The sequence below is a fragment of the Perna viridis genome, chromosome 8 (assembly GCF_037379345.1).
Source record: "Perna viridis isolate PV_CMFRI_1.1 ecotype Kerala chromosome 8, ASM3737934v1, whole genome shotgun sequence".
Taxonomy (NCBI): Eukaryota; Metazoa; Mollusca; class Bivalvia; order Mytilida; family Mytilidae; genus Perna; species Perna viridis.
In genome coordinates, this window is record NC_142452.1 from 10,517,826 (window position 1) to 10,764,337 (window position 246,512).

A 246,512-nucleotide genomic window follows, 5' to 3' on the forward strand; every position below is an offset into this window, starting at 1 on the left:
ATTCCTTTTTACTATTGAACAAACTCTAGTAATTAGACCCACACAGAGTAGGCAACAAATCCACCGCTTCTTTGCCTCCTTGCCAGTTTTTGAGGTGCTCTGGATTACACCTTGAAGTTTGGATACACCATACCTGTTCACCAGGAATAGATACAGTTGACAAGTAGAACAATGTACAATGATTATGTACGCAAAGATAGCAGACACAATTTTGCATTATAATTAAAGGCATGCAAAATACGGAATGAATAATAACTTGCACAAACATTGAAAATAGACGACTGGTACTCCAAAAAATAAGCCAAAACCTGGTTGGGTAGGAAAAGTCACACCTGCAAGGCCTGTGCAAAAATGTACATGACACGCAGTCTGAAAGGGACAAGGAATGATCTAAATACCCCTTGTCCTCTTAACTCATCCAGCCATCCTGGGCCATAATAAATTTACCGGGTATTCCACACTGAAAAGCAAATAATGCCCATCCGATGCACTGAGAAGCATTAATAATTACACCAAGAAGATCGGGTTTAACCTGAGACAATCAATCCATTAGAATGGTACAAACTAACTAGGGTTGGACAGTATTAGCTGGTACCAGTTTAAAACTTGATACATTTGTAAAAGGACTGTAGTTGGACAAAGCGGTGATATATATATGTATATATATATTTTTTTTTGTATTGTGAAATCTCTAAAAAAAGTATAGTTTAGATTTATGCACCCAAGGAAGGACTCGATCTTAAAAAAAAACTTGTCTGCTTAAGTGTACGTCTGGTTCAAAAGATTGTATCGAGGTGGGCAAACAAACTGATTTTCTGGAAAAGGGTAAAAATGCCACTAAACATGAAGCCCAAGAAGGAATATCCTTATTTTTAAGATAGAGTATTAAAATGCTCAATAATATACCAAGAATAATTTCTGCTATCCCCAAGTACCCGTCAAAACATTAGAGACAAGATAGGTATCTATATATAGGACGGTTGTGACACAGTCCTGCTTCCAACCAAAGACAAATAGTTAATAATACCTATCCTATTACGAGAATTTGTCCGCATTTTCCTTTTTGAAAGATTGAATGGGGGTACAATTCGCACCACTGGAATACTACCGCGCACAGGCGAGAGTACAATTGTTTTTACCGTACCTTGCTTGCCGCAAACAACAATTTAGTATTTCTGTACCTTTCTTCTTTCTTTAAAATACTTTTCAGAATATGTACTCGATGTTTACGCACGATTTTACACTTGTATGGCAAATTAAATTCTAATATTTCAACACTAATCAAGTGCACATAATTTTGTTATTATGGGAGAGTTACTCTTATTTTATTGACTTCTTATTAGGTAAGTGATTTGAAAAGACACATCTCGGATTACACTTTAATGACATAAAACACGCAACGGTTTAAAAGTGAAAATGGACTCTTTATTATGAACAAGGACGAGCGACACAAAGTTCATTTTCACGCCAAATGTATGAATGAAAGTAGAAATAAGATCTAAGAACTCATAGATGATATCGAATAAATACTACAAGGTGAACAGATCATAAAAATGATATTTAACAAGAAAACTGTGATTTAAAGATAACGGACAAATGCAGCTGTGTTAATTGTGAAATTCTCGACCTTGAAAGAGAATCACTTAGATGCACACCTGATAAATGCGGGTGATGGGTACCTTAGTGAATGGCCCATATTTTTGTCGGGTAATGCTTAGTAATATGCTATCATGTAGGTACATTCGCTAACAGTCGCGTGTTGAATACATTGGTTCGTATTGCGTCATTCTTCAAATTAGCGGTTCTGAAACCATTGGCGACTTTCAGTGATATGTGTTCATTTTCATTTATCGTTTATCAATACAATTTATCAATTCAAAATCGGCTGTATTGTCCGTAATTATTAACCCTAAGAATTCGCGTAGAACATGGTGCCTTATTTTCAAGGTACAGATCGACGTATTTTTCCTTACCGCAAAATAAAAAGGCTAAGACGTTGTGCACGTTGTTGGTGTCACATTCGATTGAACCGGGGCTGGGTACGAAAACCGAAATATTGCTATTAGAATGTGGAGTTATCAAAGGCAATATAGATATTAAAATGTTCGAAAATGTGGACGGGTAACATTAAGAAATGCTTGCTTCCCATTTCACCAATATATCTAAGTTGTTCCTTGGCGTATTTTGATAAAACAAACTTTTTTTTTGGAAAGAGCAGTTTGTGCTGCAGACGATGTCATATTTGTCATGACGTAATGATAAGATCAAAGCGTATTACAATATCACAAATATCTCCCCTTTGATGTGGACATTGTAAAAATGGAAAGAAACTGATTCGAAGACAAAATGTTAGACATTTTTTAAAGTTATGCGGACAGCTTTTTTTAAATCGTGACTTTTATTAACTATTTCGACAATTTATTACATAACCCAATGAAATTATGTATAAAATGTTTAATCCGTCTTTTTGTTAAAAGCCTTTTTTTTCCGTATTCCAATTATGTCACAAATCTGATTTTTTTTCGACGTTGGCCATTGGCTACTTTCTTGCTTACGGTTGTAAAATATAACAACGAATAGTATTTTTACCAAAGTATATTCACGCTTAAAGGACAGCATAAATATTCAGAATATCATGTTTATTCTAAAAAATAATTATTGTTTAATAGTAGATAAATACGCAAGTATGTTGTGATGTCACGTTGTCTTTTTCCCGACGTTTTCTACACGTTGCGTGCTACCCAGTCTTTGTCAAAAGCTTTTTTCGTTAGCTTTGAGTGAACTAATAAATTTTGAAATTTATATGTATATATACTGCAGATAGTATATTCTAAAAATATGGTACTTGGTTGAACATGTATCTAAGTGCAGCATTTTGTCTGTGTCTAACATCTAAAATTTGTATATTTTATTTATTCACGCGTACACCATGCGAAATTCGAACGAATTGTTCAAAAAAGGTAAATGGTGTTGAGTCGATTTCTTTATATACATAAAAATGTATTTATACTCCTCTATGGTTTTATCACTTCATTTTTTCTTTGGCTTAACAAATGGGTTATATATATATATATATATATATATATATATATATGTAAATCCGTGTCTAACAAAAATGTCACAAAGCGCATTTTTGTCGTTTCCAAAGTAACGTTCTGTTTTGCGACGTAATAACTCATTTAACATCAATTGCAACAACAATAAAAAGTATTGAAAAGTTACGATACTAGATTAAAGTATTACGACTGTGGACGTAATGAATAAAAAAAGTGACGATTTTGACGAATCTGATAAAATAATGTAAGAAATGTTGAAAAGAAAACAAGAAAAAGAAAGCCCTTGCGCGCACTCCTGTCTGTTCATATGCAATGATGTCCATGCGAAATCGGGATCAGCGTGCCTGCATCAAAGTATTTTGAAATGTGTAGACACGCGCTTGCACATTCGCTAGTGAAATTTTGTAAAAATCAACGTATTCCATGATCGTCTAATTATCTGTTGACAATTATTTTAGCTATAAGATATAATAAGCTGTACAAATAGTGCATAAATATTTTTTTGTTTTTTTGTTGTTTTTTTTTCAAATCGGACCAAAAACAAAGCAAAAAAAAAATGATATATTTGATGTGGCCTCTTTGACCCCTTGTAACTCAAAAACTCGATATCCGAAATCTAATTGAAAAATACAGGTAGGATGATTAATGAGGAAACCATTGATTGATACCCGCTAGATATGAATGAGTGGTGTCATATGTTTGAGGGAGCGAGGGTTGGACTCAAGGCCCTGACTTGGGAGGATGACATTGTGTGTACTCAAAGTTCGTTATTGTACCTACACGACTTAAGTGAACTTGATCCGAGGAGTTTATAATTGTTATATATAAATGGGTATTGTTAAAGTCTAGACATCTTTCACTGCAGATGGTGTACATTTGTGTACATTTGTAACGTTTTAAAGCATTGGATGGGCGTCCGTATCATTTCATTTTAATTTTCGTTTTTAATTATTAATGACTCCTCTCACACTTGAGTTGAATTAATTGAAAACCAATAGTTAAGAAATAATTAAGAAAATTTACTGTTCAAAATGAACGTTGTTGGCATTGAGTGTAGCCACGAGATTTCCACATTCGTCGAAAGGTGTTTTTAGAGGACGACTGTACTAAATAAAAATATTCAGTGATATCCCTCTCTGCAGCATAAGGCTAAGAGTTTCATAAATATTTGTGAAGACGTTACCAAGGTTTGTTACGATAGCAAAATCCAAGTTAACGGACAAAACGAAAGACGAGTTGTATATCACTTCCGTTTTCGCGAAAGGGGCACATATATTTTTGATTATGTGTTCATGTCCTTTTTGTCCGTAATGTAATTTACTTCATGTAAGAAGGCTTAGCAATGACATTGGTTTGTCAGTTTTCATCTTTTGGTTACATTATCCTATATAATGGTTACATATCTGATGAAACACATCAAAAGAGATCCTTATAGTGCAGGGTCAAACAGTGGTCGCGGAATACTACGTGAACCAAATAACATGTGTTCCGCATACTGATATGATGTGACGACCACCAAACAACAAATATCTGATATTTATTCGATTTTGTCACAATATTTTATTGTCTCTGTACAAGGACCTTTACATGCATTCGTGCTTTTAAAGTGAAGTTCAAGCGGTAAAATTAAATAGAAATAGTCTATAAAATACAGGGATGTGTTTGAAGTATGTTTGCACCTGTTCGCCACTCGCATTTTTCGTACGCCGTTTCCTAACCGGGATGTCGCAAGTAGCAACAAATTCATTGAAGATGAACTACGCGTGTATGTGGAGGCCATGATTCATAGAAGATTGCAACATTAAATGATTTCATAAAAAATCTTTATAACTTGATAAAATAGACACTCAGCTAATAGAAAGGAAAAAGACAATTTAAAAGAATGTTCTGACGGATTAATCATAACGTTTACTGAAAATTAATGTCTAGTCCTTAAATCTTATTGACAACCTGGAGAGATTTGATTAACTATATAAAATAACATAACTCTGTATCACATCTATGGGCTAGCTATCATTTTACAAAGGAAAAATGGGAGAACTAAAGGACAATAGGAAAATTCCAGCAGGGTTTTAATATTGGGAAGAACTATCTATGTTACACAAAGATCAAAAGAAATTAGAGTTTATACTTAACTTACATCAAAGAAAACGAATTACAATATCATTATAGTTTCACTGTAAATTTGGTTGGAGAAATCTATCCACTAGACACATCTATTTTTCGATATGAATTATAAATTAAATATAAATTGGTAAGAAAAGGATACAGTGCACGTAAATGGTTGAATTAAACGATCGTACAACCTGACAAAAGACGATCTCTTATTCTCCCGCCAAGATCGGCTCGAAGATAAGTTTTTTTTTAAAGTTATATCGTATAGTACAAAGGTAAATGATGTCTTAATTTATACAACAAATATCATTTTTGTCGTTCTGTTCCGAAAAATTTCATACCGCTTATATTTCAACACAAGATATGTAAAAACTAGTCATAAATCCAGTTACTTCAGTGTGTGCCAGTTCTATAAAAAGTTTGTATTAGACAGTTCTATAAATTTATCATACTATGTACAAACGTAATACATATCTGCTTAGTAAAGAAGGTGTATACACTATATCCATAACGAAAGGGGGTACATAAACTGAACTTAATTCGTTTCCGAATCAGAATTAAGCTAATCAATATCCCACTTGTATAGGAAATATCCTATATAGAAATCAGTGGTAGATCTAGGGGCAGGATTCCGGGGCCGTAAACTACCCCTTTGGTTGTAAAATTTTGTGTCGCGGAGAATTGGGGCAAAAATGAACTTCCAAAATCTCTGGATCCATCCATAAAAGTTATAATAATATTCTCCAAGTTTTCTGTAATAACGAAATGGTGAAACACACTGTTTTCAATTCTAGAGCTTATAGTGTTCTAGGTATATTAACGAAAAATCCAGAGTGTTAACGATTTTGACATGCAATTAGTTGAAAAAAAATAAAGCAAATGATAAACTCTTTTTCTCTTTATAGAAACATAAGCATTTACAAACACTTGATAAGAATCTCTTTTGGATATTTTACAATTATATTAGTACGACAATAATTCGGGTCCATATTTACATTACTACGACAAAAAATAATTAAAAAAAAACCATGAAAAACACATACATTTGAGATAACAGTTTCTTTTTGCACTTATAGACACTTTGGGTCTTTTTTCTGTGCATTTTGTTTAATGTTGATAAATAGTTTCCTGTTTATTTTAAAGTCCTGTAAGTATCGGCCTCGAATATCTCGTTTGGATGTCCCCATAAGACCTCGTAAATGTGTTCAACGGCCAACATGTAATAAACAACAGGCTCAAAGGAGCCTGAATCGCTCACCTGATTGAATTTTGACTTTCAAAAGCAATAAATTTAACAAGAAATTGTCCAACAATTTTGACTCAAGAAGACTTTAGTAGGACTTATCATAAGGATCATTTCAGAAATTGAAAGTTTTTTTCTAATCTATCATAGTTTTCAAGATAGTGGATGAATACTGTAAAAACTGTTCAAGGGCAATAACTCTTACAAGGAAAACTACTGTCTGATCCCTATGTTCTATTTTTTAGTAACAGCAGTCATGTTTTTCGACGAAGCAAAAATCCACACATCAGTTCTATGCGGGATACGCCAAGGAACATTCATACCAAGTTTGGTTCCAATTGGTCAAGCAGGAGGAAAAGAGTTTTAAAAAATTGTTAAGACGACGGACGACGACGACGACGACGGACGCCAAGTGATGGCAATAACTCACATAGCTTCTGCCAGGTGAGCTAAAACGCACAGTAGTCAGTCGCTCTACCGATTAAGCCTCAGTAAGCTTCAAAGAAAGAAACGAAGTCTCTTGATTGATGTCAATGTAAGTCTGGGATAAGATGGGCTACAGTTTATGTAAGCTAGTTCGTTTTAAGGCGTGTTAAACGAATTAATCTAGAAGAAAGTGTTTTCTTCTTACATATATTGTTTTCGTCGTTAAATGAACAAAATGCCTGACAATAGGTACAACCGTCCAGCTTTTCGAATTACATTTATAAAGAAGATAGGAAATCTTTCAGCAACATAAACACCGTTTAGTAAACGTTGTGTTTTCTTTTCACAGTATCTTTCTAAGTAACAGACCAAATCAATAATATGCCCATTGATATTTATGAAAGTGGTGGAATTTAAAAATGATTCTTAAACGAACCCATTAAATTAGCATCGAATGATTTGTTGCTCAAACCACACAAGACGACACCTACAAAAAATAAACTCAATAAAGTTAACTTGGCCTTTTATCCCCCAGACGCTAATTTCAGAACAGCTTGAAGTACCATCTTCGCTGCATGAACAGAATTAAATATCTGGGCTTAGTCATCTAAGTGAATGTAAAGTGAGATTCGTCGTCTGCAATGGATATTGAATAAAATACAAGACACAAGAAATAAGAAATTTTACTGGTGTAAATATCAGAACTAACATTCATGGTTTGATATAGCAGCGTATTTCTATTTAACTGACGCTATTTCGTTTGCAATAACAGATAGCTCGATTCTTATACTACAATAGTGTGAAAGAATAGCATTTGTGGTGTATCCCTGTTGAACGCGGTTAATCCCCAGCGATTACCGACAACAATTGATAACAAATTCATGTAATTATTCACAAATATGTCGTTCATTCAGTAACATCATATTTCATTTAAATTTCAATTTTTAAACATCCTATTCAAACCAAGTATTGCAATACAATTAGAATAAGTAAACACGGAAGGTGAGCGATAGAAAACTCACCTGAAAAGAATGATGGAGGGCTCAGAACACTATCTCGAAAAAGGTGCATATTTAATTTTTGGGTACCCCGGTCACATACTGTGCCACTTAATGAAAATTTTTCTTAAAGTCTGCTTGTAACTAAGGGTCGATTTGGTTCAAATATACAGTAAATTTACGGGTCAATTGGTTTTATATAAATAAGTCTGTCGATTGCCTCAATGTATCAAGGTTTGCCGTTAAATGTCGATTGATTCAATGTATCATACTCTGTCGGTAACAACCAATCGTTTGACTAAATATATTGTGTCGAAGTAATAAATGTCTTTTAAAAGAGTAATCAAGGGAACCAAGATTCTAGCGGAAATCAAAAGAAAGTAATCAAGGGACTAAGACCACACAGGGAAAACACAAACACAACAACAAAGCGCATAAAATAAAATAATAGGTACAAAGCATTAAAAGTAAATGAGCACCTCGGACTCCACTGAAAATTGGAAGCAATATGGACCAGGTGCACCGGAAGGGTAAGCGTCTTCTGCTTTTTTAGAAACACCCGCCGGGTTGCTCATAAAAAGTCAAGTCTTGGGTAGACGAAAGATAAAAGAAAAGCTCCAGCAAAACGTATGAGTTGTGGTATGATAACTCCATATGCAAGTGCTGAGGGCTTTTGCCACAGACGAAAGGAAAGTTGACATTATGGAATGGAAACTCATCGCGTTTGTCGTATAGCTTGGTCAATGTGGACAGACATGTTGTCGATGAAAATTCCCAGCATTTCGAAAACATCTTCTTCGATATATTTGAAAGATGATTTGAAATAGTTTTAACAAAGTTTGAAGAATCTTTATTGTCATTTTTGGAGTAACAGCGATGTACAATGAATTTGAGTCGGGATTTTCACTGAGTATGGGGGAGAACAATATAAAGAGTTGAAGAATCATAGATTTTACTGCTATTGTATTCTGATAATAATCTTCAATTGAGGGTTTCTAGAAGATCTTTCGATTTTTTCAGGACCCACATAGAAATAATACCTTCTTTTAAAAATAAGGGAAATTCACATTCCTTAGTACTTCTTCCTAGACTTAGTAAACTGATTGGATGTTGTCTCACTGAGTGTTAAATAAAGTCGATCGTAAACCAATTTCAATACAATATATACCATTAATATTTAGATTCATAGCTGACTGCCTATATCAAATTTTACACTAAGATCAAAGGGAACAGGCGAAAAGACGTGTATTTATAAACACTTCTGTCTTGTTAGTAGAGATCTTACACGGACAGGTACAGGGATGAAAGCATGTTTTATCGCTTTCACACGAACAACTACATGCTGGGGACCCCAATTTGAAATACAGATGCCTTTTAAGTCCCGGAAAGATCAAACGTAATAGTCAAGATTACCCCGAGTTCGAAGCGACGTGAAGTCCACGTTATATGAATTTTGTATAGAAATGTTAAAGAAAACTCGCTGTTTGTTAACACCTCGTACCTAACTCGCGGAACTAAGATCATAATATTTCTATGTTGAATTTTAATGAGAGTTTATTATTTAAAAGCAGTAATTTCAGAGATTACATTCGCTTGGTGGCAATTATCACATTCGCAGCCATTCCTTGGGCGTGGAAATATCCACGGGAAATATTCGATGATTTTCCCAAATTAGACTACTTGACTGCTTTAACCGGCTGTTGATACGATTATGTATGCACCTTGTTTTCTCTGGAAAATTAACGAAAAATGCAAATCTAAGATGAGCTTTTCTGAGCTGTCAACAACTTCGTCAGTGCAGCCTTGGTCGCAAATCATTTTTCTAGAAAATAATATTTTAAGTCCATTTCCACATATACAAGTCGGAATGAGTCCATTGAACCCGGGGTTTAAAAAATCCAAGTTTCAACTTACTTGCGCTCAAATATACTTTTATTAGAAAGGAAAATTGTACATGAACTAACATGGGTGTTAATTATCTACCTGGTCGAAAAATGTGAACCATCCTTTTTAATATTTCAGTGAGAATATGATGAAATAGCTGAAATTACAGAGGAGCTGTGGGTTAATTTATATCTATAATTATATTTCTTTTAGTTTTTGTTTAGTCCGAGCAGTTCAACTGGTGTACAAACTTCGAATATCATTAATATTTCAACGATGTAAACTAATACAAAATTAATGGGAAACCGGATAGTTTTTCTTTGATTTATGTATTTTGTTTGTACATTTTGTGTAGAACAAATATTTGCCTTTATTAACTTTTCAGGTGGAAAAGGGCTAATACTATTTGTAAATAATTTCAGGTATTCATTTAAAATTGCGAGGGCGTGGTTTGAGATATTTCCAATACAAAATGGCACGCCTCTCCAATAACATAATTGCCGTTGACTGATGACTACTTATAAACAAATTTAATTTGTCAAAGCTGGAAGACAAGATTTTAATATTCGTTGATAGAGATTTAATTTTAGCTTATAATTTCATTAATACCTTTTGATCCGATAAGTTAATCACCGGCAAAACTGGGCGGGAATTAAATGACCTGTCGACATAATAATTTTATGATTTTATGAATGGATTTCTAAACCGGCGCAGTGTTAAATGGATTACAACATTTTTTTTTATGAATGAAAACGAATGCACGTGGGGTTTCTTACCAAATGTATATAAATAAGCTTGGAAAACAGAAACAAATTTTCCTTGGCTTATTTAAGTGATATATTTCGAGATTATCTCAAGCGAAACTCTGTAAATGTACATTTCACAAATAATGGAATATTTGACGATTTTACTTATATCTGTATTAGACTTGTCTTTTGGAATTATGAACCATTATACCAATCGACGGAAAGATATCTGTGAACCGATTCAGATACCAATGTGTCAGCATATGAAGTATAATATGACCAGAATGCCGAATCTTCTTCATCACAGCTCGCAAGAAAATGCCAGATTACAAATCGAACAGTTCAAAGAATTAGTCGATCAGAAATGTAGTGAAGTACTTTTGTTCTATTTGTGTGCAATGTATGCACCTATTTGTACTGTAAACTTTCAGACAGAGCCGATTCCACCATGCCGTAGTGTTTGTGAAGAGGCGCGAGCGGGATGTGAACTTGTTTTAAATGAGCATAATATTTCATGGCCGGACTATTTAGATTGTTCAACCCTACCACGCTATGACAGAGGGGTGTGTGTTAGACCTGCTGCCATCGTTCCTTCCTTAGGAGACAACCATTACAGTAAGTTGATTTATTATTTAGAAAAAAAGATGATAAAATGGATTTTGATACTACTTGAAAATGAATATATGTATATTCGAAACTGATTCTTAATCAGTAATTTAGAAAATGGAGAATTCCATATACAGAGTATTTATTGATAAAATATTTTCATTAAAAAAATAATCAGGACACCGAATATGCAATCGTATGGTCAATGTAAAAAAGATAACTGTCATATATTTCATGTATACAATAACCACGACAAAAATTGTATTATAGTAAATATAAAATAGCCGAATTGATTTACAAAACAATAAAAAAAAAAACACTAAAAAAAATCACTACCCATTGGTTACCTACAAAAAAGGTATTTATGCAAAAAAAAAATAAAAATACAAAAATAGAATAGTAATTTAGTTCTTGGTTGTAAATAGAAAGACAATTTTTATCTTTCAAGCTGGATGACGATGAAAATTGCAATTTTTAAAAAGTTCCTCATAAAACTAAAATCCAGAATTCCCAATTGACACCCGTCACACATGAAGGAATGAGACAAAGACAATGAGAAGGAAAAATCATGAATATGTTGTCCTATTCCTTGAAATTAAAACATTGTTACATATGTATCTACTACCAAGGAGAAAAAATATTGACAAAATTGACACTTAATTTTCTAACTTTTTAGAGACAAGGAAACGTCATAGTTTTTTAAAAGATATATATCTACAGCAACTATCAAGAATTGTACTTCTGTTTTTTTTTTTCACCATGCATCGGCAAAAAGAAACAATATTTCAGCTGTGCAAAGTGTCAAAAAAACGCTATTAGTCACTGTAATGTAAAAAAGGAAAAAAAGATGGAATAAATTAGTTCATTTTTAAAGTTGAGAACAAGTTGACGGAAATAGCTTTCAACTGTAACGTCTTGCATTTCCGATGATGAACTTAAAAATTGTACCTGCCTTCATCTTCAACGTGAGAGAAAAAAAAAAAACAGTAACGATAATAAACACTAATGCCTAATTTGGATATGTTATGATTTATACCTTCCTAGTCGCTGCACGCTGCACTATGCATGTGGTATGCTTAACTTATCTTTCAAGTGTGAATGGACGGCGAATTACTGGTAGATTAGTTGGAATTTGTTTGTTGTTTTAGATGAAATAAATATCAAAAGGGTAACTGGAGGGCCAATAACAGCTTTAAAGCAGGATGGCCGTTGCTTTTGATTGATTGTCGAGTTAAGACCTTACACGCGCTTTACTTTTCTAAACATCAATGGGCTTAGGATCAGATGAATTTTAAATCGCAAATATTTACCAAATGACATTGTTTATAAGTAATATCTCTATCATCCAAACTACCAAGTTCAGTTCAAACGTTGCTTTTCACGCCAATATGTAGAAACAAACAAAAATACCTCCGTAGCTCCAAGATTACAGAAAAGGGACTCGTTTGAAATAGAGGTACACACTGTCGCTGAAAGATGACAAATTAGTCTACCACGTGCCGTTTGCTTTAAATTTTCATTACTTTCTTCAGAATAGATTAAAAGCTGAACATATCCCATGTAATAATAAATGTGGTATTCGCTCTAAATACGGGAATTAGAACGAAATTATATTTTAAAACGAAGATACAAGCTTTCTTTTCAAAGAAAATCTAGGGGGTCTTTTTTCAAAAAAATTAAAGATAGCAGGCGACTTTGATGTTGCTCGCTATAGGTTCATAATAAAAGAGTTAAAGATAGAAATGATAATAACTATCTGAATAAAAACTTAATTAAATCCAAGATTTTAGTAACTGAAAAATGGACATAAATCCGAAATCAGAACACCTGTAGATGATGTGACGGAAATTCTCTTTAATTTTTAAGGTTCGCCGTCGGATGTTTTTGTCTGATTAATGACAGCTAGCTTAACTTCCCACAGACTTAAAATCGTGTTTGGTTTAGTAGTTAAATATCGTATCCGTTCCCAAGTCAAGCCAAGACAACTTGTTATATGGTTTTAAAAAAGTCTCCTAGGAGGAATTTATACATCATATAAAGTAATAACACATGAAATAGCGGAGTTACATTGACACTTTGATTTGTCATTTTCATACGTTCGTTATATTCACATTATTATTTGTTCTTTTTTTTTTGGGGGGGGGGTGGGGGGAGACTGTAATACCTTTATATGTTACTTTTTCTTATTATTATCACCTCAGGTACTTGAGGTCGGGATTTTTTTTTTTGATTTTTTTTGTTAAAAAGAAAAAAATATGAAATCATGCGTTATAACAGCAAATATTGCACCAGTGATAATGATAAGTTCTGTATGCGATACATGTAACAACACTATTGGCCTTATGGTAATAAAACAAGGTAACAACTTTTTTTTCAGAAGGAAAGCCTAGACTCAACTATAACCACAGCCAAAACAATAAAATAACAAATTTTGATTTAGAAAAGGAAAAATACGAAGGTATGTACTACTGCAGATGTCAAATAAACCCTGCTTTTTCTATTCACATGGTAAGGATTCATGATTGTCATAAAGGAGTTGTGAACGTTTTGTTATTGTTTTTGTGCAAGTTTGGAAATTGTTTTTTTTTGTGTGCAATTTTAGAAGTTATTTTTTAGCTTTTGAAGTAAAGGATTGGGACCGTCTGGTCTGAAGAAGTGTACGAAAACCATGGCTTTCTTTAATATTATTTAATATATAAGCTTTGCTCATGGGAAATAAGGACTTGTGGGAAATCTCAATTTCGATGTTATTGTCCCTGGGCTAGGTTAGCGGATCAATTACACGAGTCCTGGATGTAAGGACGGTCTTTAGAACAGTTAGCGACAGATCAACTAATAAGCCGTCTTCGGAGGTGCCTTGTATTTATGACGACATCTCTTTCATTATTATACTAAATTGACCTCTTTTAAAAGAAAACCCTTTAACTGGTACAGTTAAATAGATACAGGAGCAGATGTCAAGTGGAATATAATTTGTACCCAACCATTTTACACCTAACAGCGTATTATTACGAGAAATAAACCTTTTATCACTGTTGGTTAATGATAATGTAAGAATTGTGATAATGTCTTCGCCAAAAACTTGTCCCTTTCATCTCATTATTACGGATTAGACAGGGTTAAGCATTTGTCGGAAAACTTCATTCATATGCATACTTTAAGCATAATAATAGGTTATTACTTATTATGTAGCTGTCGACTTTTTCTTTCATTTGACAGTAATATCTTTTTTGTTCTTTACGTACATCCAGTTTAAACGTTCCGTCGGCACCATTTAAAGTAAAAATGTGTGCCAACTGGAAAAAGCCCTGATGTTTGTTGCAAATTATAAAGTTCAGTCGTCTTGCCGAAACACAACTACTTAGATGAAAGGGAAATAGTCGCGAAGTAAAAATTTGGTTAAATTAGATGGGCAAAACTTTGGCATTTTAGATTTTCTAAGGTGCTACATAAATGCCTGGTCCACTTTGGCCAAGGATTTATATTTAACTCCTTGCTTTGGTACATTCTAGAGGCCTTTATGCAACACACATTTAATTTTTTAAAACACGTTTTACAATTTTGTATCTAGATAACACTTCACTTTGACTTGTAGAGAAACCTCAGAACGTGATGTTCAGCATTCGCGATTCAAAATTTGTGTTGTAAATCAAATATAAGATTGTCTTCAACAAGACACCCCCACACACAATCATTTTATCAATAATGAAATAGGGGACTACAGAGTAAATCTTAATCAGTTATACGTTGACTGAGAAGAACTGTGTACAATCGCTAACTAGAAAAATACTACTAGGAAAATTTCAGGGTGATATGTCACAGGAGATAATAATTTCAGATTGATATGTTGAAGGAGGTGGAATTTATGCGGCCTCCGGTGTCACAATACAGTGAGATGTATAACAACTTACTACATGCATGGTTTAGTAGCTTGTCCTGATAAACCCAGATCTCAACGCCGATGTTTAAAACCCATGTACATGTAATATTATATGATGTTAACGTGGAAGATGTCTCACTTGCATTCATTTCTAATGACATTAGCGATATATCAACCCCGTGCAGGTCCGGGTGTCAAAAGAATAGGCCTGCAGCAGCGCTAAGTTTGTCGTAAAAGGCGACTAAATAGTGCTCAGAATCGTAGCCGGGGGCTAGGCGCTCTGCCCACAGAGCAACTGGGTCGTGGGCCCCAGGTGGTGGAATGGGGGTACCCACGGCGTGTTACGTGCTGGGGTTGTCAGGCTACAATACGGAAAACCTGACCGCAAACCATATTTGTGCATCGTGTTGGCAAAGATACCACGTTCCTTGCACGTTAAAGAACCCTACTGTGGTATTCTCCCGGAGTAGAAACCATAGGGCTCTGCCATAGGAGGCTAAATTGCCCGACCCTACCCACCTCTCCCTATTTCCAGTGGCAATCAAAATTTGTCGACCCCATTATCCTTTTGTTCCATCCCATTTTTCATTTCATCATCATTTCATGTTCATTTTATCATCCATTTCATGTCCATCGCCTGAATATAGCTGAAATATTGCTGCTCGGGCGTTAAACCCCAACAAACAAACAAGCGACATATCTAATAGATATTTTCGTATGTATATTTTGACTGAGATTAAAGGACGTTTCCGACACTATTGTTGACAAACCTTGTGTATTTACACAATAACTAAATTATGATGAAGCTGGTTGAAATGAACTATTGGACTATCCTCGTTTTAATTATCCACTTCAAAGATTTAAGAAATGTTAATAAATTTTTCGTCATAGGAAAGTAAATTAATTAATACGACTATTATTCATTTTATAACGAGAATTGACGAGAGAGGGCATAAAAGTTCCTTGTTTAAGAAGTTAAAAAGAATATATTACAACGTATATCACATAAATTGTTTTCAGCTGATGAAAATTTGAAATAAAAGAATCACTTTCCTTGTCTTGCTCATAACATTTCATAATAAAAGGAGAGTTTCTCCCGCGTCCGACTATAAGTGTACACCGCAAAATTTTACACGTTATATAAAAATTTGAAATTAAAATTCATTAGTTATTATAACTAATTATGACATTTGAATTTTTGAATTGAAATTTTATATATTAGACATATTGCCATTTATTGCTAAACAGTAGCAAATGCATACTACTTATTGTGTCATCAAAATATTGTATACCATAAGTTAACATATTGTCATTTACAGAGTGTCGATGCAATAGAAGGAACAGACTGAAAAGGAAGGCATACAGAAGAGGAAAATATCATTTCTGTACGTATACTTCATATATGAATCAAAAGCTTCATTTAGTTACATCGTGGACTTAATTGGTCTTATCAAACTTCTTTACAACATATATGTGGCATGAATTAATTTCTATACTGTTGCCACCGTGATTCCACTATCGGAGACGATTCAAGATTTTATCCCATCTTTGTTTAATTCTTCTTTCAAAAGGCACGCACCTGAAACCATAAAAAAACAAATTGTGTTTTTGTGCTTACACTCCCCATCTTGGATAATTACCTAATTAGCTGACCTAGCCTAAAGGGCCTTGTTAGCTTTTGTCATCATTTAACGTTCGTCGTCGTCGCTGTCAAACCTTTTCACAGAATTTCATTAAACTTGGTCACAATCATCCTGTGAATGACCACTCCCATTATTATTCGTTATGGTCCCTTACCGAAAACATTGTCATCATTACTAAATATAGAATATAGGGGTCTCACCATATGTTTCGGCTTATATTTAAAAAACCGTAACTGATACATGAAAGGTAATACTTCTCAGACTCTTGCCTTGATGATATCTAACTATCCCGAATATTGCAAGTTTCAAGTTGAATTACCGATTTATGAGTTATTGCCCCTTTCATGCAATTTTTACAAATTTGTTGCCATTTTTATAATTTACTTGAAAATGTATAGCAGCTAGCGTGACAATTCCAACTGTATGAACAATAAAAGACAAGCTCCACCGATGGTACATTTTTTCCTTCAATTCTAATTAGTATTGAAATATCTATTATTGATACAAATTGCAGATAAAATCATTGAATTTTCATGGAGTGGTCTCCCCTGGAAATGCACTTTTGACGATTTTTTTCCAGTTTTTTTTACTGTCATCCAGAAATATTTCACTAATATTTTGATTAGAAATACAAAATGATATAAAGAGTTGAATATGGCAATACTTTCAATACTGAACAGGTGAGCAAGTCAGGATCTTGTGGGCTCCTTGTTTTAGAATTTAGTCCGGTTCCTTAGACATTTAATCGTGGAATGTTTATTTCAGCCATGTTTGAATCAGTACCAGAAAGACTAATCAGGTCAAACTGCCACCAGTGTTTCTTCTTTTACATTATATGGGTTTCCTCAACATTTTATTACAATATTCTTTGTGTCCCCATCCTTGGCTGACGCTTAACAAGGTTACATAATTTTTCTTCTGTATAAAACTGTTGGAATTCGCACTAGTTTGTTGACACAGATTTATGGATTCTCTTGTCAAATAATCTGTCAACATTTCTATAGTATCTGGCGAGCTCGAAGTAAATATTAATTCGAAGTCAGGCTGGACATCATATAAATTTGGTTTTCGTATTTCCGTATTGACTCTGGGTAAATAACACATACTTATTAAACCTATGTTTATAATTATGATAATAATGTAAATTTTCGACAAGATCAAAGGATATCAAAATTATTTCTATCAACAAGTTCGATAAATATTTAGAATTTGACCAGACTTTTATCATATTGATTACTTTAATTCATATAGATATTGACCGTGACCACAATTTATTTTAGAACATTACGTTGGGTATTTAGTTGCTCTGATATTATAACATGTTGGGCACAACAGCATATGATATTTTATTAGGTAAAGATTTGATCTTTTCTTTATTTCCCTGTTTCCTGTGGTAATATATGAAGGGCAATAACAAAAATATCAAACTGATAAACTCTAGGCAGTAGTCAAAAGATTGGTTAAAAAGGAAATGAGAAAACGGAAAGTTGAAAACAACAGGGATGGGCCTGACTTGGTACGGTATTTTCAATCGAAATGGTGGGATAGACCAACTTTTATCACGTGCTAAACCTCCTGCTTCCAACACGGTTAATTATTTCCATGTTATGTTTAGAATTTCTTTCGAAAATATTTACTGAAGGGATATTGTCTTTCCATCTAAATAGTTGTGGTCTGTCATCTTATTGTACCTACCAAATCGTCTGTCCGTCTGTTCGTTGTTCTTATAATTCTCGTTTAAGATATAGTTTACTATTACTGGGACCTCCCACTCTTTTAATTCAATTGAATATGACATACATGGATAAACACAACATTAATATAACAGTACTTCCACCACCGTGATCGTATGGAGTTCACAGAAATGCAGACCTTAGAACTTTATGATAAACATAGCACAGTATTTAGAAGAACTTCTCAGTAATGGAAATCAATTCAATGATATCAACCATTAATAGTGGGTGTAACAACCTCATCTCTGATGGGAATATTGAATATGGCAGAAAAAAAAAACAAGTAAGACCACATTCAAATTACGTTGTACACTTAATAACTAATACATCTATGTCATCAGTGCTTCGGTGTACAAAGACCTCTTTAAAAGCACCAAGATTCCATGAACCAAAGTTACGCCCTACATTTTACAATGTCGGGTTCGAATATCAGTAATAACTTTGGTAGTAAATATTTTCTTCCAATCCTTCATATAGAATTCGACACATGATACATATCCAAACCAAATAAAAGCTGAACAAAAAATCTGTTATTAGATGTACAAAAAAGGAAATTACTAGCAATTTATCTAAGTAAGTAAAGAGAATTCTGCTGACTAATTTGGCTGTTTTCTTTGATAAATTTGTAAAACAGAAAATATCTTTTTGTTAATACGTTTTAGTCACAAAATACAAAATGTAATATGTTTTATCCTTGCAAACAGCCTTTGATGGGGTCCTCTTAATTGTTTTCTCACATTCCAATTGCGCGATGTATTCAGTAAAAATAATCTTTAATTTGGTACTACTAGATACATAATTTATTTCACTGTATAAGAACTCTGGCTACATAAGATACAAATGAGATATGATATTTGTAAGGTGTTCATGTGCGTTTTGTTAAATTACATCTCGGGTTCAACAAGTCCGTCCTATTTTCTACAATCGGTCGCATCAACAGGGTAACAATTCTAACCTGTATGCGAATATTTGGCGACAAGATGAAAGTTGATAAAAATTCGTTTGATCTCTCTGGCGTAAATAACCCACCTAGATGACCAATTGATCGAATACACAAACAGGTTTCATTAGGTTAATCATGATATCAGATTGAACGTTTTGTTTGCACGAAATCGGATTATCCCATTGAAAATATGTATTAGTATGTATAGAAAGTGTTAGCTGTACTTCAAACGAATTCTGATTTATTCTTTGATCCGAAATCTGAGTGTGATATCGGACAAATTGGTCCAAAATGACATTTACCCATGGGATTGGTCAACCCTAGTTCTGAATTTCGGTCTCCACTATTTGGGGGACAATGAAACATACCAAAATGTGTAAATTCATTTTATTGCACAACAATAGTAGGGTCCATGCACTGATTCAATACCACATATACAGGGGGTCCCGTGGTTTGATGGGGGTCTTTATTTGTAGTGTTATTTTTTGTCGTTGTTTCTAGCTAGAGATGAAGGGTCTTAATTCTGTTCTCCATATCCATTTTAAACGTGACAGACAACACGTGTTAGTAATATCGCACTTGATTCACAATCATCCTTAACTAACTTCAGCCTATAACCACTTGAACCAGTATAGCAGGGGTAGATCTAGAAATTATGAAAAAGGGGTTAAAAATAGGAGGTTTCAGGCTATTATTTGCTCATTTTTACCCCGAAAATTCTGCGCGAAATTAACAAAATTTTCAAACAAAAAAGGGGGTCCGACCTCCGGAACCCTCTCCTTTGATCCGCCACTGAGTGTAGCCATATTAATTAGCAATGTATGTTCCTATAATGATCTTATAAATAACAGTTGGAAACGATTGTCATGTAATGGAAAACTACCTTACTCTAACAATAATTATTATAAACCATTAATCATAATAAAAAACAAAATCAATTTTTATTGATTGTTGTATTATTAATTTGATAGTGAAGATACTTGTTACTACAAATTTATTATCCTGACCTTATGTCAAAAGTTATGGAATGCTAATTATAAAAGGATATAAATTCTACTTACAAATCACTTCAAAGAGATACACAATTATGATTTTAATTTCTCCGCGGTTTATATGGATCGTTTTTTGTCAATTTGATGGACATATTACAAAGTTCAATTCCATAAAACTCAAGATTTGCATTGTTTAATTCCAATCAAAAGCTATTTAAAAAGATAAAAGACGAATTTTTTCCCTTTTTAACAATTTCAAAAGTTGATTGTACGACGGACCGACATGTTGTTTGTGTACTCTAGTTTGGCAAGAGTTTATTCTTACCAGACATTCTTAACAAAACAAGCGCTAAGTAACAGATTTCTTTAAATTATTTTGTGTATGTATGCTTTTGAATTAGATCTTTCCTGACGTAAATGTTTAAGTAAAGCTTTTAACTTGTGAATAAAGATCGCGTCTATTTTACATGTATCACAAGGACAAATTCATTATTTCATACTTTTTTCATTGTCTAGAGTTACCAACACTCCCAATTATCTATGGGGCGTACAAAATAACAAAATAAAAATTGCACTTATAATTATCAAAATATCGAAGCCATATCACCTGTTTATGCATGAATATTACAGGTTTACAGTATACATACATATGTACCTATCCCTTGCGAAAATATACATTAAAAAGAGGCACGGAGCTAGTAAAAATTGGTACTTTTCATGGGACTTCACAATTTCAAGAGCTTCACCTCTGCAATCCGGTTTCAGAACACTCGGAACAGTTCATAATATCCAGAAGCTTCTCGAATAAAGAGACCTTGAATTACAGTTGTGGAGGTCCAGAAATATTTGAATACAATTATTATTTTAGGAACACAAGAAGTCAGATGTTGGAGGTCCAGAAATGGATGAGTAACTCCTAAAATTGTTCTGTAGGAGTTCATAAAAACTGAGGACCTCCAAAAATATTCAATATATTACTCGCATAATTCATAAGATCTGAATTGGTATATATGTCCACTTTAATGTTCATTATTATATATTATAAATTTACAAAAAAAAAAAAAACCAAAAAACAAAAATGAAAATTCCATCGTTTACTTTATTTACAGCGATCCGAGGAGTAGTAAAGGGCCAAGCTATCGCAAATACTATCAACACCGTCACCAGGGTAACGGTCGTCAAAGTATATCGCAAGTCCAGGGTTCCAATAAAAGAAGGGTCTAACATTGAACTATGGACTAATTCAACGTGTGTGTGCCCTGAGCTTATGAAAAGAAAGGAATACCTTATCGTTGGATATGAAGACTTAGCAACAAAGAGGCTTCTGTTTTTAGACAATTGTTTATCGGTGAAATGGAAAAATAAGCTTGATAAACGCATCAGGGTAAGTTTCTGAAAATATAAAATAGAGAAATGAAATTAGTGCGAAATAAACACAATATGCTGCGATAATTATATTTAATTAGAGATATAGTTTGGCTGTTATAATGACAGACATGGAGGTCAGTTTACTCCAGCAGAGGTCAATTGAGCCTATTGAATTTCAAAAGAATGTATTTGTTATATAAAATTGCATTACAACAATGAAACATTTTTGTAACTGCTTTTAAATTTTGAGTGAAGTAATATTTATCTAATGAAATAACACAACATTTAAAAAATACTGGTCAAATTACATCTCAGTTAAGTTAGTTCCTGAAAGACTTTCGGCTTGTAGCCCACCCTGAAGAAATCGCAGGGCACACTGCCCTGAAGTAGTGTAAATGTATAAGATATTGAGTGTATATTCCTGTTCTACATCAAGCAACTGATGCAGATACTGCAAATATTTACACTTTGGAATAGCAATGCAATAAACACCAGTGTAATCAAACGCACCCTTGAGGAACATGTAGACACCGTAATTCATAGGTTAATTATGTTATTTGGAGATATTACTTAAGAGCATTTAAAAAGATATAAGTAGACCACCAGTTGGAATGAAATAATTGGTTGTTTTATTTTTATAAAGTTAGACAGAGTAAATTAGAATGAAAGACTCGTGTATCATAAAAATGATTGATCGGGAAAAAAAGGATGAAAATTTATTGAATGTAAACAGAAAGCTTTAAACATATATGGTTAACATAATCACTAATGAAATCTATGTAATGTAGAAATTGTTTTTTTTTTCTTACGTAACTAAACACTTGATGACTTCAGTATACCAGTAATGATATATATCAATATCAGCAGAAATTATTTCATTTAATTATTAATTATTTGTCTCAGTGAAGGAGATCTAACTTTTTTACAATGAAAATCTCTAATGAGTATGTACTATAGTGAATGCATTTAAGGTGTCAGTGGTTGATCCAGGGCGTGGTGGGTTGGGGGGGGGCATGGGCTCCAGGATCAAAATCTGAGTGTACTCTTTTCTGATAATAGTGATATGCCAAAGTACGAAGGCTGGCTGAGTATCAGTATGATTTTCAATATTTACCACTGGATAACTTTTGTCCAGCAGATAAATCTTTAGAACAACTCCATCATGCGTGGTCACTCTCACAGTAATGCATCAGTATCATTTCATGTTAAGAAGAATTTTGTTTGTACATTTTTTCAGAATTGGGAAAGGAAAATTGCAAGGAGTAGACGGAATAAGAGATGTAGACGAAAAAAAGGGAAAAAAAATTGTAGAAGAATTCGCAAGAAAAATTTGAAGAGAAACAAAACAAAACATTACAGAGTAAATAAAGTCATAAGGTAAATACTGTATTTATAGATCTCAATTCAAAACAAATGATTATATTCTGGAAAAAAAAAAACGTTCCTGAAAAAGCACCTTTATGGTATCAACAAATTGACTCTTAACTTCAACAAAGCATGACATAAAAAAACTTCATGACATGAATCATTAGCATTAAACTTTTTCACGTTCTTATTCACAAAGCACTAATACAAGTCACTTTAAATTTTAAATATGTTACAAAATAATCCCAATTAGATGATTCCATTCTTAACCATCAAACAGTATTATTCAATAACAAATGTTTTGTTTTTATTCCAGTGATAACTCATTGTTACCAAGGCATACGCCATGACCCAGAAATCCAGATACAGACATTATGTATATATAATGTGGTCACATGACTGTGATATATGTATATATTGTGAATATGATTGGTTAATTTATGATCATGTAAATCAGGCCAATGATACAGTTCTACTGTCTCATAATAACATTATTTCCTGGTGGTTAGTTCTGTTACTTGAAGATAAACACTTCACTGTTCAAGTGTCTGTATGTCTGTTTGTCTACAATACTGATTAATTTATTGATGATAAGACTAATGGTGGAGCGGTTTCTACCAACTATTGAAAAACCCATAAAAATGGAACCCATCTGATGAATTTTACTACCTTAAGGAAGAAAGAATTAGGAATTTAATAATTGGGAAGTCAGTAAGTCCAATCGGTGGACATTCTGGTTCTGTTGTTTAATTTTTTCTCTTTTCTATTTTGTTAAACTCAGTTTAATAATGTGTTTTATATTCTGTTTTTTTTTCATTGCATCATATCTATGTTTTACATTGGTAAAGTGCAGTTTTACATACCAAAGAATATACAAACTGTCAGTTATGAATTCATCTTTTTTAATTTATGAATAGTTTAAGTTTTTATAGCGTGAACTTGGTTTCCTGTTTGTTTACAGCAAAGCTGTAGGAAAGGAATGGAAGTGGATGTTTGGTTGAGTGATTTATTAAAGGACTAGGTACACTATATACTTATTTATTGCCTCGCTCAATGAGATGCAGTTACATTGCAATATAAGAGACCCTATTACATAAGAATTAAGTCAGAAGTAGTTAAAAATTCAAGATTTTGCAAACTAAAGCTAAATTTGGATAAAATATTTTTTTTTTAAACTGTGATACTTGCACTTACCTAGAACTGCCAAATATTCATGATTGGAGACAAAGTTAATAAATATTCTAAACAACATAAGAAGATAACATAGGTTAACATTAGTTAATGTTAAAACATTGATTTACTGGTGTTTTGTGCCCACAAATCATGGTCCAATATTACACTAGACACTTTCTGTTTATGGTTCACCATGTTCTTTCAGCAATAGAAAAATTGCTTTGACTTTTTTCAAACATAATTTTCGCAAACATTAGGGGGGCCAAGTTACCACAACTTTTTAAGCAGACTAATAATGTACCTGTATAGCAATAGGCTACAAATATTGTAGTTTTTTTCCATTTTATCATTTAAAATATATATAACTACAAGTTTAGGACTTGCATTTTCAACATGATTGAGAAAAACCTTAAAATCGTTTTTTTTTTATTTATGAAATACTAATGTCAATGCTGTAAACTTAGTGCTTTATTGTACATATATAATTTTGGTGCTATTGAAAAATGGTATTGTTTTCCAGGATTTCATGTGCCTGGTAGGTTTCGCTAATAATATTTAACCTGGTACTAATTGGATTTTTGTATGATACTGCTTTTAAAAAAGTTAAAAAAATACCAAGAAAGCAAATCTTTGGTTATTGTTTCAAATCATACTTCTGGATAAAATTGGTTGTTTCCAGTTTTATTTAAGTGAATACTTCAAAAAGCTCTGTAATCGTTTTATTGTAGTTAATAGTGAAAAACAGTATTGTTTAATAATACTTCTAAAAAAAAAAACCAGTGCAAGTACTTAGATGATTTCTTGGTAAAAATAGGCCATAAAATCATTAAAAGTTTTTTTTTTTCAAAAGCTTTTTTGCTATAGTACATGATGTCTCAGATATTAAGATGACACCATAACTGTTCTTACATACTGTTGTTACATTATTATATATGTTATCTTATGTGAATCATAATGTTCAAAGGTCATTCAAACTGTTTCATCTGTACTAAATACATTGTTATTGCTTTTTTGTCCTTTTGAATATAACATTTAATAAAATTATTTGTTTCATTTTGTTACTTTTATTTTTACTATGATGACAATGGCAGTTTTTAATGTCCTTGACAACTCTCATGAGTCTCACATGGACACTTTTTGTTTATATGTAAAATCACCAACCTAATAATGCCTTTCACATATATGTTACAAAGTATAAAAAAATATTTTAACAAGCAAATAAAATTTGATGTACGTTAATATAAAAACATAGTAGGAATTTCAATATAAATACATACATGGGAAAATCACTTGAATCTATTAAAAAAAAAAGATCCTTCTAAAGGGGAGATAAATAGTGGGGAAATGTTTCATAGAAAAGTCATGGGAATAAGTTTTTGGAAAATACATGAAAATATTAAAATGCCAAATATGATTGACTAAGCACAAGTGGTTCACATCAAACTGACTAATTAGAAAACTAAACATGAAAATCTTAAATGTTAAACTTGAAACTTTTAAGTCAATAGACTGTAACTGTTGGGGTGTATGCATATAATGGATATAGAACTGTGCTGTGGTGATGCTAATGCAACTGCAGGTCTCAGTATCGTATTAATTTTCCCATAGACTTCTATAGTCAAGTGCATATTTTTAAGATTTTTTAAAAAATATGTAAATTGATTCAATAAAACTTCCACTTATGTAGCATTTCTAAGGACATATGAAAAAATAATTTCCCGCAAAGAAATTAGGGTGAGTCCACGCAGATCGGACAGAAAAGTAGTCTTGAACTATAAATAGCCATTTTCCCTACTTTCACATTCGTTTTGCACTCACCAAACCAACCTTTTCAGTGGAACATTTTTATGTTATTATGTTAGATTTTATTTTAAAAAAGTTCTTCATCGTACAGTGTGATGTTTGCTCTATTCTATAAGTCTGTTCATATCTTTTGACAAAACATTAGTTTGTAGAGAGGCAAAAAGAAAATGCACAATATTTTTATAGCATCCATGTTTTGACGTATACCTGCTCAGGGATATGCAATACGATACTGGTACCTATTACTAATAAACATTTCAATATAATCATAAAAGTTGTTCTTTTTCTGTTAGAGTATTCATTTTCATACTGAAAATTCAGAATATCATTGCCCTGCTACAAACATGAGTTTTTTGTTAAAATTTTTATATAGGTACCTTATTCCAGGCATAAGACTTAATATCCCAATGTTTGCCAGAAAATATTACTTTTGATGAAAAGCTGCTGCATTAGTCAAACTAAGGAAATTTGTGGTTTATTCTGACATAGTAGATACATAAGCTGTACTGTGATAGGACAGTGGTTAGATATTCTTGATTAAATAATGTTAGTCTTTAAGAAAGAGAGGAGTGTGTATGGACAATTTTAGACTTTATAACTGATATTTTCTTATGTGAACTTTTGATTAAATTAATATGTATAAGGGGTAAAACAACTATACAAAACATGAAAACAGGTACAAAATATTTCCAAATACATAATGAAATTCTAATGGGGACAGATGATAAAACAAATTAATATTAACCACATACTTGTACAAATCAAAAAGGTGTTACATGTACATATGACATACCCATATACATAAACAACCATCAAGATGACAAAGGTGCATGAGGAAAATGGTAGTTGTACATGTTCATTTATAATTAAGAGGGTAACATCAATAAATAAATGACAAATTAAAAGAGAGGAAATAAACATAATGAATAAATCATAACATAGACATGAACAGGGAGTTTGACTAATACATAGTTGTTTTACATAATCGTTAGTATATATAAGGGGATAGGGAACTTAGAAAAAAGGACTAAGAAGGAACTTATTAAAGAGAGAATTTAAGAGATTTAAGTTCAAGAGGGTTCGCCCTCAAGAAGGGAGTCTTCTGACTCTTTCTCTCTTCTTATTGTTTGTACGTTGCTGTTGTATTGTGATTGCTGAATAATAAAAGAACCAGTCGTACGTCAGCTTATTGATCACGGCCATGGAAGGTAATAGGAACAGATCTTCACCCTGTTATAGTACTATGAGTTCCAAATCATTATTTAATCCCCACTTGTGAGTTCCATATATGGAAATATTAATTTCCAAACCTCCTTTTTCGTCTTCAACACAAGGGAGCCTCTTGTTTAAAGTAAAGTATATGTACCTGTACAACCAGCTGTTCTAAACTATATGGTCACTTCAATTATAATAAATCCAGAAAAAATGATACCAATATCATAGTTTTAAAAAAATATAGCTTTTCATATGCAGAAAATACAGATTTTAAGCCATTTTGGTACCCCAGGCAGATACAAATGGACCTCAATGTGACAGGAAAAGGATTTTTTCTTTAAAACAGATAGCTATAATGTAAGAAAATTAGTTTACTGGTATAAATATCATAATAACATTTGTCTGTTTTAGATACTTTATGAAAAAATTCAGTTTTTATATGAAAAAAAACACCATTATTTTTCTTGCCGCATTAGAATCTGTCCATTTGAAGCACTAAAAAATTAGCTGTTGACTTATGTGACATTTCTGTGTTTAAATCAATCACACAGTTATATGGCACCTCATTTTAGCTATTTATTTGAAAGAAAAAAAAAAAGAAAAAAAAAAATTCATTTTTTCATATATAAGAGGCAATGTATGGAAAATGACTATTTTCAAGTCCTAACCACATACTTAAAATGTGTTGTAACTTGAAAACTATCCTTTATGAAGGAGTATTACTTGCTTCAGGTTACCTGAATATAGATATGCTCATCATAAATAGTCAAGATAATAATTTTGTTGAACTGATATCCTACAAAATCATGAAAACAAAATGCATTTCCAAATTTGGTAAAGATTAACCATAAATGCAAAAAAAACAGAGCTACCATAAAAAAAAACAGGTTCAAAAGTTGGCTAATTCATCTTAAAAGTGTTACCTGCATTGGGGTACTACTTTTTCAGCTGGTAAAGACCACTTGCTGAATATCCAACTTTACTTGAAAAACTGGCATACTAGGTCTCAGTATCGTATTAATTTTCCCATAGACTTCTATAGTCAAGTGCACATTTTTAGGATTTTTTTTAAAAACATGTAAATTGATTCATTAAAACTTCCACTTATGTCGTATTTCTAAAGACATGTGAAAAAATTATTTTCCGCAAAGAAAATAGGATGAGCGAGTCCACAAAAATCAGACAGAAAAGTAGTCTTGAACTATAAATTGCCATTTTCCCTACTTTCACTTTCATTTTGCACTCATCAAACCAACCTTTTCAGTGGAACATTTTTATGTTATTATGTTAGATTTTATTTTAAAAAAGTTCTTCATCTTACAGTGTGATGTTTGCTCTATTCTATAAGTCATTGTTCGTATCTTTTGACAAAACATTAGTTTGTAGAGAAGCAAAAAGAAAATTGCACAATATTTTTATAGCATCCATGTTTTGACGTACACCCGCTCAGGGATATGCAATACGATACTGGTACCTGCATACCAAATATGATTGACCCGGCATAAGTGGTTCATATCTAACTGACCTACTAGTAATCAGAAAACTTAACATGAAAATCGTAATGTTAATGCAGAAAAATTCTTTGAAAATCAAACTTACATCAGAGTTAACATTTAAGGTTTTTTTTTAAAAATTTTTAACTAGGTTATGTGAAATAACCAACTTTGTGGCAGTTTATGCTTCATGAACCGCAAAGCGGTTTATGAACAAGCGTAGACTGCTGCAAAGTTGGTTATGCAGCATAACTTGGTCAAAAATTTATAACAATCCTTACAATTTAATTTCTAATCGATTAGAGTCAAAATTCAGATTTGTCCCTCCATCAAAGCCTTATTTTGTTTATAAATAATTTGAATTGCAATCTGCAGACCGATTGACGCTATTGATGTCACGGTATCAAGTTAGTTTATGTAAAATAGCATACTAAATATCTTGCCCAGATGAGAAATAAACAATCAATTTAGTGTCAGTCTCTGTCAAAATCTGGCAGTAGGTGAAACTTGGTATGAAAAAACCCACCATTTTGAATGTTTCATTTGACTAGTTTCACCAACAGAATCAAGGAAAACAGACAAAATTTTCCATATCATGCAGGACAATTGAGTTAAAACTTCATTGAAATGCACTGAAAATGAATATTTCAAGGGCAGATAACTCTGTAAAAAACCTCATTGTTCCAACATTCTATTGAAAAATTTCTGAGCAAATCCAGTGATACAGAGATCAAATAATGGTCTTTTCAAATTGATAAAGTATCCTTGAGTAGTATTACATTGTCAGATTGGTGGAGTTTTGACATGCATGTTTCTCATTTTTCCCATTTTGCCTGATTCTCACTAACACTTATACTTAAATTATACATACATAAAAAAAACGTAATTATCACTTCTTTGTTCCCTCTACGATAAAGAATCATGGTGTTTTTTCTATTGAAGTCATTGTATAACAATATTTTTATCATTATAAGAAACAGACAATTAAAGAGTATTTTAATCTTATCATTCATTTTATTTGATATACATAATGTTTCTTAATATATAATATTATCTGCATGGAATGCATGGATAGCTTACCATAGCCATCATATCGCAATAATGTATTCAACACATTACATATAGCTTACACTTTACCACAGACCTCCATATTGCAACAGTGTATTCAACACATTACATGTAGCTATGTATACAATTAATCAAGTTTTCTTGTCATTACTTGAGGTAGCAAGCAGATACCAGAATACCAATAAAGAGTATGAAGCTCAATAGTATAAAAAGATTCAAGAATGAAGTTCAACAACTAAGTTAAGGCCACAATAAAAAAAAATTTCTACTCATCCAACCTTGTTAAAATTTTGGGGTGGACGGGCTAATATCATTATAATTTTTTTTTAAAATTTAATTTTGTGAAAAATGCTAAAAATTATAAAGAAATTGACCTAAATTGGACCCAAAAAAGATAATATAATTTCTTGAGGGCCTGAAAAAATCAGGTATGGAGGGATGACAATCAAGAGTTTTTTTTTTGTTATTTTGGACTTAATGGTACATCATTATACATTGCCTCAGCACACATTATACTTTTCATGCAATCATCCTTATCTAAACCTGTAATAATAACCAATCTATCACTTGTACCAATAACACATTTACTGACTGAAATTTTACCTGCTTACAACCTTCAGCATCATTAAAACCAAAGCTGAAACCAAATTTAACCAGAAACACATTTTAATTTTAAAGCCACCTATGAACCTATCTTATGAGAGACTCTTGGTGTTCTTGTAATAAGAGCACTTAATTTTATTATAAATGTTTGTAATTATGAAGGGGAAGCTTGTGCTATTTATATTTTTGTTTATAGAAAAGCTGTGTAATATAGCAGATTAAGATCTCACATACATGTACATATATTATCACATAAATAAAATTCTGTTAAAACAGCATAAGGCATGGTACAAATAAGAAAAAAAAACAAATATACCGTACCATAATCTTAAAATCAATTACTAATTAATTCAAGTACATGTATATATTTTTAGTCAAAAAATGCTTCTAATACTACATGCATATGGTGGGTGTAAAATTTGGCAATTTCTAGGCAAAAATAGCACCTGAAAGTTTTGCAAATACTAATTTTGATGGATGCTTTGTTGTGCAGTAAGTACTTATGGACAGAATTAATATTTTGTGAAACTTATTTTTGGCATCTTTGAACAGACTACTAAAATATGCCAAAATTAGCATACTGTGAAAATTACCACATATACCATATTTGAACATGTTACACAAAATAACCTGGGCATCGTTCCACCAGGTTTACATAGGATTTGTGTGCACGTAAGTCCCATTGGTTTGTTAAGGATTTACATGTACTGTGAAAGTACTTTTATTTGTGGATACCAATTTTCATGGATTAGGAAAGAAACACAAATTTGTGGATTCTTGAAATCGTGGTTTTTGGGGTTTTCAGTATACAAATCAATGAAAATCCCCTTTCATTGGTAACCAAATTTCATGATTTGGGCTACCCATGAAAACCACGAAAATTAGTAACTTACGAACAAAAGTTCTTTCACAGTATTACGAGTGAAACGATACTTTGGTTTGTGGAACTTTACAACTATAAACTGCAAAGTGTAAACAGGCTGAAACCAGGTTATTTCATGAAACATAATTAGAAACAATGCTTATAATTTAATTTCAAATAATTCCTGTTCAAATATTAAGAACTGGTTCACTCTCATAACTTTATAATGCCTGGAAAAGGCAAACTTGGGACAAATCAACATAAATGCACCACAGACTCACAGTACTGCAATCAGGTTATACAAAACATAGTTTGCTCAAAGTGAACCAACCAATCAGAAGACTTGTTACATAATATAAGAATGTGTTGAAACAACATTTTGTTCAATACCCTGCAATTATGAACTGAAAACATCAGAAATTATATTAAACTTTAAATTTTACGTCACTTTTGTTAATATTACTACCTAAAAGTGTAACTGAATTTATACAGATCATGCACCCTTTACTGAAGTTGTAAAATACAGAACAAGAGATCAGAATCATTAAGGGGTCATGAACTTGTTTAAGGACAAAGAAAGATTTCTGGTACTTGTGATCCCTTTTTAATTTAAAAATAAACCAAGATTAAAGAAAAGAAAAAGAAATACAAAAGTGAAATTGCATTCAAAAGGCATATACTATTAGAATGATGAAAAACCATTTACTTATCCGCTTGCACTTCAGTTATCCAAACAATTCTTTAACATTACTATAAATTCAAATTCATTGAAAAATCTGTGTGAACTAGATATGTGTGGGCGTACTGGAGTGTGTTTTAAGTGAAAGAATCATACCTTATCTACCAGTACTTTTCAAACTTCAGTATTTATGTTCTACAATTAACTACAAAAGCTGTGAGCATTTTCATTAAATTAATAACCCCCCCTTCAAATAGCATTTGGATCAAAATCTAAAATAGGTGTTAAATGAGAATACATAATCAAGATTATATGAATGTTTAACTGAATTCCATTCAGTGGTGTAGGAGGAATAGACAACAGATGGGGGTTCCCTCTGTGTACAGGAAGGAAGTATAGATGGAAGGATAGCTGGAAGGATGGATAGACACTCCTATCACTGTATACCCCACTTACATAATGAATAATTTAAAACAGAATTTTACATTTGCATCATCAATTTGCATTACACTTGAGCCAATTTTATCTTTCACTCATGCTGATTTTTTTCTGTCACTTGTGCCGATTTTCTTTAGTTTACAGGTAAATAACAGTGAAATAAAGATTTTGAACAGGATAAGTCAAGCTCTATTATCTGTACATAGCACTAAAATCTGACCATGTTGTCACAATGAAGTTTCTGATAAATATCAGCACAAACTTAACAAACTACATGATATATCACCCACTGAACACACATATCCAGTATACCTTCTTATTATATAGTAAAGTACATGTATTTATAATATTTACATGTAATTACCTGTTTTACCTGTAAATCAGTGTGAAATGAAATATATTAAAATCAGCGCAAGTGAAAAAATGAAATCGTGCAAGAATGGAAATGATAAAATCAGTGTAAATGTCATATGCTCATTTATAAATCACATGAAATTGCTTTTTGGTGATAGATGTTAAAATCACAATTTCAATTTCAAATAACTGTTAATTCAGAAATTACTCTTTGATGTCATTATTTGCAAATGCCTAAGATTCAAATAAAGTTTTGAAATAATTAATTGAATTTTGAACACTTGAAATTATATCCTATTTACTGACAGTAATAAAACATGGCAGTATTTCATGTATTTACAGTTATGATAAGTATACATGAAACATAGCTATAGAATCATACAAACTATACATATCACAGTGATGAATGTATATAATCTCTAAATCATAAACTTCCTTTCACATCTCCTTTCTGTAAAATATTATTATAGGACCAGCCTTCTCCTTCTCTTCTGAAAAACTATAAAGAAAACATACTTTTAATATATTAACAGAAAAATCTATTATCAATAATTCAGATTTATTACAGCCAAATTTATTTAACATTGGGGAATTAGTCTTCCTTTAACTTAATGACCATTGCCTGATGAAATGTCATGAGTAGTTACAGTTAACAATGGGATGTTAATTTCCTATCATTTCATACATACTTTAATCTTAGATATACAGAAGTTTTAAATCTTTTTCTCAATCATTTGAAAAAAAGAACATTTCAGCCACAGGTCTTCTTCAGTTTCTTTTTCAATGTAATTCTCAATGTAATTTAGTTATGAAACACTGACCTTTGTAGGAAACTCAGTATTTGTGTCCTTCCTATGTCTTTCTCCTTCTCTCTGTCTCTCTTCAAGCTGTAAAAAAGGAAATGAATTATACATTATGAAATAATAAACCTCCATGTAGGAATACTGGTAGCAAGATAACCAACAGGTATTTCAACAATTTGTGAATGATCCACAATATCTAAACAATATTATATATGTGCTACAGTACTCAATTCTCAGTGACGTTGCTTTGGTATCAAGAAAAACTCTTTCTTTAAATGACAATAAGATTAAGAACCTTCACAGTATTCAGTAATCAAAAATGTAATAATAACTATTTGAATCATGACAAATAAGTATATCTAAAGTTTACTCTCTCAACAACTGATTAACTGTTCTATAACCTTCTTTCAATAAAGGTACAAAGGCCTATAGCCATGTAGCATCATGCCAAGAACTTACTAATCTCTTGTGTTCAGTGGCAGTATTCACATCATTAATCCGAAGGGCATTAGTAACATGTTGCCACAATCTTCTTGATTCAAAGTCACCTTGCTTGTCAATAGGTCTTACTCGCTTCTTAAAGACATTCAGTGAATTCACATCAATTGTTTTTGATCTTCCCTAAAAATATAACAAACAATTCATGAGCAGAATTACGGGTTCAGAAGGGTCCAGTAGATAAGTACTTAGTCAAAAATAGCCTGATGAAAAATATCCATGACTTTTTTCTCTTATTTGTGGATAACCATTCTATTACAGCAAAATAGGCTGATCAGAAATATAGGAATTTTTTTAACTTGGTACAAACATTACCCAGGGTATCTAAAGGTTGGGGCAAAAAATACCACATGGATGTTACCTGAAGCTTTGTGAAAATATCTATCTATAAAAAAAACTCTATGACATTATTCCACTCACCCTGTACTTTACATGATACTTTTGTCTGTATAATTAAACTCTATGACATTATTCCACTCGCCCTGTACTTTACATGATACTTACGTCTGTATTATTAAACTCTATGACATTATTCCACTTGCTCTGTACATTACATACTACTTATGTCTGTATAATTAATCTCTATGACATTATTCCACTCGCCCTGTACTTTACATAAAACTTACGTCAGTATAATTAAACTCTATGACATTCCACTCGCCCTGTACTTTACATGATATTTACGTCTGAATAATTAATCTCCATGACATTATTTCACTCGCTCTGTACATTACATACTACTTATGCCTGTATAATTAATCTCTATGACATTATTCCACTCGCCCTGTACTTTACATAAAACTTACGTCAGTATAATTAAACTCTATGACATTATTCCACTCGCCCTGTACTTTACATGATATTTACATCTGAATAATTAATCTCTATGACATTATTCCACTTGCCCTGTACTTTACATGATACTTTCGTCTGTATAATTAAACTCTATGACATTATTCCACTCGCCCTGTACTTTACATGATACTAACATCCGTATAATTAATCTCTATGACATTATTCCACTCGCCCTGTACTTTACATGATACTTACGTCCGTATAATTAATCTGTATGACATTATTCCACTCGCCCTGTACTTTACATGATACTTACGTCTGTATTATTAAACTCTATGACATTATTCCACTCGCTCTGTACATTACATACTACTTATGTCTGTATAATTAATCTCTATGACATTATTCCACTCGCCCTGTACTTTACATAAAACTTACGTCAGTATAATTAAACTCTATGACATTCCACTCGCCCTGTACTTTACATGATATTTACGTCTGAATAATTAATCTCCATGACATTATTTCACTCGCTCTGTACATTACATACTACTTATGCCTGTATAATTAATCTCTATGACATTATTCCACTCGCCCTGTACTTTACATAAAACTTACGTCAGTATAATTAAACTCTATGACATTATTCCACTCGCCCTGTACTTTACATGATATTTACATCTGAATAATTAATCTCTATGACATTATTCCACTTGCCCTGTACTTTACATGATACTTTCGTCTGTATAATTAAACTCTATGACATTATTCCACTCGCCCTGTACTTTACATGATACTAACATCCGTATAATTAATCTCTATGACATTATTCCACTCGCCCTGTACTTTACATGATACTAACGTCCGTATAATTAATCTCTATGACATTATTCCACTTGCCCTGTACTTCACATAAAACTTACGTCGGTATAATTAAACTCTATGACATTATTCCATTCTCCCTGTACTTTACATGATACTAACATCCGTATAATTAATCCCTATGACATTATTCCACTCGCCCTGTACTTTACATGATACTTACGTCTGTATAATTAAACTCTATGACATTATTCCACTCGCCCTGTACTTTACATGATACTTACGTCTGTATTATTAAACTCTATGACATTATTCCACTTGCTCTGTACATTACATACTACTTATGTCTGTATAATTAATCTCTATGACATTATTCCACTCGCCCTGTACTTTACATAAAACTTACGTCAGTATAATTAAACTCTATGACATTCCACTTGCCCTGTACTTTACATGATATTTACGTCTGAATAATTAATCTCCATGACATTATTTCACTCGCTCTGTACATTACATACTACTTATGCCTGTATAATTAATCTCTATGACATTATTCCACTCGCCCTGTACTTTACATAAAACTTACGTCAGTATAATTAAACTCTATGACATTATTCCACTCGCCCTGTACTTTACATGATATTTACATCTGAATAATTAATCTCTATGACATTATTCCACTTGCTCTGTACTTTACATGATACTTTCGTCTGTATAATTAAACTCTATGACATTATTCCACTCGCCCTGTACTTTACATGATACTAACATCCGTATAATTAATCTCTATGACATTATTCCACTCGCCCTGTACTTTACATGATACTAACGTCCGTATAATTAATCTCTATGACATTATTCCACTCGCCCTGTACTTTACATGATACTTACGTCTGTATTATTAAACTCTATGACATTATTCCACTTGCTCTGTACATTACATACTACTTATGTCTGTATAATTAATCTCTATGACATTATTCCACTCGCCCTGTACTTTACATAAAACTTACGTCAGTATAATTAAACTCTATGACATTCCACTCGCCCTGTACTTTACATGATATTTACGTCTGAATAATTAATCTCCATGACATTATTTCACTCGCTCTGTACATTACATACTACTTATGCCTGTATAATTAATCTCTATGACATTATTCCACTCGCCCTGTACTTTACATAAAACTTACGTCAGTATAATTAAACTCTATGACATTATTCCACTCGCCCTGTACTTTACATGATATTTACATCTGAATAATTAATCTCTATGACATTATTCCACTTGCCCTGTACTTTACATGATACTTTCGTCTGTATAATTAAACTCTATGACATTATTCCACTCGCCCTGTACTTTACATGATACTAACATCCGTATAATTAATCTCTATGACATTATTCCACTCGCCCTGTACTTTACATGATACTAACGTCCGTATAATTAATCTCTATGACATTATTCCACTTGCCCTGTACTTCACATAAAACTTACGTCGGTATAATTAAACTCTATGACATTATTCCATTCTCCCTGTACTTTACATGATACTAACATCCGTATAATTAATCCCTATGACATTATTCCACTCGCCCTGTACTTTACATAATACTAACGTCCGTATAATTAATCTCTATGACATTATTCCACTTGCCCTGTTCTTTACATAAAACTTACGTCGGTATAATTAAACTCTATGACATTATTCCACTCGCCCTGTACTTTACAGAGTATGTTACTAGTATTGTTGTTCTTTACCTCAGCACTCACTTTGTGAAGTTTACCACCATAAAATGGCTGAAAGGGAGATATGACATAAATTTTATCTCTGCAGAAGTTATTTGGATTTTTTTATTGAGGTGAAAATATGACTAGTATATTAATGAAAAAAAAAGATTAACGGACTGGAACAAAGTTTGTCAAATAACTGTGCCATGTCATGTTTAAGCAATGTACCTAATATCAATTGTATATCTGCAAGCATGACGAAAAAAAGTGTGGAAAACTGATTTACCAGACTGACGGATGGGCAAAGTGCTAACCTTAAGTCCCCTTCAGCAAAAGTTGCCAGTTGGGGACTAATCAAAAGCTAAAAAACATTTTATTCTCAATGTAAAATTGAATGAAAACAAATTCAGGATTAAAAATGAACGAAAAGCAATAAGAAATACACACAATAATATCTAAAGTTCCAGCATATTCTCTATCTTTATTCTACATAACAATGTGTTGACATCATACTGATGTCCAATTCCATAATTCTCTGCAAGATCAATAAAATTTTATTTGTGTCCTCAAAAGTTCTAGATGTAAACCAAGTTTTATGATAATGCAACCATATTTCAAACAAAAACAGCATAGATGCAAACTCTGAACCTAAGCTGTGACGGACAGATAGATTGTCTCTTTATACTGTTTAGGTACAAGTCTATGAAAAAATCAGGCAAAAGTGGAACAATCTGAAACATACATGTCAAAAACCCACCAATCTCACAATATACTTTTGCTCAAGGAAATCTTATCTATTTGAAATGACATTATTTGATCTCTGCATCATCAAATATGTTTTGAAAATTGTAACAAAAATGTTAGAAAATTGAGGCTTTAGAAAGAGTTATCTGCTTCTTAATTGTTCATTTGCATTGAATTTCAATGAAATTATAATTCATTTCACCAATGGAAAATCTCTAACTTTTATTCCTACATTCTGATGGTACAAGTCAATAACAAATTTACATTGTCAAAGTACCATGCTTCTCCTACTGCCTGATTCTAACAGAGACTGACACTATGAATCATCAAGACATGTGTTTCAAACAGTAAATTTTGAATAAATAAATGATTACCTTTGTATGGAATGTAATTGCTGCAGACATGTTTGTTCTCTGACAAGTCATATTTACTTTATCTCCCATTTCAGCCCAAGGTACTGTTAGAATGGATCTTGCATAGGCACTAGGCATTGAGAAAACATACTCTTCATCAAGTGACAGTAGTTTTAATTTGACTGAAATGACAAAAAAATTACAATTTTCAAAGATCATAGCATACATTTCTATTCAAAGATAGATGGTTAAAAGATTGGTAGGGATATGCTGTCCATAGATAAAAGCTGTCAAAAGTTCTGCCACTATAACCATGATCTGACTGACAGATATTGGTTGTTTGTTTATATTTAACAGCTTTGCATAAAATTTTGTCACTTCACACAATTAGGCAACCATTCAACAACTGATGAAAATGGTTCAAATTATTTCATGAAAAAACGGCATATCATTAAAGAAATATCCTTAATACCTAAAAGTGGCTGTTCCTAAAAAAAGAACATTGCCTGGAGAAAATCATATGCATTTTTTGGAATCTCTTAAGACCTCCTTATATTCCCAATATAAAATTTATAAATGGGAATATACTTTCTATGTATGCATAATTTTCTGACAGACATCAGCAACCTCAAAGTTCACTTGTTAAAATTCTACAGTTGTCACCATCGTCCAGCTTTTTACCTGACACACCCTTTCAGTGAACAGCATAGTGCCTTGCATGAAGCAGGAACTGAGTTTACACCAGTTTATAGTGAGATTCATTCTGTTTTTGAAGTCTACTTTTTGGTTTGTTTATTTTTGTGTTTATGTTTTGTTCTTTGTTTGATGTATTTTAGGGTTCCTGATGTTGTCGAATGATTTCCTAGTTATACCTTCTGAACTACCTTCCCAGTATTACTTCTTGTACAACTATTCACTGGGTTTGTTAATTAGATCTTTAAAAAATTTTGAGAGTAGTTTTATTCATTACAAATATTTTCTTGAAAAATAAATTCTGACAGAAAACATTAAAATAAACAAATATTTTACATATGTTTTATGATATGATATACAATATACGAAGCTCTTGTCCTTCTATTTAACTGTTGTACCTACTTTTACCAATTAAGTTAACACCAATAGACATCCCATAGAACCTAGACTTGGTGTAGATAGAGGCATCCATACACATCTGTTTTCCTGGGCACTCAAAATAAAATGCTGACACTGAAAAAAAAAAGATAAGATTTTTCATTACCCACAGGTTTAACTCTTTCATTATAATGTTTGTAAAAGAAGAAAATACTAAGTCCTAACTCGAAATATTCACTCACGAAGAGAATACCCCTTACTTCAAATTGAGTTCAAAAAGTGTACAGTTCAATTATCTCCCATTGGACCATGATATTCCTTCATGCACATCTACATATAGTGCCCAACTTTCCTATAAAATTCCATCAAAATCCCTTGAGGGGTGCAGTCATGTTTTCTTTGAATACAACATTTGAATTCACTCAATCTATACACTGTGAAAAATGTAGAAATCAAAAACCTAAGTAATATACTCTGCTTGTAAAACCCTTCAGTTAGATTATCTACTTCGAAAACGTCTGGCAATAATCTTGCATCATTCACATTTTCATTTAAACTTAATAAAAATCCAAAGACTGGTTAAGGAGGACCTTACAAGGTATATGGATGGAAATAGCTGGACAGACAGCTGAATGGACAGCAGGACTGACAACTGAACAGACAAGACAATTCCTGTATACTCCCTAAAGTTTGTTTGCAGGATATAAAATTTTGCCATTTTACAGAAAAAAGAAATATGAAAAAAATTGGTGTCCCATTTTTGGGCTATGATTAGTGGTGCACTAAGTAACAGAGCCCACAGTAAAATATTTCACCTACAATATGCCAAAATTAGCTCCCATCCAATATTACCTGCTATAAGGTAATGCACAGAGTTTAAAAAAACTGCATAGCAATGGGTACAAGAAGAAACAAATATTGTATGCAGAAGTATAAAAGAAATCTGCCTATTGTAGCTATTAACCACTAGAAATGATGGAACAGATTGTCATCATTTTAGACCTATGCTTACCAGGGGGATGGTGTGAAACTTGTTCAGCACAATAATTTAATTGTACTGAATCATCATCCACACTGACATTTGACTGACTTGTGTCAACAGATGAGCCATCATCAGCTAATAACTTCTTTTGTAAATTCCATGAACAATGGAATGTCTCACCAATTATGGGATTGTATGGTTTTTTGGCAACAGAACCCTAAAAAATACATCATTCTTAAACATGACAAAAATAAACAAGGAACGACCAAAATATTGTAATAAATAGTGCTAAAACTGGATATTTCATGTACGTTTATACAGCTTGTTTTTTTAAATAAAATTATAAAGTGTTTAAAACAATATTATTTATCCTGTTTTCAAACTGTGAAATTAATGACTTTCCAGAACTATGTTCTCAAAGCTGACATCATTGAATTACTAAGCAGTCCTGTATTCTCTCATATATCACATAACATTAATCATCAATAAATAATAATAGAATTACCTGTCTGCCTGCATGGAATGAAGTCAAATACCATTCAACGACAGCCATCATGCGAGACTCGGGGTCAGGTAAATCTGGTATTCTGTAGAGATATAACTGACATGATGGTGGCTTGTCATGGATAATAGTAATACTAATCAAAAATATTCAAGAGTGATTTCTTTTTTGCTAATTTTGCGAGCAAGAAAAGATTACAAAAATAAGTCACTGCAAAAAGGTCTCTTTGTTATGGAATTTGTGCTGAACAGAAAGTTAGGTGTGAAAGTAAAAAGTGGCAAAATCAACTTGATATCCTAAAAGATAAAAAAATAAATTGTTTAAAGTACTTGGTATTTTACTCAACTCTATAGGTATAAATATAGTAAATATCTGTCATGAAGAGAAGGGCAGTGGCAATGGAATTGAATATTTTTTTTCAATTTAAGATATTTTGAAAGAAATTTCATTTTTGCACTTCAGAATATGCCAGTTCTTTATTTTGCTGTTCAATTTTTTTTCACAGCACTTTAAACAGTGATGGGGGCTAGGGTAAAAATTTAGCACATTTTCAAATTGTATGTAAAGAAGCCATGGAAATGGCCAAAAAATGCTGCATGATCTTATGTTTTGAAAGTTGCAAAAGATAGCTTGGCTCATGAACCTTAAAGAGTGATACATAAAACTGCTTGATTTCTAAAGGTTTATTCACAAGGGGCATCACTTAAAATATGGGTTTGCATTGGAAGTAATGGGAGTTTTTTAATGAATTTATTCCTATATCAGTCTTTACAGTTAACTTTTTCAGACAGAAGCCATTCTGACTTCCAATAGTTACAATAATTGGAATTCTGAATGATTTTTCAGTGGCCCCCCAAAAAAATTGAAATTGTATGAAAATTTTTTTTTTAAAGTTCTAAATCATCTGAAGCTATGTTTAGTAATAAGAATATCCTGTTATAATGAAATTACATAACAACAAACGCTCATTCGTTTCAGACTATTTAGATATGTCTAAGAACCCAAAAATAAACAAAACACTACAACACCCCAAAATTTTTCAAAGTCCGTCGGGCTTCCTAAGAACATAATTTTAGAGGCCTTGGCCACTGGGCTCCTGGCTAAATTCGAAGACTGTACTATATTATTTAATTAACTAAGGAATTTTTAAAAAAATGGTGAATTTAGTTTTTATATCTATCTCTTCATTACAACAAAGTATGATTTATATTTTGCATTATCCTGTAAAGTTCCACTTCAGTTATAGTACAAATGTCATACTACAAGTATTTAACTTTGATTATAATCAAATTACAACAGTCTCATCAAAACATAGTAACAATTTCTGAATAAACAGTAATGTGCTTTACAGTTTAATTTTTATTGGCATGTATAAATTTTTATTCTATCTTGAGAAGCCCAACTTTCTACTGTGATATTTTTATTTTTGTATAGACTTTCCCTGTAGGAAGGGAAAACAAAATTTTTAGTAGCACTGGACATTGGGTGCCTGAAAAACTTATTCCCTGATATATGTGGTTCTTAACAGAGGAACACATCGGGATGAGCCATATGAGATTCTTACCTGAGGAACACATCGGGATGAGCCATATGTGATTCTTACCCGAGGAACACATCGGGATGAGCCATATGAGATTCTTACCTGAGGAACACATCAGGATGAGCCATACAGTCAGCAAACATTTCTAACAGTGATCTTCTTTCCAATATAAATGTAGGTAACACAACCTATGCAACACACAGAAAGAATCATATTGATCTGACCTATAACTGTTTATGTACATATTTTACATAGTCCTCATATTTTATTTTGTCACGAATGCATTTATGAGTACAGTAAATGACACTCACGGACGATTTACAATTTATAGCATTTATCTCTATCAGAAGCAATATTTTTGGTTTAATAAAGCCATACACATTGTAAAATGCTCTTCCGTTGATTCTCAATCTAAGAGCCTAATTTCAGTCTGACAGAAAGTTAAATCATGTGGAAATTTTTGGGATTTCAGGATTTAGAGTACCTGGTAGCCAAAATAGCAAAAAAGTAACATTATATGAAAGTATAAAAAGTATAAAAGTTACTATTATATATATAAAAATAGTCTTCTATCTTCTTCATTAAAATCAAAATTTTTAAATAGCCCTTGACAATTACAGTCAAACCTCGGTAGCTTAGGGATCATTGTAATGTGTTCGAGTTATCGGGAGTTTGAGAAATTGAAATTTGTAGATTTCCAGATTTTTTTTGTTGCCGGTCCGAGTTCGACTTTATTGCTAGAATTTGCTCTTCCTACAAAGTTTCATTAGTGCTAAGATATTTTTCATTCACTTTCGGAAGTTATGTTGATTTGTGGACATTAAAAATGCAGTGTTTGCTTTTAAAAAAACTTTCAGAGTTCCAAGTTCCTTAGTCATTAACTTTTTCACATTAAATTTTCTTTCATGCTTTCATCATGCTGACTTCGGAACATTCTCAAACTTCAATCAGTACTATGTTTGATTAAAACTATTTAATTAGTGACGACTTAAATATTACCTGTAAATAACTAAAATGACACTTTGATTAATGATAAGGGTTTCAAATTTTCACACTTTTTATTACCCTAGCTGACAAAATGGCTGCCTAGTTCAAATTGGTGATTCTTATTGTTAGATTTATTCCCAAACGAACCGACTAGTCAGTTCAAATGTTTGAGAAATCTGAGGTTATCTACGTCAATTATATAGGAGAAAAGTTTGGTACTTTGAATTGTGTTCAAGTAATCCCAAGTGTTCAAGCCATCCGAGTTCAAGCGAGTGAAGTTTGACTGTACTTAAATTCAGGTAATTTTTTTTAGGTCTATTGTACCACAGTAGTAGGCTGTTCTGGCTTTAGAAAAGATCAGAGTAAGAACACTTTCACATGCACCTTTCTCTGCTGATCACAAACCTAACCTCAAAGTAACAATGTAACTAACTTTCCTATAAAGCTCTATTTGTTTTTGTCAAGAGTCACTTGAACGCTTGTATTAAAAACCAATTACAATCTATAATAAGTAATAAAGAGCAAGTAATACAACTTCAAGTTGTTTCGGAGGTAGACACCTCCTATAGAGTCACCATGGCTTTTTTCACTAATATATTTTAGTACCCAATCATTCAGTATCCAAATTTGGCTATCATATGCTCTAAATCAAAACTGACAACTGTTCAGTTATGCAAATGTGTCATTCATAAAATATTGTAAAAGAGTCATGTACTTAGTGTAATTTAGTAGCCTGTAGTGTTGTATTTTAATAATTATTAGTTGTGGGGTTTTATTCTTGATAATAAGACCTGTTTCCTACAACTACCATATACAGTTCTATGTACAATATATTTTAAATGCATGTGAAAAGTAAAAAAGTATTACCAAAATAAAAGTATTACTAAAATAATGAACTTTTTCACTGCATTTTCATGACATTCAATTTTGAAGCTGAATGAATCAGAAGTTACAAATTTAACAATGAAACTGAATACCTAAATTTGTAGGTTAAGATGGCCAAAAACATTTGTAAGTTTTATTGATAAAAAAAAGGAAATGATTTGACCTCTATTTTCTCTCCATTGATTCTAATATTTAGAAAAAAGAAGCACAGTGTATTTAGTTGGTTGTAGCATACTGCTTTTTGTCACTGAGTTGTGTTATGTATTATAATTTGTTTACACCACAGGTTATGTGTGAAATATTCCAGTCATCCATGAGAACTTTACATTTGCAGAATCTGTAAAAATTATGAAACAGATCCACTAAAACTAAAAAGGATAAAAGGTAAAAAATTATGATAATTGACATATCTATCAACAAGATATCCCTAGCTTATAACCTTGTCTTCTTACAGATTAAACCTGCCTCATATTAACTCTGTGTTGTTTATTACTTACTTTAGTAAGATCCATGCCAAGTTTGAGTTGAGAGAGAAGATGTAGTATAATACTTTTGTGTTCCTCGACTCCCCCAAGTTCTGTGTCATGATAGCTGTCACCATCTTCTACCTCCTCTTCATGATTAATTGGGCCTAAAATGTCCAATTACATCAGATAAAAATAATACAAAGTGAGTTAAGGGACCTGGATCCTGTGTAAGGATGGTAATTAATTATATCAATGTAACTGTCTAAAGCAGTATTTCTCCTTTACACTGGGAGTGGATGATTTGTAAGGATGGTAATTAAACAATGTAACAGTCTAAAGCAGTATTTCTCCTTTAGACTGGGACTGAATGATTTGTAAGGATGGTAATTAAACAATGTAACTGTATAAAGCAGTATTTCTCCTGTAGATTGGGACTGGATAATTTGATCATAGACAGACATTTCTCAGATGCAGAGAAAAGCTTTTTAATGTGCCTAGTAAAGAAACAGAATCTACAGCCAGGAGGCAATGGGACCACTCATATATATTTTGAGCTGGATAAAAAAATCCTAAGAAACTATCATGCCAAGTTTGGTTACAATCCATCCAACAGTTTCAGAGGAAAAGACTTTCAAAGATGGAAAAAAATATATTTCATCCAAACTCTCTTATATAGCAACTATTACACACAATTAGTTAAATATCTACTTCAGAAAACATATCTATTAGTTGTTTGGAGAAGAGAATTATTGAAAATCATAAATGCAAAATACACATTATTTTGTGTAACATATTAACAAATGGTATGATGTGAAAGGCCAAGTAATTTGTTTTATATGTACAAGTCCATATAACAATTATTGGTATTACAGTATGTGATTTTAAAACAAATCTGAGAGCGATGTCTGACTTCTACACCAATTAGAAACTTTTACAGAATGATGGTTTTCTAATAAAAGTAGGATACATTCTTGTCATATTTGATTGTATAAGTCACCATTTTGGTGACTTCCAGCAATTGAAGCATGACAATATAAGGCCAAAAAATTATATGTCTGTTTCCTGCTTCCGTACCTACCCTAAACATTTTATGGCCATTTTGTCTCAAGTACTTTTAAAGTCTAGATTGTTTCCCCATTAACTCAATGTAATAATGCTTTTGCAAATAAAAAAATTTCCCTGCCTACCTACCCTATTTTTCTTGCAGGTAGCAGGAAACAAGACTATTATTTTTTTTGGCCTAACAACAGTAGCAAAAAAAAATCCAAAAAGGTTACAACTAAATATAGAGGGAAACGAAAAAAAGAACATATTCATCTTCTAGTAAATGTATTAGCTTTGAAATAAAATCATGCATACACCAAAACTTACATTTACATGCAAGCAAACACAAATAATAAAAAAAACAACTTTTGTAGAATGTTTTCAAACTTTACTTTTCTAGTTGATCAAAATATGTTTTACTGAAGGTGGAATAGACTTCCACTGACAAAAATTCCCTAATGAGTATTATTATACCTTTGCAATAACATACCTTCTTGTGGCTGTTCGGTGAGGGAGAATTTGACGTTATTGGCCGAGGAGAAACTCCCAGTGGGAGAAATATCACCACTATTAGTTTCTGACAAGTTAGATAAAAGAGAATGGCTGTGATGGTCCCTGAATAAAATAATGTAATTGTTTTGTAGTAAATTTCATTTAGAGAAAAATTACCATGTTCATATCAAATTCAAAGCGATTTTATTTTCTACGGAAAACTACTGATTGCATATGATGTTTCTCTCATTCCAAATGAAGTTCTATGAATAGGTAGTTAAAGTGAATAAGTTATTTGAATAAAGGATATCTACAACTCATCATGACAAAGCATCATACCAAATATCACAATACTCTCTGTTCAGTAAGTGCTGAGAATAAATGATGTTATCTTAAATGGATGGAGACAACAGTGCAATCACTGTCTCAGAAGTAGATGATGGTGTACAATCACCTTCTCAGAGGTAGACAATGGTGTACAATCTCCGTCTCAGTGGTAGACGATGGTGTACAATCTCCGTCTCAGTGGTAGATGATGGTGTACAAACTCAGAAGGTGTATTTACAGAAAGCTAGTTATCAACCATTCATTTTTTTATGTTTATGGCAGATTATTATTGGAACCTCACAAGATAAGGTAAAACTTGAAAATTTATCTCAATACCTAGTGATGGAACTTAATAACTTGGTAAAAAATTCTCCTTAAAAATTAATCAGGTGAAGATCTATCCCCTGAACATCTACATTTTGTGTGCTGTATCAATTATTAACATTTATTTCATATTAATCAAACCTTTGAATTGGACTGTGACATACTAAATTGTATAGCGGATCAATAATGAAATAATGAATTTGATGTCTTAAAAATAGAATACATTTGGATGGGTCAAATAATTTGAGGCCAACTTACTTTGAAATAATACTGCCATGACCTGATGTAGTTCTTAACTGTATGCTGGTTAGGTTAGTTCCTACCCCCTGATAATAGAAACAAAATAAAATCTCTCAAGCAAACTGAAAATATACAACAACACAAACGCTACATAAGTAACAGCTCTACAGAATAACAAACGAAACAGATAAATCAAAATCACAATTTAAAAAAAAAACAAACACAAAAAACGACACAAAACCTCATAGTTTACAACATTTTTGTAAATCGACAAAATTTGTATTCATTAAGAGTTCAGATTGAGATGGTATTAAGAACTGTTCATAATTAGAAATCTATTTTTTTTGGTATATGATTTTCACAGGCTCTAATGTCTTATATTACTAAACTATTCAGCAAGCTACTACTTTATCCATATCAATGTTAGAATCTGAAATAAAACTCTATTTGAATGCACTTTGAAATAATATATGAAGGGAGATAATTCATTCCAAGTAACCTATTGTCAAATGGATTAAATGGAATTACAAATTGAACCAACCCAAAATACACTAACTGTTATGATTAGCGTCATCATGGAAGAAGCATGATGGCCTAGGCAGCAATGCATTGACAATACCACTGTCATTAAAATGGTAAGTCTTATGAAAATTAATGCATGTTTGGTATAACTGTCAGGCTTTTCAACTATGGGTCAAACTAATATCAATGCAAAGCGAAAAAATGCTAAAGGATCACTACCGTAAAAAATTAATTTTTGTGATGTACTGAATTTCCCCCATGGACAAATAAGCATTTGTAAAAACAGTACCTGCCAAAATTGTTTTTTTATAGCATGAAACAATAATTATTTTTCAAAACTGTAAAAACTAGATGTGTGCATTTGAAAGAACCTGCAAAAAAATTAACAATTATGTAAATTGATCCTGTACATGACTAGATACATTAAACCTACCTGCTTGTGCTCTAACATCTTTAAACACTGTGACAAACAACCTAAAGTAGCCGCTGATGTTGCTTTCAGTAATAATAAATCCTACAAAATATAAACATACATTACCACAGTGAATCCTGTCTAAACCTAACCAATTTCACACTTTGTTTGGAGTGACAGATGTTTGGTTCAGCAAAGTTCAACAAGCAACTCTTAGCCATATGTTGGCTCCCACAGCAAAAAAAGTTGAAGTGCAAAAGTCCCAAAACTCCTGTAAAATTTGTTGAATCATAATGGCAGCACAATTTGATCAACTACAAATGGTGAGTAAAAATCATACAAAATTTAAACTAATTTCTTCAAGCAGTTTCTGAGGAGTTGTGTCCACAAGTGTTACTGGACAGACAACAGTATATCTATGATCCCTTACGTGTAATGGCAGGGGACAAAAATACATTTAACAGTGAAAGAAATTAGCAGTGGACCTACAGATCGAGTCTATGTAAAATCAAGTAGGACTATGGTAAAATGGGGTCAATTTCCTTTAAAATGTACAGTGCAGTATATGTAAAATTATGATGGGTCTATGTTGACAAAACATTCAGTTTCTAACACCGATTTAAACTAAAATGATGGGATTTTAAAAAGTGTCTAGTTAAGACAAGTTTTCAGATTTATCAGGGTTGACCCCAGACAAATTTCACTGTACAATGTAAATAAACAGAACACATACCAGAAGTTTTTTTCTAGTTTTTATGCAAATGTAAATATTCTGATACATGTCACTTCCAAATTTTCTTACTTTACAAAAGAGACAACAAGGTTTGTGATACATTTGTGTTAAATGACATCCTTTTTGTTTTGAAAACTTAAAAATGACAATTATTTTAGTAAAGCTCTAGAGTCCCCTGGATTCCTATGTTCTCTAAATTAATCTTACTTTATCAAGTCCACCAATAGGTTCCTCAGTAACTGGTATAGACTATAAAGTCAAATATAATACAGTATTATAACATATGCTTCAATCACTGAGCCTTGGCAAAGAACATCCACCCAGATAAAGTGTAAATAATGGACAGATGACTAGTTACTGACTTACTGGTGATGGATTGACAAGCAATTGCCAGTCCAATCACTTTTTCAGAGTAAAATGACAAATGACAGATTTGTCTAAATTTCTAATTTTTTAATGTATTTGATTGATTGATTGTCGATTTGATTAATAAAAGGTAGTAAAATATTCTTTTTACTTTTCCCAGATTTTACTGAAAAAAAGTCACGCATTAAATTTTTTTTATGCAATTTTGTAATTAAAATCAGTATGTTGTCAATATTCGAATTGAAAACACACAACCATAAAATAGATGAATGGACAAGGTATGATGTCTTTAACAATTTGGACAATTTTAATCAAGCACAAGAATATTTTAATGAACTAAATGGATGGGTTGGGAAGTTAGTGAAAAAAAATTGCAGCCCATGTGATAAATGAATACTACTAAACAAAATATTTAAATTAATGTAAGTACATAATTTGTGTTTTTGATGACACAATGTGTTTTCTACATTAATTTTTGATGAATATCTAGAAAATAGTGTTAATTCATTTTCTGATTTTATGTTGGATAACTTTCAACAGTTAACAGAAAATTAACAAACATGTTAATGAAAGACAAAATTCTAAGTTAATCTACAAGATATAAATAGAATAATAGCTACTTTTTATTTTAACAGTCAGTATCAAAATCAAAGCAGATACTATTAAATTTTTGTGTAATCCAGTTATGACATTTTAAATAATTTTATGTACACTAATTATGTCAAAAATATAGAAACTATGCAAAAACATTTATGTATTTCAGCAGAAGATCAGCTGAATTAGAAAAAAAAGATTTTTATTAATCTTTATAAGTGTCATTGAGTAGATCTCAGGACCAAGTTTTAGTTTAAAATTTCTAGCACATGTACTGATGCAGGGAAGATTAGATATTGTAGCTGTTCAGAATGTTTTTACAGTACCAAGATATACAATGATATTTATTGTATCTGATTCTAACCCTATATGTGTATTTTGTTCTATATATTGGTCTCAGGTAATTAACCTTACAGCACATTTTTCATACAGATGGTGAGAGTAGTCTTCAGCCTCTATCAAATATTCTTTGACCTCTTTGAAAGGATCTAGTGTGTGAGGTTTAGGTGCAGGAGCCTTATGTTGGGATCTGTGAAAACAGAACTGATAATTTATCATAAAAATCTTTAAAGACCAAGGACTCCCATACATCAACTGCAGAAAAAAAATGTGTTTGTCAATATTTGAAATAGAATTAAATGAATTTATTTCTCATACAATACAAAGGATCAATCATTTGTTACATATACAATTAAATGTTTATATTATGTTGTCAGTGATATACCTGATATATACTTGGTTATGACTGACATGTTGCAAAAACAAAAAAAATAAATGACTATCAAGACCAAGATTGTATAGAATTCCTTGTGTGTATTTTGAAAAATAGAAGATATCAAAGAATTTTTGAACATGTTTAAAATTTGTAAACAGACAAATAAGTATTTTTTGTGTGGTGGTGTTTGTTTTCCTTGAAGTGAACTTAATTTCATTTTGGGAGACCAATTTGATTTCTGTTATATCAAACATGTATCTACAACAGCTAAATATCTCTGTACAAACAAATGAGAAATTGAGGCAAATGAAGGAGTCATTGCCGTAAGATCAAAACAATGTCAACATTCGGTTGACAACTTATTTGTATAATCATGCATTCTTGATATTCTGTATTTGGTATATACAGGATTTTAAGCAGTAGTCTTTGTAAGTATCATGCAAGTTTTCTAATATGTGATACACCCCTAAAAAAGGCTACACATTTTTATTTTTGTTATTAAGCCGCTTTGTATGTATATATGATGAAATGTATAATTATTCATTCCCATCTGTCTACTCTTAGGAAATAATTCACATTGATATTCCAGCAGTTTCTGTTGTATTAAAGTATCATTTACAGAGTTATCTCCCTTAAGTATGAATTCTTCAGTATGTTCTATATAATTTTATCTCCTAAGAACACAGGTTATATGAAAAGCCACATGTTTATTTCTGTTTACTATAACATTCAAAAAAATATAAAAAAAATATGTAAGCTTTCCAAATACGAATCACATTTTGCATGATTCTTATCTGGTGTTATACTTAATTGTTGATCCTAAGCATCCTAAATTCTCTTTCCTCTTCTTCAAAACTAAATAATCTTAAAAATCAACAAAACTATATTACTGCTGCTTTGTACACAATTGTACTACTGTTCTATGTGCACTATTTGTCAGCTTTTACTGCTGCTTTGTACACAATTGTACTACTGTTCTATGTGCACTATTTGTCAGCTTTTACTGCTGCTTTGTACACAATTGTACTATTGTTCTATACACACTATTTGTCAGCTTTTACTGCTGCTTTGTACACAATTATACTATTGTTCTATGTGCACTATTTGCCAGCTTTTCCTGCTGCTTTGTACACAATTATACTACTGTTCTATGTGCACTATTTGTAAACTTACTGCAATCCTTATAATTTTGTTGGAGATTTGAAAAAAAGGTTTGATAAAAAGTATCAAAAAGGCATGATAAAAAATAAAAAAAAGGCATCATCAGGCTGTAAAACAAACCTCCTGACAACAGCTGATGGGTGGCTGTCTAAATTTGTTCCAGATTCTGACCTTCTCTTTACAGCAGGGACTACATCATTGGCATTGGAAGCAGTTCTGTCCTTTAATGATGAAGTACTCTGAAAAAAAAAAAAACAGATAAAAAATCTCCACATCAGTTCCAGAAAAAGGAACAGATATAGTGAAATGTAACAAACGCACCATCGTGTAACCTTTATAAAAATGGTAAATATTTACAGAGATCATCAAATGGTCTTCAAAAATTGTAACCTTTAAGTAAGCTCTAGGTAAAATATCCCGAGGAACATTCATACCAGGTTTGGTTCAAATTGGTCCAGCAGTGTCAGAGGAGACGAACAATGACTGCGACAGATGCCAAGTGATGGCAATGGCTCACATGGGCCTTCAAGCCAGGTGAGCTAAAAATACAACTGTAATAAGCTTTCTGAGAGTATTGCATCACAAATAAAGTCCACTACCGGAAAAAAGTCTCTTTAACAGAACAGAATACACACTTCATTCTAGTTTGTTAAGGAAAAAAAGTGCAGAAAACTGAGTCAGCATTACTTATCTTAGTCTAAGGGCCATAACTCAGCAAAAAATCAACAAACTGAAACACAATTCCACCATGATCTGTTATTAGCCAAGGTTAAGCAATGCACCAAATATAAAATTCATAATTTGCAAGCATGATAAAAAGTGTGGAAAAACTGATTTGCCAGATGGACTGATTAATAGAACCTCAAGTCCCCTTGGGTGAAGGTCACCAGTAGGGGACTAATAATACCAAATGTAGAGCTTAATCATGCCTTGTTAAGTTGAGCATAGATTATAAGACTCACTGGAACACTGGACAATTGAGCTGTGAAGTATTCTGCCGTTGACCTGAGTTTGTCTACCCACATCTGTCTTTCTTTAGCATCAATTGCTAAAAAATAATAATATCATTGAAAAAAACTCACAATAAATCAGAGATGTAAAAAGAGAAATATATAGTACTTGGAATACTGATCACAAAATCAAACATTTAATATTCTGTTCCAAAGTATAAACAGAGTTATTCCCCTTTATGCAGTATAATAATATACTATGGATCCATTTATTTTTTGTTGGTGCAAATATTTGTAGACAGAGGAAAAAATACATTTCGTATGAGTACATAACTTCATGGTTTGTAGATAAACTTTGAAAAAAATAAAAGACTGTATGTATTTCATTAAGTACATGTATCACCTTAATACAAGGCTCACTGTATCACCCAAATACAAGGTTCACTGTATCACCCTAATACAAGGCTAACTGTATCACCCTATTACAAGGCTCACTGTATCACCCTAATACAAGGTTCACTGTATCACTCTAATACAAGGCTAACTGTATCACCCTTAAACAAGGCCAACTGAATCACCCTAATACAAGACTCACTGAATCACCCTAACACAAGGCTCACTGTATCACCCTAATACAAGGCTAACTGTATCACCCTATTACAAGGCTCACTGTATCACCCTAATACAAGGTTCACTGTATCACTCTAATACAAGGCTAACTGTATCACCCTTAAACAAGGCCAACTGAATCACCCTAATACAAGACTCACTGAATCACCCTAACACAAGGCTCACTGTATCACTCTAATACAAGGCTCACTGAATCACCCAAATACAAGGTTCACTGTATCACCCTAATACAAAGCTAACTGAATCACCCTTATACAAGGCTAACTGTATCACCCTTAAACAAGGCTCACTGTATCACCCTAATACAAGGCTCACTGTATCACCCTAATACTAGGCTCACTGTATTACTCTAATACAAGGCTAACTGAATCACCCTAACACTAGGCTCACTGTATCAGCCTAATACAAGGCTAACTGAATCACCCTAACACAAGGCTCTCTGTATCACCCTAATAAAAGGCTAACTGTATCACCCTTAAACAAGGCCAACTGTATTACCCTAATACAAGGCTCACTGTATCACCCTAATACTAAGGTCTCACTAACCACTTCTAATGTTCCCATTACTTTACAAGATAATAAAAGTAACTTTTAAAGTTTCATTGTAAATTCCCAAGACAAATCATATCCTAATGTTGCATAACATTGTGAACCTTGGAAAATAAGGCTTTCAGAATCATAATGCTATTTCAACAATGACTGTTGAAATTTTTCACAAAATTGACTTGAATATATAAGACTGAAAATCCACATATCCACCTTTCGTGCTAACTGACAGCATGTAGGCAAATTACTCAAACACGTAAATAATATTCACAGAGTTTTGTAGTAAATTAGACAAATATGATTTTGAAGTACACATTCTCAGCTTTATTTTGACTACTTTTGATCAACATGCACACATATTATGCTCTTACAATACATAGATCTAGGTTCAGTATGTTTTTGTTACTATTTAGAGGGAGAGGCCATTTGATAGGGAAGTGGTAAGTGAGACCTAAGCTCATTGAATAATCCGAATACTAAGCTCACTGTAATACTGGTGATAACTAGTCTTCACATTGAAAACATTATTCTATAAGTATTGTTTGTAGTTTCTATATTCTTCTTATCTATATATAAATTACCCCTGAGTCTATATGTTTCTCCATTAGCTGCACTGACTGAAAAGGTCATTGAATCTTCATCTGATGGACAGATAACTGCTGCCTTTAAAACAAAGGATAAAGATTAATTTTATCATAGATATGAAAGTAAATAATATTCATTGATAGAATATATTTGGTCATGTGTCTGAAAGACTCTAGCTAGCTCTTTATACAGGTACATTTTAAATGAAAAATTCAAAGTACAGACTGTCAGAGACAATCATATTAGGGATTATTTTAGCATGCACTACTTGGATTATTCCCAACAAATTATCCTTTTTGCAATGAAAAAAAAAAAATTTCCCACTATTCAACTTGAATTGGCAGCAACAGACTCCAGAAATATTAACCAGACATAGATGATTTCAACATATGTTGTTTTAACTAATCATAATTTTAAGACCATCTTCTTTTTAGGAAAACAACATATAAAATAGAAAAACACAATTAAGAGCTCAACTTAAGAATATTCGGTAGTACCTGTGCATGCTGATTTAATTTCGCCAATTTGTTAGCTCAGATTTTTTTGCAAATTAAAATCAGTAAAGGCATTTTAAACCTTAAAAATGGGTTAAAGACAGAAATGGTTGGGTTGCCATTGTAAAATATAACAAGTCAGTAAACAGGAAGTTCAAGTGCGACAGACTTATCCCACAATATGGGAGCCAATACTGAAGTTGTCAACTAAACATCTAGCAGCTAATACATGTATTTCTAGCTGCTGAGAAAACCATTAATCATTCTATGAGCTGTTTTGCAGGAGTGTAACCTGGTACAAAATAATGAAACCCTAATGATATCATGACTCTACATACATTAAAATAGCTCAAGTTATTTTTCAGGAAGTATCTATATTTTAACTTACCCCAAGATGGATGAAGCCTCTAGGTCTTTGTTTCTTATGCTCTTCTTTCTGGAACAAAAGAGATATTTTGATGATAATACCATTACACAAAAGTGAAATATCAGTCTTTTCAGGCAAATGCAGACTTGTCATGGTGACTACAGATATAATATCAAATACTTTCTAAGTTAACTAAAGATTACTGAATTATCAAAATTGAAGGAAAAATTCATCTTGTATGTATTCAGTATCTACTGCACATCCTAGAACATACTACTTTCCCCAATCCAGTGTAAATGATTTGCATAATGCAAACACACACATGCACACACAAACAACACATGCTAATATGGTAATTTAACAAGGTGTTACAATGTGTACAAAATACAGTTGACTAGTTTGGGGATTAACTCCCTTTTCTTTCAGTAGTTATTGTATTTCATTTTATTCCGATCTCATCCACACTTCTCTGTTGTCAGCATTACATGATTAAGTAGATAAAGGTCATACTACTCACTTTTGGGTCAATGGACATCCCCCCTATATAGTACCAAAAACACACTGAACCTAGATCTATGCATTGTAACTGCATTATTTGTGTGTATTCTGGTTGAAAGTTGAAAATGTGTACTTCAAAAAAATATTTGTAATTTACTACGAAAGTGTATGAATATTGTTTACATGTGCGAGTAATTTTTCTCCATGCTGTCAGTTAGCAGAAAAGGTAAAAATGCAGATTTTCAGTATTATTTATTCAAGTCAATTTTGTGAAAAATTTCAACAATCATTGTACCGTAGTACCATTAGCATAATGATTTTGAAAGCCTTAATTACCAAGCTTCACAATTTTAAGCAACTTTAAGGTGTCATTTGTCCTGGGAATTCACAGTGAAACTTTGAAAATTACTTTTTTAACATGTAAAGTAATGGAAATGTTAGAAGTGGTTAGTGAGATCAAATAATCACATATTCCAAACTATAAGCCCTAACAAATATCAACATTCTTTGTTGTGTGTGTCTGTTTTCCATGTCTGGTCTTTGTCCCTGGATTGCATTCTTTTGATTACCGCTATAACCTTGGTTCCCTTGATTACTCTTAGATTTGTCTACATACAGTGACTTTGTTCTTTAAAGAATACATTGTGTAAATGTGTTATGGACATTGTGAGGTTAACTGTCATATTGTAGCTTAGTCTTATTATTTCAAATGATTTTCCAGTAAAAGGTCCGTATATTCTTACGATTTAAATACTGGGTTCACCTTCCCTCATGAATCATTTTTTAAGTAGTATTTACTCCAAACTAGTGAATAACTGTACATTTTGTACAAACATCTCAATTTCACTTTAAAGTAATTTTATAGATTACTGTACATTCTTTGTGACCCACGATAACTTATGTATGATACACTACTATAAATTCCTTTTGAATATTTTCACTTTGTAATAATTTGTACAGGGCAGCTTTAAAAAATCTGAACATTTAAAAAATTATCAGAGATTTTAAGTCCTATCTAACATCTCCAAAATGGTAAAAAAAAACTAATTTTCTTTCAGAACTCAAACATGATAAAATTCAGATTGTTATTACTGGATCCTAAAATCTAACCTCAAAATATTCCAACATTCCAGATTTAGGGTCCAACAGAAACCATCTATGTTGCCATCCCTTCATAACATTGGTGTACTTGTTTAGCAAACCCTCCATTGGTTGTCTGAAAAGAGGAAAAACATTGGTGTACTTATTTAGTAAACCCTCCATTGGTTGTCAGTAAAGAGGAAAAATATTGGTGTACTTGTTTAGTAAACCCTCCATTGGTTGTTTGAAAAGAGGAAAAATATTGGTGTACTTGTTTAGTAAACCCTCCATTGGTTGTCTGAAAAGAGGTAAAAACATTGATGTACTTGTTTAGTAAACACTCCAATGGTTGTCTGAGAAGAGAAAAATTACAGGTGAATTACTACATGTTCACATCAGTGATTTCCCCAGGACCATACAACATCACATTGCCCTGATGATATATTTTTTACGAGGATGCTATCTGAAAAGATCTTCCCAAAGGTTCCAATCAATTTGTGATGCTATAAATTTAGATAAAAGATGCAACATTGAAATTCAGGGGTTACCAGGATGCTTCTGTAAATCTTAGGGGAACACTACACATTACCTACTAAATATCATAAACAATACAGGCTAAATAAAAAATATGTGCTCTTCAGGTTACCAAATGGCCCTTGGTTAATACACAAAACCTCCACTTGTTTCTTTCATAACTTTGTATATAAGCCTGTTTATGTTGTAATCATAACTGGAACTTTCAGTTTTTGCACATAATAAATTTATATGTATACGTATAATTAATAAATAAGTGCATTAAACTCATATATATGCACACACTGAGAATGATTTCCCTTCTCAGAATTTTTATGAAGGAAAAAAAACAATCTTAACCATTTTTTTTCATGGCCTAACTGGAACCAAACACTTTTGTTAATAATTCAAGAACAAGGCTGCATATTTTGAAATATCAATGTACCAAAATGTAAAATCTAAAAGATAATTACAGTGAAACTTCTCCAAACCAGACCCTAAAAAAACTGTCTTCCCTTCCAACCGGCCATTTTCAAAAGTCGATATGCCTTAAAGCCTGTGTATTTTGTATTCAATAGATGGACCACCCCCAAAATCGCACATCAGGGTTTTTTTTCACAGTTTTAGTTACATAAATAATTCAGGAAAAAAAAATCTGCCATTCTGCCCAACCGGTTATCGTTCACCTGCAATAAATGTGTCCGCAAAACAGTAAATGATTATGTAATTAATGATTTATTCACTGGTAGGTTTGCATTTCATCAGTGGACAGATGGTAATTGAAGTGGACAGTTGTTTAAACCAACAATTAAATCCTGCAGACATCATCTTTTGTCACTGAAAGGATGTTAATTGGTGTGTATGCACATCAGGTAATCAGGGTCATTTGCTAGTGCAATCTTGAAACTGTCTATGTGATCTGTACCCAAGCCAAAACAATAAGGAGGTGAAATTATTACACTTTTACTAAATCAGAATGAATGATTCATTACAATCAATAGCCTTTGACCTTTATTCCACATTCTTTCTAAACAGTGAACATTATTTTTGGGAAGTACTGTTTGATTTGAATCAAACCATTTACAAATGATGCAAGCTTTGAAATGTAATAAAAGGCCAAAAGTTTGGAATTGGTGTCAAACATGTCTCAACCAGCAAACTGACAATGTATGGGGTTATAAAACTCCTTAAAGGAGACAACTCTGAGAAAGCATTGCTATTTTTCACAAAACTAGCCATTTCCTTGTTCCAGTGGTGTCCAGTTTGGAAAAGTTTCACTGTATTGAGAAAAAATACAAGGCCTCACCTTATTAGGGAATCATTTTTCAAAAAAGGAACTTACTTGGGGAGGTGCAAATAACACAGTTACGCAGTTTTTATACATGCCAAATTCCAAACTTTGTTTATGTTCATGGAGTTAAATTCCACATGTCAGGAATTCAATAACCAAACCATCATTAATGTAGATGTACATGTATATAACCACAAAAAGATAATCAGCAGATAAAATGGCCAGCTTTTCTGTCTACAACCTATTCAGTCAACAAGAACAATATTTATAGAATGATTACCTCCTGTTTATGGCTGTGTCTTCTTTATCTTCAAAGTCCTGAAAAAAAAAGATGAATTGTGAATATTCTAAACAGGACCTAATTACAAACTTGACACGATAAAAATAATCTAATGATGGTGCTAAATGTAATTACAGTGCAACCTCTGTAAACCGGCCATCACTGTGACTGACAAAATCGGCCGGTTTTCAGAGGGTCCGGTTTCCAGAGGTACCAGAAATTGACGTTTTTGCTCCGGAAACTAGTTGCGGAAGTATACAATTTATTAACGCTCAAAATTTATAGCCAAATGAAATGAAACCATAAATTTAATTTAATTTACTCATAAGACAAAAGAATGCACTGCGGTCGGAAAAATTCTTTACATCAAATGAAGTTTGCTTTTACAAAACCGTTTGATATTCATGGGTTTAAAAACAAATTAAAAATATACATGTGGTAAACCATGCCGATCATTGTGTGTGCAAGCTAAATTGCCTTTTAATCATTATCTTTACAAGCCGATTTGTTTTAATTATTATGTTTTGATGCTTGATAATTACATTTAATTACAATTTGCACCTGTATGACATGTTTACGTAACAAGGTAAATAGTCCGGCGGCAATGGTTTACTTGTAAAATATATCAATCAATAATCAATACACAGAGTGACAGGTAACACGGTCCACCGATTTCTCAGGTAAACAGATTTCGGCCGGTTTTAAGAGGACAATATTGTATGAAAACATATGTTTTGTACCAGAATGTACAGCCGGAATTCGGAATTTAGAGGAACCAGTATTCAGAGGACTTTTTTACTTGAATATATAGGCGTTAATTCCGGACAAAAAATAAATGTATGGTTTTCAGAGGAATCCGGTTTTCAGAGGGGCCGGTTTATGGGGGTTCCACTGTATTAACAATATCAAGTACTATAAATTCTAGAGTGAAAGTAATTTTAGTTGAAAAAGGTTATTTTAATTTTTAGGATTTTGAAAAAAAAATGTATGTTAAACATTTCATATAGAGGAAAATTGTTGAAAAATGTGTTATACATTAGGAGTCACACTATTCACTAAGATGCAACCAACTGTGATTCTTTTTTGCTTGATTCGATTTTTGATTTATCTAACCAGTATTTTTGTTCAGCTTTCAAGTGTTCCCTGTACATTGTATTATTACCATCAACCAATCAAAAATACAATTATCCTTGTTTTAAAAATCGCTGTGTCATGAGAGACAAGGGTGGTGAAGAAATTGTAAAATTAACAGACTATCCTCCAAAATTAATTGATCAATAGCCATCTGTATAATTCAGACTATTTAAAATCACATATGATTAAGGCTGGATACAGAAAATGTACTGAATTGACATGTATCATATCATTAAATTTGTATTGTGAGACATATGATTTTATGGTTATGTAGGGCTAGGTTTTTAAATACATGTGTTCATTAGAATATTTCATATCTGGTGTTTGCAACTGTTCTGTTTCAAAAGGTTAAAAGCTCTGCATAACTATTTATGCAAGATTTCCTGGAAAACCATTCAAACTGTCAACAAAACAGAAGTTATCATGTAAAAAGGATCACAATTAAGTAAAAAAATGAAATCTTTGCCAAATATATGGTATCAGTAAACAGAAAAATTAATCTGGCAATCAACTTAAGTCTGGCATGCATACTTTCAACCACAAAGTATATAGAAGAGTTTGAAGTCAGTACTCTGAGGTATTGCAAGTATACACATACATATGATATAGCATGTTGTTTTGACCCCAACCAAAGTATTAGTTGTGATCACATACATATACATTGCTTTGTTACCCAAGTACCCTTCTATTTAATTATGCATTTTCATCCATGTTACTAAAATCTGAAATGTTTTAGATGCAGAGGTGACATTCATGACATGTACATTTGTACAATGACTGACCACTCTGAACATATAAGTATCCAGATGTACATGATATTAACTAAAATCTAGAACCTTTTACTCAATTAGACTCAGAGGTGTATCACTGGGTAAGTTCAATTTCGGTGTCACCGGATACGACGTATGACAGGATATGATCCTTGGTTTGTTGACGTTTTCCAAGTCAAACCAGGGGTACATAGGGGAGACGGCACGCTAGACCAAGGAATCGATCAAATTTAATTCCAGATGATTAAAATACCTTCGCTCGTTTCATAACAGCAATAACTTGTAATCTTTCTGCCTCAGATAAGCAGGATAAATCTGGCATTTCTTGAAAATTCTTATTTTCATGCGATTCCATATTCATATCCGGTCAAAATAAACAAACCCCAACACCGGATTGATATCCGGAAAAGGTCAAGTGAATGTATGGAACGCTAAATTAACAAATTAATAAAACAAGCATAACAGCTATTGTGGTAGCTTAGACTTACATATTATTATACAGAAATATTGAATTAAAGTTTCTACTATTTAATTCTAGCATGTGGTTGGTTTGACAACAAGAATACTAACTGCTTAAATGAATCAGAACATTAAGTATTAACCATAAAATCGTACCAGGTGCATAAGATACACATTAGCTCAGCTGCCCAGAAGTTAATGTGTCTGTGATCTGTCATGATTAATTAATGTATAACGGATTAATTGACTTTAACGCAGCTATACAGTCTATACAGGGTTCCTGAGAGACCGGCTGTACCAGAGAAGCAATCTTTTCTGTTTTAGACATCACCCACGCGCACTATTACAGTTGTGTGGTAAGGTGATATTTTGGTATGTATGAAGGTTTGTAGGATTATTTATTTAAGGTATATTTGTATTGGGAATTCAGGTAGTTCAGGTTTGCTAGGTGTGACATTGGTCACTGATGTGTTTTTTAGTTTTTGTTTGAGTAGTTCCATTGATACTTCGGGGGGAATTTTATCAGAGGGAATTAACATTTAGAACTGGTAAGATGTTCCGAGTTTTGACTGTAACACTGAGTAGTTTAAGTGCATGTAGATTCGAGTTCCACAGTATTTATTCTCGGGTTAGTGTTTCATTCTTCTGACTAATTATTCTTAACACAAAACAAATTGCGTTTTAAGTGCTTAAATCCAAATTGACTTAAACGTATGTGCCAAAGTACGTTTTCTTTGGTAAAGTGCTAAGAATCTAAACTATAGTTCTTTATAAATCTGATATAATGGCTTATGTTTCCCGTAGTGCTATATTTTGAAAATTAGTATTTATTTTTTTCTTATTTTACTAGAGGTACGAGTGTTTAAGCCCCAACCATTTTATTAGTGAAGGGTGTTGGACTTTGATGTTTTGGAAAAAAAATAATGTTCCAAATTTTGGTCGGTTCCTTACGATTTGGGGAGTAAAATAGCCTTTATACTTACTTACAAGGTATTATTATTATTATTATTACATAAGTTTTTTTTTCTGTATAGCGCTAGGTATGCAGTGATTGCTAAGTTTTTTTAATAGAATTATTGTATTTTGAATTTTCTACATTTTTTATGAGTAGTTACTTGAGTATTTCATATTGTGTATGTTCTGGAATGATCCATGATTGATATATTTGTCTGTATTTTTTAGAGCAAGAGTCTGAATAAAATGTACCGCGTTCATTTTGCAGTGTTGTTATATGTATTAATTACTTAGATGTAAATAGTTTATTTTTTTTAAACATAATGCCCGGCTGTTCTAAGCAAACTCTGCTATATACTTAATGGTGTGAATATTTCTATGAGCTACTATTTATGATGTCATGCAATTTCTTACATGCAGATTTGAGGTTATTGATATGGTGAGAATGTCCAAGGAACAAAACCGATTAAAACTAACATTACAACTTGTAGACAAAACTGTCCCTCCATGGAAATGGTGGAGAATCTTAAAGTCTGTTTCAAAAATGTCTAAGAGTCATGAACCTACTCCCCACTTGAAATCAAATGGTCAAATACTGCTTCATCCGATTGATAAAGCCGAGGTTCTTGATTCTCATTTTTGTAATATCCCCAAAATTGATGTTGAGCCTGATCTACCTGATAATAAACGAGACCCCATTAACCATGAATGAATTTACCATTTCATAAAGTGAAGTACTCGATCAACTTAATATATTAGATAAAAACAAACCAACAGGTCCTGATGTTATATGTCCCAGAATTTTAAAAGAGGTGAAAATAAGTTTGATCAGGCCTCTTGCGCTACTTTGTAATAATTCATTACACTTCAAAAAGGTTCCTAATGCATGGAAAATTTCACATGTTACACCTATTTATAAGGGTAAACGTAGTCCTCATGATAGGCTTAACTACCGCCCTATTTCTCTTACTAGTATTGTTTCCAAAATCACGGAGAAAACTTTATTTAGACACCTTTTTAATTATATGAAGGTGAATAACTTATCAATCAAAGTAGTAGTCTGGATTTAAACCAGGTGACAGTACTGTTAATCAGCTTTTAGAAATTTGCAATATAATAATTTCAAACCTTGATGCTGGCAAGGATGTCCGTTTTATTTTTTTGATATATCCAAAGCCTTTGACACAGAGGCCTGATCTATAAACTAAAGTGTTATGGTATAAACAACAGTCTTGTCAAATGGATTTCTGATTATTTAAGTGATATATGTCAAAAAGCTGTTCTAGATGATTTCTCTTCTGGGATTCAAAATATTTATGCAGTGGTACCCCAAGTATCTGTCTTGGCCCTTTTCGTTTTTTATTTACATTAATAGTATTGTAGATAATATAAGTAATTTGCCTTTTTGCGGCTGATACACCATTATTTGCTGGGATAGATACTAATGTTGAAGATGTCTCTAAATATTTGACAAACGACCTAGCTTGTATTGATACATGGGCTAAAAATTGGGCTGTAAATTTTAACCCATCTCAAACTGAGACTATGACATGCACCAGAAGGAATGTAGAATTTCCTGTTACATTTGTATTTATTTTGGACAAGGAGGTGAAGAAATTAAGCAAGTTGAGAATCACTGTCATTTAGGCCTAAATTTTCAACACAATGCATCTTGGAATTGTCATATTAATGATGTATATAAGAAGGCTTGTTCAAAACTCAGTTTATTGAGACAGATCAAACACTCTCAATAGAAAAAAAAACTTTGTTAACTATTTGGCATTCATAAGACCTATCCTTGAGTATTCAGACTCGGTGTGGGATAACTGTACGCAACAAGAGCCAAATTTACCTGGGAACGTACAAATTGAAGCTATGTGTATAATCAGTCAGTCTGGACAACATCATTAAACATGCTTTATGCTGAAACTTTTTGATAGACGCAAGAAGCGGAGATTTTTATTTTTTTTATAAAAAATTGAATGGTCACGTACTGGAATACCTTAGAGAAATGATATTTCCGTTTTACCCTAGACAACATCCTTATGCTTTGCGGCAACAAGCTAGGTGAGAATAGTTCTTCCTCAGTACAGAACCACTATAAATTTGCATGGTGAAAGAAAGCTAGCATACACATGGTTGACCCAAAATTTAAACACTGACATAAAACTGTCAGTTATATTTATTGGAATAAAATCATTAAACAATGAAAAATAATTACGGATTGTTATAATTTGTAAACTAGTAATCTTCAGTACATGGTCAAAGCCAAATCATTACATACATCAATATATTTATTAATTCTCTCTAAACCAATATATGAATATAAATATACATCAGAACTAAACATATGTCAACCAATGTGTCTTACACAATAGTGGCCATGCTTATGAAATACATTTACATACAACGTACAACGTACATAACGGTTTATATTCTATTGCTTATCGAATGTAAATATTGTACATTGTATTTTGTTGTTCTAATTTCCTGCTGAATATCACCAGCGACCCTAGGACCGCTAAATTATACTTGAGAGGAATTTGTGGAACGAACATATTACCCAGGCTTTCAGGTTAGATTATTAATGTGCAATAAAATCGAGACTTTTTCTTGGCATATTTTTAACAAAAGTTTCGTACACTAATAAAAATATTTTCCTTGTAATTACGCATTACTTTCGCGAAATGAAGCGAAATATTTTAATATGTACATTAAAAAAAACATGCATTCATAGTTCAAGAAAACTTGTACAAAATGGTGGTCATGATTAAACTTCTCCTTGAAAATGAAAGCATTCTGAATCGGTGACAAACAAGTACCCATATAGCGGTCGACATTTGTTTATATGAAAGCTTTATGATGATCACTATATAATATTGAATGGGGAGGGGAGGCAGCTAGATCATTTGAATGCCTCTGCTTAATAAATTAGTCGGTACCTAGTACTTATCGGCTTGCATCAGAAAAACAGACTACGTTTTAGTCATGTCTCTTGTTGATGCATGTTTTGGAGGAAAAAATAGCTTCCCAGTGTTTTGCTTTAGTAATCCAAATGACAGTGTTTTAATCCATAATGTTATGTCTTAACTCACATTAATACACTAATAAAACGAATAATACTTTTCTTTTAGTGTCATGACTTCTTACAACGAAATTAATTGTCGCTCCTATATTCTGTTTTTGTTTAATGTTTTTGGTTTATTTTCGTCCCATTTTTATTCTTGATATAAAAAACTAAATAAATGACTCCGTTTGACCTAACAAAAACATACGTGCTACTTTTTATTAGGAACAAAACAATTTTTAATTTCTCTTTTTTAACCTCCAACACAAAAAAGCGAAAAATTAAAAGTGTAAAATACAGAAGGACAAATCATACGTTTTTGTTCTCCTTTTAAATATCCAAGCACGACAAACATTTCCCATTATTACACGGAAATTTCGTGTTGTAACGCGAAAAAAAAAAAAATAAATGTATTCTACGAAAATAAGCTCAATGGGCTTTCGTACTTTTTAAACGTCGGCGAGAAAAAAAATCCGGAAACATCACCCAAAAAAAGATGGGAAACAATACATCACTCAGAAAAAATACATGAATTGAACTCCCACAAAAATTGGGAGTGATCCTAGGTGTTTCGAAAGGGTAGGCATGTCAACATGCCAGCGGCACTAGTAATATCGCAATTGTGGGATATAATCCAATAACAATCGAGCAACAATAACTTCCCGACACGAGTCAATAAGGATAAAAAACAATTCAGACTTAGGCGATATCAATCGAACAAAGTATTATGATGTAAATAAGCCCAATACGTCAAATTAATCATAATATTCTCCAAATTTATCAGCTAATGACCCAACATGAGAATACTGAGATTTCTTAGTACTAGGGCCTTGTTTTGATATGGACAGGAAAATTCCAGGGCCTATAAGGACATGACGGTAAACACTCTATGCTTATCAAAATATAACGAGAATGAAAATGATGAATATGTCATAGAGACACAAACCCCATCAGGATGAAAAAATATCAGCTCAAGGCCGCCCATTTATATTCAATGATCGACGAGATAACCCTCACAACACTGGACAGGCTGCAGCTGTCCCCAAACCAACATTATACATGTTGTCCCTGAATACTCCAGCAACATATAAAAGTAATCTAAAAGTAAAAACAAAACAGTACATGCAGAGCCCAGGTAAAAGTAAAAGACTATCTAAATAAAAAGTGACAGAAGAAAAGTTTCAAAATTAAAAAAAAATAATTTGCAACCATTTCACCTGTTGAAATAGATGGCGCTTCAAGAGTCCGAAAAGCACGTGTACTAAGTTCTGTACAAAACAGCACCTAAAATCTGCCCATTGACAAATAGCATGAATATTCTATTAATGATAAAATTTATGTAACTAATGCCATGTGAGTGGTTTTCATATCCTGAAGAATTTTGGTCTATTTAATTTCATTGAAATTCTTTTCTGGACCAACTATATTCTATGTATCAAAATCTAATTTCCATGAATGACTTCAATGGTGTGGAAATCAATCACATATGTTTACACTTGCATTGAAAACTTAATTGATAAAAACGATTTCGCCGATGAAAACAGGGAATAATCAAAGAGGGCAAATACGTTTGAAAACATTCATAAACAACAAGAAATATCTTTGGTACTCCCGAAATCTAAGCAGTTTTTGCTACTTGCAGGACAACTCGCGTGAAGGTGATTTCCGGTAAAAAGACATGTTCATTATTAATATATACATCGTTCGTGATCGACCGAAAAATCTTAATTTTTATCCACTTAACACATGGAGTGTTTTTGTTGTGACCAAACATACAGCCAAGATTGTCTCGAATAACGACAGTAACAAAGAGAAACTAAGATTGATAATCTCTGGCTAGTAACAGTCAAGAAATCGTGCTTGCTTACAGAAATGACAATGACGTTTCCAAACGCATTATGTCATTCGAAAACACACACACATATATTTAATACATTCACGCACACACATTCTTCTTCCTAATACACTCGCTCGCGTGTATATTAACAATGACTTCTTTATGTTTATAACCACAGTTCATCACGCAAGGAAAAAATAGTTATCTGTAGGCCATTGTAGAAGAAGTACTGTCGCCGACTTATTTATTGCTTCTCTCAAGAATCTGGCACATAATTGTGCGTATACCATACCACCGAACTCTCATTAACTAATTGACCATTTTAGCATTAAAATACCACACTCCAATCAAAGTTCTATTAGAAGTTGTCGATACTTTCTTAGCTGCTTTGGTACTGATTTGTTTTTATTTTAACTGCTGCAAATATTTATAGACTGAGCACTTTTGTTCATTTTAGTTTTTTTCTTTACCTTATGTCTCCAACAGCAAAATTGAGGTAAACTATCTTAAATTTGGTATGCGACACTCGAAACAGATTGGCTACATATTAATTGTTTTTTTGCCCAATTCTTGTAATAAGTTATATCATATACAGTACTAACAACGTGTCGTCATTGCTATCAGTCTAAAAACCAGGTCATAGTGTGGTATATAAGTCGAATGATTGCTCTAGTCTTTGTACATGTGCAGAATCGATCGGAATAATGAAGTCTTGGTTTGCATTTGCTGTTCTGTTTGGTATGTGTGAGTAATTTGAGAAACCGGATTAATTCCAGAAAAAATTATATCGAATTGGAAATGTGTAAGGTTCAATGCAAAACAAATGATAAGAGTTAATTGACATCATGTTAATAGCAATGTATATCCTTTGAAAAGACCGAATTTATACGAAAAGAGATGCGAAATATGTATCATGCATTTTGTATTTTATTGCAAATCGGACTTCTGTATATCTACATACCTTGGTTGTAATAAGGATCAAGAGTAAAGACGAATATTTATGCATTGACTAAGCATATTGCACAGTAGGTAATCATCGGCAAGCTGGATTTTCAAATGCACGTAACCTCAAGCTGGTTTTACTCTGAGTGAACCAGTGTTTATTTCGATCTACATTTGAAACACAATTTGCAAAAAGTAATCGAGGAAACCAAATATCTAGCGGAAATCAAAAGAATGTAATCTAGGGACAAAGACCAGACATGGAAAAAAATTATACACATAAAAAAAAAGGAAGAAAGAGAAAAAAAAATCTAGTTTCCCGATCAACATTGTCACTTCTAAAATAAATAACAAGTGGAAAACACGACTATTCGTCGTTTAAGAGAAAGTCATTCCAAAATTCATTTTTTTCAGTTGTATTGTGTACTGTAACTGGTCTTACAGTGTAAGTACATTACAACGTTTTTATAATTATAAACTTAAGTATAGAGTATTGGTATATTCGGATATTTGTGACCATAATATTACACACATGGAGATGTTTTTCCTAACAGAGACAACTTTCAAAAACTATTAGTTTTTCAATCGACCTTCTAATATTTATTTTCGTATTAACTAATACTTAATTCATCATCTTATCAGTAAAAAACAATATATCATATTGCCGTATGCCCAGACAGCTAGAATGACATGGATTTTATGTTGCAAGTCATAATAAAACAGCTTTACAATATAGTAATATAAGGACTCATTACAATGAAAACAAAAATACCACAACCATGTGTAATACCAAAAAGGAAGCTCTATTTTCAACGATCCCGCCAGACAGGAAAAACCAACCAACCACTATTACGAGGAAACCGGTGTCCAAAACTCAATGCTCGGAAGACCGTCTTCTGTTTTTAAATATGGCAACAAAAGTAAAATAAATGTACAATACATAGAACATAAAACTTGACACTACGAAAGTCGATCAGGGAGATACTGACCAAATCCTTGAGTCTCATGACAAATGAAACGCGGGAAAATTTCATTGATCGAGTTTGTCGTTAGTTGTTTCTGTAATGTATCAAACAGGTCGAGGCCACTGGAATACTGACGTACAAAATAATGTCACACCTTCGAATTTTAATTCATTTGCATCATTCATAGTATAGCGTGACTTATTACCTCTTACATCTACTTAAACCTTAGTTACCCGACGGATGTTTGTTTTATTGTTTATTGTATTCGATAATACCTTTACTTAAATTGTGTTCCCCTTGACAGACGACAGACGACAGAATGTGGAGACGGAGATAAAACATGTAATTGTACGGACGGCTCTACCGGGCACTGTGACCACAACGGAGTATGCCACTGCCACCATAAGTAAGTATTCCTCTTGAGGACGTCAGTCACTGAAAAAAAAAATTCTAGCTAACGCTGTCATGGTCAACGCAAATGCAAATGTCTCATCTGGATTTATTGTTAAGCGTGAGCTGGTGTTCCTTCAAGCTGCGAAAACTATTTTTTCACCTCATCTTAGATGTGTACATATGTTATATGACGATTAAGAAAATTATAGACTCATACGTGTAACCTTATGTCCAATAATAGAATTGTTATCTATCTAAAAGCAGAGAAAACTTTGCTCATCTGAAATAAAGATGTATGTGTTGTAAATTGCTTTGTAAAAAGTGTAAAATTTAAAGCGTTATCAGACCTTTCCTGCTCATTGTAGTCGTGTTTGTTGATTAATTATTCATTCTGTATAAATCAACATTCGTAAAAGTAAAATTTGTACAATTACTTGAATAATAAACAAGATTTTGTTAAATGAATTGCATATGTTACTTAAATGTAAGATTTCAATAAAGTGCTGCATATTGCAAAAAATGATTAAAATTATGTTTATCTTTTCAGGCGTCAAACATGCAGCAACGGCCAGACCTGTACATGTGATGACGGAACTACCGGACACTGTGACCACGCTGGACAATGCCACTGTCATCATAAGTATGTACACTTTTTTAATTAGTGTTAATATATTTGTAGAAACAATAATTGTAATTTATCTATAGTTGAAACCGATGACGTCCGTTCGAAGTCATTGCTCGACAACATGTGTTCTTCCTTTCAGACGAGTAGATCTGTACTTGTTTTCCAGTCATTCGAAATAAGTTTTGACAATAATTGTGTTTAAGATGGCTTCTGTCTTGTTTGTCCTTCAACCATTATCACGAGTTTCTCTTTTGTAGACGTCAGACATGCAGCAACGGACAGACCTGTACCTGTGATGACGGAACAACAGGACACTGTGACCACGCTGGACAATGCCACTGTCATCATAAGTATGAATAAGTACCAATAAATACAAAATCTGTTTTTTTTTTCATTAAGAAAACAGTGAAAATTTATGAGAGCACATACATTGGATACTTTCAAGGTCATTATCAATATTGTTGTCTTCCTAGTCAATTTCCAAATTTGCTTGATTCGTTATTTACTTGTAAGGTTCTCTTTATTTAATCAGTTGCTGAGTTGATATGTAGTTGTAGTGAGGGTATGATTTCTCTTTCATAGTCGCATTTGTTCTCTTATAATTCAATTTTGTTTTGTTTTCTTTCAAGACGCCAAACATGCAGCAATGGCCAGACCTGTACCTGTGATGACGGAACAACAGGACACTGTGACCACGCTGGACAATGCCACTGTCATCATAAGTATGAATAAGTACCAATAAATGCAAAAACTGTTCCTTTTCTCTTTGGAAAACAGTAAAAATTACTTACAGGGCATACATTGGATACTTTCAAGGTCATTATCAATATTATTGTCCTCCTAGGCTATTTCCAAATTTGCTTGATTACGTCTATGTTTATTTACTTATTAAGCTTTCTTTATTTAGTCTATGGCATTTTAGTTGAAGTGAAAGTATGACATCTCTTTCATAGTTGCAGCGCTTTCTCTGTTCCTCTTCATAATGATGTTTAGGGGGTCAGCTTCATGCAGCCTGCCCTATGGTTTGAGGATTTCCTCGTCGTTTATTGAAGACCTATGAGTGGCCTTAGGCTGACATTTTCATTCCGGTGGGGTTTTTGTCTCTTTGACATATACACCATACCTATTCTTGTTATTTTTATCTTTCTAGACGTCAGACATGCAGCAACGGCCAGACCTGTACATGTGATGACGGAACTACCGGACACTGTGACCATGCTGGACAATGCCATTGCCATCATAAGTATGAATTAATCGTAAAACTGACCCCCTTTCATACAGAACTTACTAAAAATTTCGTTTTCTTTATTTAACCATTATCATTTTAAAAGGGATATGTTTTCTTTACCTCTTTATTGGCTGTGTAAATCAAATACATTTAATTAAAGGATTTTAGAATGATGTTTACTTCAATGAAATACTTTACGCGTCAAATATAACGTAAGCCCTAACAATAATGCCATTGGCCATTGAATGATTACATCATACTCGTGGGCTCCTAATGCAGGTGGTGATTTTTTACCATATTCCAATTGTTTTGCATCCCTTTCTGAAAAAAAAATGATTTCGCTAATTATAAGCGAAAATTACTTTATTTGCTTTAAGCACAATATTTTCTCAGTTCTTATTGTTCGTTAAGTGCAGCCAGTGTTTCTTGAATGAATTAAGTGATATATAACAAATGCCGGTATGGGGTTTCATATATTAATTCTTCTCACTGCACCGGACACTCCTTGTTTGCGATGAAACCATTATTTCTCTTTGAATAGAAACATTTCTGATTTTATTTAGTTGTCTCATACCATGTTTAAAAATCTGAGTTGTTTACGAGCTCGGTAATATAGATTGGTTGAGTCAGTAAAACCCATGTCTGTTTATTTGTTGTAAAGCGAAAACAAAGGGTGAAAACTTGCGTTAAAATTAATGATTTGTCTTCCTACTCTGTGCACGCGAATATGTAAATATACATATCGTTCAAAATGACATTACAACTTTTCATCATAATGTTATAACTGGTTGTCTTCGAAAGAAAATTGATGTTTGATGGTAGACTAGACGTCAAAGAGGACTATATTAATATTGTTATGAAAGGTTTGAGCCTAGTGTCGTTAATGTTGATTTCTGTATTGATGGTTTGGACGTTGACATCGATCAGAGACAAACATGTTCACTCATATATTGCCTTACTCTCCTAATGGAATCAATTAGCATATACTTATACAAACAAAACTTGAATGTTTATTACTTAAAAATGCCTTGATTTTTTTGTCAGACGACAGACCACAGAGTGTGGCGACGGAGATAAAACATGCAATTGTACCGACGGATCTACAGGACATTGTGACCACAACGGAGTATGTCATTGCCACCATAAGTAAGTAGAAGAAGGCCCAACAATATGATTAGAAGGTACTTCTCCTAACGATGACTATACCATAATTCAGTCTTACAACTAAACCCAAAACCTAGCATCAAAATGGTGTTGGGGCTTATCGGTATCATATGTTTTCAGAAGCTGTATGACCAGATAAACTGTCAAGTTAATTATAATTCTGCCTGTGACGCATACCAGATTGTATCATTCTTAACACTTGAACATTGTTAAATTTTAGTTTCATTGAATTATCTGAACACAACTAATTTTCCTCTTCGTACAAGTTTCAGCGGTGGATCCTTGGTATAGTCCCAATCCCGGAAACCTGGCCCCTTTGTGGGAAAATTCAGGCAAAAATTAGCACATAATAGCCTGAATCTTTCATTAATTCTGGATCCAACCCCCCTCCCTTTAAAAATGTCTGGATTGGTTGGCCCCTGTGTATGAGACTTTAAAGTTCAAAAACACACAAGAGAATACTAATTGCAATTTTTTCTATTTGATCATAAATGCAGAGGACATACTAGTTAAACAACACTTATTCATTAATGTTTGGTGTTTGAAAGTTATAAAAATATAGTGAATGTAATTATTATAGTGCTTCAATAGTAAAACTGAAATTTCCTTTAAAAATACATACATCTAAGTTCGGGGCAAAAATTAGAAAGCATGTCTTTCTTCCTCATAAACCAAAACTATTTTCCACACCTGATAAACTTTCAATATTTTTGATCATTTCTCAATTTCCTTTACAAATCACCATATTTCCCTTTTTGTAATAATATGAAGTATGTATAAAGCTTGACAGCGATATCACAAAATGCTAACCGTTAGAATACATTCACAGTAGAAATTATAATTGTCTTGACTGTTTAATTGGTCATAGGGTTTGTGTAATCAAATGATACTGATAAGCTTCAACATCATTTTGATATCACCAATAAATACAAAATCTGTTTCTTTCTATTAAGAAAACAGTGAAAATTTATGAGAGCAAATACATTGGATACTTTCAAGGTCATTATCAATATTGTTGTCTTCCTAGTCAATTTCCAAATTTGCTTGATTCGTTATTTACTTGTAAGATTCTCTTTATTTAATCAGTTGCTGAGTTGATATGTAGTTGTAGTGAGGGTATGATTTCTCTTTCATAGTCGCATTTGTTCTCATATAATTCAGTTTTGTTTTGTTTTCTTTCAAGACGCCAAACATGCAGCAATGGCCAGACCTGTACCTGTGATGACGGAACAACAGGACACTGTGACCACGCTGGACAATGCCACTGTCATCATAAGTATGAATAAGTACCAATAAATACAAAATCTGTTTTTTTTATTAAGAAAACAGTGAAAATTTATGAGAGCACATACATTGGATACTTTCAAGGTCATTATCAATATTGTTGTCTTCCTAGTCAATTTCCAAATTTGCTTGATTCGTTATTTACTTGTAAGGTTCTCTTTATTTAATCAGTTGCTGAGTTGATATGTAGTTGTAGTGAGGGTATGATTTCTCTTTCATAGTCGCATTTGTTCTCTTATAATTCAATTTTGTTTTGTTTTCTTTCAAGACGCCAAACATGCAGCAATGGCCAGACCTGTACCTGTGATGACGGAACAACAGGACACTGTGACCACGCTGGACAATGCCACTGTCATCATAAGTATGAATAAGTACCAATAAATGCAAAAACTGTTCCTTTTCTCTTTGGAAAACAGTAAAAATTACTTACAGGGCATACATTGGATACTTTCAAGGTCATTATCAATATTATTGTCCTCCTAGGCTATTTCCAAATTTGCTTGATTACGTCTATGTTTATTTACTTATTAAGCTTTCTTTATTTAGTCTATGGCATTTTAGTTGAAGTGAAAGTATGACATCTCTTTCATAGTTGCAGCGCTTTCTCTGTTCCTCTTCATAATGATGTTTAGGGGGTCAGCTTCATGCAGCCTGCCCTATGGTTTGAGGATTTCCTCGTCGTTTATTGAAGACCTATGAGTGGCCTTAGGCTGACATTTTCATTCCGGTGGGGTTTTTGTCTCTTTGACATATACACCATACCTATTCTTGTTATTTTTATCTTTCTAGACGTCAGACATGCAGCAACGGCCAGACCTGTACATGTGATGACGGAACTACCGGACACTGTGACCATGCTGGACAATGCCATTGCCATCATAAGTATGAATTAATCGTAAAACTGACCCCCTTTCATACAGAACTTACTAAAAATTTCGTTTTCTTTATTTAACCATTATCATTTTAAAAGGGATATGTTTTCTTTACCTCTTTATTGGCTGTGTAAATCAAATACATTTAATTAAAGGATTTTAGAATGATGTTTACTTCAATGAAATACTATACGCGTCAAATATAACGTAAGCCCTAACAATAATGCCATTGGCCATTGAATGATTACATCATACTCGTGGGCTCCTAATGCAGGTGGTGATTTCTTACCATATTCCAATTGTTTTGCATCCCTTTCTGAAAAAAAAATGATTTCGCTAATTATAAGCGAAAATTACTTTATTTGCATTAAGCACAATATGTTCGCAGTTCATATTGTTCGTTAAGTGCAGCCAGTGTTTCTTGAATGAATTAAGTGATATATAACAAATGCCGGTATGGGGTTTCATATATTAATTCTTCTCACTGCACCGGACACTCCTTGTTTGCGATGAAACCATAATTTCTCTTTGAATAGAAAAATTTCTGATTTTATTTAGTTGTCTCATACCATGTTTAAAAATCTGAGTTGTTTACGAGCTCGGTAATATAGATTGGTTGAGTCAGTAAAACCCTATGTCTGTTTATTTGTTGTAAAGCGAAAACACAGGATGAAAACTTGCGTTAAAATTAATGATTTGTCTTCCTACTCTGTGCACGCGAATATGTAAATATACATATCGTTCAAAATGACATCACAACTTTTCATCATAATGTTATAACTGGTTGTCTTCGAAAGAAAATTGATGTTTGATGGTAGACTAGACGTCAAAGAGGACTATATTAATATTGTTATGGAAGGTTTGAGCCTAGTGTCGTTAATGTTGATTTCTGTATTGATGGTTTGGATGTTGACATCGATCAGAGACAAACATGTTCACTCATATATTGCTTTACTCTCCTAATGGAATCAATTAGCATATACTTATACAAACAAAACTTGAATGTTTATTACTTAAAAATGCCTTGATTTTTTTGTCAGACGACAGACCACAGAGTGTGGCGACGGAGATAAAACATGCAATTGTACCGACGGATCTACAGGACATTGTGACCACAACGGAGTATGTCATTGCCACCATAAGTAAGTAGAAGAAGGCCCAACAATATGATTAGAAGGTACTTCTCCTAACGATGACTATACCATAATTCAGTCTTACAACTAAACCCAAAACCTAGCATCAAAATGGTGTTGGGGCTTATCGGTATCATATGTTTTCAGAAGCTGTATGACCAGATAAACTGTCAAGTTAATTATAATTCTGCCTGTGACGCATACCAGATTGTATCACTCTTAACACTTGAACATTGTTAAATTTTAGTTTCAATGAATTATCTGAACACAACTAATTTTCCTCTTCGTACAAGTTTCAGCGGTGGATCCTTGGTATAGTCCCAATCCCGGAAACCTGGCCCCTTTGTGGGAAAATTCAGGCAAAAATTAGCACATAATAGCCTGAATCTTTCATTAATTCTGGATCCAACCCCCCTCCCTTTAAAAATGTCTGGATTGGTTGGCCCCTGTGTATGAGACTTTAAAGTTCAAAAACACACAAGAGAATACTAATTGCAATTTTTTCTATTTGATCATAAATGCAGAGGACATACTAGTTAAACAACACTTATTCATTAATGTTTGGTGTTTGAAAGTTATAAAAATATAGTGAATGTAATTATTATAGTGCTTCAATAGTAAAACTGAAATTTCCTTTAAAAATACATACATCTAAGTTCGGGGCAAAAATTAGAAAGCATGTCTTTCTTCCTCATAAACCAAAACTATTTTCCACACCTGATAAACTTTCAATATTTTTGATCATTTCTCAATTTCCTTTACAAATCACCATATTTCCCTTTTTGTAATAATATGAAGTATGTATAAAGCTTGACAGCGATATCACAAAATGCTAACCGTTAGAATACATTCACAGTAGAAATTATAATTGTCTTGACTGTTTAATTGGTCATAGGGTTTGTGTAATCAAATGATACTGATAAGCTTCAACATCATTTTGATATCACCAATAAATACAAAATCTGTTTCTTTCTATTAAGAAAACAGTGAAAATTTATGAGAGCAAATACATTGGATACTTTCAAGGTCATTATCAATATTGTTGTCTTCCTAGTCAATTTCCAAATTTGCTTGATTCGTTATTTACTTGTAAGATTCTCTTTATTTAATCAGTTGCTGAGTTGATATGTAGTTGTAGTGAGGGTATGATTTCTCTTTCATAGTCGCATTTGTTCTCATATAATTCAGTTTTGTTTTGTTTTCTTTCAAGACGCCAAACATGCAGCAATGGCCAGACCTGTACCTGTGATGACGGAACAACAGGACACTGTGACCACGCTGGACAATGCCACTGTCATCATAAGTATGAATAAGTACCAATAAATACAAAATCTGTTTTTTTTATTAAGAAAACAGTGAAAATTTATGAGAGCACATACATTGGATACTTTCAAGGTCATTATCAATATTGTTGTCTTCCTAGTCAATTTCCAAATTTGCTTGATTCGTTATTTACTTGTAAGGTTCTCTTTATTTAATCAGTTGCTGAGTTGATATGTAGTTGTAGTGAGGGTATGATTTCTCTTTCATAGTCGCATTTGTTCTCTTATAATTCAATTTTGTTTTGTTTTCTTTCAAGACGCCAAACATGCAGCAATGGCCAGACCTGTACCTGTGATGACGGAACAACAGGACACTGTGACCACGCTGGACAATGCCACTGTCATCATAAGTATGAATAAGTACCAATAAATGCAAAAACTGTTCCTTTTCTCTTTGGAAAACAGTAAAAATTACTTACAGGGCATACATTGGATACTTTCAAGGTCATTATCAATATTATTGTCCTCCTAGGCTATTTCCAAATTTGCTTGATTACGTCTATGTTTATTTACTTATTAAGCTTTCTTTATTTAGTCTATGGCATTTTAGTTGAAGTGAAAGTATGACATCTCTTTCATAGTTGCAGCGCTTTCTCTGTTCCTCTTCATAATGATGTTTAGGGGGTCAGCTTCATGCAGCCTGCCCTATGGTTTGAGGATTTCCTCGTCGTTTATTGAAGACCTATGAGTGGCCTTAGGCTGACATTTTCATTCCGGTGGGGTTTTTGTCTCTTTGAAATATACAACATACCTATTCTTGTTATTTTTATCTTTCTAGACGTCAGACATGCAGCAACGGCCAGACCTGTACATGTGATGACGGAACTACCGGACACTGTGACCATGCTGGACAATGCCATTGCCATCATAAGTATGAATTAATCGTAAAACTGACCCCCTTTCATACAGAACTTACTAAAAATTTCGTTTTCTTTATTTAACCATTATCATTTTAAAAGGGATATGTTTTCTTTACCTCTTTATTGGCTGTGTAAATCAAATACATTTAATTAAAGGATTTTAGAATGATGTTTACTTCAATGAAATACTATACGCGTCAAATATAACGTAAGCCCTAACAATAATGCCATTGGCCATTGAATGATTACATCATACTCGTGGGCTCCTAATGCAGGTGGTGATTTCTTACCATATTCCAATTGTTTTGCATCCCTTTCTGAAAAAAAAAATGATTTCGCTAATTATAAGCGAAAATTACTTTATTTGCATTAAGCACAATATTTTCTCAGTTCATATTGTTCGTTAAGTGCAGCCAGTGTTTCTTGAATGAATTAAGTGATATATAACAAATGCCGGTATGGGGTTTCATATATTAATTCTTCTCACTGCACCGGACACTCCTTGTTTGCGATGAAACCATAATTTCTCTTTGAATAGAAAAATTTCTGATTTTATTTAGTTGTCTCATACCATGTTTAAAAATCTGAGTTGTTTACGAGCTCGGTAATATAGATTGGTTGAGTCAGTAAAACCCTATGTCTGTTTATTTGTTGTAAAGCGAAAACACAGGATGAAAACTTGCGTTAAAATTAATGATTTGTCTTCCTACTCTGTGCACGCGAATATGTAAATATACATATCGTTCAAAATGACATCACAACTTTTCATCATAATGTTATAACTGGTTGTCTTCGAAAGAAAATTGATGTTTGATGGTAGACTAGACGTCAAAGAGGACTATATTAATATTGTTATGGAAGGTTTGAGCCTAGTGTCGTTAATGTTGATTTCTGTATTGATGGTTTGGATGTTGACATCGATCAGAGACAAACATGTTCACTCATATATTGCTTTACTCTCCTAATGGAATCAATTAGCATATACTTATACAAACAAAACTTGAATGTTTATTACTTAAAAATGCCTTGATTTTTTTGTCAGACGACAGACCACAGAGTGTGGCGACGGAGATAAAACATGCAATTGTACCGACGGATCTACAGGACATTGTGACCACAACGGAGTATGTCATTGCCACCATAAGTAAGTAGAAGAAGGCCCAACAATATGATTAGAAGGTACTTCTCCTAACGATGACTATACCATAATTCAGTCTTACAACTAAACCCAAAACCTAGCATCAAAATGGTGTTGGGGCTTATCGGTATCATATGTTTTCAGAAGCTGTATGACCAGATAAACTGTCAAGTTAATTATAATTCTGCCTGTGACGCATACCAGATTGTATCACTCTTAACACTTGAACATTGTTAAATTTTAGTTTCAATGAATTATCTGAACACAACTAATTTTCCTCTTCGTACAAGTTTCAGCGGTGGATCCTTGGTATAGTCCCAATCCCGGAAACCTGGCCCCTTTGTGGGAAAATTCAGGCAAAAATTAGCACATAATAGCCTGAATCTTTCATTAATTCTGGATCCAACCCCCCTCCCTTTAAAAATGTCTGGATTGGTTGGCCCCTGTGTATGAGACTTTAAAGTTCAAAAACACACAAGAGAATACTAATTGCAATTTTTTCTATTTGATCATAAATGCAGAGGACATACTAGTTAAACAACACTTATTCATTAATGTTTGGTGTTTGAAAGTTATAAAAATATAGTGAATGTAATTATTATAGTGCTTCAATAGTAAAACTGAAATTTCCTTTAAAAATACATACATCTAAGTTCGGGGCAAAAATTAGAAAGCATGTCTTTCTTCCTCATAAACCAAAACTATTTTCCACACCTGATAAACTTTCAATATTTTTGATCATTTCTCAATTTCCTTTACAAATCACCATATTTCCCTTTTTGTAATAATATGAAGTATGTATAAAGCTTGACAGCGATATCACAAAATGCTAACCGTTAGAATACATTCACAGTAGAAATTATAATTGTCTTGACTGTTTAATTGGTCATAGGGTTTGTGTAATCAAATGATACTGATAAGCTTCAACATCATTTTGATATCACCAATAAATACAAAATCTGTTTCTTTCTATTAAGAAAACAGTGAAAATTTATGAGAGCAAATACATTGGATACTTTCAAGGTCATTATCAATATTGTTGTCTTCCTAGTCAATTTCCAAATTTGCTTGATTCGTTATTTACTTGTAAGATTCTCTTTATTTAATCAGTTGCTGAGTTGATATGTAGTTGTAGTGAGGGTATGATTTCTCTTTCATAGTCGCATTTGTTCTCATATAATTCAGTTTTGTTTTGTTTTCTTTCAAGACGCCAAACATGCAGCAATGGCCAGACCTGTACCTGTGATGACGGAACAACAGGACACTGTGACCACGCTGGACAATGCCACTGTCATCATAAGTATGAATAAGTACCAATAAATACAAAATCTGTTTTTTTTATTAAGAAAACAGTGAAAATTTATGAGAGCACATACATTGGATACTTTCAAGGTCATTATCAATATTGTTGTCTTCCTAGTCAATTTCCAAATTTGCTTGATTCGTTATTTACTTTTAAGGTTCTCTTTATTTAATCAGTTGCTGAGTTGATATGTAGTTGTAGTGAGGGTATGATTTCTCTTTCATAGTCGCATTTGTTCTCTTATAATTCAATTTTGTTTTGTTTTCTTTCAAGACGCCAAACATGCAGCAATGGCCAGACCTGTACCTGTGATGACGGAACAACAGGACACTGTGACCACGCTGGACAATGCCACTGTCATCATAAGTATGAATAAGTACCAATAAATGCAAAAACTGTTCCTTTTCTCTTTGGAAAACAGTAAAAATTACTTACAGGGCATACATTGGATACTTTCAAGGTCATTATCAATATTATTGTCCTCCTAGGCTATTTCCAAATTTGCTTGATTACGTCTATGTTTATTTACTTATTAAGCTTTCTTTATTTAGTCTATGGCATTTTAGTTGAAGTGAAAGTATGACATCTCTTTCATAGTTGCAGCACTTTCTCTGTTCCTCTTCATAATGATGTTTAGGGGGTCAGCTTCATGCAGCCTGCCCTATGGTTTGAGGATTTCCTCGTCGTTTATTGAAGACCTATGAGTGGCCTTAGGCTGACATTTTCATTCCGGTGGGGTTTTTGTCTCTTTGACATATACACCATACCTATTCTTGTTATTTTTATCTTTCTAGACGTCAGACATGCAGCAACGGCCAGACCTGTACATGTGATGACGGAACTACCGGACACTGTGACCATGCTGGACAATGCCATTGCCATCATAAGTATGAATTAATCGTAAAACTGACCCCCTTTCATACAGAACTTACTAAAAATTTCGTTTTCTTTATTTAACCATTATCATTTTAAAAGGGATATGTTTTCTTTACCTCTTTATTGGCTGTGTAAATCAAATACATTTAATTAAAGGATTTTAGAATGATGTTTACTTCAATGAAATACTTTACGCGTCAAATATAACGTAAGCCCTAACAATAATGCCATTGGCCATTGAATGATTACATCATACTCGTGGGCTCCTAATGCAGGTGGTGATTTCTTACCATATTCCAATTGTTTTGCATCCCTTTCTGAAAAAAAAATGATGTCGCTAATTATAAGCGAAAATTACTTTATTTATAGAAAATTGATGTTTGATGGTAGACTAGACGTCAAAGAGGACTATATTAATATTGTTATGAAAGGTTTGAGCCTAGTGTCGTTAATGTTGATTTCTGTATTGATGGTTTGGATGTTGACATCGATCAGAGACAAACATGTTCACTCATATATTGCCTTACTCTCCTAATGGAATCAATTAGCATATACTTATACAAACAAAACTTGAATGTTTATTACTTAAAAATGCCTTGATTTTTTTGTCAGACGACAGACCACAGAGTGTGGCGACGGAGATAAAACATGCAATTGTACCGACGGATCTACAGGACATTGTGACCACAACGGAGTATGTCATTGCCACCATAAGTAAGTAGAAGAAGGCCCAACAATATGATTAGAAGGTACTTCTCCTAACGATGACTATACCATAATTCAGTCTTACAACTAAACCCAAAACCTAGCATCAAAATGGTGTTGGGGCTTATCGGTATCATATGTTTTCAGAAGCTGTATGACCAGATAAACTGTCAAGTTAATTATAATTCTGCCTGTGACGCATACCAGATTGTATCATTCTTAACACTTGAACATTGTTAAATTTTAGTTTCATTGAATTATCTGAACACAACTAATTTTCCTCTTCGTACAAGTTTCAGCGGTGGATCCTTGGTATAGTCCCAATCCCGGAAACCTGGCCCCTTTGTGGGAAAATTCAGGCAAAAATTAGCACATAATAGCCTGAATCTTTCATTAATTCTGGATCCAACCCCCCTCCCTTTAAAAATGTCTGGATTGGTTGGCCCCTGTGTATGAGACTTTAAAGTTCAAAAACACACAAGAGAATACTAATTGCAATTTTTTCTATTTGATCATAAATGCAGAGGACATACTAGTTAAACAACACTTATTCATTAATGTTTGGTGTTTGAAAGTTATAAAAATATAGTGAATGTAATTATTATAGTGCTTCAATAGTAAAACTGAAATTTCCTTTAAAAATACATACATCTAAGTTCGGGGCAAAAATTAGAAAGCATGTCTTTCTTCCTCATAAACCAAAACTATTTTCCACACCTGATAAACTTTCAATATTTTTGATCATTTCTCAATTTCCTTTACAAATCACCATATTTCCCTTTTTGTAATAATATGAAGTATGTATAAAGCTTGACAGCGATATCACAAAATGCTAACCGTTAGAATACATTCACAGTAGAAATTATAATTGTCTTGACTGTTTAATTGGTCATAGGGTTTGTGTAATCAAATGATACTGATAAGCTTCAACATCATTTTGATATCACCAATAAATACAAAATCTGTTTCTTTCTATTAAGAAAACAGTGAAAATTTATGAGAGCAAATACATTGGATACTTTCAAGGTCATTATCAATATTGTTGTCTTCCTAGTCAATTTCCAAATTTGCTTGATTCGTTATTTACTTGTAAGATTCTCTTTATTTAATCAGTTGCTGAGTTGATATGTAGTTGTAGTGAGGGTATGATTTCTCTTTCATAGTCGCATTTGTTCTCATATAATTCAGTTTTGTTTTGTTTTCTTTCAAGACGCCAAACATGCAGCAATGGCCAGACCTGTACCTGTGATGACGGAACAACAGGACACTGTGACCACGCTGGACAATGCCACTGTCATCATAAGTATGAATAAGTACCAATAAATACAAAATCTGTTTTTTTTTATTAAGAAAACAGTGAAAATTTATGAGAGCACATACATTGGATACTTTCAAGGTCATTATCAATATTGTTGTCTTCCTAGTCAATTTCCAAATTTGCTTGATTCGTTATTTACTTGTAAGGTTCTCTTTATTTAATCAGTTGCTGAGTTGATATGTAGTTGTAGTGAGGGTATGATTTCTCTTTCATAGTCGCATTTGTTCTCTTATAATTCAATTTTGTTTTGTTTTCTTTCAAGACGCCAAACATGCAGCAATGGCCAGACCTGTACCTGTGATGACGGAACAACAGGACACTGTGACCACGCTGGACAATGCCACTGTCATCATAAGTATGAATAAGTACCAATAAATGCAAAAACTGTTCCTTTTCTCTTTGGAAAACAGTAAAAATTACTTACAGGGCATACATTGGATACTTTCAAGGTCATTATCAATATTATTGTCCTCCTAGGCTATTTCCAAATTTGCTTGATTACGTCTATGTTTATTTACTTATTAAGCTTTCTTTATTTAGTCTATGGCATTTTAGTTGAAGTGAAAGTATGACATCTCTTTCATAGTTGCAGCGCTTTCTCTGTTCCTCTTCATAATGATGTTTAGGGGGTCAGCTTCATGCAGCCTGCCCTATGGTTTGAGGATTTCCTCGTCGTTTATTGAAGACCTATGAGTGGCCTTAGGCTGACATTTTCATTCCGGTGGGGTTTTTGTCTCTTTGACATATACACCATACCTATTCTTGTTATTTTTATCTTTCTAGACGTCAGACATGCAGCAACGGCCAGACCTGTACATGTGATGACGGAACTACCGGACACTGTGACCATGCTGGACAATGCCATTGCCATCATAAGTATGAATTAATCGTAAAACTGACCCCCTTTCATACAGAACTTACTAAAAATTTCGTTTTCTTTATTTAACCATTATCATTTTAAAAGGGATATGTTTTCTTTACCTCTTTATTGGCTGTGTAAATCAAATACATTTAATTAAAGGATTTTAGAATGATGTTTACTTCAATGAAATACTTTACGCGTCAAATATAACGTAAGCCCTAACAATAATGCCATTGGCCATTGAATGATTACATCATACTCGTGGGCTCCTAATGCAGGTGGTGATTTCTTACCATATTCCAATTGTTTTGCATCCCTTTCTGAAAAAAAAAATGATTTCGCTAATTATAAGCGAAAATTACTTTATTTGCTTTAAGCACAATATTTTCTCAGTTCTTATTGTTCGTTAAGTGCAGCCAGTGTTTCTTGAATGAATTAAGTGATATATAACAAATGCCGGTATGGGGTTTCATATATTAATTCTTCTCACTGCACCGGACACTCCTTGTTTGCGATGAAACCATTATTTCTCTTTGAATAGAAACATTTCTGATTTTATTTAGTTGTCTCATACCATGTTTAAAAATCTGAGCTGTGTACGAGCTCGGTAATATAGATTGGTTGAGTCAGTAAAACCCATGTCTGTTTATTTGTTGTAAAGGGAAAACAAAGGGTGAAAACTTGCGTTAAAATTAATGATTTGTCTTCCTACTCTGTGCACGCGAATATGTAAATATACATATCGTTCAAAATGACATCACAACTTTTCATCATAATGTTATAACTGGTTGTCTTCGAAAGAAAATTGATGTTTGATGGTAGACTAGACGTCAAAGAGGACTATATTAATATTGTTATGAAAGGTTTGAGCCTAGTGTCGTTAATGTTGATTTCTGTATTGATGGTTTGGATGTTGACATCGATCAGAGACAAACATGTTCACTCATATATTGCCTTACTCTCCTAATGGAATCAATTAGCATATACTTATACAAACAAAACTTGAATGTTTATTACTTAAAAATGCCTTGATTTTTTTGTCAGACGACAGACCACAGAGTGTGGCGACGGAGATAAAACATGCAATTGTACCGACGGATCTACAGGACATTGTGACCACAACGGAGTATGTCATTGCCACCATAAGTAAGTAGAAGAAGGCCCAACAATATGATTAGAAGGTACTTCTCCTAACGATGACTATACCATAATTCAGTCTTACAACTAAACCCAAAACCTAGCATCAAAATGGTGTTGGGGCTTATCGGTATCATATGTTTTCAGAAGCTGTATGACCAGATAAACTGTCAAGTTAATTATAATTCTGCCTGTGACGCATACCAGATTGTATCACTCTTAACACTTGAACATTGTTAAATTTTAGTTTCAATGAATTATCTGAACACAACTAATTTTCCTCTTCGTACAAGTTTCAGCGGTGGATCCTTGGTATAGTCCCAATCCCGGAAACCTGGCCCCTTTGTGGGAAAATTCAGGCAAAAATTAGCACATAATAGCCTGAATCTTTCATTAATTCTGGATCCAACCCCCCTCCCTTTAAAAATGTCTGGATTGGTTGGCCCCTGTGTATGAGACTTTAAAGTTCAAAAACACACAAGAGAATACTAATTGCAATTTTTTCTATTTGATCATAAATGCAGAGGACATACTAGTTAAACAACACTTATTCATTAATGTTTGGTGTTTGAAAGTTATAAAAATATAGTGAATGTAATTATTATAGTGCTTCAATAGTAAAACTGAAATTTCCTTTAAAAATACATACATCTAAGTTCGGGGCAAAAATTAGAAAGCATGTCTTTCTTCCTCATAAACCAAAACTATTTTCCACACCTGATAAACTTTCAATATTTTTGATCATTTCTCAATTTCCTTTACAAATCACCATATTTCCCTTTTTGTAATAATATGAAGTATGTATAAAGCTTGACAGCGATATCACAAAATGCTAACCGTTAGAATACATTCACAGTAGAAATTATAATTGTCTTGACTGTTTAATTGGTCATAGGGTTTGTGTAATCAAATGATACTGATAAGCTTCAACATCATTTTGATATCACCAATAAATACAAAATCTGTTTCTTTCTATTAAGAAAACAGTGAAAATTTATGAGAGCAAATACATTGGATACTTTCAAGGTCATTATCAATATTGTTGTCTTCCTAGTCAATTTCCAAATTTGCTTGATTCGTTATTTACTTGTAAGATTCTCTTTATTTAATCAGTTGCTGAGTTGATATGTAGTTGTAGTGAGGGTATGATTTCTCTTTCATAGTCGCATTTGTTCTCATATAATTCAGTTTTGTTTTGTTTTCTTTCAAGACGCCAAACATGCAGCAATGGCCAGACCTGTACCTGTGATGACGGAACAACAGGACACTGTGACCACGCTGGACAATGCCACTGTCATCATAAGTATGAATAAGTACCAATAAATACAAAATCTGTTTTTTTTATTAAGAAAACAGTGAAAATTTATGAGAGCACATACATTGGATACTTTCAAGGTCATTATCAATATTGTTGTCTTCCTAGTCAATTTCCAAATTTGCTTGATTCGTTATTTACTTGTAAGGTTCTCTTTATTTAATCAGTTGCTGAGTTGATATGTAGTTGTAGTGAGGGTATGATTTCTCTTTCATAGTCGCATTTGTTCTCTTATAATTCAATTTTGTTTTGTTTTCTTTCAAGACGCCAAACATGCAGCAATGGCCAGACCTGTACCTGTGATGACGGAACAACAGGACACTGTGACCACGCTGGACAATGCCACTGTCATCATAAGTATGAATAAGTACCAATAAATGCAAAAACTGTTCCTTTTCTCTTTGGAAAACAGTAAAAATTACTTACAGGGCATACATTGGATACTTTCAAGGTCATTATCAATATTATTGTCCTCCTAGGCTATTTCCAAATTTGCTTGATTACGTCTATGTTTATTTACTTATTAAGCTTTCTTTATTTAGTCTATGGCATTTTAGTTGAAGTGAAAGTATGACATCTCTTTCATAGTTGCAGCGCTTTCTCTGTTCCTCTTCATAATGATGTTTAGGGGGTCAGCTTCATGCAGCCTGCCCTATGGTTTGAGGATTTCCTCGTCGTTTATTGAAGACCTATGAGTGGCCTTAGGCTGACATTTTCATTCCGGTGGGGTTTTTGTCTCTTTGACATATACACCATACCTATTCTTGTTATTTTTATCTTTCTAGACGTCAGACATGCAGCAACGGCCAGACCTGTACATGTGATGACGGAACTACCGGACACTGTGACCATGCTGGACAATGCCATTGCCATCATAAGTATGAATTAATCGTAAAACTGACCCCCTTTCATACAGAACTTACTAAAAATTTCGTTTTCTTTATTTAACCATTATCATTTTAAAAGGGATATGTTTTCTTTACCTCTTTATTGGCTGTGTAAATCAAATACATTTAATTAAAGGATTTTAGAATGATGTTTACTTCAATGAAATACTTTACGCGTCAAATATAACGTAAGCCCTAACAATAATGCCATTGGCCATTGAATGATTACATCATACTCGTGGGCTCCTAATGCAGGTGGTGATTTCTTACCATATTCCAATTGTTTTGCATCCCTTTCTGAAAAAAAAAAATGATTTCGCTAATTATAAGCGAAAATTACTTTATTTGCTTTAAGCACAATATTTTCTCAGTTCTTATTGTTCGTTAAGTGCAGCCAGTGTTTCTTGAATGAATTAAGTGATATATAACAAATGCCGGTATGGGGTTTCATATATTAATTCTTCTCACTGCACCGGACACTCCTTGTTTGCGATGAAACCATTATTTCTCTTTGAATAGAAACATTTCTGATTTTATTTAGTTGTCTCATACCATGTTTAAAAATCTGAGCTGTTTACGAGCTCGGTAATATAGATTGGTTGAGTCAGTAAAACCCATGTCTGTTTATTTGTTGTAAAGCGAAAACAAAGGGTGAAAACTTGCGTTAAAATTAATGATTTGTCTTCCTACTCTGTGCACGCGAATATGTAAATATACATATCGTTCAAAATGACATCACAACTTTTCATCATAATGTTATAACTGGTTGTCTTCGAAAGAAAATTGATGTTTGATGGTAGACTAGACGTCAAAGAGGACTATATTAATATTGTTATGAAAGGTTTGAGCCTAGTATCGTTAATGTTGATTTCTGTATTGATGGTTTGGATGTTGACATCGATCAGAGACAAACATGTTCACTCATATATTGCCTTACTCTCCTAATGGAATCAATTAGCATATACTTATACAAACAAAACTTGAATGTTTATTACTTAAAAATGCCTTGATTTTTTTGTCAGACGACAGACCACAGAGTGTGGCGACGGAGATAAAACATGCAATTGTACCGACGGATCTACAGGACATTGTGACCACAACGGAGTATGTCATTGCCACCATAAGTAAGTAGAAGAAGGCCCAACAATATGATTAGAAGGTACTTCTCCTAACGATGACTATACCATAATTCAGTCTTACAACTAAACCCAAAACCTAGCATCAAAATGGTGTTGGGGCTTATCGGTATCATATGTTTTCAGAAGCTGTATGACCAGATAAACTGTCAAGTTAATTATAATTCTGCCTGTGACGCATACCAGATTGTATCACTCTTAACACTTGAACATTGTTAAATTTTAGTTTCAATGAATTATCTGAACACAACTAATTTTCCTCTTCGTACAAGTTTCAGCGGTGGATCCTTGGTATAGTCCCAATCCCGGAAACCTGGCCCCTTTGTGGGAAAATTCAGGCAAAAATTAGCACATAATAGCCTGAATCTTTCATTAATTCTGGATCCAACCCCCCTCCCTTTAAAAATGTCTGGATTGGTTGGCCCCTGTGTATGAGACTTTAAAGTTCAAAAACACACAAGAGAATACTAATTGCAATTTTTTCTATTTGATCATAAATGCAGAGGACATACTAGTTAAACAACACTTATTCATTAATGTTTGGTGTTTGAAAGTTATAAAAATATAGTGAATGTAATTATTATAGTGCTTCAATAGTAAAACTGAAATTTCCTTTAAAAATACATACATCTAAGTTCGGGGCAAAAATTAGAAAGCATGTCTTTCTTCCTCATAAACCAAAACTATTTTCCACACCTGATAAACTTTCAATATTTTTGATCATTTCTCAATTTCCTTTACAAATCACCATATTTCCCTTTTTGTAATAATATGAAGTATGTATAAAGCTTGACAGCGATATCACAAAATGCTAACCGTTAGAATACATTCACAGTAGAAATTATAATTGTCTTGACTGTTTAATTGGTCATAGGGTTTGTGTAATCAAATGATACTGATAAGCTTCAACATCATTTTGATATCACCAATAAATACAAAATCTGTTTCTTTCTATTAAGAAAACAGTGAAAATTTATGAGAGCAAATACATTGGATACTTTCAAGGTCATTATCAATATTGTTGTCTTCCTAGTCAATTTCCAAATTTGCTTGATTCGTTATTTACTTGTAAGATTCTCTTTATTTAATCAGTTGCTGAGTTGATATGTAGTTGTAGTGAGGGTATGATTTCTCTTTCATAGTCGCATTTGTTCTCATATAATTCAGTTTTGTTTTGTTTTCTTTCAAGACGCCAAACATGCAGCAATGGCCAGACCTGTACCTGTGATGACGGAACAACAGGACACTGTGACCACGCTGGACAATGCCACTGTCATCATAAGTATGAATAAGTACCAATAAATACAAAATCTGTTTTTTTTATTAAGAAAACAGTGAAAATTTATGAGAGCACATACATTGGATACTTTCAAGGTCATTATCAATATTGTTGTCTTCCTAGTCAATTTCCAAATTTGCTTGATTCGTTATTTACTTGTAAGGTTCTCTTTATTTAATCAGTTGCTGAGTTGATATGTAGTTGTAGTGAGGGTATGATTTCTCTTTCATAGTCGCATTTGTTCTCTTATAATTCAATTTTGTTTTGTTTTCTTTCAAGACGCCAAACATGCAGCAATGGCCAGACCTGTACCTGTGATGACGGAACAACAGGACACTGTGACCACGCTGGACAATGCCACTGTCATCATAAGTATGAATAAGTACCAATAAATGCAAAAACTGTTCCTTTTCTCTTTGGAAAACAGTAAAAATTACTTACAGGGCATACATTGGATACTTTCAAGGTCATTATCAATATTATTGTCCTCCTAGGCTATTTCCAAATTTGCTTGATTACGTCTATGTTTATTTACTTATTAAGCTTTCTTTATTTAGTCTATGGCATTTTAGTTGAAGTGAAAGTATGACATCTCTTTCATAGTTGCAGCGCTTTCTCTGTTCCTCTTCATAATGATGTTTAGGGGGTCAGCTTCATGCAGCCTGCCCTATGGTTTGAGGATTTCCTCGTCGTTTATTGAAGACCTATGAGTGGCCTTAGGCTGACATTTTCATTCCGGTGGGGTTTTTGTCTCTTTGACATATACACCATACCTATTCTTGTTATTTTTATCTTTCTAGACGTCAGACATGCAGCAACGGCCAGACCTGTACATGTGATGACGGAACTACCGGACACTGTGACCATGCTGGACAATGCCATTGCCATCATAAGTATGAATTAATCGTAAAACTGACCCCCTTTCATACAGAACTTACTAAAAATTTCGTTTTCTTTATTTAACCATTATCATTTTAAAAGGGATATGTTTTCTTTACCTCTTTATTGGCTGTGTAAATCAAATACATTTAATTAAAGGATTTTAGAATGATGTTTACTTCAATGAAATACTTTACGCGTCAAATATAACGTAAGCCCTAACAATAATGCCATTGGCCATTGAATGATTACATCATACTCGTGGGCTCCTAATGCAGGTGGTGATTTCTTACCATATTCCAATTGTTTTGCATCCCTTTCTGAAAAAAAAATGATTTCGCTAATTATAAGCGAAAATTACTTTATTTGCTTTAAGCACAATATTTTCTCAGTTCTTATTGTTCGTTAAGTGCAGCCAGTGTTTCTTGAATGAATTAAGTGATATATAACAAATGCCGGTATGGGGTTTCATATATTAATTCTTCTCACTGCACCGGACACTCCTTGTTTGCGATGAAACCATTATTTCTCTTTGAATAGAAACATTTCTGATTTTATTTAGTTGTCTCATACCATGTTTAAAAATCTGAGCTGTTTACGAGCTCGGTAATATAGATTGGTTGAGTCAGTAAAACCCATGTCTGTTTATTTGTTGTAAAGCGAAAACAAAGGGTGAAAACTTGCGTTAAAATTAATGATTTGTCTTCCTACTCTGTGCACGCGAATATGTAAATATACATATCGTTCAAAATGACATCACAACTTTTCATCATAATGTTATAACTGGTTGTCTTCGAAAGAAAATTGATGTTTGATGGTAGACTAGACGTCAAAGAGGACTATATTAATATTGTTATGAAAGGTTTGAGCCTAGTGTCGTTAATGTTGATTTCTGTATTGATGGTTTGGATGTTGACATCGATCAGAGACAAACATGTTCACTCATATATTGCCTTACTCTCCTAATGGAATCAATTAGCATATACTTATACAAACAAAACTTGAATGTTTATTACTTAAAAATGCCTTGATTTTTTTGTCAGACGACAGACCACAGAGTGTGGCGACGGAGATAAAACATGCAATTGTACCGACGGATCTACAGGACATTGTGACCACAACGGAGTATGTCATTGCCACCATAAGTAAGTAGAAGAAGGCCCAACAATATGATTAGAAGGTACTTCTCCTAACGATGACTATACCATAATTCAGTCTTACAACTAAACCCAAAACCTAGCATCAAAATGGTGTTGGGGCTTATCGGTATCATATGTTTTCAGAAGCTGTATGACCAGATAAACTGTCAAGTTAATTATAATTCTGCCTGTGACGCATACCAGATTGTATCACTCTTAACACTTGAACATTGTTAAATTTTAGTTTCATTGAATTATCTGAACACAATTAATTTTCCTCTTCGTACAAGTTTCAGCGGTGGATCCTTGGTATAGTCCCAATCCCGGAAACCTGGCCCCTTTGTGGGAAAATTCAGGCAAAAATTAGCACATAATAGCCTGAATCTTTCATTAATTCTGGATCCAACCCCCTCCCTTTAAAAATGTCTGGATTGGTTGGCCCCTGTGTATGAGACTTTAAAGTTCAAAAACACACAAGAGAATACTAATTGCAATTTTTTCTATTTGATCATAAATGCAGAGGACATACTAGATAAACAACACTTATTCATTAATGTTTGGTGTTTGAAAGTTATAAAAATATAGTGAATGTAATTATTATAGTGCTTCAATAGTAAAACTGAAATTTCCTTTAAAAATACATACATCTAAGTTCGGGGCAAAAATTAGAAAGCATGTCTTTCTTCCTCATAAACCAAAACTATTTTCCACACCTGATAAACTTTCAATATTTTTGATCATTTCTCAATTTCCTTTACAAATCACCATATTTCCCTTTTTGTAATAATATGAAGTATGTATAAAGCTTGACAGCGATATCACAAAATGCTAACCGTTAGAATACATTCACAGTAGAAATTATAATTGTCTTGACTGTTTAATTGGTCATAGGGTTTGTGTAATCAAATGATACTGATAAGCTTCAACATCATTTTGATATCACCAATAAATACAAAATCTGTTTCTTTCTATTAAGAAAACAGTGAAAATTTATGAGAGCAAATACATTGGATACTTTCAAGGTCATTATCAATATTGTTGTCTTCCTAGTCAATTTCCAAATTTGCTTGATTCGTTATTTACTTGTAAGATTCTCTTTATTTAATCAGTTGCTGAGTTGATATGTAGTTGTAGTGAGGGTATGATTTCTCTTTCATAGTCGCATTTGTTCTCATATAATTCAGTTTTGTTTTGTTTTCTTTCAAGACGCCAAACATGCAGCAATGGCCAGACCTGTACCTGTGATGACGGAACAACAGGACACTGTGACCACGCTGGACAATGCCACTGTCATCATAAGTATGAATAAGTACCAATAAATACAAAATCTGTTTTTTTTATTAAGAAAACAGTGAAAATTTATGAGAGCACATACATTGGATACTTTCAAGGTCATTATCAATATTGTTGTCTTCCTAGTCAATTTCCAAATTTGCTTGATTCGTTATTTACTTGTAAGGTTCTCTTTATTTAATCAGTTGCTGAGTTGATATGTAGTTGTAGTGAGGGTATGATTTCTCTTTCATAGTCGCATTTGTTCTCTTATAATTCAATTTTGTTTTGTTTTCTTTCAAGACGCCAAACATGCAGCAATGGCCAGACCTGTACCTGTGATGACGGAACAACAGGACACTGTGACCACGCTGGACAATGCCACTGTCATCATAAGTATGAATAAGTACCAATAAATGCAAAAACTGTTCCTTTTCTCTTTGGAAAACAGTAAAAATTACTTACAGGGCATACATTGGATACTTTCAAGGTCATTATCAATATTATTGTCCTCCTAGGCTATTTCCAAATTTGCTTGATTACGTCTATGTTTATTTACTTATTAAGCTTTCTTTATTTAGTCTATGGCATTTTAGTTGAAGTGAAAGTATGACATCTCTTTCATAGTTGCAGCGCTTTCTCTGTTCCTCTTCATAATGATGTTTAGGGGGTCAGCTTCATGCAGCCTGCCCTATGGTTTGAGGATTTCCTCGTCGTTTATTGAAGACCTATGAGTGGCCTTAGGCTGACATTTTCATTCCGGTGGGGTTTTTGTCTCTTTGACATATACACCATACCTATTCTTGTTATTTTTATCTTTCTAGACGTCAGACATGCAGCAACGGCCAGACCTGTACATGTGATGACGGAACTACCGGACACTGTGACCATGCTGGACAATGCCATTGCCATCATAAGTATGAATTAATCGTAAAACTGACCCCCTTTCATACAGAACTTACTAAAAATTTCGTTTTCTTTATTTAACCATTATCATTTTAAAAGGGATATGTTTTCTTTACCTCTTTATTGGCTGTGTAAATCAAATACATTTAATTAAAGGATTTTAGAATGATGTTTACTTCAATGAAATACTTTACGCGTCAAATATAACGTAAGCCCTAACAATAATGCCATTGGCCATTGAATGATTACATCATACTCGTGGGCTCCTAATGCAGGTGGTGATTTCTTACCATATTCCAATTGTTTTGCATCCCTTTCTGAAAAAAAAATGATTTCGCTAATTATAAGCGAAAATTACTTTATTTGCTTTAAGCACAATATTTTCTCAGTTCTTATTGTTCGTTAAGTGCAGCCAGTGTTTCTTGAATGAATTAAGTGATATATAACAAATGCCGGTATGGGGTTTCATATATTAATTCTTCTCACTGCACCGGACACTCCTTGTTTGCGATGAAACCATTATTTCTCTTTGAATAGAAACATTTCTGATTTTATTTAGTTGTCTCATACCATGTTTAAAAATCTGAGCTGTTTACGAGCTCGGTAATATAGATTGGTTGAGTCAGTAAAACCCATGTCTGTTTATTTGTTGTAAAGCGAAAACAAAGGGTGAAAACTTGCGTTAAAATTAATGATTTGTCTTCCTACTCTGTGCACGCGAATATGTAAATATACATATCGTTCAAAATGACATCACAACTTTTCATCATAATGTTATAACTGGTTGTCTTCGAAAGAAAATTGATGTTTGATGGTAGACTAGACGTCAAAGAGGACTATATTAATATTGTTATGAAAGGTTTGAGCCTAGTGTCGTTAATGTTGATTTCTGTATTGATGGTTTGGATGTTGACATCGATCAGAGACAAACATGTTCACTCATATATTGCCTTACTCTCCTAATGGAATCAATTAGCATATACTTATACAAACAAAACTTGAATGTTTATTACTTAAAAATGCCTTGATTTTTTTGTCAGACGACAGACCACAGAGTGTGGCGACGGAGATAAAACATGCAATTGTACCGACGGATCTACAGGACATTGTGACCACAACGGAGTATGTCATTGCCACCATAAGTAAGTAGAAGAAGGCCCAACAATATGATTAGAAGGTACTTCTCCTAACGATGACTATACCATAATTCAGTCTTACAACTAAACCCAAAACCTAGCATCAAAATGGTGTTGGGGCTTATCGGTATCATATGTTTTCAGAAGCTGTATGACCAGATAAACTGTCAAGTTAATTATAATTCTGCCTGTGACGCATACCAGATTGTATCACTCTTAACACTTGAACATTGTTAAATTTTAGTTTCATTGAATTATCTGAACACAATTAATTTTCCTCTTCGTACAAGTTTCAGCGGTGGATCCTTGGTATAGTCCCAATCCCGGAAACCTGGCCCCTTTGTGGGAAAATTCAGGCAAAAATTAGCACATAATAGCCTGAATCTTTCATTAATTCTGGATCCAACCCCCTCCCTTTAAAAATGTCTGGATTGGTTGGCCCCTGTGTATGAGACTTTAAAGTTCAAAAACACACAAGAGAATACTAATTGCAATTTTTTCTATTTGATCATAAATGCAGAGGACATACTAGATAAACAACACTTATTCATTAATGTTTGGTGTTTGAAAGTTATAAAAATATAGTGAATGTAATTATTATAGTGCTTCAATAGTAAAACTGAAATTTCCTTTAAAAATACATACATCTAAGTTCGGGGCAAAAATTAGAAAGCATGTCTTTCTTCCTCATAAACCAAAACTATTTTCCACACCTGATAAACTTTCAATATTTTTGATCATTTCTCAATTTCCTTTACAAATCACCATATTTCCCTTTTTGTAATAATATGAAGTATGTATAAAGCTTGACAGCGATATCACAAAATGCTAACCGTTAGAATACATTCACAGTAGAAATTATAATTGTCTTGACTGTTTAATTGGTCATAGGGTTTGTGTAATCAAATGATACTGATAAGCTTCAACATCATTTTGATATCACCAATAAATACAAAATCTGTTTCTTTCTATTAAGAAAACAGTGAAAATTTATGAGAGCAAATACATTGGATACTTTCAAGGTCATTATCAATATTGTTGTCTTCCTAGTCAATTTCCAAATTTGCTTGATTCGTTATTTACTTGTAAGATTCTCTTTATTTAATCAGTTGCTGAGTTGATATGTAGTTGTAGTGAGGGTATGATTTCTCTTTCATAGTCGCATTTGTTCTCATATAATTCAGTTTTGTTTTGTTTTCTTTCAAGACGCCAAACATGCAGCAATGGCCAGACCTGTACCTGTGATGACGGAACAACAGGACACTGTGACCACGCTGGACAATGCCACTGTCATCATAAGTATGAATAAGTACCAATAAATACAAAATCTGTTTTTTTTATTAAGAAAACAGTGAAAATTTATGAGAGCACATACATTGGATACTTTCAAGGTCATTATCAATATTGTTGTCTTCCTAGTCAATTTCCAAATTTGCTTGATTCGTTATTTACTTGTAAGGTTCTCTTTATTTAATCAGTTGCTGAGTTGATATGTAGTTGTAGTGAGGGTATGATTTCTCTTTCATAGTCGCATTTGTTCTCTTATAATTCAATTTTGTTTTGTTTTCTTTCAAGACGCCAAACATGCAGCAATGGCCAGACCTGTACCTGTGATGACGGAACAACAGGACACTGTGACCACGCTGGACAATGCCACTGTCATCATAAGTATGAATAAGTACCAATAAATGCAAAAACTGTTCCTTTTCTCTTTGGAAAACAGTAAAAATTACTTACAGGGCATACATTGGATACTTTCAAGGTCATTATCAATATTATTGTCCTCCTAGGCTATTTCCAAATTTGCTTGATTACGTCTATGTTTATTTACTTATTAAGCTTTCTTTATTTAGTCTATGGCATTTTAGTTGAAGTGAAAGTATGACATCTCTTTCATAGTTGCAGCGCTTTCTCTGTTCCTCTTCATAATGATGTTTAGGGGGTCAGCTTCATGCAGCCTGCCCTATGGTTTGAGGATTTCCTCGTCGTTTATTGAAGACCTATGAGTGGCCTTAGGCTGACATTTTCATTCCGGTGGGGTTTTTGTCTCTTTGACATATACACCATACCTATTCTTGTTATTTTTATCTTTCTAGACGTCAGACATGCAGCAACGGCCAGACCTGTACATGTGATGACGGAACTACCGGACACTGTGACCATGCTGGACAATGCCATTGCCATCATAAGTATGAATTAATCGTAAAACTGACCCCCTTTCATACAGAACTTACTAAAAATTTCGTTTTCTTTATTTAACCATTATCATTTTAAAAGGGATATGTTTTCTTTACCTCTTTATTGGCTGTGTAAATCAAATACATTTAATTAAAGGATTTTAGAATGATGTTTACTTCAATGAAATACTTTACGCGTCAAATATAACGTAAGCCCTAACAATAATGCCATTGGCCATTGAATGATTACATCATACTCGTGGGCTCCTAATGCAGGTGGTGATTTCTTACCATATTCCAATTGTTTTGCATCCCTTTCTGAAAAAAAAAATGATTTCGCTAATTATAAGCGAAAATTACTTTATTTGCTTTAAGCACAATATTTTCTCAGTTCTTATTGTTCGTTAAGTGCAGCCAGTGTTTCTTGAATGAATTAAGTGATATATAACAAATGCCGGTATGGGGTTTCATATATTAATTCTTCTCACTGCACCGGACACTCCTTGTTTGCGATGAAACCATTATTTCTCTTTGAATAGAAACATTTCTGATTTTATTTAGTTGTCTCATACCATGTTTAAAAATCTGAGCTGTTTACGAGCTCGGTAATATAGATTGGTTGAGTCAGTAAAACCCATGTCTGTTTATTTGTTGTAAAGCGAAAACAAAGGGTGAAAACTTGCGTTAAAATTAATGATTTGTCTTCCTACTCTGTGCACGCGAATATATAAATATACATATCGTTCAAAATGACATCACAACTTTTCATCATAATGTTATAACTGGTTGTCTTCGAAAGAAAATTGATGTTTGATGGTAGACTAGACGTCAAAGAGGACTATATTAATATTGTTATGAAAGGTTTGAGCCTAGTGTCGTTAATGTTGATTTCTGTATTGATGGTTTGGATGTTGACATCGATCAGAGACAAACATGTTCACTCATATATTGCCTTACTCTCCTAATGGAATCAATTAGCATATACTTATACAAACAAAACTTGAATGTTTATTACTTAAAAATGCCTTGATTTTTTTGTCAGACGACAGACCACAGAGTGTGGCGACGGAGATAAAACATGCAATTGTACCGACGGATCTACAGGACATTGTGACCACAACGGAGTATGTCATTGCCACCATAAGTAAGTAGAAGAAGGCCCAACAATATGATTAGAAGGTACTTCTCCTAACGATGACTATACCATAATTCAGTCTTACAACTAAACCCAAAACCTAGCATCAAAATGGTGTTGGGGCTTATCGGTATCATATGTTTTCAGAAGCTGTATGACCAGATAAACTGTCAAGTTAATTATAATTCTGCCTGTGACGCATACCAGATTGTATCATTCTTAACACTTGAACATTGTTAAATTTTAGTTTCATTGAATTATCTGAACACAACTAATTTTCCTCTTCGTACAAGTTTCAGCGGTGGATCCTTGGTATAGTCCCAATCCCGGAAACCTGGCCCCTTTGTGGGAAAATTCAGGCAAAAATTAGCACATAATAGCCTGAATCTTTCATTAATTCTGGATCCAACCCCCCTCCCTTTAAAAATGTCTGGATTGGTTGGCCCCTGTGTATGAGACTTTAAAGTTCAAAAACACACAAGAGAATACTAATTGCAATTTTTTCTATTTGATCATAAATGCAGAGGACATACTAGTTAAACAACACTTATTCATTAATGTTTGGTGTTTGAAAGTTATAAAAATATAGTGAATGTAATTATTATAGTGCTTCAATAGTAAAACTGAAATTTCCTTTAAAAATACATACATCTAAGTTCGGGGCAAAAATTAGAAAGCATGTCTTTCTTCCTCATAAACCAAAACTATTTTCCACACCTGATAAACTTTCAATATTTTTGATCATTTCTCAATTTCCTTTACAAATCACCATATTTCCCTTTTTGTAATAATATGAAGTATGTATAAAGCTTGACAGCGATATCACAAAATGCTAACCGTTAGAATACATTCACAGTAGAAATTATAATTGTCTTGACTGTTTAATTGGTCATAGGGTTTGTGTAATCAAATGATACTGATAAGCTTCAACATCATTTTGATATCACCAATAAATACAAAATCTGTTTCTTTCTATTAAGAAAAGAGTGAAAATTTATGAGAGCAAATACATTGGATACTTTCAAGGTCATTATCAATATTGTTGTCTTCCTAGTCAATTTCCAAATTTGCTTGATTCGTTATTTACTTGTAAGATTCTCTTTATTTAATCAGTTGCTGAGTTGATATGTAGTTGTAGTGAGGGTATGATTTCTCTTTCATAGTCGCATTTGTTCTCATATAATTCAGTTTTGTTTTGTTTTCTTTCAAGACGCCAAACATGCAGCAATGGCCAGACCTGTACCTGTGATGACGGAACAACAGGACACTGTGACCACGCTGGACAATGCCACTGTCATCATAAGTATGAATAAGTACCAATAAATACAAAATCTGTTTTTTTTTATTAAGAAAACAGTGAAAATTTATGAGAGCACATACATTGGATACTTTCAAGGTCATTATCAATATTGTTGTCTTCCTAGTCAATTTCCAAATTTGCTTGATTCGTTATTTACTTGTAAGGTTCTCTTTATTTAATCAGTTGCTGAGTTGATATGTAGTTGTAGTGAGGGTATGATTTCTCTTTCATAGTCGCATTTGTTCTCTTATAATTCAATTTTGTTTTGTTTTCTTTCAAGACGCCAAACATGCAGCAATGGCCAGACCTGTACCTGTGATGACGGAACAACAGGACACTGTGACCACGCTGGACAATGCCACTGTCATCATAAGTATGAATAAGTACCAATAAATGCAAAAACTGTTCCTTTTCTCTTTGGAAAACAGTAAAAATTACTTACAGGGCATACATTGGATACTTTCAAGGTCATTATCAATATTATTGTCCTCCTAGGCTATTTCCAAATTTGCTTGATTACGTCTATGTTTATTTACTTATTAAGCTTTCTTTATTTAGTCTATGGCATTTTAGTTGAAGTGAAAGTATGACATCTCTTTCATAGTTGCAGCGCTTTCTCTGTTCCTCTTCATAATGATGTTTAGGGGGTCAGCTTCATGCAGCCTGCCCTATGGTTTGAGGATTTCCTCGTCGTTTATTGAAGACCTATGAGTGGCCTTAGGCTGACATTTTCATTCCGGTGGGGTTTTTGTCTCTTTGACATATACACCATACCTATTCTTGTTATTTTATCTTTCTAGACGTCAGACATGCAGCAACGGCCAGACCTGTACATGTGATGACGGAACTACCGGACACTGTGACCATGCTGGACAATGCCATTGCCATCATTAGTGAGTCAATAACTTACAATGTTGTAGATTAAACATTGTAACTTGCTTTATTTTTGTGGTGTTACCACTTCTTGTCTTAGTTTCATAAAAAAATTCTCAACTTGAAAATTTCCTGTTTTTCTCAAATCTTCAGTTTCAAGTGATCTGATTGGTCGAAATTTAAGTTGAGGAAGGATTTGAGGAAAATCTTAATTTTGAAATTGCTTCATGAAACCGCACTCAGGTATAAACTTTAACAATTTTCTTTTCTGCAACCAATTAAAATGTATAGAATCAGCTTTATTTTTTTACATGTTTCATTTAGCAGTTTATTCACACTTATAATATTCTTAGTTATATATTATAGCAACCAAGTAATTGCATCACTTTTGTTTATAGGAACAAAATTGGATAAACAAGTTTTCAGATTTGGTCTCTTATTAATTTGCTTTTGTCTATTAACCATCCAGTTAAGAAGTTTATTCACGGTGATTACTATATTTCCTCTCCACATTAACCAAAATGAGTTTATTATTAAGATTGCCTAAAGATAGCTATAACAACCTATTTTTATTTTGCAGAGAAACAAACCAGCAAACTTCAATGTATGCCGTGTGTGTTTTTGGGTAATAATGATAATAAAAAAATAAAAAATAATTGTCACAGTATTTGTCGAAACCTGGGGTATAAACTATATACTTTACTGCCATTTTGTAAGGTTTGTAATTTCTAAAATGTCGATCACGCCTGTAATTAATAAACACATAAAAACAACTGTTTTAATACGGTAAACAAACCGAATTATATTGGATACGTCTTTAACAAGATCAGGTTGAATTCGAATTGGTGTTTCGAATTTCATACAACGTGATAAGAGAATAGTTTCTGCACTTGATAACGGTTTCTGCGATAAATTTGTTATTTTCTGGTTTTCGTATTTGTCTGGGTTCTCTGTATCTGTCGTCTTTTCCGCGTTTTGAAAAATTGGCGACCGGCTTAAAATGATTGCTATTATAACCTGTATTGCTGTCAGACCTAGTGATTTGAGTCCTCGGTCGACCTTTTGGTCTTCTATTTCCGATACTTGTGAATAATCCAAAGGTTTCGTGACGTCCATGACGAGGCTGCCTTTGCAATGTATTCTCTTGAGTTGGAAGTTTTCCTCTTAAAGTGATCTTTTTAACAACTTCTGCATAAGTTGGATATTTCTTCTCTTTACTTTGTCGGATTGCAGATCTAGATTGCGCTTTTACTCTTGATTGGCTTCTGGGTTTGATTAATATTTTTGATATTTATCGGCGATTAGATTTCGGCTTTTTTTCGTAAGACTGGATATGCATTAAAACAATCGAGCAACTCGAACTCCAATAAAAACTGGAGCAAGGACCAGGTTGGTCGGTAGGGTTAACGTCCTCTGCTTTTCTATAAAAACTAGCCGATTTGCTCATAAAGTATAGCCCGAGGAAGGCAAACGTGGAAGGGAAAACTATGACACGTTGAACAAATCGGTTCTCACAGAGCAGACAGATACACCGTTAGAATTCACGAGCTAATGATGACGACCATAAAACATCTGTAGTGATGACTTCAATCATGTAGCAACATAACCATAAAATACAAGTCTATCACGGTACAAAAAGTTACGGCAAGCTCTGGCATTATGATATGAAAATTCCATACGCTGGTGCTGAAGGGATATTGCCACAGATGAAAGGAAAGTTGACAATACGGAAGGAAAGGTCAACACGTTTGTCATACAGTTTGGACAATAGTTTTCCTTTTTTATCGATTTCTAAGTGTAGATCAAGATATCAGGCTGACTTTATCTGCAGTATTCTTAAAAATAAAGTTAGAGTAGATGCAATGTATGAGAAATATTGCATTTTTGTTTGTTAGGTAGGCACATAGGAAGTGTTTCAAAAGTTAAATAAGTGAATTAACTGTTTTTTCATGCAGAAAAAAATGGGTTTATGACTGCATTACAGAATCTGAAATTATGTGAATTATAATATAGAAAGTTGTTTTTCAAATTGTCAAGATGAAAATAATTACTATTATTGTTACATAATTGTTAAGGTTGGTATTTAAAAAAAATAAGCTACAGTAGTTTGTTTTCCGTAAAATTAAAAGTATTATAACTATGGCCTGAATTTTGTTGATGTGATACGTTAGCTACAAGTAATCCCGAATCTTCATGATCAACAGACAGTGAATGTTCCAAACAGGATAGTACAAGACAATATGTATTGCTCCAGGAAAATTCTAGATCAACCCATGTGTAAATAAGGGTTGCAAGGTATGTGAAATAATTTCCACAGGTGAGTGGTTAACCTATAATAAAGTCACTGTGCCATCCTTTATTTTTACACATGATAAGACCAAAATTTTTTACTTCTCTAATTTCATTAGAGTAATACTTAAAGTCATAGTTTAACCCAAACACCCGTGATCAAATTAAATATTTGACACACGATAGTACAATATGACGAGCGTAAAAGGAGGTTTGGAGGCAAATATATAAACCATATTTTGACCTGGGCTGACATGGACCATTTTTGGCCCATAATTATCTGAATGGTTCAAATTACCACCTGTTGAATTAATCATAGCCTTTTTAGGTATGGTACCTCCTGTTTCAGTTTCCAAGGCATGAAAAAAAAGATTTACTCGTGCACGGAACATGTTCGCACACTCGTTAAATCATAGTTCGGTTATTCACGATAACCAATTGATTATCCTTTTAGTATTTCCTTTGTTTAAATCATTTATCAATATTTACCTTTTAATTGTGTTTAGTAACTGAAGATCGAGACTGACCATTTTATATTTCATTAAATAGTGGTGTACCACTTCAATTTTTTCCTTTTGTCTTGCTTTCTGCTACTTGTTTACCAAAAAAATTAAGAATATACAGTTGAAAAGTTTTGAATAACTTTTAGTAACAGTTTATTTGCAAAATCCTCTATTGCATGATGTTGATATAACCCACTGTGTTGAATATACAGCATTTTGTCTTATCTGTAAATTATTTTATTGTGGCTTGATCCAGTGTGTGTGAAGGAATAATGGTAATGAGTTACATACTTAAAGCTTTCATAATTATTTTGATGTTGCTTCAGGAAAACAAGCTTTTTCCCATTTATCCTAAAATACCTGGTAAATGGTATGTCTTTGTAAATTTCGATTTATTTAAAATATTGTCCATCGACAATTTTCAAAAGTCGTGTTTATCACAGCTTTGAAATTATGTAATATTACATGGATTACTTTTCTGCTTTAAAATGATATAAATTATTTTGCTTAGTATGTTTGTTTGTTTGTTTGTTGGGGTTTAACGTCCGAGCAGCAATATTTCAGCAATATTCAGACAATGAACATGAAATGGATGATAAAATGAACATGAAATGATAAAAAAGGATGGGTCACAAGGACAACAGGGTCAACAAATTTTGATTGTCACTAGAAAAAGGGGGGATGGGTAAGGTCGGGCAATTTAGCCTCCTGTGGCGGAGCGCAAAGGTTCCTACTCCTATCGAATATCACAGCAGGGTTCTTTAACGTGCGAGAAACGTGGCATCTTTCCCAACACGGTGCACCACTATGGTTTGCGGTCAAGTTTTCCGTATTATTGCCTGACAACCCCAGCATGTAACATGCCAGGGGTACCCCATTCCACCACCTGGGGCACACATCCCAGTTGCTCTGTGGGCAGAGCGCCTAACCCCCGGCTAGGTTTCTGAGCACTATTTAGTCGCCTTTTACGACAAGCTTAGCGCTGCTGCAGGCCTATTCTTTTGACACCCGGACCTGCACGGGGCTTTTTTGCTTAGTATGGCATTACATTATGCCAAGGTAGTAAATTTCTTTTATTCATGTGTGGAAATATCTGAAGTAATCATATGTAATCATGATGTTATATTGATTACTTTGGTAAAAGTAATTATATGTAATCTATTTTATTTGAAATAATGAGAAAGGGTTGTCAAGGAAACCAGGATTCTAGTGGAAATCAAAAGAATGGAATCCAGGGACCAAGACCAAAAATGAGAAGCCATGATGTAATCGATTAAGTTTTTAACTTTACGTAATCATGATGTAATCGATAACATTTGAAAGTAATCAGGCCCAACCCTGCTGCAATTTGATGTATTGTGTCATTTTGAAGAAAGTTAATGTCAGGTTTAAACTCTACGAAAAAAAAACATCAATATTCCTCTGATGAATCTGTCGAAAGGAGCGGCAAAGGGACATCCTGATTTTTGTCCGTTTTGTCTGTGACAAAATTGGAAGTTATTTCTATCTCTATAGCTTTATCTCCACCCCAAGGCTGTAATTCTCCACTACCAAATATTGCAAAGATAACTGCTCCTAACACATAAAAGCCTGTGCTGACGTAAAATACACTTCTCCATTCTTCTGATGTTCCCTAAAATATAGTGCTTCGAATCTTAGATATAAGGGCTTGGTTACTGTAAACGATTTTTACTGAAAGAACGAATTATCGCTTAAGTTATTGAAAAAAAAACGTATTGGAAGTTTCCTGTTAATTTATAGTGCATTGTTTTGTCCAGACTTTTCGTCTTTTACCACACTTTCGAAATACCTTCTAGCACTAAGTCTTTGGTGTAATGTATTAACATAAGCCAACAGTGTGAGAGGTGGGCAGAGTTTGTCATGCATGCTTCATGTGCATTTATGTCCGTATGATGTATCTTTAGTAATTTGGATGTGATAACCAAAATAATGCGTATAGTTCCCAGGTCATGAAATAACACCAATACAATACAATACCACATTGGCGACAAGGATGGTGATTTTCTCTATAAATACAAATAGACGAAGATGATAAATTCCGATAGAACCTAGTGAACTATCTTCATATTAAATAAAAGAGAGACAACTATAGCGGTAAGTCTCGACGGTTTAAAAAAGTAAAGCTTCAATTCGAAAATGTGTTGTATGTGACGTCGAGTATAGTGATAGTATTAAATTCTGATTTCACATAAAAAAAACAATGGCTGTACATTTGGACTTGCGTGCACCAGAACCGTTCAAAGTTATTGGTGAAACAAATCTTGCAAAATCCTGGAAACAATATTTAAAACGGTTCGAGTGTTACGTTAAAGCAACCGGAGTGCCTAAAGATGAACAGAAAAGAGCTATGCTACTCCATATATCTGGACATGAAGAACAAGACATTTTCGAAACATTTACCGATCCAGGAACTAAGTATGATGAGCTGTTACGACGATAAACAATTAATTGAACCAAAGAAACATATACAATTTGAGAGACATATGTGCAGGTAAGCTGAGCAACAATACAGAGAAACAATAGATGATTTTATTGTGAGAATTTCAAAACTCTGTATTGCTTGAGACTTTAAGCAAGACCAACGTGAAAATATAATGCGAGACCAAATTGTTAATAGGTGTAAATCAACCGAATTAAGGGGAAGCTATTAGCAGCGCAAGATCTAAGGTTAGAAAAAGTTCAGAGACATGATAGGACATTTGAATTAGCTGTAACACACTCCCTAAGATGGAAAATACCAACAACCCCGAGCCTTGTATAGAAGATCAAGAAACGAATCCAGCATAAACCAAGTCAGACAAAAGCCAAGGCAATTCAAACCTCAAGGTGCTCCGAAATCTTATGCGGAAAACAACGTGAACAGTTGTCACGCGCCACCGCTCAATGTTACAGATGTGGAAATACGGGACATTACGGAAGAGACTGCAGAATATCTCGAAATATTACATGTCGTAAATGCGGGAAAGACGTATATTTTGCAGAAATGTGCAAAAGAAAAATCAACAAAAAATCGGTTCATGCGATTGAGGACGAAGAATTAGAAATATCCACATTGAATGGAAAAGACAATGCTGTCGTTCTGTTCTATTAAAGGTAAAGTTTTCGATTTTCTCATTGATTCAGGGACGCCTATCAACGTAATGGACGGAAAAAAAAACATTTGAGAAGTTAAATGTGTCAAAATCTAAAATCTAGAAATTCAGAAACGTGCAGTCAATGTAATTCCGTACGGTAGGAAAACACCTTTAGAAATATTTGGCAAGATTAAATAGAGCATGACTATCAAAGATAACAAGCACGATATAGAATTTCACATAACTAACGGAGAAAAAGGCCGTTAATTGGCTATAGATAGTGTAAAGAACCTGTCTAACTCCAACACGATAAACAGTTCGTAGGTCTTGGTAAACTCAAAAACTTTTATCAAGCAATATTTCAGCTGCACATATACAAATCAAGAAAAACTGTTGCTCAACCAGTACGACAATTCCGTTAAAAAAATGACAATAAAAGAACTTGAAAATTCCGACGTAATGGAAGAGAAAGTGGTCCGACAACATAAGTTTTCGGCTTGGTAGTAGTGCCTAAGATAAACAATGAAGTTCGTCTGTGCGTAGACACGCGACAAGCAAACGCAGCTGTTCAGAGAGAACGTTTTCTGATTCCAAATATAGATGATGCTCTGCAATAAATGAATGGATCTGCAATATCTGCGATACATTCTCGGCTAATCTAAACCAATCTTTTCCTCGGATAGAATTAGAAGAAGATTTGCGTTAAATAAAGCTGCAGAGAAACACTATGCCGATAAGACAAAAGCAAAGAACTATCAGAAATTTCTCGAAGGACTAAATGTAATTCTTACAAAGTAAGGTGGAGATAAACTTTCGGCAAAGTTTGAAAATAAAGTGTACAAAGTTGTAATGAAAGTGGAACAAATGTTGGAGGTCAGATAACGGTCAAATTTTCGATTCAAGCGTCTCACATATCAGACCGTATTATAGACAATTTACATGATTGTGATTGATTGATTATTGGGGTTTAAGGCCCGAGCAGCAATATTTAGCTATATTCAGGCGATGAACATGAAATGGATGATAAAAATAAAAATGGACATGAAATGATGATCAAAATGAAAAAAGGGATGGGACACAAGTATAATAGGGTCAACAAATATTGATTGCCACCAGAAAAAGGGAGGGATGGGTAGGGTCTAGCAATTTAGCCTTATGTGGCGGAGCGCAAAGGTTCCTACTCCTATCGAATACAACAGCAGGGTTCTTAAACGTGAGAGGAACGTTGCATCTTTCCCAACACGGTGCACTACTATGGTTTGCGGTTAGGTTTTCCGTATTATAGCCTGACAACTCCAGCATGTAATACGCCAAGGATACCCCATTTCACCACCTGAGGCACACAACCCAGTTGCTCTGTGGGCAGAGCGCCTAGTCCCCTGCTATGTTTCTGAGCACTATTAAGTCGCCTTTTACGACAAGCTTAGCGCTGCTGTAGGCTCATTCTTTTGACACCCGGACCTGCACCGGGCTTGACAAATGTTTAGTATTAGTCTTGTTGTGTGTAAGGGGAAGAGTGATAGATTTATAGACTCATTTGGATAATTAAAAATCCTTTCACTGGAATGATATGGTTACAGTTCATGGTCGATATTGACAGTTAAATCAATTATTTTGTTAAGTAAAGTATTAATTCAAAAACAAGGGAGATATGCAATGCATTAAGTTAAGCCAATAGTGTGAAAAATGGACAGAGTTTGTCTTGCATGCCACAAGTGCATTTATGTCTATGTCTGAATGTTGTATCTTTAATCATAAATTAGATTTCATAGCCAAAACAATTCGTGTAGTTCCCAGGCCATAAAATAACACCAATACGATATTACATTTGGTACGGATTATATTGTGTTATCAAATTTCTTATTTTCGAATATCACAATCCAGTATATTTAGAAAATATTTGTCACTAATTTATAATTGATGAACTTACATTTGGGGTCAATGCACCTGCTACTATAGGTGATATCATACCAGGTAATGTTGCTGCAGTGTTTGTTATACCGATCAATATTCCAGCATATCTATAAAGAATATTTAATGCTCTTTGTTATAAACTAATATCGATAAATATAATACTTTTACACACATTATGATTATGAATAAAATCATGTTATATCATTAATGTCGCCACTTTGACAGTTGTTCAATTATCGTTTTTTTGCGTTAAAAACAAAATGTTGAATTAAAGTTCCAGTTGGGTTGATTCAAAAAAGATTAATTTCTTTATCTTTAAAAAACATACTTATTTACGTACTTGGGAGCTAAATCTACGTGATTTGATCCATATCCAGCGGCACTTATTCCAGTACACATCACAGCTATACAGAGAAACGCTACAGCCAACTCGCGCATCGTACAAGGTACAAATCCGGTTGCAACAAGGAAAATAGAACTACCCATATAGGCTGAAGTGAAACAAAGTATTGACGTTAGGAACTTGATCTAGAATACCATAGGAAAGAACAAAAAAGATATGGAAGTATCTATAAATGTACTATCTGTTGCATTTGTATTGTTAATATGTTTTGACGATTTTTGTTCTTGTTTTCTAAAGTGAAGTCAGTTGTTGTTTATTCAGTTGTTTACACTTTGTACGTAGATCGTCGTCGCTGCTTCCTTTTTTTCACGTTTTGGCAATGTATTTAGATTTTGATATTTTTTTTGCCTGTGAGGACATAAAAATTTTATTTTTAAGTTTAATTCTTCATAAAACAAATCAATAAATGCGTCTAGAGGTTATAGACCCTTTTGTGGTAATTGGTGAGCATGGTCAATAGACACTTCCGCGAGGTAGGGGTTGGGTCGAACAAAAGAATTTTCATCGCGGAAGTGTATATTGAGCATGCTCTACGCATGCTCATCGCCTACACCAACGTAAGCAAAAAAGGGTCTATTGTACAACGTCAATATTTACTTGCCAATACTTTGTAATATTTTTCTAGTAAGAGTAGTCGTTAAGATAGATTTCCTCCTCAAGATATCAGCAAGCTTAGCCATTGCTAAAGCTGTAATAGTATTGCAAATGTAAGGCAAGGCAGACAAAGCCCCATTCTACAATACAATTCAATATATTTAGAAAATCATTTTTGTTGTTGGAATTGTAGATTATGATTTACCTTTTTCTTGTTTAAAATGATAAAATCTTTATACTGATCTTAATGAATGTCTTACAATATTCATCTTAACTTGGTTTGGAAAAGGTTTGATATCATAGTTCAATGAGTAGCTGTTAAACAGGGGTATATAAGTTTCACCAATTAGTTGTTTTAGGAACTTATTGCAACTCAAAAGTTCGAAATTGAATCCGCCTTTGCGGTCACAGCTGATATACATACGCTTTTGATATCGAACTTCAAAACTTCTTTCATGAAGGTTGGAAGGTTGGTCATCAATGTGTAGTCAGCCCAGTTTCCACAGAAGTGACAAGCTAACAGGGCCCATAGAGGTACAGATTTCATCATACTAATCCATGGGACTTTACGAATCTGTTGTAAGATATATTCCAGACAATTTTGGATGTGTATACGTATTTGCATAGTACCACGGGGGTACATGGAAGGCTTTTTATCCTTATCATCATACCGCAATAGATTCGCTTCGCTTGAGGAAGTACTAAGTACTCTGATTTCCTTGAACACTATTAATATTTACGTAACATACTCCTGAATTATTGGTAGGAATCAATGCCTCAAAAAAGGTCTTTTACAAAATTCTTTATAGATATCAGTCCTTGGTTGAAAAATACTCAGTTTGTTCTAAAATAATGAATAATGATTGTTTTTCTGTAAATTGCTCTTTGTGCGAACGCTATTTAATCACCACTGTTATATTTACGCCGCAATGGAAGAGGGAAGTTTAGCGCGCTGTAAAAACTGGATTTAACCCACTAATTCCTTTGAAATGACTGTACCAAGTCAGGACCATTGCGGTACCAGCGGTGGTGTAATATCAATTTTTCCAGATTTTTTTGGACTTGCTTATTAGTGTTCGGTAATTTTGTTGTTACCCGTATTAAGTATACTTTTTTAGAATTCTTTTTTGAAGTAGGAAAAACATAACTTTCATTTCGTTTTCATTTTTGTTTTTGGAAAATATTGAAATATGGAACTTAACTGCTACACATTCATCATTATAGATAAAATACATTTTATTAATCAAATGAAGATTTTCCTCATAGTAGTTTGCCAATGCCCATTTGCTTAGATAGTACCATGTAAGTTAAACATATAACCTTTTTTTCTGTATCCACATCAGTGTTGTTTTCTATATATATTCTTTCAGCTTCAGTTATTCTCGGGTGTTGTGCAGGAGTATCTCTGACTTGTACAAACCACAGTACAACCCACAAACAGCATAAACCACCTTAAGAACCACAAAAATAAAACAGAGAAATCATATTGTTGCTTGTACAAAGTAATTTCTGATTGATTGATTATTGATAGGTCAGCAAGTAAAGGGGCACAATTTGTTCCCATTGGAATGCCGACCGTTTATTGAAAAACACGTTCACCACACTGGACAAATATGTTGTCGATTAAAAATTTCAGCATTTTGTAAACATCTTTCTCTGTATATTTGGAAGATGATTTGGAATTATTTCTTACAAAGTATGAGGAATCTCTACCAAGAACTATATATTTGTATCTAGATGTACCATCTTTTTTGGAAAAACAACGATGTATGTTTTTAAGTCGGGATTTTAACTGAGTATGGGGAATAGAAGTATACAGTGTTGAAAAATCATAGGTTTTCATGCTATTATATTCAGGTAATAGTCTTGAACTGATTGTCTCCAAAAGATCTTTCGAATTTTTCAGGATCCACATTGAATTAATACCACTACGGGAGTAACAAGTGTGGTGGTAGGACTGTAGACCCCCTTTGACAGTTGTGAGTATAGAAGTTAAAAGTTTTGAAAGAGGTTTGGTGGTACATTTTGCAGATCCAGCTATGAAACTTGTTTGTATGGATTCTTGTGAAGTTTAGGAACCCAGTACATAGACGGTAAATCACAATCATCGTCCCTGGTAGAGAGACCAAAAGACGATGGCACAGATTTATGGTTTTCCACAATCTCTTCTTTGGAGAGAGTGGTAGCAGTGTAGATTCTATCACTGCTATTATTTTCTACGTCTACCTCTGACAATAAACATTGGATATAAAACGTTTTGCAGACAAAAACAATGTTGTTTTGGGCTTTGTCTGCTGGTACGACAACATACTTGTTATGTATAGTAGACAATGTTTTTGCTACATCGGGGTCTTTGAAAACTGATGTAGCCTTGGCACTCATTGACCTACTTAAAACCTTCATTCGTTTCAAAATTAAAGACCTCACGGCCTTTAACCACTCTGACAGAGAATCAATGTCTTCTTGTTCTCGTTTTATCCATTTTCTTGCATAGTCCTCGACGGCATCCATAAGAACTTTAAAGTTATAATTCCAATTTATGGAGCGTGGTTCACGGTACTTGGGACCTTTGGAAAGGATATTACGCAGAGATTCGTTTTTGATAATGGTTAAATCTCCCGTAACGACGTGACCAGAAGAACCATATTTGAATGGAGAGGTTTTGCAACAACAGTCAGGTGGTTTAGCCTTGAAGTCCTCAATCTCGAGCTTCTGCAATAGCCTTTTATAATTGAAAATTTTGGATGCGATGGGTGAAGTATAGAAATATGAAATAATTGAAATGGATTTGTCTTTGAAATATAGAGGAATTTTGTTGGTAACTTTTTTGTGATGGAGGATGTTAGCCAAATTAATTGCATCTATACCTTTGTTGACAAACGGTAGTGGAAGAAATGATCGTTTTTCTTCATCTTGACTTTTCACACAAACTGGTTTAAAGAGTCTGTGGAAACCAATATCCAAAAAATGATGGCAACAAGTCTGTATAATGATGACGTGGGGTCAGAAACAGGAGTGTCAAGACTTGTTTTGTAAAGGGAGTGTAGTAGAGTGAGAGGTATAGAATAACGTTTGGTTCTAATGTGATGAAGTCCAAGAGGTTTTTGTATGAAAGGAAGGAGACCATCTATGGAGACATCATGTAACTTAGGTGACGTATAGTGGCGATGGCCATGACTCCTTTCCCGTCTTGGATTTTTGTCAAATAAATTCATCACATTTATGTTATTGTTATATTGGCTTGAAAGGTTTCCTATACTTTTGATGTTGTCATTGCATCCGTAAGGTATTGCAGTACCTAGTCTGCCTATCCAGTACTCCTCTCTTTCCCTACGATAGTTTTTACTTAGAACGGGACTGTTCGTAGGATGGTAATTTTTTTCCTAAAATACGAACTTTCATGCAGAGGATTGAATGATCTTGTTGATTAAAGTATTGATAAATTGTCGGAAATTTGGTGGTGTTAATTCCCGAACGATGACCGCACATTCTTTTATTTAATCGTTCTTGCGTTTCTCCGACATATATTAAACCACATAAGTTGCATTCTAATCCATAATTTAAGTTTGTTGATTTGCAACTTAAGTCATCGTGACTTCTTGTATGGAAGGTTTTGTTTGTAAGGGAACTGGAGAAGTAAGGGTCGGTTATAAGAATGTTGCATGTTTTGCAATTTTTAATACCACATTTTGATATGGTGCAATGCGGTTCGTCATCGTTGAAGTCAAATATATCGTTTAAAGTGATGGAACATGGTTTGATAATTTTAAAATAGCCAGAATTTTTGTACTGGAATAGAAAAGGATGGGACACAAGGATAATAGGGTCGACAAATTTTGATTGCCCCTAGAAAAATGGATATGTGTAGGGTCGGGGAATTTAGCCTCCTGTGGCGGAGCGCTAAGGTTCCTACTTCTATCGAATACAATACCACAGCAGGATTCTTTAACGTGCGAGGAACGTGGCATCTTTCCCAACATGGAGGACCACTAAGGGGTATACATCCCAGTTGCTCTTTGGGCAGAGCGTCCTAGCCCCAGGCTAGGGTTCTGAGCACTATTTAATCGCTTTTTACGACAAGCTTAACGCTGCTGCAGGCCTATTCTTTTGACACCCGGACCTGCACGGGGCACAAATTAAGATTGTATGCGATAAAGGACAAAGAAATAATAACACTTTCATTACTTTCACTTCCTTCGTCAATTCGTTTGTTTGTCGCAGAAGTAAACCCCTATCATAGAAAGTATTCTTTCAGCTGAGTAAAATTTCATTTTGATTACCAATAATAAAAAGAAATAATTTGAAGTTGCAGTCTGCTGCATTTTTTCGAATGTATTGTAGTGAAGCAATATCATGAACACATTATATTAATGGATTTGTTAATATTACGATTATATGATATCATAATATTATCAAACTCTACCTGATATATAAAATATTGAAGCCCATCCATTGTCAAAACCATATTCACATAATAATCCTCCTGTTGAGAACGTTGTAACAATACCAATCACAGCCCCTTCATACAAATAGAAACAGAAAATACACTGCAATAGATACTCTGGTGCTTCCTATGTTCCATTAGTATTATGTAAATTCGGTAATTATTACGATTTGTAAATGATTGTAAATATACAACTTAGTGTTCTCACATTGTTTATGAGTATATGGGGAAAACATTAAAATGGAAGACTCATTAATATTTCGAAGGTTTGAATGTACGGTACATTGTATTATGTTTAAAATGTGTTTTATTTTCAATTTTTTGTTCAATAAGATAAGTTAATAGCAATGATAGTGCAGCTATTTTTCAATTAACCAGACATAAACTAAAAAGCCTGAATGTCTGTGAGAAAAGTTTTTGGAATATAAAAACTCTAGGATTTCATTTAATTGTAAAAATGTTTGTTTGTTTGTTTGTTGGGGTTTAACGTCCGAGCAGCAATATTTCAGGTATATTCAGACGAAAATAAATTTGTTTTCTTTACAATTATAATATTTATCGGCTGCTCGTACGTGCTGAATTAGTTTCAAATTCAAATTTTTTACAATTATATTTTTTATACAATCATCGAGGACAATGTCATGAAGTGCCGGAGCGGTATCATTCAGCCACTTTTAACATGTCAGCTTATTTGTTCCCACTGTCGTCATTTCTTTTCTTTCGTTTTACCAGGATTTCATAATATCAGCAATGTGTACGTATTATGAGAAAGCAGATGACGTAACCCAATCGTTGCACATACTTGGTACATATTCAAAGTCGTTGGTGAAATTCGGTTGACCATTTGTACACTTTTTAGTCAATTTGTTTTAAACAAAAAAAAAAAAAAAATTAACTGAACAATTATCCGATCCATAATCAAGTCAAGTCCAAAATAAATCTGTCAAAATAGATATTATACCACCGGAGCCGCTGGTACCGAAATCGTCCTGATTGGTGCAATCATTTCAAACGAAATGGTGGTTTCAATCTAGGTTTTTACTTATTGCGTTTTTTTTCTGTGTTTTTGGTCTAGTCATGGATATCACGTTTTCCTTTTTAATAATACTCTCATTGCAACTACTTTTATGATGATTGTGCATTGGGATTACAATAATAAAAAAGAGCATGACAACTAAATGTAATAAATTTGGATAAATTAGGAAATATAACAGGCGACATCGAAGGGGTCATCAACTAAACAGAGAGTATAATTCTTAAAGTCAAATGAACGAAAACACGCACGCATGCACGCACAGACGTACACACGTAAACTTGTTTACACCCATCAAAGACAATTATCCATACCAGAAGATGTCACGGTCAAAAGAATGGTCCTCTCGTACCGTGGTGCCCATCGTCCCCATAACGAATAGCAGGCTGGATGAACAACACCCTAGATGAATTGGTGAGATCATAAATGGAAAGACTTTTATAATTATAACTTCTTTGATTTTTGTAGTTCAGAAAAAAGACCCTTACATGAAAAAAAACCCTCAAAACACGAAGTATGCATTGCCTGAAAGCGAACACAGCATTTTTTTACAAGTATTTCGTTTCAATGACAGACCAGAACATAACATGAATGAGCAGTTCTTACCCGGCAGATCGTTTAATATTATATTCATAGACACAGACATTTCATTTAAAGTGGAGACATGTATACAAGTTACAAAAGTTCCATATTTTAATGTATGTGAAATAAAGTTACCATTAGGATAACCAAATAATTTCAAAAATAAATAAAATAATAAAGCGTGGTTTGAAGGGTAAATGCTTTTGTTCTTTTACCTTTAAATCTGGCATTTTCATATTACTTGTCTTTTGATCTCAGTTTGAGACAAAAGTAAATAGGACGACATTGATTGGCAAGCGATATTCTCTTAATGACGCTTGCTGGTCATGTTGAGCCATTTTTTATCAGATTTTCGGACTCCTCTGGTTTTATCCAATTCATAACATTAACATTTTCCCCAGTGACCTCAAGCTATCTATGCATAATTTATTAAACACACCTTAGAATGTTATTTGAAAGTTTTTATTAAAATCCTTATTACCTTTTCAGTGGTTTTAATAGACAGAATCTATGGAAAATCTAGAGAAATCCCCTTCCCGCCAAATTTTAAAATGCTTATATCTTATAAACGACCACAGTGACTCACTGTTTTTCTCTTTATACTATTCTAGTATGAAAGATCTCCAAAGATGTCATAACCCTTTGAAATCATTGTGATTCTTAAACAGAGTAGCTGTTTAAGTTATAATTTTAGACGTCCAAAAGAACAGGGAAAGAAATCTGTTACATTTAAGATGCAATTACTATAGTCGTCCTTTCCGATACTTATTTCGTAAGCTTAATTTTTTTCGGTTTAATTATTCTTTATTCCTCACCATGACAAATCCAAGTATGAACCTTAATACGTAAACCATAACCAAGGAGGCTCGTGCACACACAGGAAGCAGAATGGTACATATCCCTGAGATTCCCATCGCCACACCAAACACTTTATATCCACCGAATCTGTCAGATAACCATCCCCCTGGAATCTGTGTGATTATGTATCCATAGAAAAAGGCTGCTAAGATGGACGATTGAGTCTTTTTATCCCAGTCAAATTCACCTTGCTTAAAAATCATTGACAATTTGCATACATCGGATAGACATATTCTTATGTCTGCATTCAAAATCATTTAAATGCATCTTTTGGCATTAGCTATAAATCACTCGTCTGTATTCTGCACTCTAGCAAAAGACGAATTTCACCTAATCGTTTTGTAAATGTAATTTTATAGTGGCTAAATTGAAGTGTGATCTAAACGTTTGTCTCCTAATGAACAAAAAGGTAACATGTGAGTATTCCAAAGGGCGATCTTGCATAAGAAGGAAAATTAGAAAATGAGAAACATAATGACACACTTTCATCAAAGATGGGACTTTTTTGTTACATCGAATATCATATTTCAACATATTTCGCCCCGTGTGCGTCCGGGTGCCAAATGAATAGGACTACAGTAGTACTAAGCTTGTCGTAAAAGGCGAATATATTGTGCTCAGAATCTTAGCCGTGGTCTTGGGCGCCCTGCCTACAGAGCAACTGGCTTGTGTGCCCCAGGCAGTGGAATAGGGTGCCCCTGGCATGTTACATGTTGGGGTCGTCAGGCCATATTACGGAAAACCTGACCGCAAACCATAGTGGTGCAACGTGTTGGGAAAGATTCCACGTTCCTCGAACGTTAAAGAACCCTTTTGAGAAATTCTATCGGAGTAGGAACCATTGGGCGCCGCCACAGGAGGCTAAATTGCCCGAACCTTCCCAACTCTCCCTGTTTCCAGTGGTAATCAAAATTTGTCGACCTCATTATCTTTGTGCCCCATCCAATTTTTCATTTCATCAGCATTTTATTACCCATTTCATGTTCATCGCCTGGATGTAGATGAAATATTGCTGCTCAGGCGTTAAACCCCAACAATCAATTAATAAAATGAACATGAAATGATGATGATGAAATGAAAAAGGGATGGGACACAAGGATAATAGGGCCGACAAATTTTGATTGCCACTAGGAAAAGGGAGGGATGGCAAGGGTCGGGCAAAGATTCCTACTTCTATCGAATACCACAGCAGGGTTCTTTAACAAATGAGGAACGATGCACCGCTATGGTTTGCGGTCAGGTTTTCCGTCTTATAGCCTGTCAACCCCAGCATGAAACACGCCAGGAGGACCCCATTCCACCACCTGGGGCACACAACCCAGGATCTCCGTAGGCAGAGCGCCCTAGGTCCGGCTAGAGTTCTGAACAATATTTTACGACAGTTTAGTGTTGTGGGCCTTTTCTTTTGACACCCTGGCTAGCACGGGGCTATTTTGAAGGACATTATAATTCTACTACTTCTGTGATCTGATCGGCCCACGTTTTAGCTTATTATACGATTGCCTAAGTAATTGTTGACTTATTTTACATCATTCGTGCATTTGACAATAATTGGTATTTACTGTCTACAGCCTAGGAATATGTAAGCCTGTCTTTATAATATCAAATTTTGAAAAAAGAAATTCCGACCTCTGTGTATGATTTAGGCACGCAGGCTTCCTTTAAGTCCTGTTAACAACATAACTAACAACCTCTCTTTAAGCAACATAAATTCTTCCTCCTGATATTTATCGAGCATCACTATCTCACAAAGAAGTGGAATCGCTAAGTGTAACGGAACAGTTAAAATGTTTAAAGTGGTGTTAGCCTTTTTATTTGTCTGTGTGTTTTTATTTGTCTGTGTTTTTTTATTTTGTGTTATTCATATCGTCCAGTAAGTTTCCTCTCTAATAGGTACTTGTATGTTTGTTGTCTTTTTGTTGAGGTTTACCATATCGGCAAACGATTTTAACGGTAATATAACCTACGAAGGTGAAGAAATGACTATTGACGATACATACCTGTGTCCCATGACTATTACTGGAGTCTAACTCTACACAAATGTCAGCAGAATGGTTTGTTCTTCCTTTGTTTTCGACACTCACTAACATGCTGGCATTTGTTTTCTCTTTCTCAACCATGCACACAAGAGCAACACTTAAGTTAACTCTCAATGCAAACACGAAGAAAAAGCCAGTAGAAAATAGTATTGCCATAATCCATCTCTGTGTACATAAAATAGGAATATTGCCTGAAACATAAAAGAAGAATATTTAATTATACCTTATCAGTAGGATACCAGTATGTTAGAAGTAGCATGTTCCATGGTTAGACACCCATTAATTATACCTTTTCAGTAGGATATCAGTATGTTAGAAGTAGCATGTTCCATGGTTAGACACCCATTAATTATACCTTTTCAGTAGGATACCAGTATGTTAGAAGTAGCATGTTCCATGGTTAGACACCCATTAATTATACCTTTTCAGTAGGATACCAGTATGTTAGAAGTAGCATGTTCCATGGTTAGAAACCCATTAATTATTGAATGATGTAAATTAACCTTTAAGTCGGATAGCACGCTGTCGACTTTTGAGAATTTATGCACCGGTATATAATATTATATATGAAAGCTCTATCGAAAAATCGATGTTATACGCATCGATTGTAGTCAAGTCTCTAAAAAAGGTGGGTCAAATGTCAACAATTACTTTTAAGGAAAACGTACCATTTTTGTATGACTTGTTCATTTTATTGGTCAGAAAAATTCCAATCTTTTTACCCCAGATTAGCTCAAATTTCAACTCATACTAGAATTAATCGCTTTATTTAAGAAAGACTAGCAATTAGTGCCGTTAGCATAAGTTGTTGGTAAACATGACAAAATCTTTCAAATTTTAGCAGCCCACAGTGGAAGGCCGACCTTAACCTTTTAGGTCTCAAATATGCAAAATTAGAAAGTAAATATTAACAATCACATCCTGAAATTATTTTTAATATCAAACATTTGCAATAAAATATCGACTTTTCTATTTAAATAGCAACATTGAAAGTGTCATTTCTTCATTAGTTCAAATACAAGGTCCCATTTGACCCCTTTTGAGAATAGTTCGTATATTCGAAAATATAATCATATAATACTAAACAAAACTGTTGTTTTATATAACCATCCCAGTTCTTCAGACAAAATTTGCGATTAACTTGAAGTATTATTAACTCCAAAGAACACTACTGAATCTATAATATCTTGTCCTAGCTACAACGAAAACTATCAGTTAGTTGAGAAATGGAAATCGTTAAGCTTGTTTGAAAAAGACAATTATACCAATAATATCATACACGGAATACAAACAAAATAGCAGAAACAACACTTCGTTACTGACCAAAGTCAACTTTATTGCACTTAACGAAACAGTGCATTATTGCATCTTCATTTATTTTTTTTCAATCCATATCGCCGATATTCGTCTTAAACATGCAAGTGCGAGCCAAAAGAAAGAAAAAAATACTTTTATTTTATTGAATAGTGGTACCAGGTTTTTAAAAGGTCCTGAAATAATAATAATAAACTGCACCGCCAAGACACTTTTTCTGACATGTTTGATTATTTGTGTCAGCATCAAGTTTTTTTTCGGTTTGAAAAGCTTTTTGGTCATTGACTTGAAACATATAACTGTTATGTATAGTTTCCAGGTGTTGAATGAATAACTTCTTAACAGAGTTAAGTTGTCGGAAATTAAAAGCGAAGAAAATATTATTGAACATTATGGCAGGTAACTCGAACTTCACGTAAGACTTGACACACTGTATACATGTATGCATTCCTCGTTTTGTGGTATAAACGAAATGGGTCAAAGCCGGAATGTTCAGATCTATACGATTAATGCAATCGCAGTTTTTCAATGTGTCGTCTTATATATAAGAAACAAACATTCCCATTTGTTCAGCCTATGTACTTCTCAAATGTTTTGGAACACTTATTATTATTTCGTTAGCTAAATAACTGGTCATCATCTCTTTTATTTGCCTAAATGTTTAATTGACTAAGATTAGTTACTACCCCCGCACTAAAATCATCTCTCTAATCTACTAGTCTTAGTACTAGATGTCGAAAGTTCATTGATTATTATAATCCGGAATTAAAACGTATAATACTCCGGTTTGGTCCAAGTCTTATAAACCTAATTTGAAAAAAATAAGCGAATATCAAAATAAAATAAAATAAAAAAAATAATACTAAAAATTTTATCGAAGGTTTCTTGCAAACTAATGAAAACAAAACCAACAGAATAGATTGATTGATTAATTATTGGAGTTTAACGCCCGAGCAGCAATATTTCAGCTATATTCAGGCGATGAACATGAAATGGATGACAAAATGAACATGAAATGAAAATAGGGATGGGACACAAGGATAATAAGGTCGACAAGTCTTGATTGCCACTAGGAAAAAGGAGGGATGGGTAGGATAGGGCAATTTAGCATCCTGTGGCGGAGCGCAAAAGTTCCCACTCCTATCGAATACCACAGCAGAGTTCTTTAACGTGCGAGGAACGTGGCATCTTTCCCAACACGGTGCACCACTATAGTTTGCGGTAATGTTTTCAGTATTATAGCCTGACAACCCCAGCATGTAACACGTCAGGGGTACCCCATTCCACCACCTGCGGTACACATCCCAGTTGCTCTGTGGGCAGAGCGTCTAGCCCCCGGCTAGGTTTCTGAACACTATTTAGTCGCCTTTTACGACAAGCGTAGCGCTGCTGCAGGCCAATTCCTTTGACAACCGGACCTGTAAGGGGCCCAACAAAATAGAAGGTACACAACATTTCATATGCAAAACGCAACAGGAAAAGAGAGTTTAATTTTGACTTAATGTTCTAGTTATTGACAGATAACAATGTGCAGTAGATTATACACGGAGCATGTGAAATTCCACATTTATGAGATAGCTTATAAAATCGATCTTTTCGTTTACTAATTAAAAATACTTCTTATCATTAAACACAGAGTAATCAAGGGAACCAAGATTCTAGCGGAAATCAAAAGAATGTCATTCAGGACAAACAGACAAGAATAATAAAGAACATAAATTAACCAAAATAATACAGGTATATCGGTAGGATAAACATCCTCTGCTTTTCTAGAAAAAAACCCGTCGAGTTGCTCATTAAAAGTGAAGTCCGGGGTAGAGAAATGGAAAACTATGACACGTTAAACAAATCAGTTTTCATGGCGCATATGGATACACCATAACGATTCACGAGTTCATGATGGCGACCAGAAAACTTCGGTAGTGAAGACTTCAATCTTGTAGCAACATAACTCTATTCCAGAAGCCTCACTGTAAGAAGTCTAGCGCGATACATGATTGATTGATTGTTGGGGTTTAACGCCCGAACAGCAATATTTCAACTATATTCAGGCGATGAACATGAAAGGGATGATAAAATGAACATGAAATGATGATGATGAAATGAAACTAGAGGCTCAAGAGAGCCTGAATCGCTCACCTGCTTAACCCTTTGCTTATTTGAAAAACTTGAGGGAATGAGACAGCCTAAGCTAAAATCAACTAAATTGTCAAATGCAGGAAATGCTTCTAATAGCATTTTCATGACCTGAACCCTAACGGTCATTTTGTGCAGAACACTCTAAGGAACAATCATGCCAAATTTAAAATCTGTCGGTCCAATAGTTTCAGAGAAGATTTTTGAAAGTTTGTCCAAGACGACGACGGACGCCAAGTGATGGCATAAGCTCACTTGGCCTTTGGCCAGGTGAGCTAAAAAAAGGGATGGAACACGAGAATAACAGGGTCAACAAATTTTGATCGCCACAAGCAAAAAGAGAGGAAGGGTAGGGTCGGGCAATTTAGCCTCCTGTGGCGGAGCGCAAAGGTTCCTACTCCTATCGAATACCACAGCCTTTTACGACAAGCTTAGCGCTGCAACGGGTCGAAATTTCGTTAAAAATTATAGCTTCATGTAATCCTTAATGCTTTCTTTGAAAGACACTAAAATTATTAATATTTTTGTTGTTGCTTTCATAATTAAATTTAACAACCTGTATTTCGGGAAGAAAACAGGGCGCCATCACAAAATGAAAAATATTACAAAATGTGACCACAATACGTTTGTATGACAATATTAATTTGAAAGTAAAATGATTTTCCTCAAAAATGATAATAAATATAGCCGTATTATATTTCGGTGTATTAAACTACGTTATTTGAAGACTTTTTAAACCCATGCTAACCGGCTGTATATATAATAAAACGTGTCAGTCGTTCGGTAGAAGTTTACGAAGAGGGAAAAAGCCATATGTTCAAATTACTACGCTTTCTGTTTTAATTAATAAACATGTAACATGTAAACAAAATCCTATAGCATCAAAATCATTTCAATCTGAAAGGTCGTAATCATTTGTATGATTTTGATCACAATTATGCTCAAACTAAACTGAAACATAAGTGGACAGTGCTTGTCTTCAAAATTAAGTAATTTTCAAACAACCTACATATAACAGTAATGACAATTGTATATCACAACATAATAAAATTGCAGACCCTTTCAATTAATTTATTAATTTTTTGCCCCGTGCTGGTCCGGGTGTCAAACTAATAGGCAAACAGCACCGCACCGCTAAGCTTGTCGTAAAAGGCAACTAAATAGTGCCCAGAACCTGGCCGGGGGCTAGAGCGTTCTGCCTTCAGATTGATTGTTGGGGTTCAACCAACCAATTAAATCGTATGTAACATTAGGCATATTCTGGTAAATAATTTCAGCGATTACTATATATCTGTTTAAAAATGCTCTAAGAAACGCGGTTTTCGCGCAACGTCAAATCCGCAGTACAATGAAAGTAGAAATAGAAACGGCAGTATCACGAATGTTTAACTACTGGTAAGGAAAATTCAAACCAGTGAAGAAGTTTTCCCTTTAAGTTAATTGATTACAGTTTGTTAATAAATAATGTTGAAATACTCAATATATATATAATATATATATATATATATCTATATATATAGAAAGGTCTGAAATATTCTAAACGATGTTAGAACTGTCAAATTTGCGATGCAAATTTTTGGCCAGCTAGGCTATATTATAATATAGTGCACTGCTCTACAAGACCTAAGAACTAATGGAGAAAACAAGCTTGCAGATAAAGGCAGAGCAGTATTGGTCATGGACAAATCCGCCTATACCCAAGAGGCCTAGCGTCATCTAAGAGACGACCGTTTTAATACTTCATTTAACGAAGACCCCACTCAAACATTTGCTTACGAAATAAAAATGAATTTAACAAAAAGTACGAAAATGACCACATCGACTTGGAAACACCTGAATATCTTAAATCTGAAGTTCCAATACCTGATCGATTTTATCTACTTCAAAAGATCAACAAAGTCAACAATCCGGATATACCAATAGTTATTGTTAACTGTTAGCCTAAAACAAATTCGGAATTCGTGGACTTTCATCTACGCCCACATGCTGAATAACTTCCATCCTTTATAAAAGATATCACCAATTTTCTTTTACAAATAATGCAGGTTCTGAATTTTCTTCCTCCGAATTCGGCCTTAGTCACTATGGACGTTGCCTTACTCTTTAGCAAAATTCCTCATTCTGACGGCATCGAAGCTTGTAGAGATGTATGGGATTCTCGGGATGTCAAATATCCACCTACTGACTGCCTAGTACCATTGCTCACAATGGTTTTAAAAATAAACATCATTATTTACAAATAAATGGCACAGTTATTGGCACTAAAATGGCACTATCTTATATGAACATTTCCATGGGAAAGTTTGAAAAAGAACGTGTTGAATCTTTGATTGAGAAGCCTCTGTCCTTGTATAGTTTTACTGATGATGTGGACATGAAGTGGACCCATAACGAAGAAGAGCTGAAACATTTCATCAAAAATTTCAAGCAAACAACCAACACCCGTCTATCAAGTTCACAAACGAAACATCTACCACAACCATCTCATTCCTCGATACCTCCGGTACATTATCACAGAGTGAGCTGTCCACAGACCTATACTCAAAACAAACTGACACCCACCAATACATAATGCCCAAGAGATGACATCCACCACACTTGACTAAAAGTATACCATTTAGTCAAGCTCTTAAACTAAGGCGCATTTGTTCCAACAATAAATCTTTAAAATCAATCTTAGCAAGACGTCCAACTGACTCGTGTACGAGCAATTTAGGGCTGTGGTCAATAAATGCGTTCATAGACAAAATTTGGACGACTGTGTTGAGCTAGTTCCAATTGTACACAAACTATTATTTAACTTGCGTGTTAGTCAAGTTTTTACAAAGGAATGGTTAAAACTCTATTACAACAGAATTTATAGAATTGTTATCAAAATATTTCAGTGTTTCTCGAAGGATATTGCAAATTATTTTCCCAACAAACTGCTATGGAAGAAAATAGTATGTCAATCCATAGAAAACCGAAGGCGAAACGGGTTCGAATACAGAAATGATTTGATTGATTGAATGACGGGGTTTAACGCCCGAGCAGCAATATTTCAGCTATAATCAGGCGATGAACATGAAAAGGATGATAAAATGAACATGAAATGATAATGATGAAATTCAGATAAGGGATGGGACACAAGGATAATAGGGACGACAAATTTTGATTGCCACAAGATAGAAGGGAGGGCTAGGTAAAGTCGAGCAATTAAGCCTCCTGTGGCGCAAAGGTTACTACTCCTATCGAATACCATAGCAGGGTTCCTTATCGCGGCATCTTTCCCAACTTCCCCGGCTAGGTTTCTGAGCACTATTTAGTCGCCTTTTACGACAAGCTTAGCGCTGCTGCAGGCCTATTCTTTTAACACCCGGACCTGCACGGGGCCTAATAAATAAATGAATCTAAAAAAACTACACAAAACAGGGTTTTCAGGAAGTAAGTTTTGCTTCATGTTCAAAGAGATTTTCTCAGCTTCTTGTGTTTCAAGTTCAATATTTTTTTGTTTGTTAATTATTGTGGTAACGTAAGTGGTATCAGAAAACACCTACTTTAATATTTTTACAAAATCAATTTTGCCATAAACGCTTCTTAAAAAATGTTAAGCTCTGGTAACAGCAAGGAACTAAAGTCATCCGCCCCTATTTTAAAGTCTCAATCGTCATCATTTTAATGTTATTTTTTAATTACAGACAAAAGTTATGTAATTAGTAACGATTGTTCTATGTTATGATTATTAAAATTACAGTTCAGAACGCACTGGTTCTCATTTTTTTCTCTCCCCTAAAAATTGGACAATTTCTGATATTGACGCATAGATTTGGTGAATTTTCGTCTTTTTCTGAATAGTTTCACTACATTTATTTTTAGGTCTTTTGCAGTTTGCTTTATGGTATTGGTTTTGTTCATTTTGTCCTGTAAAAATTCAGTTGTTCACTGCTTGACTTTAGGTGGATGATTGTCTCACTGGAAATCATACCGCATCTCCTATTTTTATAGCCCGTGCAGGTCCGGGTGTCAAAAGAATAGGCCTGCAGCAGCACTAAGCGTGTCGTTAAAGGCGACTAAATAGTGCCCAGAATCTAGCAGGGGGCTAGGTGACCACAGAGCAACTGGGTTGTGTGCCATTGGCATGTTACATGCTGGGGTTGTCAGGCTATAATACGGAAAACCTGACCACAAAACATAGTGGTGAACCGTGTTGGGAAAGATGCCACGTTCCCCGCACGTTAAAGAACCATGCTGTGTTATTCGATAGGAGTAGGAACCTTTGCGCCCCGCCACAGGAGGCTGAATTGCCCGAACCTACCCATCCCTCCATTTTTCTAGTGGCAATCAAAATTTGACGTCTCTATTATTCTTGTGTCCTATCCCATTTTTCACTTCATCATCATTCCATGTTCATTTTATCATCCATTTCATGCTCATCGCCTGAATATTGATGAAATATTGTTGCTCGGGCGTTAAACCCCAATAATAAATCATGTTCATCTCGATATAGCTAAAACATTGCTGCTTGGGCGTTAAACTCCAAAGATCAATAATCAACCTATTTTTATATTATTGAATTGTTTATGTTGAACTTAGTTAAAAGTCTTCGAGTTTTCCTAGACCTTCGAATCTGTCCTCAGTTTTTAGAATTCGAGTTGCTATTTATAAGAATTCGACTTGCTATTTATAAGCCCCTTGCAGGTCCGGGTGTTAAAAGAATAGGCCTGCAGCAGCGCTAAGCTTGTCGTATAAGGCGACTAAATAGTGCTCAGAAACCTAGCCGGGGGCTAGGCGCTCTGCTCACAGAGCAACTGGGATGTGTACCCCAGGTGGTGGAATGGGGTACCCCTGGCGCGTTACATGCTGGGGTTGTCAGGCTATAATACCGAAAACCTGACCGCAAACCATAGTGGTGCACCGTGTTGGGAAAGATGCCACGTTCCTCGCACGTTAAAGAACCCTGCTGTGGTATTCGATAGGAGTAGGAACCTTTGCGCTCCACCACAGGAGGCTAAATTGCCCGACCTTACCCATCCCCCTTTTTCCAGTGGCAATCAAAATTTGTCGACCCTATTATCCTTGTGACCCATCCTTTTTTTTTTCATTTCATGTTCATTTTATCATCCATTTCATGTTCATTGTCTGAATATAGCTGAAATATTGCTGCTCGGACGTTAAACCCCAACAAACAAAAAAAAAAGCTATTTATAATATATAACATATCGATGCGTAATCCCCCCTAATCGCCTGAATATAGCTGAAATATTGCTGCTCGGGCGTTAAACCAATCAATCAATCAATCAATCAATTCCAAACCAGTTACAGTTTTACAGTTAATTAACGGTCTTATTTTTATGTGACATGTTTTCTTGACAGTCACACTCAATATTAACTTGTCGATTCAACAATTAAAAATTTCTGTGTAAATGCACTTAAAGTTTTTGTAGTCTCTATCCAAATTAAATAAATTTGTATTATATCCACTTTTAAGAGGTCTTTACAAACTACACAAACCTGAATCTTTGAATGAAGATTTATCCACAGTCATACCAGTAATCAATCCTTGTTCAAAGACACGTATTAAATAATATATTGTTAGTTTAAAGTGGTGTGTAGATTATGGAACGCAATGACTGCCTAAATATATTAGTACTTGTATCGCATATCCCTGGGCGGGCGTACGTCAAAACATGGAGGCTATAAAATTATAGTGTATTTTTCTTTGGCTCTCTACAAACTTATGTTGTCAAAAGATATAAACAATAACTTATAAAACAGAGCAAACATCACACTTTAGGATGACAAACTTTATTAAAGAATATCTGACATACTAACATAAAAATGTTCCACTGAAAAGGCTGGTTTGATGAGTGCAAAACGAAAGTGAAATTAGAGAAAATGGTTATTTACAGTTCAAGACTACGTTTCTGTCCAATCTTCGTGGATTCACTCTACTTTTTTTACGGGAAATTCTTTTTCACATGTCCTTAGAAACGCTACATAAGTAAAAGTTTTATTGAATCAATTTACATATTTAAAATAAAATCCTAAAAATATGCACTTCACTATAGAAGTCTATAGGAAAATTAATACGATACTGAGACCATTGATTGATTGATAATTGGGGTTTAACGTCCAAGCAGCAATATTTCAGCTATATTCTGACGATGAGTATGACAGGGATGGTAAAATGAACATGATGATGATGATAATGAAAAAAAAAATGATGGGACACAAAGATAAAGGGGATGACAAATTTTGATTGCCACTAGAAAAGGGAGGGATGGGTAGGGTTGGACATTTAAGATAATCCCCGAGATGATATTTATGGATACAAATAGTATGGAATAACGACGCTAATTATATGAAAATGTACTTTCGCGTATGTTATTTACAACCTGAACGCTCAAGTCGCGGTAACACTGCCCAAGAATCATACGACACTTTGCTTTCACAGAACTTTCTCTACATTAACGAGAACCCGATATTCACATGTGGTGATTTTAACGGGCGTGTCACTCATATCAATACTTTACCGATATGTTGGACTCTGTACCGGAACAAAAATGGCTTGACAATACAAGAAACCCTTTCAGTGATGATCTGATTAACATTCTGAAAGGCAGCAATTGCGGTATGTTGTATATTTCTCGGAAATGAAGACAGAAATAACATTTGTATCAAATATTGGAAAATATGTTGTACCGTACATGACCGTACCGAGCGGCTGCAATATGAAAACTTTAAAGTGAAACTGGTTTCCAAAATATATGATTGCGACCAGCATTTATCACGAACTCAAATCCACCGGATCACTCGTTTTTATACTCAGTTCAACTATATGGATTTATTAATCGCATCAACAAAGGATTTCACATTGGAACAAACTCTGTATGATGCCTTCTTTATGCGGATGACATAGTTTTCATCTTAGACTCAGTCGATGGATTGCAATCCAAACTTTATTGTATAAGCGACTGGTCAAAGACTTGGCGGGCAAAAGGAAAGTGATGCATATACGAAAAGCGGCAAAATCAAAGACTGCTCGGGCAATCGAGCAATTTCCCTATCACAACCGTGTGGTGACCTGTAGAAGTTTATACCACACCTCTTACAGAGCAACTTGATGTGTGCCCCAGATGGTGGAATGGGGTACCCCTGGCATGTTAGATGCTTGGGTTGTCAGGCTATAATACGGAAAACCTGACCGCAAACCATAGTGGTGCACCGTGTTGGGAAAGATGCCACGTTCCTCGCACGTTAAAGAACCCTGCTGTGGTATTCGATAGGAGTAGGAACTTTGCGCTCCACCACAGGAGTCCGACCTTACCCATTCCCCCTTTTTCCAGTGGGAATCAAAATTTGTCGCCCCTATTACCCTTGTGTCCTATCCTTTTTTTTTTTTTTTTTTTAAATCATCGTCATTTCATGTTCATTTTATCATCCATATCATGGTCATCGTCTGAATATAGCTGAAATATTGCTGCTCGGACGTTAAACCCCAAACAAACAAACAAACATCGTATTTGTGCAACTTACGTTATAAGTCTTCTAATTTTTCTAGGCCTTCGAATCTTTCCTCATTTTGTTATTCGACACGCTATTTGGACTATTTAACACATCAATGTGTAATAATTCAAAACCAGTAAGTTACAAAATTCCTTTTGTGTGAAATATTACATCATGTAATGGATTGTTATCATTGACAGTCATGCTTAATATAATTTTGCCGAACATTTGTAAAGTTGTTTTGTCACAGTACAGAAATACATTAATTACACATATTTTACACTTTTATTTTTTTATATTTCATTGATATACGCGCCTGACTCAATGAGAAAATCGACGACTTTACCATCAATAGAAAATGGAACGACGGCATGGTCTGTCTTTTCCATTCAATGTGAATAGTAATAACTTTTCCACAATTGCAACATGTAATATTTCGAGATATTCTTCAATCCCTTTCGTAATGTCCCGAGTTTCCACATCGGTAACAAACATTCCCCGTTGTTTTCCGAAAACAATTTTGCAGTAACTCGAGGTTTGCTTTGCTTTGGTTTTTGTTGTTTATTTCTAGGACTTCTTTACACTTGCAGCAGCGATAAGCTTGTCGTAAAAGGCGACTAACTAGGGCTCAGAAACCTAGCCGGGGGCTAGGCGCTCTGCCCACAGAGCAACTGGGATATGTGTGCCTCAGGTGGTGGAATGGGGTACCCCTGGCGTGTTACATGCTGGGGTTGTCAGGCTATAATACGGAAAACCTGACCGCAAACCATAGTGGTGGACCGTGTTGGGAAAGATGCCACGTTCCTTGCACGTTAAAGAACCCTGCTGTGGTATTCGATAGGAGTAGGAACCATTGCGCTCGGCCACAGGAGGCTAAATTGCCCGACCTTACCCATCCCTCCCTTTTTCTAGTGGCAATCAAAATTGGTCGACCCTATTATCCGTGTGTCCCATCCCTTTTTTTTGCATTTCATCATCATTTCATGTTCATTTTATCATCCATTTCGTGTTCATAGTCTGAATATAGCTATTTTTTTTTATAGCTAAAATATTGCTGCTCGGGCGTTAAACCCCAACAATCAATCAGTCTGCTATAAATATCCCCCCCTATGCGATATTTCAATCCCCTTGCTGCGATAAATTAACTCCCCTGTTATATTTTAACCACCTACTGTGATAAAGTTACTCTGAGCTGCGATACTTTAACCCTCTGCTGCGATATTTCAATCACCATGGTGCAATAAATTAACCCCCTGTTATATTTAATCCACCTGCTGCGTTATATTAACCCCCTCGCTGCCATGAATTAACCCCCATTTGCGATATATTAACCTTCCTGTTACGATAAATTGACCCCCCATGCTGCTGGGATAATTTAACCCCTGCTGCGATATTTCCCCCATTCATGTGTGATAAATTACCCCCCCCCCCTGTTATGATATTTTAACCTCCTGCCACATGGATCAAATATGTAGCCCCATTAGTATACAACCTACACAAGGGTGATCCAAGATTTGGGGGTTCCTCGCTTCAACTCATTTTTTCCGACGCAGTCTGTATTGTTTCGCTTTTTACACTTTGACCTGAAAGACGCTCTTCCATGGAAACACAAGTCACCTGATCGCAATCCTGTTTCCCGATTGGCCAAACACTGGTAACTTAGTGGCGTTCGAAAAAACTGTATCGAAAATTTAAATTGCGTGCTATGTATGTAGAAAATTGTAACTAAAAAGAACAAAATTATGCTGCGTCGGTTTTTTTAAAAGATAGAACTTGTTTTCAAATAAAATCGAATATATCACCTTGACATCGCTGGGTGTTGACATCACCTTGTAAGAATCAGGCAATGTGTGTTACATCAATATTCTCAACCACATGTAAGTCTTTTTAAACTTGAATATATTCAAACATCGAATCATGAAACAGTTGTGACTTAGTTTTTTTACCTGCTTATAGGGAAAAAGTGTGGGAAAACTTTCCTCACATTTTTTCACAGTGCATTTCAACTAAATTTGGTCTATCAATATCTTACAAAGGCAAACATTTTGATGGTTATTTGTGGAGGTTATGAGGTATAAATACTTGCTTAATGCAATAAAATCTCTGTGTTTTTTTCTTCATGTGCCACAACTTATACACATTTCCACTGATTCTTAGACGGAGAAGTACTTAACTGCAATAACACTTGGAAAATAAATTTTCCCGCGATTTTTGTTGTCTAGTGATGTAAATGTCACTGTAGTTTCACTTTCGGTCCAAGCGCTTGTATGGAGTTTGAATGTTCAAATCATTATATTTGATGATACCTGTGTTAATTCAGTTAGATTCATCACTTGTCAAGTGATAGCTGAGCAGTAAATAGTTATACATTTAATTTTATTTGAAAAAAAACTTGAGTTAAAGCGAGGCACCCCAAAATCTGGGATCACCTATGTGTAGGTTGTAAACTAATGGAGCTACATATTTGATTGTGGGAGCAAGCCCCTGTGCTCCTGCTACGATATATTAACCCCTTCCGTGATAAATTAATCTCCTCTAGGGGGTGAGATTATGTTAAAATAACCCTGAGGTCAATATTTCATACGATATACATACCCCGCGGTTAAGATATATGATATTTTACCCCGAGATCAATATTTCGCGGGGTCAAAATTTCACATGACACCGGTCTAATTTAGTAAAACTTAAAAATGAATGGTGAAACTTGGTGGAAATATTGGTGGTGGGTAGTAGAGCAATCGTACTTTAATAGATGCAATACTTGTGAAGATAAAAAGGTGACAAATGCATGTTTTTAGCTATGCGGAAATATTCTGGTCTTTACTGCAGTGGGTTCGCTCCTTTGTACCAGCTGGCTGTTTTTCAAGAATGCAAATTTTTGCACTTTAACAATTGAAATCATGAGCATAAGAGCAGAAACGGGTACATATATTTTATGTTTTTTTTACAACAATATCATGTCTGCTTAGTTTTTCCAGCAGTTTAAATTAAAGTGCCTGATAACTAAGAAAACCTGCATTTTGAAGGCACCCAAAATTTGTCATTAAAATTGATATTTTTTCCCCATTTTTCAACGTTTTTTTGCTATTTTTTTATGTTATTTCTTTAAAAAAATCTTCTCCTTTGATACTACCGGACCAGTTGGAACCAAACTTGGTATGAATTTTTCTTGGGGTATCTTGCATAGAATTGATGTGGGGGATTTTTGATCCGTTGAAAAACATGACCGCCGTTACTAAAAAAAGAACATAGGCGTCAGACAGTAGTTTTTTTGCATATATCTCCAAAACAGTTAGGTTATGCCCAATCCTGACCAAGTAAATGTGTTCAGCATGATGAGTTCTACCTGCGGTCAAATTTTCATTATAATCTATTATGCCATGTTGGAGTTGTTGCCCTTTTTTAAAGTGTTTTGCTATTTAATCTTCTCCTCTGACACTATTTTACCAATTGAAACATAACTCGGTATAAGTGTTCCTTGGGGTATCCTGCACAGAAATAAAGTGGGTTTTTTTTGATCCGTCGAATAACATGGCCACTGTTACTAAAAATAGAACATAGGGGTCAGACAGTAGTTTTGCGCATATATCTCCAAAACCGTTAGGTTTAGCCAAACTCTTCCAATAGCTGAAATGATCCTTATTTTTAGGACTACAAAAGTCTTCAGGCATGAAATTTGTCAGACGCTTTCTTATAATAGTTATTTCCCATTGACATTTTTTTTTTACAGTTTTCAGCCAATGTCTTGAAAACTATGATAGATTTAGACTTTCATTTACTAAAATGATCCTTATGATAAGTCCTATCAAAGTTTTCTTGAGTCGAAATTGCTGGACAACTTCTTGTTTAATTTGTTGCCCTTGAAAGGCAAAATTCAACCAGGTGAGCGGTTCAGGCTCCTGGGAGCCTCTTGTTTGTTTCCCAGTGAGCTTGTCCGCGCCTTTTCTTGGAGGTGCTTTTGTTGGGAGGGGTTAAAACAAAACTTTCTCAGAAGTTGGGCATAATCATAAGTTAATCATAAGATGTGTTCCTGTCAAAAACAATTTAAAGGTGGGGCGATTTGCCCGAAAAAGGGATACGTCGTAATAAAGGACATAACGATATCTCGGGAATCTAGGTAGCCATGAACCTGAAAATCAATATAAAGGTAAGGTTTAATGAACGTTTAAACATTTGTGAAAAGAAAGCGAATCGATAATTTTAGGGTTGTCATGGTAACAAAAAAAACGAAAATATTAGCCGATTTCCCCCCAAATATCGGAAAATCTCAGATTAGCAGATATCTAGAGTATCTTAGCGTGACTGAACGCTTATTTTGGATTATCAAAATAAACTTTTGTTTTAAAATGGTCGCCTTCCATAATAAGGTGCCCTCATTGAAAAACAGTATAAAATTCCTCTGATTTTTTTGAAAACTAAAATAATTGTATGTTTTTTTGAGAAAGTAATCAAGGGAACCAAGGTTATAGCGGTAATCAAAAGAATGTAATCCAGGGACAAAGACCAGACATGGAAAACAGGCATACACAACAAAGAACATAAAGTAACTAAAATCATACATACAAAGTAACAAAAGTAAATGAGCAACTCGGACATGGACCAGGTGCACCGGTAGGGTAAGCGTCCTCTGCTTTTCTAGAAACACCCGCCGAGTTGCTCATAAAATGTCAAGTCCGGGGTAGACAAACGAGGAAAGGAAAACTATGACCCGTTGAGCGAGTGTTTTATAAGCGGCTGAACGGAATAAAACTGAATTTGTCAGAAAATGGGATGCTAAGTTCTATTTGGAAATCTGGCCTGGTCGAAATTTAAAAATTTTCTCTGTTTATGACGTAAAAAATCATAAAAAAGGAGAAAATCATAGAGGCATAATTCATGCTGATAAAAAGGAGCACTACAAGGTCACTTCAAATCGTTTTTTTTAAATCCATAATTGGGTTCTGTAACAGATTTATGCTGCTTCAAGATTTAAATCAAAACTACTAAAGGTGTATGGCCATCAACATTAACTTGTGGATCGTTGTGGTGCATTCATTTGTACTATGAAAACAGGTATTTTAATTGTGTTCTTATTTTTTTTCCAAAGGTTTCGTCTGTTTTCGAGAAATATTGATATCAGTTTTTAAAATGTTCGTCATCGCGGTCAAAGGTAAAAAAAATGTTCGATTTTGAGGAACAAGTTATACACACGTTCATTTAACAGTCTCATTTAGCAATAATTTTATACATCCATGTACATAAACATCTGCCATAAAATGATATATAGATGAATTTACATATAGAAGTCTTTGTTTACTCAGTGTTTCGGTGCTTTGTTTTGTAAGACTTCCATCGGATCTGTCGGATGTGCATGAAAGTGTCAATATTTAGTGCGTAGTTTGTATCGACTGGCAATAAATTTACTTTTGATAAATGTTTTATTTTATTATATTGAACCATGATGATGTCGTCATAATCGGGAAACGAGTTGCGGGACCAAAATTGTAATCGCGCTGTTTCGGATTTTAACTTTGGTAAAGATTAAACCACGAGTACATCTGAACTTTGATTACCCAATGAGGATGGGAGGAAACAAATAAGTGAAATATGAGTATGGCGCTATTCCTTGTCAATAGTTAAAACTGTTGATAGTGTAAACAGAACAATCAAAGCCCTTTGGAGTAGTAAGTTAAAATGTTATTACACATGATTTACTATAGAAAATAAAGAGTATATATATAATAATATTATGCTTTTTTGACTTGGATCCAGCACAATTTTGTTATGAACGTCTTCGGTTTATCCAAGGGAATCGTTTTTCATTCCTTTGATTCGGGTTTCTCTTGTACATTTACCACAAAATGATTGTGCAATATGGTAAAACTACTTCCGTATTGACTGTTCTTTAACCTGATTCAAAAGGACATTACATCTTTACATCTGATCTTCTCGATTTTTACACTCCTTAGTGTTCAGGTTTCCAATTTTAGCGTTCACACGTCGTTTATCATGCGTTTGCAGAGCATTTTGCATGCGTTTGCACATCATGATCTCCTGGCACTATTTCAAATAAGGCCTTTACAATTGGGTGCATGTGAGATACCCCTGGTTTTACAGTTGGAACGCTTTAGATCGACTCGCACTTCACTAAATTGAATTTGACCCCTACTTTTTCCGACGTAGAGTGGTGCGTACGGGTCTCCTCAATAATGCTATGATCCATGACCCCCTGGCACTATTTCAAATACAGTCCCTCTATGGAATAAACTTCCCACTTGCCCCACCCCTCCCCATTCCCCAATTCCCCCATACTCATTCCCCATTGCCCCATTCCCATTCCCCCATTGCTCCATCCTCCATTGCATCGACTTATTTGGAAAAGAAAATCAATAAATGTTTTATCAAACACATATAACGAATTATGCATCTCGCCGCCGAGTTCGAGATTTACCGAAATCACGCGATATTTGTATTGTTTATAAGTATTATCGCCACTCCGAGCTGATCCAAAATATTTTTAAAACTATAGATATATATATATATATAAATTGTGCATGAATTTAATTTCTAAAATGATTCTTAAAAATGGATATTCTTGTTTTACTTCAAATTTAAAACACTTTTCGAAATGTATACATATTCAGTCCCAGTTCCACAAAATAACATTTCTGTAAATTGAATGGGTGCAAACAAATTCAATTTCAATGATGGACTGATATTATTGTTTCAAATGTAAAACTTGTCAAAATAAACATCATATATGTGGCTGCGACACATTATTTCAGTCCAATTTCTCAAAAATGTCATATTTCTGCAGATTGTAAGGGTGCGAACAATTCTAATTTCAATCAGACTTCTACCCTGAATTCCACTAAGGCCTTTTACTTTATGCTATTACATTGGGATGGTCAATTTGACCCCTATCATAAGTTCACCTCCCACCTTCAGGGTTTAGTTAATTTCAAGATCAGGCCCGCGGACACTTTGACCTCGACCGGAGGTCACTTGACCGTACCCTCTGTGAACAGAGTTGCGCAAAAGCCGGGTATGCGAAAGCGCGTGAAGTCATGCAAGACTCACACTGCGACTAACAAAAAACTTAAGATTACTTAAGTTTGAAAATAAAAAAAAACAATATATCGTGTCGTTGTCGTGAACTAAAACTTTAAACAGAATAAAATGAAATGAAATGAAATGAAATGAAATGACATGACATGACATGACATGAAATGAAATAACATAGATTGAAATGAAATAAATCTAAATAAATGATTCATTAAAATAAAATTGAACGAAGGACATTTTGACTTACGTAACGGACATTTATTCGCCTGCAAGACAGGAGGATAAAAGACTTTACATACGGCAATACTCTGAATATTACTTATTTTTTTCTGGATATAACTTACTCTACGGACATTTATTCGCCTGCAAGACAGGAGGATAAAAGACATTACATATGGCAATACTTTGAATATTACATTTTTTCCTTGGATATAACTTACTTTACGGACGATGGAGAGTAAGAGACTTACAATACGGATTTATTGACGCAAAGAGAGAAAGTAAATTAAATAGTATGTCCCTCTGGTCAGCAATTGTATGAGAAAAATATCTGAAATATGAAATTCTAATTTATAATGATAAAAAGATTGGTTGATATATCAGGACCTTCAAAAATATTTCAAAATAAAGGGAGGGGGTAATGGTGATCTCCATATATTGATTGATTGATGGTCCATGAAGTTCAATTCTCCTACTTGCATTTCAAAAACTTATATATAGTTAGAATTACTTAGATTTTTTTTTACATTACTGTCTACGGACAACCTTTATTCGCCTGCAAGACAGGAGAGTAAAAGACCTGTCATACGTTTTTTTAAAATAGAAATGATATTATAAAATAATTTTAGATCTCATAGGCATTGTAGGAATGTTTTAAACATTGTTGTAGCATGTTTAGGATTGAACATTTACTGAATGTGTGTCAGATTTATTTCTCGAAGTCTGGACTTATAGTTCTGAAGCTTAACATAAACCACGGTTTGTTAACTATTAATTACGTGGAGTAAGGAAATTTCTGTACTGAAGTAAACTACGAAAGGAAGCTGCAAGGATGTAATAGGTTATATTATGAAGTAACTTGTATAAGAACTTTTCTTACATTCTTGTGTAAAACTTCAAAGCAAAAGGTTTTTGTATCTTTAAAAGAAAGTATAAAAGTAAACTTTTTGTAAGCAATCATTTATTTCAAGCAGCAATTTCCAATGCAAAATTAAGAATAAAACTAGCATATGATGATATAATGATAATAAATGTTTTATACTGCAAAGGTCCTGACTTGGTACATGCATTTCAAAATGAAAGGTGGGTTAAACCAGATTTTAAATGCAATCATTGTACATTTTGTACTGGTAAAACTTCATAATGTACAACAATTACATATAAATGAAAATGTTTGCTACATGTACATGTACATGACAGATATGTAAACTCTAGAAAGAGTAAATAAAAAATGCACTATATTTTTTGGGCATCTCTTAAGTCTAGACGGTTCAATTCCCGGCATAAATGTACATCCCAGCCTTCCCTGTAATTGCGGTATGTTCCCTTTTGATAATGTATATATTGATAAGAGCTATTCAACTATACTCAAGTGTTATCTGGTTATAGGGGTATCACCTCCACCTTCAAGTCAAGTAAACTCTACAAATGACCAAATCCAAAGTCCAAAAAAAAAGGGGGGTATGAAAATTGAATACATTTAATCTAAAATTGTTATTTCTAGTATAAAAAAACTCGCCTCATGAAATCAATTCTTGAAACAGGTTACGCGTTGACAATTGATTTCCTGCAGAAATGAATCATTTACATTGAATGCATAGATAATACACATGAATTATACGTTACAAATTACAAATTACCCGTGGATATACACAGAGCCTGGTGAAGATTCATAATGGGAGTCGGATGGAATAGGCATATATTGCCTTAAAATTGGATAAAAATGTGAACATGAAAATTTGATTATTCAATTACTTAATTACAAAGTCTACCCCATGATTTTCTTGACTGACTTTTTCCAAAGAGGGAAAATTGTAACAAATTATTTGTCTATTTTACTGCATCCACAAAAACACAAAAACACTAGATATATATTTTGTACATATATTCTGTTAAGTGACCGAATTATAGAAAAAAATGACGTCTTAATTCTAAGCCAGTGATCCATAATGCATGTGACCTTTCAACTATCAGGCGATGATTGATTTACTGATAGAGATCTTAAAACAATTACATTTTTTCATAGTTTTCCTTCAATTTCGTGGGAGAAATAGCCCTTCTTTCTATTCTTGTTTTATTTTATTTCTCTTCACTCCATATATGCTTGCTAAATTTAGCATGTTGAATTTTATCATCCAAGGTGTAGAAATAATTCTAACCAAACATTAATGAAGTCTGAGGCACATTTAACATTGTTGTGTGTATGGTACATCAGGGTGCAAGTATCATTAGAGGAATTTTAATACTTATTATTTATTATTGTTGAGAGTTGGCAGTATAGCAATCAATATCATGGATGACACAAAAACATGTTACGGAAACCCTGAATATCGACAGGTTTGTTAGAGTTAGATTTTTATATGTAAATGTTTTTTTTTAATTGTACAAAACATTCCTGACTTAACAAAGTACTTGAAGTACCCATTGTACATGAACAAATCAAAACTAAGGCACTAGTCTGAGGCACATTATACATTGTGTGTACAGTATGTAGCTTTATTTTTTTTAGATGAACCATTCATTCCTGGAAATAAATGACCGGTGTGCAAAAATCTTTTTGTTGCCTTTTGCTTATTCTTAATAATTCTCTATAGTACAAAGGTACATGTAGAGACATTGGTTGGAATACCATGATAAAATAAATATACATCAGGGTGCAAGTATCATAAGATGAATTTTAAAATTTATTTAATTATATTGAATTTTCGTGTGAATGTAATGTATAAACTTTAATTTTTGCACAAAGTCATTCAGTATTAATTGTAAAATTTATATATGATTTACGGGCACGCACATGTACATGAAAATAAGATGCATTGACCTTTGTTAGGAGTTGGAAGTGATCAAACATTCTAGAATATACAAATGAAGAATAAACTATAAAATATGAATATGTGTTGATTTAAATTCAAAGAGTATTCTGCTTGGTTTACGATTCAGTAGGTTACTATAGATCAAAGTGGTGTCCTTTTTTTCTTTGAGTATACAGTACAGCTCCAATGTCACATGACATCCAGAAACTTGTTAAGACACGAACACATCGTATCACGTGATAACACACACGTAAATTTTGTTTGTTTGTTTGTTGGGCTTAACGTTCGAGCAGCAATATTTCAGCTATATTCAGACAACGAACATGAAATGGATGATAAAATGAACATGAAATGAAAAAAAAAGATGGGTCACAAGGATAATAGGGTCGACAAATTTTGATTGCCATTGGAAAAAGGGGGGATGGGTAAGGTCGGGCAATTTAGCCTCCTGTGGCGGAGAGCAAAGGTTCCTACTCCTATCGAATACCACAACAGGGTTCTTTAACGTGCGAGGAACGTGGCATTTTTCCCAACACGGTGCACCACTATGGTTTGCGGTCAGGTTTTCCGTATTATAGCCTAACAACCCCAGCATGTAAGACGCCAGGGGTACCCCATTCCACCACCTGGGGCACACATCCCAGTTGCTCTGTGGGCAAAGTGCCTAGCCCCCGGCTAGGTTTCTGAGCACTATTTAGTCGCCTTATACGACAAGCTTAGCGCTGCTGCAGGCCTATTCTTTTAACACCTGGACCTGCACGGGGCCACACACGTAAACCTATTTCATGAATGGAAGTAGTCACATCACAACAAATTCTAATGACACACCACGACCAAATTAACGTGCTTATGCATCAAATTGTTTTCATGAACATAAACAACGGATCAACTGCGTAAAAACGCGTGGGATTTCTTTCGAGATAGCTCGTTAAAGTTATGTCAGTGCATGAGCATAAGTGAGAAGTCAACATTTTCGTACAAAGTTTGTGTTGAAATGGGGCCCCGTGCAGGTCCGGGTGTTAAAAGAATAGGCCTGCAGCAGCGCTAAGCTTGTCGTATAAGGCGACTAAATAGTGCTCAGAAACCTAAAGTTTTACGACAAAGCTCATCTATAACCATACAGACTGTCTTGAGTTTTTTAGAGAGAAAAATTTCATCAATACCCCAGCTAAATGATTATCATTTATTCACAGATAGATTTTCCTACATGTGTCATATAATTCGAGGCATGTTTAGGTGACACAACTTTATCATTTTATCAATTTAGATTGAAAATCAGAATTGATAAAGCAGTCGCCAGAACCTGAAGATATGTAAAGCATATTAGCACATGAAGTTATCTATTACACTGGTGAAAGAAAATAGATCAAGATATTTTAAATATATCAAATTAGTTTCCGCATTTTTACCCAAATAAACAAAAAAAAAAAAACAAAAACAAAACAAAACAAAAAAAAAACAAAAAAAAACTGCTAATCTGAATAGCACTGGGGTGGATTCAGGCGGAAGCATGGCGGGCGTGCCCCCCCCCCATATATAATTTGCAAAGCATTGATTATCAAGGGTAGATTTAGGCGGTCTTAGATTGAAACTTTAATTTCTCGCTAATTTTACCACAAAAGATATCTATATTGGACACACTCTAAAAGAATATTTAAGAAATTTTAACTGTGCGCGACCCCCTAATATAAAAACCTGGGTCCAACCCTGGAATAGCATATTATTTGATTTGAATTAATAAGATTTCAATTAAAAGCACGTGATGTCGTACCTCTTATCGGTAACAGTTGTTCATTTCTATCTACATGTATTTACATGACTACACCAGTCGTTTACTTTCGATATTCAAGTTGTCTACAAATGTTGGACGCATAAAAAGCCATTTGATGTTTGGGTAGGCAAGGAATCCCTATTAGATTTCACAATTTCACTAGTCCTAAAGGGGGAAATGGTGACTAAAGAGTGATACTGTACAATAATCAAATGAGCTTTTTTCACATTTCATGCGGAAGTTTATCCAAATGTTGACAATAAGAAGGCTGTGATCCGACAAAGAAAGGGATTTCATTTGATCTTTTTGACAAGATTCTACACAAGCGTATAAATAGAAAAAGGACAACCCAACACCCGAAGCCATCACAGTCTCTTAAATTTTAGAGCAGTGCTCAGCATTGATAAACATTCGGAGATTTCTTTATGTTGAACCGTTATGATGAATTGGTTTGTTCCCTATTATTTACTCACATAAGCCACAGAACACATTCTTATATCATACAGGGTCGGGTCCTGACGCTTTGAAAAGGAGGGGTGCCAGCTGGGGTTGCTCAGAAAAGGGGGGTGCTTAGACAGTACATATCATTTTTTCTCAATTTTATACATTGAAATGACAAAAAAAAACCACAAAACAAAACAAATAAAGGGCAGTTATCGATCCATGATATCGGGACCCGGGAGACAAATAACAATAAAACGAGTGGCTTGGTTATTTTAATTATGCATTTTTCCCACGAATTGTATAAGTCTGCGGTCCTGTGTTTTTGTAATTTGTAACTATTATTCTATTTCGTTATTTGGCCACATTTTAAGAAACGTTGTGTTATTTCAAAACTAGGTGTAACTTGGATTATATGTGATAATAGAGCTGTATACGAGTGTAAAGGGATTTAAAATGTATAACTTGTGTTTCCTTCATCTAATCCTGTTGTTGAAATCATATTGTAAGACTTCGGGTGTGTTGTGCCAATTTGTAGCATTTGAGCTCTGTATGTATGTATTATCAACTGAGAGATGACATATAAATATTTTGTGGTAAATGTATCTAAGGCTACGGTTGATTTAAAAAATTCCTGCTCAAGTTTGATTGCATTGACAGATAATTCAGACCAGACCACAGGATTTTCCTAAGGGGGGACAACTAAACCTAATCCGCCGGAAGTCTGGGGGACTTTGATAATCACAATTAAATCAAAGTCACGAGTTATATAGTACTCGTGCTTGTTTGTTTTCATAGGGCTGTATGTACCTGCAGTCTCGACTTGCTGTTTGCGAAACTGAATTTCAAATTGCAAAAAAAAAAAAAAAAAAACATTGAATAAAACACAAACTTGTGCACTGTTTCGATGTCACGTGAATTTAATTAGTGGGTTTAATGTTAATAAATTAATACAACAAATTCGTGTTTTGACTTGTCGATCCCGGCTTTTTATGAATATCCTATCCCCTTTTTATTCTAAGTTAAATTTTCAAACAAGCGACGTAAGTTGATTCAGTACATGAGTACTTTGATTTCAGTAAGAACTGAATTATTACCCATTTCTGCCTTCGTGTTTTAATGAGTTTGTATTAAAATTAGGTATTTAAAAAGTGAACATTTATTTCAACATATTGAAGAAATACGCCGGACATGCTTCTATGTCATATATCGTAGTTATTCCATAACGAGATCCGATATTAGAAACTGATCACCTGTGTGCTTGGCAAAATGTGGAAGGACGAATTTTTGCCACCTTGATGCATAAAAGTAAAAAGTCCTGGGTAATAAGCCCTACAAATTAACTCCTTCCTCATGTTTCAAAAATCCTCGATAATATGGCAATTAAAAAACTGCTATGCCTACGGATATTAACCAAGTATAAAGATTGCAGAGCGAATTGAACAGCGGGAAAGTCAACATTTTCGAATTTTTCAGTGAATTTTATCAAAAATAAAATATTAAAACTTGATAATAATCGTAGGCATAACACTTTTCTAAAATTACTTTTAACGCCGCATTTTGAAGATTTTGATTATATGGATCTGTTGGAATTATCACGCAGGACTTTTCGGTTTTATGTGAAGTTCGTCCATATGTCTTTAAGTGTCATTTTACATGCTTACTTTCGATTCTAAATATAGAAACGATACATAAAGTATTTTTATCGCTTGTTTTCTTATATCATAACTTTTACTGAAACATATTTATCATCTGGAAGGAATAAGAAAGATTTAAAGTGATCCGTAAATTCCATCATATTTTTTTGCGGAATTTTCCCGAAAGTACCTTAACTTCCCTGCGTACCTTTAGAAATGATATTACAAAAGTACAGACTCAGATGCGACACGCCATTCCATGTTTTAGTATGTGCTATTATAGTGAGGTGTTTGTTCACTTAAGTTATTTGTGCAGAGAAATTACCCATATATCATGGAAATGTGTTAATGTGACCTGTCTAAGCTCCAGGAAAAGAAATAAAAGCAGAAAAATCCAACTTTGTACCATTTGTATACCTAAACTATTGAGCTCAGATAAAACAATTCTAGACAATTAGCCTAAAATACCAAAAAGTAGATTTTAAGGGATCTGTTTTCACATATTATGATAACCTGCATCATATTAAACATAAGAAGAGAGATAAGACAGTGATTTTGGGCAAATTTATGGAGAAAATTAATTGGGTGGCCAATATTCTAGTGAAGTTTGGCCTTCATAGTCCTATAAGATGATCTAGTGCAATGCTTAGGCGTCAAAAATGCAAGACTTGTCCTTTGTATGTGTAAGTTTATTGAAAAACACAACTATTAGTCCAAATCTTATACTACTTTTCTTGCAAAAGCCTTCAATGACTTTGAAAATTTTAACCAAAACTATAGGTTTTCCAAGCAAAACAATTTACTTGAGGCATTTTTCATGTCTGGCAAAAACAAATTATCAAAACACTGCTTCTTCATAGCAATTTCCACCTAACATCTCCTTTTATGGTAAAAAGACCAACATTTTAACGTGATGAGTTTGACTTCTACTATAAGTAATTAGAACTCACCTCAAAAAGATTTTGAAATTTTGTTTGCAATAACCTATAGGTATAAATTCAGTAAAAAACCCATATTTTAAGTGATGCCCCTTGTGATAAACCTTAAAAATAAAAAAAAAACAGTTATGTTTTATGTTTTTGAGGTTCATTAGCCAAGTTATCTTTTGCAAATTTCAAAAAATAGGGTTGTACGGCATTTTTTAGCCATTGCCATGGCTTCTTACCATACAATGTGAAAGTGTGCTTCATTTTGATCCTAGCCATCACCATTGTTTAAAGTGCTGTGAAAAAAAATTATGAGCAACAAAATAAAGAACCGACATATTCTGAATTGATAAAATATTATTCAATCCCATGGCCACTGGCCTTCTCTTTGTGACAGATTGTTCTCCCCAAAAGGGGCGGTCCTTGTGTCGTCTTGAATATTTACTATATTTATGCCTATAAAATCATATGAGCTTATATATAAATAGTGGAATACTTTGTTAAAACAGACGAATTACAGTGATAAACAGGAAAATATTTCTTCTTCTTGGTAAGTTTGAATAAATCTTATACCAATACCACGACTAAGATTTTGGAAATAGTTTAAAGAGAAAGTACAATTTCATATAAATAATTTATTAAAATCTAATTATGTGATTACAATTCAAAATAGTTTGAAGTTTACAAAAGTTAGAAAGATTTTTTTTTTCAGGAATTGTTCATGAGTATAATATTTGAGAATTTTTACCTACGGAACACAACTATTGGAAATGTGTCTGACATTTTTTACACATTCACGATTTTTTTCACTTAATTTGGTCCTGAAATATTAAAAATATAGTATCTACGTTTTCAAGAGCAGAATCCTGATAAGTAGATCCAAAATGCAATAATTGCACGTTGACAAAATTATACGCGTATTTTAACATCAACTCTCTGCATCTAGTGATGAGGATCTTGACTTGACGGAGTGCTGTTCATTTTATGGTTTGTGTGTATGCTTCAGAATATATATCCAAGTTTCATTATATTTGAAAATTGCTAGATCATCTTTGCGGAGAAATACTAAGAAGAATAGATAATAAAACACGGTATATTGGACACCTATATAATTACAGTACATGGAACAAAAAATCTCTTCGTGTCCTCTAAATGGAATTAGAATAATTTTAATATCTTGTAAAAACTGTTTATTGAAAACAAACAGCGTCTATGAAATGTTCCATAATTGTTTTCTCGGAAAATGACTGCATAATAATCTTTTGGAGAGGGAAAACCTGTCTAAAAAGATCTTCAGAAGACAATGTGTACAACAGTTTACCTCACTTAAAACACGAATACGACATCTTCCAACCATTTGCATTTTTCACTATAGATTTGTTTTTTAAATTTGTTCAATGGAACATGAGCATAACAAACACGGTCATTTGTTATTAACCAAAATATGGCAATAAATATCAGTTTGATTTGAAATATAGTGAAATTATTTTTATCCAAGGATACCGATTGCCTTGGTTGTTTGCGAAAACGTCAGTTGGTAGATTCTTGAATTAATTGATTTGACTCATCTATGGTACAATTGGCTGTCTATTTCGTAAGGAACTAAATTTGGTACTTTGTCAAGCACGAAAATTGTTACTCAACAAAATATAATACATCCACAGTACAAAATTACTAAAGAAATACATTCTAAAATTCACATATGTAACAGTCAGTAACATTTCTAAACAAAGTTTGTATGTGTCATGAAATTACAAAGTACTTCTTGTAAATTAGAAACTGCCTTTGACAATGTGATAATTAAAAAAAAAAACAACAACTACCAAGTAAAAAAACATACAGAAAGCTATAGTAGCTATGAATACGTTTTTGTAAGTAAATATATATCATACCGGTAAAAAGGGACATTTGTTATTATTCTCTTTTCAATGAGGCTTTTTTGAAAGCGGTATAGAAAATATATAAGGTGATTATCAATAAAGCGAGATTTACTTTTTAGCAGTTGGATGGTCATCAATAACAGGTTGTCCACCATGTATCGAAAATGAACTTAACATTATCAGATATTTCGAACTCCTCAGTATTAGTGGTAATGTTATTCCAAGGTCAATGATTTTTTTTAGCACAAGATATGTTACACTTTGTTTGTGAGTAATATACTAATTTAAAACGTTCTTGTACTTATTTGATTATAAAAAAGAATACTTAAGTATCATAACAGTGGAATGCTACTGAAAAAAGAGAAATGATCAGCAAATGACAATAAAATCATATTACAAATAATAAAAAAGAAAATGAATATTGTAAACATGTCAAAGAGTCAATGACGCCACCGGGAGGAAACAGGTCAATTCAAGGCCCTATTCAGAGGAGACCCTATAAAAAAATCTTGTGTTGACTTAAAATGCTTTTGATATTTCAGCAAGTGTTGCATTATTGACCTTATCGTAGGGGACGAAAAATATATAGTTAGATTTAATCAATTGGTTGATTCAGGGCTAAGCGTAGACGTCAATCAGAAAATGGTGACCTTAAGCTGAACAATATGATGAAGACTTTGATTGGTGTTTCTAAAATGTTTCTCTTGATGTGATTTCTGTTAAAACAGTTTAAAAAAATAAACTGTCTTGGGAAACTAGAAATTGCGTGACGGAGTTCTTTGCAGACCTATAAGAAAGTTAGAATACTAAAAATTGTTTTTAATTGATTTAAAAAAAAATGGATGGTTGCTCATAAATTCCTTCGCATTCCTAAATTTGTTGTTTAGTATTTTTTTTAATGAGAAGTATTTATTTATATAGGGAGTGATACTTTGAAAAAACTTGTTACGTATACTATATCATCACAAGAAGAAACCCATTCCGACCCGTTTTAATCAATAGGTTGGTCCTTTCTCATTAAAATAAGACTTATATTGTTCTATTCAGTCATGTAGGATACAACAATACTCCATTATGTTTCCTGTTCATCGAACTTTCTGATCAGCCAATCAGATTTAATCCTTTATGATTTTGAAAGCGTTCTTTTAAGGGAAAACCCGACGACTCAGAAAATGTCATCTGAACAGGAAGCAAAATAGAGGTTTGTTAGATCATATGTGCAATGACTGAGTGGAACAATTGATAGGGCTAATTTAGTTGGATTGAGTAATGGTCAAGTGCCTACACAGCATGTTATACGAATTTTGTAATTTTATTGTTCTTTTTAACATACATTACACTAATTGTAATGTAAACAAATCGGTGTGATCATTGATATTATCAGAAGTCTTAAAATAAGTATAATGAACACATGTTCATTAAACCGAGAGTTTTGTTTTACATTTTATTGATTTTAATTCGAACGAAATGGTTTGATTCCTTGTTATTTAGATATTTAATACAATTAAGTCATGTGACAATGGTTTATGAAGGTAAACAGAAAATGTTACAGAAATATACTCGTAGTAATAAGAGTGCAATGTGGTCTTTACCTGAATACATCATTCATATGTATATTACCTTTCAGTGTCAATTAACATGATATTTGGTTACATACTTAGGGAAGAGTAAAATACTTTTATTTGTGGTTAATAATAGACACAATTATTATTGTTCAATGTTGAGTCCACAGAAACTACACTTTTCAGAGATTGATATTTATTTTTTTGTTTTTTAAAAGCCTACATTTTACCTATTACATATCTATTTACACTCTCATGTTTTGAAGTAGACTCCAACATGTGAGATGTATATTCACCATCAACTTGTGTGTAGTCATTTCTGTCTATGATATGTAACTAGCATGCATATTTGTGATCTTAGAATGAGTACACATGAAAAATGATATTGGTTTGCTTCCCTACAACACATAGATACGGTGCTTGTAGATGGTTTGAGAGTAATTTTACACGGAGTCCTTGTGTCAGGAAAAACATATATTGCATACATTTAGACCATAAAAAAAATTAGATGTCCGAAACCATACAAGATTTTGTGGTGGTCATTTTGTAGAGCCATTTTCACACAATTTAGTGCTTAAGTCTTTCCTTTAAAAGGAAATGAAATAAAGGAGGCCATTGATACGGCACATGGTCTCTGGCAGTTGTTCTGTAGCACAAAAAAAATTTAAAGCATTGATTTTGATCGACACAATAATTTATCATTGAACCAAATACTGAAGACAATAACTATATGTAAACAAAACAATAGCTCAGTTGTAACAACTTCAGATTCTGGTTTCATGTGCTCCCCATCATATGTTTATTTTGACATTCAGGTGGGTGATACTAACATGAGGCAAAAGTTTAGACTTCTTTGACTTAGCTATATGTTTTTCTTATTTGCGTAGAGCAAAGGATATGGCAACTTTTGTGTCCCGACTGTGAGGATGTGATGTTTCTTACAAACACATCGGACATCATAAGGATTTTTTCACCAAAGTGGTCTCTAGGTGACGTCATCATACGTACGGCTGATAACGGCGGCATTGTTGATGATTGACTTCCATCAGACAGCGGACTTTTCTATATGTGATAAAACATTGCTCCCGTCACACAAAATAGATCATATGGTCAAACTTGTCTTCTCTGAAACTGCTGGACCCATCGGAACCAAATTTGACATGATTGTTCCGTCGGGAATCACAACATTGTTGTAGGTTTTTTATCAGTGTGAAAACAAGTCCCCTGTTACTAAATTTCAGCATTTGCCCTTTGGGTAATGTGGCATTAGGAATGGGGTAAATGTAGGGGAATGGTGCGAGGGAATAATTTTGATTGGTCAATCAAACAAATTATTCTGCCTTTTTTGCAAGCAACGTACATATCATAATTATATGACAGCAATTAAAATGATTTTTGAACAAGATTGTTTTAGAGTAATTTTAAATTACTACAGTGTTCGCGGTCATACGATTTCTAAACGTAATTTTTTTTTCAAAATTTATACTGAAATAATTTTGTGTCGGAGACACTCGTATAATTTTAATATTGACAAATTAAACACATTAAGCTATAACAACAAGATCATTTAAAAAATAATAATAAAATGTTTACCCCCTTAGCTTTCAGTTGGAAAAAAATATGATGTTCGTCGCAACTTCGAAAAGGATAACAATATTGCCGTTTTCAATATTTTATACAAGAATTTTAGACCATTATTGAAATTAAATCTGTTCGCTTCACACATTATACTTTTTTTAACCATTTTAACATTTTAAACAATAATATAAGACCAGTAAGGATATTTTAAGTGTTCGCATTCATTTAATTTGCCAAAAAAATATCTCATTTTCAAGACTTTGGTCTGAAATATATGTATCACAGCCATCAACAGAATAATAATATAGACATCGTTAACATTTTTTACAATAATAATGGACTAATAGGTATATTAAAAGTGTTATCAGACGGTATGTCTTTTTGAAGTGTTTTGACTGAAATATGAGTGTCAGGACTACCAACTGGATACAAATATTGCCAGTTTTAATATTTTTAACAATAATTTTGGACCATTATTGAAATTAAAATTGTTCACTACCTTACAGTGTGTAGAAATATGTCATTTTTAAAGAAATTTGATTGAAATAAATGTATCACAGCCCATATCATGCTTATATTATGCTTATTTTAACAATTTTCACATTGTAAACAATTAGTTAAGACCATTAAGGTAATTTTAAGTGTTTGCAATCATTCAAATTGGAAAAATATCTCATGTTCAAGAATTTGGTTTGAAATATATGTATAACAATAATCAACAAAAACCTTATTCAGACATTTTTAACATTTTTTAAGAATAATTTTAGAAATCAAATTCATTCACCATTTATACATATATCTATATTTTTAAGAATATTGTGCACGATTATTTCTCATGCAGCTCGGGTGTCGATAATACATGTAAACAATGCAAATGTTGCGTGATTTCGGTAATTCTCGAGATTCTAAAATCAATATTGATTGAGCGAAACTTTTTGCATCCTTAACCAGTATATGTGTTTGATAAAACAATTACTTTACGTTTTCTTTTTGGATTGGGGAAATGCATTTTACAAATGGAAATAAGTCGATGCAATGGGGGATGGAGCAATGGGGAATGGGGCTATAGTGAATAAGGTAATGGGGCAATGGGGGATGGGGCATGAGGCAATGGGGTATTGGGCAAGTGGGAAGTTTATCCCATACAGGGACTGTACATTAAACTGGTGAAACAGGTCACAGTTCCTGAATCATATACATTATCTATTCTCTGTAAGGAACCTTAACATGTGTTCACAGTTACGAAAAAAAGGAAATACTTTAAGTAATGATAAAAATTTTGTATGTAAACTGAATAGTTTAAAAAAAATAGATATTAGCTTGGTGAATATCGTCGGGGACATTTCTTTCATCCGCACTGACATCGACCCAGTGGTTCTAAAACACAAATATACCAATCATTCATATCGCAAGCTTTAAATGCATGTTAGATGTTATACTTTTACTATTTTTGATTAGTTCTGCTTGCTTCATATTGAAAGTCATACTAATTATTATAAACTAAGAAGTAAATATGCATAGAAAGCATCGTGTTTTAATTTGAGGTGGTTAAAATAGTAATCAAGGGAACCAGTGTCTTAGCGGAAATCAAAGAATGTAATCCAGGGACAACCACCAGACATGGAAAACAGACACACACATCACATTTTAAACAGTGTATCAAATATGCTTACATTTTCCTTTTTGCGATTTTATAACTATAAGAATCAGTCGTATGGGCATGTTGAATGGTGAAGGATATCGGTGTTCAGAGCTTATTACCACAGCATGACGATGGAACCTCCATTTTTGGGCAGCTAAGTCTTTTATTCGGTCATGACGTGCACTATTGATAAAAAGTATTTAAAATAAAAATTCCTCTGCCCTAATTCTGGTCGGACAAGAATTGTGTGTAGAACATTTTCTGAATGAATATCAAAAATAAAATTATCCGATTTTTTTTTACTTTATTTATTTTTTTTTATTTTATGTTTTTATTTATTTTTTTTCACGGGTTTCTGAATTTCACTTTTCTCTAAAAACATCTTGGAAATTTTTATCACCAGTTGCCATGTACAAATTATCAATAAAAAAACAAAACATGAAAGGAAAGAAGAAATTATATTATTTTGTCTACATACAACATAGTAGATTTATTTACCTAAACATTGCTATGACTATGTTTAGCAACAACCAATGTGTCAACATCATGTAAAAGGCAGCTATAAATGGTGTTATCCAATCGTCGGACGATCACCTGTCAACATCTGGGCTGTTTCGCCATATTGTTTCATCAAATGTACAATCACTAAGGTCTGAGGCTGTTAAACCAAACACACAAAAAATAGAACATCAAGATAAATTAAACTAAATTGTTCAACATTATGTGTGAGACAAAAAATAGTAATGTCCCTTTTAAAGATAAATGTAATGATTTAATGAAAAAGTCGAACTAAATAACGTTTGTAAATATCGTACTATATACCATTTGTTAAACTTGAAATTTTGTTGTTTTAGAATATACAAATATCGAAATAAGAGTAAAATAAGTGTTCATTGATATAATTTCAGTTGATTTTCATAATTGTTTTTTTTTTTTTTTTTTTTTAAAAAGACATTTCAATATACCCTCTAAGGTGTCAAGCATCGGGTCTCCAAACAGTTGCCAGAATGGAATTTTTAAAGCCACCCAGATACGCCATGAGCGTATGTCACCTGGAAATGCGGTTGCATTGTGGGATGGATATATATTAGCATGATATACAACACCGGCTCCCAATAGTAAGACAAACCATATACATAAGTAGTCTTTCAGATCTATCAGCTGCATAGAAAATAAATAGCACTGAATGACCTAAAATATATTTCAATAAAAAAGTTAATGTCACACGTACATATACATATAAACTTAACCGTGTCATTTTACAGTCAGTAGGTATGTTCAGTTCAAACATATCATTTCCTTGAGCATTATAATGATTATTCCAAGCTCCTCGAAAAGAAGGAGGAAATTTAAAAACTTGAGGAACATTAAGAACATTGATACACTGTACAATCGTCTGATGTGTAGAAGTAAGTCTGGCGTTCCTGGTAAATGGAGAAAGAAGGCAACGATGTACAGGATGGTAAACAGGTAATCTAAAACATTCCATACGTTGCAGAGATGTAATATTACCCTCCGACAAGAGAAAGAATAACCATTTTCATTTTGAATCTGCAATAGCATAAGAAATGTATTTAATTAAAAAAGAAATCACGAGTTAATAATATTTTTTTAATGATAAACATATATTTGTGTCACAGTCATATATTTTTTCCAGCTGTTTTGGTTTTTTTTTATTATGAACATTTCATAAATATTATAATAGAATTTCCTAACAAGTTTCATTGTGTTGTCTCTTGCGTAGATACTTATTTAGTTACAAAACATTATCAAGTGTTATATAATTAATTAATATGTAAATGTTTCTAATACTGTGAACCATGCAGTACTCTATATCCGAGTTGATTGAAGTGTGCACTTATAAGAATCTGATTTATAAGAAGTGTTTATTGTTCTAAACATGTTTATGACATCCTCCTCTCAAAATAGATAAATAAATAAAATGAAATAAAAAGAATAAAAATAAATAATAAAAAAAAAGATTGAAGATTTTATCATTTATCACACAAGATTTTGTAGAAGTTGAATCAAATGCCGTGGATCAATCGAAGTTAATGATGTCATAGTCACATGTAAGGCTTTACAAAATAAAATGCGTCGAACAAAATATTCATCTTATTAGAAAGCCTGATACAACTAATGTCCTATTATAACTTGGTTTCAAAACATGGAATAACGTATACCATGCTGAATATTTCTTCTATCAATTATCCAACAATATAAGCAAAAACTATCCCCTCCATCAAAGAAATGGAATCTTGTAATTCAGTTGTCAAAAATATGCTGAACAATATCAATGCTGCAAGGTAGCATATCTTAAAAGAAAACGTTTTAAATAAATGGTGGTTTAATTTTGTAAATAAACCTACACGTATTTATTTGCATAATTACTAAATACTTAATATGTTGTTGTTACAAATTTTTAAAGTTTATTTTAAAAAAATATTATTTCTTTCAATTTAAATCATATAAAATGCAAAATTAAGTCTTTTTTTTTCATTATTAAAATTACTTATTGGTTTTTTTTTTAAAATTATTATACGATGCAATGACTTTAAAATATAAGGTATGGTACAAATTGCACTAAAATATATTAAGATACATATTAACATTTACGAAACTGGATTAAAAAGTCTCAAAGTATTGAATCCAATTATGGAGTTGCTTTGCAAAAAATAAAACTTAACAGAGTTTGAATCAATGCTGAGTTCTTATTAAGTCACATTATTGAATAACAGAAAAATGCAATGGATTCACCATACTGAAATACGAGTTCATTATGACAACAATAACACTTTTGTAATGATAATTTAATCTTGTCGCAGTATAACCTACTGCAGAAACATAATTGTTAAAAATAAGAGATATTTCATAATATTATAAGCAATTAGGCATGTAATATTTCAATCACTTATTTATGTTGATCAAGACGCCTTATTCGTGATTTTTTCAAGCCAAAGTAAGAAAATGGAAGGGTTTTATATTATTATTTTTTTAATTATACAATTTCAATATTTTTCGCAGAATGAGTACACTATTTAATGGTTGCCACAATTACATAGATACATGTTATCAACAGAAAAATGAAAACGATAAGCATTGGTAATTGTTTCTAATATAATAATGTTTTTAAAACGAAAGTAAAATATCTTACCACATGAAAGATCATGTTAACTACTGGGGCAGTTATAACTTTGCATATTGATTCCTCATTCCAGAGGTGCTAAGAAAGAAAAAAAAAGACAACAATAGGTCTGACGGAAACGTGACTGCTCACCTTAGCAATGCAAATATGTAATTTGAAATAAAAATGCCTCATTTGTAGCTGAAAAAATGCTTGAAAATAACACTATAACAATAAAATGGAGAAAGGCAGCACTTTTCGTATCCTTTCTCCAGATTGATTCATTTGCCCGTTTAAACAAAAACTTCTTTTTCAAATGTCATTTTCTTTTATGTGTTATAACACGTCACTCATCTCTTGCTACAGCTCGTGTGCACGAAAAACCACTGATATTATAACGCAGTTAGCACACTAGCCAATCATAATTGTCGCATAAATCACCCAACGATCTGTTGCGTATGTTCATGCGCAAAATTTGGCAGTCTCTTAATAACATCCACAGGACCATAACACAAGAGGAATGCGGGGATGAACTTTGATATTCGGACTAAAAATAAAGGATGAACAGAAAATATCTTAAATACATTTTCAATTAACCTAACATTGAGTTTATTTAAAAGAGTAATCAAGGGAACCAAGGTTATAGTAATAATCAAAAGAATATAACCCAGGAACAAAGACCAGACAAAGAAAACAGACATACACAACAAAGAACATATAGTAACTAAAAAAGTAACAAAAGCAAATGAGCAACTCGGACTCCAATAAATCTGGGAGCATGGACCAGGAAAAAGTGTCTCGGAGTAAACTGGGAGAATTTTTAGCGGTCGAAAAAGACTTAACATTACTGACAATGTCAGCAGTCCTGATTAACAGTTTGTTTGCAATTTGTATGTACACATTATCTACACGGCTTAGGACCTGTAAGTAGTTCTTTTTATTTCTTGAAAAGCTGTTCAATCAATAAAACTATCAAAAACAAAAAGGTATCACCGCTCTTTGCAAGTCCATCACTTGAATCAAAATGTTTGGTACAACAATTCAGTGTGTTTTACTTATAATTATATATAATGTAGTAATTATCAATTTAAAAGTGCAGAATTCAAAAATCAAAAAACTGCTTTATTACTTGACAAAAAAATGTGCAAAAAATGTGAAATGTTTTTACATGATATCCCACAAATGATTAACATGCACAAAATAAGAAAAATAGCATGTACCAAATTTATAATGACATGGCTAAATATGCATCCTGACCAGAGTGGTCTGAATGAATGGAGGTTATACACCTGAAAAACAGAATATATCTTGTACATCCTTTCTTACAACGAATTCCCAATTATGCCTCATTGAATTTTACAACTATTACAATAACTACAACAATATACAAAAGGTTCATGTTGGCCTGGTGAAACCTAGTTCTTAAACATATGTCGGTGTAACACTGAATTTCACTCAGGTTCGACTTAGTGCTAGACCCTTCCCCATTCAGAGAGTAGAGTATCACAAGGAATTCAAACCGTATTTTATTGAGATTTTTGAATATATACACCCGATTGTCTGTTGTTCCATCTGTTTTTTTTTGTTTGTCTGTTTTTATTATTTTTTTTTATAATTTAAAAACGCCGTCACAAACGGTATCTTTAAATCTGATTCACATATTCACTCCTTGATACATCTTTTCTTTATTACATACATTTGTATTTATTGAAAACAAAACACCTGCTTGGCATATGGAAAAGAAATATTGTCTTTTTTTATGTTATCTGCCTCCAGGGCAATTACATTTTTGAAAATACAGATAACATATAATCAGCCCTCTGTTGAGCCTCACTGTTTACACATTGCGTTGTTCTATTTTATCGGTTACGTCAAATTCGATTTGAGGTTACGGATGCATTGATATTAACTTTATTAAGATACCAGGCAATAAGAACAAGGGACAAGAGAATAAAAAAATGCCGATAAACACACATCTGTCGTGATGATGGAAACGCGATGCTATTATAAGCGCAAAGAAAATTAGTATACAACCACAACAAGGCGAACCGTCTGGAAATACCATACATGCGTCTAAATGCTATTGACTTTTACTGATTTACTGATATTGAAAGTCATATCCCTGAGTCTTCAATATTTAGAAATAAAAATGTTCAAGCTGAACAACGCGCTTGTTTATCGTCGTTGCCCATCCCTATCCCCTTTTCTTTATCTCACCATATACCACTTTAATACAAATATGCTGAATTAATTGCAATATTAATTTTAATTTAATATTAATTTTGATATGGTGTACATTTGTTTTATAGAATAAACCTACTGAAAGAGTATTTTATAGAATACGAATAGTATTTTAACCAAATTATGGTATTTATCAAGTTATGTATGTACTTCAATTTTTGATGGAGATGATTTGGAAACGTAATGGAAAGTTCGAATATATTATAAATACCTTAAGAAATGACACTAAATCAGGTTTCCGAATCACCCGGGTATTCATTATCTCCTGTGAATTTGCGATTTCAATCTGCATTACGTCAGGTTTTGTTTTAACATCCGAATTTATCACATCTTTAATATCATTTTCGGTTGAGAAATCGTGGTATGCATACATTCTGTTGATAATGTCCTTTTGTGTTACATTATGTGAAATGAATTCTTCAATGGCGTACTGATGACCAAAGCTAATAGGACTTTTATATATGTCCCATACCTTACACGCATAATCTAAAGCTTCTTTTGCCATTGTGGTGTCAAACTCATATAACTTTTCTAGCAGTAATGTGGCACGTTGATTGAAGTCGCTTTAAAAGAAAAATCAAATATTGTTCAAACAGTGTATACAATGCAAGACTAAAACAAATCGAACGATCCCTTCACACGTTTAGAATTATGTTCTTTTTAAAAATGTGCACTCGAAATTTTCAATGCAATTGATTTGATTTTTTTAACCTTTGGAGATATCTTTTTAGTGAAGTATCTAAGAGATACTGTACTTTGTGGTCTTATGTCGGTCATCATGTATTATATTCAGTTTGTTCAACTGTAAAATTTGAAAAATGTACCTTATTTCTAGTTATTCAAAATAAGTTCACGAAAACTGGTTGGGCATGGATCATGGAACTTCATTTATTTAAAAGTATTGTAAGGAGTTATAACCCCGCTGTGTATATTTTGTCTAGTATATATGAAAATGCATGTACAATGTCACTATAAAACTATTTTACTTAATTTATTCGAAACAATTCATGTCAAAGAACTAAAATACATCCAAAAATTAGCTCCCATTTATAAACCGTCTAGTATGATGATAAAATAATAATAGTTATAATTTGTGATCATTATTTCCAAAAAGCAACCGATGAACTTTAGATTTTTTAAATCTAACGCGATTAAAATAATAACAATGAAAATAAGCGAGTTGTGTAAAACCTACTAATTTACTCGCTCAATCTTCATCGACCCTGCAGCAGGTCTTTTATACCTATTCTTAACAATGTCTTAAAGTACTAATTAGAAAAGGAAATCAAAGGAATCATGATTCAAGCGGCAGTTTCACAACATTTACCTAGATTTAAAATCAAGACACAGAAAAAGACAAAATCGGACCATTCTCTCACACAACGAATATAAGGTTTGTAAGTGAATTGTCCGATTTTCAACACCCATAAATCCCGGAAAAAGTGTATAATCCTTATAATTCTATGCCCTTACTATTTGAAATATATTAATAGTTTTGTTTTCTTGTAGACTCTCATTCATTGAAACTGACACCCGAAATTGACTGCAAATTGCGGCTTTCAAGCGATAAGGTTGTCAATTTTAATATTCAATGCATCTACGGCCTACTGATAGCTATATACTTTCAAAATTGTTGTTTTAAATATGCAGTGCCGAAAAGAAATGGACTAAAGCAGATAATACCCTTTTAAACAGCCCTATCATTCGTCGAAGCGATGGTTGTCATGTTGTTTACGATTTGTACAAGGAATTTACACTGTTGAAAAAACTATTATCGCTAAGGTCTTAAAAGGTGAACAACCAATCATAATGCATGAAAAAAGATATTTTCTAATTGGATTGGAAATATAACATAACCAAAATAATACATAAATTTGCGGGTTCTTATAGTTCAAAGACAAGAGTGTATACCGATTAAACTCCTTTCTAAACTATGCAATACTTAAATATCCGATATATCGGTAAAAAAATACCGAAGTGTAAATAATTTGATAATTCAGATACCTCAGCATCCATACACATGGCTTGAGTGTGAAAACAGAAAATAAGCTAAAGGTAAAAAATCAAAACATAACACAAATACTACAGCACTAGCAATATGATCTCCTATAAAAAGGAAAATCAGGTGCTCGAGACAGAACAATGTGTCCTGCTCTCCCAGGGGTCACCGGTCACATTGCAAATTACAACAATTATGCATTAAAAACGGAGCTATTCTCACTCGATGAAAAACTGGGAGCATTGACCAGGTGCACCGGTAGAGCGATCGTCTTCTGCTTTTCTAGATACACCCGCCGAGTTCCTAATAAAAAGAAAAGGCCGAGGTAGACGAAAGAGGAAAGGAAAACTGATACATTGAAGTCAGTTTTCATGGTGCAGACGGACAGCTACATAACCCTGTTCCAAAAGCCTAATTGTCAGAAGATTAGCGCGATATAAAGTCTGCAAAGTTACAACCAGGTCTGGCATAGCATATAATTAGGATGTGAAAACTCCATACGCGGGTGCCGAAGGGGTGTTGTCACAGATGAAAGGAAAGTTCACAATCCTGAAAGAAAAGCCATCACGTTTTTCGTAAAGTTTGATCAATAGTTTCCTCTATCATTGATTTCTAAGTGTAGGTCAAGATATGAGGCTGTCTTTAGTATCCTTCATCTCAAATTCTTTGGGGTAAATGAGATGTATCAAATAATCGAAACAAGGATTTATGATTTATGTTTCCCGAATGTGCCCGTCTCAGGATATTGAAAGAGTAATCAAGGGAACCAAGGTTATAGCGGTAATCGAAAGATTGTTATCCAGGGACAAAGACCAGACATGGAAAACAGACATACACAACAAAGAACATAAAGTAACCAAAATCATACATACAAACTAACAAAAGCAAATGAGCAACTCGGACTCCACTAAAATCTGGGAGCATGGACCAGGTGCACCGGTAGGGTAAGCGTCCTCTGCTTTTCTAGAAACACTCGCCAAGTTGTTCATAAAAAGTCAAGTCCGGGGTAGACAAACGAGGAAAAGAAAACTATTACACGTTGAATAAATCAGTTTTCAGGATCCACGAGTTCATGATGACGACCATAAAACTTCTGTAGTGATGACTTCAATCTTGAGGCAACATAACTCTGTTCCAGAAGCATATTTGTTAGAGTTCTAGCGCAATACAAAACGTCTGCGTAGTAAAGGCAAGCTCTGGCATAACGTATGAGTTGTGATATGAACACCCCATACGCAGGTGCTGAAGGGATGTTGCCACAAATGAAAGGGACGTTGATAATTCTGAATGAAAAGTCATCACGTTTGTCGTAACTTTTGATCAATAGTTTTCCTTTACCATCGATTTCTAAGTGTAGATCAAGATATGAGGCTGACTTCACAGTGTCTGTAGTATCCTTTATCTCAAGTTCTTTTGGGTAGATGCGATGTATCAAATCCCCGAAATTAGGATTGTTTAAAAATAATACGTCATCTATATAGCAGAAACTGAGATTGAAGGATCTAGCTAAACGATATTTTTCTTTCTGATCAGATCAGCTACAAAGTCAGCCCCATAAGAGTGAAGGAAAAGGTCAGCAATTAAAGGCGCTTAATTTGTTACCATTGGAATCTGGGAGCATGGACCAGGTGCACCGGTAGGGTAAGCTTCCTCTGCTTTTCTGGAAACACCCGCCGAGTAGCTCATAAAAAGTCAAGTCCGGGATAGACAAACGAGGAAAGGTAAACTATGACCCATTGAATAAATCAGTTTTCATGGTGCTGATGGATACATCATAACAATCCACGAGTTCATGATGACGACCATAAAACCTCTGTAGTGATGACTTCAATCTTGTAGCAACATAACCCTTTCCAGAAGCCTATTTGTTAGAGTTCTAGCGCGATACAAAAAGTCTGCGTAGTTTCGGCAAGTTCTGGCATAACGTATGAGTTGTGCTATGAACACTCCATACGCAGGTGCTGAAGGGATGTTGCCATAGATGAAAAGGCAGTTGACAATTCTGAATAAAAAGTCATTATGTTTGTCGTAAAGTTTGGTCAATAGTTTTCCTTTACCATCGATTTCTAATTGTAGGTCAAGATATGAGGCTGAAAAACACGTCCACCACACTGGACAAATATGTTGTCGTTTAAAAATTCCAGCATTTTGTAAACATCTTCCTCTGTATATTTGGAAGATGATTTGGAATTATTTCTTACAAAGTATGAGGAATCTCTACCAAGAACTAATAAGAATAATTGTTTGGCCGATGGCATAGGTGTTTCTTTAATTGTGTGTCTCTTGTTTAGTTTCTTTTTATTTATCAGAATATAATCTTTTTTAGGTAACTTGCACAAAAAAACCTCCTCAAACGCTATTCTGTTATTCCTTATACTGAACAAAGGTTTTAAGATTATTTAATATTTTTCAACAAGAAGGAATTTCTTTGTCGTTAGACGAGATGAGCATGAGAATTTTCCGCGAGTTGAAAAATATTTAATAATCTGTTTATCGCTGTTTTGTTGAATTGGTAGGTATTAGTTATCTTTTATTTTCAGTTTTCTTGACCTAATTATGTACGTTTTATTACCACTGCGAAACTTCCTTTCGGGACTATTTTTAAGCGACATGCTACGTGACGCCACGTATGTTATGCTGCTGTAATACACTTTTTTGAAAAGAAAATCGGTTAACTATGACGATCGCGTTTACAATTTGTTAAATAAGTTTGGGATTTATTCATTCTAATCGGGTAAATTACTGTATTTAATCATTTTCTATTGTAGACTAGAAAATAATGCCACAAATTAGCCATTTTTTCATACCCAGTAAGCAAAGAGATGGTCATTAGGGTTGTCAAATATTCCTACGTTGTTGCATGTATGTCACGCGAGGACAGAAACTAGCGATCATTTTCATTCTCACTCGACTGGCGTGAGATCGAAAATTATCGTATAGCAAGACCAAAGGGATTTTAAACAAAATAGCCATAAATACTTATATTTAGCTTTTTAGTGCTGAATTTGGAATCCTACATGTTTTCCGATGTTGATAGTTTTGGTTTTTAGTACTTCTTGTGTACAATTTGTTTTTTTTAAATCTTGAACTTCCTGAGTGTCTGAATGCTGCTTGATAAATGGCTGATCATGTTAAAATTAATTGATTAGTACTTTGAGGGATATAAAATTTTGCGAGCTTTCAGGCAAAAACGTATAGACAAAATGTTAGCGTTCCTAACGTTGGCGGATGCTTTTCATCCACTAAGTGCTTAAGCCATTATTTAAAAAAAATATATACTATATGCCAAACACATCAAAGGTAAACATATAGACCATCTTTGATCTTGATAGTATAGGTAAGAAGTTGTTCTTTTCCATTTATAAAGAAAAAAATCAATTTTATTGGTATTAACTCATTGTCACATATTTAATAATTTAAGTCTACAGTTTTTGTTTTACGAATTACAGTTTCTGTTCACAATAATCATGAAAATTAGGATTCGGTGTCATATTTTTTTTCTTTGCCTGGGGCCAAATCTTATTTAATGGAAAGATGACACAAAATTTATTTTTTGATTGTTGGTTTGTTTGATTGATTATACCTTTCCCTTGATTCTTTTTTTATATCTTACAGAATGAAAATACCCCTTGAAGTCTCTTACATCGTATGATTGAAGATATATTGTTTCAAAATCGCCGATTACCCAAGCCATACGAATTTGAATTAACCATGTTGTCAGATGATCGTGTTATGTAATTGGTTCTTAATTCATATATCAAGTTGTTGAAATGTATAGAGTTTCAGCTTTAATTGCATGATTTCTACAATTTAGAGTGAACATATAGAAAGTTTAGATTTGCCAGCTATAAACACTTTACAGTTGTACAAATTTAAACCACTTCGTAAATGATAAACACTATCAGAATTATTAAAATATTACATGTATGTAAACTGTGGCAGGACGGCCTGTCTGCGTTGTAGTAGGTAGTGAGATTTAAATAGCCAGTCAATTGACTTGGCTAAAGGATTAATTCTTTAGCCGAATGGGTTTTCGCTGGTATGTCATCGAGCGGTCTATGGTTCGATCTTCGGTGGCGGAGTATAATTTTGTGAGTCAAATCTATACATTGAGACTCGTGTACGAAAATTGCACAGACACATTGCACGGTGTTCTTTCATGTAAGATTAAACTATATAGACAAAGTAAATTATATTTACATTCTAAAATTTTGAACTGTTCCAATCTCGATCATCAATGAAAATATTGATTTCACTTTTTTTACGGAACGTTACTGCTGGCAAGTATACGAGTAGAGGATTAGTTTGCATGTTAAATACGAACCTGCATATTTTTATTACTTTTTTGATGAGTTTATTTAATAACCCATAAGGGTCTCTTGCTGAAGATACCTCGTGTTGTAAATATATTGTGCTAAAATAAGATATTTTAGTTGACCTATTACACATTGTTCGTACCAGAAAAGCTCCCTTAATTTCATCTATTTTATACTGTGAATTGTGTCAAACTCAACATTTTATTTCAAATATCGTAAGAAAAACGAAATTCAACTATATCTCAATTATTATAGTCATAGATTAGATAAAAGAAGCCGCCGCTATATCTTAGTCATAGCTCAAATCTAAAAATAGTCAAATCTACCGGACTTGTTTGTGAATTAACCGATGACCGATCAATCACCGAACTGGCTGCAGTTTTGTTATATGAAATGACTGATGATCGGTTCATGTAAATTTAAGAATTTCTACTAGAACGAATCAAATACTACCAATTTGAATTTACCCTAATTTTAATATATCAAAGCCATATATTGTTTTTTGTTTTGTTTTGTTTTTTGTTTTGTTTTTTTGTATTTTTTGTTTTGTTTTTTGTTTTTTGTTAAAAGTAGAAGAGATGTAAAAAATGTAATTAATTAATGTTTAAATATATTTCGTTATGTAAATATGTGTAAAAATTGATAACGGAACAATGGATCCGTAAAATATTTTAATGCGATCACCGGTTAAATGGATCGGTGTGACGGATCGTTAAATGATCCGAAAACGTCGGTGGCCATTGACAGATCAAACTTTTAGTTGCACGGATCAGTGTACGTACTGTAGCGCTAACATAATGAGAATACATTTGTTTCTCTCGTAACTAAACATACTATAGTTTTATAAGTATAAATGTTTATAAAATGAAAATGTTTGTGTCATGTCTCCTTTAATTTTATATATCCACGTAGCCATTGTTATTTTAGTTTTCAACTGTTTTCTTCTTACACCTCATGAGTGGTATAAACATTCACACCACATATCCGTTCCTTCTTTCCAATTCTTTAATTCAACATTTTTCGAATATTTACTAAATTTTACATTTGCGTTAATTCAATTATGTATAATAAACCAATGTTCTCAATTCAAACTTTCCTACCCCATTCGAATCCCCATTTCCCCTTTCACTATAAAATGGGAGTTGTATCCCTTTCAAGTTCAGTAAGCCTCAAATTCGTTTCCGTAAATCAAATAACATAAAACATACTTCAGAAAGTCTGATCAAACTTCTTTATGTATTTAGTATATTTCTTGTAACCTGTTTGCCAAGAACTTTTATTGTGTATAATACGTTCTTATATGTTTCTGAACAAATGATGCGAGTTGTGTCATGTGCATTAATAATAAACAAAAAAGCGCTGAATATTGACATTTACATGAAATAGCAATATCATATTAAAAACGATTGTGATTTTAAAAGTCTCGAATTCTTCACGCTTTGTAAAATGATATGAAATAGTCTTAGGTATTCGAGGGGTTTAAATAAGTTTAATTGAATACTGATACCGCTACGTGCACATTTATATTGATGTTATCTGTTTAAACATACCACATAGTCTTAGGTATTCGAGGGGTTTAAATAAGTTTAATTTAATACTGATACGGCTACGTGCACACTTATATTGATTCTATATGTTTAAACATACCGCATAGTAGTACATTTTGTTAGGAGCTAAAGGTGGTGTAAAATACTTTATAAACCTCTGGACTCTTGAATTCTGTAATACAAAATTATTTTTGATTAAAATTACACATGAGATTTCATCAGAAAATATAGTCAGTTTAAAGAATTAAGGAAACAATGAAAAAATAATAAGTAACTTTAATCATTTTTAACAACTTAACAATATACTCTGTATAGTTGCCCAATTTAAAGCCAGATACTAAACGAAATAATTGCAATATGTTAAAGAATTATTCATACCTCAATACTTGTCATTTTTCTGCAATTTTATCCGGCCTTCTACAATGTAAGATTAAAATCTAAGAAGCAATAACCTTACTACCTATTATCTTTCATCCCCTTCTTTATGCATCTTGCAAATATGAATATTGTTGTCAATTACCGGAATCTGGACACAGTTTACGAAAAAGCTGCAACTATTTCTATATCTGCATTCTACATGCATGTTGTATAATGAGTACATTAAATGTTATTGTCATCAAATCATATTCTCAGCAATGCATCAAATGTGATATAATGAAGCCTTTTTTCATTTTTCGAAAAAAAAAACCTTGCAACTTATTAACCTTAATATGAAACAATTCATTATCAATTGTTTGTCATTTAGGAATTTCAAACATTGAGAAATTCAAAAGGGAAGACAACTACGAATGAATTTGTGTTGGTAATATTTTTGTTTAATTGTTAAAATTATTTAACAAAGCGTAAGTAGTTTATTAATGTTTACTGAATGTAATGCTTTTACTTACGATGTCTACAAAAACCTGGTACTACCTGCACATTAAAGACTATTCTGTAGACTGAAGAATCATTCAAGCATATTGGACCATTGATTGCAGTGTAAAATAGATGGCAGCCATTTTCGGAAAAGTGTTTAAACATACCACATAGTCTTAGGTATTCGAGGGGTTTAAATAAGTTTAATTTAATACTGATACGGCTACGTGCACACTTATATTGATTCTATATGTTTAAACATACCGCATAGTAGTACATTTTGTTAGGAGCTAAAGGTGGTGTAAAATACTTTATAAACCTCTGGACTCTTGAATTCTGTAATACAAAATTATTTTTGATTACAATTACACATGAGATTTCATCAGAAAATATAGTCAGTTTAAAGAATTAAGGAAACAATGAAAAAATAATAAGTAACTTTAATCATTTTTAACAACTTAACAATATACTCTGTATAGTTGCCCAATTTAAAGCCAGATACTAAACGAAATAATTGCAAAGGGAAGACAACTACGAATGAATTTGTGTTGGTAATATTTTTGTTTAATTGTTAAAATTATTTAACAAAGCGTAAGTAGTTTATTAATGTTTACTGAATGTAATGCTTTTACTTACGATGTCTACAAAAACCTGGTACTACCTGCACATTAAAGACTATTCTGTAGACTGAAGAATCATTCAAGCATATTGGACCATTGATTGCAGTGTAAAATAGATGGCAGCCATTTTCGGAAAAGTGTTTTAAAATTCTTCGAATCAATTATATATTTAATTTACAAGCCCGAATATTCACATGTTTTTACTGTGTATTGAAGGACGGTAATTAAAAGCGGCATATTATATTCTAAATTTGATTTAACAATGTTAATGAATGTAGTGACAAAAAACATGGTCTTTTAAGACTGGTACATGTAAGATCTTATTATATCTTATCTGGCTAGGTAAATCTATATCATTTTGCAGTTTGCTAATCGGTATTTCCCAATTCCAGTACACAAAATTTGACTATTTCAAAATAATCAAACCATGTTCCATCACTTTAAATGATATATTTGACTACAACGATGACGAACCACATTGTACTATATCAAAATGTGGTATTAAAAATTGTAAAACATGCACATTCTTATAACCGACCTTACATCTCTAGTTCCCTTACAAACGAAACCTTCCATACAAGAAGTCACCATGACTTAAGTTCAAATCAACAAGCTTAATATATGGATAATAATGCAACTTATGCGGTCTACTATATTTCGGTGATACACAAGAACGATTAAACGCAAAAATGTGTGGTCATTTTCAGGAATAAATACCACCAAATTCCCAACAATTTATCAGCATTTTAATCAGCAAGATCATTCAATCCTTTCTATGAAAGTTCGTATTTTTAAAAAATTACCATCCCACGAACAGTCTCGTTCTAAGTAACAACTATTGTAGGGAAAGAGGGAAGTACTGAATACGCAGACTAGGTACTGCAATACCTTACAGATAACAACATCAAAAGTATAGGGAACCTTTCAAGCAAATATAACAATAGCATAAATGTGACAAATTTATTTAACAAAAATCCAAGATGGGAAAGGAGTCATGTCCATCCCTACTATACGTCACCTAAGTTACATGATGTCTCAATAGATGGTCTCCTTCCTTTCATACAAAACCTCGTGGACTTCATCACATTAGAATCAAACTCTATTCTATACCTCACACTCTACTACACTCCCTTTACAAACCTCGAGATAGAGGACTTCAAGGCTAAACCACCTAACTGTTCTTGCAAAAACTCTCCATTCAAATATGGTCCTTCCGGTCACGTCGTTACGGGAGATTTGTCCATCATCGGAAACTAATCTCTGCGTAATATCCTTTCCAAATGTCCCAAGTACCGTGAACTGCGCTCCATCAATCGGAATTATAACTTTAAAGTTCTTATGGATGCTGTGAATGACAACTCAAGAAAATGGATAAAACGTGAACAAAGAGACATTGATTCTCTGTCAGACTGGTTATAGGCCATGAGGTCTTTAATTCTGAAACGAATGAAAGTTTTAAGTAGGTCAGTGAGTGCCAATGCCACGCCTGTTTTCAAAGATTCCGACGTAGCAAAAAACATTGTCTACTATACATGACAAATATGTTGTCGTACCAGCAGACAAAGCCCAAAACAACATTGTTTTGTCTGCAAAACCTTTTACATCAATTGTTTATTATCAATGGTAGACGTAGAAAATAATAGCAGTGATAAGACCTATACTGCTACCACACTCTTCAAAGACGAAATTGTGGAAAACCATAACTTTTGTTACTCCCGTAGTGGTATTAGTTCAATATGGATTCTGAAAAATTCGAAAGATCTTTTAGAGACCCTCAATTCAAGTCTATCATCAGAATATAATAGCATTAGATCTATGCTTTTTCAACACTGTATACTTCTATTCCCCATACTCAGTTAAAATCCCGAACATCATACATCGTTGTTTTTTTCCAAAAAAGATGGTACACCCAGATACAAATATATAGTTCTTGGTAGAGATTCCTCATACTCTGTAAGTAATAATTCCAAATCATCTTCCAATTATACAGAATTTTTAATCGACAACACATTTGTCCAGTGTGGTGAACACGTTTTGCAACGAACGTTCGGCATTCCTATGGAAACAAATGGTGCTCCTCTACTTGCTGACCTATTCCTTCACTCGTATGAGGTTAACTTTATAACTGATCTGATCGGAAAGAAAGAACATCATTTTACTTTATCTGGCCTCTTATGATGTGTAAAAATAACAGTTGGTATTCTTGATTCTCTACTTTTAACACAATATACGTCATATATGTTATTAGCAGTATTTCTTTTCAGGCTGGTGGCAGAACTTAAGAGAGTTGAAGCAGTTTCTTTCTCTCTAGTCTGATCCACATGCCATGACAGAGATAAATATTGTACCTACTACACCTGGTATGGTATATTTTCTCAACGATTTAAAGCTGTTATTCCTTTTTTGTAAATATAATAGAAAAACATTTATCTTAAGTAAGATAATGCTGTTTCTTTCTCAGAGTTGAAATACATACTTTGATTGAGTTTAAGATGTTTCCTCTACTTAATGATCTGACATGAACATCTTGAACTAATTAGGTATGTTTCTTTGTTTCTTCCTTGTCCAAGTTAATGCAAATATAATATTAAATAAAAACTGGTTCAAAGGGTATGCAAAGTTACTAGAAGCAAATTGGGATCACCATTTTAAATGCAAATTGATATCAAAACGGAGTAATTCCTTACAAGAGTTATCATCCTTTGCATTTTTATTCAAATGGATTCTCCTATTATTTTTTATCATCTTGTGTAGCAAGGTTTGTTAACTGTTTTTAATTGTTTAAATGCAATTAGGGTGACTGACATTTTGTTAACGTAAGTGTGTATAGGTTAAAGGTCATTTATTAGAGTTCTTAATTGTGACTTTTTTTAAAAAATGGATAGCAAGTGTTCAAATGTACTAGTTAGATCCTTTGATCACTGCTTTTCTTTGGTTTTGTGTGCATTTCTTTTTTTAATAATGAGTAATATATGCTTTCTGAATATTTATGGGTGTCTATTGTATCGTTATGAAAGGGATCATCTTGTCCCAATATCTATGTCATAACGATTTATTTTTACTATTATTTTATTTTATTTTATTTTATTTTTTTTATCTTTTTGCATTTGTAATGATCTTTGTTTTAAGGTTCTAGCGGAAATCATAAGAAAGTAATCAAGGGACAAAGACCAAATACGGAAAACAGACACACACACAACAAAGAGCTTTAAGTAATTAAATAATACATACAAAGTAACAAAAGCAAATGAGCATGGACCAAGTGCATCCGTAAGGTAACCGTCCTCTGCTTTTTCTAGAAACATCCAGCCAGTTGCTCTGAGATAGACAAAAGAGGAAAACAAATATAACACGATGAACAAATCAGTTCTCATGGTGTAGATGGATATGTCGTAACGATCCACGAGTTCATGGTAGCGACTATACAACTTCTGTAGTGATGACTTCAATCATGTAGCAACCTAAACATGTTCCAGCAGACTAAATGTAAGAAGTCTAGCACAATACAAAAAGTCATTTACAGCAAGTCCTTGACAATTCTGATAAGTCATCACGTTTGTCGTCAAGTATGGTCAATATTTTCCTTAACATCGTTTTCTGTAAATGTAGGTCAAGATGTGAGGCTGACTTTATAGTAACTGTAGTATCTTTTTTCTCAAGTTCTTTGGAGGAGACGCAATGCATCAAATTCCCGAAACTAGAATTATTTAACGATAGTATATCATTTATATCACCGAAACTGAGATTAAAGGATCTAGCTAAACGGTGTTTAGATGAGTAATAATTATTTTGTTTACAAGGTATGAGTAATCTCTACCAAAAACTATATAATTATATCTAGGTGTACCATCTATTTTTGAGAAACAACGATGCATTATGTTTTGAGTCGAGATTTTAACTGAGTATGAGAAAAAGAAGTATACAGTGTTGAAAAATCATATGTTTTAATGCTATTATATTCTGATAATAGTCTTGAATTGAGGGTTTCCGAAAAATCTTTTGAATTTTTCAGGATCCACAAGGAATTATAACCACTATGGGAGTAACAAGTGTTGTACATGTGGGAAGACTGGAGACCATCGTTTACAGCTGTGAGTATAGACGTTATTTTTTTTAAAGAGGTTTAGTGGTACATTTTGCAGATCCAGCTACGTAACGTTGTTTATATGGATTCTAGTTGAGTTTAGGAATCCATTACATAGACGGTATACAAATGACACATCTTATTTGACAGTTAATGCAATAGTGAATACAACGGTAATAACACAATTCATCTTAATTCGTTAATTATAAATAAATAAGATTGTACACGAGAACATTGATATTCCATTTACCATCCAAACTTTCACATTGCTCAATATCCGATTCCACATTGAAAATTCCCCATTCGCCGTACACATCTCATTATTTCTGTTACTATTACTGTTTGTTATCATAATCAACTTTATTGTGTTTTTAATATCTTCAACGTAGTTCTTGCACATCCGCATTTTACTTTGTTGGTGATTATTTTACAAATATTTTTGTTACAGCTGTTGTTTGTGGTTCTCATGTGACATATTCTCATAAACACGGGGATATTTGTTGTAGGTTTGCTATTGTGTAAATTAGGGAGCGTGTTAAAGGGCATTTTAAATATCTTTGCGGTCATGGCAATTTGTAGTTTAAATTGCTCTAGTCTAGTATAAATGCAACTGTAAGGAATAAGCCCGTGCTTTCTATCAATACTTTCTCACATTGGGTTTGTTAAATAGTGGAAAATTATGACGCATTGAACACAAAATTGTATGGGTTAATAGTCATTCAAAACTACAAAAATACCATTATTCATTATCTATCATATTAGACAAAAATACTTACTTGCATTTTGTTGAATTCTAATATGTGTTTCCTCAGAAGATTTATTACAAATATATTTAGTTCATTTTCCTCCTACTATGCAAAACATTCATAAAAATTGTTCTGAATTATTTTTTTGTTCAAAAGTTATATAACCTTATCGATTGTCTATTGTCTAAAACACCTAATAAGCAATTCATTAGACAGAAAAACTAATGAAATCATTATACATAGTTGAAAATTAAATGCCTGTAAATGAATTTAGCGTGAGCCCTCGGCCAAAAAACAATTGCGATTTGATATTATACTTTTCAATACGTAACAAACTTATTAGGTTATTGTAGTACGGGTATAAAGAGAGTATCAAATTAGTTCATGTAGAAAAAACATAAATGAACATCTAGACTTGTAACGCTCTATTCCTAAATGACTATCGTCGAATGTATGCCCTAACCAAGATCAACATATGTATAGAGATATGTGTATGTGGGTATTTTCTAACACCGCGACAACTAAAATGATTGAGGATTGTCGGATTTAATGACTTTATGTAATGTGTTGTCAAATAGCATTTTCGAGAAAAAAGCGATTGAGTGTGCTATTAACCTCTTTATTGAAAAACGCATGTAAGAAATCCGACTCTTTTCTAAGTATGTGCGTGTGTGCATTTATTTGAATGAACATGGAACAGATTAAGTATTAGAGTATAAGCAAAGAGTATATTTTTCAATGACCAGAATTTCCAATAGTGATTCAATGTTGGTGGTTTATATATTTCCTTTTCTTTTACAATCGTTATAAAAGCCCCACTTCCTTCCTTTCCTCGTTCCGTTACGACCATACATCATTCCATTACCCAGAGGGTTTCTTATCTCATACCTACTGCGCTCTTTTACCACTGCAAGGCATTAAATGAAACTTTCATAGAATTACTATTACACATTCCCATTGATTACCTTCAATATTTGATTTTCATCCGAAACCATTTGGAGGTAAAAAGAGGCATTTTTCACACGAGGAGTGGGGTATCAGGTAAGTGAGCATAGATTCGATATATATTTAAATCACCTTGGTTATTACACGTAGTAGCTCTCAACACTATTCATATTTAGATCTCGATCATTTGGTGTATGTAGTTAGATCGTTTCTGATAAGAGAGCTGCTACTCAAAACTTATGTACTGCTTGACAAAATTCACAATTCATGTAAAATTGGTTGTTTCTTATGTAAAAGATGGATACGATTGATGAAAATTTAGCAGCCTATTTTCATTACCTAGATTAAATGTTGAAACGGTAAGATTTCTAGCCTTGATAATTGACATAATTCATACCATGCGTAGTTAAATAAAAATAACTCTCCTTTAGAACTGTCAAAATGTTCAAAAGTGGTGATAGTTGATAATATTTAATGTACATTTGGGAAAAAACACACCGGAAATATTACAAAACTGTTTTCATCGTGTACGTATATATATACTATGAGTTTCTGAATGGTGGTACAAAGCACAAAATGACCAATTTATAAATTGTAAGGAATAACATACATATCCCAACATAATACCACGATTTAAAAGAAATAAAATATTACAAGCAAATTAATGCATTAAAACTTCATCGCAAAAAAACGCATTATGTTGCAAGTGATAATATCAAACCCAAATATGTAGTTAAAAACGTAGTTTATATATGCTGTAAAATATAAATCAAATGGGTTCATTATTATTATGATTTTGTTTTGTTTCTTTTTTCATAATGAATCAACATAAATCTATGTTTACAACACAAATGGTAAAACTACAAGAATGTGTTGCACCATTTTACAATTCAATGCATTTCCCTGAATTTGAAAGAGTAATCAAGGGAACCAAGGTTATAGCGGTAATCAAAAGAATGTAATCCAGGGACAAAGACCAGACATTCAAAACAGACATACACAATAAAGAACATAAAATAACTAAAATCATACATACAAAGTAACAAAAGTAAATGAGCAACTCGGACTCCAATAAAAACTGGGAGCATGGACCGGGTGAACCGGTAGGGTAAGCGTCCTCTGCTTTTCTAGAAACACCCGCCGAGTTGCTCATAAAAAGTCAAGTCCGGGGTAGACAAACGAGGGAAGGCAAACTATGACCCGTTGAATAAATCAGTTTTCATAATTAAGAATTGAAGAATATAAAAATGAAATGTCAAAATGCTTATGTTTTGTCATTATGCCTATTTATAGTTCCGACAAATTTTGAACAAACATAACCATAGTGATTTTTGTTGTTTTTGTTAATTGCATGTTATATTTATTCGTGTTTTCGTGTTATTCATCATGTTTAACAGTTTTCGCTGTAAAGTCAATTGATTCGATTCAAAAAGACTTCACCGGGGCCTTTGGGGTAATTCTTATATATAATATATTTCTTTTTTTCTACAGAAAACACAGCTACCAATAAACTAAGATATATAAGTCAAATTGTTTTTAGTAAGATTTATTATAATCAACAAAGAATTGTTTATGTAGTACTCCAGCTAAGAATCATGCAAATTATGTAAAATGTGAAACACCCCAAAAAGACTACACATTTTTATTTTTGATATTAATTTGCTTTATATGATGAAATGTATAATTATTCATTCCAATCTGTCTGTCCGTAGGAGATAATCCACATTTAAAATCCAACAGTTTCTATTGTATTTAGTGTCATTTACTGAGTTATCTACCTTAATTTTGAATTCTACAGTGCATTCAATATATTTTTTATCTCCTAAGCATGAGGGTATATGTTCCTATAACACTGCAAATAACATGTCAAAAATAAAAAAATATATAGGCTTTCCAACCATGAATCACATTTTGTATTATTTTTACCTGGAGTGCTACTTAATATCATTAGCAAATTGTTATCATTTTGAAAGACATGCTAATGTCACATTGTATTCATATAATTCGTAAAATAGCTACACAAATGATCCGATAAACAGCTGATTGTAGTTTCACTCCCGTTTTGAAATGTTTTAGGAGTAAAACCCCTGAACTTTAATCAGTTAGTAATACAAGTTTGTATTGATATGCAAGAATTATATTAATAACAATTACACTAATGAAATACAAAATACAATTCCATGTAATATAATTATCAAATGGTATTTTTTTTTAATGTATCTGTTAGTACATGAAGCAAAGCTAGTGTCTTAAATATCGTTTTGAATCTGATTTAGACCTTAGAAAAATAAAGAATCTAATTTATTTATTGAATTATTTATTACAATTTGACTTCACATGAGAGTCCATGAAATTACCTACAAAATCAAAACAATAGAAATATAATAATAAAAGTATACCAACGCAGGTATATATCTTGATAAAATAAAATGTTTGTTTGCAAGAATTTTGATTTCAGTAAATTCAAAGATAAACATAGTCAACTTTGCAAAGACGATAGAAAAGAGACAAAAAGGAACTGAAATCATGTTAGCACATTTTCAACAAATTGTGCAAAAGGAATTAAACTTTACAGAAAAGAATGGAATCAAAACCCAGCTTCCGGTAAAACAAAACGAAAAAAAAATGTTTACTAAGAATTTTTTGAAGTATATGTCAATAGACTGAACGTTCTAACCCTCGTTGAACAAGGCCACTATAAATAAAGGCATTGACTTAAGCGACAAATATGAGTTTTGTGAACGACAACTTACTTATTATTGCAGTGACATATCCTGTTGTGATCACAGTGTCCAGTCGTACCATCGGGACAGTTACATGTTTTACTTCCATCACTACAACCGTTGTTTTGTCTTCGGGATAGTAATAGATCTTTTGGACTGAAAATCAATATGTAGAAGATCATGATTATGACAATTCATACACATAGTAGACAACGCACTTTTTCAACATTTTCCATCTGTAAAACACTACAAAGCTAAAAAGAACTTTGCCATCCTTGCATCACACTCATCAGAACATCGGAAGGCATTCTATCATTTTTAACATATAGCATACATGAATTATTGCACGGTAAACGAACAACTAGAAATTTTGGGCAAAGTGTGAAAGTTTTCATGATGATGGTTAAACATTTTATGGAAGTAGATTTCGGAAATGTCAAGCTGTTAAGACATTATTTCTATTTGTTTCTATTAGACTTAATCGTTTATAAGACTAATCTATAATTTTAGAGGCGCAAATAACATGACCGTACACATTTTATTTAATTTGTGTTGATAATATGAAACAAATAATAACTTTATTATCAGTTTATTTTATATTTTTTTCAAAGAGAGTGATTTTTTCATACTCATCTTATCTAGCGTGACGAGATGAGCATGGAAAAGTCCAGCGAGTTGACAAAAATTTAGTAAACTGTTTATAGCTGTTTTACTAAATTGTAAGGTATTAGATTTTTTTATATTTTTTTGTTTGTTTTTGTTTTTCTGGTCTAAATATGTAAATTTCTTGTCGGGACTATTTCGGCGACGTGCTACGTGACGTCACGTATGTTGTGCAACTGTGATACACATCATTTGAAAAAAAAAACGATTAACTATGACGGTTGCGTTTAAAAATTGTGGAATAATTTTGGGATTTATTCATTTTAATCGGGTAAGTTACTGTATTTAATCAATTTCCATTGTAGACTAGAAATTATTGCCATTATTTCATATGCAGTTAACAAACAGACGGTTATTTCGATCGTCAAACATTTATACGCTGTTGCTTGTATGTCACGCGAGGAGATAGAAACTGGCGATAATTTTCATTCTCACTCAACTGGCGTGAGATTGAAAATGTTCGTTTCGCAAGAGCAAAGGGATTTTAAACAAAACAGCGATAATAAATAATAGCATGCACATTACCTACACTTTTTCATATTCGTTTGCAATTAACTTACTCTTACTTTAGGCAAAGGCACGTCCTGTTTGTACCACAACGACCCATGTAGCCGTTCCCACAATCACATGTTTCTCCCGGAGTTAAACAAAATGTGGCCATTCGCCTGAAACATTTACTCATTAAAGATATTTTTTTAAATCTGTCTAAAAACAACCAATGCGGATTTAAGATAAGTGGTATCTCAACAGACATAAGTAATAAACACGCACCTCGTGTACTGTCTTAAATGTATTCATATTATTGTTTTTTTTCTTTCATTTAGTTTTATTATGTTTTTATTTGCTATTGGGAATCGTTTTTTTAAGATATATTTAAACACCATACGAGTGAAGTTGATTTTCTCTAATTCTTTACCCTAAATAGCATTAGTAATTATTTCAGTGTATTTAGACATTTATGACACGATACTTATATAGATTTTAAGTCAATATTGATCAATTTTCCGCCCATTTGATGATTTTCATTTAGTTTTATGAACACCCATTGGCTGTTTATGTAAATCCTTTCATCCTTTAATATTGTGATATCCGAAAGTGTCAATAGACGGAGAAATACTTCGAGAAACGATGGTTATATGTAGAATGTTTAAATACAACATAATTTCAATAGAAGACACGTGTTTGTACCAGGATGGTTGAATGGGATACATGGTTTGGAATACACGTCATTGGGTTAGTTTACACTTTATTGAGGTTTGCGTAATCATTTCTTGGCCAATATCACCCTTAAACATGCTTAAAAAAACATGCAAAAATATTTGATGATATTGTTTATACATGCTGCAATCACTGCTTACTTCTCTTCGATTATGTCAGAATTTGCTGTTTAGAACAGTTCTAAACTGTCGGAAACTGTCCTGACCCGCGACACACCTTTTTGGGATCTGTTAGGGCTTCATACGAAATATGTCATAATCTGTCATAGGTAGAGACACTCTCTTTCAGAAACTCTTCTAGGTAGAATCTGTTTTGTTTTCCAACATTCTGAATAGCATGACCTAGTCTACCATAGCAACTGAATCCACTGAATGACTCAGAATAGTCCCTGACAGATCCTGACAGATTCTGACTGCCATTAAGTATAAAATGCTTTTCATAATTATATGATACTGTGTACTAATCATGATAATTTCAACATTTAGACCCTATATATAGATGACGTATTATATTTCAACGATCCTAATTTCGGGGATATGATACATCGCATCTACCCCAAAGAACTTGAGACAAAGGATACTACAGACACTGTAAGGCCAGCCTCAAATCTTGAACTACACTTAGAAATCGATAGTGAAGGAAAACGTTTGACCAAACTTTTACGACAAACGTGATGACTTTTCATTCAGAATTGTGAATTTCCTTCCATCTGTGGCAATACCCCTTCAGCACCTGCGTATGGAGTGTTCATGTCACAACGTTTTGTCAGAGCTTGCCGAAACTACATGGATCGTCATCATGAACTCGTAGATCGTTATAGTGCATCTATCTGCACCATGAAAACTGATTTATTCAACGGGTCATGGTTTTACTCTCCTCGTTTGTCTACCCCGGACTTGACTTTTTATGAGCATTCATTTGGTTACCGCTAAAACCTTGGATCCCTTGATTACTCTTTCAGCTGCTATCAGGACCTGTCAGGGAAAAAGGCAAATTGTGTCCTGATTCGGGACAGCTTGTGCCAGACCCTGTCAGGATCTGCCAGGATTTCTGTTTCATCTACTGTCTTAGAACAGTTCTCCTGTTTGTATGTTTATGAGTACGCTACACTTCGAGGTTTAAAAGATTTGTGAACTTAAAAAAATTCAAGAATTATCGCTGGAAATGTCAATGGATTAAGGCAATAGAATATCAGGAATGAAACAATTTACTAGTTTTAATAGATCATTTAGTACTTACTTTTCTGTTCCAGTTACAGACCAAGCAAACACTATAAAGATAAGCAACCAAAATATGTATAAACAACGGTTTGATGTACGTTATTAAATAGGAGGAGAGACTACTACAGAGGCCAATTCAATTTACAATGTGTATTGATTCAAATACATTATTTTAGAATGACTAAATGAAATTTTTTAGATAATAAGTTAAATCAAAATGTATCGATAAAAACCAAGAAAGGTTTGGATTAGCAAGATAGCACCCCCCTTCCCCCCGAGTGGAAATTAGAAATTTAATATGAATAACTTTTTCTACTTTTGAAATGATAAATGAATGGTTGACATTGTTAAACTTACTAAACAACATTTTGTAAGTATATATGATTGAAAATATGATGTCCCAAATTTGGAAATCTGCGAACTTCTATCAAATATGCTGAATTGCGCACTTTTCGGAACATTTTGCAATTTAAAAAAGAGTGTTTCCTTTAACTTGATCCAAACGTTTTGGTTATTAATTCTAAATGCAACTTTGATAGGAGTCAAAATCAGTTAAGATATTTCTGGGTCATGCTGCTCGAGACCTTACGATAGTTTTTCCCTATTGTGGCTTTGATTAAACTGAAAATTGATACAATTGTGAAAATCAAAAACCAAATCAAAACAATCAAATAAGACATTTAACAGCGCATATCACATTTCGCATATCGCATTTTTGTCAATTACCTCAAACTTTTTTTTTCTTAAACTAGGGGGCCAAATATAGCCCTTATCGTATCTTATCCTTTTGAGTTCAATTTTTTACATGCATTATCGTTATTGAATTGAAAGAACGGTGTTTTCTGAAAGTTTTCAAATAATAATGTGATCAATATCAAGCAGTTATATAATGATCAATGTGTTTATAAAGAAACTGTTCCCCGATCGGCAAAGACAATTTTACCAAATCATTTCTTTTTGTGTCCCACTACATATGTTTTGGCTTCAGTGTCCATTTACTGAATGTCAGGGTATTAAAATATGAGGGACAATAAAAACGATTATAATATAAAAACTATATGAAAAACATATTAATTGTGTACTGTCTCAACATACATACCGAATAGAACAATAAATTCACACCAAAGAACATTCATATCAATAGTCTCTCTTACAACATAGATATGTCTGCGAATGTTCAGTCGGTTACACGATAGGTCAAGGGAAGCACATAAGTATTCAGATAACGTAAATTATCTTTGTTTTATTGAATGTTGAATATACTAAACTTTTTTCTATCTTATTCATAGCTTAGTAGCCAAAATTACTTGACACCAACTTAATGAACATCTTTCTAAATATGCCTAAAACTTTTGATGATAAACAAACCATAGTAACTTTAGTCATTTTGTTTCATTTACAAGTTAAAATTACTACTTTTATCGGACTATCAAAGTTTTAAACATAGGTTTAATAGCTGTGTCCTTTCCTATCTTATAATTGCACTTTCTTATTCATTATCTGTTGTTACTTTTTTTCTACCGTTTACATGTATTAATTCAGTAATTTCCTTATTACCTTTCACTATTACAGAGATCAATAAAGTTTGGAAAATTGCGAAAATAGTCATTGACATTGATTTAAAAGCGCCAAAACGTGACAAGCTTATTTTTATTCTTTTCATTTTTCTAATTAAATGAAGCTACAGATTTCAATTGAAACTTCACCATTTTCAAGATGGGGGCCATATTTTATCCTTTCTAAGATGAATTAAGGGAACCATGCTTCCAACGATAAATTTAATCTGGATATAAGGACAATACAAGGACAAAGAACACATACAACGAGGAACATAAAACACTGTACGCACATAGAAACAAAAGTATATGCAAAACTAAAACTGCAATTTTGCATAAAGTTTATTCCGTTTATTTCCACTGATGTGTAATACCACAGTAAAATCATATATAATACTTTCTACACAAAGAACAGGTTTTTCATAGTTCCGAACAAAAAAAGATTGTAGCAATGAAAAAGTGAAATTATTATTTTCGATGGAATCCCAAATAGAAACAAAACAGTGATTTAAAAATCACATTCCGAACTTATATGTCTATTAAGGGCAGTTGATAAACACATAAGGTTTGTTTTAGGGGGGTACTTTTTATAGATAATATTACCATTAAAGAACGTTTTTTTAGAATCTGTGAGTGAGTTTTGAATCTGCATAAAACAAAGTTAGTGTTAGTTTGAAGGCTGCCATTTTGTTGTGTTATATTTCAATTAAGAAAATGTGTCCGGGAATTGTAATTGTAAAATTTGGTAAAAAAAGTTCTTTTGGGTAGATATCGCACACTTTTCTTAGTTATGATAACGGTCAATCATTAAAAATACTTCCAACCTCACTTCGATCCTGTCAGAATTCGCTGTCATAAAACAGTTCTAAATTGTCAGAAGCTGTTCTGAACAGTGACACACCTGTCAAGATCTGCCAGGGCTTTGGAAAAGCTCTGTCATAATATGTCATGGGCCGTGACACTCTCCTGTCAGGTCCTGTTCTACTTAGAACTGCAATTTGAACGTCGATTAGAAGAGTTTTCGACAGTTTCTGACAGATTCTGACAGTCACTAGCTAGATAGAAAATACTTCTGACTGAATTTTATACAGTACATGTACGTGATTCAGAAAAAAAGGCGCAGCATCCGATTCCCGATTCGTACAATGGAAAGGAAGCCTTGAAATGTTTCATTTTATTTTTTTTTAAATTTTTGACAGGACTGTTATGTATGCCATGCAGCACAAACAAAAAATATTGCCTGTCGTACCAGGTGCAAACGCTAACATAACCCTATTCCAAAAGCCTTATTATAAGAAGTCTTTCGCGATATCAAAATGCTGTGTAGTTACGATAAGCTCTATCATAATGTATGAGCTATGACATGAAAACTCCGTACGCAGGTGCTGAAGGTGTGTTGCAACAGATGAAATAAAACTAGACAATACGAAATGAAAAGTCATATTTGTCGTATAGTTTAATGTAATAATATGATTGAATGATTGATTGTTGGGGTTTAACGTCCACGCAGCAATATTTCAGCCATATTCCGACGATGAACATGAAAGGGATGACAAAATGAACATGAAATAATGATGATAAAATGAAAAAAAGGGATGGGACACAAGGCTAATAAGGTCGACAAATTTGAGCTTTCCTTTGTTACGCGATTTATGACTTAAAATTTAAAAAAAAATAAAAATTCGGTTGTTCACAAAAACACTTTAAAACAATAAGTCGTACAGACTTCGGACTATCACCGTTGATTTCTAATTATTTTTTTCCAAAATTTACTTATTCAAACAATACTGAAAATCCATAATGTTCACCTTTTCTGTTAACTTAATGCATTTTGGTTAATTACTCACACATGTTATTGAAACAACATTCATCACGTAGTAATTTATTGTAAATATGATTTTAATGCATACATTCGCAGCTTAATTTTGATTTCTTTTGATAAATATACACAAAATTCAGTATGTTTTCGTAACTACATAGACGGGTGGTTATTTGAAGTTTCTGATAATGTTTATGATTATCTCCTTCTCATTTTTCTATGATTATAAACAAAAACATCAATGTGTGTGAATTAAAATAAATTTATTGTTTTAAAGAAATGGACCCAAGAAATATTTAATTACAAAATTTACTACTCCAATAGTATTCAAAAGTATGAGGAATATTTTTTAATTTTGATAACTGTCATAAGCCTCACCATTAAAAAAATAAACATGAGATCAGTGATCTGTTTTTCATTCAGTTTTTTAAATAGGACCTAACTCCTGCTGCACTAAAGTTGAAGTGCCTATTGTCGTGTGGATCAGGGCATATGATGCGCCTGTCCCAAGTCATGCATTTCTGACCTCTGTATGTCTTATTTCGTTTTCTCCTTTAGTTTATATTTATGTAACTTGAGTATATAGGGACAACTCTTTGCTGTACCTGTGATGTTTTCGGGGCTAGCTGCAACCTTTCCCGAGGAGTGAAGGTTTCCCAGCCGTTCATTGAAGGCCAATGGGTGTCCTTGGACTGACATTCTCATCTAGGTGGGTTGTTATTTTTTCAACATATTCAACCTACATATTATCGTTATATTTTAATGAACGTGCGCTACAAATCATGTGAAAATATTACTAAAACTTTGCCCTGGATTTATAATAATAGGAGATGGTTGCCAATGAGACTGTCATCCACCAAAAGCCAATCAACGAACAATTAAACCTATACAGGTCGCCACGAGCTCTTAAACGATGGGCAAAACTAATACCATATATAAGAGAGTAAAAAATGAAACCAAAAGAATGTAATCTAGGGACAAGTTGTAAAAGGCCCCGAATTCAATGAAATGAAATTATTCATAAATAACGAAAATCGACTTATTCTATTGCGAAAAAAAAAACATAAAAACGAATAACAAAGCTTTTGCTTTGCCTGGCAAAATGATCAAATAAAAGAATAACAAACATAAATACATTAAATATATTTGATACCATATATGAAGCATTACATATTCTATGCCGAAATGATCCTACAACACTTTCAACTATATAATCTAGCAAAGTATACAAAATAGTCATGTTTATAGATGTACGAATTTTAACGTTCAGAGTAAAGAATTTAAAATATGTGCATGAAAGGAGGGTAGAAACATAAAAACGAATGTAGAAACGGCTTTAAGTTTAATCGATGTTGCTTGTTTTGGGTGTAACTGTAGCTTTCGTGTTTTGTATAACAGATCATGTTTAACAAAAACATGTATAGAACTAAAATAATCCTTACGTTTTTGCAAAACTATACCACATTAGTTTTGACAAAATTTTACAAAATGGCAGATAATCTTCATGTTTTCATTGTTATTATCAAAGTGAAAAATAATTGGGGTTGATACTTTTCTAAATAAAAAAAAATAAACTATTCTTTAGAAGTCCAGATTAAAATCACTGAGATGAAGAAACATCTAAAACAAAAATGCATACCATTTACAGAATAATGGCAGTTAAAAACAGCTCGGGCTTATTTAACAAATGTACAGAACAAATTTCGAATAATTCCATGAAAAATATCAAAAAAATGTAAAAAATAACAACATTGTTAACTTTCCATGACCAAAGAACGTGCACAAAAAAAATAATTTACAACAACCCAATCTCATGCCTCATGGTGCACACGGCATACCTGCCTTACAAGCATTGAGGTTATCTCAAAGGGAAACGTATAACAGTAATTCCTTATAATTTAAATTTCAGTACGTAAAACAATGACAGGCAGATTATAACAAAAATTTGTTTTCGTCCATGACATTATTAACGAACTATTTAATCCAAAAAATGATAATGAAAGTGATATTATTACTCGTGCAGATAACGCTTCGCGATTTAACACGTGTCATTAAACCTTGGTGTTCTCGGCACTCGTGATCATAATTTGGGCAATTAAGTAGCACTCCAACTGAGTATCATGAGATTCATTAGTGAAAAGCATACATATCCTTTTATATATTTTGCTGAATTGCTATAGTAAACAGAAATTAACATTGGGTTTTTCATATAAGATGAGATGAAAATTATATAGAATACACTGTAGATTTCAAAATTAAAGGAGATAACTCTGTAAATGACACTAAAATATAATAGAATCTATTGGATTTTCATTGTTGACTATCTTCTAAGAGCAGACAGATTGGAATGGATAATTACACATTTTATAATATAGACCTTTAAAACAACTTAATTACAAAAATAAAAAAAAAAAAAAAAAACATTTTTTTTCAGATTTGCATGATTCTTACAAATACTACTACTTAATATTTCCAATCAAAGACATATAAATATTTATGAATTTACTATTAATTTCTTTCTTAAAAATTAAAATGTACAAAACAATTTTTCTATAAAAATATTTTCATCTGGAATAATTACTCTTTTGAAGAGTGTGTTATTGCCTCGGAATGAGAAAGTATATTATTTAATGGTTTATAAATTACAACGAAATAATTTTTCATCATTGTAAAAATATGATATAGTTACAAAGAGTTACATTAAAACTTAATTATATAATGATTATGATCCTTTTTTGTTCCGCAGAAACATAAAAAAACAAACGTTTGAATGAAACAAAATACGAAAAATTAGATTAGATTAGAAAAGTAAAAAATAAATTTGAAAATACTCATTCTGACAATGACAAACTAAAACTGACGTTGCCGCAAAACTAAATAACTTCGCCAGTCAGTATTAGACGCTTTTAGAAATCAACCATAGGTGGGGGAAAGACTAATTTCTTAAGACAACATCAGGAAGCAAAAAGAATCACAAATAATAAAATCAAAAGAGCTAAAAAGACATGCTTCTGGCAAAAGGTCAAATCAATCAGATAAAAGATACTCTTCATGTACAAGTAAATCATTACTTATCTGAGGCTTGAAACAAGAATAGATCAAATTGACATGATATTTAGGCAGAGCAAAGATTTTCAATGTCAGAGATTATTTTATTAAGTTTTGTTTAGGCCACAGTTTTTTTTAATTTGTTTATGAATTTTTGAGTGGATCGGGCGGTCGGTTGGTCGGAAAAAATAAAATAACAGGAGTCTGTACCGCTCGATATTTGCTTTCAAGGACAGAACTCTTACAATGAGTTGTCCAAAAATTTTGACTTAAAATGATTTCGTTAGGATTTATTATAAGGATTATTTCATCAATCGAAAGTTTCTTATAGGTTTTATGATACAGGCTGAAAACTGTAAAAAAAAAAAAAAATCACCTTTCAAGAGCAATAACTCTAACAAGCAGTCACCCAACATCTTTGATCTCTGCAGAATTTTGTAGGTCTTGTAATAAGGATCATTACAGAAAAACTACTCTCTGACCGCTTTGTTCTATTTTTAGTAAGAGCAGCCATGTTTTTCGACGGATCAAAAATCCCCACATCAGATCTATACAGACTAACCTGAGGAATATTCATACTAAGTTTAGTTCTAATTGGTCAGGATGTTTCAGAGGAGAAGATTTTTAAAAAAATAACATAAATATATGGATTAAAAGTCGATAAAGAGCAATAGCTGCATAATGGCTAGGCATATTAAAGCAAAAATAAGATCTCATCATGCTAAACACTTTTACCTATGTCACAATTTGTCTAAATCTTACGGCATTGGAGAATATACAAAAATCTTCTGCCCCCTTAGTTCTAGTTTCAGTTACTGCGGCAATGTTTATCTGCTGATCAAAAATTCCCAAATCGGTTCTTTGCAAGATAGCCCATGGAACATTCATACCAAGTTTGGTTCTACTAGAGTCAAAGATAAAAAATGGGAACAAGAAATACATATATACTATTTATATTTTCAATGGAAACATTTTTTTTTTAATTCCAAATTAAATATTCCATTAACTAACCTGCCACTGTTTTAAAGTGGGATTTTAATCTACTCTATGTACCTATACACCATTTATAAACAAATTCATTCCAAATTTTAATGTATACTATAAATTTAATTTGCAATACTTAAACAATGTTAAATCCCTCCAATATTTGTATCCATAGCCTTTTTCATAGTATGATATGGTCAGGTAAATATTAAGGTGGTAAAAAGTGCCTAAAAAGTTAAGTTGAAGTAGCAAAAAGAAAAAAAAAGGTTAGGTTAAACAAATATTAGGTTTAATAAACATTGAGCATTGTTTTCATGTAAATAAGTTGTAATACAGACGGGCTTAGTGATAAGTCAATATCGAGAAAAAAAAAACTTACAAAGTCAAGGAAGAATTCAAAGACATAAAATTGAGTATGTAGACGGATTTCACTAAAATGGGAAAAAGAACAACTGTTATTACATTTGTCTTCTATTTTCATATAACAATTACATTTGGAGACTACATTACCTTTTTAAAAACATCTAAAAAATACAATTGACAAAGCTTTTTTTTTAAATACATTAAAAACTAGTCACTTGTCATTAACTTGTCTTTTTTTGCTCTATGATTTCCGTTGAAATTGTCCTGTGATCTAAAAAATGCGTTTTTTTTTTAATTTCAACAATTATGGAGGAAGCAATGGTCTTCAGAAAAAAAAAGAATACAATAAATTATTATTTTCTCAGTTGTTTTATAAGCATATGTTACAATTGTTTCTGTGTAGTCCTTAATCTGCAGGGTTCAAAATTGTACTGTTTTTTTTATTCATTTTATACTTCAATGAAACATATCAGAAGTTGTTGTATATAATACTCAATATAGATATTCGTATATTCATTCTATAAATAAAATTCCTTAAAAAGTAATCAAGCTTTTTTTACAACTTTTTTCCACCATTTCCTTCTATGTTTCTGATTCTTCCTTTCTATTGTCTTTGTTTCTCGTTTGTCATTGTCCTGTATTTCTTTTGCAAACATTTTCTGTTTTTCTATCATTAACTCCTTCTTTAAATCCGCTTAAATATACATGAAAATGAAGTGATTTTATACCATTTTCAAAACATTTATTATTTTTCCTCATACTCATAGAGGATTTAGCGATCATTCATATCTTTACTTCTTGTTTACAACTGTTATAATGTTTTTTTAGTTTTTATGCACACAACGTAACAAAAACGAATCCCCCCCCCACGACCAAAGATATCCAATCATCACTAGGTTGACTGTAGGCAGAGTCATATCTTAGCGTAATCTTACCATTATAACCATTAAATATTGTTGTAATTATTAAAATGCATGACATCACAGGTTCCGTTTGTTTTAAGAACATCTGTCATTTAGTAAAGAAATGGGGCCTTAGGATTGAGTTTTTTATCTGCAATTTTTAAAGTCTGCTGCCGATTTTAACTTTAAGGCGCTAGTTATGATTTGATTTTGAAAAACCTTAGACTTGACTTTCTATGCGCAACTCGTTGGGTGTTTCTACAGAAGAAGAGGACACTTACTCTACCGGTGCACCTGTTCCATGCTTCAATTTTATTATGGAGTCCGTGTTGCGCATTTTCTTTAGTTTCCTTAATTTGTACGTGTTATTTTCGTCATTTCGTGTTATTTTTAGTATGTTTGTTTTCCTTGTCTAGATTTTCCCCATATTGCATTCTTGTGATTTCATCTAGAACCTTGATTCCCTTGATTACTCTTTGATATAGAAGGTTAACTTTGATTTTGTTGTCTAATCTATTGATCTTTAGAATGAAAGTTACAACTAACAAATCTTTTAAAAAAAACCAAATACTAAGCTTTATCCTTCATCCAGCCAACCAAACAAAAAATGATCACCGAACCAAACATTAAAATCTAGTTACCCTTCTTATCTGTCTCATTTTTAGTGCATTTCGAACTTGCAATTTGCCATGGTTCATGACACATTATAAGTATAAGTCGAACTGGAATGTTGAATGGGGAAGGAAACCGATATTCGTAGTCAATAACCACAAAATGATGGTGATATCTCCATTTCTGCTTTGCCTTCTCCAAAAGTATCGTGAAACGGGCGCTGTTTTTGTCATTTGAAAAATATAAATGTTTCAATAAAATTTGGGAATTTAAATGACTTCTTAACACAATCGGCATTGATATTTTCTTTATGCAATTAAAATACAAAATATGGATAGTGAAATTGCATAAAACTAATGATATTGTTTGCTGTGATGTTTTAATTTTCGATAAATTTAGAACTAAACTAACAATGCAAAGTAAGTTAATTTTTATGTTAAATAATGCTTTACCTAAACATTGCTATTACTATATTTAGCAACAACCAGTTTGTCAACATCATGTACAAGGCAGCTATGACTGGTGTTATCCACTCGTATGTCGGGCACCTGTCAACATTCGGGTAGTTTCGTCATATCGTTTCATTATTTGTACAATCATCCATGTTGCTAGCTGTGCGTGTATTTAAAGAATCGTATTTGTTAGAAGCATTTTGTTAACAAATGTTAACCAAACAATTGATTATATTATTATATCACTAAAAAGTACTTCTGCTGACTGAATGTATATTACAACTTAAAGGGTTATGAAATGAGTTTTAGGTAACGAAACGTTTTGTTGCAATGACTTTTTTTCACAAAAAAATATTTAACCTGTACCTTCAGTGTTCTTTTGGAGTAATAGTAATATTTCATCACAACACACACACACACACACACACACACACACACACACACACACACACACACACACACACACACACACACACACACACACACACGCACGCACGCACGCACGCACACACACACAGACACTGCCCTTGTTGTCTTACTTCCTTTCTGTATTTTAATTTACTTCTCAAATATGCGTGTGTGTGTGGGTTCTGAGAGTAAATCCGACCACACTTCCATGTTTATTAGACTTATCAATGTATGTTAAGTTAACCTTCCAAAGTATCTAGCATTGGGTCACCGAAGACCTGCCAGAATGGTATCTTTAACACAGTCCATATCCGCCATGATTGGATGCCACCCGAAAACGCTCTTGTATTTTGTAATGGATACAAAATTGCATGATACGCCACTCCCGCTCCCAAAAGTAAGATAAGCAAAATGAGAAGACAGTGCAATAGATCTGTCAGCTATTAAAGAAAAAAAAATATATTAATATCAATATCAGCAAGGAATTTTTAACAGACTGTGTTCAAATGTGAAAATTATTTTTAAACCTATTTCATTGAACCTCATCAAGTCGTTTGCATTACCGTGTTGGTGATCTCTGTATTAGTTCATTTATTCGAGACTTCAGCAGCATGACTTCGAACATTTTATAAAGAAATTCATTCATTCACCTTTACACATATTATTCAGTTTACGAAGAAGATAAGACGTTATCAATTATGTACATATAGTTTACATCATTGCATATGTTATTGTAAAAAAAGAAAATAGAAATATAATAACTGGTGCTAGATATTGTGTTTGCTCAAAAATATATTGAACAGGGTAGCACAAAAATCATAAAACACCTTTGAATATTCAAAAAGTTGCTTAAATACTCTAATAAGCAGGGTAAACGTACCATTTCTTTAACCATAATAATAATTATTCCAACCGTCTTAAAGAGAAGAAAGAAATTGAATAGCTTCAGAAACATGAAAAACAGAGAGAGGATGTATAATCTTCTAACAGTCACCATACGGTCGGATATGGCAAAGATATGAAGTAAAAAAGCTACTACATATAGGATCATAAACAAAAAGTCAATGTTATTCCATATGCTGTAGAAATGTAAGATTATCCTTAGACAAGAGCAAGTACATCCGTATTCTAGTCATACCTGTAAAGATAGCGTAAATTATAATTAATATAATATAATTAAAAACTGCATTACATTACTTTCATTGATACTGCAACAAACAATTCATATTACATTATTAATCTTAACCTTTGAAATATCATTAAGACATTTGGTCCGAGATAAAAGCGGATGATATTTTAAATATTTTAGCCCTTATGTCAGCCCTGGTTCTTATTGGGGTTTCTTTTTGTACTTTTTTGTCATTTTTTGGTGTGCCATTGGGTTTTGGCTTTGTTTTATGAATCAGCCCTTATTTGTATCTTCGTTGTTAAATAACAAACATCACAATGTTGAAGGTTTAATCTAACGTAAAACAACAAAACTGACAAAACATACTATAGTCCATATCTCTTCTATAAGTTCTCCTACAATGAAGACTAAAACTAGGTCTTCTGTCAATGAGATGAATGTTTCTTGTAGTTCAGTTGTCAAAAATATACTGAACAATATAAGCGCTGTTAGGAAACATATCTATAAAGTAAATTACTACATAAGATGAGAAAGAAAATAATGTTTTATTTCAGTAAAAGAAACACTGAAATGTAGACATGATAAAAAATGATATTGAATGTTTATCCGATATTTACGTACACAAATGGTTTTTACAGTATTATACCGAGTAATAATGTGAAGTTGGATTTTAAACACAATTATTTTTTCGGTATAATTCTGGAGGGATATAACTAGTCGAATAGTCTAATATCAGATGAAACTTCATTGAAACAAACTAGGTATATTTTGAATGTTTTTAAGTTCTAATCATAAATTCTTGACTTCTTATTTTTTTTAAGTATATTTTATAAGTGTGTGTGTTGATTAAATTTTGTATAGCCAAATTGTCTAGACCATTGAACTTAGTGAAGGCGGTCCAGGAGTCGATGCGTGGCTGTACATTTTCGATGCAAATCTGGTCCCTCAACGGGATTCTAACCCCTTCTTTGCTCTGGCATTTTTGGCAACACCACCTGCACCAAGTCGAACACTCGCGACCACTCGGCCAACTTGAATACATGAAAATATAGCTTTAATTAACTTCCTCGTAAGGAAATTAAGAGCGTAAAATTTAACGCTAGTTGTATAGCTGGATATCGTTTTCGACAGCACAACCTCTGATTGTATTGGGTAAGACATTAGAGGAGAGATGCAGAAACATCAAGTAATAAACATTTAAGAAGCCTAATGGGATGTGGGAACTCTACCAGCTATACAGATGTGTATAAGTATTTGTCTTTGTGTGTGTCTGTGTGTGTCATATAAGTCTTAAAAGAATGGCACTTGTTTCTATCTTATTGTTATAGTCATAGATTTTCATGCTTTAAAATTTAAACCATATCTATGTTTTTGCTTTTATATATTATTTTAAAAGGATATACAAGTGGTGCTCCTTTATCAAATATTGAATCTAAATCTTTTTTTCATATACAAAAGAGGGTTAGAAAAGACTCTTCTCACCAAATGAAGGAGTATTCGTATGATCGGCGCAAACAGTACTTTTCCGGGAGATTTCAGCGACTTTAAATTCCAATGATGATAGAAAATGGAAACTAAATAGCACACGTACAAATTTATGTTATATAACCTTAAGAATAACAGATTAGGCTTAAATTTTATTTACCTGTTTTGACTTTTAAACTCTGTGAATGTTTAACTTGCTTGTGAAGACTTAGATGTAAACGTACTTAATTGCATACCTTTCTCCTTCTTAAAATAGTTTTTATGTCTTTGTTTCTAATATAATAAAATATTTCATTTTTTTATAATTTTACAAAGTGGACAAAGTATTTTGATTTTTTATCGATTATTTTATTATTTATTTTTTTATATTTTAAATAAAACAATTCTAAATATCAAACTTTTAAAAATGACATTAAAGTGTGTTTGAATATTTCATATTTTGTGTATGCCTCGTTTGAAATTTCTTGACCGTTTTCTTTCTTTGTCCCAATGGAACTATCGATATTGCTATCGGTCTTGTTTGGCTGTTCTTGATTTGTAGATTCTCCTTTGTTGTTTATCTCTGTCTTTGACTCTTCTTGAACGGTGCTTTCTCCTTTTTCGCTGGTCGTATCGTTGGTATCGGTGGCGCTATCGTCATTATGATATGCATACATTCTGCTGTTTGTATCTTTTTGTGTGGCAGAATGTGCTATAAACTCTTCTATGTTTAAGAAATGTCCAAGTCTTGCAGGACTTTCTTTTATGTCCCAAATATTACATTCATAATCCAACGCCTTTTTTGCTAAAAGGTAACTAGATGCATATAACTTCTCCAAAAGTAAAACTGCTTTTCTTTTAAAATCACTGAAAAAAAAAATTTACATCATATTGTAAATATTTGAAGCCATTTAATCATTATGAAAAATATTCATTTTTGCTTTATCAATTACCAATTATATCTAATAGTTGCAGCACTCTAGCTGTTAAGTAGATATTGATGAACGCTACAAACACGCCATAGAATCATCACAAATGTTGCTGCACATTGCATTATGTTGTATTCGGTACATTAACCAGTAAAATTAGACAAGACAATTTTTGTTTAGAAATGAATTCGAAACGAGCATACGCAGCATGTATTCATTATGCAAAGCAAAGAAATTTTAAATTTCGATGAAATGTTCGAATATGATGTTAAACTTTATCTTGATATCCTGAAAATTTGAAATAGAATAAATAATGGCAGAACAAAAAAACTGATTAATTACAAGAAAATTACTAATTTAATGGGAAATATTTTTTACGGCTTGAAGCTTATCTCATCTGATATTGAGTTATAAATTCGAATTACATAAAATGAGAATCCTTAGAAACACTAATTTAGATGTTGTTTTCAGCTTCCTGTCCTTTACAACGCCACTTCAAATTCAATATGCAAGCCTTAAGAAATAATTATCTTAACAAATAACTTTGCCAAAGTACGAAAGCACTAACGACACAACTCTTTAAAACGGAATTTTTGCAAATTCAAAACAATCCCATCAGGAGAATGATATTTTCTGACAACATTAGCATTATCATTATCCTAATTGCGTAGAAAAAAGAGGTTTTTAATTCACGACGAGTATGTTACGAAAAGACAAGCTATTGATGGAAAGAATTACGTGCAAACTGAATACTTTTGTGTCAAAACTTGGAAACAAACAAGAATACTTGAAAAATATATAGAGATATGATCAGTTCGAAGTCACCACTGTTGACTAGTAGATATTGTCATAGAATTAGTAGATATTCTAATAGATTATCTTTTAAGTGAATGGTCGTCTTCTACAGTCTTTTTTCTATGTTGTTGTTAAAACCTTACTGTGAATGTTGTAAAAACGTTGCCTGCAAATCTTCCTTAAAACAATTTTCTGCTACTTCAGCCATCGACCTTAGGTATACACTGGCTATGAGAGCTGTAACTGATTCAATCATACTTTAATTACTTACAACAGAAGCATTGTTCAACAGACAAGAAAACATAAAGCTCAATAAGTTGTAATTTTTAATCGAATTTGTCACATGTTCTAGATGACAAATTGATTGGTTTGCAAAATTAAACCCTTTGTTGTTTAAGTGAAACACGGCCAAAGTGGCAGAAAATAATAATATCCAGTTTTTTTTGTTTTTTTTTAATAAATAAGTATTCGTTATTTAGTTAATAATAAGTTCCATTGTTTTGTGAAGGTGTTGTGCGTTATCACGTCTTATGATTAATTTGAACAAAGTGTTCGTCGATTCATTTGTTGATGGCTTTGATTTTAGGGACCCTATTTAACACCAAACGAAATGCGCAAGTCCGTATTAATATATTTGAACTTCTTAATGACATTTCATAATTTTGGAAACAAGCAACCAAACTGAAACTATATTTCATACCACTCTCAGCCACGGGTGAATGTAGGTATCCTTTTCAGTCTTGTATCCATATATTGCATCTTTATCAAATTTATAATATTTAAAGCCATGCAAATTCTTATTTATGCTGCACAGGTTTAAAAGGTGGTAACGATTTTTTAATTGCAACTCCAGCTCCTTTACAAATGAAACATTTTTATGTTGGTACCGTCATAGAGTGTGGTATGCTAAATAAGATTATGGGATAAAACGGAAAAGATATGTTATTGTCACAAACTGTGATTAATCTTTAAGTTCTTTGTCTCCGATTATAATAAAAGGATTTTAAAATCTCCGATAACTTTACTTGATCATTAAATTTTAATTGTGTTATTTGTCGCTCCGATAATTGTTTGATTTCTGTTACTTTGTTTTTTTGTTTTTTTTTGTTTTATTTTGTTTTATTTTTTTATTTTTTTTTTGTTTCCGCCACTATTTGTGACTAGGTGCTCCGATACTTGACTCTTGATGAATAAAGTTCCTATTATCTAACACTTGTATTGTTGTTTCGTGCTTTTATTTCGCACCTTTTATTCTTTGTGTGTACATACTGAACCTTGAATATTTGTATGGCCTTTGGATAAAAACGGGATTAAATGCTGAAAAATTGTTTAGTGTTGTTATTATTCTGCATAAAAATGTGAATTAAGAAAACAATTTCAAATGTATACGATATATACGTTATAAAGGCAGTTAAACCTCAAAAGACTTAAAAGGCAGGTTGGTCAAAACATAACAGGATCAATATGAGTGACGGCAAGCCAAATTAAACGTTTGTTTGTTGTCGAAATTTAGTTGAAAGGTATCGGAATTCATCGCAAAATTCGATAAAAGTTTGAAAAAAGCATTATTCAGTATTACATAATTTATTTAAGTTTCACATTTGTAAAAGATTGTGGGTAATAATTGTCCACAAATGGCTAGAGTTCTCTTGAAACGTTTTTTTTAAATACAACTATAACCTTTCGGATGACTGTATAGACAGCAATTTGCGCTGAAACATGACTTTCGGACTTAAACAATCTCTTCACCAACTTGCGCTAAAATTACGGGATAAAATAATTAACTTCAAAAATACCTAACGACAGGTTTGCTAACCTCTTTAAATTTCTACACAACATAAATTTCAATCAAAGAAGTATAATCTTTAAAGTACCAATTTTTTCAACATTTTTCGCGACCTGTGCAGGTCTGGGTGTCAAAAGAATCACAAGAATAGGCCTGCAGCGGCGTTAGCTTGTTGTAAAAAGCGACTAAATAGTGCTCAGAGCCTAGCCGGGGACTAGAACAGATGTGGGGATTTTTTTTATCTGTCTGGCTGCCGTTACTAAAATTAGAACATAGGGTTCAGAGAGTAGTTTTTCGCGTGTATCTCAAAAATCGTTAGGTTTAGCCAAATTCATTTAATAGCTGAAATCATCCATATTACTAGGACTAAAAACGTCTTCAGGGATAAAAGTTGTCAGACGATTCCTTGTTGGAGTTATTGCCCTTGAAAAGGGAAAAATGACAGGTTTTCTTTACAGTTTTCAGTTAATATCTTGAAAACTATGATAGAAATTCTTCTTAAATTTACTGCCACTGAAGGACAAAATTGAAGCAGGTGAGCAATTCAGGCTCCTGGGAGCCTCTTGTTTAATGATAAAATATCTAGAATTGTGGCATAAAGCATCAAATTTATAAGAATAACCATTTGCGTAGTTAATTGCATTGTGGGTGAATTCTTTTAGACGAGTTTTCAATTAATCATGGGTCAAGGTTGTATATATAATGTTTAAAAGTCGAATATTTTAATTGAGTTAATTTTCAGCGAAAGAGCTAGGTTTAAGGTTATCTAAAGGACCTTAAGAGTTTCTCAAAGGCCATATATGGTTAATGAAGACCGCACAGCAAGAAAACAGCTTCACATTATGTTTGTTGTCCTACATTCACTCTGGACAAAATCGTGGTGAGTCGTACTGATAGCACTTTGTTGAGTTGAACAATGAGGTTACCCTGCTATGCACCTTTGTTTGTATGGATGTTTATGTAGTTGTGGAATCCAATCAAATTAAGGTAATCCTCAGAGTTCTCCCTTGAAAGAATATCTAATGAAGCCAGAAAGGACTTGATTAGCTAGAATTTTATCCTTGTTGAAAGTACTGCGTTTCTACATAGTTTTATCCGAATTATCGTTTATTCCTATAGTTACATTAACGGGGATCTTGGACAGGCAAGCTTATAGCAGAACTTTTCGTCACATTTATTGAATTTTAAATGTTGTACAATATTGTGTCCATACAAATTATTGTGTCAATACTTAGCTATAAATAACTACGATTTTGTTTGGTTTAATCGGTATTTTATAGTTCTCTGTCAGTTATAATTATCACAGTGCAAGTTGCACGCAAGGTATTCATCACTTGGGAAAGTTCAGCGTGTACCCTAATATAGTGTCAGATAAAATACTACAGATTTTTTATATCGTTACTTATGATAGGTCCTTATATTAAGATGGCTTTATTACCGCCAATCACCCTTACATAACGTTTTCAGTCATTCAACAATGGCTGAGCTGAATGATCCGAGTGATAGCAGCGGATGACAAATGACAATGTAATAAAAGATATCTTGACTCAATCACACCGTTAGTACCAAACAGGCCATTGATACGCCTCTTTACTTTTCGCAAGATTATTTGAGTTATTTATGTGGTGGAGTGGATATTTTGTATATTACAGTTATTATTTTTATCTTGGTATTTCTGATAAATAACTAAATTTACTTAATTTCTCATACGTTATGTCAGAGCTTGCCGAAACTACGCAGACTTTCTGTATCGCGCTAGAACTCTAACAAATAGGCTTCTAGAACAGGGTTATGTTGCTACAAGATTGAAATCATCACTACAGGAGTTTTATGGTCGTCATCATGAACTCGTGGATCGTTATGATGTATCCATCAGCACCATGAAAACTGATTTATTCAACGGGTCATAGTTCACCTTTCCTCATTTGTCTACCCCGTACTTGACTTTTTATGAGCAACTCGGCGGGTGTCTCTAGAAAAGCAGAGGACGCTGCACCGGTCCATGCTCCCAGTTTTTAGTGGAGTCCGAGTTGCTCATTTACCTTTGTTACTTTGTATGAATAATTTTAGTTACTTTATGTTCTTTGTTGTGTATGTCTGTTTTCCATGTCTGGTCTTTGTCCCTGGATCACATTCTTTTGATTACCGCTATAACCTTTGTCCCCTTGATTACTCTTGATAAATTGTGTTCATTCTTGCTATACATGTATTATAATGTGTTTTGCATTCATTGTCATGCCTCAGTGATTCCACTACTAGTTTACTATAAGTTGATTTCATGGTTGAGTGCATCTTTTTAGGTGTTCTCTATTCCTATACTCTTAGGTTTTATCATTCTATTTTGGGAAAAATCTGATTGTCTTTTTATTGGTTTATTTTGGTCATGTGTCACATTTGGAGGGAAATTCTATTGTTTCTTTCTCTTGACAGCCAGATTTGTGATTGATTTCTAGTCAACTTTATTAATTTACTTTGGTTTTCTGCATTTATTTCTATTGGACAACTTTTCTGTATTTAAGGTTAGTTATCCTTTACTTATGTTCTTGTCTATAGTTCCATATTCCACAGTTTTATGAGTGTTGTATGTAAGATTTGTATAAATGGCCAGAGTGTCTGATTTCTGTGTGAAAGTGCTGTATTAAAAAGTAAAACACATGAGAGTATAAAAAATCATTAATTATATTGATAAAAACAGTTTAATATTGTTTTAAAATACTTAACATCATAAAAAGGCTACATTTAGAGATCAAAAAATTAAAATAACAGATAAATCATATATATCATTATAACCCCGTTAACTTTTGACTATGATATGTATTACTTACACATACATAGTACATACACAATCTGAGTTGACATTGTACTTTGTCATATGTCATGTATGTTGTGATATTATGATATTTTAGTATTGTGATTGTGCATTTTGTTTTCGTACTGTCATTGTATTATGTTTATGTTTGTGTATTGTCATAGTGTGTATTGTTATTCATAGTACTGTGGTCGATATACTGATAAAATAGTTTAAACATCAGTAAAACTATTACGTAAATTGAGATAAAAGTCTAAATAGGTATAGAATAGTTGAGATAAAAGTTTAGTAGACATAAAGTGATATAAAGTAAACTTTCAGTAAATCGTAGTGAAATAAACTCAACTTCTACTGTAGCGATCGATTAGTAAGGGTGTGCGTATACTTGCATTGCATGTTGAACTAACAGTTAATTTAACTAACACACGCACTCTTGTACCATCAATCCTTTAGTTCTATTGCCTAGCACTTCCTGAGTCTTTCCATATTTTCTTATATTTGTAATTCGTGCTCAGGTATTATTGTGGTTTTTCTTAGTTCAGATCTAGGATTTTTGAGTTTTCAGTTTTCACTTGTACTTGAGTTACTATAGTTACGCAGTGATTAGATATACACTTTGTAAGCGGAGTTTACTTTGAGCGATACTTAGTTCATATCCGTGATATATTAATTTGAGCACTACCGTAGCATATCCGTTTGATAGTTACGCAGTTTCAGCTTTATACGACATTTTTGTTTTAAGAAATTGTTGACCTAAAAGTTCAATATTTCTCTTTTCGTGTCCATTTACAGTAGATTCATATTTACTGTAAGCAGTATAGATAGCAGATAATTGGTTATACAGAAAGGTAAGTGGTAGTTTCATTTACTTGATATTTATTAGGATATTATCATCGTCAACAAGGCTACAGCAGGAAAAGATGCTGATGAATTAACCGAAGTAGTAGTAACTCCGACTAAACAGAAGATATTTGGTGATTTATACCAAGAGATGCAGTCGCTGAGTAAAGATCCAACTACAGCTTCAGGATTAGACCCGCCACTTGCATCTGCCATGATAGAGCTACTTAAAGCCTCAGGTCATCTAGAGTCGTCCAAACCGCCACCATCTAAGACTGAATCCAAATCGACAGATAAGATAACATTTAAGAAGGAGCAGAAGTATGTTTTACCACCGCCAACTTTAGTACCACAGAATTTACCACCTCAACCGAAGCCATCATTCACTTCACCACCCAAGTTGACATGGTTTTCCGGTGAGAATGCCAAAAGAGAGCTTACCTACGACCTATGGCGTTACCAGATCAAGTGCCTTTTATAACAACATTTGTACTCAGAGAGCATGGACAAGGAAGCTATCCGTACATCATTGAGAGGTGAAGCTGGAAGAGCAGTGATGAGACTTGGTACAGGCACAACAGTGGAACAGATACTTCACAAGTTGGACAGCATATATGGAAACATTAAGAAGAAAGAGACCCTGATGGGTGAATTCTATGGAGCTAGACAACGTGAAGATGAGGATATCACTAGCTAGAGTTGCAGACTAGAGAACATTATTGGTAAAGCCCCACACATTGGTTTAGTAGAAGCCCATGCAATAGACGACATGCTGCATAATATGCTTTGGACTGGTTTAAGTCAAAACCTGAAGGACATCAGCGGTCACAAATACGACAGCATACCAGATTTCGACAGCCTGCGTGTTGCTCTCAGACAGATTGAGAAAGACCATTCCACACAGAAAGAGTGATGCAGCCAAACAGAAGAAACAACAAGGTACTTAAAAGTATGCAGTAACAACAGAAGACTTCAGATACAAAGAACTCAAAGGCATGATCAACCAACTGATACAACAGGTTTAAAGCAGAGTTCCTACCAGCAGAACACACACTACCAACAGAGTTACTACAGCGGTAGTTAAAGAGGTAGAGGCTACCAGCGAGGTAATTGCCAACCGTTCAGAGGTAACAGACAACAACAAAAACAGAGTAGGCAACAAACACCAGCTCAGCAGACTAACTCTTCACCAACACAGCAACAGTCAGCACCACCTCCACAACCGTTTATTGAGTGGGAGCCACAATGCAGACGTTGCGGTCAGTATGGACATCTACAGTTTGGTTGCAGAGTCATCTTAGACCTTCGCGGAGGGGATTTAAACGCGAGGAAGCGTATGACGAGGGGCCGGTTTTAGGCTTTACCCAGAATTTCACACAGGCACCCAGCATCAAGAACAACCTAGTTAAAAGTAATATACCACCTGGATTATTAGGACAGCCTACAGAGACTGTAGTTAACCTTGAAGGAGACTCTGTTTTCACACTATTGGATACAGGATCCACAGTTTCTACATTATCACAGTCCTACTACGAAGCTTACTTATCTCACTCCATTCCGTTACAGCCTTTTGATACACTTCTACAGATTGAATGCGCAGGCGGAACACAACTACCATACTTTGGATTTATTGAAGCCAGAGTCACCTTGAAGTTACCAAACACCATGATATCCAACACCTGTCTACAACTCATTATACCTGACAGCCAATATAACAGGAATGTACCACTGCTATTAGGCACCAACATTCTGGATATTATGATCACTCAACTTGAAGAACAGCATGGAGAAAGATACTTGCATAAAGCCTGTATTACAAAACTTTGGTACTTACCATTCAGGACCATGACACTACAAGAGAAACATCTCATGAAGAACAACAACCGATTAGCCTTGGTAAGATCAGCAGAGTTGCAGAAAGTAGTTATACCACCAAACTCAGAGACAACCATCAAAGGATAGTTTGTGAAGGAAGTTTCTTACAAGTCAACACCGTGTATGCTATAAACCACAAGACTGTGTCAAGACCACCAGATACAGGACTTGGATATTGAGCCAACACTGTACCAGTAGAGATATTCCAACAACAACCAGGTTACGATCAATATTGCTAACGTTACAACCAGTGCCAACACTATACCACCTCGAGCGATAGTTTGCGAACTGCAGCCTGTTACATTGGAGGACTTAACACAGACTGATGATGATGACAGGGTACCAGTCACAGATAGAGTGAAGGACACACTGAGGTCTCACTAACCATTTCTAACGTTTCCATGACTTTCATGTTAAAAAAGTAATTCACTGTAGTTTCACTGTGAATTCCCAGAACAAAATACATCATAAAGTTGCATACCGTTGCGAAGCTTGGAAAATAAGGCTTCCAAAATCATTATGCTAATGGTACGATGATTGTAGAAATTCTTCACAAAGTTTACTTGAATAAATAATACTGAAAATCCACATTTTTACCTTTTCTGCTAACTGTCAGCATGGAGGCAAATTACTCACACATGTAAACAATATTCATACACTTTTGTAGTTAATTACTTTTTAGGATTTTAAAGTACACAATCTCAACCTTATTTTGCCTACTTTTTATCATAATACACACAAATAATGCACTTAAAATGAATATGTCTAGGTTCAGTGTGTTTTTGGTACTACATAGGGTGGGAGGGGGGGGGGGGGTGGCCATTTGACCCGGAAGTGGTTAGTGAGACCTGAGAAGGGTAAGTATCTTACCAATATTTTTCAGGACATCTTCGCCAAGGATGACACCGACATTGGCCATACAGATAGGGTACAGCATTGCACCGACTTAACTGATGATCGTCCATTCAAGCAGCGATATCGTCGTGTCCCACCTTCAATGTATGATGAGGTCAAGTTGCATCTTCGACAGTTCTTCAACACTGATATCATCAGGGCATCCCATTCCCCATATGCCTCCAATGTGGTTCTGGTGAGGAAGAAAAATGCTTCTTTACGACTATGTAATGATTACTCTCAACTCAACAACATCACCAAGAAAGATTCGTACGCTCTCCCTAGAATTGAAGATCTTCTGGAGTGTTGCCGTGGTAGCAAGTACTACTCAGTCATCGACTTTACGTCCGGATATTATCAGAAAGAGATCAAGGAAGACCACAAAGAACACAATGAATACAACAGACTTCACTTTGGCCTTACCAACTCGCCAGCAACATACCAAAGATTGATGGAAGAGATCCTAGCTGACTACAACCTGAAGATATGTTGTATTTGTATTGAAGACGTGATCATCTTCGGCAATACCTATGAAGAGCATCTATGGAACATTGAGCTAGTCTTCAACAGAATCAGAGAATCCAACATGAAGCTAGCAACTGATAAATGTGACCTTTTTCCAGCGTAAAGTCAAGTATGTAGGCCACATAGTTTCTGAAGATGGAATTGAGATAGACTATGACAAGACCAGTGCTATAACATCTTGGCCAACACCGAAGACAACAGAAGACATCCGCCGGTTTCTAGGATTGGTAGGATATTACCGTCGTTTTATTCACCAGTTCAGCAAGATTTCCAAACCATTGACTGATCTTTTGCCTACACCAACCAAGAAGAAACAGAAGAACAAGACCACCAAAGTGAAGAAACCATGGCATTGGGGACAAGAACAAGACAAGGCCTTTGAAGAGTTGAAGCATTATCTAGTCCAAGCACCCATATCGGCTTATGCAGACAGTAGCTTACCCTACGAACTCCACACTGATGCTTCTGGAGACGCTCCTGCTGCAGTTTTATATCTACACCAGGATGGCCACAAAAATGTTATCAGTTATGCCAGCCGCATCTTGTCGAAAGCCAAAGGGAACTACGCCACACACAAGAGGGAGTTTTTGGCATTTAAGTGGGCAGTGGTGGACAAATTCAAAGACTACCTTCAGGGATCCAGATTCGTTGTGCTGACCGACAACAATCCTCTGACGTATGTGTAAACAACGCCGAAGCTAGACGCAACAGGTCACAGATGGTTGGTCTCGTTATCAGCTTACAACTTTGATATACGCTACAGACCAGGAAGAGCCAATGCTGACGCAGACGCCCTCAGCCGACTTCCACAGAATGCTGATACAGAGACCTGCAACATCCCAATAGAGCCTGTCCAAGCCATCTGCAGGAAGGTAGTAACACCAGCCTATTTGGAAAGCCTAGCCTTATCGCCAGATGTGATTGTTGATGATACGGACAACAGAGGAACCAGTGTTGGCAACATTATTGACTGGAGTAAAGCGCAGGAGATGGATCCTGACATACAGCCTTGGGTGGAGTTTGTACGTCAGAACAGGAAACCAAGACTAGAAGAAATTGGTCCGAGTCCATTCATGCGCCAGTTCCGACATCTGAAGATGCTTGATGGTGTTTTATACAGGAGAAACACAGTAGATGAAGAAGCCAGGAAACAATTGGGTCTACCAGTAATCCATGCGTCAACTGTGCTTGAAGCTATCCATACCGACATGGGACATCCAGGAAAAGAACGCACTCTATCTTTGCTGAGAGACCGTTTCTACTGGCCTGGCATGTATCAGTACGTAGACGAGTGGATAGAACAATGTGGACGCTGTATAAGAAGGAAAACACCAGAAGTCACCACTATTTAACATCAAGACATCAGCACCACTGGAAGGGTAATCAAGGAAACCAAGGTTATAGCGGTAATCAAAAGAATGTAATCCAGGGACAAAGACCAGACATGGAAAACAGACATACACAACAAAGAACATAAAGAAACTAAAATCATACATACAATGTAACAACTCGGACTCCACTAAAACTGAGAGCATGGACCAGGTGCACCGGCAGGGTAAGCGTCCTCTGCATTTCTAAAAACGCCCGCCGAGTTGCTCATAAAAAGTCAAGTACGGGGTAGATAAACGAGGAAAGGAAAACTATGACCCGTTGAATAAATCAGTTTTCATGGTGCTGATGGATACACCATAACGATCCACGAGTTCATCATGATGACCATAAAACTTCTGTAGTGATGACTTCAATCTTGTAGCAACATAACCCTGTTCCAGAAGCCTATTTGTTAGAGTTCTAGCGCGATACAAAACGTCTGTGTAGTTTCGGCAAGCTCTGGCATAACGTATGAGTTGTGATATGAACACTCCATACGCCGGAGCCGAAGGGATGTTGCCACAGATGGAAGGAAAGTTGACAATTTTGAATGAAAAGTCATCACGTTTGTCGTAAAGTTTGGTCAATAGTTTTCCTTTACCATCGATTTCTAAGTGTAGGTCAAGATATGAGGCTGACTTCACAGTGTCTATAGTATCATTTATCTCAAGTTCTGTGGGGGTAGATACGATGTATCAAATCCCCGAAATTAGGATTGTTTAAAGATAACGCGTCATCTATATAGCAGAAACTGAAATTGAAGGATCTAGCTAAACAATATTCTTTCTTTTTGATCAGATCAGCTATAAAGTCAGCCTCATAAGAGTGAAGGAATAGGTCAGCTAGTAAAGGAGCACAATTTGTTCCCATTGGAATGCCGCCCGTTTGTTGAAAAAGTTTTATGAGTGTTGTATGTAAGATTTGTATAAATGGCCAGAGTGTGTGATTTCTGTGTGAAAGTGCTGTATAAAATAATAAAACGCATGAGAGTATAAAACATCATTAATTTTATCGATAAAAACAGTTAAATATTGTTTAAAGTACTTAAAATCATAAAAAGGCTAAATTTAGATATCAAAAAATTAAAATAACAGATAAATCATATTTTTCATTATAAACCCGTTAACTTTTGACTATAATATGCTCTAATAGGTAAATGTATATAGTTTTATGTTGAATATTGAAATGATCAGGGAGTACTCTAAATAGACACAGTGCTTATGATAGTTATTATTGTTACAGCTTGTACTTATAGATGAGCTGATGATGTAGATCCCATATTTGTAACTACTTCTCTGACGAGAAGACCCTTGTACCATATACATGGTAGGCTGTGTTGCATGTTGTTATTTTATGTATTTTGTGCTAAGTGTAGTGTCTTCAGCATGATTTGCTTATACGTGCATTTTAACAGCTTATTTGTCTTGTCAATGCATATGTTTTATTAATAATTTGTATTTTCAAAAGATGTGCATTATTATTTAACAGATGTGCTTATTTTTGCTAACTAAATATTTTATGCAGTTTATATTTGATAATATTGAAAAAGTAGAAAACTAGCACTATTTTCTATCGACTATGAGACATACATGTAATTTTGGCAGATTTGCCTATTTGAGTGCTAGAGTTATCTTTCTTAGTACTGATTATATGTATTTTACTTGCAGGGTTACTAGTATATATCTATACATTGTTACTGTTGATATGATTGGTTGGAAATACAATACACATCTTGAATCAACGCATTGAGTTTCATTTATCCCTAAATGGTACTACAATCACTAGGTTACATTTACTTTTAACATAGACAAATGAGAATAAACAAATAACAACAAAAACACAAACAGACAGGAAGCAAATAAATGATATGATTTATCGCAAATGAGGAATGTCCAAAACACTTATATTTGGATCCCTCTATTGATTTTCACCTTTGAACATTATAGTTTCATACACACAGTTTGGAAAGGCTTGTCGTTAGATTAAAGTTTCAGAGCAGATTGGTCATATAATTAGGCAATTGGTAACTTTGCAAAATTTTACCCCTCGAAATGATTTTACTATGAAATCCGACGCGTGCAAAATGTGCATTTACTTGATTTATCGCATAACCCTTCGTCATTTTTCGGAAGCTTTATCACACATTTTTCCATTTCGGAAATTAAAAGCAAATCAATTTTAATGAAAACATCTGTAAACAGATAATTAAGTGCTATAATACAATTGTCTGTGTGTTTTCTAAACGAATTTATTTATCTTGTAAAACATATAATTAAAACTGTCCTTATTAGTTTTGACCGTCAGGATTATTACCGCAAAAATATTATGAAGATAGCGATAAGTATAATGAAATTAGTCAATTTAATCATATTTAGAAAGAGTAATCAAGGCAACAAAGGTTATAGCAGTAATCAAAAGAAAATAATCCAGGGACAAAGACCAGACATGGAAAAGAGACATAAACAACAAAGAACATAAAGTAACAAAATCATTCATACAAAGTAACAAAAGCAGATAAGCAACTCGGACTCCACTAAAAACTGGAAGCATCTGGAAGCATGGACCAGGTGCACCGGCAGGGTAAGCGTCCTCTGCTTTTCTAGAAACACCGCCGAGTTGCTCATAAAAGCGAAGTCGGGGTAGAGGAAAGAGATCAGGAAAAGTATGACAGGTTGACCAAATTAGTTTCCATGTCGCAGATGCATACCCTGTAACGATCCACGAGTTCATGATGACGACTATAAAACTTTTTAGTGATGACTTCAATCTTGTAGCAATATACCCCTGCTCCAGAAGCCTATTTAATAGAAGTCTAGCGTGATACAAAAAGTCTGTGTAGTCTCGACAAGCTCTGACATAAAAAGTCTCTGTAGTCTCGGCAATCTCTGACATAACGTATGGCCCCGTGCAGGTCCGGGTGTTAGAAGAATAGGCCTGCAGCAACACTAAGCTTATCGCAAAAGGCGACTCAATAGTGCTCAGAACCCTAGCCGGGGGCTAGGGCGATTTGCCAACAGAGCAACTGGGTTGTGTGGAATGGGATTGCCCTGGTATGTTGCATGCTATGGCGTTAGGTCATAATGCGGAAAACGTGACAGGATACCATAGTGGTGCAACGTGTTGGGAAAGATGCCACTTTCCTCGCACTTTCTGTGGTTTGCTATCGCAGAAGGAAGAATTTGGCTCCGCTAAAAGAAGCTTGTTTGTCCGACCCTACCCACCTCTCCCTATTTTCAGTGGCAATTAAAATTTGTCGACCCCATTATCAGCAATCAGTTCAAAAATTTGTTTTCGTTACCTCTGTCGTACCAAACGCAACACAAGATTTTTCATTTGAAGTCAGTTCGGCAGTACTTGAAGGTATATCCTGCCTCTTATAATTGACCACATGAAATTGTAATAATTTGTCTGTAATCAAGTTGTCCTGAATGTAGATCCAGCCTGCCATATCTACCAAATTTCATAAAGGTTTGCAGAGGCTTAGAAATTGTTAATCTGTCTCCATTAACTAGCTTTCCTTCAACTCTGATACCCGTTCTGCTGAAGGCTACAATTTCTGAAGTTTTTACTTTAAGAACTCTTTTGATTCAAACATCGTCTGCACTGAATGACATCCCTATGACTGAAACATTCTTGATTACCTGCAGTATTGTTGTTCAGAAGGTTGTGCATTCTGCATCTGACCTGATTGCTTGTACCTACAACATTTATTTGCATTTGAATTATATATTCATACCCTCTTTATTTTGTAAATATGTAAAATCCCGTTAGTGGTGTTGGGTTCAAAGACTTGCCTTTTAGTCTTATACACCTCTGCATGTGTTACAAACATTTCAAGAGAAAAATAACACAACTAAATATTTATGTCCTTGATGATTATAGGCTTAACATTATTTGAATCATAAATATTACTTGTACGAGTGTTATCTTTACTCTTTGGTGCATATGCAGCTTTTGTACCTGATACATACGACGCCTTTGTTTCAGCGTGTTGTTTATCAGCAGTAGGATAACTGTTTAATAGCATTTGATAAACCTTCACTAGCAGATCATCAATTATTCTACACGTACACACTTTCGCCATCACTAGCTATTTTCTACCCCAGAAAATGACTCAAAATCACAAAATTTATCAGAGTTTCCCTTGAGATTGAAACACCTTGGCCAGATCCTTTTTTCAATTTATCATTTATTAAACTAATTCACTGTACATGGTTTACAGTTAGATACATAATTACTATACACTGATGGGAATAAGATAAGTATCAGGCAAACACTAAAATCAAGGGAACCAAGATTTTAGCGAAAATCAAATGAATGTAATCCGGGGACAAAGACCAGATATTAAAAAAAAAAAAAACAGACAATCACAACAAAGTAAATAAAAACTTAAATATTACATACAAAGTAACACAATTAAATGAGCAACTCTGACTCCATCAAAAACCTGGAGCATTGATCAGGTGCACTGGTAGGGTAAGCGTCCTCGGCTTTTATAGATACACCCGCTGACTTGCTCATGAAAAGTCAAGGCCGAAGTAGACGAAAGAAGGGAGGAAAACTATGACAAGAAAATGATTTAATGCAATTTTAGATTCATGAGCACATAATAAATTGTATTGTATTGTAAAATCTGTTTAAAAAGCAATTATTAGTATCCTTATTATCGATTGAGGTAATATATTAATAATATGTTGCAAGTGAAATATAATACTTGGGTCGTGTTGAATTTACAAACGTATAAAATTATGTGAGTTCATATATAATTAGCGGAATACTTTGTTAAAACAGGAGCATTACAATGATAGACAGGAAAATATTTCTAATTCTTGGTAAGTTTTGAATAAATATTATACCAGTACCACGACTAAGATTTTGGAAATAGTCTAAAGAGAAAGTACAATTTCATATAAATAATTTATTAAAATCTAATTATGTGATTACAATTCAAAATAGTTTGAAGTTTACAAAAGTGAGAAAGATTTTTCAAATGGTATTAGAATATTTTTTAGTGTTTTTTTGTAAATACTGGTTCTTGTAAACAAACAGCGTCTTTGATTTGTTCAATAATTGTTCCCTCGTAAAATGACTGCATAACACACAAATACGACATCTTCCAACCATTTGCATTTTCCACTATAGAAAACTGTATTTTCAAATGTGTTTAATGGAACATGACTATAAAAAACACGGTCTTTTGTTATTAACCAAAATCTGGCAATAAATATCAATTTGTTTTGGAATATTGTGAAATTATTTTTATTCAAGGGTACAGATTGCCTTGTTTGAGTTTTTTTGTTTCGTTATGTAATTTTTCTTTTTTCTTTTTCTTTTTTGTTTTGTTTTTTTTTGTTTTTTTGCGAAAACGTCTGTTGAAAGATTCTTGAATTAGTTGATTTCACTTATCTATCGTACAATTGACTTTCTATTTCGTAAGGAACTAAATTTCGTACCTTTCAAGCCAACAATCACGAAAATGACGAAAATTGATACTCAACGAAGAATGATACATCCACAGTACAAAATTACTAAAGAAATAAATTCCAAAATTGGCATATGTAACAGTTACATTGTAGTAACATTTCTAAAGTAGTTTTATATGTATCATGAAATTATGAAATTCTTCTTTACCGCTATAACACTGGTTCCCTTGATTACTCTTTGAATTAGAAACCGCCTTTGTTATGTAATAATTATAAAAACAAAAACAAAAAACCAACAACAACCAAAGAAAAAAACATACAGAAAGCTATAATAACTATGAATACGTTTTTGTAAGTAAATATATATCATACCGGTAAAAAGGGACATTTGTTATTATTCTGTTTTCAATGAGGCTTTTTTGAAAGCGGTATAGAAAATATATATTAAATATATATTAACTTTTTAGCTGTTGGATGGTCATTATTAACAGGTTGTCCTGCATGTATCGATTATGAATTTAACTTAATCAGATGTTTCGAACTCCTCAGTGATAGTGGTACAGTTATTCCAGTGTCGATGATTTCTTTTAGCACGAGATATGCCACACTTTGTTTGTGAGTAATATACTTGTTCTAAACGTTGTTGTATTTGTTGTTGATTATAAAAGGAATATTTAGTATCAAATGAGCGGAATACTACTGAAAAAAGAAAATGACAATAACAGAGTATTACAAATAACAAAAGAATGAATATTGTAAACATGTCAAAGAGGCATTGACGTCACCGGGAGGAAACAGGTCAGCTCAAGGCCCTATTCAGAGGAGACCCTTTGAAAACATTGTGTTGACTTAAGATGCCTTTGATATTTGAGCAAGTGTTGCATTATTGACCTTATCGTAGGGAAAGGAAAACTTATTGTTAGATTTAAACAACTAGTTGGTTCAGGCCTAGGGCTAAGCATGGACGCCAATCAGAAAATGATGAATGTACAAAACGACTACTTTAAGCTAGATCATAAGATGTAGACTTCTGATTGTTGTTTCAAAATGTTTCTCTAGAAGTGATTTTAGTTAAAAATATTAAAAATAAGCTGTCTTGGCAAACAAGAAAATTGTGTGACGTTGTAATACAGGTTCTTTATAGACCTATAAGGAAAGGTAAAATAATAGGAGTCGTCTTTAACTAAATTAAAAAAACTGGATGGTTGCTCATAAATTCCTTCTCATTCCTAAATTTGTTGTTTAGTATTTTTTTTAAACAGGTAGTATTTATTGACATAGGGAACGATACTTTCAAAACTTTTAACGTATACTATATCATCACAAAAAACCCTTCCCAACTCGTTTTAATTAGTGGGTTAGTCGAGTCTCATTACAATATGACTTATATTGTTCTATTCAGTCGTTGTATGTAGGATATAACAATAGTCCATTCTGTTTTCTGTCCTGATGAACTTCCTGATGAGTCAATCAGATTTAATCCTTAATGATTTTGAAAGCGTGTTTTTAAGGGACTACCCGCGGACTCGGAAAATGTAACCTAAACAGAAATCACAATAGAGGTTTGTTAGATCCTACATGCAGTGACTGAATGGAACAATTGGTAGGGCTGATTTAGTTTGATTGAGTATTGGTTGAGTGCCTATACAGTATGTTATACGAATTTTGTCATTTTATTTTTTCCTTTTAACATGCATTTCACTACTTGTGCACCTGGTCCATACTCCCAGTTTTTTAGTGGAGTCTGAGTTGCTCATTTGCTTTTGTTACTTTGTATGTATGATTTTAGTTACTTTATGTTCTTTGTTGTGTATGTCTATTTTCCATGTCCCTGGATTACATTCTTTTGATTACCGCTATAACCTTGGTTCCCTTGATTACTCTTTCACATTTTGTACACATGAGAAAATCATGTTTCTTTCAGCCGATAGTTCATTCGTTTTGTTTTGCATTTTCAATATAAAGCTATTGATTTTTATTAGAACGTTTGTTTCCTTTTGTTTAAATATATCTGTTATTAAGATGCTTAATAAAATTGAGTCATTGTACAATAGTTGAAAGAGTAAGGTACATGAAGATGACATCACTCTTTTTATCAAATGTTTTACGTACTTAAATTTACAACAATTAGTAACCATTCATGGACAATTTGTTTTGTTCAGAGCAGCAGACGATATTGTCAACTGTCTGGAGAATGTGTATGACAGATGCCCACAGCATATCCATTTGAATCCATATGCTGCAGATGAGTTGTCTACTCGTGTATTGATCTATGGTGCATGTCGATATAAACAAGGTATGAATAATAAAATAAAAGATGAATAACTATGGTTGATAAATAATTTGTCATAAAATGTGTCTTTGTTTTCAGTGTTAATTCGTGAATCTTTAGTCAATAAAGAGATGTATATTTCTGCATGTGTACTGTAACTAACATGCGTATATGTGATCTTAGAATGAGTGCACATGAGAAACAATATATTCCTGCGCTTCCCCAAAACGCATCTGATACTGTGCTTGTAGATGCCTCGAGGGTTATTTTACACCTTCTCCCTGTGTCAGAAAAAAACATCGATGAATTGCATGCATTAAGAACCTAAAAATGAGTAAGATGTCCGCAATTATACCAGAGTTTGTAGTAGTCATTTTGTAGGACAATTTTCGCACACCTTATTACTTACAGTCTCCTTTCAAAGAAAGTAAAACAAATGATATCATTGGCACATGGTCTCTGACAGTTGTTCAGTAGCAAACGAACAGTTTGAAACCACTAGGTTTGACCGACACAATAATGTATCATTGAATCAAATACTGAAGACTACATGTACTATATGTAAACAAAACAATAATTCAGTCGTAACAACTTCATATTCTGGTTTCATGTACTCCCCATCAAAAATTTATATTGAAATTCTGGTTGGTGACACTAACATAAAGCAAAGTTTTAGAGTTCAGTGTCTTTTGCATACGATGATATATGAAAGCATGTAGGAAAAAGATTATAAATTCAGATATTATACTGGCTTTCCAACATACTGTGTTTTTGATTTGTTTGCTTGTTTGAATGATATGTGGTCAATGGATGATAAAGCTTACCATGATCAGGCTTAAGAATATAACAAATCAGGAAATAAAAACATTCTGAAGCGAATAAGTATGTTCATACTCATTTGCATGAAATAAAGACTTAGACTCAAACAGAGTATATGTTTCATAAACAACAATATCTGCCGTGCTAAACAGAACGATCAGTTTTACCTATGATTGCAGTAAATCATTGATGGTTTGAACAACAAGAGACCAGATCATTTGCTACTGGACACAGTAGTGTCACCCACATACAAGAATATTGTTGGATTGCACATATTTTTTTTACTGAGAGAACATAATCACTAACATCTTTAAGGCTTACCATGAAAATCGTTGTTGGCGTAGCGCTAAATGATATTGTAACTTTTATATCCCGACTGTGAGGATGTTATGTTGTTTTATAAACACATTGTAAATCATAAAGATTTATTTTAACAAAGTTGTCGTTAGGTGACGTCATCACGGCCTCCATCAGAAGTGGAACTTTTTTTTCGTAATAAAAAGGCCACCCTTACAAAATAAATAGAACATAGGGTCAAACAGTAATCATGCAAATATATCCAATACCGCTATGTTTAGCAAGATTCTGACTAAATAAAAGTGTTTAGCATAATGAGATATGTTTGTGTACAATTTTTTGTGAATATCAGTTAACCGATTTAGGAGTAAATACGCATGGCCTTTTAGTTTTTTTGCGATTGGTGACGCTATAATTGTCAAAACGTTTCTTCTCTAAAAGTACTTGACACATTTTTACCTGCAAAAAATGATTGTAGGTCTTCTATCCGTGTGAAAACATAGCAAATGTTAATAAAAACTCAACATTTTCCCCTTTTTCTACCTTTTTGTGTTTCACTATTTTCAATGCTATTATCTTAAAAATGTTCTTCTCTTGAACTACCAAATATTGATTGGAGGTTGGTATGACTGTTATTTTGTTATATGTGAATAAGCATGGTATTGGAAAAATAAACATAGATATCAATCTAAATGCTGTTTTTTTGGTATTTTTCCACAACTACATCAGGATCATAAACATGAAAGTTATAATAAAGATAAATATGATACTAAGAGTTGATCATGAATAACAGTAATGATTTTTGTTTTGCCATTTTCAAAATTGTTGTATTTTTCAAAATGGCTGCAATTTCTCTGCAATTTATTCTACATGCCCGGATTTTAACGATATTTGGTTTGTTGGGGCATCATTTAATCCTAAGTTGAATGGTGATAGCAAAAGCTTGTTCCAGACAGTCATTTTCAAATTTTAAAATGACCGCTGTTTCCCAGCAAATTGTCACGCTCAAGTGGACTTTTTATATTTGGTTTATATTTGAAACATGGTTGCCTGAAATAAATTGAAATGATGAAAATGTTGTATAGCCACGACTTTACTCTAATACTTGTTAAGTAAGTAGGGAGAACTTGCAGTCCATTTTTTCAGTGGTTCTTATATTGCTTTTTAAGGCATTTCGAACCTTATACATTACCTTAGATTTTCAGTTTAACTAACCTAACCGTTATCGTCAGGATATGTTTACCCAAATCCGTTCTTTTTTGGCGAATGTTTTCTGTTTTTTTTAAGATCACTGATCATTTGACATTTTAGTATTGTATGTTTATTAAACTGTTTTAAATGGAGTATAAAAATTAATATTTTTTCCATGTTTATTTTTTGTTCTGATTTGGAATTTTGAATTCAATTTCAAATTTTTTACTATATTATGTCCAAGCCAGTTGTTGTGTTCATAACAAATGCTAAGTCTCTGTGCTTAAATTTGCAAAAAAAACTTATATTATGTTAACACTTGTCCATACTATTTGAGTTAGCCCACTGGGGTCTGTCTTTGCCACCCTCCGCGTCGCTCGGTATTATTATTACTTTCCAAAATCTTCTCCTCTGACAATACTGGACATATTATAACTTAATGTGGTATAACAGTTTCTTGTGGTATTCTGTGTAGAACTGATGTTGGGATGTTTGATACGTCTCAAAAGAATGATTGCCGTTATTTAAAATAGAAAACATTTTTAGGCACATTCCTCCAAAACGGTTAGGTTTAGCAAACTTTTGACAACAGAAAAAGTTTTTAGCATGATGAGATAAATTTGTTATCACTGTGTTTTTCAGTTTAACGATTGATTTAGGTATAGGCGAAAATATACATTCAATCTTAAGTTTTATGTAATTTCTTTATAGATTACAATAACGGCGTGGAATGTATTGGTGAAAATTTTACCGTTGCTGAGGAAAGAGCTAAGCAGATATTTAATCAAAGATTCTTATCATCATATAGTAGGTCAACAAACGTTACGGAATTCTGTAGGTAAGTAAAAGAATTCTGTACGTAAGTAATTTCTCGTGGGTTTTCGCCGACCCCGCATTAAATCAGATTTAATATATCATTTATTTATATATCCAAATTTGCAGTGCTACAAATTTCAAAATGCCTAAAAAACTGAATCTTCATTCCTTGTATCGCATAATGTAGAACCTTTCCTTCCTGATGATATGTTATTCATTGACACACAAGTACAGCATATCAAAATTTGCAATATATATATATATATATATATATATATATATATATATATATATATATATATATATATATATATATATATATATATTTTTTTTTTATTTACACATATGAGATAAAACACCGTGTATAAGGTAATATAGGTATTGAAGTATTCCGTAGCTCATCAGTTATTTTAAAAATTCAGAAAATGTTTTCCTAAATAATTCAGTATCTTGATATTTGTTTCAGAAAGTTTTCAGTAAAGACACGTGTGTTGAGAAACTACATTAAAACGTTTAACTGCTCAGAAGCGTTCACCAATTACATAACACAAGCTATCACAACAGTAATGCCTCTCAAATGCAACTATAAAGGTGAAAACATCTGGCTTGAAGAATTTCTTGTGTCTTCAAGCATGTTATGGACCTCTTGTTCGATATTAGAATTATTTATTGCCATGCTTACATGGATTATTACACCATGAAATAGTTATAAGTTATAATTCTAATACTTGTTTTTCATTGGAAATCTTGGCACAGGAATTCAAAAGCTTTTTATTGAGCACGAACTCTAAGAGTCAATCATTTCCATGTTTGGAAAGGGTTTCAAAATTATATGTACATTTGCCAGAAAAGACACCTGATCTACCTTATACAGTCCGTTGCACAACATCACGTATCAAGTATTTCTTTTTAATTAGTTGATTTGTTAACTATCCTTCTAAGTTTCTAGCGTTTTTACAGCAAATAAAACTATTTTTTAAATGTTTTTTATAATAAATATTTAAAAACAAGTTATCTTATCAAATCAATTTGATGTTTTATGAGTAGAAATAGAATAAACATCATGTATTGTCATGATAATGTTACGAAATACATTCTGCAAAAAAATTACATTAAGGAATAACCGTGTACAGCTTTTCGCTAACGGTTAAAGAAACAAACATAATGGTCGGTATTTATTTTGCTTTTTTATTTGCATTTATTATTTATTTTTGTTTTCTTTTTTCTTGTTTCAATTTTTGTCCGTTTTTCGTTGTTTCAAATGTTTGTTTTTTTTTTTCTTCAAAATTACAGATGTCGATCTTTCAGTGTTTATTTGCCATCAAATGGCTTATGTTCTTCATCTTTAACTTCATATTTTTACTTTGCAATTTTCATCTGCTCTTTGAGCTTCTCCTTTTCTTTAACTATTTCCTTTGCAAATTTCCTCTGCTGCTCTAACATTTTAGTTGTATTATCTGAAATTAAACAGCAAAATGTGTTTTATAATGATAAGTTAAGTATAAGATGCTACGGAAGTTTTAATCAATAAATGTTCGCAATTAAATTCTAATTGCAATACACCTGTTACTGATATAACAACACGACAACGATCGACAATGTATTATTCATACCCTGAATGTCTCATCAAATTGTATGCTGCAACATTTTTCAAGATTTATGTGACATTCTGTTGCATTATCAGTTTAGCACATGCGTATAGAGTATTCATATCATAACTCTTATATTATGCAAGTTGCAAGAATGTTTTGTACTGTGCTAATGATGTAACTGGGAGAGAGTTATGATGTTACAAGGTCAAAGTCATTGCTACAAACACATTATTGTTGTCACCTTGATCGTAATAATTTATTCACATGTCATTATTGTCTTGTTGTGTCTTTACCTGTATCACTATGTCATAGTTTGTCTACCCCATACAATAGGAACAAAGTAGAAGTTTCTATGACAGTAGAGAGTGATTATTACTATTCTCTCGGCTACTATATATAAGTTTTTTATGTAGGTGTATGTTTTTATTTTATTTTATTTTTTGTTTTTATTTTTATTTTTATTTTTTTATTATTATATATATATTTTTTTTGGTTATTTATAACTTTTTAATGTAACTTTTTGTATGTATCTACTATCTTTGCCCATTAACTTAATTATTGTCGTGCGTTCCCGTCTTCACACGGAAGACAACATGTTTCTTAAAACTCAGCGTTCGTCTGTGTTAACATGTTAAAGAGCAATCAGGGGAATCAAGGTTATAGCGGTAATCAAAAGAATGCAATCCAGGGACAAAGCTCAGACATGGAAAACAAACTTACACAACAAAGAACATTAAGTAACTAAAATCATACATACAAAGTAACAAAAGCAAATGAGCAACTCGGACTCCACTAAAAACTGGGAGCATGAACCAGGTGCACCGGTAGGGTAAGCGCCCTCTGCTTTTCTAGAAACACTCGCCGGGTTGCTCATAAAAAGTCAAGACCGGGGTAGACAAACGAAGAAAGGAAAGCTATGACCCGTTGAATAAATCAGTTTTCATGGTGCAGATGGATACACCATAACGAGTACAGTGTCGACAAATCATAGGTTTTAATGCTATTATATTCAGATAATAGTCTTGAACTGATTGTCTCCGAAATATATTTCGAACATGTTAAAGAATGGACCCATTATGTTGTAGATTACATGTAAGTTATAATATTTTTAAAACAGTGACATGTTTCAGTTTAATCAAACTAGGTCACGGGTTCCACAGATAACTATTGAAGTAGTAGCTGTATGTTAAGTTATTCCTGCAGTCACATTAGTAACTAATTAATTTAGTTCTAAAACATTGTGTTGTTTTCTTTTCTGAATGAATGATTGATACTGCTAAAATGTAAGAGTCATATTGTCTATCCATGAGTTCATGATGACGACCATAAAAAAACTTCTCTCGTGATGCCTTAATTCTTGAAACAACATAACCATGTTCCAGAGGTCTAACTGAATAGAGTCTATTAGTTTGGGACAATACGGAATGAGAAGTCATCGCATTTTAATTTGTTCGTGAGTTTTCCTTTCCTAAAATTTTCACGGTTTTGATTAATACAAGGAGAAACTAAGTTATTATTAAGGTAAATCCATTCGTATGTTTATAACATATGAACCCTTTTGCCTGGAATCTCTACAACATCGTGAGCATCGGCAGCAGGTTCTCTTGAACAACCCACAAAACAATACAAGGATCACTCGTATAGGAATGTTGAATGGTGAGGGATATCGATGCTCATAGTCGATTACCAAAGAGTGACGATTGAACCTCCATTTTTGTTTAGCCTTCTTTTTTATCTGTTTGAAACGAGCACTTAGAAAAATAAAAAAAAAAATGGTCAGTTTCCAATAATACAAGCAAGTGGAATTTCGTTAATCTGATTACATGTCAGACAAAAAATAGGTTTACAATAAAGAGATATACTGCGTTGTTTGTGAATATTTTTTATTAAGAATTTTAAAGGTTATAGTAATAAAGATCGTTAAGGAAACTATAAAAATTAAAAATAATATATAAATTACCCTTTTAGCCTTAAACCGTGATATTGATTTGTACAGAACGACAATATCTTGTCCATGTCTTGCATAAAGTAGTATGCAAACAGTGAAAGAAAAATACATTCCAATCTTTACCAAAGTTATTTAACTAAATATGGCTATGACTATATTCAACAACAACCAGTTTGTCAGCATCATGTACAAGGCAGCTATAACTGTTGTTATCCACTCATACGTCGGGCACCTGTCCACCTCCGGGTTGTTCCGCCACATGGTCTCATTAGACGTACAATCACCGAGGTCAGTTGCTAACTGTTAGTAATTAGATAAAAAATGAATAGACAAAACTTCTACTTACTGTAAAAAAAATATCATTATATGACCTAACACATGTGTTAATAATGGTCTCCATCTTTTGTGAGTTCAATTAAAGTTTTTTTTCTGCTGTTGTTTAAAGATGTTATTTACGTTATATTGTTTCTGTTGTACTGGTTTATTTATGATTGCCATTTATTATCCATGTACTTTAGACCACTGCGAACACGGTATAAGTGTAATCAATTATAAATAGATTTTCAAATTGTAACACATTTTTATCACCTGGGTTTACTTTTAACAAATATATATTATATTTATCTATATTAAGATAGCATTACTAATAACTACCTTCTATAGTATCAAGCATAGGATCTCCGAACACTTGCCAAAAGGAAGTCCTCAACACAGCCCAAATCCGCCATCTATCGATTTGACCAGGGAACGTTGCTATATTATGGGATGGATATAGATAAGCGTGGTAAACAACTCCCGCACCCAGAAGTAATACAAACAATATTACAAGATAGTGTAAAAAGTCCATCAGCTGAAAGAAATGAAACCTAATTTTGAGTTAATTATATAGAAAATTGTATTGTAATTAATCATTTACTTTTACATGAATTCAAAGATCACAGTAACAATTAAATACACAATGTTAAGTGTTCAAGAACAGATAATATAACACTTTATGGACTATTTTCAAGTTTGTAGAGTAAAATTAATAATTAATGACACAAATGATGGTTTTACGTTTTGCATACTTCATGAGACAAATTCAAGTCAGTCACATATTTGATAACGTTCCTTTATCTTAGTAACCATCAATCAGCCTTCTACCACTACCAGCTTTAATGGTAAGTTGACAATATTTTTTGCTCTACATTTGAAGCATGCGATCCTAATTTGTTGTTAACGTACCATTTCCTTTGCCATAATGATTATTATGCCAAGATTCTTTAGAAGAAGGAGTAAGTTGAACAATCTCAGGAACATACAGAACAGAGACACACTGTATAATATCCTGATGTGCAACAGTAAAGAAGGCATTGCAAGAATATGGAGTATGAAGGCAATGAGATATAAAATGATAAACAGCGAATCTAGGACGTTCCATATGTTGTAAAAATGTAGAAATATTCTCAAACAAGAACAACCGCAGCCGTTTTCAGCCTAATTTGATAACAAAAAATGTTATAAATCATAGAAATAATAGAAGTTCTTCCTGAATCAATGTGTTTTCTGAAATTAATTCAATCATGGCATTAAATAACACATTGTTTTTCTTCTAAACTGCCAGAAGGCGTTTTTGAAAAAAAATGAGCATGGAACAAATATGTTGTTGAAATATTTTTAATTCTTTTTTTATCGTTTCTGCAGAAGTATTGCATTTGATTTTGAAGGCGAAATAAATGACCTACAATTTACATTAATTATGAAGGCACAAAATATCATTAAGATTTAAAATAAGAGGATATTTGTTGACAAATCTAGGCTTGTAACAATAATTCTCTAATCTTACCTACATGTATTTTATATTTGCATTTTAGAATCACATTCAATTAAATCCTTAAGAAATGTTTATATCAGAAGTCATACCATCCTCCAAATTTCTTCCATCAATTCCCCTACGATAAAAGCAAAAACTAATCCCTCCATTATTGAGATTATGTTTCGCGTAGTGCAGTAGTCAAAAATATACTGAATAAAATCAGCGCTGTCAGGAAACATATCTACAAAAAAATGTCCATAAATGTTTTAAAGCAGTTAACATATAGTGGCCTTGAAAAAAATTGCTACAATTTTCCCCAAATTATTAAAGTAACTAGGGCATGATGTATGCACATTTGTTAGAGGTAATTTTATGAAAACATGTTAGGAAAGGGTGTTGCAACACTTTAAAAATTCGCTAGGTTTGGAAATCAAAATAGTAGCAATGTAATGTTCTCAATTTAAATAATAATTGCATATTCAGATATATCAAAGAAAAATATATGTTGAAATAAAAATATCTTGCAAAGTGAAGCCAGACTCGAAAAATCGGTGCAGAAATAAGTTTGCTTGGAGACTTTAAATTCCAGTGATGCTGTTAAATAATTATATTGCAGACTTTAGTCATTACCTAAAGAAAATATCATTTAAAAGGCAGATCATAACAAAAGACTTGCTTGTAAGAGTAATCAAGGGAACAAAGAAACAAACATTCCAGTGGAATTTAAAAGAATGCAATACAGGGACAAAGACCAGACATAGAAAACAGATATACACAATAAAGAACATAAAGTAACTAAAATCATACATAAAAAGTAACAAAAGCAAATGAGCAACTCGAACTTCACTAAACATTTGGAGCATGGACCAGGTGCACAGGTAAGGTAAGCGTCCTCTACTTTTCTAGAAACACTCGCCGAGTTGCTCATAAAAAGTCAAGTCCGGGGTAGACAAACGAGGAAAGAAAAACTATGACCCGTAGAATAAATCAGTTTTAATGGTGCAGATGGATACACCATAACGATCCACGAGTTCATGATGACGACCATGAAACTTCTGAAGTGATGACTTCAATCTTGTAGCAACATAACCCTGTTTCAGGAGCCTATTTGTTAGAGTTCAACAAAGAACATAAAGTAAGTAATATAATGCATACAAAGTAACAAAAGCAAATGAGCAACTCGGACTCCACGAAAAACTGGAAGCATGGCCCAGGTGCATCGATAGGATAAGCGTCCTCTGCCTTTCTAGAAAAAACCCGCCGAGTTGTTCATAAAAAGTCAAGTCTGGGCTAGATGAAAGAGAAAAGGAAAATATGACACGTTGAACAAATCCATGGGCAGTCGGATACACCGTAGCTTCAATCTTAACCCTGTTCTTGTAAGAAGTCTAGCGCGATGCAAAAAGTCTGCATACTTACGGCAAGCTCTGGCATAGTGTATGAGTTATAGATAATACTATTTTTATAATTAAAAACATACGATTATGCGACATAAAAATCTGCATGTTGTAATTTGACCATGAGATATTTTAGTTCTATATAGCAAATTCCTTGTTACTTGTCGGTGGATTTCTTTCGGTTATATGCAAATTTTTACTCAACACTGTAAATATGCATTTTTGTACCTTACATTTGACATTATTTGTTATTTCTTATTTGTCTTTTATATGAAGTTAACTAACTGTTTGATAGCTGTTTACCTTAGCAAATGTTACTATATTATGTCTATGAATAATGCGAGGAATTTGTTTTAGTAGTTTTGACTTTGAAAGATTTGCCCCCTCTCTTGCTGTTCCTATATCATCGAATTCGCCTTCAACGACTTCATCTACGTCATCCTATTTTTTAAAAGCATGATCATTGTATGCATACATTCTGCCGTTTGCGTCTTTCTGTGCCGCTGAATGCGAAATAAACTCTTCAATTTTGTAATGATGTCCAAATCTTAAAGGACTTTCTTCAATATCCCAAACATTGCATACATGGTCTAAAGCTTGTTTAGCCATATTCTCGTCACATTGATGCAGCCTTTCTAAAAGTAAAACTGCCCTTTGTTTGAAATCACTGCAAAGAACAGAAAGTGCAAGTACATTTAGTTCTCAAATAGGAAATGACAATCAATCAGTAGCGCACGGATTTTCCCCTTAAAATTGAGGTTTGAAAAAGTAAGCTTCACATAATATCTGCAGTAAACCATCATATTGCTTTATATATAAAAATAATTAATAGATAATACAATGTTCAAATGTTTCTAACTGGCCCTTAGTGCGCATATCTGTCATAGATTTTGGTCAAATATGTTATTTATATACTCTTTTTATGTCACAATTAAATATTATATTATTTAAGAATAATAATGTTTCAGTATAAACATGTTTTGTTTTCTTCACAGATCTGCCCATACAATATTCTTTTAATAATCTTAAATACTGTGAATGCTTCTGCAGACTGTCAGCTAATTCTTCTTCAAAGCATTCTTCTGCTTCTTCTGCCATATTAGATAGGTATACACTGGCTATGAGAGCAGTTACTGCAAAGAGTGATCAGGGAAACCAAGATTCAATCAGGAATCAAAGAATGCAATCCAGGGATAAAGACAAGACATGGAAAACAGACGCACATAACAAAAAACTTGAAATAACTGAAATAACCAGAACAACACCCACAAAACAAAAATAGTAAATCCTATTTTACCAATCTGAACATGCTTATTCTATTGCTAATACAAACGAATTTTCTATTTACTAACTTATGGTAATCAGATTTATCTATTTAAGCTATGTTTAACTTCTTTTGAAAAACGCTTGCATGACCAATAAGAGGAAAAAATAAAGCATGTGCGTCAGAGTTTCGACAGAAAACAGTAATCAAAATGAAATATATACAAAATGACTTACAAAGTGGAAAGTCACAAAACTGCAATACATCAAATTTTCCATTTGCGTTGAATAATACTGCAAGGCGTAGTATTTTGCTAGAATCATTTTCTTCCTGTTCGTTGTCTTCAGACTTAATTTTTGCCTGACTGTCGTGAGTTTTTTTCGACGACTGCTGCAGCAAACTTCATTCCTTCTACACAGAGTTACACACCGTCCTTTAAACAGTAATCATGAGGTAATAAAAATGTAATATGAAAACAGTCTTTAGATGTATCATTTGACTACCTGATGGCTACTTCATTCATTCCACATCTAGTTAGACAATCATTTTATCACTTGTCATGATATAGACAAATAGTACATGTAATAGTATTTTATTATCTGTAACAATGTATATATATGCTGAAACCAAAATATTGCAATTATACAAAAACAAGTCGCTAAATAGCACACATTCATATTCTGTAGGAAAAATCAGAGAATTACCACTGTAAACCTAACAGAATTGTTATCAAACTCATAAATATATTCTTAAAGGTAAATCTTGCGCATTACACCATGAAGTTCTATTAAAATTTGATTGAGCATATAACAATTAAAATAAGTTTTAATAAAATAGAAAATGCATCACAAATTGTAGTAAGAACCTTTTAATAAACTGCTAGTTAATACAGTTATTGCCTGGCGAATATCTTCTTCCGACTTCATCTCTTCAATGGATGTTGCGGCCTCGTCATTTAAAGCCTAAATTATTCAACATTTACTAGACATTAGAGCATGTACTTTCTAAACTTCTAAGCATGTATATGAATAATAAGTTTGCTTCTTACAAAAATAAAAGAGACAAATTGTTACACTAAATAACAACCGAAGGAAAAAACCCAATAACTGCTCATTATCACATTTCATGCGGGTATATAAATATGTATATAGTAGATGAATTCATTAATTAAGGATAAATCCGGAAAATGAAATATTCACTACTCTCTAGACTATATTAAATACAGGTAGTCCATTCGATGTTGGACAAAAACATTGGCGTAATGAAGACAACATCAGTGTTTAAAAGCGAACAAGGTTTTTGTGTATCCTTGGTTGATAAATTATGACGATGGTAATTTGATCAATAAAATTTGTATAAGCTCTAGCATATCGTTTCAACTGTGAAATACAGGAACAGCTTATATAAAATGTTATAAAATTATTAAATCACACTGATATTTTTTAATTATAATTGTTTTAATTTTTACTTATTTACTTGATAATGTTTCCAAAAACGTTGGAAGAAACGTTGTAAAATGGACTTAATATTCATGAGGCGAGTGTCGGTAATGCTGAATATCCATTCAAATCATGTCCACTTAAAGAAAATGGTTAAGTCATACCTTTAACAATTGGAAATCGTTGTTTTCGTCGTTTTGTTTATCTTGAACCATCTACACACACAAAGGTTTTGAATAAAAATATACTCAGATTTGACAGACATCACATTACTCTGATTTAAATTAGGTGAAGCGCGGTGTCTGTATATTTAACATAGCGAAATATATCCCAAGATTCGCTCTTTGTGCAATTTTATTTTAGTTGAACGATATTCATCGGGAAAGAACGGTATATGATATTTATCATAATATTATTCCAATAATATATTTTTGAAATCCCAATCGGTTAGTAAGAACTGCTGTCGAATTTATCATAACGGAATAAGCATTGCCGTCAGTCATATGAGGCGATCTTTAATGCATTCATGTTTTTAAGACCTTTCGTTAAAATTACTAATGCTTTAAAACCATTGTAATAAATCATTGGAAAAAGTTAGATAGTAACCTCGATTTAGGTTATGTCCGGCAGAAGCTCGAATTTATCGGTTTAAGACATTGTATATAAATCGTACCTGCATGTAAACTTCAGATCGTTGACGTTCTGATAATTGGATTTGATTCATTAGGTTATGATTTTCTATATCTTGAACAGCATCCATGCGGTTTGTTATCATAGCGTCAACAAAGGTGTTCTAACAAGATAAAAACCGTATCAATCAATACAGACTTGTTTTTCCCAGCTGAAAAAGTCTAGCGTAAAGGTGTTGTTATTTATAACATAGTTGATTTACCTTAGGGATTGCTAAAGACAAGTAATTTAACTTTTCAGACACTATTACCTTTGTCTGAAGGTGTATATTTGAAGTTATTACTTGCAAAGTACACTGTTTGTTTTTCTTGACAGATTCAATAGTTTAAATGAAAAATAGAGACAATTGTCATTCCTCGAAATCATGTGTCGCAACAATTTGAACTTATAGTTGTAAAATTGAAACAGACAAAGAATACAAGATATTAACATGTGCAATATCCGATTCTGGCCTTAATTGCAAATTACAAATCAAAATATACTTTACTTTTTCTACTATTACAGACTAAGGATTGCAAACACGCTTACGTAACGCAACTAATACGTTCGTTTGTATAACATAAAACACGTTCGTTCTATATAAGGCATTATTGACTACCGTTCGAATATTAGCTTAAATATTATTAAAAATACAAATACAAAATACAAAAATACGCCAATACGGGATTTAATCGTCCAATACGTCATATTGGTCTGTTTAAAACCCACATTGACTTAGGCAAATATGACGCATCGGACTAGTTAGTCAATAACGGTATAATTGCGTAAGGTTTTCCATATTGGCTGAGTTATTGGTCCGAGGCTAGCTATTTTGGACTGAAGCGTAGTCGAAGTCCAATATTTCTACCGTCGGACCAATAACTCAGCCAATATGGAAACCCTTACGCTATAATACTATAAAACTGCTAAGCATTACATTTTCACTTGTATCGGCTTTGTCGGCTATATTTCATCTTGGATAATCTTCTTAACCAAATGTCGATACCATTTTATTAACTGTCTGGGAAAAAACGTAGCTTATCATGCACTTCGAATTATGAAGTGATGTTGGTTGTTACTATGATTCGAACAATATCGAATAAATATATGTAAGCACAAATAAAGTTTTTTTTTTTCAATTTACCCTACATGTAAGTGATTTTGCATTCAATCAGGATATAATTCATTTTACTAAGATGATATGTACTTTTGTGTACTTTCTCGGCATTTTCCAGGTCTAGGATCTAATCAAACGATACCATTTATAGATAATAACTGCATCTGCCTATATGGTCCAACGAATGTATAGAAATGAGTATTATTTTCAAGTTATAATGTATATCATGTAAAAAACCCTTGCTTGTTTAGGTTACATACTTACACCTTTTGAATTCGGCTTTCAAATGAATGTATGTGGTTTGATATAGGGAAAAACATGAGCGTATGGAATGATACTATGTATTTTCTATGTATCCATACAGTAAAGTTGGGTATAGTACACATGTTTTCGAAATGTCATCCGAATCTACTGTTTTAACATCTAATAATATAACTCTCCCCTCACAGGATTATCACATACTTCATATTCGCTCTCGCCAATTTACAGTATTGAACGAATTATAAATTTGTTTATGCTATTATGCTCATAGTACTCTTATATCATGTGCAAACTTAACCCCCAAAACAACTGCTTGATATTGATAACAATAATATAAATACGTGTTCCTGAACAGCAAGAGTGATCAAGGGAACCAAGGTCATAGCGGTTATCAAAAGAATGTAATCCATAGACAAAGATCAGACATGGAAAACAGACATACACGACAAAGAACATAAAGTAACTAAAATCATACTATATATATGGTGGCTATATATATCTTCATAACCAGTTAAAAGTCACTAATGATTATCATGGTAAACTACAGACAAACAGACAGAGCCCTGAGCAATGTGTTAAATGTTAGTACAATAGCTGAAAAGTAATAAGCACCAACATGCACAAATAATTGTTGATAAACGTATCAATACCTTTAATTAAATCAACAATTTATATAATATTTGCGAAGTTTTAAAATACATAAAAGAATAATATATATATATATATATATAACGTCTCAGAATGTGACGACTCCATTCTCTACACTGCTCCATCGCATCAAATTGATACAGGGAAGATAACGTAAACTTATAGAAGGGTCTGAAAAATTCCCAACGATGTTAGAACTCTCAAATTTGCGAAGCAAATTTTTGTCGTTCCCTCCGCGGAACTCGAACTCATACCGCTGTGACATCTATGGCAACACCGCCTGCACTAAGTCCAGCGCCCTAGACCACTCGGCCAGCTAGGCTATATAAAAATATAGCTTTCGCTGGCCGGGTGATTCTTCCTCGTAGGATTAATCTAGGGCTTTAACTTAGTACACGATGTATGGTAGTACGGGACAGTTCATCTAGGTGTTATTATGTAAGATAGAAGATCAAATTAATGATGGATGTTACAAAAAATCAATATTATACAACGTCTCAGAATGTGACGACTCCATTCTCTACACTGCTCCATCGGATCAAATTGATACAGGGAAGATAACGTAAACTTATAGAAGGGTCTGAAAAATTCCTAACGATGTTAGAACTCTCAAATTTGCTAAAAAATCAGTGTTTCCAACTTTGTCCGATCGCATAACGTAATACAATGTTTTGCAAATTTATTACAAAGAAAATTATCTTTAGACAGCGTGCTGCAGGTTTCTATACACTAACGCTCATACGAGCTTTTTTAAAGTCTCTCATTTTTGTACTACACTCCATGCAAAAGTAAATCATATTGTAGAACAATCTTTTATCGAGGAAATTAATACGGATATTAGAGCAAAAAGATATTGAAAACTGTTGGATTCTAATATTAAATAAAAAAAAATCCCACGTAAAGGACAGTAACGCGGTTCAAGGTATATAAGTGCATTCACGTATATGCATGCATGTTTATAGTAGTGGCTATATCACAATCGACGTCTGATCAAAGATTATTTCAGACTTTATTTCATTCTTTGGCATAAAGGTGAGATAAAAGCTCTTTAATTAATATATCTACTCCACTACAGTGTAATTAGGATTTCAGTATATATTACACGGATGGTCAGGTACTTAATCATGTGACAGTTAGATAGGTCACATGATTCATGTTCAGTTAAAGTACGACAGTCATTTTCGAATGGATTTTAAGCATGATTTTAGAACGTTTTTTGTTAAATGCACATAGTGATCCAGCGTTAACCAAAACCTCCTTTTTTCCTGTAGATTTTATAAGATTTTATAAGTGCACACTCTCAGATTCAATCTTTTTTGGTTAACGCTGTATCTCACTATAGACCAAGTGGTAGAAGAGTGAAAAAATGTTGTTTTATTGACAGAATAGCCTTCTAGGCGGTTTTTGTGCATTCGTTTCTGTATTTTTTAAATCATAAACTGAATGCATAAAATTGAAAATTTACGATATGTGATACATTATAATTTAGATTTCTTCCCGAATGGATTATAATTGTTTTACCACTCATTTACCCAGATTATCCTTTTCGTGTACGTCATTTAGTGTGTATATAAATACTCATTTCAGTTTAAATATACAAAAAAGCGGTACGTCCCGTAACGTAAATTTCAAGATACCTGCAAGTTTGAGATATAGTTATCATCTATCTTTTCTTGTAAGACATATCCTCCAAACAGTTGCTTCCTCGATAGCCAACCAACATTTACAACGTGCTGAGATATAGAGGAGCCTTGGTCAGAGAAAATATGTTGTTTATCTGTGTTATTATCGTTAACAGAGATTAAAACAAATGCATACCAGCACAATGTTTTTATTTCCGTAACATATACAGTTTGCAATTCATGTCATCATTTTTATTGATGTAAAGAAAATTTTCAAAACGACGAAATTGAGCTCTGCAGAGTTCATTAATTTTTTTATTAATTTTCTTTTTGGTTTATGCCTTTTTATGAACATTCAACACCTGGTTTAATTTGTTTTACTTTCAAATCAACTTTATACTACGATGGAACGAGAAATACAAAAGCAAAACAAAACTAAAAAGGATATCTGATACACTTTTAACATTGTTCCAAATGTGTTTATTATGTATCCATATTTCTCACTAATCAAAGGATTTTCTTTATACTTCAATCAGATTAATTTTGTTGAGAATTTTGTTTCTGCTTCAAAAAGATAAGTACCAATTATAATTTGCTGCTTGTCAAGTACTACTATCTTGTACTCTCGAACTTAATTGAAAACATTCCCCAGCATAAATTTTATCCCATATCTTTTAAGCAGACATTTTAAGAAGGTTGTTCACACCTACCTGTATCTTGTTCAACAGACCATGCTTTTATGATTCCATCAATTATTTTTTCCCACAATAAGTCCACTGAATCGGTTTGTTGATCAAACGAGGCCACCTTGCATCAAAAAATAATACAAGAGTACTACATCTTCCTTTGATAATACCGGATATCAATTATCGCGGAGAAAGAAAAACGACATTTTGTATAAGTTTGTGGTATGTGGGTATTTTAAACGAAAACTGACGATTATCAAAGCTATACTGTCTTGCTGGAGATTATTAAACTTGCTTTTTGTTTTTTGTTTTTTGCTTTTTGTTTTTTTGAATTTTGTTTTTTATTATTTTTTTCTTTTTTTTTCGTTTTTTGTTTTGTTTTGTTTTTTTTCGAAATTGATTCCATTGAACCGTCATTTTGGTGAGAATATATGTCATTCAGTAACTAGAAATGAAAAATAATATACCCGCTGTTTACGTGCATAAATATAAAGCTTACTTTTTCTAAAATTCGTTCAAGAATGTTTTATCTCTATTTGAAAACGTTTTAATTCTTGTGTGAATTCACATTTTTTCACAATGAAGACACGGTTTAGATAAATTGATTCAGTTTATTTCATATATTGAATATTATATAACTTTAGAACGTTTTTACCCTTTTTTATCATTTATGTTTTGAATTGTCAATTATGTTTTTGTTAAATAACAGGTGTTCAATTCATCTTATACTAAATGTATCTTTAACTCATTACCTCCCTTTCTATATTTTCAAGGGTATAAGTATACTGACGATTACTATCGTCTCCTAATGGGATACCTTCACCAAGAACATTTGTCAGATAACTATCTGCACCGTTAGATAAGAACCCACTACCTAAGAATAAAAAGAAATACTAATGACTTTTTCTTAAAATATGTACATGCTTATGGAATGAAAAGTTCTGTAAAACAATTTTGAGTCAATTATACAGCTCATGCGCAAGGTTATTTTTGCGCGTGTGTGGTGTCATGCAAATATTGTTTGAACTTATAATGCGTAAGTGTATAGTAATTCACACGTTGCACCTTTTTGGAAACCGACATTTTCTAAAAAGTAGCACTCTAATCACGATTGTAGTTTACGTCATGGGACATAAAATTATCGGTAGAATAAATAACAACAAAATGATAAAACTTTGAAGTAGCCGTAACATCAACCCAAAACCTTTTCTCAACGATTTTACTACTAACATATAAGATGTAAAGTTAATATTGAGTTTAGTAGCATTTTTGCTCTGTTAGACAGTGTCTCAACAAAAATTCTTATTAAGAGTTAGCCGTTATTCGTCAGAGAAAAAAAAGTTAGTAAAAAGGTATTTTACAATATGTGTCTTTACCAAATTATGCACATAAACTCAGTTGTATCCAGTCACATTGTCGTAAGCACCCTTTAGTAGGTTTGTACGAAACTTATCGAGCATCCATTTTTCGGCACAATAAATAGATGGCAATAATTTCCAAAGGCCGTTTTGTAACCTTGATTTATGTTGCAGATATTGCCTTTAGAATACAAAGAATGGACAGGCCAAAGTAATATTTTTAGATACAAGACAATGTCATTGGTCTTTTGTTAATTTTGATTTGTTTTGATTTGTTGTTTGTTTGTTTGTTTGTTTGTTTGTTTTTGTTTTTGCTTGTTTCTTTGCAGTTTGTTTGTTTGTTTGTTTTTGTTTTTGTTTTTGCTTGTTTCTTTGCAGTTAGATTGAATTACATAATAACAATATCTTACGTTCAGACTTTCTATTAACATCATTGAAAGCTTCCGACAATAACTCCGCTTTGAATTTATCTGTGTTTAGCGTGTATGAAAATCTTGGGATAGAGATTACCATTCGCGGTTCCTCTGTGCCCTTTATATCTTTCCAAAGTCTTCTTAAACCATCTCTTGTTTCTGAAATTCTATCTGGAAATGAACTCTGCTTTTCAAACGAGTCATCCGCTGATCTTCTTTTTGAAGGCTTTTCGTCGTGTGGAAGCTTTCAAAAATCAAAACAACTTCATGTTAACTTTTTTTCCGACATATACTATTGAAACCATTAATATAATTGTAGTAATTATTTTTATTATCAATGACTTGGTGCATTTATTTTCTTTTAAATATTTGTATACTTTTATAAAAGAAAATGACATCGATCAAACCAAAAATACGTCTTATGATATAGCCGATACTATGTGTTGCTCAAATAAGAAATATAATAAGGACACACTTTTGTTATTTGTTATGTAATAATTACACCGATAATTAATGATCTAATAATTACCTCGTGAAAATAACTTTTAACTTCAGAAACTTCCATTAGTTCAAGTTCTGTTTGAGTTCCCACGGTATCAGTCTGTTTTCGCTTCTTTTTGTATTTTTTAGTCTTTGATGATTCTTCAGCTTCTTTGACGTCTTCGGTTTGTGTCTCTTGGTTATTTGAAGAAACAGTCTTACAAAATATAAACATATAGATAAACAAACAAAAATTATGATAATATGAATATCAAAAAATTGAGTCTGATGAATATATTGTAAAATCAGATAAATTTAATTCGTAATATTAATTGTTAATTTCAATTGTTGCAACTAACGGCAAAAAACAAGTCTAGAAGTCCCTCGACTACACCTGGAAGTCCGTTAGTCCGTTCTTCCGTTACTCTACATTGTGTAATTTGTGACGTTTATTAGTACTTAACCAATATTTTTGCAAAGTGTTCATTTGCAAATTGAAGATGTTCATATTCTTTCGTGAAGACATTTAATTAGCTTTTTCCCACATTAAAGAATGTTAAAAACAGGCATTTTTGTCACTTTATGTTGTAGAAGTGCCTCCTGTAGGTCTTGTGTATAAATACGAGCGCTGTTTCAAAACTACTGGAAAAACATACAAATACCAATAGATTAGACAGGTGCGTTCGATAATACTTTGTTTGTAAAAGCGTGTGATTATACAAATCATATTTAAAACCAACTCTTTTAATCATTTTTTTTCAAACAGATAAAGATTAATACTTACGACATGTGGAGATACTGAACGAGATTGTCGACGGGATTTCCCTTTTGACTTACAAAATGAATAATAATACTAAAGGTTAGATATTACCCCACTTGGGTGAAACTTATCAAATGGACAATCTTTACAATACATATTTCTGATGGATTTTCTTTCATAGAAACAAAACATTGAATTGATGTTATCTCTGACAAAAGCTATAGTGTCTTTCATAACTGTCTCATGATGAAAACGATATAAAGCATATGCAGAAACGAAGGTTGTTGCCTTTGGTTACACTTGAACGAAGGAAATGATCACTTCATTAACCACAGGAAATTTACGGGTTCTTATAGTTCAAAGACAAGAGTGTATACCGATTAAACTCCTTTCTAAACTATGCAATACTAAAATATCCGATATATCGGTAAAAAAATACCGAAGTGTCAATAATTTGATAATTCAGGTACCTCAGCATCCATACACATGGCTTGAGTTTGAAAACAGAAATAAGCTAAATGTAAAAAATCAAAACATAACACAAATACTACAGCACTAGCAATATGATCTCCTATAAAAAGGAAAATCAGGTGCTCGAGACAGAACAATGTGTCCTGCTCTCCCAGGGGTCACCGGTCACATTGCAAATTACAACAATTATGCATTAAAAACGGAGCTATTCTCACTCGGTGAATTCTTTCATCACAACATTTTGATGTGAAAAAAGTAACTTATATAGAAATGGTGGAAACGAATCTAACCAATCCGCCACCTAGTAGCGCAAACCTTTTTCCAATTCACATTATGTGAAGGAGCAACCAATGAAACTAAGATTCCAGAGGAAATCTAAAGATTGCAATCCAGGGACAAAGACCAACTATGGAAAACAAACAAACACAACAAAGAACATAAATTAACTAAAATATAAAATACAAAGAAACAAAAGTAAATGAGCAACTCGGATTCCACTAAAAACTGGGAGCATTGACCAGGTGCACCGGTAGAGCGATCGTCTTCTGCTTTTCTAGATACACCCGCCGAGTTCCTATTAAAAAGAAAAGGCCGAGGTAGACGAAAGAGGAAAGGAAAACTATGATACATTGAAGTCAGTTTTCATGGCGCAGACGGGTAGCTACATAACCCTGTTCCAAAAGCCTAATTGTAAGAAGATTAGCGTGATACAAGGTCTGCAAAGTTACAACCAGGTCTGGCATAGCATATAATTAGGATGTGAAAACTCCATACGCGGGTGCCGAAGGGGTGTTGTCACAGATGAAAGGAAAGTTCACAATCCTGAACGAAAAGCCATCACGTTTTTCGTAAAGTTTGATCAATAGTTTCCTCTATCATTGATTTCTAAGTGTCGGTCAAGATATGAGGCTGTCATTAGTATCCTTCATCTCAAATTCTTTGGGGGTAAATGAGATGTATCAAATAATCGAAACAAGGATTTATGATTTATGTTTCCCGAAAGTGCCCGTCTCAGGATATTGAAAGATTAATCAAAGAAACCAAGGTCATAGCGGTAATCGAAAGAATGTAATCCAGGGACAAAGACCAGACATGGAAAACAGACATACACAACAAAGAACATAAAGTAACTAAAACCATACATACAAAGTAACAAAAACAAATGAGCAACTCGGACTCTACTAAAAACTGGGAGCATAGACAAGGTACACCGGTAGGGTAAGCGTCCTCTGCTTTTCTAGAAACAATCGACGAGTTGCTCATAAAAAGTCAAGTCCGGCGTAGACAAACGAGGAAAAGAAAACTATGACACGTTGAATAAATCAGTTTTCATGGTGCAGATGGATACATCATAACGATCCACGTGTTCATGATGACGACCATAAAACGTCTGTAGTGATGACTTCAATCTTGTAGCAACATAGCCCTGTTCCAGAAGCCTATTTGTAAGAGTTCTGGCGCGATACAAAAAGTCTGCGCAGTTTTGGCAAGTTCTGGCATAACGTATGAGTTGTGATATGAATACTCCATACGCAGGTGCTGAAGGGATGTTGCCATAAATGAAAGGAAAGTTGACAATTATGAATGAAAAGTCATCACGTTTGCCGTAAAGTTTGGTCAATAGTTTTTCTTTACCATCGATTTCTAAGTGTAGGTCAAGATATGAGGCTGACGTCACAGTGTCTGTAGTATCCTTTATCTCAAGTTCTTTTGGGTAGATGCGATGTATCAAATCCCCGAAATTAGGATTGTTTAAAGATAATACGTCATCTATATAGCAGAAACTGAGATTGAAGGATCTAGCCAAAAGATATTCTTTCTTTCTGATCAGATCAGCTACAAAGTCAGCCCCATAAGAGTGAAGGAGTAGGTCAGCAATTAAAGGAGCTTAATTTGTTACCATTGGAATGCCGACCGTTTGTTTAAAGGGTAATCAAGGGAACCAAGGTTATAGCGGTAATCAAAAGATTGTTATCCAGTGACAAAGACCAGACATGGAAAACAGACATACACAATAAAGAACATAAAGTTACTAAAATCATACACACAAAGTAACAAAAACAAATGAGCAACTCGGACTCCACTAAAAGCTGGGAGCATGGACCAGGTGAACCGGTAGGGTAAGCGTCCCCTGCTTTTCTAGAAACAACCGCCGAGTTATTGCAGAACTTCGAAATTGAGAACTTAAAGGCTAAACCACCTGAGTGTTCTTTCAAAAACTCTCCATTCAATTATGGTCCTTCCGGTCACGTCATTACGTGAGATTTAACCATCATCGAAAACGAATCTGCCTAATATCCTTTGTAAAGGTCCAAAGTACCGTGAACTACGCTCCATATCTTTGAATTATAACTTAAAAGTTCTTATGGATGCCATCGAGGACTACGCAAGAAAAAAGATAAAAAGAGAACATGAAGACATTGATTTTCTGTCAGAGTAGTGGTATAAATTCAATGTGGATCCAGGAAAATTCGAAAGATCTTTTAGAGCAAATCGGTTTAAGACTATTATCAAAATATAATAGCATTAAAACTATGATTTTTCAACACTGTATACTTTCATTCCCCATACTTAGTGAAAATTCTTACTTAAAAAAATTACCCTTCGTTCTTTTTTACAAAAAAAGATGGTACCAAATATATAGTTGTTGGTACAGATTCCTCAAACTTTGTAAAAATAATTCCAAATCATCTTCAAATATACACATGAAGATGTTTACAAAATGCTGAAAGTTTTAATCGACAATATATTTGTCGGCAATCACTCTCGGAAATGTGACTGTTAACTTTATTTATCAGCTGTATCTTTGTTTTAAAGCATCAGTAAGATTTAAGCATGCTTGAAATAATTGTATACAAAAATGATAATCAAATTGATAATTATTGTTGATATTGCCTCATAACTAAATAAAAGAAAATTATTTAAGGTATTTCCGCCCACAGGAGAAAGACCTCAGTGTAAATTTTTTCATCATTAATTTTGTTCTTCCGTGAATTCTTAAAATGAATTTGGCAAGAAAAGTATGCGACATATTGTTTCTACAATATAGCCTATTGTTCAAAATCACTTGGACTTTGAATTACGGGCTTCCGATAACAACTTAACAGGCTTTAGGTAAGATTCCCTAACAGTGATTTGGGGAATTGGTGTATACAGGAAAAAATATGTTATTGTTAGAGACAATCTGAAGAAGGCCTAATGTTTGTACCTGGCCATTAACTATATCCCGTTTGTCAAATAATCAAACTATTCCTTGTAGTTAAGAGTAATCTTAATATAACCGAAATCAGTTTCCCTTTTCGAAATCCATAAGTCGTAGAAACGTAAGTTTTTCACCAATCTATTTATCCTAGATGACATATGGTGTTTCCAAAAAGAGAACAAATGCTTGCAAATAGGGTAGCGTTCTTTTGTGATAAAACCTGATTACAATCATTGCATCCCGAAAACCTTTTTTGGTCTTGAATAATAAAAGAACAAAACTTCTGACATTTCCAATGAGATGCGTTTGTTATATAAGAGAAATCAAGAGAACCAAGGTTATAGCGGTAATCAAAGGAATGTAATCCAGAGACAAAGACCAGACATGGAAAACATACATATACAACAAAGAACATAAAGTAACTAAAATCATACATACAAAGTAACAAAAGTAACTCGGACTCCACTAAGAATTGGGAGCATGGACCAGGTGCACCGGTAAGGTAAGCGTCCTCTGCTTTGCTAGAAACACCCGCCGAGTTGCTCATAAAAAGTCAAGTCCAGGGTAGACAAAAATTAATAATTAATTTTAATAACATATTTTTTTTTTCATATTTAACATAACAAAATGAATTTTTGATATTGGAAAATGAATTTACGACATGTTAATTAAAAAAAAGTTTAATGACTTTTAGAAATGGAACATTTTTTGTGCACCTTAAAAACGTTTTCATCAGATCGCCGAATAGATTCCAATTTATTTTTTAAATGTATATATACAAAATCCTATCATTAAGTTGTGAACTTTACGAAAGATAAATCAAGATTTTGGCTGAAAAAATATAATCTAGGGATAAATACTAGACAGGGAAAAAAGCCACAAACAACAATCAATACGTTTTAACCAAATAGCACGTACAAAGAAACAAAAGTAAATTCGGACGCCACTGAAATCAGGGAGCCTAGACCTGGTGCACTAGTAAGGTATGCTTCTGCTCTTCCCGGAAACACCCACCAAGTTTCCGATAAAAAGTCAAGTCTTAAGTAGACCAGAAAGGAAAGGAAATTACCGACACAGTGATCAATTGGTTCTTTTTTTGTGCAGATGGTAAACACCGTTACGATCCACGACATTATGGTGACGACCATTAATAAAACTAATTTTGTATCAACATAAGCCTGTTCCAGAAGGCAGTTGTAAGAAGTCTAGCGTGATACAAAACTGTGTTGTTATGGCAAGCTCTAGTATAACGCAGGTGAAGGGAAATTGTCTTTACATTAAATGATATAACTTTATCTTGGTTTTACACAGCCATCTTTTTTTCATCTTAAATATACTTTAGTTCATTAAACTTAAAACAATCATGTCAGTTATTGTACTATGTAAACCTGTACAGAATGGTAGTCAATAATAAATTACCTTGTGAAAATAACGCTTAGCTTCAGAACTTTCGGCATTTTCAAACTCAAAGTCTGTTTGAGTTACCACTGAATTCACATCAACGTTATCCGTCTGCGTCCTCTTCTTTTTATATTTTTTAGCATATACAGATTTTTCGCTCGATTCATTCTGTTCAGTTCGTGTCTGTCATTCGAAGCAACACTCTTGAAATAATTACACATTCAGATATTTGATAGCATAATAATAGCAAAAAATCTAAAAATAAATCGTGAAATTCGATAAATTGTATCTATAACAATTATCGCCTGCCTCACCAACGACGCCGAACGTTGGTCTAGTAGCCTCTGATCCGTCCGTTACTTCGTTTTTTTTTCGTAACTATTGTAAGTACTGAACCAATACTATTTGTACATATTGAAGCTGTTCACCTCCTATTATCGAGACATTTGTCTTTGTTTCTTTATGCAATATATTGATTTGCTTACTTTATTATACATGTATTGATTTGTATTGAATGTAAATTGTTATTTCATGCAAATATTTCCTCTCAATTTTAGTGGGACATATACGTCCGGCACATCTTCTCTTGGATCCTCCCCTAGTGTATATGTAAGACTCAGATACGAAGGTGTCAAACATGAATTTCACATATGACATCGATAATATCATACAGGTAAAATGTGAACTTCTTCTTAACACAACAAAAGGTAAGTAAAACCTTAAAGTATGCTCAATAAATCCAAATTCAGGTAAAAAAACACCAGCCATGTTTTATTGCATCATTACGAATGAATTTGATGTAGTTGCTATCACAATGACACAGCTTAATACAAAACTGTGTTGTTACGGCAAGCTCTAGTATAACGCAGGTGAAGGGAAATTGTCTTTACATTAAATGATATAACTTTATCTTGGTTTTACACAGCCATCTTTTTTTCATCTTAAATATGCTTTAGTTCATTAAACATAAAACAATCATGTCAGTTATGGTACTATGTAAACCTGTACAGAATGGTAGTCAATAATAAATTACCTTGTGAAAATAACGCTTAGCTTCAGAACCTTCGGCATTTTCAAACTCAAAGTCTGTTGAGTTACCACTGAATTCACATCAACGTTATCCGTCTGCGTCCTCTTCTTTTTATATTTTTTAGCATTGTAAAGATTTTTCGCTCGATTCATTCTGTTCAGTTCGTTTCTCTTTGTCATTCGAAGCAACACTCTTGAAATAATTACACATTCAGATATTTGATAGCATAATAATAGCAACAAATTTAAAAATAAATCGTGAAATTCGATAAATTGTATCTATAACAATTATCGCCTGCCTCACCAACGACGCCGAAAATTGGTCTAGTAGCCTCTGATCCGTCCGTTACTTCGTTTTTTTTTCGTAAATGTTGTAAGTACTGAACCAATACTATTTGTACATATTGAAGCTGTTCACCTCCTATTATCGAGACATTTGTCTTTGTTTCTTTATGCTATATATTGAATTGCCTACTTTATCATACATGTATTGGTCTTCTAAATTAAACAAAAAGACTTGTTAATTATAAAAATGAAAAATAAATAAGCTTGTTTGTCTATATATAATAATGAGGGACGAATAAAAAACATTGTTGTCCAGGTTTTGCGTATACCCCTTAGCGAAAGTAAACAAAGTGCTTTGAGAATCTCTGTGCACAAAATAATATCGGATATTTCCCAGCTTGCTTTATACAAATAACATAATGCTGTAATTTAAAAATACAAAACCACAATTATACACGACACTTTTTGGCAAAATTCTAAAACGTTTTTGAAGGTTAAACGTATTATTTTAATTTCATTATTTAAATGAAATGATGATACAAACACGGAAAAAAACGTGTGATTGTATAAATAATGAGTGACAAGTAATCTCTTTCGATCTTTTTCATTATACAGATACATTGTAAAATGCATTAAATACTTACGACATGTGGTGAGACTGATCGACATTGCCGACGGGATCTTCCTTTTGACTTAAAACATATACAACAGTATGTGAGCCATTATACAATCCGGGTGAAAGAGTAATCAAGAACACCAAGGTTATAGCGGTAATCAGAAGAATGTAATCCAGGGACAAAGACCAGACATGAAAACAGAAATACACAACAAAAACATAGAGTAACTAAAATCATACGTACATAGGAAGAAAAGCAAATGAGCAAAAGAAAATTATTTGATTGGCAATCTATCACAATAAATATTTTTCTGAAGATATTTTTTTTATATCCTCCAAAATTAGATTGTTGTTGTGACTGAGCGATTGCGTTCAATTTTGAATATTTTGATCAAATGAAATTCATACGTTCCTAATGGTTTGAGACACAAATGTAAACTGACCAAATCTACTGCTTTAACTGTTCAGTTACAACTTAACGATCCAACACTTTTTCTGAGTTTTAAGTCTTAAACGGCCATTTTTGTCTTAACACAATATTTGATTGCCTTAAATATACTGAAAAATCGTCAAGACGGTGTTATAGTTTAAGATTGATTTCATTTCGACACATGTAAGTGGTGTTCAGTCTTGTTCAAATAAACAAGACAAGCTGTTCAGATTAGTTCAGACTTTATTGGATCACTTGAGATTGTATAACAATTCTGTGTTAAGATATTGTAAGATCGAGTATTGACTCGTAAAGTAATAAAATTGCGAATATGAATTACCCCCATAGACATATTCGTTAGTAATAAGCTTTTTTTAGAATTCTTTAAAATTAAAATTTTGTTGCGACAGTTATTCTTTTATTCATCTTCAGTTTATTCAATATCTCTCCGGTTGATTTAAAACATTATTTCTTATACAGATGGTGTTAGATATATGTGATCAATTCGTAAAGTAATTGCAGTAAAACTTTTAAGAGCAAGTTGTGCTGAACTACCTCCAAATTACGTTTAAAGTTCATTTGCATTCTACATATCTAAAACAAATATCCAAAAAAGTTATATTCGTAACTAATTCTTAAAGAAATATTCCGTAGAATAACACGCTCCAGTAAACATCCCTTAACTATGTCCATATTTATCGCTGTCGTGTACTTGTTACAGTATTTTTAAAACGAATTAGAATGTCACAAACCTATTAGAAAGAATGTTTTGCGTCAAATATGGTCGACATTTCTAAAAGTGTTGTAAATGGCTACCTAATAAACCAATTATTTATGTGATTTGCATAATGTATTAAAAAGCAAATCAAAAGGGGAGGGCCATATGACATTAAAGATTAAAGAGGGGTTCAATCAAAATTTGTTTCACTCTTCTGTTGATTAACTTCAAAGGATTTAGCGTGTAGAAACACTATTAGACCCACAAGGTGTATGAGAGTTCGCCAGGGCGTCATTACAGCAACTAAGCCGCTACAAATGTGCATGCAGTAGTAAATATTTTGTCTGATTTCTTCTATCAGGTATGTGCTAATTATACCAAATTTAAAATCTTTGCGTCTACTTTACACACTTGACTTTTCATGTATACCAGAAAATACGCAGTAACGGTGTGTCACCCATTTAATTTCGCCTCTTATTACAACAATGAGAAGTGATTGATAAGGTATTTATTTAATAGTATTCGCTTGAGAATATGTACATGTATGTATTGACCAAATATTAATGACCTCAAGTTTAAAAATATTTAACTACATGTATATTATATACAGTCCTAAAAGATGAAAATGTATTGTGGTCCCTGAAGATACATGTTTACAAAACGATTTTTAAGTAAAAATGTAAAATTTGTTTGATTTATTTGTTTGTTTGTTGGGGTTTATCGTCCAAACAGCAATATTTCAGCTATATTCAGACCAGACGATGAACATGAAATTGGTGATAAAATGAACATGAAATGATGAAATGAAAAAGGGATGGGACACATGGACAGTGGAGTCGACAAATTTTGATTGCCACTGGAAATAGGGAGAGGTGTGTAGGGTCGGGCAATTTAGCCTCCTGTGGCGGAGCCCTATGGTTCCTACTCCGGGAGAAGGCCACAGTAGGGTATTTTAACGTGCGAGGAACGTGGCATCTTTCCCAACACGGTGCACCACTATGGTTTGCGGTCAGGTTTTCCGTACTAAAACCTGACATCCCCAGCATGTAACACGCCAGAGGTACCCCATTCCACCACCTGGGCACACAATCCATTTGCTCTGTTGGCAGAGTGCCCTAGTACCCGGCTAGGGTTCTGAGCACTATTTAGTCGCCTTTTACGACAAGCTTAGTGCTGCTGTAGGCCTATTCTTTTGACACCCGGACCTGCACGGGCCAAACTTTGTTTGAGAATATACATGTACTTAAACTTTATATTAGAAGCTAAATTGTAACTATAAGGTCCTCCAGCTTTCTGAAACTTTCCATAGCTCAGTTTTACCGTTTTATTGAATAATAGTCTTCTTTTCCTAAGGGTGTACCACTATACGACTTAGCGGTTGTCCTCAGCTAAAAAGCTTATCTTATTGTGGCATATTAAAATAAAAGTTTAAACTCTTTCGAAAGAGCACCTCCCATTTAGCAATGTCTTGATCCGGCCACCATTGACAGCCTTTTCACGTGCACAACGTATGCGTAATATTAAACGGACCTGTCCATTTACAGTAATGCCTTGATCGAATGTATTTGTAGATTAGGTTTTTAAAGCTTTGGTACATTCAGGGAATAATTGATACTACAAACCTGGTATGAATTAACAACTATTTTTGGGTTAATTATGTAAATTGTTATTTCATGCAAATATTCCCCTCTCAATTTTAGTGGGGCATATACGTCCGGCACATCTTCTCTTGGATCCTCCCCTAGTGTATATGTAAGACTCAGATACGAAGGTGTCAAACATGAATTTCACACATGACATCGATAATATTATACAAGTAAAATGTGAACTTCTTAACACAACAAAAGGTAAGTAAAACCTTAAAGTATGCTCTATAAATCCAAATTCAGGTAAAAAAAAAAAAAACACCAGCCATGTTTTATTGCATCATTGCGAATGAATTTGATGTAGTTGCCATCACAATGACATAGCTTAATAGTTCAATGGATAAAATGTGCTTAGCGAACTGGTCTCTACCGGATATTGAATAAAGCAAGTACCTCGACCTGGGAAGGTGTGAGGAGGTGGTGTTGCAATCATTTACAAAATCAACAAATATTTCAAAATGCTGACTTTTTCAAGTGATGGTTATTTTTCAACATTTGAACATATTGACTGCAATGCAGCTATAAATAAATACTTAGAGCTGGTTTCAGCCATTTACAGACCACCGCCATTACAAACGAACGGTCTCAGCACAATAAATGGCTTGAGCACGAAAGGCCATTATTTCTTTCACAACATGCAACGATTGAACAACCAATTATTATATTTGGTGACTAAAACTTTATATCTGGATAGACCTAGATCTTGAACCTCTAAAATTCAGCAATTGTCTACAATAATTTTATAATAAACAATATACCCTGGGACAAAATGTGTCGCTGGGCACACCTTGGATGTGGTTATTACCAGAGACATTGTTAACATTGTGTCAAATATTGAAAAAAAACTGTATCATTTCGCAAATAATTGAGACCCATTCAAAAAAGATCTACAATCATTCGAACAAGTGCGATTATCTCTGATCTTGGCCACCATGTGGATAGTTTGATTAGCCTAGTTTTGCTCATTGACAACCATCCTTCACTTCTAATAAAAACAATTTTTCTTAGACCGACAAACCCGTGGTATAATGAAAAGCTCCACGAACTTCTAGGACGAAATGTCGGACGGAAATGGAGAAAAGGGAAAAAAATTAGCGTCGACCACGACATATACAGAAATCATTTTGCGTCAGTCGATAAACTACTTAAAGAAACACGTGTTAACTTCTATTCAGAAAAGATCTTGTAGACGTAATCAAAAAACCTTGTTCGAAGTGACAAAGAACCTAATCGGTAGAAATGAAGAGATCGTCCTTCCAATTTTTTTTGAGTACTGATATGAATGTATACACAATTATACTGATTCTATATGTTTGTACATACCACATAGTAGTACACTTTATTAGGTGCTAAACGGGGTGTAGAATACTTCGTAAACCTCATGACTCTTGAATTAATACAAAACTATTCTTTGATCTGCATATATACCTGATAATACATAAGCAATTACAGACATTTGAAGAAATTATGGATATAAGACAACTTAACTTAAAATGTAAGTTTAATAATATAAACCACTGATGGTATGTATTAAAACAAACTCAGATATTAAACAAATTGTTTTAATATGTGAAATAATAAATGATACCTCAATACTTGTCATTTTTCTGCAGTATTCTGAAAAGTAAAATTTAAAACAAAATTAGTTATAGATCTTAAGGAGGGTGGTGTAACCAACTGTTATCTCTTACCGCCTTGTTTTCACAGCTACCATTACCACAAAGGATGCAAATTATCCCCGAAAACTACTTTATGATTATGTGAATTAACCATAATCTAATTTTAAAATTCAGCTCCGATCATTTATAGGTTTGTAATGCGATCTAAAGGACGCGCATTTACGTTCTGCTAAAGTCAATATCTAGGACATTCCTTAATGAAATGTTTTCATTCCTAGTTTTAATTCAGACCGATGCACCTGGTCCATGCTCCCAGTTTTTAGTGGAATCCGAGTTGCTCATTTGCTTTTGTTACATTGTATGTATGATTTAGTTGCTTAATGTTCTTTGTTGTGTATGTCTGTTTTCCATGTCTGGTCTTTGTCCCTGGATTACATTCTTTTGATTACCTCTATAACCTTGGTTCCCTTGATTACTCTTTAATAATACATTGAATTTAACACTGAAATATTGCTAAATGCATCTTTTAAATGTTTTATAACTTCTATATAACATTAACAACAAAAATGTCAACAGCATACTTTAGAATAAATCTACAGCTGTCAAAAATGAGATTTGGAGACTGAAATTCATATAGTTCTGTTCCTGTAAAAAGGTATTTATTTTATTCGTAATTATTAATGGATATGTACAAAGTGATTTAAAATGATTCAGTTGCAATAGGAAATTTAAGGGACACCTTTTACCTTAGGTGCTAAAATAATGTCTGGTTTTATCCATTTGAGATTGCCTTATATCAAATGATGAAATAAATCATACGACGTTTCTGACGTCACAATAAAATATTTTAATTTCATGATCTGTTAAATGTACTACAATAATGTGTTGGCTAACAGGGTGGTTTTACACTTTGTATTAAAGAAAATCACAAAATCAATACAGATGAGGGTAAACACAATGTCTTCATAATCATAAACATAACAAGTCAAATTTATACATCTACTGTGTAACAGCGAGCTTTGCAGTGATGTGTAATCCAGTCAACGTTTTAAACTGCATACTCCCATCTTATCAACTCTTACAAAGTATTTCAAAAATAAATATTTGAAATGGAAAGGTTTGTTAAGATGGAGTAGTATGTACTAATCGGAGTCAACAAACAGCTCATTTTAATCAGATTGTAGATTATTTTTATACGATTGGCATTTGCATTTATAAACTACTGGTCTCATGTCCCTGTTAATGGACTATAAGTCCAAACTGTGAGTAAATTCATCAACCCAGTAATCAAACAGGTGATACCTGAACTATTAATCATTAGATAGTGACTCAAATTCGCCGTAGAATAAAATTGTATGTAATCTAATTTTGACACCTGATCTTCCTTACATGTAGTATTTGTATGAATTATATGTAATATTTTACTAAAAAGGACAGTTGATGTACTAATAATGATATGATGTTTAGATCAAATTTTCGACCAAGTAGCAACCACACTATCATAAACCGAGGGTAAAATAAAAACACCGCTTCACAAAGAACGGGAAATGCTGAAATATACAATTCAAGGTCATACAAAAAATATCCAAAGGTGAAAAAAATATCACTAAATTAAACTAAAAGAATTGTGTACATCTCCTCGCTCATTTTTATAGACATGCTTGACCAAACAGACATGCAAGATTGAACAAACTTTTAGAATTACAGTACTGCGTTATCTATCATACCTCTCCATTCAATAATTTAGATTTACTGATAATCTTGTTTATCTACTTAAATTAAGTGCTCTGAAAACGTGATAGACTCCGTCGGCAAGCATAATTGTACACCAAACGGAAGCGATGATAGTGATTTCCTGTTCGTCTTCCTTCCTCAGAAAACTGGACTTTCAATAATAATAAGCATGATGATAATGTTCTGTATCACGTATGTTCGTATGTTTGTTACGAAAATTAATATTCTTTTACATGCTTTATACGTTTTCAAAAGAAAATTAACATAAGAACTAGATAGGTCACCATGAACTGCATTATCACCATAAAAATCGTAACGCAATATTCAATATATCGGCACTAAAAAAACCGAATCATCACAGTGGGATGATTTAAATGCGTCGAAATCCCAAAACATGACATAAACGTTAACATGTGAAACAAAGATGATCTACTAGCTGGCTGATATAACATATCTATATTATTGTATCAAGGCTGCAAATCAAAATAACAAGTTATCTATATATCTTTACGTTGACAGAAAATTCAATACGCATTGTAAAAAAGATGACAACGTAAAAATGTTATTTTACATAACGATAAACAATAGAAGAATTCAAGTGTACAAAACATATTAAATTATTGAATTGATTATAATTGGTTTATGAGAGAGTATTCTTGAAATGATACGTTACTGTCTCTTTATTTTTCTACTTTTTGTCTAGTCGTTTTCCCATTATAATGTTCTTCATCTTGGTTTCCATGGTTCCCTTCCGTAGGAATTTAATGTTTCTATATGACTAATCAGTTTTGAGAGTTCTAACATTAATATTTAAAAAAACAAATACGGAATCTTATTGTCACTGTGCAAAAATGTAAAACATGAAATTACTTACGGGTTTGTTTATAGGGAAAATTATGACATTTTAATTCAATGGACTGCTTTATTCTTTATGCTTTAAAAACATACGTATATATATATATATTGAGTATTTCAACATTATTTATTAACAAACTGTAATCAATTAACTTAAAGGGAAAACTTCTTCACTGGTTTGAATTTTCCTTACCAGTAGTTAAAACATTCGTGATACTGCCGTTTCTATTTCTACTTTCATTGTACTGCGGATTTGACGTTGCGCGAAAACCGCGTTTCTTAGAACATTTTTAAACAGATATATAGTATTCATTGAAATTATTTACCAGAATATGCCTAATGTTACAGACGATTTAATTGGTTGGTTGACTGTTGGGGTTTAACACCCGAGCAGCAATATTTCAGCTATATTCAGGCGATGAACATGAAATGGATGATAAAATGAACATGATATGATCAAGAAATGAAAAATGGGATGGGACACCAGGATAATGGGGTCGACAAATTTTGATTGCAACTTGAAATAGGGAGAGGTGGGTAGGATTGGGCAATTTAGCCTCCTGTGGCTGAGCCCAATGGTTCTCACTCCGATTGAATACCACAGAAAGGTTCTTTAACGTGCGAAGAATGTGATATCTTTCCTAACACGTTGCACCACTGTGGTTTGCGGTCAGGTGTCCCGTACCACATTTCACCACCTAGGGCACAAAACCCAGTTGCTCTGAAGGCAGAGGAGGCTAAATTGCCCGACCCTACCCATTCCTCCCTTTTATATTGTGGCCATCAAAAATATTCGACCCTATTATCCTTATGTCCCATCCCTTTCTTTCATTTCATCATCATCACTTTATGTTCATTTTATCATTCCTTTCATGTTCATCGCCTGAATATAGCTGAAATATTGCTACTCAGGCGTTGAACCCCAACAATCAATCTGAAGGCAGAACGCTCTAGCCCCCGGCCAGGTTCTGGGCACTATTTAGTTGCCTTTTACGACAAGCTTAGCGGTGCGGTGCTGTTTCCCTATTAGTTTGACACCCAGACCAGCACGGGGCAAGAAATTAATAAATTAATTGAAAGGGTCTGCAATTTGATTATGTTGTGATATTCAATTGTCATTACTGTTATATGTAGGTTGTTTGAAAATTACTTAATTTTGAAGACAAGCACTGTCCACTTATGTTTCAGTTTAGTTTGAGCATAAATGTGATCAAAATCATACAAATGATTACGACCCTTCAGATTGAAATGATTTTGATGTATAGGATTTTGTTTACATGTTACATGTTTATTGATTAAAACAGAAAGCGTAGTAATTTGAAACATATGGTTTTTTCCCTCTTCGTAAACTTCTACCGAACGACTGACACGTCTTATTATATATACAGCCGGTTAGCATGGGTTTAAAAAGTCTTCAAATAACGTAGTTTAATACACCGAAATATAATACGGCTATATTTATTATCATTTTTGAGGAAAATCATTTTACTTTCAAATTAATATTGTCATACAAACGTATTGTGGTCACATTTTGTAATATTTTTCATTTTGTGATGGCGCCCTGTTTTCTTCCCGAAATACAGGTTGTTAAATTTAATTATGAAAGCAACAACAAATTATTAATAAATTTAGTGTCTTTCAAGGAAAGCATTAAGGATTACATGATGCTATAATTTTTAACCAAATTTCGACCCGTTGCAGCGCTGAGCTTGTCGTAAAAGGCTGTGGTATTCGATAGGAGTAGGAACCTTTGCGCTCCGCCACAGGAGGCTAAATTGCCCGACCCTACCCATCCCCTCTTTTTGCTTGTGGCAACCAAAATTTGTTGACCCTATTATCCTCGTGTCCCATCCCTTTATTTAGCTCACCTGGCCAAAGGCCAAGTGAGCTTATGCCATCACTTGGCGTCCGTCGTCGTCTTGGACAAACTTTCAAAAATCTTGGACCGACAGATTTTAAATTTGGCATGATTGTTCCTTAGGGTGTTCTGCACAAAATGACCGTTAGGGTTCAGTCATGAAAATGCTATTAGAAGCATTTCCTGCATTTGACAATTTAGTTGATTTTAGCTTAGGCTGTCTCATTCCTCAAGTTTTTCAAATAAGCAAAGGGTTAAGCAGGTGAGCGATTTGGGCTCTCTTGAGCCTCTAGTTTCATTTCATCATCATCATTTCATGTTCATTTTATCATTCCTTTCATGTTCATCGCCTGAATATAGTTGAAATATTGCTGTTCGGGCATTAAACCCCAACAATCAATCAATCATGTATCGCGCTAGACTTCTTACAGTAAGGCTTCTGGAATAGAGTTATGTTGCTACAAGATTGAAATCTTCACTACCGACGTTTTCTGGTCGCCATCA

At 33.3% G+C, this 246,512-nt stretch overlaps 10 protein-coding genes, 7 long non-coding RNA genes and 1 pseudogene across 21 annotated transcripts; 10 read left to right on the forward strand and 8 right to left on the reverse strand.

Moving 5' to 3' along the window:
* Positions 1-10,247: 10,247 nt before the first annotated feature.
* LOC148609281 (secreted frizzled-related protein 3-like) lies at positions 10,248-27,153 on the forward strand. Its single transcript, XM_088540823.1, has 6 exons — positions 10,248-11,083; positions 13,452-13,532; positions 16,274-16,339; positions 21,375-21,649; positions 22,871-23,010; positions 23,315-27,153. Exons 1-6 carry the CDS (start codon positions 10,594-10,596, stop codon positions 23,346-23,348), a joined length of 1,086 nt encoding a protein of 361 aa, XP_088396949.1. The 5' UTR covers positions 10,248-10,593; the 3' UTR covers positions 23,349-27,153.
* Positions 27,154-29,676: 2,523 nt separating this feature from the next.
* Positions 29,677-61,325, reverse strand: LOC148609282 (oxysterol-binding protein-related protein 11-like). Of its 2 annotated transcripts, none has more exons than XM_088540821.1 (22): positions 61,189-61,325; positions 59,032-59,069; positions 56,978-57,083; positions 55,391-55,438; positions 54,505-54,586; positions 52,760-52,845; positions 51,918-52,036; positions 50,336-50,450; positions 49,169-49,210; positions 48,250-48,330; positions 47,313-47,380; positions 46,402-46,526; positions 44,898-45,031; positions 42,631-42,716; positions 40,992-41,073; positions 40,517-40,703; positions 39,529-39,639; positions 38,455-38,615; positions 37,286-37,405; positions 33,949-34,110; positions 33,508-33,573; positions 29,677-33,185 (listed from the first exon to the last, which is right to left on the reverse strand). In XM_088540821.1, exons 1-22 carry the CDS (start codon positions 61,294-61,296, stop codon positions 33,111-33,113), a joined length of 2,202 nt encoding a protein of 733 aa, XP_088396947.1. In that variant the 5' UTR covers positions 61,297-61,325; the 3' UTR covers positions 29,677-33,110. The 2 variants fall into 2 exon arrangements, with proteins under 2 accessions (XP_088396947.1, XP_088396948.1); XM_088540822.1 differs by lacking the exon at positions 61,189-61,325 and adding an exon at positions 61,002-61,108.
* A 6,631-nt stretch (positions 61,326-67,956) lies between these two features.
* LOC148609283 (uncharacterized) lies at positions 67,957-77,196 on the forward strand. The gene is made up of 9 exons (XM_088541280.1): positions 67,957-67,990; positions 69,464-69,565; positions 70,100-70,192; positions 70,435-70,527; positions 70,807-70,899; positions 71,328-71,420; positions 72,450-72,551; positions 75,766-75,867; positions 77,069-77,196. Exons 1-9 carry the CDS (start codon positions 67,957-67,959, stop codon positions 77,179-77,181), a joined length of 825 nt encoding a protein of 274 aa, XP_088397406.1. The 3' UTR covers positions 77,182-77,196.
* On the forward strand, positions 74,095-74,761 carry LOC148609284 (uncharacterized). The gene is made up of 2 exons (XR_015914489.1): positions 74,095-74,214; positions 74,643-74,761. It is a non-coding gene; the product is annotated as an uncharacterized LOC148609284 (long non-coding RNA).
* Positions 77,197-77,410: 214 nt separating the features above from the next.
* Positions 77,411-78,077, forward strand: LOC148609285 (uncharacterized). Its single transcript, XR_015914490.1, has 2 exons — positions 77,411-77,530; positions 77,959-78,077. It is a non-coding gene; the product is annotated as an uncharacterized LOC148609285 (long non-coding RNA).
* Positions 78,078-80,728: 2,651 nt separating this feature from the next.
* LOC148609286 (uncharacterized) lies at positions 80,729-83,385 on the forward strand. The gene is made up of 4 exons (XM_088541281.1): positions 80,729-80,847; positions 81,276-81,368; positions 81,970-82,071; positions 83,273-83,385. Exons 1-4 carry the CDS (start codon positions 80,772-80,774, stop codon positions 83,383-83,385), a joined length of 384 nt encoding a protein of 127 aa, XP_088397407.1. The 5' UTR covers positions 80,729-80,771.
* Positions 83,386-83,572: 187 nt separating this feature from the next.
* LOC148609287 (uncharacterized) lies at positions 83,573-84,256 on the forward strand. Its single transcript, XR_015914491.1, has 2 exons — positions 83,573-83,735; positions 84,164-84,256. It is a non-coding gene; the product is annotated as an uncharacterized LOC148609287 (long non-coding RNA).
* Positions 84,257-86,888: 2,632 nt separating this feature from the next.
* On the forward strand, positions 86,889-87,572 carry LOC148609288 (uncharacterized). The gene is made up of 2 exons (XR_015914492.1): positions 86,889-87,051; positions 87,480-87,572. It is a non-coding gene; the product is annotated as an uncharacterized LOC148609288 (long non-coding RNA).
* A 1,008-nt stretch (positions 87,573-88,580) lies between these two features.
* Positions 88,581-100,834, forward strand: LOC148609289 (uncharacterized; the record flags this gene model as incomplete). The annotated part of the gene is made up of 16 exons (XM_088541282.1): positions 88,581-88,705; positions 89,907-89,999; positions 90,276-90,368; positions 90,797-90,889; positions 91,919-92,020; positions 93,221-93,313; positions 93,590-93,682; positions 94,111-94,203; positions 95,233-95,334; positions 96,535-96,627; positions 96,904-96,996; positions 97,425-97,517; positions 98,548-98,649; positions 99,851-99,943; positions 100,221-100,313; positions 100,741-100,834. Coding segments are annotated over 16 exons (1,548 nt in total), but the record flags the coding sequence as incomplete, so codon positions are not given.
* Positions 100,835-104,871: 4,037 nt separating this feature from the next.
* Positions 104,872-151,655, reverse strand: LOC148609290 (sialin-like). 2 transcript variants are annotated; one of them, XM_088596315.1, is made up of 12 exons: positions 151,514-151,655; positions 151,047-151,198; positions 118,529-118,758; positions 116,486-116,719; positions 115,403-115,490; positions 114,035-114,130; positions 110,932-111,062; positions 110,036-110,185; positions 109,619-109,751; positions 108,955-109,105; positions 108,631-108,721; positions 104,872-105,238 (listed from the first exon to the last, which is right to left on the reverse strand). In XM_088596315.1, the coding sequence occupies exons 1-12, from the start codon at positions 151,561-151,563 to the stop codon at positions 105,017-105,019; spliced, it is 1,728 nt and encodes a 575-aa protein (XP_088452441.1). In that variant the 5' UTR covers positions 151,564-151,655; the 3' UTR covers positions 104,872-105,016. The 2 variants fall into 2 exon arrangements, with proteins under 2 accessions (XP_088452441.1, XP_088452442.1); XM_088596316.1 differs by lacking the exons at positions 151,047-151,198; positions 151,514-151,655 and adding an exon at positions 127,508-127,593.
* A 638-nt stretch (positions 151,656-152,293) lies between these two features.
* LOC148609291 (uncharacterized) lies at positions 152,294-165,260 on the reverse strand. The gene is made up of 6 exons (XM_088596317.1): positions 165,130-165,260; positions 164,621-164,659; positions 164,343-164,414; positions 156,592-156,943; positions 154,170-154,238; positions 152,294-152,566 (listed from the first exon to the last, which is right to left on the reverse strand). The coding sequence occupies exons 3-6, from the start codon at positions 164,345-164,347 to the stop codon at positions 152,294-152,296; spliced, it is 699 nt and encodes a 232-aa protein (XP_088452443.1). The 5' UTR covers positions 164,348-164,414; positions 164,621-164,659; positions 165,130-165,260.
* On the forward strand, positions 161,048-169,883 carry LOC148609292 (uncharacterized). Its single transcript, XR_015924811.1, has 3 exons — positions 161,048-161,113; positions 167,982-168,077; positions 169,730-169,883. It is a non-coding gene; the product is annotated as an uncharacterized LOC148609292 (long non-coding RNA).
* On the reverse strand, positions 166,664-170,947 carry LOC148609293 (uncharacterized). Its single transcript, XR_015924810.1, has 2 exons — positions 170,578-170,947; positions 166,664-167,154 (listed from the first exon to the last, which is right to left on the reverse strand). It is a non-coding gene; the product is annotated as an uncharacterized LOC148609293 (long non-coding RNA).
* Positions 170,948-173,792: 2,845 nt separating this feature from the next.
* On the reverse strand, positions 173,793-178,531 carry LOC148609294 (uncharacterized). The gene is made up of 5 exons (XR_015924809.1): positions 178,416-178,531; positions 177,336-177,366; positions 175,445-175,543; positions 174,246-174,371; positions 173,793-173,849 (listed from the first exon to the last, which is right to left on the reverse strand). It is a non-coding gene; the product is annotated as an uncharacterized LOC148609294 (long non-coding RNA).
* Positions 178,532-185,631: 7,100 nt separating this feature from the next.
* Positions 185,632-192,033, reverse strand: LOC148609295 (transient receptor potential cation channel subfamily M member 7-like; annotated as a pseudogene).
* Positions 192,034-207,647: 15,614 nt separating this feature from the next.
* LOC148609296 (uncharacterized) lies at positions 207,648-213,396 on the forward strand. Its single transcript, XM_088541285.1, has 4 exons — positions 207,648-207,915; positions 209,463-209,596; positions 212,591-212,717; positions 213,162-213,396. Exons 1-4 carry the CDS (start codon positions 207,878-207,880, stop codon positions 213,394-213,396), a joined length of 534 nt encoding a protein of 177 aa, XP_088397411.1. The 5' UTR covers positions 207,648-207,877.
* Positions 213,397-213,497: 101 nt separating this feature from the next.
* LOC148609297 (uncharacterized) lies at positions 213,498-222,919 on the reverse strand. 3 transcript variants are annotated; one of them, XM_088541496.1, is made up of 7 exons: positions 222,804-222,919; positions 222,295-222,345; positions 221,557-221,653; positions 220,928-221,124; positions 220,461-220,560; positions 219,731-220,094; positions 217,131-218,271 (listed from the first exon to the last, which is right to left on the reverse strand). In XM_088541496.1, exons 1-5 carry the CDS (start codon positions 222,903-222,905, stop codon positions 220,558-220,560), a joined length of 450 nt encoding a protein of 149 aa, XP_088397622.1. In that variant the 5' UTR covers positions 222,906-222,919; the 3' UTR covers positions 217,131-218,271; positions 219,731-220,094; positions 220,461-220,557. The 3 variants fall into 3 exon arrangements, 1 of the variants encoding a protein (XP_088397622.1); XR_015914617.1 differs by lacking the exons at positions 220,461-220,560; positions 220,928-221,124; positions 221,557-221,653; positions 222,295-222,345; positions 222,804-222,919 and adding exons at positions 213,498-214,152; positions 216,359-216,535; positions 216,890-217,085 and having other exon boundaries at positions 217,460-218,271; positions 219,731-220,428; XR_015914616.1 differs by lacking the exons at positions 220,461-220,560; positions 220,928-221,124; positions 221,557-221,653; positions 222,295-222,345; positions 222,804-222,919 and adding exons at positions 216,058-216,535; positions 216,890-217,085 and having other exon boundaries at positions 217,460-218,271; positions 219,731-220,428.
* Positions 222,920-226,453: 3,534 nt separating this feature from the next.
* LOC148609298 (uncharacterized) lies at positions 226,454-230,257 on the reverse strand. The gene is made up of 6 exons (XM_088541286.1): positions 230,169-230,257; positions 229,434-229,601; positions 228,902-229,148; positions 227,886-228,007; positions 227,158-227,254; positions 226,454-226,602 (listed from the first exon to the last, which is right to left on the reverse strand). The coding sequence occupies exons 2-6, from the start codon at positions 229,467-229,469 to the stop codon at positions 226,454-226,456; spliced, it is 651 nt and encodes a 216-aa protein (XP_088397412.1). The 5' UTR covers positions 229,470-229,601; positions 230,169-230,257.
* Positions 230,258-246,512: the final 16,255 nt, after the last annotated feature.

Coding starts and splice junctions, on each gene's coding strand:
- LOC148609281 (XM_088540823.1), top strand. CDS start 10,594: ATGTACATTTCACAAATAATGGAATATTTGACGATTTTACTTATATCT. Junction 11,084..13,451: donor CTTAGGAGACAACCATTACA/GTAAGTTGATTT, acceptor CTTTTTTTTCAG/AAGGAAAGCCTAGACTCAAC. Junction 21,650..22,870: donor AGCTTGATAAACGCATCAGG/GTAAGTTTCTGA, acceptor ACATTTTTTCAG/AATTGGGAAAGGAAAATTGC.
- LOC148609282 (XM_088540821.1), bottom strand. CDS start 61,296: ATGAATATGGAATCGCATGAAAATAAGAATTTTCAAGAAATGCCAGAT. Junction 48,331..49,168: donor CTATTGGTGGACTTGATAAA/GTAAGATTAATT, acceptor TATATTTTGTAG/GATTTATTATTACTGAAAGC. Junction 47,381..48,249: donor AGATGTTAGAGCACAAGCAG/GTAGGTTTAATG, acceptor TTCTATTATCAG/GGGGTAGGAACTAACCTAAC.
- LOC148609283 (XM_088541280.1), top strand. CDS start 67,957: ATGAAGTCTTGGTTTGCATTTGCTGTTCTGTTTG. Junction 70,528..70,806: donor CAATGCCACTGTCATCATAA/GTATGAATAAGT, acceptor TTTTCTTTCAAG/ACGCCAAACATGCAGCAATG. Junction 71,421..72,449: donor CAATGCCATTGCCATCATAA/GTATGAATTAAT, acceptor TTTTTTTGTCAG/ACGACAGACCACAGAGTGTG.
- LOC148609286 (XM_088541281.1), top strand. CDS start 80,772: ATGGCCAGACCTGTACCTGTGATGACGGAACAACAGGACACTGTGACC. Junction 80,848..81,275: donor CAATGCCACTGTCATCATAA/GTATGAATAAGT, acceptor TTATCTTTCTAG/ACGTCAGACATGCAGCAACG. Junction 81,369..81,969: donor CAATGCCATTGCCATCATAA/GTATGAATTAAT, acceptor TTTTTTTGTCAG/ACGACAGACCACAGAGTGTG.
- LOC148609290 (XM_088596315.1), bottom strand. CDS start 151,563: ATGATGTTGACACATTGGTTGTTGCTAAACATAGTCATAGCAATGTTT. Junction 116,720..118,528: donor GTAATAGTCATGGGACACAG/GTATGTATCGTC, acceptor ATGATTTTTAAG/CAAGGTGAATTTGACTGGGA. Junction 114,131..115,402: donor TTTGACCGTGACATCTTCTG/GTATGGATAATT, acceptor ATTTGTATGAAG/GGGCTGTGATTGGTATTGTT.
- LOC148609291 (XM_088596317.1), bottom strand. Junction 154,239..156,591: donor ATTTAGTGTCATTTCTTAAG/GTATTTATAATA, acceptor TTTCTTTCTTAG/CACCTCTGGAATGAGGAATC. Junction 152,567..154,169: donor TTAACATGATCTTTCATGTG/GTAAGATATTTT, acceptor ATGCTATTGCAG/ATTCAAAATGAAAATGGTTA.
- LOC148609296 (XM_088541285.1), top strand. CDS start 207,878: ATGATTTCTTTTAGCACGAGATATGCCACACTTTGTTT. Junction 207,916..209,462: donor AGATATGCCACACTTTGTTT/GTGAGTAATATA, acceptor TGTTTTGTTCAG/AGCAGCAGACGATATTGTCA. Junction 209,597..212,590: donor TGCATGTCGATATAAACAAG/GTATGAATAATA, acceptor ATTTCTTTATAG/ATTACAATAACGGCGTGGAA.
- LOC148609297 (XM_088541496.1), bottom strand. CDS start 222,905: ATGATAACAAACCGCATGGATGCTGTTCAAGATATAGAAAATCATAAC. Junction 222,346..222,803: donor GATCTGAAGTTTACATGCAG/GTACGATTTATA, acceptor TTGTGTGTGTAG/ATGGTTCAAGATAAACAAAA. Junction 221,125..221,556: donor AACTAGCAGTTTATTAAAAG/GTTCTTACTACA, acceptor TACTGTTTAAAG/GACGGTGTGTAACTCTGTGT.
- LOC148609298 (XM_088541286.1), bottom strand. CDS start 229,469: ATGGAAGTTTCTGAAGTTAAAAGTTATTTTCACGAG. Junction 228,008..228,901: donor TGTTAATAGAAAGTCTGAAC/GTAAGATATTGT, acceptor TTTTATTCTTAG/GTAGTGGGTTCTTATCTAAC. Junction 227,255..227,885: donor TTGAAAATATAGAAAGGGAG/GTAATGAGTTAA, acceptor TTTTGATGCAAG/GTGGCCTCGTTTGATCAACA.